The following is a 221,709-nucleotide window of genomic DNA, read 5'->3' as shown; positions in this document are numbered from 1 at the left end:
TTGGGAGCATCCAAATAGGGGGTCCCACCCCAGCCAGAGCAGCTCTTTTTACCAGTTTCATAGATGGCAATTCTATGTAAGACTGCAGTTGAAAGGGCAGTTTTGCTGTGTTAAAAAAACCCCGTTGACTCTCCTTGTACACACAGAGCTGTATCTAGGCTGGAGGGCTGGCCCACAGTGAGCTGAGCTATCGTGTGAGTCCAGATTTCCTGTTTTTTTTTTGTTTTTGGTTGTTTGTTTGTTTTTTCAGGAGGGTGCAGCTCCCCAGTGGCCAATACAGAGATTAGACCGGCAACCTTGGTGCTACCAGCACCACGCTGTAACCAACTGAGCTAACCAGCCACCTCAAACACCCCCTACTTTCAAATCTATGTCTAGGGTGCTGGGCAAGTGACAGTGAGGCCTGGGCAGGCCATTCTCCTGGGCTGTCAAGGAGGGGATGGCTCAGCCTAGCGCCAGGCGTCTCAGAGGGAATTCCGCAAGTCCCTTTGCAGCCAGCAGGAGTCTTCCTGCCCATCGAGTAACAACAGGGCCCATGCAGGGGTTACACCCAGGGAGAGAGGGATCCTGTGCCCCTTTACTTCAAAGCTGGTGATATAAAGGATGCCCATCCCAAACCCTGGTCTACCCCTCCTCCAGACCAGGTTGGCAGAGCAATCAATGAAAGGACCGAGGCAGGAAATGGTTAACCTGGGGAAGAGCAGCAGAAGCCAATTGATCCACAGCGCCTCCTGGTTGGGCAATCAGTCCTCTGAAAGCTGCTTTTCCTGACCTCCCTTTGGCGCCACAGAGCTAGACAGTCACAGCTTCCAACCTGCTTGGATGTGGGGGTTGGGAGCTCAAGGCAGGATAGGAAGGAATGGAGGGTGGTGGTGGAAGGGAACCATTGGGCTCTGCATTTTGGGGAGTCAGGAGAGGGCAAGGCCCCAGACAGTTTGTCATCCGACAAGACTGGCAGCTACAGGAATAAATATGAGATACCCTTGACTATGGAAGACCCCTGGGAATTACTCCAGAAAACTGGAATCAGTCCTGGCTTCACTGTGTGTCGTTGGGCACTTTGCATACCCTCTCTGGGCCTCAGTTTACTCATCTGTAATGTGGAGAGGAGAGACTTAATACAGCCAAAGTTTTTTAAAAATAAGAAATTACGTGTGGGTCACATCATTTTTTTTAATAATCAATTTTTAAAAGTCAAGAAGGGAGAGTATAAGCATTTGGGCATGACTCACATAAGTTGGGAACCCATACTGTTGCCTATTTTTCTGTTGCCAATAGTCTTTCATAATGTCACAGTTTTATGATGGAATTTTAGAAGTATTAGCCTTGACCAGCTGGAAACGAAATAGTTAACTTTCAGCTTAGATTCCAATGTCAAAGAGATCCCATTTAGCTAACTCAACTCCAGCAACAGTCACCTGCTATGGTGAGACTTGTAGACAGTAGTTCCAGAAAAATCCTACGCAGCCTGTGAGCTAGGGTAAGTGCTTTTGGACAACCTAATGCTCAGACCCAGCGAGAGGATTTATGCCAGTAGTACCCAAGGCCAAAGGCTGCAGTCAAGGCAGGATCTGGGGCTGCAGGAGGTGGCTGAGCCGGCCCATAATGTTGGGAGTCTGAGTGGCAGATATCTTCTCCCTATCCAGGGAGGAAGTGGAAGCCTGAGGCAGAGGACGGAGTGGGAAGGAGTTGGTAGTGAGCGCTGGACATGCCTAATGCCTCTTTCCTCTCTCCTTTCTCTCCCTCTATTCTCCTCTCCCCAATGATCTGTGCTTCAGTTAGAAGAGGGACTCAGACTCAGAGAACCTGGCTTCGGGTGCTGGGCCTGCCTCTCAGTGTCTTATGAGCTGGGCAAACCCCATAATCTCTCTGGACTTCGGTTTCCTTCTCTGCAAAGTGGTGCTCCTCTGCCTTCCCTGCCTTCTTCGTGGGGTTAGGATGGCAAACGAGAGATGCCCAGGAAAGCACTTTATAAATCGCAAAGTACTCTACAAACAGAAGGCATCTCCATTAAACAATGATTGAACCCACCCACTCAACTGGACTTGCTGGCTGCTGTCCCACCAGGAAGTCAGAAGAGCTCCATTACTTAGCTATTGGAACTCAGTTTTAGTTTCCCATCAGACAGACGAGGGTGATACCTGTTGTCCTTCTGTTTCATGGAGCTGTGGTGAGAATCACAGTAGATCATGTAGATGCCAGAGTTTAATGTGTTGTCAATCATAGTAATAATAGTACAGAAGAAAGTTCACGCTCCTGGCCTGCATTTGAAAAGCCTCTGAAATCTGGCAACGTCCTCCTTGCAGATCTGTGCCTCTGCATAGGGACTCTGGCCCTCGCCAGGGTCTTGACACCCCAGGCCTCTGGGTACCCCACATCTCAGCACTCAAGTCACATACCAAGCTGACTATGATTAAATCTTTTCGCCCCTGGGGACTGCCTGCTATGGGAGGACACTGGGCTGTGAGTAGCATGACTATCATTTCACATTTCCTAGCATTTAGTGCCAAGGTACACAGTTGGCACTCCACAAATGCGGAATAAATGAATTATGTTTCAATGTTCTTAACATATTTGCCCATTACACCTAGCCCAGGTCATATAGCTCCGGTTCCATTAACTACTTTTGTTGTTGTTGTTTAATTGAAAGCAGTAAGAAGTCTGAAGAGAAGCTGAGTGTCAGTAGCGCTGAATTCTAGGGGGAAAAGAGCCAGGGGATGTGTAGGCAGTGACTCAGGCTAAAAAAGAGGTGGACAAGGCTTTGGGGTTATGAGTCCTACATCTCAAGTTCAGGTCCTAGCTGTCATTTATTATCTGGATTCCTTGGACTTGAGAACAAATATCTTAGCTTCAATTTCACCAGTAAGAAAGAGAGATTTCTTCCTTACTCGTTCAGAGCAGTGGGGCAAGAACCAGATGCCATATATGGAAACCATAATACGAATTTTTATTGTAATGTGCGAGGTCAGAACCCTAAGGGTTCTATTGCTTGCTGATTTCTCTAGCATTTCCTAATAGGGCCTGAAGGAGGCACTATAGCCCAGGAGCTGGGTTGGCCAGGGAGAAAATTCGCCTGTGGGCACACCCCTTCCCTGCCTCCTCCCACCACAGCTTCACCCCTCCCCATACACACGTGTAGTTGACAATTAGCCTCCAACCCCCACAACCTGCCCGTAATTTTTCCTGCTGCAGATGACAGGCAAAACATTCTCTCCCTTTTGCATATTTGCAGGGCGCAGGCTGACTTCTCTAAGTTTTGTGATATAAGTGGAAAGACTGATCACCACATACATGTTCATGGCCAGCATTGGGATCCCAATAGTTTTCTGACATCTTTTGCCCTTAGCACGGCTCTCTCTTGGGCACTGCTCTGCCCTTGGAAGCATTATTTCTGGGAAGGAATTTGAAGTTGGTTGTCAGAGTAAATGGTCAGATTAGAAGCAGGAGTGAAGGTTGAGTTAGTTTGTTCTGTGTCCCCTATCCCAGGGGAGCAGGGAACAGGTACGGATTACGTGGAGGAATAAGCAGAAGAGGAAAGGGGCGAGTGTTGAGGGAATTCCTGTTGCCTTGGCCTTGGGCAAGTTACTGTACTTCTTCATCTATAAAATGGGAATGACGGCAGTTACTTTCTCATGGAGCTGCATGAGGAATGAAGAAGAAGGTCATAGAAGTGAGCTCCCGAGAGAAGCAGTGGGCACAGGGCTCAATGAGTCAGCTGTCGGGGGAGGTGGCACGGCTGTGTACTGCCCCTTGTGCAAGTCGCAGGGTAGAGCACCAATGGTGACCATCCCTAGGCACGGAAAGAGGTCAGTTGGATTTCTAAGACGTTTGTGTGCTGACGTGGCAAAGGTGGTTCCTGGGAATGTGGCATTGGCTGAAGGGGTCACAGAGAAGAGGCAGAAAGAAGAAGCGTTGGCAGCTGCCTACTGAGGAATAGCCTTGAATGGAGCCACCTTATTGACCATTGTGGGTAGAGCCTGTGGCCTCAGGCCCAGTGGGTCAAGAGGTCAGACAAGCCATGGGAGGCAGCACGTAGGGCCTGACCCCCTCCACCTTTGGTTTCCCAGGCCTGCTGCCTGCTGCCCGGATGGGGTAAGAGCCAGGGAAGTGGGGGGCTCCCAGGAAAACAGAAAAGCCAAGAGCCATGTTGTGGTTTCAGTTCTTGCCAGTGAGATTGAAAAATACACAAAACTTGAATCCCATGAGAGCCAGGGGCCAGCCCCCATCCCATCTTCACGGCTCCCACCACCTTCATTGTCCAGGGGGCTCTTTCTGTCATGGAGACCCCATGAGACCTGGGGAGAATTCATGGTTTGCCACCTAAATTCTCCAGTCCATCCTGTCCCTGCTTGGTAGGTAAAAAAAGAAGTACTTTCCCTCCAGCTTGTCCTGGTATGACAGTTCTGCTGGGCACCGAGGTGAGTTCAGTGTCTCCCCAGCATGGCGCAGTCCCGAGTTTAAGCTGATCTCCTCTGAATTCTTCCTGTTTCAGGGCCCCAGGCTGGCCCTGTGACATCCTTAGATAAGAGTTGAGCTCTGAACAGTTCCTCTGGTCTCTGAGATGTCACCACTGGCCCTGGAGTGTCCGTGGAACAGGCTGGCACTGAGCTGAGTGCCCCTTGATGGGGGTTGGGAGTGGTGGTGTGGAAGGCGTGGCATGGGCAGTGGTGGTGAGCGAGGTGGTGGGTGTGTCTGGGGTGGGAGCACCTGGTCACCTGTCCCCTCTCCTGCAGGCCTCCCCTGTGTACAGCTTCAGCTTTCCTCGCAGGAAATTGGAGTAGATTCGGAAAAGTTTGCACAAAGTATCAACAGTGAATGTTCGGAGTGGAGCAGGAGAGGCTGTTGCAGCTGGAAGGGCGATGGCTTCCTTCTGCCAAGGAGAGAACAGAAGGTTACTGCTGTGCCAGGGACCCGAGAGGAAGATGGGGTTTGGAATAGAATTGGAGGGGGCATGAGGAAAGCCTCAGTATTTCTCGGCAGGACCCTTCTCCCATTTTACAGAAAGGGCAGAGTTTGAGGGAGGGTCTACTCCTACACACCTGGGCTCCCAGCGCCCGAAGTAGGGAAGTGAGGCTTCGCAGGCTGCTGATGGCTTTGTCCACATGCAGCTGCAGGGTCTCAGATGGCTGGGAGGAGTTGGCCAATAGGGCCTGGCCCTGCAGGATGGCTTCTGAGAGCAGGGCCAGGCCCTGCCAGACGTCCACAGCCTGCTGCTCAACCTAAAGGGAGCAGAGACTTGAAGTCATCCAGCCCAAGCCAGCCCCTTCCTCCCTCTCCACAGCCCCAAGCACCTAGCTGAGCAAACAGCAGGCATGCAATAAGATTTGTGGAATGAATGAATGAATGAACAAATGAACATATTCCATTCAGCCCTCATCTTTACTGCTCCTTTTCTGCTCTCTCTCTAGCATTCTCCCTCCCACCCTATCAGGCTCTCAAAATGAGACTCTCCAAGAAGAAGGAAAAAATGAACTCACCTCCATCCTCTTCCAGGCATAGAAGTTAACCTTGGTGTCTGGGACGGTGATATTCTCACTGAAGCTGCAACCTTCCCCACAGCCCATCTGAAATGCGCAACACTGTGAGTCAGGGTGCCCAAGAGCTCCTGGCCAGGCAGCCCATAGGCCATAGGTCCCAGCTTTGCCTCTTACCTAACTTACAGGTGTGGGTTAGAGGCTACCAGTTTTATCATTTTTACTGGGGGCTCTGGCTTCCCACCTCCACCCCTGAACCAAGTGCCAGGTTGGAAGGAATCCAGCTTCCTGGATCTCGGAGGAGACCCCTGGACCCCTGAGAGTGAGTTCTGTGGAATGTCCTAGGAAGGAGGCCTCACCGTGACATTTTCAGCCTCCTTGGCCTCCAGGATGTACCTCTCCAGGACTCGGCTGTCACAGATGAGGTGTTGGGGGGCGCCTCGAACGGGGAGGCCCAGAGGAAGCAGCAAGGACAGCAGGAGCAGCACGGCAGAACATTCTAAAAAAAAAGAGCCAGGCTGGGTGTGAGGCGGAGAGGGGAGGAGAAGGGTTGATTTGGAGGGGCAGGTTCACACTTGCCGCTCCTCGCTGGGGCCAGTCCTCCCTACCCCAACCTTCCAAGCGCTCAGGTTCTGCCTCCTTTGCCTTCATTCAATCGCTACCGTGCACACCCCACCCCCCAGCTACCGGCCGCACTTCTCGGGGCCAAACTTCAATCCTGTTGTGACAGAGGCTTTCCCTCTCGAAGATCCTGGTGGTTGCTCCAGCGCCCAGGTATCAACTACCTCCCCACCCGCCTAGCAGCCCTTCTTTTCCCTGAATCCCCAAACTTCGTCCCCGTCTCCAGGTCACATTCCGCCTTTCTCAGGGACTCCCCGAGACCGTGTCCCACGTGGAGGCTGCCCCACCCCCCCTTGCCCTTCCGGGGTCCTCGGCAAGTCGCGGGTCCTTGAACCCAGCCACCTCGGGGCCAACAGCCCTAGCGGTAAATCCCTTCTCAAACACCGCCCGGGGCGGGAACTCCCCGGCGGGAGAGCACTCACCGCGCACCTCCATCTCCGCGCCCTGCCCAGCCGCTCAGCGACCGGGGGCTCCCCCGGCGCCCTCGTCCCGAGCCCTCATCCCGGGAAGCTCAGCAGGGCAGGGCCACCCCACGGGCCGGAGGAGGGGGCTACCGTCCCGGAGCCGCCGAGTCGGGGGTCGGGCCCAGCGAGCGCAGGGCCAGGGTCCGGGAGTACGCGAGGTGACCAGCCGGCGTTGGCCCAGGGACTGCGGCTGCGGCCGGGGGTCGGGGCTGTTATCAGCATGTGTGCGTGCGTGTGCGGGGGTGGGGGAGCCGTGTGCGTGAGGGGTCGCCGGAGGGCGGCCAGAGGGTCAGAGCAGGGGGCAGGACGCCTGGGTCGCGGGCTCGCCGGGGCGGGAGCGGACCCGCGGTAGGCACGTGTGCAGGGACACCCGTCTGCCCGCCAGACCCCGGGTTTGCACACTGGCAGGTTGGGCAGAACGCCTGCGCCTGGGAGAGGAGAGCCACTCTGAGAAAGGTTGGGGGCGCCCCGGTCTTGGGCGGGGGCTCAGAGCTGCCAGTGCCCGCGTTCCTGCGAAGCGGCGGTGTCTGAAAGCCAGTAAGGTGGCAAAGGCAAGTCAGTTGTCTTCCTTCTCACATGTTCTGTACTTGTTGTAGAACCAGTGTTGTTCACGCTGAGGAATTTGATGGGGGCGCACAGAGCAAGAAATGTGGGGGGTCTTCTCTCACCCCACACACTCCTCACTTTCTAGGACACTGAAATTGAACATTTACGGCACAAAGCACATGATATGCTGTGCAAGACACACATGCACTTTGACATCTGTTTCTTTGACCTGTGATATAGGCTAGCTTGCAAAGCAGAATTCTTACAAATTCTGGAATAGAGCTAACCCCCAGAGTGATGGCAGTTTGGATTTGCAGCTAAGCTTTTGTGGCTTCTAGAAAGCCCTGAGGCAGGGGGACAAGCTCCCCAGAGCAGGTGTGCAAGGCTGGCTGGCTCTCAAACCTCAGAAAGCAGCCTCAGCCTCTGAGCCTCAGTGTCCTTATCTGTCAAATGGGTGTGATGAAAATACCAGTCTCACCTCACACAGATTTCATAAGACAGCAAAGTCCTATAAATACAGGTGGTTATATATATTCCTTCACTCCCTACTCCATCCCATGATATTAGAGATATTTTATTCATGTGTTCAGTGCCTTCTTTGTGCAAGACACTTGACTACGCACTTTGCAGGACAAAAAGATGTGGAGATCTAGTTCCTGCCTCCTGGAGCTTGTAGTTTACTATAGAAATAAGATGGATACATCTTCGTGTGTGACAAAGACTGGAGTGCACAGAGATAAATTGTGAGAGTTTGGAAGAAGGAGAACTCCTCTATCTGGGGGATTCAAGGAAGCTTTGATGAGGGAGGTGGCAGTGAGCTTAGCTTGGAAGGGTGGGTAGGAGAGATGTGAGGTGGGTGTGGAAGGCCAATTCAGCAAGTGAAAGGAGGGTCAGGTGTGTTTGGGTGGAGGCTGCAGGGCAGGGAGAGGTGGAGATCAAGCCAGAGTGCTGGTGAGGGAGGGCTCAGGTTATGAGGGGCCTGGAATGGCACTCTGAGAAATTTGGGTTTTGTTTGCAGAGTGGGAAATGTTCATTCATTCAAGAAATATTTGTTTCTTCAAGAAATGAATATTCATTTCATATATATATGTACATATACATATATATATATATATATATATATATATATATACACACACACACACACACACACACATATATGTGTATATATATACTCTTGGCCAGAACCTGGGGATAGAGCAGTGAATAAAACAGGCAAGAATGCCTGCTCGCCTGCTCGCCTGCTCTGGTAGAACCGATATTCTAGTGGAGAAGCAGCCCATAAACACAAAAACGAATAAAAATAGAGGGTCTCCGATGGCAAAGAGGACTGAGAACAGGCATGGAAGGGGACCAGGAGTGTTGGAAGAGTTTGCAATTTTATACCAGACAGGCAGGGATGCATGCTGAGAAGGTGACCTGAACGAAGCCCTGACTGAGGTGAGGGAGGGAGCCGTGGGGTGCGGGGGAGTGTGATCAAAGACATGTTCAGAAAGATGGATGGAGAGGCCGCTGTGTTTCTGGTAGAAAGTAATGAGGGCCTGACTGTCTCAGCCCCTACTCCCCTACCCTCTGCTCACCTCCAGCCTACTCTGGGCGCCCTCCCTGAACCTGGTATACGGATATAACGGTCTGCATGCCCCATTATGCCTTCTGGTCCTAGTTTCCCTCTCAGCACCAGGCAGGCTCCCAGCTCTTCTTGGCCCTCAGATCCTGGTTCTGCTCTCTTCCCAGATCCCAGCTGTGGAACAAGCACACACACACTCACGTCCACACACGTCCACACATGCGTTCTGTCCCGACCCCCCCACAGCCCCCAGGCTCTGCTCTCCCAGTTCTCTGACTCCTGCGTCACTGCCCTGACCTGACCATGACGAGGAGACCAGGGACAGATGGGGAGGAGTGTAGACACAGCCCAGGAGAGGGAGGAGGGAAGGAGCCTCTCTGTGATGTGGGACCTGCCCCTCCCTCCCCTCTGACAGCAACTTGTCAGAGGCTCCTAGGCCCCTACCTTAGAGAAAGGAAGGAAGATGGGCCATGAGCACAGCCCGTAGGTGCTAGGGCCTGCGGGTGCTGGCTCATTCTCTGTGGCTTTTGGAAAGAGCTATGATTGCAGCTTGGACAGAGGGTAGAGGAGAGGGTCTTGGTCCACCCCACACCCAATCTCTAAACTGTGTAATCCTGCTAAAGGGGCAGGGGCTAGTTTGGAGCCCAACTTCAACCCAGGTGCTCTTGGTTACTGCCCAGCAGTATCTGTCCTCATCAGGGGACCCTGAGCAGGAAGAAATCAGGAAGCTACGGTACCTGCAGCCCCCCCTCCAATGTCCACCACCCCCTGCCCAATGCCCCCTCCGTCTGCCTGCTTATATTCCTCTGACATGGTGTTGACCCAGTCCTAGCACCACTGCAGGGGGCCTCCTCATTGACTCCTCCAGTTAATTCCCAACTCGCTGCTAGATGAACTTTCCCATTGAATAGCCTCTTTTGAGTCACTCCCCTGAGCAGGAGCCTGCAATGGCTCCCTGTTGCCTCAGAACTAAAACCCTCTGTGTTCTGTCACCCACCTACCTCTCCAGCCTATTGTCCCACATTGCTCATTACCTCTCCCTCCATCACATGAGCTCAGTTAGATGGCTTGCAGCTTCCTGTCCTTTGCTCACTCTGTGCCTTCTCCCTGGGTCAGCCAGCCTCCCACACTCTCTCGCCTTTTCTTCAAAGCCCAAACCCAAGGATTACCTCCTCTATGAAACCTTCCCTGAGCCCTAGCAGGAAGTTGTCTCCTTCCTCTGTGCTGCCATTTTTACACATCTTACATGCCTCTCAACTGTCATGGTTGAGCACTGCACAAGTCCAGGGGGTGTCATTCATGTAGACTTTGGTGGGAATGGTACCCTCTGGAGTCATGTAGCACAGGTGCCCCATTAATCGGAGAAGAGAGCAAAGGACAGTGTTAACAGGTCTTGTTCACCTTGGTACCCACCAGGCACCCAGCACGTTTCCTGTTTATGGTCATCACTCGTGTCTGACTTCCATTATGTCCCCAAACACTTCAGCCAGAGATTGACCTAGAGGAGGGAAGTAATCCATCCATCTTCAGAGTGGTGCTTGCTGAAGCCATGCCTGGACAACCTAGCTCTGGCATCATGGGGACTTACAAGGCCTTCCTCTACTTCCTGAGCAGGCAGCCACTGAGGCAGGGTCTGAAAAGGGACAGTTGTTACCAGAGGATGGCGGGGGTGGAGGCAGGCTCTGTTCCATGGAGTCTTCCTGGCAGCCAATTCAGATTGAAAATCCAAGGAGAAGCAAATTTACAGCCCCCCTGAGCTGTCCCAGACCCCAGGCAGCACGAAGTCCCAGCTGCCTTGAGTCGGGCTGGGGATAAGGGGGGCCTCTGGGCCTCTCCTCCCTCCTTTCCAAGCAGTGGCTTCTTGGCTTGACTTGGGAGTTCAGCCAGTGGCCCAGAAGACCTTCTGTGCTAGGAAGTGAGGTGGCTGGGGATCTTGGAGGATGGGGTGGGGGAGCGCTTCCTGACCCTTGGGGAACTGGGAAGGGAGCAAGAATGCTGGAGAAGGGATTCCTGCTGGATAACCAAAGAAAAGTCCTGTGTAAAGGTCAATTTGGAGAAATTGAGGCAAGGCCTGTTTTCTTGGCTACCGAGTAGCCGGGAGAACCAAATCTAGGTTACTGTTCTCAGCAAGCAGCTCTGTGGCCAGGGGTCTAAAGGGGTTGTCCAGTAAACAGGGACAATAGGTTCATGGCCTGAGCTTTACCACTTAGTAGCACCTGACTTGGGCAAGTGACTTTACCTCTGAGCCTTGTTTCTGTAGAATGGGGGTGGTGAAAATGATTGTAATCGCTTCCCAGGGCTGTTGTGGGATTATATAATACCTGGTGTAGGGTGATCAATAAACGCTAGGTGTTGTTCCTACACTGCTTTATTGTCCCTGCGATTTGTCCTCACTTTGGAAGCCTGGAGACCAAACCCCCACCCTTTTCTTTGGCCTTCCTCCAGCATCTTCCATTGTTCCCTCTGGGGAGCTAGGCACAAGTTCGTGGCACCTTTTCTCTGGTATTGTAGCTGTCCCACTGAGCAGCTCACTGGAAGAAGTCATGAGAATAGTGGGGTGTGGACAGAAGTATCTCTGGGTGTACACATTGACTGCACTTTGGAGAAACTTGCCCCTGAACATAACTGAGCGAAACGGCATTATTATAGGAGTTGGAGGTGGGTTAAGACATGGATATCAAGACAAGTCTCAAATTTAGTTAATTCAAAGTCTGGGCCCAACCAGAGATTCCTTGCGCCATCAACGAGGGTCCCCAGAGAAGCCTAAAGACCTTGGACGGAATGAAGCCTTTGGGCCCATCCTAGACAAGCATTACAGGGCCACGTTCCTTGGTTACTTGTCTCTTGAACCCCCAAAAGGTTTGGTCTTGGAAGCAGGGCTCCCAGAGCAATAATACCTCCACCTTGAGCTCCAGAACCAGTCTAGATTTCTATGAAAAGTGTCAGCCCTCATTTCCAGCTCACAAGTATCACTGAATATTCCTAAGCGCCTTCCCTTATCACCCATCCTATATCAGAAGATGGAGCTGCTGAATTGGCCACAGTAACTTTCCTATCCAAACAAAAATAAAATGAGAAAGTCCTAACTGAAACAAAACACTACTGAAAATATCAACGGGAGTAATGTTTTTCTCCCACGAAACGTCTTTGCACGTGTACAATTGTGAATACAAAAGTTTCATTTTGTATTGGGGCTTGGGGACTTTTTAAGGACTTTGCAGGGACTCTACTGAGCAGCCCTATAGGCTCTTCCTATTTGAAGGAATAGAGACCAAGCGCTACCCAAGGGAAGTTTATAGTAGCCTTAAACATACTTAAACATCCAAATCTAGCAAATTATTTACCCAAATTGTCCATGGTTCACTGAGAACTGGCGGATAACAGGAGCCTATTGTTTGACACCATAGGCATTCCCCATCTGTATATATGAGCCCTTCTGCTCATGTCTTATTTCATGAACCTGCAAACAATGTTAGTACTTTCAGGAAAGCATATTTTTCTTGCAGTAAACAACATTCATAGACTAAGTTGGACGGGACCTAGGAGATGTGGTGAAGGGGAAGTTCCACCCTCCGCTTGCATATTTCCAGCGACGAGACATTTGATGTTCTCCAAGGGAGCAGAGGCTTGTTATGGAGTAGACAGCAAGCTGTCCTCATGTGCATCCATTCATTCACTTGCCACTCCGTTCCTTCGCTTGTCGGATATTTATTTGTTACTGGATTGGGCAATGAAATCACTTCTCTTTGAGGTTACCTCATCAGTTTGATAACTAACTCCCCTGATCACCCCACCTAGAAAACAGAAGAACAGACTTCGTTAAAAAATTAACTTTTTCTTATTACAAAAACAATATGTGGGGCCAGCCCGGTGACTCAAGTGGTTGGAGCGCCGTGCTCCTAACACTGTCGAAGGCCACCGGTTCGATTCCCACATGGGCCAGTGAGCTGCTCCCTCTACAGCTAAGATTGTGAACAAGGACTCTCCCTGGAGCTGGGCTGCGGTGAGCAGCCGGACGTTGGCGTGGGCTGCTGCGGGCTGCTGCGGGCTGCTGCGGGCTGCTGCGGGCTGCTGCGGGCTGATGAGTGCTGCCAGGAGCTGCTGGCAGCCAGCGTGAGTGGCCAGCAGCCTCATGAGCGGCCGGCAGCCGGAAGCCAGCGAGAGCTGCCGTGAGCTGCTGTGAGCAGCCAACCTACGACCAGCGACCAACTTCCTCAGCCGGGGGGAGCACAAGGCTCATAATACCAGCACGGGCCAGGGAGCTGTGTCCTACACAACTAGACTGAGAAACAACGGCTTGAACCAGAGTGGCGGGGGCGGGGGTAGGCGAAAGGGGGGAAAAAAACCAACAATATGTGATCATTGAAAAAGTAGAAAAGATGGCTAAACAAACAAAAAAACCCCATAAATTACAAAGCACCCATAATGCCATTTGGGAGACGGAGTCTTAAGTGGCCATTTTCACAGACTTCTTTCTTGGTGGAATAAGCTTTGCCTCACTCCAAATCTCTGTGCTGCTGGACATCTGTTCCCTAAGGAACTACATTCCACACATACTTCTAGTCCGACTTCTCCAAGGGTTCAAGGGTGTGTGGAACATACCATTTTTCCTCCAACTCTTGACCATGCACCAGGCACTCACCTGGCACATAATATGGGGACCTTCACAGGAGTATTACCAGCCTCTCCAAAACCAGTTCATGTGTCCTGAGGGCCTGTCTTCTTCCCTGCCAGGCAAGCCACAGAGCCTGACAGAACTAACTCAGCTTTGTGATTCTGACACACACAAATCACCTTCCTCCCCCCCTCCCATTCCCACTAAGAGCCCCCAAACCATTCCTTAGCAAAATGGCTCATATGAACAAGAGCAACACTTACCATTTATTGAGCCCTTACTAATGCCAAGACAGCTCCAAGCACCATGCAAATTATTAGTCTTTTAAGTCTATCTGTCCTGCTTCCTATTGGACGTTAGGGGACCAATGGTTTGCACCACTCCAGGAAGGCCTGGTGCCTAACACAAACCACTACAACTGATGGATGCTGAGCAATGGCTGATGAACAAATGTCTACACCTGCCTCCAAGATAAGCATTTGAATTCTGGCTTCTGAGGATGGTTTTGAAGTAGGAGGTTATTAGGCAGTCATTGTGGGCTCTTCAGCTGTTAAGTAAAAAGAAGTGAGGGGAACTGCATTTGGACATACCTTCTGCTGCCACCACTTTCCCATTTCTCAAGTTTTGATGGAAGACACTTCAGAGAGTCAGTAGATGGGGGGCTGGAGGGAGGGTGTTGGACAGAGGCTGTTCTCAACCTCTCTTCTGACTTCCCTACAGAAAGGATGGAGTTCCCTACCCCACGTACCACTCCTGGTCTCCAGTAGATGCAGGAGCCTTCCCTTCACCTCCTACCTGTCCCCACACTCAAGGGTGTGCCCCACACTCTCTTTTCCTTCAGTGGCAATGTCTAGGGGCTGTTCATGTAAACGTGCCACTTAGCAAACCGCCCTGGCAAGCTGTGAGAGAACATGGAGTAGAAACAACAAACAAATAGACTGGGAGACATAGCTGCCAAAACAAACGCAAAAGGGATGCCTGCCACCACCTCAGCTGGGGCCAGGCTAGGAGCACAGAGACAAGAACACATACGTGCAGGGAGACACATAGTTCCATCCAGATCCCTGACAGCTTCCCACTCTGTTACTGGGGGCTCCAGGGCAAGGGAGACTTGCAGTCAAGGCTGACAGGGGAATGGGGGGCAGTGGGTGTGTGATAGGAACATCTCCCATCTTGTCTCTGCAGTCTCCTGCTTTCTAGCCACGCTGGGTGACTCTCCAACCCCCAAACACGCCTTGCCTATTCATGAATCCCCTTAGTGTATACCAATCTCTCTGCCAGATATGCCCTTTCCCCTCTTTCTTGCCTGGCAAACTATTAATCCTCCAAAATCCAGGTCAAAGGTGAAATGATCTTAGACTCAGGAAGTTAGCCATTTCCTTCTCCACATTTCCATATCATGGCTACTATTACTTCTTATATAACATATCGTCCTCATTCACAAAAACTGTGTACCACCTTCCCAATTAAATGGTGAGCTCCGTGAAGGCAGGGGCCATTTTATACTCATCTTTGTATCCCCAGGGCCCAACCCAGGCCTTGGCGTACAATAGGTACGCAGCACGTTTAGTTATTTGAATGAAGCATTAGTCGTTCAGTAAGGAGTGTGCTTCTTGAGTTGCTGGCAGTCACTCACCCAGTACCAAAGTCCCTCATCAATAGGAATACTCAAGCCAGGAGGGATTTTGGATAAATAAGGCTGATTTTCAGAACCCAAACCAAACTGCCTTCAAGCAAACTAGAGCAAAATTCTGTTACTAACCTTTAAATCAGACTTGCAAAATTGTGACCTCGACCAAAGTAAAAAACACAATTTACCTCATAACTAGTACACGTGTGTGTGTGTGTATATATATATATATATATATATATATATATATATATATATATATATCGTGTTTCCCCGAAAATAAGACCTAACCGGAAAATAAGCCCTAGCATGCTTTTTCAGAATGACATCTCCTGAACATAAGCACTAATGCATCTTTTGGAGCAAACCTTAATATAAGACCTGGTCTTATTTTCAGGGAAACACTACATATATATATATGTATATATATATCGTGTGTATATATATATATGGTAATGTTGGCATTTTTTCAGTTATCAATGGGTGGATATACCATTTAAGTTAAACTTTTTATACTTGCTTTTTAAAAGCCTAAATTGATTTCAAGACACACAAATGGGTCAACATCCACTTTGACAAACATGACTCTAGCTTGATAAACACGAGAAATCAGATCCTTCTACAAATACCTCAGAAAGATTTATTATCTGTATGCCCACTAATTCAGAGTGGGGTTTCCTTTTCCACTAGAGCAGCCCAACCAGAAGGGTCTGAAGGGATCTGGACCATAGCTGCTTAGAACAATTTGGGCCCTGCAGGACCAGGAAGCAAACAAAGCTGTGTGTCAGTCCCTACCACAGAGCCTGATACAAAGGAGGCCCCAGTCTTTGCTTCTGCTTCCCTCGTCCTTAAACCCTCACCTTTCCTGTGATTGGAAACTGCCACCAGAACTTGACTTCTGAGCATACACCTATCCCAGCTGCACTCAGCAGGTGAGTGTACATCTTATTCATCCGGCCTGCCTCTGAGAGGGTAAGAAATTTTAAAGCAAACATTGGGTTGTCAGGCTTCTGCATTATACTAAAGTTTGTTTTATGTTACACTGTCCATAGTACAATCTATGCGCTGTGAAGGCAGGAAATACTTGGGTTCCCTTCCTGCACCTAAATACTTGTCAAGTTTCCTACTCTCCTTTCCAGGTATGCACAGACTTTACACAGGGGAGAGGCAGTGGAAGTGGGGTGGCGGGGCACTAACACAACTTGATACTTTTTATTGTCTAGGACAATGGTTACAGACCACAAAGATTCAGGAAGACCCTCTGCTTGGGTCCAATAAGAGATATACTCCCCCTCTCAATTCAGTCCTTTGGGCTATGAGGCGACAGGCTTTTTCTTAAGTGGGTCTGGTAGGAGGTCCACGACAGTACTCAGTACAAGGAGAGTCACATCTCTGCCTAGCTGTGTGGGGGAGGGTGGACAAAGTAAGCCAGTCTCATTTCTGTTACTTGGGTGTGACCCTGAAGACGCGAATGTGGATAGCAGAGTTGTTGCGGATGCGGGTCAGTGGTTCTCGCGTATCAGTCTCTGGTTCCAGCTCATCAACAAGCTCCACTGTGGAGGTATTGGCAGCCACCTGCAAGGACCCGAAGCTACCTGCCTGCAGCTGTAGGGCAATGTTGATGGCGCGGTTGATGGCCAGGCCCAAGCCATGAATGTAGATCTCAGTGCATGCGTTCTGACCCCGTGTCCCTCCATCCAGCAGCTTTTGGCAGCGAGCCAGCTGGGCCTTAAAGTCAGTCTTCATGTTGACATAAATGTCATTGGGCCTCCGGGGCAGGCGGTGAGGCAGTCGCTTCCGAAGAGTGTACTCCACGGGATCCAGCTCAGCCTCTACAGCCCCGCGGGGCTCTCGGTTTTCGGCCATGTAGCGTGCCCTAGCACGAGAAAGGGCGAGATCAACGGGGGTGACAAGGGACTTCATTTCCTTCCTACCCATTTCCTGCCCAAAGGGTGTAGCCAGGAAGGGGTGCACTTGACGTCCCTCTTCCCTTCCAGCCTCAATCCCCGCCCACTCACCTCAAGCTCCCACATCTCCCCCACCCCCAGTTCTTATTCATTCATCGCGTCACCCCAACTTCAGGCCCCTCCACCACCCCTTCCCTGGCTCTTCCGCGCCTACTCTCTCCGGTCCACCGTGGCCTCCACGCGCACGCGGCCCGCTCCCCTGCCCGGCCGCTCAAGCGTTGCGCTGACTGGCCCGAATAGAGGGCGTTGTCCGCGACCTTCGGGCCCCAGGAAGGGAAGAGAAGGGGCGCGCAACAAGAATGCCCGGTCGCAGGCGGCCCCGGACTCCTGAAAGGACTGTAGAGTGCGCACGCGCGCCGGGCCCTCCGCCAGGCCCACACGGTGCACGAATCGCCTCTCGGCCTCCGTTCTCCCCGCCCCTTTCCAGAGCGATTGCACAATCGCGCGAGGTCTTTGAGTAACGCGAGGCTTCCGGGGGCGATGGAATCTACAACGTGTACGCCTCGGAGGCGGAGACAAGTACCAAGTCAAAGTGGGGGAGGATCTAGGAGGAGGGTCAGCTTTCCTAGGCCAGTCCAAGTTCCTGGCCCGCGGAGGGGTCCTGTGGGATGGGGGTGGTGTGGTGTGGGGGGGCGTGGAGGTGAAGCGGCTATTCTAGGGGCGTGGAAGATTTGGGCGACGGTCTTGTAAAGATAGCAGGGAGGGCGGCGAGTTCAGGACAACGTGATCGCGAAGGACCCTGAAGGCAAGTCCGGACTCCCGCGTCCATCGCAGTTCCTCTGGTCGGAGGAGGCGTGGCATTGTTGGCAGAGCTGACCTCATGCCCAAGGTCCCTGTGGCCCAAAGACGGAGGTGGGCATCGAGTGGCGAGGTCTGGCCCTCGGCGGAGGACAGCATCCTGGGACTCCCCTGCAGTTCACGGAGAGCTGTCCCTCTCCCCCCACTGCCTCTTGCCTGATTGACCCCAGGCCTGCCCTTGGGGACCCAAGCTGTGAGACCCGGTTTCATTGTTCCCTGGGGGTACACTGACTTACCCACACGCCTGAACTACCACTCACCACTTCTCCAGCTGTGGCCAGCCACCCGGGAGCGGGCAGGTGCGCCCCCTAGCGGGCAGGGCAAGGCGGCGCAGGGGTCGGGGGAAGGAGGGTCGTGGCTCCTTAAGGCCAGGTTTCCTCTGCCTGGGGAGGGGCTTCTCTACCTAGATTGGTGTCGCTTCTGGAGACTTCTCTTCAGAAATGCGTTAGCCCTGCATTGGGGACCTCATACTACTCTCCGCTTGACTTTTACCCATCACTCAAATGGGGATAATTCCTGTCTTGTCCTGGAGTTGTGAGGCATAATCTATATAACCTTGTAAACTGGAAGCCTACACATGAGTTGGTATTTTTATGGCCCTCAGACCCCTCTCTAGATACCTAGGGTGCAGTCTATAACCTCATACGACTGGCGGTTAGAAAGAGGTCAGGTTCCTGAGAATTTAAATCCCATAGTTCTTTTAGCTTCAGATTCTTTCATTAACCACAAGTTTGGGGGCATATAGCTGGGGCTAGGCGAAAGGCTGGCTACAACCCTATACTGCCTGAGAAGTGACATCTCAGCTGAGTTTTTCTTAAAGTTTTTATTATTATTATTATTATTATTATTATTATTATTATTGGGGAATGTTGGGGAACAGTATGTTTTTTCAGGGCCCATCAGTTCCAAGTCAAGTTGTCCTTCAGTCTAGTTGTGGAGGGCGCAGCTCAGCTCCAAGTCCAGTCGCTGTTTTCAATGTTTAGTTACAGGGGGGTGCAGCCCACCATCCCATGTGGGAATTGAACGGGCAACCTTGTTAAGAGCTCGCACTCTAACCAACTGTGCAAACCGGCCACTCCTCAGCTGAGTTTTAATGGATAAACTGGAGTCCTTCAGGGAACCAAAGAGTATTCTGGAAACACTGAATAGTATATTTACAAGAAGGGAAGCATAATCTAAGCTTCCACCTCAAGGAACTAGAAAAAGAAGAGTCAACTGAAGCCAAACCAAGAAAATGGGAGGAAATAATAAAAAGCAAAAAAATCAATGAAATTGAACATAGAAAAACAACAAAGAAACTCAAAGCAAAGGCTGGTTCTTTGAAAAGATAGATAAAATTGATTTAGCAAGACTGGCAAAAAAGAGAGAACAAGAGAAAGAAGATTCAAATTATGATTATCAGAAATAAAGGGATGGCACTAAAGAGCCCGTACACTAAAAAATACTAAGAGAATAATACAGACAACTCTACATACATTAATTTGACAACTTAGATAAAACAGACCAATTCCTAGAAAACCACAACCAAACCCAAGATGAAATAGATAATCTGAATAGTCCTGTAACTATTAAAGTAAATAATAGCTTTTTAAAAACCTTTAGAAAAATATCTAGGTCAGATGGCTTCACTGGTGAATTCTACCAGATGGAGAAATAACACAAATGCTACACAATCTTTTCCAGAAAACAGTAGGAAGGAATGTTTTCCAACCAATTTTACGAGGTCAAACCCAAAGACAATACAAAAGAAAACTACAGATGTTAGCAAATTTAATCCAGCAACATAGTAGACACTCTTTACCAACAGTTTCACTTTCCACGGTTTTAATTAAGTGGTCAACTGTAGTATGAAAATATTACATGGAACATTTCAGAAATAATTCATAAGTTTTAAATTGCGCGCCACTATGAATAGTGTGATGAAATCTTGCCTTCCTGTTCTGTCCCTTGAGGGATGTGAATCATCCCTTTGTCCAGTGTATCCACACTATATACACTACCCACCCACTAGTTACTTAGTAGCCATCTTGATTATCAGATTAGCTGTCAAGGACTGCAGTGCTTGTGTTGAGGTAACTCTTATTTTACTCAATGGCTCCAAAGGGCAAGAGCAGTGATGCTGGCAATTCAGATATGCCAAAGAGAAGCTGTAAAGTGCTTCCTTCAAGTGAAAAAGTATGTATGTATAGGAAAACCATAGTATATACAGGGTTCAATAATAGCCGTAGTTTCGGGTATCACTGGGGGTGTTGGAATGTATCCCCGGAGATAAGTGGGGAATACTGTACATAAAAATAATTATACACCATGACTAAATAGAGCTGATTTCAAAGATTGTTCAATATAAGAAAGCCAATCAGTATTATCTACCATATTAACAGTCTAAAGAAAATTCACATGATCATATCAAACTGATACAGAAAAACTAACATAATTTAGCACCCTTTTATGATAAAAACTCTAAGCAGGGCCAGCCTGGTGGCTCAGGCGGTTAGAGCTCCATGCTCCTAACTCCGAAGGCTGCAGGTTCGATTCCCACATGGGCCAGTGGGCTCTCAACCACAAGGTTGCTGGTTCAATTCCTCGAGTCCCGCAAGGGATAGTGGGCTCTGCCCCCTGCAACTAAGATTGAACACGGCACCTTGAGCTGAGCTGCCGCTGAGCTCCTGGATGGCTCAGTTGGTGGGAGCGCATCCTCTCAACCACAAGGTTGCCGGTTCAACTCCCGCAAGGGATGGTGGGCTGTGCCCCCTGCAACTAGCAACAGCAACTGGACCTGGAGCTGAGCTGCGCCCTCCACAACTAAGATTGAAAGGACAACAACTTGACTTGGAAAATAAAAGTCCTGGAAGTACACACTGTTCCCCAATAAAGTCCTGTTCCTCTTCCCCAATAAAATCTTAAAAATTAAAAAAAATAAAAAGACTCTAAGCAAAAAAAGAATAGAAGGAACATCTTCAACCTGATAAAGAGCATCTACAAAAAACCTGCAGCTACCATTATACTTAATGATAAAAGACTGGCTACCTTGCTTTAAAAATCAGGAATAAGGCAAGAATGTCTTCTCTCACCAACCACTCTGGAAGTCCCAGACAGAGCAATAAGGCAAGAAAAAGATACAGATTGTATTTCTATATTCTGGCAATAAACAATTGGATATGAATTTAAAATACAATACCATTTATAATCACCCGAGATGGGGGGAGGTGGGAGAAATATTTACGTATAAGTCTAATAAAACACGCACAAAATCTACATGCTGAAAACTACAAAACACTGATGAAAGAAATCAAAGAAGATCTAAGTAAATACAAAGATACACAATGTCTATGTATTAGAAGATTCAACATAGTAAAGATACCAATTCTCTCCTAATCTCTAGCTTTAATGCAATTCCTATGAAAAGCCCAGCAAGAATTTTTTCAAATACAAACAAGCTTATTGTAAAATTTATATGGAAAAGCAAGAAAAGTTAAAGCAATTTCGAAAAAAAAAATTATATCACCTGATTTTAACTTACTGTATAAATACAATATTAAGACAGTGTGGTAACTGCCAAGGGATAGACACAAAAATCAGTAAAACGGAAAGGAGGACCCAGAAATAGATTCATACAAGTACAGTCAGCTGATTTTTGACAATGATGCAAAAGCAGTTGAATGGGGAAAGAACAAGTCTTTTCAGCAAGTGGTGTTAAAGCAAGTGGACAAATAGGCAACTAAACCTCAACCCTATGCAAAAAATCAACATAAAAATGGATGGTAAATCTAAACATAAAATGTAAAACTATAAAACTTTTAGAGGAAAACATCTTTATGACATAGGGTCAAGTGAAGTGTTCTTAGATACAACCTCAAATGCACAATCCATTAGAGAAAAAAATTGATAAATTGTACTTCATCAAAATTAAAAACCTTTACTCTGTGAAAAACCACATTAATAGGATGAAAAAAAGCCACAAACTGGGAGAAAATGTTTACAAATCATGTATCTGACAAAGAGCTTGTATCCAGAATATATAAAAAAACTCTCTAAACTCAAGAGTTAGAAAACAAACCCAGTTAGAAAATGGGAAAAAGTCTTGAACAGACACTTTAGCAAAGAGGGTATAAGTATGGCAAATAAGCACATAAGATGCTCAGTATTCTTAGCCATTACAAATGCAAATTAAAACCATGACAACCACTACACACCTATTAGAATATCCAAAATAAAAAATCTTGACAATAACACGTGCTGACAAGAGTGCAGAGAAACTGCATGTCTCATACACTGCTGTACAACTAACTGTTAAATGGTACAGCCACTCTGGAAAAGTTGGGCAGTTTCTTCTAATACTAAAAATATACTCACCATATGACCCAACAAGAACACTCCTAGGCATTTAAAACCTGTACACACATGTCCATAGCAGTTTTATTTATTGATAAAAGTGAACTGGTATCTTAAAATGCTTACCCAATACCAGTTCACTTTTAACATTATAATAGCCTAAACTGGAAACAACCCAGGTGTCTTTCAGCAGGTGAATGGTTAAACAAACTATGATACATCCACACCATGGAATACTATTCAGCAATGAAGGTGGGATCAAGCAGCCCTGTTAGATGGAATACTGGTGACATCATAGAATACTGTGCTAAGCAGCTCAGTTTTGTGTGGAAGGCAAACAATATGAGCAAGATAGTGTGACCAGTGGAGGGAATGTACAGGATTTGGTGGACCCCCAAGGAAGAACAGCCAATATGACCTTGGGGGATCCAAGGTTTTCTAAAGGAAGCAATGGCTAAGCTGAGATAGGAATGCGTAGCAGTGGGGCTCATATCCTGTGTAGCCCCTCCTGCTACAATGGTGAGGTTTAGGACTATGCCGTGGGACGTAGGGGAGAAGAGGAGGAACAGCTTGTGAGGTAGGAGGAAACCCAGGATGGAAGCCAGGTGAAGAAAGCAGTTCCTGGAGGAGGGAGTGGTGTCATGCTGCTCAGAGGCCACACAGGATAACGGCCGGTGGCTTTAGCAATGTGGCGGTCATTGGTGACCTGACAAGCAGTTACATTTGGTCGACCACCAAAGAACTTGGCACATGGCAGAAACTAATTCTTAATGAAATACATTAATTTTAAGGTCCATTTTGTCTAATAATTAACTATAAGCACAGTTTATGAACTATCATTCCATTACTCAGGTTGTGTGTCTTTTCATGATGTCTAAAATGTTTTCCATACTTTGACATCCAGATAAATGTAAAGGTTCACAATTTAGGTGGGTGAACCAAGCTCTGTAACAAACTGATTTGACACTAAAGATGGTCCTTATCTTTTCACATTTCATTGAAGGCAAACACCGCAGAGGAATCTGCCATTAAGAAAAAAGGCAGAGCTTGGCTGTTTAGTCTTGAGACCTCCCTCTCATCTAGATTTATCATCTAACCAAATTTTTTAGTTCTAAAGCTTCTAAATTTAAAACAACACAGACCAAGACATTTTACAGCATAGCACCTGAATAAACAAAAATATTTTACGTCCAAGTGATTTGTTTCTAATTTTTTTCTTTAATCCTGTATGAGAGATTCAGTCTGATATCATAGTTTCCTTTCTCACAGAGGGCATTTATGCGGTTCATTTCCAGTGTCAGCAGCAGCAGGGTACCCACTTTACAGTTGGGGAACATTACTTGCCCAGGGTCACAAGCTGGACACATGAAACCATGGGTTATCACTATTAATTTTCTACCCTCTCCTTGATTCAGTGCATCTAGTGGGTGCTACTTTCAGAACAAAAACATTTTCATGGTAGCATTCTAGGCCCTCAACTGAGTTTCACTTCACTTCTCATCCAACTAGCAATCCAGATCGTCTTCCATCAGCCTGGATTGTTACTATTCTCAAAGGGGTGCCCACTTTTCCTAAATCTATCCAAATCCTGCCCTTCCTTCCAGCTCAGCACAAACCTCAGTCCCCAACATTTTCCAATCCACAGAGGTCCCCTCCCCCATTGTCCCTGCACCATTTCTCCACCGTAATTTACAATCTCATATTCGCCAATTAATAAGTAAAACATGCTAAGACCGCACTCATTCAGAAGTTAGACTACTGGTAATTTCAACTACCCAGAATACAATCTAGCGAAGTTAAAACAACAAAAACAACAAAAGCTTTTAAGTAAGAAAAAACAGCTGTCATAAATTTATGAGCTTTAATCTAGGAGAATTCTGACCCAAGATTAGATTCTGTTGATACATCTTCATACAGTGTTAACAATCTGAATATTGTGGACCCTGTGGAACCACAAGCCCCTATTAGCTAACATTTATGGAGTGCTCGTCCTGTGCCAAGCACTGTGTTAAGTGTTTTACCATACAAGCCAGAGAGGAGAGCGATTAATGAATTTGCCCAAGGACACTGTTGGTAATGGAAAGAAGCACAGAAGCCATTGCTTTAAACAATTGCATTTTGCAGCTTTTGAGCAAGCAGCTTGACTGACAACACTGAGGCAGGAATCAAGACTGCAAGAAAGTCAGCAGAACTGAAACAAACCGACACTAAAACTACGAGTGCTTAGAAGCCTGGGGGATACTCCCGTGCCGGAACAAAGGGCTTTGCTTGTAGTAGCTCCTAAGGTTCGCACTCTGTTATGGCACAACACAGGGGACTCAAGTTCCTAGACTGAACTTAACTTTCCCTGTCTTGAGGATTATTTTGTATTTCATAACAGTTCTTTTAGGATGCTGGGTAGCAGAGTACACATTCTGGAATGACCTCCAAGGAAAATAGTGGAAACACACAAAAACTTTTTCATTCGAAAAGGTTCAGGGATTCAGAAAATTCCTGAAAACCTGTTTTAAACAAAGGAGGTGTCAATCGAAGTCTTACATTTGCATAGCAGTTAATCGCTTTTCAAAGTCTTTCACATTCACCCATTTTACTGCTTTTAGCGCTCCAGGGAGTGGAGTGAGGGCCAGCCAGGTACGGGGCAGAGGACAGCATTAACTCCTTACTATACGAGAAAGCTTCAACTCTTCCTCAGTGGCGGAGCCAGGTAAAACTCTAGGTCTCACCAGTCAACGCGGCCTGGGGCTGTTTCTAAATCATTAGGTTCCTCATTTATTGTATATATCCCAGGACGTCTGATAAACACACCTCAAGATCGTTTATAGTCTCTCAATACAGGCGGGCTTCCTGGAGGAAGCCGTCTGACCGGGAAAGGCCGGTGATGCCACTAGCGGCGGCCCCGTCGCGATGGTCGAGCGTCACGTGCCGGTGGATAGCCGCGGAGTACAACGGGGACCCCCCCCAATCTGCCCGCAGCAGCCCCCGCGTCACGTGACGAGCCGGGCTCCCGGGTCACGTGCCGGGGGGGGGTCGGAGGCGGCGGGCGTCCGGGCCGCGCCGGCGGGGCACGCGGGGAGCGCGCGAGGCCGTGCGGGTCCGAGCGGGCGGGAGCCGCGGAGGGAGGAGGCGGCGGCGGCGGAGGGGGCGGCCCCGCGGCCCCGCGTCCGCGTCACGTGGTACGAGGCGGGCAGCCATCTTGCTACAAACACAAACAGAGGGGGGCGGCCGCCGCGGGAGCGCCAGCGCCCCCTCCCCCGCCGCCGCCCCCGGCCCGCCGCGCGCCGCCCGCCCGCCGCCCACGCCCCGCGACCGGAGCCTCGCGCCGCCCGCCCGCCCGCCGCGGTAAGCGCTCGGCGGTCCCGCAGCCCCTGGCCCGCAGTCGGGCCCGGGGCAGGCCCGCCCCCGACGCCGAGGCGACCGCGTCGAGCTTGCGAGAGCCGGAGCCAGAGCGCGGGCCGCCGGCACGGACCTCCCCCAGCTCCTCCCGTGGCCGCTGCCGCCGGGTGTGTCCGCCCCCCGGCCCTCCCTCCGGCGCGACGGCCCCCAACGCGGCCGTCCCTCCCGGGGGGTGGCCGTCCTCACCCACGCCCCGCGCACCTGGCGCCCCTCCCTGAAGGGCACGCCGTCCTCCCGGCCAGTTTGCCTCCTTCCCACCCCCGCGCTCCTAACGGTCGTCTCCTGCCCCTCGGAAGCTCGGCCCAGGGCCCCCGGCCTCCCCCGCGCCGCATCCTCCGCCGGGCCCGCGCGGAGGCCCCCGACCCGAATGCCGGGCGCTCCCCAGAGATTCCTTAACGTGTCTCGGGGTTCTTGTCAAAATTAGCTGGGCCCTGCGGGTTTAAAGTCCAAGCGTTGCACGACTGGCTAATGTGGAAGCCTTTTCCCCTTAACCAGAGTACCTCTACTGGGTCTTCACCTGAATTTCCTTTCAGTCAGCAACATTAGTGCTTGGTCATTGGGGTCTCCTTCCTCCCGGTTGCCCAGCCGTGTTAAACAGGTTAGTCTTTTTTTGTCGCCAGGCTTCGCCCTTCCCAGCCCAATCCCCCTGATGCAGCAGCTCCCTGGCCACGGCCCCTTACACTTTCCCTTTTTTTTGAGTTAACTTTAAGGAGACCCTCATCTTGCACCTCTTACCTAGTCGTTACTACAATTCTAGTAAGCTTCCAGCTTTGGTCCATCATAGCGCCAGTCCCTGGGAGATGCTAAATCAATACTTCTTGGCCTAGTCTTTCCTCCAGCCAACCCAGTCTTACTCCCCTCTTGCTGTTCAGTGCTGCTTTCCCAACAATAATCACCCTTTACACTACCTCTCCAACGCCCCTTGGAGCTGACATGATAGTTACAACTTAGCCTCCCACCAAGAGCCCCCTCGTTTGCCTCTGCAGCTCAAACACCATGCGTCCCCTCTGCGGCTCACACTTCGCGAGTTTGCTCTCTGGTTCCTTCATCTGTACTGTCCCCTGTGCAGTCCCAGGTCGCCAACCCTCTAGCTCGTTTTGTTTCCTACATTGTAGGTGTAGCATGTCATTGGGAAAGGTTGGGGCAGATGTGTACTGTATGTTGCTGCCATCGCTGGGGACCAGGGGCCTCAAGTGTCCCATATGGTAATTACAGTCAAGTGAGTTGTGTGCTTAGACCCCTGGTCTGGCTTTTTCAGCCAGTGGATGTATTAGTGTTGTGTGTGATTTGATGGATTAAAAGACCCATTCATCCTCGCTTTTATTTCTGAATTTGGAATAGAGCTGAGAAGGTGAAAAGAGGCAGCTATGTGAAAGATTTTAAAATTTCTCTAATGAGAAATTTAAAATGGCTTGAAACTCACAAAGTATGTTTGAGAGTTTGGGATGGTTCTTGCTGCTTACGTGCCCCTTCTTCAGTTGGATAGTGTCTAGGGACGTCCGGGTCCCCTGCCGTAGCAGCTGCAGCCTCCCTTGTTTTCCCTGGCTGGAACCCAAGACTGGGCAAGTGGGCAAAAGGGATCAAGTGAGGTAAAGTGTGGAATTGCTTTGAAAACTGTTAACTAATAGACATGCCGAGGGGCAGAATTTGTCAGGATGGCTCAGAGAGTAGAGAGCTGGGATAGCTGACCATCCGAGAGGAATGTGGGCTTGCACCCCCTTTTTAAGCCTCTAAGTTCTCATCCTACCATGCTGGGAGAATCTTTCCATCCTGTGAAAGGGCGGAGTCACCTCTAACAGGCTTGGAGCTGGGCGATTGCTCAAATGTTGGGGAATTTGGGATTCTACTTCTGTTAATAGTGGTACCTTTCTGTGCCAAGGCACATTGCTCTGGATTGGGGCTAATTTTAGGGGTGATGGAATGAGGAAATAATGTTCTTAACTTAGTGTGTACTGGGACCGCCTAGTCTCTGAATCTTTGCCTTTTGTGAATTCTGAACCCCAGAGAACAGGCTCCCCTCTTGTTCCCTGAAGCCTGTTGTGAGCACCCAGGACCAGTGTGTGTCCTTTCCCCTTGATTCCGGCAGGGGGCAGCCTTTTAATAGCAATAATTCAGATGCCAGGAGAGTGAGGGTATGCTGAGGTCTGAGAACGAAGAGCCAGTACAGATGAGGCAAGCGGCCTCAGGGCAGGGTAAGCAGTGGGGCTAAGCTGGAATGAGCCTGTGAGGAGGCCCTTAGATCAAGTAGCCAGGAAAGGCCATGTCCCCAGTCCTCTACTGCCTTTCCCACTCTTTCCTTCACTGGAAAGGGATTCAAACGCTTGCCTTTGAGAGTTTGTGATAGAGAAATTTGGGACAGTTTTTTTCAATCTAGTGTTTTCCCAAGGATTTCCCTCTTGGCAGAATCTCATATTTCTCTCATGGGACAGTATAATTATGGAATGATTTCCTTGCTCTTCAGTGGGAGAATGAACTGCAGTAAATGTGGTTTCTGTCGTCTTCCATTCTTCCCCATAAACAGAATAGGATTACCTGTGCTCATGGCATAGAGGAGGGTTTTTCCACCGTGGCACTAGTGACATTTTGAGCCAGATAATTCTCTGTTGTGGGGGCCGACCTGTGTATTGTGGGATTTTAGCAGCATCCCTGGCCTCTACCCATTAGATGCCAGTAGTAATTCCCAGTCATGTCAACCAAAAATGTGTCCAGATTTTGCCAAATGTCCCCTGGGGAGCAGAGTCACCCCCCCCCCCCCCCCAGTTGAGAACAGCTGGCTTCGAGGAAGCATGTGGAAAAGACGCACATATCTGCTTGGAGGGGTGGAAACCATGGGAGGCATGCTTGCTGCTTGTCAAGGAAGCCAGTCAGCCACCAGCTCTGGGACCAATCCTCTCCTGGCTGGGCCCGCCAGGAGACTTGGCCTTTTTCTCCAGCTGCTCCTGTGCTTCCTCTTCCCCCCTGACCGCCTCTCCCTTTGCCTCTGCAGTTTTCTTGCTTTTCACACTGGAAGCCGCTTTCCTCACTTTGCTCCTTACAACCAGGACAGAAAGGTGAAGGCCAGACGTGGAAAGCACCAAGGAGGCCACCTTTGCCACTCCTTGGCAGGGTGGGAGGGTGAGTTGTCCCTTTTCTATTACCCCCTCCCCACAGCAGCCTTCCATGCCACAGGACTCCTGTTCCTCTAGAAGACAGGCTCTTGTGGAGTGAACTGGAGGAGGCTCAGAACAGCCTCTCCTGAGATTTGTTTGAAAAATATGGGGTGTTTTTTGGAATTGGGAAGGCTTAGGTATGTAATAGCTATTCCCAAATGCCATTTTTTCCTAAACCTTTTTAAAATGGTGGTAAAATATAACATATACCTCTTTAAAAAAAAATTTTTTTTAATTGGGGAACAGTGTGTTTCTCCAGGGCCCATGAGCTCTAAGTTGTTGTCCTTCAAACTAGTTGTGGAGGGCGCAGCTCAGCTCCAAGTCCAGTTGCTGTTTTCAATCTTAGTTGCAGGGGCTGCAGCCCACCATCCTGAACCTGCAATATTGCTGTTGAGAACTCGTGCTCTAACCAATTGAACCATCCGGCCGCCCCTCTGGGGGATCAGCAGCGGCTTGTTTTCTTCAGTCTTAGTTGTGGAGGGCGCAGCTCACTGGCCCATGCGGGAATTGAACCGGCAACCCTGGTTCAGAGCTCGCGCTCTAACCATCTGAGCCATCCGGCCGCCCCTAACATATACCATTTTAACCATTTTTAAGTTTACAGCTTTGCAACATTAAAGACGTTCACATCGTTCGGCCATCACCACCATCCTGTCCAGAACTGTTTCATTTGCCCCATTTCAGCTGAAACTCTGTACCCGTTAAACAGCAACTCCCCACTCCCCTTGCCCCATAGCCCTGGCCCCCACCATTCTACTTAAGATCTTGTCTCTTTGAATTTGACTCTTCTAGTAATCTCATAAGAGGAATCATACAATATCTGTTCTATTGTGACTGGCTCGTTTCACTTAGCATAATGTCTTCAAGTTTCATCCATTGGCCAAATTACATAAGGATTGTAGTGTAGAAAGAATTAACCTTACTCTGCTGTCCTTGGAGTCCTACTTGAATTCCGTGAAAGGAAGAGCTTTCAACAGACTTGTCTTCTTGTTCCGTCTGGTAGAAACCCTTCTTCCTTCCTTCCCAGAGTTGTGGAGTCTTAGAGTTGATGGGCATCGTGGAGGCGCTCCGGTCCAACCTCCCCCCCAGCCACTGAGGGAACCCTTGCGCAGCCCCCTGAGACCCTGTCTGCTCGTCCTCTGCTCGGTACCGCCAGGGATGCGCTGCCTCCTGAGAATCTCCTCTGCTGATCCTTAGAGGGACAGGTCACTGCCACCACTGCCACTTCATTCAGTCTCAGTAACTGACTGTATTTCTACTTTATGGTAAGGGGCCTTCTTCCTAGCTTGTATCTTAATAATGTTGTTCCCTTCTTGGCTCTTTGTACTTGTGCTTGGGCTCTTCCAGGTCCAGGGAAGGGGCCTGGGTGTTGGTTCCTGTTTGGTAAACCAGTCCATGGGTGTGCTGGCTGGATTCTCCTGCCTGCAGCCTTCAGTGTGTGCCCCACCTTTGGCTCTGGAATAGCATCCCCACCCCAATTCCCCTGAACTGGGTTTCTCTCAAAACTGAGTCTCTGGATTCTAGCCACCAATAGCCAGCTCTGAGATTTTTCAGGAGGGAAGTAATTTTCCGCCCAGATTAATTTCTAATCCTTCTCTCCATAACCTTTCCTCTTTAAAATATTTGTGGTTCCAGTGGTTGGTTTGTCTGTTTGGTTGTTTTTGTTTTATCTTTGTCCTGAACGTCCATGCAAACTTTAGATACCCCCTTACTGAATATTCCGCGATGCAGGAAAGAGTGCTGAGATCCAGAGAGGTGCCGTGTGTGTTCTCTGCCACACCTCCAGCACCTCAGACATGCTTTGCTAAGTGAATTAACTGCTCGTGAGGCCAAATGTGGGGGACAGAGATGAGCAGGAGCAGGGGCTGTGGTCCCTATTATACAGGACAGAGGAGGGCTAGAAGCAGGGAGGGCCGTCTGACCCATTCATTTAACCCACCTTCTTCTTCTCCTCACCTCTCGTTAAGGGTCTTGCCCAAATGTGAAGGTCCTTCCCCAGGTACCACTGCGGTCACACCAACGTCCAGTAGCTTGGGGACCCTGGTTCACTCCAGCATAGACTCCTGCCTGAAGAGAGTCGGGCCACCACTCTAACTGCTTCCTGGGGTAAGGCTGCCAGGTGAGTCTGGGGTGAGGGAGGGGCTCCTACAGAAGCTCAAAGGGGCTCTGGCTGCCCTGTTTCCTTCCTCCCTCAGGTCTTCTCTCTTTGGTTAACTCTTTGGTTATTAACTCATGGTGTGAGTAGCATGTGGGTGGTTTAGGTGAGTCCTTTTAGACCCGTTACTGTGCCCACCAAGGTGAGGACATAGTCCTCGTCCTCTCAGGGTTGTTTGGGTGCATTGTTTCTAAGCCCAGTGTCCCCCATGTCTCCACAGGTGTTTGGAGAGTGAACGCCAGGTCCCCTCATCCCTGTTCATCTCCGACCTTTAGGACACGCTCAGCTTCACAATGGCAGCAGAGACCCTCAACTTTGGGCCTGAGTGGTGAGTCAGATGTGCTGTGGGTGGCATGGGGAAGCTGGGAAGAATAGGGTTGCTCAGACACCTGTCTTTCTCCTTCCCTGTGTCCCTTCTCTAGGCTGAGGGCACTGTCAAGCGGTGGCAGCGTGGCCTCCCCACCCCCATCCCCCGCCATGCCCAAGTACAAGCTGGCCGACTATCGCTATGGGCGAGAGGAGATGCTGGCCCTCTACGTCAAGGAGAACAAGGTAGGGGGTGGCTCAGGGTGGGGTATGTGGCCCAGTTGCCCGTGTGGCCTCAGCCAGTGGACAGGGCCCAGAAGCATGTGGTGTCTTGGCCCGCCTGCCCCTTTGACAGGTGCCCGATGAGCTGCAGGACAAGGAATTTGCTGCGGTGCTACAGGAAGAGCCGCTGCAGCCCCTGGCACTGGAGCCTCTGACCGAGGAGGAGCAGGTGGGGCCGGGCTGGGCGACTGCAGGCTGGCGTGCGGGGGCTCCACCTTTGTGGGGGGCTGGAGTTGGGAAGACAGGTGGTGGAGGGTGCAGTTCTGGACAGGGTGGGGGTGGTCAGGTGCCTGGGTCCTCACTCCCACCCCTGGCTCCCTCCTCAGAGAAACTTCTCCCTGTCAGTGAACAGTGTGGCTGTGCTGAGGCTGATGGGGAAAGGGGCTGGCCCCCCCCCAGGCGGCGCCTCCCGTGGCAGGGGCAGCACGCGGAGCCGAGGTAGGGGGTGATGATGTATTGTGGGGACAGCAGAGGCCGGGCCTGTGGTCTTGAGGATGTGCAGAGATGATCTGGCATGTTTCCCGTGTGTGTCTCATTCCTTCTCCAGGCCGTGGCCGTGGTGACAGTTGCTTTTACCAAAGAAGCATTGAAGAAGGCGAAGGGGCCTTTGGTCGGAACCCCCGGGAGATCCAGCGTAGCCAGAGTTGGGATGACAGGTGCAGGCTGGAAGGAGGGGGCATAGCAGCAGAGCAGAGAGAAGCCCCGGGGTTAGATCCAGAGTCCCATGGAGGGTCTAGGTTTTGTCATTAGAGGGCAACAGAAGACCTACTAAATAAGCCTTGGCTAGAGATCGTTCTCTCTGCCCTCTAACCCTTGTGGTCCTGCCCTTCTGATTCTCTCAATCCCCCTTGGGCTCCCTCCCTAGCCTGACTTTTCCCTAGTCCCCTGTTCCCTCCCTCCCTTCACCTTTCTCAGGACAAAATGGACAGGTATACAGAGATCCCGCAGGTCGGGGAGGGGAAGCTGTCCTCCTTTGACCAACACCTGTCTCTCCTGCAGAGGCGAGAGGCGGTTTGAGAAGTCGGCCAGGAGGGATGGAGGTATGGATAGTGGTGAGGGTGGTGCTAGACCCTGAAGGTCATTGAGAGGGGGAGGGGAGACTGAAATGGGTGGCCCCAGTGAGGGGATGTTTCCTGAGGGAGGTAGGGGAGCAGCAGGGCTCGGGGCTGGGCTCCTTTTTACCAGCGAGGTTTATAGTAGGAGTCTTCCAGGGACCATGGCTGCCACTCTGCTGACTGTGTCTTCCCCTGTTCCCAAGCACGATCCGGGTTTGAGGACGGAGGGGCTGGCCTGAGGAAGGAACATGCCCGCTCAGATAGCGAGAACTGGCGTTCTCTCCGGGAGGAGCAAGAGGAGGAGGAGGAGGGCAGCTGGAGACTTGGGGCAGGACCCCGTCGAGATGGCGACCGCTGGCGCTCAGCCAGCCCTGGTGAGATTGGGGCCAGATGGGCCTTGTGGGGGGTAGGGTGGGGCATAAAGAACTTCCTGGGCCCAGGGCTCCTGTGGCCGGGTGGAGGGAGCCAAAAGCTTTCTGGAGCGGGGTGGGTTGGGTTGCAGTCCTGGAAAGCTTGGGGGTCTTGTGGGCAGCAGAAGAGTGGAGCCTCTGGCTTGACAGGGGTACTGATTCTCCTCCTCTACCTTTTCCTGCCCAGATGGTGGCCCCCGCTCTGCTGGCTGGCGAGAACATGGGGACCGGCGTCGCAAGTTTGAGTTTGATTTGCGAGGGGATCGAGGAGGGTGTGGTGAAGAGGAGGGGCGGGTGGGTGGGGGCAGCTCTCACCTCCGGAGGTGCCGAGGGCCTGACGGCTTTGACGACGACAAGGACGGGCTCCCAGAGTGGTGCCTGGACGATGAGGATGAAGAAATGGGCACCTTCGATGCCTCGGGGGCCTTCTTGCCTCTCAAGGTATCTGTGAGGAAGCCGGGGGAAACTTTTATTAGAGTTTGGCGGGAACCTGCCCTCTTCCTGCCAACTGTTTATCCTCTGCCTCCTCACCTCCCATTGTATCCTCTAACCCCATGCAGAAGGGCCCCAAGGAGCCCATTCCTGAGGAGCAGGAGCTTGACTTCCAGGGTCTGGAGGAAGAGGAGGAAGAACCCTCCGAAGGGTTGGACGAGGAGGGGCCTGAAGCAGGTAAGCCTGCAGGGTGGGGCCAGGAGAAAGCCTGAGAGCCTGGGGCTGGCATAGGGCTCCCTCCGGCTGGGCACTGGCTGTCCACCCACCTTTAGGAGAAAGCTGCTTAGAAATGTGAGAAAGGCAGGTGCTGACAGGTGTGGGGAGGAACCCGGAAACAGCAGGGCTGCATCTAAGGCAGCATGTCAGATAAAAATCAGGCGTCATCCAAATGAGCTCTGCCAGCCCCTTGGAGTATTAAACCTAGAGTATTGTGCGTGCAGCCCTGGGCAGTGCTGTGGACACCGTGCACCTGTGGCCTATGTTGCAGGGAAAAAGGGGTGCAAAGGGGGGTTGTGGTGTTGAGTTACTGAGTGTTAGTCGTGCTGACCAAAGGGAAGTATGTCGACTCAATACTCAATACAGGTGGGAGTCAGAGGCCTGAGATCTGGCCACACATGGAAGGTTTGTGCTAAATTGTCTTAAAGGCCTTCCAGTTCTTTGCTTTTGAATCCTGGTAATTACCTTTCCCTTCAGGTGGGAAGGAACTGACTCCACTGCCGCCTCCAGAGGAGAAGTCTAGCTCCCCATCCCCACTGGCTACCTTGGGCCCACTCTGGGGAGCTAATGGGGACGGAGGAGACGCTGTGGAGAAAGACCTGCCAGCTGCTGAAGGTAGCCAGAGGGTGGGGCCACCCTTTCTCTGGAGCCAAGGGCTGGTGGGGAAAACACTCCCCTTCTTTGTGGAGCCCACAAGGGTGGCGCCCACAAGGGTAGAACCCTCTTTTTTGGAATAATGGTAGATAGGGAGATGTCTCGCCCCTTCTATGGACCCCGCCCCATTCTACCTTCTTTTCGTTGCTCCTTCTAGGAGATGATTTGAGGGGAATGCAGCTGAGTCCTGGGATGGGCTCACCCCCTGGCCCACCTGGAGATCTGGAAGATGATGAAGGCTTGAAGCACCTCCAGCAGGTTGGGAGGGAGCAGGGGGCCTAAGAAGGCTCTAGGGCCTTCCCCTGTAGGGGGACAGAAAGCCATTGTTCCTTCTGTCCTTGCCTAGGTTCCAAGCTTTTCCCTAGCTATCCTGCTGTGTCCAGCTGACCCCATCCCCACCTTAGCCCCAGCCCCGTTTTGTGTTGCTGTGATTGGGCAGTTGAGCCTTCCCTTTCTCCCTGGGCTCCCAGGAGGCAGAGAAGCTTGTGGCATCCCTACAGGACAGCTCTCTGGAGGAAGAGCAGTTCACGGCCGCCATGCAGGCCCAGGGCCTGCGCCACTCTGCAGCTGCCACTGCCCTCCCCCTCAGCCACGGTGCAGCCCGGAAGTGGTTCTACAAGGATCCACAGGGGGAGATCCAAGGTGGCTGTGAGGAGTAGGGGGCATGCAGGAGGGGCTGCTGGGGCAGGGGCACACCACTGTTCTCTTTCAGGGCTTCTCTGGCACACCTTTCTGATTGCAACCCCACCCCACCCCCTTCCCGGTCCAGGACCCTTCACCACGCAGGAGATGGCGGAGTGGTTCCAAGCAGGCTACTTCTCCATGGCCCTGCTTGTAAAGCGTGGCTGTGATGAGGGCTTTCAGCCACTGGGTGAGGTGATCAAGATGTGGGGTCGTGTGCCCTTTGCCCCGGGGCCCTCGCCACCCCCACTGCTGGTGAGCATCCCCACCTTTGCAAGGAGCAGGGAGGGGAGGTGGGAGCTTGATGGAGGTCAGCGGGGAGTGTGGAGCACGAGGTCGAAGCTGTGGGAATGCTTTTGCCCCCACTCAGGGCAACATGGACCAGGAGCGGCTGAAGAAGCAACAGGAGCTGGCAGCAGTGGCCTTGTACCAGCAGCTGCAGCACCAGCAATTTCTTCAACTGGTCAACAGGTACCGGGGCCTAGAAGAGCTTCTAAGTAGGGACAGGCACTGGCTGTGTTGGCCTGCACCCCCTCAATCTGTCCTCCTCTCTACAGCCGCTCCCTCCAGCAGTGTGGGCTCCGGGAAAAGGCGGCTCTGGGGGACCTGACGCCACCGCAGCAGCAGCAGCTCACCGCCTTCCTGCAGCAGCTCCAAGCTCTCAAACCCCCCAGGTCTGTGGGCTGTTCTCTGTCAAATCAGTCTTCCCTTGGCTGTGTGCGTGTATGAGCCCTCAGGATATGTAAAGTGGGGAGATGGGGCAGCCCGGGTGCTGAGAATCAGTGCTTTGCTCCTCAGAGGTGGGGACCAGAACCTGCTCCCGACGATGAACCGTTCCTTGTCGGTGCCGGATTCAGGCTCCCTCTGGGACATACATACCTCAGCCTCATCACAGTCAGGTACAGTGTGGCCTCCCCAGCGGGCTGTTGGGGGCGTAGGGGGCCCAGGGGCTGTGCCTGCTGCTCAAGCTGCTTCAGCCCAGGGGGCCTGAGCTTGCTCCTGCAAGTGCCTTTGCCTCCTGCAGGCGGTGAGGCCAGTCTTTGGGACATACCAATTAACTCTTCGACTCAGGGTCCAATTCTAGAACAACTCCAGCTGCAACATAAAGTGAGTAGGCATCCTGGGGCTGGAACCCTTGGGTGTGAAGGGCGGGACTGAGGCCGGGAAGGCCAGGTGCCCCCAGGTCTGACGTGGGATCATGACTGTCAGTTCCAAGAGCGCAGAGAAGTGGAGCTCAGGGCTAAGAGGGAGGAGGAGGAGCGAAAGCGCCGTGAGGAGAAGCGGCGGCAGCAGCAGCAGCAGCAGCAGGAGGAGCAGAAGCGGCGGCAGGAGGAAGAGGAGCTGTTTCGGCGCAAGCAGGTGGGTGCCCTGCCGCGCCCCTGACCTGCTGGGCCTGAGCGTGGGGGCAGGCTGCTGGCCCTCACTGTCTTCGCTGGTTCAGGTGCGGCAGCAGGAGCTGCTGCTGAAGCTGCTGCAGCAGCAGCAGGCGGTGGCCTCCGTCCCAGTGCCCCCTGCACCCAGCTCCCCGCCCCCACTGTGGGCCGGCCTGGCCAAGCAAGGACTTTCCATGAAGACGCTGCTTGAGCTGCAGCTGGAGGGCGAGCGACAGCTGCATAAGCAGCCCCCGCCTCGGGAACCATCACGGGCCCAGGCCCCCAACCACCGTGTGGTGAGCAGTCTGGGCCCTTCTTTCACCTGACTTGTAGCTTTTAGGCCCTCAGGAACCCTTCCATTCAGCTCCCAAGGTGCCCCAGGGATGCGGTGGGGATCGTTGGTCCATATTTGCCCCCCTTTGACACATAAATGAGTCTTCCCACTTAGCTTTCTTGAGTATGGGTGTCCCTGTTCGGGCCACCCTGACTTCCTGCCATCTGTAGCAGCTTGGGGGCCTGGGCACTGCCCCCCTGAACCAGTGGGTATCTGAGGCTGGGCCGCTGTGGGGCGGGCCCGACAAGAGTGGGGGCAGCAGCAGCGGCTTGGGGCTCTGGGAGGACACCCTCAAGACCAGCGGGAGCCTGGCCCGTAGCCTGGGCCTGAAGAACAGCCGGAGCAGCCCTTCTCTCAGGTGGGTGCCAGGGCCGCAGGGTCCGGGCTCGGGCCAGGATGGAAGGATGTAGAACACCGGAGCTGATCTCTTGCCTCTCATTCACCCTTGTCCCGCTCAGTGACTCCTATAGCCACTTGTCAGGTCGGCCTGTGCGCAAAAAGACCGAGGAGGAAGAGAAGCTGCTGAAGCTGTTACAGGGCATCCCCAGGCCCCAGGATGGCTTCACCCAGTGGTGTGAGCAGATGCTACACACACTGAGCACCACAGGCAGCCTGGATGGTACGGGTGTCAGACCGTGGGAAGCTGGGCTGACGCAGGGGTGCAGACCTTCATCAGGTGGGCACTGACAGCCCCTATCCTGCCCCATAGTACCCATGGCTGTAGCGATCCTCAAGGAGGTGGAATCCCCCTATGATGTCCACGATTATATCCGTTCCTGCCTGGGGGACACGCTGGAAGCCAAAGAATTTGCCAAACAATTCCTGGAGCGGAGGGCTAAGCAGAAAGCCAGCCAACAACGGCAGCAGCAGCAGGTGAGCTTTCACAGCCCCACTCAGGTGAGGGTGAGGTCACCAGGCGCCCTCCTGACTCCCCCTCCCTCTCTGGTGCCTGGCAGGAGGCTTGGCTGAGCAGTGGCTCCCTGCAGACGGCCTTTCAGACCAACCATAGCACCAAACTTGGCCCTGGGGAGGGCAGCAAGGCCAAGAGGCGGGCACTGATGCTGCACTCGGACCCTAGCATCTTGGGTATGTTTTAGGGGTGGGACCAGTTAGGAGGCTCCTTCCTCAGCATGGAGCAGTTGCCTGGGGCTGAAAGAGCTCAAACCCAGCTTCTTCTGGCTTCAGGGTACTCCCTGCACGGACCTTCTGGTGAGATTGAGAGCGTGGATGACTACTGACCAGCCCATCCCACCAGCCCCCTGGGCTGTAGGCCAGGAGCAGCAACAGCAGCTTGGACCCTTGGGTCCCCAGTCTGCAGGCTCCCAACAAGGAGCATAGGAGGAAGCAGGGGCAGGGTCCCCAGCACTTGTTACAAACCACACAATGCACCTTAACTCACCCACCACGAGGCACTTTACAGATTGGGGGGAAGGGTTTTTTTTTTCCTTTTTAAAAAATTTTAAACAACATTGAAGAAAACGTTAGGAGAGAGAAAAAAAATTGTTAAAAACTAGACTCTAATCACCCCTTTCCCCTCTGGGGGTTTTGGGGGTGACAGTGGAAGGTCCATGGAGTTTTGGGTTTTTTGGTTTGTTTTTTAAGAAAAAGGAAAAACAATGAAAAAAAGGTTAGGAGGCTGAAAGAAAAAAAACACACTGTTATTTTGGGGCAGTGGGGACATGCCCCCACAGATCTGTCCTGCCTGGCCCCCAAGGCTGCACTTACCCTCCCTGCCCCACCAGGTGGGCCATTGGGGTAACTGGAAGCTGGGGTGCCAGCAGTTTGCACAGCAAGGCCCCCTTAACCCCGCCAGCCGGACCTCTGTGAATGGCCCCCTTGTTGCTGTGACTGGCAGAGGTGTCTGGGATTGGGGCCAAAGGAGCCCCTTGGCTTTGCTGCTTTAGGGGAAAGTTGCACAAATGGGCTGTGCCATCTCCCCTCCCCAGGTGGCTGATGGGGTAGATGGCAGAGGGCCGGCCTGGTGCCAACCTCATCTGGCTGTCAGGGCAGCAGAACTTCCACTCTGGCCCTGGTGAGGGGGTTCCCCTCCGCTGCCATTGGGGGGATGACCTGGGTGTGAAGCTGAAAGCCCCAGCTCCCTGCCTTGCCACATGAATGTATTCTTCGGGCCACAAGCCCCTGCTGTGTCCCCTGCCTCAGCCTTGAGTGAGGTGGGGGCAGAGCAGTTCCTCCAGGAGCTGGGGAGAGGCACCCCTTAATGACTGTTTCTCCTGTGAAAAGGGGGCTAGAGGAGAGGCCCAGGAGGCCGAGAGTGGGCAGCTGGGGGCTTCAGTTGCAGTGTGGGGGCTGTTAGAAGGGAGCCCCCCACCTGCAGCCAGCTGGCTGTGTACCCCTCCATTGACCAAACTGGAGAGGAGTGGCCTCTCCCCTCCCTGCTCCCCTGATGAGTTTTTAATGTTGGGTAAGGTGGGGGGGTCAAGAATAGAAGTGTCTGTCTCCTGAGTGGGCGGCAGTCCTTCTCCTGCTCACCGACTACGTATTCCCAATCACCTGCCTGGGTTTGTCTCCATTCCTGGTTTGGTTTTTTCCCTTGTACCTTTTGGGTTTCTCATCTAATCTCTCCTGTTGACCTCATTGCTCAGAGTGCAGTATTAGGGCAGGACTCTGCCGCTGCCTCCCCTCCATGAATGTATCTATCCTTCCTGCCCTGGGGAAACGGGGAGTGGCCCCAGTTTTCTTTCCCCATCCATCCCCGGAGACCACATTTTTTTTTTTTTTGCACCAAAGTGGCAACTGGGTCAGTGTTTGGGGGATAAAGCTGGCCTTGGGGGGTGGAGGGACTCCCTCCACCTGCTTCTCCCTGGTTTCAACAGTGTTAGCATCCGTGAAAAGACAATATTCTCTCTAAAGCAATAAGGGGATGATGGGCCAGGGGGAAATGACTTGCTGCTGCTGGCCCCCCAGCTCCCCGTTTCCTTGCGCCAGTATTTGGCGGCATTAGAGGTGTGGGGGGAGTACTGTTGTGACTGAATGTAACTGCCCCCACCCCTGCCGCAGCCAATGCAGGGGGAGGGGGGATGACACTCTTCCCCTCTCTTCCTTCCCCTTACCCCCAGCTAAAGAGACTTTGAACTTAGGGGGCCCTTGAGCCTGGAGAGGCCTTAACCCTGTGAGGAAGTGTAGGGGGAGCCCTCTCCCACCCCATCCCCTTCTGAGAGTGGTAAATGTTTACAAGCCCCTGAGCCCCCCAGCCCAGGGACTCAGCCCCTATTGCTGTCCTTTCCCAGCCCATCTTCCTGGGCCCCGGCTGCTCTCCCACCCTTCCCAGAGTTGGGGTGGGTGCAGGGGCCATTCTGTAATCCCTTGTCTGCCTTGTACCTACAATCTCCCCGACCCCATGACTTACCCTTCTACCTACCCCTGCCCCTGTAAATATGTCCCCCAATAAAACTTGGTGTGTGTTCCCTTCTGCTTCTGCATCTTTTCTTGGGGGAGGGGGGACACGGGGGAGGAGAAGCACAAAACTGGGAAGGAAGTCCAAGAGCTGCTGGCAGAGCGGTCAGCCTGACCCAGCCAGACACGAGTGGTAGCCGTGCACTTAGGAAGAACACCTATGGCCCCACAGGGCACAAGGTCCTTCCTGCTGCCTGTGACTCCAGCTTTGGTCAGAAAGAGTGGGATTTCTTTCCTCTCTGGCCCTCTCCTTGGTGGAGCCCCACACCCTCCAGCTGATGTGCCCTCTGGGACAGACCCAAAGTGAGAAAGACAAGCAAGGGGAGAGACCAGGTACAGAGTTGGAATTGGTTCCTTTATGGAAAAACTGAAAATATAATAAAAATTAAAATTAAACCAGTTTTAAAAAATCCAGCCCCTGGAGTTTCTACCTCCTGCCTCTGGCCCTCCAGGGGGATGAGGCCCTGACCCCAGGGCAGCAAAAGGATGAGGGCTTTCTGCTCCTCCTCTTCCCCCATTCTATTCCAATCTTTATCTCCACAGTGGGGACCCCCCCCCACCCCGGGAGGAACCAAACCTGGGTAGGGGAGCAGGGACCCAAGGCCCCGTGGCCCGGGGAGGGAGGTTTGTATGCCCCCAGCCCCAAAGCTCCCGGCCTGTAGTGTGGGCATGGGCAGGGCCCCTCCTGGCCAGACCCAGTTGGGGTTGGGACTATTAGTTCCAGATCTTGAGGAAGGAGTCCCAGGAGCCTGTGGCTACAGCCATGCCATCATCAGTGACCCCGAGGCAGCTCACACGGTTGTCGTGGCCAGCAAGGACACCTGTGAGGGAGGGGTACATCAGAACTCACCTGGCCTGGTTCTCTGTCCCCACCTGTCCCCATTCAGCATCCAGCTCTCACCTGCACGGTCACCCTTCATGGCATCCCAGATGTTGCAGTTGAAATCGTCATAGCCAGCGAGCAGCAGCCGGCCACTGCGCGAGAAGGCAACAGAGGTGATGCCGCAGATGATGTTGTCGTGGGAATACATGAGGAGCTCCTGGTCAGCCCGCAGGTCAAAGAGGCGGCACGTGGCATCATCGGAGCCCGTGGTGAAGGCATAGCCGTTGGGGAAGAACTACAGGACACAGGACCAGCGTGGGATGAGGGCACTGAGCAGGGCCAGGAGCATGGCAGACACGGCCCGCCCAGCCCAGCCCGGAACTTACAGCCACAGCATTGATGTCAGATTCGTGGCCAATGAAGGTCTGTCGGCACATCGAATCCCGTACATCCCACAGCTTGATAGAGGCATCACAGGCACCTGACACAAAGGTGCGGCCATCGGGGGCCAGTGACAAGGACATCACATCCCCACTGTGTCCAGCAAAACCCACCGTCTGCTGGCCTGTCTCAATGTCCCACAGGGCACTGGAGAGGTGACAGAAGGATGGGATCAGAGAGAGGTGCAGGACAGACTCCCTGCCTCCCTATCCCTCGACCATGGGAGCCCAGCCTTGACAGAGCCTCCATGGAAGGGGTGCCAGGAGCCACTAGGTCTCAGCAGCCTCCTCTTCTCCCATCCCTTCCCGCCACGGGAGAGACTAGGTGTTCAGAATGAGGGCTCTGCCCTCACTTGCTCAGGGTGTGTACTATGTGCCGAGCACTGAGGCAGTGGCCCCCCAGGCAGGAAGTGTGGGGTGAGCTACAATGCCTAGCCCTGGGAGGACCTCACCAGGTGGTGTCCCCAGAGCTGGTGATGATTTGGTTGTCATCCAGGAAGCGGCAGCACGACAGGTACCCTGGGGAAAGGGGCTGGTCAACCAGGTCTTTAAGGGAGGGCAACGCAGCCCCTCCCCCACCAACAGCACCTATGCCCGACCAGGCCCCTCTCACCAGTGTGGCCAGGCAGCTCTCGGCTGACCCTGACATTGCCCTCACGGGTCTTCAGGCTGTAGATGGAGCAGATGTTGTCCAACCCCCCACAGGCCACAAAGTTCCCTGAGGGCGCGTAGGCACAGGTCATGACCCAGGAGGAGCGCAGCGGGATGGCATGGACCTAGGGAGGAGGGGCAGTACCCCGGGTCAGAGCCAGCTAGGCAGGGTGTGCATCCCAGCCCCATCCAGCTTCCGGTACCACCTCTATCTACCTTGTTGGTAGTATAGCTGTCCCAGATGATAAGCTTCCCGTCCTGGGAGGCGCTGACCAGCAGCCTGTTGGAGAGTGGCAGGAGAGAGGCAGAGGGGTCAGGGTGAAGCCCCTTCTGGAGGACGGATGCCCTTCCCAGTCTCCCATCTGGTGGGGAGCACTTCTGAGACAACTCCTAGCAGCAGCTCAGAAGTTCCTGTTGGTATGGGCCTCTTTTCCATCCCCTGGGGATGTCTGGGAGTCTCCATCTTCCCAAACACACTTGGCAACGTGGGCATCCTGTTCATCCCCCAACTCTGCAAGGCTGCCCCTCCCACTGCCCCCAACTCGCCCTGCTCTACTTAGTCCTGGGGCAAACACAAAGGCTCACACCCAGCCCCCACTGCACACACACCTTGAGTCTGTCCCCCAATGCATGGCATAGATTTTTGCCAGGTGCCCACGGAGGGTCCTCCGTGTCCTCATCTGGATTCTCCCCACTGGGTCCAGCCCAGCTGTGATCTAGAGGTAGAGGGAGAATGGGTAGGGCGAGTCAGGAGGCAGGGCCCGCTAAGCAGTATGCCTCAAACCGGAGCTCCTTCCCCAAGCCCCAAGTCCAGCCCTGGATTCATCTCACCTGGGTCAATGTTGAATCCCCACATGCTTTTCGGGCATCCTACAAGAGATGGCAGAGCCAGTCAGAAAGAGGCAGGAGAGAAGACCAGGAAGGGGAGGAGAAGAAACGCAGGACACAGGAGTGGAGAGGATAACACAGTAAGGGGGGGTTAGGTTACCCCTCACACGCACAAAGAACCCCTCCCCCTGCCCGGCACACACAGATGCCTGGCCCTGCCCACTCAGCCCTCCCAGCTCAGCCGGCCAGGCCCTCACCCGGATCTGGTTCCGGAGCTGCTCAGCCTCCTGTCTCAGTTGCTCCAGCTCACTCATGGCGCCAGGCCCGTGGGGCGGGGTTGGGGGCGGCTGGGGGCCGCGGGACGGGGGCTGGGGGAGGCAGCTCCTCGCCGCTGGCCCGAGGCCTGGGGGATGCAGGGCTGACGTCAGGCCCAAGGTCGCGGGGAAGAAGGGGGGCAAGGCGGGGTTGAAGCGCGGCCGGAAAGGGTGAGCACAGGGTAGAGGGGGGAGGGGACGTCTGGGTTGGCCGCAGCCCCTTTGCAGAACCCGGGGCCTCTGGCACAGAAAAGATGGGGCCTAGGAATAGCTGACTTCCCCAATCTTCCTCCCGCCCCCCGGAAACGGAGCGGGAAGTGCAAGAGGAAGCGCAGGGGAAACCCCTCCCTCGGACAGCAGCCCGGGCGGGACACCCGCGACAGGAACTGGGGGGGCAAGAGGGCGGGGAGAGTCCCTTCGAAAACAGACCTGGCGTCCGCCCCTGCCCGTACAGGCACCGCCCTCATAGCACCTCATTTTAAAAGGGGCGGTGCCTCTCTAAATTCACCCCCACACGTCGCACACCCTCCACACACACCCCCAAGCTTAGACTGGGGGGGAGACCAGAGGGGGAAGCTGAGATGTTCGTGGGGTTGCCTAGGCAACCGTCACCCGGACTGAGAGCACCTCATTGGTGAAGTGCCCCCACCCTAGCCCGGTTGCCAAGGCAACCGCATCCACGGCAGAGACCTGTCGGGTGGGTGACCCCACCCCCGGCCCCATCGCCCCCGCCCGACCCAGGCTCCCGCTCCTCCCCAGAACCGGGTGACTGTTTACAGGATTTGGGAAAAGCCGATTGGGCACTAATAGGTTCGGGACGGCTCACCCTGAATAATCCCCAAGCCGGCTGCGCCCCATTAGCCGCCCGCGCGGGGTAGAGGCGAGGGTGGCGGGGAGGACAGTCTCAAGCCGCTGCTCCCTCCAGAGCCGAGGCCTCTCGCCCCAGCGCGCCGCGGAAAGCCCGTGGGAACCGCTCGCGAGTAATTAGGGCTCGGAAGAGAGGTTCCGGCCCCAAGGCACGGAGCTGCTCTCTCCCCGGCGCCGGCGGGCGGGCGAGAGGCGGCCCCAGGCGGCCTGGCCCTGTGTCCTCGGCACCCCAGGAGCCCAGTCTGCGGGTTCGTCGCCGGGGCCCCAGGGGCCTGGTTGGCTCCGCTCCAGGGTTCGGAGTCCTGGCCCCCCCTTTTGGACACCTGTGTGATCTGGCCATGCACACTGTACTATGCCAACCCGGGCGTCCCCCACCCTGCTCCCACTTCCCCCAGGCCTGGGCGTTCCTCTTCCCCACGGGCATTTTCCCGCTGTCAGTTCAGCTTTCTAAGCCAGCGCCAGGGGATGCCCCTCCGAAAAAGCGGGGAGGGGGCAAAGCCCTCCACCCCACCTTCCCAGCTCCAGACAAAGCCCCTTCCTTCCAGCTGTCAGCAATCCCGGCCGGGCGGCAACGCCAAAGGCCCGGGGCAGGAGGAAGCTGGGGGCGGGGGCGACGCTCCTAGCCCTCAGTCCCCCTCGCCCTCCAGGGTCCCCAGATTCTGGGCACAGAGCAGCCGGGGCTCCAAGGAGAAATGGGGGTGCCACCGCCTCCGCAGGTCTAGCGGGGCGAAGGGGAGGGGACTAGGGAGGGTCCTGGATCTGGCAGCTGGAAGGCGCGGACCGGTGCCGCGCTGCGAAGCGCAGTAAGCCTGGCCCTCCGGCCCCCACGACCTCCATTTTGCCCAAAAGAAATCTAGGCGAGGGGTGGGGGCGCCCTGGAGCTAGACTTGGGGTTAGGACTAGTAAAGGGAATGGGGTGCCGAGGACTCCCGTCCAGGGTAATGGGGCCAGAAAATATGGGCAGAGCCCAAATCGAGGTTAGGGTAGAGACGAAGGGAAGGGTGGCCTCGCGGCCTTGCCTGCTTCTCTGAGGATTCTAGAGTTTTGCAAGGCGAATACTGGCGGGAGTGCGAAATGGAAAGACACGAGGGGTGCTACCCAGGAGCAAACGGGGGTGGGGGGACAGAACAGGGCCTAGAGAAAGCCCCGAATTTGCCCCCCAACTTCTCAGGGAGCAAGAGGCAGGCGAGGCCGGGATGGGATGAGGTTAGACAAAATGCGCCTGAAGGTGCAGGGAGCGCGTGCGTTATTGGGGCTGAGGGTCCCCCAGTTCCCCTTCCGGGTTTAGAAGCGACGGGGCCGAAGGAAGGGAGGAGAGGTCTGGGGAGTTACGTCCGCTCCCAAGAGGCCAGATCGGGGAGACAGAAGAAAGAGAGGTTTCCCCTCAAGGGAATTTGGGGCTGGGGGAGATGAGGACTCCTTTTGTCACCGGAGGTACCTGTGGCGGTGGGACTCTGCGAAGGGTCGCTAGAGGAGCGCGGGAGGTCCTGTCTTCCTCCGCGGCGGAGGCGGCAGCGGCGGCGACGCGGATGGATTTCCTCAGTCACCCCAACTCAACAGTCCAGCGCTGCTCTCCCCAGGGCGGAGGGATCCCGCCCGCCAGTGACGCGGCCGTCGCCGCCGCGCCCAGGGCCCGGCAGGGCGAGACCAACTACATAGTGGGGGGAGACCGGAAGGGAAAATACCACCTAAGGGGCAAAGACTGATTCTGTCAAAACGAAGATATTGCCCCACGCTATTTCGACGCAAAACGGACTAAAATGAATGCTTTGCTTCCCGAAAGGGAGTAAGACATTCCCCCTGGGACTGACAAAGGTGGTATCGGCATAAGGGAGGGTGAAACAGCTCTCTGGTCACGTGACCTACCCTCCCGGATTGGGTGGCTCCAGACTGGGAAGGGAAGCTCAACGCCCCAGTTCTCGGTTTGACCACGCCCCCACCCTGGTAAGACCACGCCCTTCAGGGGACGGAGTTTCAGAGATCCTGACCCTGGCAGGACTGGGCAGGAGGCCTCCAGGAGGCGGAGGGAGAGGGCTGTGGTTCTGAAAGTCCCTGAGCAGGAATGAATGGGGACCACTGCCGGCGCTCGGGAACCTGGGAATGCCGCGAAAAGGGTCTTGCCCAGGCAGTTTCCCACCAAAAGTGGGATTTTGTAGAACTCTTTACAGATCTGCATGACACTGTAATAATAACTCATACTTGTGGAATACTCACGACAATACTATGAAGTTAAGTACTAGCATTGTTCCCTTTTTACAGTAGTGGAAACGATTCCTAGTGCTAATGAGTAGAGACGTGAACCAAGGCAGCTTTAGCGACTTCACTGTGCAATGAATAACAGTACTAGACTCTTGATGAAACCCTCTGTGGGCCATCTCTGTAAAGGGATGAAAATGTAAGTACCTGTATAGGCCTGTTTCCACCTCTGTAAAATGAGAATGTTGACCTGTCCTTCAAGTCACCTTGGATTGCTATGATTCCTCACGGGTTGTAAAAATGCTTTGGAAAGTTTAAATCAGAGAATAACCTTCACTGAGTCCTCATGCAATTTAAAAGTAAAGTATCAAAACAGACACTTTTCATTTAGCCTCTGTTAAAGCATTACAAATAGTTTTCTAAGCACTATTTTTAAAAGAAAGTAAGAAAAAATATTGTATGTCAACTGTATTAGAGAAATAAAATAAAAAAGATGCTGGAAGTAAAAAAAGAAAAGAAAAGAAGAAAAAGTCACATTCTTAGTTATGTCCAAATTCCATTTATGTGCACTTACCAATTCAGTGATATATTAACAGTAGATAATAGATGTCAATTAGATGTTAGAACTTGGAAGGGACCTTATAGATAATTTACTTCGATTTCCTCTCAATCTACAGATGGGCAGAGTGACTTCCCTAAAGTCACTTAGAAAACTATCAGCCTAGGACTAGAACCCAATGTTGTTAATCTCTATAGGGCATCTGACTGCTTCCTTTCACTTTGGTTTCTGTGCTTATAGGCTTCCCTGTTTTAACTCATCCAGCAAATATTTATCAGATCCGTGTTCTATCAGGCATTGCCCTGGGTGCTGAGGATACAAACGTGAACACATGCACCGTGCTCTGCCTGCTGGGAGCTTACAGTTTACAGAGGAAACAGACGGTAGATGATTATTGAAATAACAATTAGTACTGGTGTCCTGGAAGTGCCACTTACTGAGAGCAGACCATTTGGGAGGGACACCATCAGTTTTAAGTTGGGACGCGTTAGGTTTGAGGTCCTAGGAGAGGTGCAAGGAAGTATGTTCAGTAGGTGGCTGTCCAAGCAGGTCTGGGGCTCAGCAGCAGAGTCTGGGTTGGATTAGAGCCTTGAGAGTGAGTGGCGTTTTAAAGCAGATGAAATCATAAAGAGGTGCAGGGAAAGAACAAGATGGCCTAAGACCAAGCTCTGAGGAGCTCCAACATTTAGAGGTCAAGCAGAGGCAGACAAGCTGCCAAAGAAGAAGCCAGAAAGCTCAGAAGGAAATCAGGAGAATGTGGAGTTCTGGAATCCAAAAGAAAAGTGTTCCAAAACGTGAATGGTAAATTGTATTGAGTGCTGCAGAGAGATGAAGCAAGACTAGACTGAGAAGTGCGCATAGGACTCAGTAACGTGGAGGACACTGGTGACTTTGCTGGAACATTTGCAATGGATGCTCTGCTTGCAGTGGGCTGAGGGTGAGTGAGAAATGAGGCAGTGGAGACAAAGTGGCTAAGGCTTTGGGAATCTTGGCTTGGAGGGGGTGTAGAAAGGGGCGGCATCGGTGAAAGGAGAATGTGGTATTATTGTATTTGTTTTTGATGGTAGCTACTGGAGTTTGTTTAGATGATAATGGGAATGACAGGTGGTAGGGGGTGGGTGGAGGGAGAGGTGAAGGATACAGACAGGTAGGGGATGACCAGTAGATGACAAATTTCTCTGAGAAGTCAGAAGTCCTGGAGCACCTTGGAGAACCTGGCTCTGACAGGTCATAGGACACTTCCTGCTTCCTCTGACTGTTCTTTCTCAGGCTTCTCCTTGACCTTCTTCTCCACGGGGCATTCTGTAAACATTGTTTTTCCCAGGATCCTGACTTCAGCCTCCTCTTCTCACTCTCCGTGTTATTCACTGGTGACTTCATCCATTACTGCGTCTTTAACTACCCCCTAATTGCTCATAACTCTCAAACCTCTATCTTCAGCCCAGATGTCTTTCCCTATGTGCAGACTTGGTATATGTCCAACTGTGGACTAAATATCTCCATCTGGATGCTCATAGACAGTGGTGTGCTGGAGTCAGCTTGTGCCAGCTCAGGCCAGCTCACAGGAGCCCATTGTGTACCTCTCTTCCCCACTCCTTGTTCAGTGAAGTCATGTAGACAGTAGTAACTTGTAATCATCATGGTGGGTGTATTTACATCATGGAAATTGGCAAGTGTTTCAGATCAGGGCTCCCCTTTCCAAAAGAACTGGTTGTTAAAACATTTACTACACACCACTGTTCTCAGACATTTCATACTCAACATATTCAAAACTAAATTAATCTTCTACTCCACCCCACTCTACCCAACCCTACCCCATTTCTGTATCTCTTAGCCCAATTAACAGCACAATCATCCACCCAAAAGCTTCTCCCTTCTTTATTGAACATATCCAAAGGATGGTCAACTAATTAATATAGTCCAAGCTGCTATAACAAAGAGTCCCAAAAATTCAATGGCTTAAGTGATAACCCCAAAATAGATCCTCCAGATCTGGGGAGGCATCTCTGCCATTCTCAAAATGTAGCTTCCATCTCTGTGTCCAACGTGGCACAAGCAGCTTCCACTATTATATCTGAATCTCATCCATTGAGAAGGTGGTTGGGGTGGGGAGCACAAGTGTCTTCCTGTTTAAGGACACCACTAACTTCTGCTCAGAAGTGGCCAGATGAAAGGAAGGCTGGGAAATGTAGTCTCTAGTATATACCCAGCTAAAACATTATTAAGAATTAAAGAAGGGAGATGGCTATTGATGTAAGGCTAGCAATCTATGTCACTGGTGGATACATCTTGTCAATTCTACCTCTTGTATATTGTTTAAATCCATCCCTTCTACTGGATACCAAGTCCTGTCACCTTGATTCTTGCCTATTTCCTGGCTTCTAGGGTAGTCCCTCTCTAATCAACCTACCAAATAGCTGCCGGAGATATCTTTCTAAAATGCAAATTGGATCGTATAACTTTACTGTTCAAAACCATGTAGTCATTACCCATCAATTCCATGAGAAGGGCCAAACTTCTTTGCATGACACACAGGCTGGGTCTTGTCTCCGCTACTCAAAACACCTTCCACCCTCACTCTAACTCTACTTCCTTGTCAGCCATGAAAATTCAGGTCATTTTCTCAGGCTTAGTTTCAGTATTGTCTCCCTGACCACACTAGTGTTTGTGCCCCACTGCAATGCTGGCTCCATTCCTATTGCAGCCTTGCTGGACTGTTTATTTCTGGGCACTAGCCACCTGTACTAGGCTAGGGGTTCCCTGTGAAGCCAAAGCACTTGGTTTATCTGGCAGAGGGCTGGGGGCGAACTCTCCAAACAATGAGCAGACTCTCACAAGATGCCAAGTCATTTCCAAAGTGTGGGTTCTGAGGGTCCTGGCCCTACCACTTTTGACGTCATTACCAACCGCTCAGGTTTGGCCAACCTGAATGCAGGCCTGGAATGTGAGAACTTCCTGATGACTTTATTGAATTGTTTAATCATTTATCTTCCAGGATAGACATTAAACTGGACAAGAGTCGCATCAAGTTATATGAGCCATTTTATTCCCAGTGTCTATCAGGCACCTAGAGAACATCTATGAAATGACTGTCAGCATGGCAACATTTCCCCCAGGATCAATAGTTTTCACAGTTCAAATATCACTTACCAGCTGAGCGATCTTGGGCAAATCATTTAACCTCTCCATGCCTCTGTTTCCCCTGCAAAATGGGGATAATAATTGGGTCATCATGAGGACCAAAGTACTTAATATTTGTAAAGCATTTATAACAGTGCCTGGCATATAGTAGATGTTTTGTGTTGGCTAAATAAAAATAGAGTTCAGGCATGAATGAGTTTTTGACTACTTTTCCAGTTTCATCTCCCCAACAGTGGTCTCTGCCACCAACTCCTTCTAGACTGAGGTCCTAACAATTTTCACGTATGCCAGAAATGTTCATGTCTCTAGACCTTTGCACATGTTTTTTTCTGTGTGGAAGACCTTTCTCACTTTGTTCATCAGTAAACCCCTATTCATTCTTCACAATTCAGCTCAAGCTTCACTTTTAGAAGCCACCATGGACTCTCAGAGACAGGTGGCCCCTCCCTTCTCTGGGCCGCAATTTCACCCCACTTTCATGCATGTCTGAGCTCCCCACTACACCCAAACTCCCTGAGAGCAGGGATATATCTTATGCACTTCAGTATTCCCATACTTTGCACAATGCCTCTCACACTGTAGACATAAAAGATGTTTGTTGGATCCATGAATGACATTAATTTATGAATGAAATAAATGAAATAAATTAATAACCTCTTCCTTAACTACTTTCATGATAGAATGGCATGTCAGATACCATGACAAATGTATCTGGCCACAGTTGACTGGGAGGTAAATCAAGTCTAGTTCTGTAGCTAGCCGACCAGCTTTTCCACCAACCATGACAGGAAAATTCACTTATCATTACCAGACAGACTACAGATTCCTAACTTATGAATAATAATATTAAAGACTCAAAAACTCCCTAGGGACATTCTTAGGACCCAGTGTTTAGTGAATAGTCTTGGGTGCCAAACAATTAGCCCAACACTTGATTCTGACACCAAATTGAGTCCTCACCACCAGCCCCTACAGATGGGAACAGTGAAGCTTGGAGAGGGACACAGAGGTGTTATGAAACAAGGTCATCTGTCAACTGGCTGATAAGAGATGTGAGTTCTAGTCTTGGCTCTGTCCCAACGGCCTGTGTGACCCAAGACAGGGCCCCGCCTCTATCTGGGAAAATCCCTGTAAAATTTAGGAGTTGGATCTATATCAGTAAGGTTTCTCCTGCCTGGGGTAGTTTTTGAATGTGAGATTCAGACTGGAGGGTTGGGGGATTAGTGGGAATTGACAGGGTGAACTTACAGAAGAAGTGAAGCAACACATTAAATGTCAAAAAACGGAGAGGTGCAGGCCGTGGATAGAATCACTTACCCCTCTAGTGACCCTTTAATTCTCACCTTAGCATTTTGAAAAATAAAACAATGCAGGCACTGAGAGGTTAAGGGGCTCATTGAATTCATCCAGGCCTCAGTTTATAGAGGTCAATGACTGACCTAAGGTCACTCAGGAATATTTCAATTCCCCAGCTCCTGAGTCAGCTCTGTCCCCTATAGCTCATTCATTCCAATGAAGCCTGGACCCCTCCAGTCTGGGGAGCGACGCCTGGCCTCAGAACCAACCCTGGGCATGTGAAATACCCACATTACCAGTGGGTAACCGATAAGCTAGCTCAAACCATCCGTCCTTTGTCTTGGGATGGGTAGAGTCTCTTCCACAGTGGTCATCTGGTGAGCAGAGAACCTTCAGGGGAGTGCTGCCTCGCACAGTACCCTCTTCCTCTGCTAGCTCTGCTCTTAATGCTCCTCCCACCCCCAAACAAGTAGGTGGGAGTGCCCCCAACACGCACATGTATTCACATGCACATTTGCACACACATACATATAGATATGTACACATATACTGACACACACAAACACATGCATACAGGCACACACCTACACACATGCTCACATGAAAGTCTCACATCTAAGCGAGGCTGTCAGAGGTGCTCCCTCACCTTCGCTATCAGAACTGCTCTGGAAGTGGCCTCATGCCAGGAGTGCAGATGAACCTAGGAGCCTTCCGGTGGCTTCCCTGATAAACGCCTTCTGAGGAGAACATATGAAGACAGAGGGGTAGGGCAAGGAAGCTAAAGCTGCGCCCTGTGTGAATGTGTATACACGTGTGAACACGTGTGTATGTATAAGGCCTAGGCACCAGGGGATGGGCGAGGAAAAGAGGGACCATGAGAAAGACAAGGGTAGAAAGAAACGGAGAAGATGGAGACACACCCACTCCCGTATCTCTCCTTCTCCTTCCCTTCCTTCCTTCTCCCAGTGATTGCATTCAGGCCTGGATATGGCAGAACCTTGCTCAGGAGCCTGACTGAGGATGGACGACTCTCCCGGACTATGGCGCCTTCTCCTGGACTCCACTTTAAAAAGTAAGGGAGCTGGGGCCCCATCAGACATCCTTCAGAGTACTGGTCTCTGGATGGACAAAGTCTCCATCTCTTGAGTACTCCTGCTCTCTTCTTGTCTATCCCTTAGGGTCAGTCTCAACGTCCTAGCTCTCGTCCCGCTAGTCCCCTCTCCGCCGCCTTCGGTGGACGTGTCTGGCCCTTTAAAGCAGCGGCCCCCGGCGGGGTTATTGTCTCGCCTCACAGCCAATCCGCGGTGCTATTGGGGGCGGGGGATCCGGCCTCCCGATTGGCCGCCCCGCGCCCCGCCCCTACCGAGATCCCGGGAGCTGTCCGGCCGCCTCGGTGCTGATCCCGCCGCCGCCCACGGGCCGAGGGCAGCGCTAAGAGGGCACTATGAGCGGGGGCGTCTACGGTGGAGGTGAGCGAGCCTCCGGCTTCGGGCTTCCCAGCCTGAAGAGGCCTCACCTGCAGCCCTGCGCCCCGAACCCGCGCGACCCAAGCTCTGGCCACCTCGGGGCCTGTCACCTCTGCGCCCGGGTTTGGGTCCTGCGCCACTCCTACTTTTGGTCCTCCCTCTTACCCGGCCCAACCTCTCCACAATTCAACCCCCCACCGCTCGATCCCCCGGCCCTTTCCTTCCCAGAAAAGAGAGTGGCTTAAACAAGGCCATTGGGCAAGAAGGGACTCTAGAGGCATGACCCCCACTCTCAGGATCCTGGACTCCAGGCCTAGCTCCCATCTGCCCAGGCGGGTGTTAAAAGTGGCAAGACTGTGGCTCTGCCCTGACCTCCCCTCGGAGCTATACAGGGGCAGAGAGTTTGGGAGAGACCCCCCTCACAATCCTGTCTCCCCGCACAGATGAGGTGGGTGCGCTGGTCTTTGATATTGGCTCCTTCTCAGTTCGCGCTGGGTACGCTGGAGAGGACTGCCCCAAGGTGAGCCTTCCAGCCCTACGGGCTCCTAGGGGCTCCGAACTCCCCTCCAGGCTTCCCGGTGACCCAGGGCTCTCACAGCCCAGAGAGCTCTGCTGAGCGGGGAATGTGGGGGTAAACCGAGGGGCGGGCTGAGGGCCCTGCCATGTGCCTGTACAGGGTCAAGAGGGTGCTACCTCTCCCTGCCCATTCACCCCTCCAGGCTGACTTCCCCACCACGGTGGGGCTGCTGGCCGCGGAGGAGGGGGGCGGGCTGGAGTTGGAGGGGGAGAAAGAGAAGAAAGGAAAGATCTTCCACATCGACACCAACGCCCTGCATGTGCCTCGGGATGGAGCAGAGGTCATGTCACCCCTCAAGAATGGCATGAGTAAGGGGCCCCCACCCACCGCCTTTTGACACATATCTGGAGCCCACCCCATAACCCGGGACACAGCACCCCACACCCATGGAGTTTTCTTTGCAACTGCCAAGTCCCAGGGATCCCCTCACTGCTTCCCACAGCTGCCTGGTTCCCAACCCAGGGGCCCTGCCAGATACCTGAGAAGGGGGGATTTCTGCTACAGCTGGTCTCATTTCCCCTTCCCTGCACTTGGTCTTTCCCCTTCCTTTTCTTCCTGTGTCTGGACCCCTGCCTGCCCACCCTCATCTCTTCCCGCTGGTCTCCTGACCCCAGTCGAGGACTGGGAATGCTTCCGTGCCATTCTGGATCACACCTACAGCAAACACGTCAAGTCTGAGCCAAACCTGCACCCAGTGCTCATGTCTGAGGCCCCGGTAAGTGCCTCATCAAGCCCTAGTCCAGCCCTAGGGCCCACCATTCATCTCTCTCCTCAAGCCCTGCCATCAATCACTCCACCTCAATTTTCAGACTTCCTTTCCAACTATATCCACTTTCCTTCCTCCCTGATTTAATCTCCATCTCTCTCCTTCTATTCGATCCACTCACCCTTTCCCCAATCAGCCTTATCCACTACCTTTTCCCCCCAAAAGTCCTTTTTTGAACTTTTAACTTAAATTTTTGTCAATATTATATATGTACATAAAGTATGTTAAGAAAAAATGCCATTTATGCTCTTCCTTCAATTTTGTCTTTCCACAGGCAACTGCTTTTCTCTCTTTTAGCTAACTTATTTTGTCATTTTTCTTTCATATCCATGAATATTGCACTTAAATTGCTGCTTATGGATTTTTTAAGTTTTAGGCATTATCTATAGATTTCTGATTATAGAAAATAGGCATTTAGCTCTCTTTCCTCCCCCAACCCATACCACACATGATTTTTCACTCCTACCTTTAAGTACAGTTGCATTTTAGGTTTTTAAAAGATCCATATTCAGTATTTACACTGCTGCTATTATTATGTATGCTAATCAGGGCTGAGCCAGGCAGTAAACTGTGGTTACTTTTCCTTTCCTGAATAACCTTTTGTTTTTCCTAGAACTGAAAATTATCTTGGTTTTTATTTTGCATAGTTTTCTATCTACTTAATAATGTGACCCTAAATTATTCATTAGTTATTTATATTTTTCTCAAAACATTAGTTCCTTTAGGTATTCTATCAATTTCATCTTCTTGAAGAAATCCCTCCAAGAACCCACTGCTTTGCTCCACTTTGGACTGGTTGCTTTCTACTCAGAGGACATAGCTATCATTCTGACATCTCCCTTCATCATCATCTTAGGGAATTCCTTTGTCTCTCTCCTGTGTTAGAAGTCCTGTTTCCTGTATCTGATGACTCCTTTTCTTGATCTACTCCCTTAGTTTCAGGGAGCACATTCTCCAGTAACTGCCTTAGCAAAGTCATGGGAAGTAAACTTTTTGAGACATTGCGTGTCTGACCTTGCATTGATAGCTTAGCTAGGTATAACACTTCAAATTGGAAATCAGTTTTCTTCAGAATATTGAAGGCACTTCTTTATTGTCTTCCAGAATCTATTGTTACCATCAGAAAGGCTGAAAATATCCAAATTCCTGATCCTTTGATGTAATTTTTCTTTCTGAAAGTTTATAGATTGTTCACTTTGTCTTTAGTGTTCTATAATTTCACATTATATTGGTTTATTTTCACCCATTGCTCTAGACACTCAGTATGTCCCTTCAATCTAGAAACCTATGTCTTTCAATCAGTGAAAAACTAGTTTAGTAATTATTCAATTCAGTAATTTAAATAATATTTTATCTCAATTTTCTGTTCTATCTTTTGGGAAATGTTATTATTTGGATTTCACACCTCCTGAACTGATTTTCGAATTTTCATATCTTTTCTCTTATGTTTCCATCTAGTTTTCTTTTCCTCAAATTTCTAAGATATTCCCTCAGCTTTATTTTTTAACCCTTCTATTTTTTATTAGTTTCAGATGTATAAAACAATATAATAGTTAAACATTTACAACCCTTCACGAAGTGATAATCCCCTTCCCCCAAACTACTTACCCTCTGACATCGTATATGACTGTTACAATTCCATTGACTCTATTCCCTAAGCTGTACTCCACATCCTATGACTATGTGTGTGTGTATATATATATGTATATGTGTGTATGTATATGTATGTGTGTGTATATATATATATATGACTATGTGTATATATATATTTGTAGTTGACATTTAGTATTATTCAGCTTCTGCTTCAGGTGTACACTGCAGTGCTCAGGCATCTACACCGTCCATGAAGTTTTCTCCCTAATAAGACAAATGTCCATTGGGTATCCTACAAAATCTTCACAACATTATTGATTATATTCCCCAAACTGTTGTATTCCCATGGCAATCTTGTGGTTACCAATTTGTGCTTTCTAATCCCCTCACCTTCTCTCTCATCCCCACCCCCCTCCCACATAGCAATCCTCAGTTTTTCTCTATATCTCTGAGACTGATTAATTTCTGATTAGTTTGCTCATTTATTCTATTCTTTAGATTCCACACATAAGTGAGATCATACGGTATTTGTCTTTCTCCGTCTGACTTATTTCACTTAGCATAATGTTCTCTGGGTCTGTCCATATGGTTGCAAATGTTAACCCTTCTATTGAGGTTTTCATTTCTGATCTGTGTTTTTAATTTCCAGGAGCTCTTTTTTTGTTACATGAATGTTACCTTTTTTTTTATTTTTAAAATTTTTATTGGGGCATGGGAACAGGACTTTATTGGGGAACAGGACTTTTTTCCAAGTCAAGTGGTTGTCCTTTCAGTCTTAGTTGTGGAGGGAGCAGCTCAGCTCCAAGTCCAGTTCCCGTTGCTAGTTGCAGGGGGGCGCAGCCCATCATCCCTTGCGGGACTCGAGGAGTTGAATTGGCAACCTTGTGGTTGAGAGCCCGCGTTCCAACCAACTGAGCCATTCAGGAGCTCAGCAGCAGCTCAGCTCAAGGTGCTGTGTTCAATCTTAGTTGTAGGGGGCAGAGCCCACCATCTCTTGCGGGACTCGAGGAATTGAACTGGCAACCTGTGGTTGAGAGCCCACTGGCCCATGTGGGAATCGAACCTGCAGCCTTCAGAGTTAGGAGCATGGAGCTCTAACCATCTGAGCCACCGGGTGGGCCTGAATGTTACTTTTTAGAGTATCCTATTCTTGTTTCATGGGTGCAATATCATCTGTTATCTCATAAGGATATTATAAGTTGTGTTTTTGTTTTTGGAAGTTTTCATCTCTCTGTATAATCTCTGTTCTTCCAAGTTGCTTTTTTCTGCCCTTTTTGGAGGGTCTCTCTCATTTTAGAGGCTTTTCTTAGGTGTCTGCAACACCTTGCTGTCTACTTATGTTTAAGGGGGGGGGCTAAAAAGCTGATTGGAAGCTGTGTGGGGTGGAGGACTATGACTATTGACTATGATCTTTGCTATAGGATGATCTGACTGCGATGTTTGTTAGGCAGCCTCTGGTAATTGGAATCTTTAGATCTTTGATGTAACCCACAGGAAAGACTTCCACCCTAAACACAGGCCTAGCCACCCCTGTTCTGAGAGCCAAGTGAGGGAATAAGCCTGATGTTCTCAGGATTCCATATGTGTGGCATCACTTAATTGCCCTGTTTTAAGTATGGTGTTCTCACTCCCAACTGTGTCAAGTGTCCGACCTGTTCAGAGATCCAAAGTTTTACTCTGTCCTGAGTAAACTTTTTCGTTTTCTGCTGAAGTTGGGGTGGGTAATAGCCCAGTGACATGGAATTGGGGAGAGATTTTAGGGATCTGTTACTTAAATATTTTTAAATAATCTTATTTTAACTTTCCCTTCATTTGCACTTCCAGAGATACCTGAAACTACCAATTCCTGAGCCCTGTGGGTATTCTGTGATTTAACACAGGTTATTCCTGTGTGTTTTTTTCCCACTACTGGCTTAGGAGTCAGCATTCTTGAATCTGTTAAGTCAGTTACCACTCACATATCTGATTTCTAACCTGCAAAAATATGTTGCCGTTTTCTCCTTTCTTATTATTTATTCCCGGTCCTTGAAGGATCTCTCTCTCTCTCTCTCTCTCTCTCTCTCTCTCTCTCTCTGTCTCTCCTTCCCATTCTCCCTCTCTCTTTCCCTCTCTGAGGTAAAATTCACATAACACAACATTAACCATTTTAATGTTAACAATTCAGTGGCATTTAATACATTCACAATGTTGTGCAACCATCACCACTATCTAGTTCCAAAACATTTTCACCCCCAAAGAAAACCCATTTTCATAAAGCAGTTTCTCTCCACTCCTCCTGCCCCCAGCTCTTGGCAACCATCAATCTGCTTTCTGCATGTATGGATATATCTATTCTGGATATTTTGTATGAATGGAATCATACATTATGTGACTTTTTGTGTCTGTATTCTTTCACTTAGCATGTTTTTGAGGTTCATCCATGCTGTAGTACATATCAATACTTTATTCTTTATTATGGCAGAGCAATATTTCATGTTGTAGTATATATCACTACATTATTATTTACTCTGTCTGAGTAATAAATATTCCATTATGTGGATATACAACAATTTGTTTGTCCATTCCTCCATCAATGGACATTTGTGTTGTTTCCATTTTTGGCTATTGTGGATAGTGCTCCTATGAACATTTATGTACAAGATTTGTTTGAGCGCCTGTTTTCATGGGTCTATAACTAGGAGTGGAATTGCTGGGTCATATGGTAATGCTATGTTTAACTTTTTGAAGAACTGCCAGTTATTTTCCACAATGGCTGAACCATTTACCTTCCCACCCGCAATGGACAATGGTTTTAATTTCTCCACATCCTTTCCGATGCTCGTTATTTTCTGGGTTTTTTTGTTGTTGTTGTTTTGTTTTTTAATCATTATCACCATCCTAGTGGGTATAAAGTGGTATCTCATTGTGCTTTTGATTTGCATTTTCCTAATGGCCAATAGTGTTGAGCATTTCTCTATGTGTTCATTGGCTTTTGTGAGTTTATATCTTTTTAAATTGCCCCTTTATTATAGTTTTGCTGAGAACTTGGAAGGGAATAAAATTAGATGTTTGTATTCAATCCACCATTTTTACCCAGAAATCCTCTTCTCCAGCTTCTTGCCTCTGAGATGATTAGAATGAGAAAGAAGAGAAATGTTCTGGGGCTTAGAGGAGACTGAAGTGTGTATATTGTACAATAAAGAACACTGGGCCAAGAGTTAAGAGACTATGACTCTAGAGTCAGCTCTACCAAGAGCTTTCTGTGTGATGTTGGGCTAGTCACTATCCCTGTCTGAGTTTTATCTTCTCCAGCTGGGTTTGGATTGTGATCTTTAAAATTCTTTATAGTTCTCACATTCTAAAGATTTATGAGGGTCAAGGAGGCTGACCTCTGTTCCCAAAGTTCATTTTTGTTTGTGTGTATGTGTGTGTGTGTGTGTGCGTGCGTGCATGGGTCTGGGCTTCTCCATTCCTGAATCCTCCCCTCTTGCACTTTCTCCCCAGTGGAACACACGGGCCAAGCGGGAGAAGCTGACGGAGCTGATGTTCGAGCAGTACAACATTCCTGCCTTCTTCTTATGCAAGACAGCTGTGCTCACCGCGTATCCTCTGGGTTGAGCTGCTCCACCTGGGTGGAGGGCCAGGGTGGGGTGCGTGGTGTGCTGAGCTGAGGGCTAGGCCTGATTCTATGGAGATAAGGTCCTGGATGGGTAGACACCCCCCTAACCCTTATTAGTGCAGATATCCCCTGTGGGCTAAGTACCTTGGACCCTGGGGTGGCCAGATCAGCAGCCCCTTCCATTTCCTTGGAAGAGAGAGAGAGATTTGGGCCAAGTAGACAGCAGGGGCTGGGGCTGGGGCTGGAGAGAGGAGGGAGGGTTCCATGACACTGAGGAGTTTCCTTCCCAAACAGCCAATCAGCATTTCTGTTTTAAAGTATCTGCCTTGCATTGAACCCTGTGCTGGGCACTGTGGCAATATGGCCCCTAAATTCAGGGAGCTCATAAGACATAGACCAAGACTAAAGACAGGCTGGGAGCTCAGAAGGAAGGAATAGAGAAAGATGTAATTCAGACAGCGAAGCAGTGACAGGGGTCTCAGGAGCCTTCCTCCAGCAGATGGGTCACAAACCAGGATTGATTTGCAGACTGGGAATGGCCTGGACCCTGGGAGAGCAGAGAGTGACCAGGTCAGGCCTGGTGCCAGCCCCCTCCTTTGGTGCTGCTGTCTCTTTGACCTACCCATCCCATGCCAGCTTTGCAAACGGACGCTCCACGGGCCTCGTGCTGGACAGTGGGGCCACCCATACAACAGCCATTCCAGTGCATGATGGCTATGTCCTACAGCAAGGTGGGGCCTCGGCAGGGGTTGGGGGTGCCTTGGGGGACCAGACCTTGACACCCCTCCCCTTCCAGGCATCGTCAAATCACCCCTGGCAGGGGACTTCATCTCTATGCAATGCCGAGAGCTCTTCCAGGAAATGGCCATCGACATCATTCCGCCTTACATGATCGCAGCCAAGGTGGGGCCTCTGGGGTGTCCTGGGCACTCACCCTATAACCCACTGACCCATTAGATATCAGAGCTGGGAGCAGCAAGGCCCCCAGAGGACCCTGGATCCAGTTCCTCAGTTTACAATCAAGGCATCAGAGATCCAGACAGGCTGAGGGATGTGACCCAGGTCACACAGCCAGGTGGTAGCAGGATGTGTAGGGCCAGTGTGGTGAGTTGTGGGGTCTAATAGACCCAGGTTCAAGATCTGCTTCTACCGTGTAAGAGCTGTGTGACCTAGAGCATGAGACTGAAACTCCCCACGCCTCAGTTTCCTCCCATGTAAAGTGGAATTACAGCACATAGGGCTGCTGTGAGTGTTATATGAGATACTGCATGTAAGGATCCGCCCTGGACACCGTCCCCGTCCCCCCCCGCCACACACACACACACACACACACACACACACACACACACACACACGGAACATGAACAAAGCTCAGTAAAGGCTGTCTCCTTAGGTTCTGGTTCCACTGTATTCCCCATGCCCTCAGCTTTCTCTGAGTCTGGCCTTTCAGATCAGCTGTAGTCGATTCATGCATGGCATACATGGAGACAGGTTCTCCCCATTGTCTCTTCTCTAACAGGGAAGGGGAGAAACAGCTTTTATGGGCAACAGAGCAGAGATCCCGGTGCCCATTAGCTGCAGAGCCAGCAAGTGCTACGAAAGCAGGTGTGGTCAGAGTGGGCTGGGCAAGTGTGGGATGGGGAAGGGTGCTGATAGGTTGTGCCCCCACAGGAGCCTGTACGGGAGGGTGCCCCCCCAAACTGGAAGAAGAAGGAGAAGCTACCCCAGGTTTCCAAGTCCTGGCATAACTACATGTGCAATGTGAGTCACTGGAGAGGGCCCCCTGAAACACCCTGCCCTCCCCAACTCCCAGCCCCCCCCCCCCGCCATGAGTAGAGGGGAAGGGACAAAGGCCCTGGAGCTGGGATGGGGCTGGGGGGGCACTGGGGGGACCGGCCCTCACCACGTCCCTGGGTTCTCAGGAGGTGATCCAGGACTTCCAGGCGTCCGTGCTGCAGGTGTCAGACTCTCCCTACGATGAGCAGTGAGTGGGGCCCGCACTTGGGGGGTAGGAAAGAGGCTCAGGAGGGACCTCTTGTCCTTTGTGAGCATTCTCAACAAGAGTGTTGCTACTTCCTGGGCAGGGTGGCTGCGCAAATGCCCACAGTGCATTATGAAATGCCCAATGGCTACAACACAGACTATGGTGCTGAGAGGCTCCGCATCCCTGAGGGCCTGTTCGATCCCTCCAATGTCAAGGTCAGGTTGGCTGGACGGCACTGGGGTGGGGCTGGCTGGGGTCTCCCGATGCTGAGATGTGGGGGAGGCTGGAAGGGTCACAGGAGTCTGAGGAGAGGGCCAGAGGGCCCAAAGCCCACGTTGCCTTTCTCTGCAGGGCCTGTCGGGGAACACCATGTTAGGTGTGGGCCATGTGGTGACCACCAGCATTGGCATGTGTGACATCGACATTCGCCCGGTGAGGCCTGAGCCTGTGGCTGAGCAAAGGGGCCCAGGAAAAGTGGGGAGACAGGGAAGGGCTGTTCCTTGTCTGCTCACTCCTCTTCCCTGCTCTCAGGGCCTGTATGGCAGTGTCATTGTCACGGGCGGGAACACACTTCTTCAGGGTTTCACTGACAGGCTCAATCGAGAGCTTTCCCAGAAGACCCCGCCGGTAGGAGCCCACCTCCAGCCAGGGTCCCGGTCTCCAGTCCTGGTTTAGCCCTTTAGGACCAAGTTCTCCCTCCTTCCCAATTATGTATCATTCTGGCCAACAGAACAGACCCCTCCCCCTGTGGCTTCCCAGTCTTCCCCACCCCAAACCTTCTCCTTCCTCAGAACCCAGGTGTCTGCTTCCCCTAGCCCTTCTTTCTCCCCAGAGCATGAGACTGAAACTCATCGCCAGCAACAGTACCATGGAGCGCAAATTCAGCCCCTGGATTGGGGGCTCCATCTTGGCCTCACTGGTGAGTGGACAGGGGCCTGTCCTAGCTCTGACTATAGAAAAGGGGCAGCCCCACTGCCTCGCCTGCCTCCTCACTTATTAACTCAACAAACATTTAGTTTTGAGGAAGGGCAGTCAGCGCTCCCAGAGGGATGAATTCTCAGGGAGCAGAGGGACAGGAAGTGGGAGAGGTTGGTTGGGATGAGGTTTGTGGCCTGTGTGCCAGGGTGAGGCACCCACTGTACTCAGCAGAGAGGAGACACTGACAGGCTGGGGCAAGGCAAGGTGATACTTACAGACATGTTTGGGAAGACTTTGTCTCTGGGGATTGGGGAGTGAGCTGGATGAGGGGAGACCTTGCATGGAAGCTCTGTTGTCCTAGAATCATAGAGTGGATAGAAGTGGGGGTGGGCAGGACAGCAAAGGGCAAATAGAGAAGGAGGCAGGCAGGTTGGTTCTGGGCAGTAGGTGGTGAGTTCAGTTTGGACCTACTGCTGGGCAGAAGAAGGATGTTGAGCAGGGAGCTGGAGATGCAAAATGCATCTGGAGGTGTCAGTCACATAGAGGGGAAGGGAGGACATCCATGACAGGACAAAGAGGACATCCACTGGAGAGGGAGTCCCCAGGGTCAGGAAGGGAGGAGACTAACAATCGAGTTAGTTCAGGGCTGGGAGCATGTTAGCTATACAGCTATTGTGCACCGCCTGTGTGCTGGAAGTGGACACAAAGCCTGAAAGAGTCCTTGCCTCCATGAGCACAGACACTCTAGAAGCCAAGACCATTAAACAGAAAGTCACCACAAAGTATGGGAGTGTTCCATTACGGGAGGACCTGATCCAGCTCAGGGGTCATGAAGGACCTGTAAGGAGCATTCAAGCTGAGATGGGAAGGCTGAGGAAGAACTCATGAGGCAAAGAGGGAGAGAGGGTGTTTGGACCATGGGGATTGGCGGCAAGGCCAAAAGCAGAGGCCATATGAGTTTAGGAAGCTCACTTGGGCTCAGTGGTCTCCACTGTGACTGGAGTTTAACAGAGGAGTGGTTTTGGGGTGGAATTGGGAGCTTATCAGAGGTCTGACTGACAGAATGTGGACACTGGCTCTAAAAGGTAAGACGGAAGGAGTCCAAGATGAGGCTCAGGATGCTAGCTTCTGGCAGATCTGTCCCATAGGAACGTAATGCGAGCCACATATGCAATGTCAAGTTTTCTAGTAGCCAAAAGAATCCAAAGGATAAGGTGAAAGTAAGTTTAAAGAATATATTTTATCTAATCTATCAAAATATTATTTCAATGTGCGATCAATAGAAAAATGATTGATATATTTTACATTCTTTTTTCTGGACTTAGTCTTCAATATCCGGTGCGTATTTTACACATAGAGCACATCTCAGTTTAGACCAGCCCCCTTTCAAGTGCTCAATAAGCGCATGTGGGCAGTGGTCACTGTTTTGGACAGCGCTCCTGTAGAAGGTGAAAAAGACCATTGAAGCAGGGTTGGGCCAGACCTGGGGAAGACAGAGAACTCAGTCGTGGACATGTTAAATTTGAGGTCCTGAGGGATACTCAGGAAGAGGTGTCAGCTGAATATTTGGGTGTGGTACTCAGCACCGAGATCTGCAAGGGAAAAGGGCGGGTTGGGGGCGTTTAGCTCATGAGCAGAATCCAGGAAACCTTGTTCTGTGAGGCAAGGAGAGAAACAGGCAGAGCCAGGGACACAGACACTAACTTTCAGGCAGAGACAGAGGAACCATCTAAGAGAAGGGACATTGGGATGTCCAGTGCAGGAGACCCTCAAGCGGCAAGTTTCAACAGGGGTGTGGGGATGGGGTGCCAGAGTGAAGACAACTCCATCACAAGTTAGGTGGAGCAGAAATGGAGAGGGTGGAGGAAAGATTATTTTCTTGGGAATGAGGGAGACTTGACGTTTGTAAGGCCTGATGGAGTGACAGGGTACCTGGTGGAGGAGAAGTGTGTGTGTGTGAGTGGTGATGGGGTGCCGGTTGACTGGCCTGGGGCTGGCAGAGGTCAGACAGGTGCGCAGTAAATACTTGTTGAATATGTGAATCAATATTATGATTGACCTATATGACGAGGGGTATTAGCCCTCCGAATATGAAGGAGTTGGTGGGAGTATGAGGGCGGGAGGTCGTTGCAGGAGGGAGGTGGGCCTGAGGGGCCGGGAAGGCCAGGAGGAGGGTTTCCAGGAGCTGAGCCTGCACCAGTGGAAAGTGGGGAGGCGCTTCCCGCAACTCTTCCAAGGCCTCCCTGACCGTAGATGTTGTCCCCCGCACCCAGGGAACTTTCCAGCAGATGTGGATCTCCAAACAGGAATACGAAGAGGGCGGAAAGCAGTGCGTGGAGCGGAAGTGTCCCTGAGGTCTCCCCCTCTTCAGGCCCGCCGCAGCGGTGGGGGAGGGGCGCTCAAAGGAGGAGAGGGTTCTCCCCCCCCTCTTCCGGCGCAGATCGAAGCCCCCATCGTCCCTTTCTCTTTCCCATCCCTCTCATCCCCTTAGATTGTGATGTTTCTGGGTTGAAAGGAGTAAAAATGTTTTACGAGAAAAAAAAGTTTGGCCTCCCAGGGAGTGGAGAGTGGGTGCAGGGGTCTGGGAGTTGGTGATGGGGGGAGGGGAGCACACCTACATCCATTCGTGATCCCATGGTGGACAGCGAGGCAAGGTCTGCGGAAGGGGACAAAGCCGCAGGAGCCACGGATGCCTCAGGATTCAAAGGGGCTGCGATCCAGGGAGGATCGCACAAGGAGGATCACGCAGCGAGGACCCAGCAGAGCCGCCCAATGAGTCCCCCAGTGAGGGGCCGAGTTGGGGAGGAAAGGGGTTGCTGGAAAGGAGATGCTGAGGCAGGGGAGGGGCTGAAGCGAGTGCAAGGCCAGAGGTTGGGCCTAGAGTGGGAGGGGCGGAGGGAGGACATAGGTGGGCGGGGCCTCGGGCCTCAGGAAGACAGTGCCCCTACACCTCCAGATCTGCAGCTGAGGTGAGCTGGGGCTACGCTGGGTCTCTTGGCGGTGACAAGAATAGGGCGGGGACTGGGGCACTGGTGCACCCCAGTAGCTCAGAACTTCTCTCCCGACTTGGGTAAGAGCTGAGGTTTCCCAGGGGTGACTCTAACACGGGGTCCCTCAGCCCTCCTATTCCAGCACTACTTGTCCTGGAGTCCTCGGTGGGGCTTGGGAACCTGCGCAGCCTGCCTGAAATTGTGGGTAAAACTTAGCAGTTTGTGCCTGTGATGTGTTACTGGGGTCCCTAGACCTAAAAGAGGTAGAAACTCGTGTGGTCCAAGTCCTTTGGTCACCAAACAGGCATAGGTGCCCAAAGAGGGCATGGCTTGTCCAAGGTCACCCCGCTCTGTCTACGCCTTGGCCAAGACTCTTTCCACGATGCCTGGTGACCCACAGACCCCCGAATCCAGGACTCCCATCCTGGAACACATTGGTCTTGCCTGACCATGGGCTCCCACCCATGCTCCTCCCTCCCCAGCACCAGTAGGAGCCTGAGACTCACATTTCAGCCTGACTCTCATGAGACAGACACCCACATGGCCAGACCAAACCCCCAGGTCACACAGCTGTGGCGCCTTCAGCTTAGGGTCCCACTGGGGCAGGCATCCGGACAGGGGAGCCACTAATGTGTTACAGACCCTGGGCATTGGGCCTGCGAGCCAGACGAGGAGGGGCAGAGGTTTTCATGATGGGGAGCTAGACGGGTCCCTAGAACACTGAGAGGGGTGGAAGCAGGAAAGGGGTCGGGGCATCCATATCTCTGCCCTCCCCAGCCATCAGCCCCCCTCCCCCACCCCTGACGGTAACTGGAAGGCCAAAGTCTGCTCCAAGGCAAAAAAATTGATTGTTTTGCAGGGAGTGGGACTGTGGAGGGATTGGCAGGGAAGGGTACAGCCCCTCATCCTCTAGCCTGGGCTGGGGGGCCATGTCTGGAAGGCTGGGCTGAGGCCAGGGTTGTGCCCCCACCCTTAGTGGAGGGGCAAGGAACGCCTGAGCTCAGGCTGCCTGCCAGGGCTGATAAGGGGCCCTCATGCGGCTCCCACAAACGGTTTATCACTGGGGGTGGGGGACAGCCTGCAGGACTCAGGAGGGGGCACGAGCATGGAGCGACTTTGGGGTCTACTCCAGGGAGCGGTAAGACTGAGTGGGGTCGGGGGATACCCTAGGCCTCCTCTCTGGGTCCTTCAGCCTCCTCCCAAACCCCAAGGCCCTCCTCTTCCCACCTCAATCTCTACTGTCCCGCTTGCCTCTCAGGACCCTCTCCTCTGCCTCGTGCTCATTTGGCACCCCAAAGTCACTGACCCAATTATTGCCAGATCCCTCCCTGTCCTCCACACCTCTTTCCCCAGTCTCATGCCCACCGTGCCCCCCACAGAAAAGGTTGTCCCCAGGACCCTCTCAGACCATCTACAAGCATGTGGAAGGCACCCAGCAGGGGCGACTGCAGGAGGAAGAGGAAGACAGGGAAGAGGTGGCTGAGCCACCAGCCCGCCTCTGTCCCATGGAGCTGAGGGGCCCTGAGCCCCGGGGCTCTCGACCAGGGCGGCAAAACCTTGGACTCTGGGCAGCAGCAGGACGAAGAGCCACCCCCTACCTGGTCCTGATGGCCCTGCTGATCTTCACTGGGGGTGAGAATCATTTGGCCCCCACAGTGAACTGCCTGGGCTGGGGGAGATTTCTGGGGTCCAGAGGAGGGCACAAGAAGAATCTCCATCTTGCCACCCACCAGCCTTCCTTCTGGGCTATGTGGCCTTCCGAGGGTCCTGCCAGGCATGCGGGGATGATGTGCTGGTGGTCAGCGAGGATATCAACTACGAGACCAGCCTGGATGCCCACCAGGGCACATTATACTGGAGCGACCTCCAGGCCATGTTCCTGCGGCACCTGGGGGAGGGGAGCCTGGAGGACACCATCAGGTAAGGATCATGCTGCCCCCTTCCTCGCCTTCAGAAACCCTCGTCTGCCAGACTCACCTCTTTGCTTCCTCTCCCTGAACCCTGGTGTTGGGGTTCCCCTTCTGAGTCCTTCCACCTCCCTGTCTGGTCTTCCTGTTCATTGGTCCTGGGAAGGATGGCAGGCATTGGAGCTGAAAGGAGAGAGGGCTCAGGCTCTGAGGGTGGCAGTTTGGGAGATTTAGGAGCTCACTGAATGAGAACACTGGGGTCCAGACATGAGGTGGGACAGACCCTGAAGAATCTTGAGTGCCACACCAAGGAGCTTGGATTTTGACCTGTGGCAGCAGGCAGCTCTGGGGGACTCTGAGAAGAAGTGTTTTAGGGAATCAGAAAAACAAGCAAGGAAATGCATTTGTGGGCACAGACCATCCCCTCGTCTACATTATGAGAGAAGCTAGACAGACAGACTGTGTGGGCCTGCAGCACAGCACAAGCAGGCCAGTTTTTTTTTGTTATTTTTGTTCTGCTGAGGTCAACCTTCCCTGATGGGAAGGAGCTGCCAGGTAGGTCCACAGAAGAGCCACTCTTTTAGGTCAGGAATAGTTTTTCAGTGGATTCTCCTCGGTTTTCCAAGTACAAAATCATACAAGCTATAGTGAGAGTCACATAGCTTCTTTTCCAATGCCGATACCCTTTATGCCTCTTTCATTTCTTATTGCATCGAAGAGGACATGAATTTAGGTAATGATAACAATAGATGTCCTTACCTATTTCCTGATTTTCATAGGAATGTTTCTATAATACTTTGTCATTGAGTGTGAACTTTGCTGCAGACTCTGGATAGCTTTTTAAACATGAATTAAGAAAATTTCCTTCACTCTTAGCTCACTGGTTTTTTTTTAATGATTAGGAAAGGAGGAAAAGGTATGGGACTTTTTTCACATATTTTTCAAGAGTGTACTGAGATAATCACCTAATTGTTCTTTTATTCATGTTTATGTAGTCATTTGTATTAATACCAGGGGTGCCAAAAATGTATACACATGACTTGTATTCATCTTTTGTTATCGGTATATATTGAGTATTACAATTTTAATACGGTTTTCTCCTTTCTTAAAATATGTATACATTTTTTTGGCACCCTCTGTAGATTTCCTTTTCTTCATGAGATCAACACTGAACTTGATCAAGGAGTATTATTACTCTTTTGATTCTGCTGGATCCACCTTGCTAAAAGACCTTAAATCTGTGGCATCAATGACATGTAGGGCTTTTTTGTTGTTTTGAGCAACACTTGGCAGTCTGGGTATAGGCTGAGCAGGTGGATGGTTTGACAGGTCTGAGGGTGGGTTGTGGCATTGTGGATGCCATCAAAGGGCAGGGAGGCAAGAGGATAACAAGCAATGAAGTGATTCTAGGTTGGATGGGGAAAGAGAAAACAAACTAGGAGCTGATGACAGCCTTGGAGAAATTGGACAGTCTGGAATGCTCGATACAGTTGAAGAACAAGTATAATGAGGGTAAGGGAGTAAGCTGGAACCTGAAAAACTCTCGTTAGAGAGTGGGATTCTGGAGCTTTTAAGATTTATCTGATAAACTGTATCCTGTTTATTTTGGAGTCTCCAGCGCCTACCACAGTGCCTGGCACTTAGTAGGTGCTCAGTACATCCTCAATGGATAAATATCTCAGAGATGGAGTTCTGGGTAATGACAAGATCCGGGGTGAGGCCAGGAAAGTGGGTGGCTGGACTGGAAGTGACAATGATGGGGTCATTCATTCCTTTATCTAACAAATATATGTGAGTACCTACTATGTGGCTGGTGCTGGGCTAAGTAGCTGGCGGCGATATAGGAGAGAATGAAAAGGTCAGGACCTTTCCCTCCTGGAGCTTATAGTCTACTGGAGGAAATCGATACTACAGTAATAATCACATCCATGACTGCATAATTATTACCAGGATCATGGCTTTGAAGGAAAAGTATAGGAGGTGAGGAATGGCTATAACCCAGGGAACCTGATTTAGATTGGGGGTCAAGGAAAGCTTCCTTGAGGAAGTAACAAGTTAAGACCTGAGGGGTGAGTTGATTGCCAAGCAAAGACAAAGTAGGAAGCATTTCACACCAGAGAACAGCACGTGCAACGGGTCTGAAGCAGGAAGATGGTGGTCTAGTGGAGGAAGTGAAAGAAAGTCTATGTGGCTGGCCAGGTGGATATGGCTCAGGCAAAAGGGGCCTTACTGGTTACATGAACAGCTTTAGATTTTATTCTAAAAGGAAAGAGTGAAAACTGAAAAGTTTTAAACAACCGAGTATCATGGTCAGATGTTGGGGGGAGGGATTATTTTAAGCTATGGAGTTGATTATACCCTTGAGACCACTGTATAGTTTCCTCACTGGTCAAGGAGAGTGAAAAGGCTTTCCTGTTTAATTTTCCCTCCCCATCCCTGAGCACTCCTCCCCACTATTCCCTTCCCCCATAAGCACCTTACCTAATGTGTTTGATGTGTACCTTTAAATACACATGTGGCTTTGTCATACACCATATTTTGACATGTATAATGCACTCTCGTGTATAATGCACACCCATGTTTTTGGCCCAAACTTTCAGGGAAAAAAATCTTTCGTTTTAATTTTTTAATTCAAAATTTTATTTGTTTACATTTAAGTACTTGTTTTTGTATTATAAAGGAATTTTAGTATTTTTTTTAACCTTTATGGTACAAGAAATTTTATGCAACAAATAATTACAAAACACAAGAACAAATACGAGGTACAAGAAATTTTATGTACCAGTAACAAATTTACGATATTTACGCATCATAGAAGGCCAAGAACTCTTCGTTGTTGCAAGTTTGTCGTAAATTCAACAAAACTGATTATCATATTCCAGGGTATTATTTTGCATACAGATATCGTTATTGATTTCTAGAGTTACACTTTTAACTCATAAGCATAAATAAAAGAATTAAAAAATATTTATATAAATACAGAATTAGTACTACCCATGTATAATGCACATCCTTATTTTCCCCTCACAAATTTGGGCAAAAAAGTGCGCATTATACATGGCAAAATACAGTATGTCATGTTTTGTGTGTACATGTAGATTTTTCAAAACATTAATTTTTGCATAAAATGCTATATGTTCATTATTTTAAAATTTAAGCAACATGGACAAATACAAAGAAGTAAAATATTTTTAAAAAATCACTCCAAGACTTACTATTCAGATATAGCCATCTCTAGTGTGTGCTTTTAATTTTGATAAACTTTTTTTTAACCTAACAGTGTTTTCAAGGTCTTTCTATATTGCAGTGTACAAGTATATATTTAGTTTCTTGTTTCTTACTGTTGTGCAGGAATCCAGTGTGCATCCTCTATTTTATGAACACATTGATGGGTGCACTTTCAAACAAGACAGTTGAGCTCCTGGGGGTGGGGGGGCGGTACAGGAATGGTACTAAGAAAGCCACTATGACCATGGGTTGCAATAGTCCTCATGAGAGAGGAGAGGATGGTGGCTGAGACCAAAGGGCACATCCGCATGGATTTTTGAAGCAGTGCAGAAGCTTAGTGGACCATGGCATGGAGAGAAAAATGATAAAGTCCTCAATGAAAGTGGCCAAGTGACCAATTGGCTAGAAGTTAATAGCAGTGAAGTGGGACAGAGGGTGGGAGAGCTGGACGGCACAGGCTTCAAAGGAAAGAGTTTTACCACAGAAGACATGGTCACAAATGTAAATAGTGAAACCAGGAGCATGCCGCCAGTCCAAGCCCAGGTGGTATGTGAACCTAAGCCACCTTCAGGAGTCCCACAGGCAGGTCACCTGGCTTCTCAGGGGAGAGCAGGGTTTCTGACAAGGCAAAGGGCAGAAGAGGTATTCAGTGATGATGCTAAGGAAGGAGGAGTTTGTTTGCCTTGGAGAGGGCACAGGTAGAGCAGGTTGACAGAGGTCATGGGTCGGGGCGGGGGGGGGGGCTGTGGCAGAGGTGACATAGAAGAACAGGAAGAGTTCAGGTGACAACAGGTTCACTAGTTACTAGGTGGTGACTATGGAAGAAGACAGGGTCTCCATCGATTCCACCGGGAACCTTGGTGTAAGGTGTCTCCGTGATGCCCAGGTGGAGGACAGGGAAGATGGAGGGTCCCACCTCTGTCCAGTTAGACCTTTGGAAGAAAAGTTTTCGTGCCTAGGGCAGAGTACAGGCCAGTGTCCATATGTGTGGAGGTGGCAGTAGATAGATTGGTGAGTTAGGCTTGAGCCAGAAAGAACCTAAGGGATGGTGGACAGGACCCCTAGCTATGGGCAGCTAAGATTTTAAGCGAGGCCCTGGAAACCCTAGGTCGCAGCCTGGTGGTGATGGAATGGATGGTAATGGCAGGGTAGAGACAGGCTTGGGAGCCCCTCAGCACCCGGTGCCCACGGCGACCCATGTCTCTGGCATCCTTCCCCCCCTACCTCCCTCTCCTTCAGGCGCCCAGAAGTCCCAGCCCCTCTCCCCTCTGGCGCCCCAATCCCACCTCTCCCCGCTCAGGCAAACCAGCCTTCGGAAAAGGATGGCTGGCTCTGCCGGGATGGCCGCCCTGGCTCAGGACGTCCGCGCTGCGCTCTTGCGCCAGAAGCTGGACCACGTGTGGACTGACACTCATTACGTGGGGCTGCAGTTCCCGGACCCGTGAGTCCGTGGAGGGCGAGGGGCGCGGCGGGGGGTCGCGCGGGGTGTGGGACGCTCACCACTCACACTCCTCAGGGCTCACCCCAACACCTTGCACTGGGTCGATGCGGCTGGGGAGCCCGGGGAGGAGCTGCCGCTGGAGGACCCCGACGTCTACTGTCCCTACAGCGCCACGGGCAACGCCACGGTGAGCGCCTCCTGCCGCGCCCCCTTCCCCTGGCGGAGGAGGGACGTGGCGAGCGCGCCTGACTAAACTCCCCACCCTCAGGGAGAGCTAGTGTACGCCCACTACGGGCGGCCGGAGGACCTACAGCACCTCCGGGCCCGGGGTGTGGAGCCGGCCGGGCGCCTCCTGCTGGTGCGCTTGGGGTTGATCAGCTTTGCCCAAAAGGTGAGGATCCCTGGATGGGGGGCTGGGGAACCCCAGGATCGGATAGCGTCTAGAAGTGTGTCAGAGGGAAAACAGAAAACCGAGTGGGTCATAAGAGAATGTTGGCAGGGAGGGCTGCCAAGGCACTGCGGGAAGGCACAAGATGAGAGCCTGTGGGGGCACCCCCCCCCACAGGCTCTCTGTAGATCCACAACTGCACATCAAGGGCCATGCCATTTCACTTTTACTTGCTTCTCCTGCTCTTATTAATCAGTTGTCTCTGGGAAAAGGAGTCCTTCAGCCCCTCCCTTCCCCAGGTGGCCAGTGCCCAGGACTTTGGGGCCCAAGGAGTGCTCATATATCCTGACCCAGCAGACTTCTCCCAGGATCCACACAAGCCAGGGCTGTCCAGCCACCGGGCTGTGTATGGACATGTGAGTCTAGGGGGAGCTGGCAGTGCCTTCCTAGGGTCCTGGGACTGTACCTTGCTCGGGATGAAGCTGGCACGCTATTTCTGGAAACTCAGCCCACAGTTTCAGTGGGCACCCCTCTCTCCACAGGTGCACCTGGGAACTGGGGACCCCTACACGCCTGGCTTCCCTTCCTTCAATCAAACCCAGTTCCCTCCAGTCCAGTCCTCCGGCCTCCCCAGCATCCCAGCCCAGCCCATCAGCGCGGACATTGCCTCCCTCCTGCTGAGGTGAGGGGCGTTTGGGAACCAGAAGAGAAGGCAGGGAGAGGTAGGCTGCAGCTAGCCAATAAGGTGCCTTTGGATGAAATAAGAAAAAAAGGCGTCTTCTGGGAAGGCATAGCCTCTTGTCAGGGTCCAAGGTTTGGTGAGTGGAGCACCTGCTGGGTATCACACTCACCTCTGCTGGGCACCCTTGAGCAGGACACAGCCTGCACAACTGTCCAATCAGCCCAGGCTGGACTGCCCCCTCAGGCAGGGTGCAGAGGCAGAGAGTAGAGCCAGAGGGTGGGAGGGAGAAAAAAAGTGAAGAGGAGGCTTTGGTCTCTTTTGTAGCCTGAGCCTCTCTGCTACTTCCAACCTTTTCGGCCCCACCCCTCTCCAGGAAGCTTGAAGGTCCTGTGACCCCCCAGGAATGGCAGGGGCGGCTCCCAGGCTCTCCTTATCGCCTGGGCCCTGGGCCAGGCCTGCACCTGGGGGTCAACAACCACAGGGTCTCTACCCCCATTAACAACATCTTCGGCTGCATCGAGGGGCGATCGGAGCCAGGTGTGCTTGCTTGCCCAGCCTGTGGGAGGGGAGCTGCTTATAAACCTTGGCCAGAGAGGATCCTGGAGCAAGAGGCCCAGGAGAGTGGGTCCGAGTGGTGCCCAGGGGAGGGAGGCGGCTTTGGCTGAAGTGGAGGGTGCAGCAGGGGTTAGCAGGGAGAAAAGCTGGCAAGTTGGGTCTAAACTGAGACCATGGAGGGTGGCAGTGAGATCTCAAGGTCCAGCCTATCCAGAGACAGAATGGGCTGCTTTGTGCAATAGTGAGTTATATAGCACCAGAGGTGGGCAAGCATAGTTGGGTGATATTATATCATGAAAAGTAAATCAGATAAGGTAGATGACCCTTTCAAGCATAACTAGATGTGGATAGCAGTGGGGAATCAAAGCGGGTCCTTGAGCTGAAGAGTGGGGAAGGGAGTGGTACCTATAAGCACAGAGGGAGAGGCAGAGGGCAGCCTGGAACGAGGCTCAGATGAAAATGCTGGTGGTGGGAATATGGGTGGGGAAGGCGTGGAGATTTAAAAGGGGAAAACCTGTCAGGACCTGGCAAATAGTGGGACATGGTTGACCTGGGAGGTAATGGAGTCCAGAATGACCCCAGGCATTCTGCTGAAGGAGGAGGCCATCCAGGCAGGGCCAGGTAAGAAGGGCACTCTCCTTAGGGACAGCAGAGATGTGAGGTAGATGCAGATGAGGGGCTTGGAGAAATGGTGTTGAGGCCTGTGGGCACTTGCCCTCCAGGGTGGAGGGAGGAGCCTCTGAACACTGCCAGTGTCAGAGGTGGACCCCAAACATCCCCTCCCCCAGATCACTATGTTGTCATTGGGGCCCAGAGGGATGCGTGGGGCCCCGGAACCGCCAAGTCTGCTGTGGGGACCGCCATACTGCTGGAGCTGGTGCGGACCTTTTCCTCCATGGTGAGCAATGGTAAGGTCAGGGCCTGGGCCTGGGCCTGGGCTGGGCAGCGAGGGCTGTGGCCCGTCAGCATAGGGCAGAGAGGCAGTTAGGAGCACGGGCTGCAGGGTGGCCACTCAGACCTGGGCTCCAAACCTGGCCACTCACGTCCTAGCTGCGTGGGCCTGTACAAGTGATTGTACCTCCATTTCCTCATTTAAACATGAAAGTGGTAACAGTCCATGGTTGAGTATAGATTAAACAGGAGATTCTATATGTAAGCCACCTTCATCACTATTAGAGTTGTGGCAAGGCAGACCCAGGTGAGATGGGCTGGGCTGCGGGCCTGATGAGAGGGAAGGAGAGACCCCAGGAGACTAGAACAGAGGAAGACAAAGAGGGGGTCTTTGCTTGGCCCCCAGCTGAGCTCACCCTCCCTCCTCCCTGTCCCCAGGCTTCCGGCCCCGCAGAAGTCTTCTCTTCATCAGCTGGGATGGAGGTGACTTTGGGAGTGTGGGCTCCACGGAGTGGCTGGAGGTAATGTGGGGTCCTGGGCAGATCGTCAGGCAGTGGGGAGAAGTGGGGTGTGTTCACATCCCACACCCCTCCCCCACAGGGCTACCTCAGCCTGCTGCATCTCAAAGCTGTGGTCTACGTGAGCCTGGACAACACTGTGCTGGGTGAGCAGGGGCAGTGTCACCCCGGGGCCCCCTCAGGTGCACACCTGCCCTCAGGACCAAGCCCTGAGCCTGGTGTCCCTCTCTGCAGGGGATGACAAGTTCTATGCCAAGACCAGCCCCCTTCTGATCAGCCTCATTGAGAACATCCTGAAGCAGGCAAGAGCCCAGCCAGGAGTGGGGTACCGAGGGAAGCTGGGGGGAGGGCCAGAGAGCCTGACTGTGCCTCCCAACCTGCCCTCAGGTGGATTCTCCTAACCAAAGCGGGCAGACCCTTTATGAGCAGGTAGCATTCAACAATCACAGCTGGGATGCAGAGGTGTAAGTTGGGGCAAGTGGGGAAGGAGGAGAGCTGGGGGTGATGTGGGGTAAGCCTGAAGCCACAGGGCACTGTAACCTGTGCCCCTCCCAGGATCCAGCCGCTTCCCATGGACAGCAGTGCCTATTCCTTCACAGCTTTCGCAGGGGTCCCTGCTGTTGAGTTCTCCTTTGTGGAGGTAAGACTCACTGGCCTCGCCCCAGAGCAGAGCCCCTCAGCCTGTCTGCACCATGCCCCCGAGCTAGCACGCCCTGTCCTAGCAGGATGGCCAGGTGTACCCGTTCCTGCACACGAAGGAGGACACCTATGACAACCTGCACAAGATGTTGCAGGGCCGCCTGCCTGCGGTGGCCCAGGCTGTGGCTCAACTCACAGGACAGCTCCTCATCCGGCTCAGCCATGATCACCTGCTGCCCCTTGACGTTGGCCGCTACGGGGACGTGGTCCTCAGGCACATCAGCAGCCTCAACGAGTTCTCGGGGGACCTCAAGGTCCAAGATGCCAACCCCGCTCAGCGCTTCTGGGGGTGGGGTCGCTATATCCCCTTAAAGTGCGGCCCAGGCCAAGGGGTCTGGTCCCTCCTCCCCCACCCTCCTTGGAATCTAGGTCCCCTATGGCAACCTGGCTCCTTTACTTCTGCTCCAGTCACCTAAGCCCCTCCCAAACCCCTGGGATTTGCTTCGCCCAACCGCACAGGTCTTCCCTCTGACTTCATTACGCCCCCCAGCCTTCCCCCTATACCTACCCACTCCTGCCAGGACCAGGGTGAGCCCTGTCCCCCAGCCCCTTGACTTCCATCCTAGGCTGGGTCCTGGCCCTTGCCGCCGGCCCCAGCCCATGCCTCCACACCCAGGCCCGCGGGCTGACCCTCCAGTGGGTGTACTCGGCGCGGGGGGACTACATCCGGGCGGCGGAGAAGCTGCGGAAGGAGATCTACAGCTCTGAGGAGAGCGACGAGAGGCTGATGCGCATGTACAATGTGCGCATCATGCGGGTGAGGCCCCGCCCCCTGGCCGCTGCGCTCTCGCTCCGGCTGCCTGGCCCCTCTGTCTTTGTGTTCCTTATCCCTCTCACTGCCTTCCCTCGGTCCCTGTCCTCTAGCGCTCCTAGTCCTGGATGCTCAGTGTTCACAGACCGGCCAGGCTGGAGCAACCACCGAGGCAGGCCCCACAAAATGATGAAAGAGGGCCAGCCCTTTGGCCATAGTCGCTTGGCCAACGCAGGGCAGAGCTGGAACCCGCCCTCCTCCCCAGGACAGACCTGGAACCCCTCCCCAACGCGCGCGCGCGCGCGCGCGCGCACACACACACACACACACACACACACACACACACCTTTGGAGAGTAAAAGCATTCCACGGCGGTCCAAGAGGTACAGGGTTATGACCTGGGAGGTGAAAAAGGCTTAAGAAATTCAGAGCTTGGAGATCGCTTTTCTTTCTAGTAATGAGATGGGTGAAACCCAGAAAGGCTGCTTGGAGGAGGTGTCACTTGAAATTTATACTAGATCTTATTCCCTCGCCAATCCCTCCTGCTTAGCTTTAGTACTTTGCAACCCGAACTCCATCTCCAATTCCAACCCCTCCTCTTCCTTCTGAACTCAACCTTGCAACCCCTTGATTTCAGTAAATGGATGGTTAGGGACTGTAGGTGTAGGAAAAAGTCTATATGGCAAAATTATAAGCAGGACCATCCTCAGTGAGGTGGGAGAACATGTCTGATCCTTGTAGATTCATATTCTTTCTCCTCCTTCCTTTTTCCTGCTTGGGTCCCTGCCCATTTCCCTTGGCATCCCTCATTCCTTCTTTCTGTTCACAAACCCATCCCTCTTGCTCTTTCGTACTTGCCCCTTGCTCCTGGTCTCTCTCATTCTTCTCTTACCTCAGAATTCTCTTCTTCCTCCCCCCTTCCTGATGTCTCCTTCTCCCCTTCCCTTTGTTTCCTCCACCCAGACATGACCCTGCTGTGACCCTGCCAGTGAGACAAGAGGTTGGGCATTGTTCATTCTCATTCACAGATCTTGCTTTAACCCCTGTTATGCCAGACTCCAGGACACAAAAAGACACCCCCCTCACCCCATCCCCAAAGTTGTCCCCTAAGGGGATAATGACATCTGTGTATAAGGTAATGATTCAGACTCAGGCTGGAGAGGAAAAGACTTAGGATTTCAGAACCTGAAACGCAGGACTGGGCAAGACCCAGGGGACTTTGTGGCTCTAGACCAGGGGTTAGTTAATTACAGCCAGCGGGCCAAATTTGGCCTGCCTTCTGTTTTTGTAAATAAAGTTTTATTGCAACGCAGCTATGCTTACTGGTTTTCATACTGCCTATGGCTGCTTTTGTGCTACAGCAGCAAAGTTGAGTAGTTGGAACAGAAACAGTATGACCTGCAAAGTCTGAAATATTTACTGTCGGGGTTTTTGCAGAAAAAGTTTGCTGACTCTTCCGTTAGACTGTGACTTGGGTCTTGAACAACAGACAGAACTTGAGTTGGTGCAAAGAAAGAGGACATTTCAGGGTGGAGAACCCAAGAATAAGGATGAGGCAGTGAAATAGGCCTGACTCTCCTTATGATCAGGGTATGGACCAGCAGAGCCTGAACAGAGGCCCTAGGGACGAACTATGGGGACCCTTGAATGCCAGGATAAGAAATTTGAATTTTTAGGGTCTGGGTATTAAGGAAATTAGGAAGGTGTTTGAGCAGGGAGGAGATGTAAGCAAAGTGGAGTTTTAGGAAGGATTTGGCCAGAATGTAAATGGCCTGAAGAGGGAATGAAATTAATGATGACTGAGCTCCGGGTGAGGGTGGCAGGTGGCAGCTTATGCCACCTTTGGGTGAGAGGGGCTGTACTGATGTGATACATTTGGAAGGAAAATAGAATGGGTGTTCAGAGAAGAGGAGGAGAATAATCATAGCAGCTGCCATTTATTGAGGGCTACCATGTGCTAGGGCTTTATTTCACTTTCTCTCACAGGACTGTCCCAAATCCTGTGAGGTTGCTAGTATCACACACAGAAACTGAGGCTCAGATGGGCTAAATAACATATCCAAGATCACAGTAAGTGGTGGAGCCGAAATTAGAAACCAGGCAGTCTGACCACAAAGCCTGTGCCCGCCCCACTCGCCCTCACCTTCAAGACAGAGCCTGGCACCTGGGGAAGACTGGTGCTCATGAGGGAATGTGGGTGCGAGGGTCAGGTTTTGGAAGCAGTTGGTGCCCACTTGTGTGTGAGGCTGTGTCCAGGTGCGCCCTACCCCAGTGGGGAGGCCCAGAAGGCTGAAGGCAGGGTTCCAGTGGATGATTTGTCAATTAGACTTGGCAACTGTCCCCACAAGTTCTTGGTTGAAGTCAGGGATGTGGATGAGCTCTTTCAACAAATGGTGGAAGCCTTAAAAAGATATGAGTGTGTGAGACTACCCCTAGAGATTCTGATTTTGCTGGGGTGGCACCCAGGCAATGGTAATTTAAATACCTTCCCCTAGTGATTCTGGTGTGCAGCTAGGATTGAAAACCACTGGATTGTAGGTAAAGAGAAGAACAGAAGGTAGAAGTTGAACCTTGGGCCTGCCGACAGGTAGGAGCAGAAGGAAACAGAGAGGCTAACAGAAAGGTGGGAGGAGAGCTGGGCTAGGAGCAAGGCCATCTCAGAAAAACAAACAGTATCTGAGTCAGAGGGTGAGGACGGAGGTCAGGCACTTCATTAGGACTGGGCTGTCCCCTTGACCTTTGAGTTTGGGCTGTGGACATTGGTGGAGGTGGGGCGAATGGCTGGCATGTGGGAAAAGGAGGAACAACAGGAACAATAGACTATTCTTTGAGGCTTTGGGCAGGGAAGTGAATGGGTGAGGAGGGAAGGCTTGGAGACCTACAGGCAGACTTGGAGGTTCAAGGGATAGAAAGGAAGGGATCCAACCTAAAACAAGCTGGAAAACACATCCTACTAGGCTACTTGTGACTTCACAGAGTAGCCATTCCTGATTGTGTAGCCAAAGGGACGTGGGACTTAAAGAAGCTGTTCCACCATATTTATCAAGCAAGTACTAGGTTCCAATCTGGGTTTTGAATTGTTCAGGCCTTCGCTCCTGGGCAGAACCCCAACTTCGGCATGATCCCCCTCTCTGTGCAGGTGGAGTTCTACTTCCTGTCCCAGTACGTGTCACCGGCGGACTCTCCTTTCCGACACATCTTCCTGGGTCATGGAGACCACACGCTGGGTGCCCTGCTCGACCATGTGCGGCTGCTGCGCTCCAGCGGCTCTAAGGCTCTGGGAACTGCCTCCTCTGGGGTGGCACCCGTCCTGGCCTTCCAGGAGAGCCGCTTTCGGCGCCAGCTGGCCCTGCTCACCTGGACGCTGCAGGGGGCTGCCAATGCACTCAGCGGAGACGTCTGGAACATTGATAACAACTTCTGAGATCCGTGGGGACGTGAGGTGGGGGTCATATGCCCCAGCTCCTGGCCGACAGCTCCTACTTTATCTGCTTGAGAGATTTTTGGGTGACTGCACCACCTCTTGTTGCTGACCAATTACTCATTAGCCCTTCCTGTCTCTCCTTAGGGCCCAGTGTAAACACCCACACACCCCTGACCCTACAGTGTAGGAGTAGATGAACAGTGCCTTCCATGGTGGACGGTCACACTGTCAGATAATTAGAGAGCAGCAGCTGCTCCATCAATCTCAGTCCCTCCCCCTGCAGGAGCCACGCCCCCCACACCTAGAGACCACTTTGGAAGGTTTCCTAGGCCCTGGGACCTGGCCAGCTCTCGGTGGGAGAGACGGCTGAAACCATAACCTTATGGCCAACAGGTAGCTTGTGGTAGAGGGGCTGGGATTTGTACCTCAATAAACCACACGGGCATCTGTTGTTTATAAGCACCTTTATGCTTCCTCACTCTCACCCACTCAATCATCGCTCACCTGAGACCTAGGGAAGGGTTGAGCAGAAGGGGCCAGAGAGTTTGCAAGTAGGAATGCTGTCTCCATGGGGGAAACTCCGAGCTGTTTTGTTACCTAAGGAAGGAAATTGCCTAAGGAAATGAGGGCCCTTCTCCAAAAACCACCATGGGTGGGGGGCTGGCTCTGAATCTTCTCCTGAGACCAAGCACAGCTACATCATTTGTAAGGTCTGTTGCAAAATGAAAATACAGGGCCTCTTGTTCAAGAAGCAAGAAGAAAGCTTTTTTCTTTCTTCCACAGTTGCTCAACGTGTCATTGCTGTTTAATGCCCAAATCCCCCAGACAGGGAATTACTCTGGGGAAGATCCCCAAAGGCACCCAGGGTTCTGTCCCACAACTTAGTACAGATATACTCAACCATGACCCTGATCCAGACCTGCGCCCAGGTTCCTGCTGGGGAAGGAAGGTGGCAGTTGTCACTCGATGGGGAAGGGAGCTGGCAGGCAAGAACCCCATTCAGGCGAGGCAGGACCCCAAGCACATGCTCTACGGTCCCATTGGACTCTACTTCCAAAACATAAATTCAAAGGTAGAATCATTAAGAATTTCAAGATAGCAACCACAGAGCCTTAAACCCAAACACAGGACCCCTTTTGAGCATGGAGTCCTGTGAGACTGCAGTGGTCACATGGTGGCCTGGCCTAAGACGTCTCTCCTGCTAAGTTCCCCTTTGGCCAATCTTTGTCCAGTGAGCTGGAAGCTGCAGGAAGGCAGGAAATTACAAGGGCAGGTGGCACCACTTTACCTTTCATCTTTGTCTCAGAAGGCAGAGACCCTGTGGCCCTGCCTCTCACTCCCAGGGCAGCTGCAAAACTCCCAGTGACCGCCTCTCAGGGTCCTACCCAGCTCCTCAGGATGTGGGACGTGAAGACTTCTTGTGTGGCTTGGGAGGTCCCAGCCCCTGGGTTCTAGGATGAAACTGCCCCTTCCTTAGCCCCCTGAGCCTGACTTGGTGGGATCTTAGGAGATGGGACCAGGGCCAGAACCCCTCTTGACTATTTGCTTCCCTGACACAGTCCAGAACAAATTTTCCAAAGTGGCGTCTCAGCCCTTGTTCACCTTGTTCCTTTGCTCCCTGTAGTAGACAGAATCTACTACAAAGAGGTCTGGACAAAGAGGTCCATGTCCTAATCCGCAAACACTGTGAATGAAGAGGAGACTTGACACAGAGACCCCAGGGATGCACACACAGAAGAAAGACTGTGGGAGGACATAGCGAGAAGGCGGCCATCTGCAAGCCAAGAAGAGAGGTTTCAGGGGAAACCAAATCTGCTAACCCCTTGATCTTGGACTTCTAGTCTCAAGAACTGTGAAAAAATAAATTTCTGTAGTTTAAGCCACACAGAACATGGCAGCCTTAGCAAACTAACACAGGAAAATTATCCCAGATTGGGTGGGGCGGGGCGGGGGGTGTAATGTAATCACTAAGGTCCTTATATAAGGAGGCAGGAAAATCAATGATAGAGAAAGGAGAAATGACAACAGAAGCCGAGTGTCAGAGTCAGAGAGAGATTTGAAAATGCTACACTCTTGGCTTTTTTTTTTTGTTTCTCTCTTTAGTGGTTTAAAACATTGGTCATTCGTTATTTCCACTCCTGGCTTGAAAGATGGAGGAAGGGACTGCAAGCCAAGGAATGAAGATGGACTCTAGAAGTTAGAAAAAGCAGCAAGGAGACATCCTCCCCTGGTGCCTCCAGAAAGAACGCATCTGTATTGTTTTAAGCCACTAAGTTTGTGATAAATTGTTAGAGCAGTCACGGGACACTAATACTCACTCCAACTGCTGCAAGCTCAGTATTGTCTTCTAAAGAAATTTACTTAAATAAAAAGGTCTGTGTCCCAAGCCCCTCCCATCCCTATAGCTGCCCCCTTCAAAACTGTGTCCCAGAAAGCCTTCCTGATCCCACCGGCAACAAGGTCTTTTCACAGCAAATACCAACAGGGTCATTTGTGTGTGATACTTCAAATGCACTTTGGGGTCACCATTGGCCTGCAAAGGGGCACAGCCAGCCCAGTATGAATGGTTATCAGTCATACACATGTAATTTGGTGAGGGGTTCACTGGACCATAGTGAGAGCCCTCCCCCATACTCCCTGACACAGGCTGCTGAGCCATTCTCTGCACACTACTGGGGCCATGCCCCACTGGGGCCAGCTTCGTGTGTGGGAAGGACAAGACTCCCTGGGCAGTTGGGCAGCTCCCAAGGCCCCCAAAGTAAAGCTGAAACAACTGATAGCTTTCCAGCAGCGTTAATAGACTAAGTCTGTCTTAACAACATTACCTTGCTGGTTTTTGTCCCCAGTCAATAATCTACCTGTGCTGCTAAGTGTCCATCAATAGATGAATGGATAAAGAAAATGTGGCGCGCGCGCATGCGCACACACACACACACACACACACACACACACACACGGGAATATTACTCAGCCATAAAAAGTATGAAATCTTGGGCCATTTATGACAAGGATGGACCTAGTGGGCATTAATGCTAAGTGAAATAAGTCAAACAGACAAAGATAAATCTGTATTTCACTTACATGTGGAACCTAAAAATGTTTTAAAAATGAATAAACCAAACAAAACAGGAACAAACCCAAAAGTATAGAGAACAAGCTGATGTTGCCAAAGGGGGTGGGGTGAAAAGATGGGTGAGAAAAAAAAGAACCAACTCTCCCAATTCCCTCGTTTAGGAGGTAGAAACTGAAGCTCAGAGAAATGAAAGGTCGTGCTCAAGGTTAGTTTTTTTGGTGTAGCACCAGGACAAAAGCCCAGCTCTCCTAAATCCTGCCTGGGCCTCTTCCCTGCCTCAGGTCCTGGGTCCCCAGGGAATTGGAGTAGGAGGAACTGGAGCAAAGAAGTAGGAAGAAAGGGGCATGTTCCCTACATTTCTCAGTTTAATTTTACAAATTTATTTTATTCAACTTGGAAAATGAATACAAATCCCTGGGTACTTTTTGTCGGGGGTGGTGGGGGCAGCGGGCAGGAAGAAGGAAGAGGGCGTAGGGGTGGAGGCAAGGTCTGAGCATCACAGTGGCCGTCTCACGTCCACATCCCTGCCCTGGAGGGGGTGGAGGTTGAGTGGGGCGCTCAGGTCCGCAGGAAAACCATGGTGAGCAGACCTGGAGAGGGGAGAAAGAGCAAGGTCCTAGGAGCAGCCCTGGGGCTCCGGAAGCCCTCTTCCCAGGCCCCATCCCCCTTTCTCTGGAGCCTGGATCCCCTGGCCACTTCTGTGCTCACCCAAGATGTAGGCTGCCACCAACTTTTGTCCCATGGAGACGTGAAGGATTTGGGGCAGCTGGCTGCCGAGTTCATCCTGGAGCGGGAGCAGAAGGAAGGCCACCGAGACTATGCCCGTCAGCAAGAAGAGGAGGAAGGAGCTGGTGGCCAGTTGCGAGTGGGATTCTGGGAAACAAGGATCAGCACGAGTTCCAGCCCCCATTCCTGCCCAACCCAAGGTCCTCCAGGGAGGAGGCTGAAAATGGAAGGTGTATCTACTTTTTATTGGCTTCCAGTGGCACATGGTAAGTGTCGTCTCTCTTCCTGGATCCTCTGTCCCCACAGCCACAAGAAACCCTCTCTCCTCTGGTTCCTTAGCATTTTTTTTTGTTTTTAAAGATTTTATTGGGGAAGGGGAACAGGACTTTATTGGGGAACAGTGTGTACTTCTGGGACTTTTCCAAGTCAAGTTGTTGCCCTTTCCATCTTAGTTGTGGAGGGTGCAGCTCAACTCAAGGTGCCGTGTTCAATCTTAGTTGGGGGGGAGGGGCGGAGCCCACCATCCCTTGGGGGAGTCAAGGAGTAAACTGGCAACCTTGTGGTTGACACCCCGCGCTCCAACCAATTGAGCCATCTGGCCACCTGGGAGCTGAGCGGCAGCTCGTTGATTTCATTCTAGCTGTGGAGGGCGCAGCTTGCTGGCCCATGTGGAATCGAACCGGCAGCCCCTGCTGCCCAGAGCTCACGCTCTAACCAACTGAGCCACCCGTCCGCCCCCTCAGCACTCTTTTTTACTTCACTCTGCCTGATTACTAGTTCCTGTGTACCTGTCTGTCCAGCAGGGACCTCCACCTCCCAGACCCAGCACACAACTTGGTACAGCATAACTGCTCAGTACAAGTTTCTTATTGAGCTGAACTGAGCTGGCACATCGTAGAAAGTACAGAAGTTAGAGCTAAGGAAGAACTTTTCCATCAAAGTAGAGGCCAGAAACCAGGGAAACTGCAAAGTCTGCTTATTCCCTAACTTGATATAAAATCTCAACTCCCAGGAATGTTTCCACCAAAAAGAAAAAGACTGAACCAGAAGACGTCTTCAACTCCAGCTGAACTTATCTCTAGGGAATGCCAGGTTCTCCCTCCCTAGAGAACTAAAGAATTCCCATCCCCCAAAACTTACTTTCTGGGAGGTGTCTGGCTGTGGGTGGTGCTGTCCAGGAAGGAGGTCCTGGGTGGGGCATTGGGTTGGATTGTTCCTGAAGTTCAAGGGAGTACGCTGGCGCCCTCAGAACCGAGGTGATGTCCTTGCGCCCCACCACTCGGCCCTCAGCCCCCTCCTCAGACAGCTCAATGCGGAAGCGGTCCTGGACGTCATAGTGGCTGGGAATGGGGGACACGTGGCGAATCACACTGGTCCCAAGACAGGAGAGAAGCCAATTGAGAGGAAGTGAGTGAGAGGCAGTAATCCAAGCGGACCCAGGTCCCACACTCCCAGGAAACTCTCCCATATGGTCGCAGACAGAGGGTGAGGAAAACAGGTTGAAGAGGACCACGTCTGAGACCTAAGACTACAGCTCAGTAATTCAGAGAGAGGTGGCAGTGACATCTGGCTTCGCCACCCTCCCAACTCACATGTCAATGCAGGACTGAGGCTTCACATATCCTTCTGCATCAAACACTGTGTACTTGGCAGGTGCTGTGCACAGAACTGGGGGATAAAGGCACAGAGAGACCGACTATTGCCTCACAGACCCTACACAAGCCTTTCCCATGACGGGACACTAGAATTCCCCTTGCCTTCTACCCCCATGACTCTTCCAGTCCGCCAAGGCTGAACATCTGACCACACGCATCTGACTCCTCCAGCCCATACACGCCCCCAATGTCCTGCCACCAGCCTCCACATCCATAGCATGAGGGGCCCATCCCTTCACCTCGGAAGCGAAGCGCAGCTCCCGTGGGGTTATAGAGGGTCAGCAGCTGCCGGGGTCCGCTCCGTTGGTCCGCTCTGAATACTAGATCCGGGGGAAAGACGAGGACCGGGATAACAGGTACCGAGGGAGGAGGGGCGCCCCGGGATCCCCGCCCAGGAGCCCCCGGACCCACGAGCTCCTGGTCCTGGGGCGCCCCGCGGCGCATGCAGGCTCTGGGCGGTGGGACATCCGAGGGCAGAGCTCGGGGGACAGGGCCTGGAATCTAGAGCTGGGGAGCGAAAGCGGGGAAAGGGATGAGATCGTGGGGCAGGGCCTGGATTTATGGCGCCGCCGCCACCGCGGCCTCGAAACCTCACTAGATGAGGCTCCCGCAGACCAGGACCCAGACCCCAAACCCTTGTCCTCTCCGGCTCTGCCCAGTCCCTTTAGGCCCCGCCCCCAAGCCCAACCTCCATGGTCACTCCCACCCCGTAAACCAGTCCCCTCGCGGCCCCCAACTGGGCTATCTCCATAAGCCCCACCCACACTAGGCCCCGCCCCTTCCGGGCGTCCAGGGGTTCCGTCCCTTCTCTCCCGCCAGACTCCGCCTGCCGCAGAGGTCTCCTCCGGACCTGCCCTTCCTGCCTCCGGCTACCAGAGGCCTGTTACTGTCCCTCCGACCCCTCCCTGAGCTCGGGCTTGCGCTCCTTAAGGTTTCCGCCTCCGATCGGCCGTTCAAGCTACGATGCTCACCTTCTGATCACGGTACCTGCCAATTTGTGACCGTATCGGAGCAGCCATCTGCCCGAGAGACGCTTTCTGTACTTCCGCCGTACGGCCTCTGTCATTGGTCAGGGCAACCTCGTTTCCGCCATAAGTATACGCCGATGGGTGCGCTTAAAGACGTAATTGACTTGATCCTGGTGACATAAAACTTGACCAGTGTCTCTGGCTAGAACTCTAGCCCTGGAGTTACTCTGGTGGACCTGGGCGAGGCTGGAAACGGGCCTTGTTCCTTCCCACTCAGACTGTCCAGATCGCTAGACTTCCATCCCATAGAGAAGCCCTCTTTCTCCACTTCAATCCCAGGCTCTCTAGAAGCTTCTGCAGCAATCAAAGCTGTTTCCTACAGTAGTAGTAGTTCGAGGTTGCTCCCAGTTGGATTTGGGTCTCAGCCTAGGGCTCCTCTCCTGATTCTCTCCTTCCTACATGAAACTTGAAAATCACTCACATTTGCACAGGGATTAAGATTTACCAACCCTGCCATTTACATCATCACACCAAATCTTCACATTTTACAGCCAAGGAAACCTCAGCAAGGTGACAATCTCACCCCAGGCCACACAATTGGTTAGCAGTGGAGCAAAAACAGAGTTGATCTTATCCAAAAGTCTTCCTGAGCACCCTATCAAATGTAGAATCTGACTTCGTCCTCTTAATCATGCTTTTGTTTTCTTCACAGCACTCAGAGCTGTTTGACCTTATATATTTTACTGTTCATCTCTGCTCCAGGAGAGTACTGTTCATCTCTGCTCCAGGAGAATATACTCTCCTTTCCACAAGAGCAGAGACTTTGTTTTGTTGTATCTTTGGTGCCTAAAACAGCGCCTGCCTTTTGGAATGAACAAATGACTGAGTAACTAGGACAAACTTCTGATTGAAGTTAGGAAGCGAGCCATGAGCTATCTATGGAAGAGAATTCCAGATAGAGGGAATACTACAGGCAAAGCCAGTGTACTAGAAATGGTCAAGGAGCCAGTGTGACTGGAACAGTGGTGGTAAGGAAGACAATAGTCCGAGGTGAATGGGGTGGGAGGCAGGATGCAGATCACCTAGAGCCTTTGAGCACACAGTAGGCCTTTGGATTTTATTCTGAGACTGATAGAAAACTATGGGAGATTTTTTAAAAAAATTTCTTTTTAACAGATTCGAGATATCTTTGACATAAAAATTGTATATATTTAAGGTCTACAACTTGATGTTTTTATACACACACATAAGTCGGACAATTAAGTTTGCAAACTTCCCACTGTGTAAGTGCATGGTGGAAAATTTGCAAACACAATTGTCTGACCTTGTGTATATATAAAAGATCACCACAATCAAGCTCATTAACATATCCATCTAAATAGTCCTGTGTGTGTGTGTGTGTGTGTGTGTGTGTGTGTTGAGAATGCAGGAGAGTTTTGAGCAAAGGGGTGACAAGATCCACCTACATTCTTAAAATAGTCTTCTGTATAGTAAATGTCTTGAGTTTAATGAATGCATGAAAAGAAATCCCCAAGATGGTCACCAAAACCATAGAAATGGAGATGTGATCCCTTCCTCAGTCAAGGAATATTTATTTGGATAAAAAAGGGGTCCCTAGGGCCAGGGGCTGGAGGCCGGCCTGGGCCTCAGGTCTGGGACCCAGCAGCCGGAACAGGCTGGGAAGGGCACCTTCTCTTGCTGAGGTTGGTGAGGATCTGGTCCTGGTTGGGCCTGTAGAGGACCACAAAGCTCTCTGGAGGAAGGACGGGACCTCTGTTCTCTTCTACCTGGCCCATCAGCAGATAACTGACTCCTGGGGGAGGGGAAGGAGGGATTAAAAACTCATGTTATGTACTTTGTAGATGGTATCTTCTCATCTGAGTCCCTCTGTCACTTCCATGAGGCTAAGTCCCAGTCCCCACCTCCCCATATTTCTGTTACCTTTCTTCATGGGAGGGCATTGCTTGCAGGGCACGTAAAACTTCAGGGAGGTGTCAGTGGGTGGAGAGGGCAGGTCCAGGCCTCCGGTTTTGTAAGCACCAATGAGACTGACAGTGACAGTGAGGCCCTCCCCTGGACCCCGAACCATGGACTTCACTGTTGCGGTCACCACTGTGGGAGAGTGAAGGTGAGTGGGAGGAGACAGGAGGTCAGGGCAGGGCTGGAAGCAGAAGGAAAGGGCACTTTGGGGACAGGAGGGAAGGTGAGAGGAGCTGGAAGAGCAGAGCTTAGGGATGGATGAGGCTTCTTACCCAGGTTGCTGGTACAGAAGTTGCTCTGCAAAGTGCCTGTCCGCCGGCACTGCTTTGGGCAGGTGATACTGGGTACATCTAGGAGGGAGAGGGGGGCAGTGTGTGGAGGGTGATCTACCCAGCAGGGAGGTCACTTTCTCTATAACAGCCTCATTGATTTGAACTTGTTCAGAGTTCTGTCCAGCTTTGGGTCCCAGCACCCAGTACCAGACATTAGCACGGAGGTCGCAGTGAGTATTGTATGAATGAACAAGTGAGCCAAGAAAGGAACTCTTTGACACAACCATCTTAGTCTGCATCTCCTTCCTCCCCCTTCCCAGACTCACTGGGGCCCACCGGGGTCGCCTCAGCCTGGGGTGAGGCTTTCTTTTTCTCAGTAGGTGGGGATTCAGGCTTGACTTTGGGTCGGTTTCCGGGCTTGGGGCTAGGGCCAAGGAGCTGGGGACCTGGCCGGGCACCCTCCTCTGGACTCCGGGCAGGCCCTTCTTTGACGGCGCCCCGTGGCAGGGTCCTGTAGGAGGCTGAGAAGCCATCGGCTGTGACGCTGAGGTCTGAGACGAACTGGACGAGGAGCTCATTCCCTTCGGAGGAGATGGAACTGTGGGCGGCAGGGCATTGGGGGGAGGTGTCAAGGGGGCTGTGCACCCTGCCCGACCCAGGCCAGTGGCCTTTTAACCTCTGCCCCTCAGTTGGATGCATTAATTCCTGACTTCAGCTTCGCAGGCCCCACTGGCCTCTGGATCCACAGACCCTAGACCTAGTGCGAGCCTGGTACACTACCTGCTCCACCCACCGGTTTGGGGTTCACAGGTTCAGACCCTGCCTCTTCAGCTAAGCCCTGCCCCTCCCAACAGCAGTGAGGTTCCCCCACTCCTGCACCTGAGTAGGTGGATACACCCGATCCCGCGCCACCCAGCCGGGTCCCGCCCCCTCACCCCGGGACTGTGTCACCGCAGAACTTCCCCAGCCTCTTGGAGTCGTCGCTCACGGCTCCGTTGAACACGCTGACCGAGTCGTAGCGGCAGTACGTGTCGGGCTCCAGGTCAAACTTCCCGAAGGTCAATGAGACCACCTGGCAGCAGGGCAGAGGCGAGGCTGCGCGGTGGGTCCCCGGGCTGCCAGAGGGTTCAGGAGCTCGGCACCTCTCAACTCCTCTACCTATTGCCACCTCTGGTAGAGGCGCTCTACCAGAGGCCTCCTCTCTCACCTCCCGCATCCCCTTGCGCCCTCCTCTTAATGCACTCACACCACAACTCAAGGGATCCCATACACCGGAACCCTGCAGTGGCGTCCATCGCCATCGTTGGCAAAGTCAAGTCCTGACTCATTCTCAAGGAACAGACCCGGAATCCATCCCCCGCCCCCTCCCCACACCAGTTTATCGGCATCGTATACCTCGCTCGTCTTAGGTGTAATTTTATTTATTTATGTATTTATTTATTGTGCTTGCAAGCATGTTGGCTCTGTTTTGACTCCCCACCAGCGCCAGCTCAGGACTCAGGACATAGATGTTCAATAAATCTTTGCTGGCTGCATGCTGGAGGACGCCGCCCGGGTCCCCGAGGGCAGCCCGGGCAGGGGTCTGTACCTGGTCCGGGGGCGCGATGATGTGCCAGGAACAGCTGATGCCCGGGGGGTAATCAGACTCGGGCCAGTTGGGCGTGGTCAGGGTTCCCTGGGCCTTCTCCAGCCGCCCCCCGCAAAATTGGTGCTCTGGGGAGGGGAGAAAGGAGTGGGGGTGGGGGGCGGTGGAGACGCGCGGTCAGCTCGAGAAGAGCTCTAGGTTGGGAGCCTGTCCGTGCAGGAAGTTTGGATGTCGGGGTCTCAGGATGACGGGACGAGAAGAGGAGGAAAAAGGTTAGCAGAGAGGGGGCTTGGAGAAGCGAGGCTCAGGGAAGTTTTGGACCGCGGGGCACCCAGGCGGGCGGTGGAAGGGGGAGGAGGAATTGGCTGGACACGCCCCTACTTGCCCCGCCCCCTGACCCGCGGCCACACCTCTCTTCCCCTGGGAGATCCCATCTCCCCCGCCAGACAGAGAAGTCCCCTTTGCAGGCTGGAGAGTCCTCATGCTGTGAGGATCCCCTTAAAATGGGGCACACCCCCCTAGGCCCCTTTAGGGAGGTACCTGCCTTAAACATTTTAGGGGGGACTTCTGCCGCCAGGAGCGGGTGATGGGACCGCAATCGGGAGCCCCGGGCTGGGTGTAGGGGGCTCCAGGTCAGGGAACCTGGTCCCCTATCACTGGGGTGCCCCCTCACGCCTGTCTGAGGGAGCCCGATTGCGGACGGGGGCGGGCAGTTACTCACCATCCCAGTAACCCCAGGCCGCCCATTCCACCCGTGGGTCGGTGACCCATTTCCGCCTCGCGCCTGGGGGGGGGCCTGGAAGAGGGGGTGGGTGGGAGCGGGAGAGGGGAGAGAAGACGGGGAGGAGGGACTGGAGGGGCAGTTAGTGAGGAAAAAGGGAAAGGGAGATAATGGGCTCCTAGGCTCTTGGGGTGAAAGTTAAGGCTGGGGGCGGGGCCTGCGCCGGGGCGGGGCCAGGAGAGGGGGAAGGCGGAGGTGAGGGAGGTCTCACCAGTGCCTGAGGTGGCCCGCCCGCTGTACCAGAGCAGGAAGCCTCGTCCTCCAGTGCCCTCATCCGCCGTCATCCTCAGGGTCACCTGGTTGCCAGGGGCGACTAAGGGCGCCGGCCGGAAGGTCCCGCAGAAGCGTCCGAGCCGCTGGCCAGAGGTTCCAGACCCGGCAAAGACCTCCAGAGCATCATAACGGCAGGCGGGGTGCAGCTCCAGGTCGAAGACTCGGAATGAAAGGGACACAGTCTGGCCTTCGGGGACCTGATTGCAGGGACAGGGCGGGACCCACAAAGTCAGGCCACACACAGCACAGGCAAAGGGCATCTCCCTTTCCCCAAGCATTTCCTACAGAAATTTGGGCCTGAAGAAGGAATGCCATCTTGCAGAGCAGAGGGCCTGGGCTCTGCATGGGGCTGGGGGCTTGTGCAGGGGACATCTGAGGTATGTGGGGACATTACAGGGGTCAGGGATGAAGTGACGGGTTAAGAGGGGTATCGCTGTGAACACTGATGCCATCAGGGTGCAGAGGGGAGGGGGCTTGGACTTCCCCAGGAGAAGGGTGGTGTTGGCTGCACCCAGGCCTCGGGACTGAAAAGGGGTCGTGAGCAGAGGGGCCTCCTCACCGTTATTGTCCAGACGCACTCCTTATTGGGGGGGTAGAGGTTGGGAAAACCCTCACTTGCCACGTAACCTGATTCCCCAGTCACATCCCCTCCGCACAGGAACACGGGTCTGGAGGACAGAAGAGGGGTCAACCATGGGTCGAGGAGCAGTGGGTGGACCGGATGGGGTCATGAGAATGGGGAGGCCAGGGAGGGAAGCCCGGAGCATGAGGGAGAAAGGCCTAAGGGGTCTGGGATGGTCTCAGCCAGCCAGGAGAGAATTGGGGTGGGAAACACTATAGCAGAGGATCAGAAAAAAGTGGGGCCAGCAATGTGTCTATCCCTCCAACCCCAGTCCCCACCCCCACCCCAACAGGAATTCCCGGAATCCTCCTCAGCCCCCCTTCCTCACTCTCCCCCCTCACCCTGCCAGGCAGTTGGGACAGGAGCCGCCTAACTACTTCCAGATGTAGACACAGCCACGAGGCGGTGCGGGGGAGGGGGTGGAGAGATGAGGGAGAAGCAGCAGAGATGGCCCTCAAACTGAACCGGGAGACCAGGCTCCCTGAGCTCCCAACCTTTGCTCTGCTCTTCTTCCAGATAACTACCTGAGTATCTGACTCCCAAATCTCCCACTCACTGCTCCCACTTCCCCCCACAATCTCTAATTCCTTTCTGGAATCCAGATGTCCAGCTACCAGGCAAGTTCAAAGTCTTGGCGCTCTAAGGTTCCATGGGGGGCCAACGGTCTGGGTGTATGGGGAGACTTAGAGGGCAGAGGACAGAGGCTGAAGGAATGGGGTTTGGCGACCCGCAGGAGACAGTGGTCTTGCAGTAGAGGGGGAGGACTTGGGGGCCAGAGAAGGGTAGGGGGCTGCAGGAGTGCTCTAGGATGATTTATTAGCAAAAGCATCTACGAGATCCACAGGCATAACCCACCAGGCTTTGAAGATTACTCAAGCTAATTGGAAGGTGCTAAGAGACCTACCTGGTGTAGTTGGGGGTCTGGCCCTGGGCAAAAGGCAGCAGGGCCCAGGCAGTGAGGAGGGGCCCCAAGAGGGAGGCTGTGGCAGCAGGCAGCATGGCTGGGGGGAGAGGCGCTGGGGTCCTCCAGACAGAGGCAGCAGCTGAGTTTAGCAGCGGCAGCCGCAGCAGCAGGGATAATCAGTGCCAGATGAGGCAGCCGGGCTGTGTGGGCGTGGGGACTGGCCAGTGGGGAGGGCGGCGGGGAAGGCGGGACAGGGAGAGTAGAGCTGGGACAGTGGTGAGTCCAGGGGCCTCTCTAGGTCCAGGACACATATCGACCTAAGTAGGGGGTGGAGCAATGAAGGGCTGAGGGAGCATCAGGGCCTCAGCTATAATCTAGGCATCAAGTAATGTCATCTGGAAGTCCGCTGCATCCAGTGCCTGCGCATCCTGTGAACACAGCCTCTGGTCCTTGCCGAGCACTGTCCAGCCCACTCACGATCTTCCCCATTGTTGCTTCCTCAGCATCCAGGAGTCCTTTCCTGGACTCCCAACCTCTCACCCTCTTCCTGACCATCACCTTTTCCAGCTTATTTTCCAACTTCAAATTTCCAGTTTCTTCTCTCCACCTCTGGGCCAGACTAGGCCAAGGAGAAAGGAGGTATGGGAGCGGGGTAGGGAGGCATGGCATGTGGATAAAGAGGATGAAGCTGAAAGCAGGGGAAAAGGACACGTGAAACCAGACCTGGAAGGTAAACAGGAAGCGGAGAGAAGGGAGATTGATTTCACAGGGATGAAGGGAAAGGGGTGGGAAGCTTTCTGAAGTCCGAAGTGACTTCCTCAGAATGGGAATAAGAGGATCCAAGCAGAGAGCACCAAGGAGCACATGTTGACTGAATTATTCCAGAGGTGGAGTTAGGAATTCCAGTCAAGAAGACCGGGTCAGATCTTGGGAATAGAAGAAGAAAGCAAGCTGAAGGATTCAGATACTGTCAACTCTGGAGCGCCTGAAAGCTTGAGCTGCTTCTGCTCTGCCTGCCCCGTCCACGCTCCTGCCCTCCCTCGCCCACTGAGTCAGGCATCAGGTCCCCCCTCCCCTCCCCCATGGTCTTCCCAGGCCCCAGGGTTCCAAACCGGGGCTCTCTTTAGCCTTTTATTCTATTTGTCCATCAAATCTCTTGTCCATGATAGTCAAGTTGGGGGTCCCTCCTGGGCAGCCCCCTGAACATTTTACAAAATAGTTCCCTGCCCACCCTGGCGTGTCTATCAGTCCCCAACCTAATGCATCCCCCTCCCCATGCACACATACAGTGTTCATTGCTACTGCTCCATCTCTCCTTAGCCTTTGGCCCAGGGCCAGACTCTCCCTCCAGGGGTGAGACTAGGAGAGGGGTCAACTCTCAGGGGTTGGGGGGGCTTGGTCAACCCCTCCCGCAGCCCTCTGCAGCATGTCTAGGGCCTCCCAGAAGAAATCCTTCTGTGCAGCCATCAAGGGCATCCAGCCCACAATCTCCTTCATCTTTTCCATGCGGTCCAGCAATGTGGGGCAACTGTGAATCTGGCTGAGGTACTCCTCACAGTCCCAGGCTGTCCCCCCAGGGTCCTGGGGCTCTCCAGACCCGGGGTTGGGCTCGGGGGTCCCCACCACCTTGCTGGCTGGGAGGTCTCGATAGGCGGGATGGTGCTCAATGTCATGGCTGGACAGCATGTAGAGACACTCTCTGGTAGAGCAGAGGGAGCAGGCACACAAAGGGACCTTGGAGGAGAAGGAGCGTGGCTGAGTGGGGCCTTTACTGCGGGGTTCCCACGAAGCCCTAGCTGTTGTGTTCCTCCCCCTCAGATCAGCCATGAGCCAGCAAATGAGCTGGCTGGCTGAGCACCAAGGTTGTGTGAGGTCAGGGATGGCCAGCAGGATTTGCTAAGGGAGATAGCCAGTAGCCACGGTGTACGGCAGGAAAGGGGGGTGGTGGTGCTGGAGAAATGGGTCCCTGGGTCCCTGCAGGAGCCCCAACTACAGTCCTGTGGACTACCTGCCCTCCCTGGTTGCCAGCGCGCCTGACCCTGCTCTGACCTTGACATGGAGCTTGACGAAGGAGGCGCTCCCCTTAGGCCAGCCAGGGAGGCGACCTCCAGCCCCACAGCCACAGCCCAGCAGCTCCTTCCTGAAGTCCGAGGCCTGGCTCAGCACCAGGGAGTGGTTGAGGCCACACCACAGAGCAATGGGACGTTGCAGATAATGCACCTGAGGACACAGGGCCAGAGTCCCTAAGGCGAGGAACACCAAGGGACTTGGGGCCCAGCTTGGAGAAGGGTGACAAGAAGACTCAGGGCAGAATCTAGGGAAAATAAGAGAGGGGAGAAATGGGACTCAGCATATCCCCCACCCCGCCCCACCCAGGAGGTCTGCCCTGCTGAACGCAGATCAGCAGCAATCTCTCCCTCCTAAAAACATGGCCTGACCATCTTTCCAGGTCCATAAAATATATTCCTACAGTATCACTGTCACTATTGACCACTCCCTCCTCTTTGAAACTTCTTGTGCCCATGGCTTCTGGGACATGGCATTTGGGAGCATGCCTCCTATCTCAGCGACAACTATTCCATTCCCCTGCCTACTGTGGCAGCTCCTGTCCAGGTTTTCTCCTCTAGCTCTAATTTTGTCATTTCCAACTTAGAATCTAATTGCCAGTGAGACATTTCCACTTTAGTGTTTTACTGCAGAAAGTCCACATTCATGCTCTTTCCTCAAAGCAGCATCCCTTCCAATTCACGTTTGTTGCTAATACCATTTTGCTTCAAGGGACCTATTGCCAGAGTCACGTATGTCCTACACCTCTCTGCTCACATCTAATCAGTTTCCAGAGCTTCTTCATTTTTTTTCAAGGCATCTCCTGTTTCCATTCCTTTCCATTCTTCCTCCCCTGTACTAGCCCCAGGACCTCGTCTCAAGTGCTGCTGTCACTCAACAGCCTCCCAGGGGCTTCTCACTCAAAGCTTCCTGCGCACTCCGGCCAGCTGACCTGCTCTCAATCACCTGTGGGGGTTGCCTGCTCCTGCTCCAGAACCTGAAATGACTCTTTCCCAAATCTATGCCTCTCCAAGCTTACACCTACCTCTACCACCACATATCTACCCATTTATAAAATACTCTCTCTCCTTTAGTCAGGCCAGTCTTTTCACTGTCCCAGGTATGTGCAAGCTTTGTCCCTGTTCCCATTACACAGGATGCCTTTCCCTATCCCCACCCAAGTCCTATCTAACCCACTAGACCCTGCTCGCATCTCGCCTCTTCTACTTAGTCCAGCCCACTCGGGTCTCCCTGCTTCACTCAATTCCTATTGCACTTACAGCATGCACTGCACAGAACGAACCTCAGTGCCAACCCTGGGTAAGACACACAACAGTATCACAGGCGTTACATAATGGTTGGCTTAACTTCCTAGGCAGCAGAAGTGGATTCTATGGTAATTGGAGAAGTGGAGTGATCCAGGGGTCAGGGAATTGGAGGAAGGGGGTCAGGATGAGAGTTGCTAGGAAACAGTCTTACCTGTGTGGGTTCCCCTCGGTCCATTTTGTCCCCTGTTCCCAGCTGCCCATATCTGTTATTTCCTTGCATAAAGATTCGGCCAAATTCATCCACCAGGCCAAGGTGATTGTAGCCAAGAGCACAGAATAGGACCTAGCGGGTAAGATAGAAAGGGGAGGTAGGCATTCAGTTCCCTCCAGAGGAACTCTGAACTCCAAAGCCTCCCAACCACTAACCTGCTATCCCTGGCTGATCTCTTTGGGCCTTGCCCTCTGTATCACCCCCCTCTCTGGATCCCCTGTGCCTCCCTGATCAATCATTTGGTTCCGGCTCCTATTACAGATCTTCAGAACATTTCAACCCCTAAAGCTCCGCCCCCTCTGATCTGCCCCCTCCTCCATGATCCTACCTTGGCAGGCAGTGAGAGAGCAAGTGGCATCTGATGGTCCAAGGGGTCAAATGCTTGAAGGGTCCCAAAGAGATCACGATACACCCCTGGGGTATGCACCTCAAAATACACTCCCCCCTGGTCTGGGGGGTCGGGAGCCCTCAGTTCAGCAGCTTTGGGCACCCATTTCCTAGTGATAAGGCCCCACCTAGGATGAAAACTGCAAGATCCAGGGAGTCTCACACCCACTGGAAATTACCCAGCTATGATGTCTGGGAATCTAAACATCTTTTACTAGGATGCCCTACGGGTCCACCACAGAGCTGGAAGAATTGCGGGTGGGTAGGGGATGGTGTCTGTGTCTGGAAGATCTGTCCAGGGATGGGGTCTGAAGAACAAGGGAGGGGTTCTTACCCGTGATATAGAGAGTACTGCTCTGGTTGGAAGCCATGCAGGCCACACGCAGGTGAGGCAGGCAACAGGATACCTTCCTCAGGACCAGCTGAACTGTGTAGGAACGTGGTTGGTCCAGCTGGGTTTCATTCACTACCAAAAAGTAGATCTTTCCTTCCTCTATGGGGTGTGGGGAGGCAGACAATTATATGGGGGAGAGGACCCTCCAAGATCCATATTAACTTCCCAAAAGACCCCCTAAGCCATACGGAATGAGATGTTTACTGCCCTAGAGTGGGTTTGGAAGAAAAAGGGTAGAGATGAAATAAGGGAAGAGTGACCTCAAGTTTCCCAGAGGCTAGCTGTTTACCAACAAAAATAAATCAGGGCAGTCCTTCAGTGTGAGGGATGAGTGGAGAAAAATACCTAGTTAGATTCGGCAGAATTCAATCTGAACGTTGGGAATGACGTCTGGGAATTCAGGGCCCTGCCCAGAATTAAGAAGTCCAGAAGATCTTAGGCTTGGGAGTGTGGTCAGGGATAGGAAACACAGAGAAAGTAGGGGAGCCGTTTGCGGTATAAAGTGAGGTGCCCGCCATGGAAGTTAGGGAGATTAGAATTTAAATCAGGGCCCTTTACGCATATGAAATATGCAGAATCCTAGACAGGAGTCAGACAAAATCAGAGCTATTTGGTTGGAGACCAGATGAGGTGGCATGCCGAAGCCAGCTGGAGAGGTCTCCCTCCCCCTGCAGCAGGTCCTGAAGAATCTGCAGTGAACAATTTGCAAAGCAGCAATGCTCAAAGCCACACCTGTGAGGAGCAGGAGAGCCCGCTGGGTCTCCTGACCAACCAGCACAATTTGTTTGAAGCTCATGGAGTGGTGGAAGGTCATCTTGAAGACCCGCTGCCCACTAGACTGCAGGTAGACTTCGACACAGTCACAGGCCCGGCTGCCCGTTGCGCCTGCCACTCCCAGCTGCTCCCGAGTGGCCAGTACATAGAGGTATTTACGGTACACTGTGTCACATCTTGGGTCTGAGGCAAACTGTAGGAAAAGACAAAGACGTCTGGGATCTAGGGCTTGGAGTGGGATGAGGCTGGGTGGGAGATGAGATAATTGGGTACACAGCTGGGAAATGAGGACTTTTTTCCAGTTCATTGTATGGGAAGGCAGCTGTCCTGAGGAGGACACCTCAGGAAGGGTGTGGGCCCTGGGGCCCCGAAGGTGGGGTGGGTTCTCAGCTGCCAGGGTTCTGCTACTCACGTCCTTAGCTCCACGACACAGTACAACATAGCGGCAGGCTCGCTTCCACTGGATCTGGCCAAGGGTGGAGGAGACCAGGGCATTTTTGAGGAAGAAGAGGGTCCCAGAATAGTCGAGAATGAAGACGTGGTCCTTGGTGGGCAAGAAGCGGCGGTAGCCATGGGCTAGCAGGGGGGCTACACTCTTGCTGAGACAGCGGCGGCGGCCCCCAAATGCCTGGAAATACAGGCCTTTCGTGTCTGGAGAAGGGAAGGATACGGAAGATTCAAGGGGTTGGGATGACACAGGGAGATGAATCAGAGCTTGGGCAAATAAGATTTCTCAGATACTCTGCTATTTAGTTCCTCTCTATCCCTAGGACTAGGGAACAGACCCTTCCAAAGGACATATAGAAAGTTTAGAGGATATCCTCAATTATACTCTGTCTGAACGTTAGTTCTCTAGCCCACCTCAGCTCAGATCCATAAACATGCATGTAAGTGAGCACTTCTTTTGTCCAACCTTGCATCAGAGACATCGAGGGAAATATAAGAATAAATACATAGAAAAGAAGCACAAAGGAGTGAAAAGGAATGACTCAGAAAGACCAGGAACCCTCATTCACGCCTAGCTTTGAATCTCCTGTCTGGATCTCCCTTAATCTCTGATATGTGAGATGAAGTAAGTGAATAGCAGCTCCCTGAGAAGGGAGAGGGTTTAGAGCATGTTTCTCAACCTGGGGGAGATTATCTCTCTCAGGGGACACTGGTTGTCACCACTGGGGGAGGTGCTACTGGCATCTAGTGGGTAGAGCCCAGGGGTGCTGCTAAACATCCTGTGATGCACAGGACAGTGCCCTACTTCAATGAATTATTTGGTCCAAAACCTCAGTAGTGGTAAGGTTGAGAAACCCTGGTTTACAGGAGGGAAAACTCCATTTCTGGGGAGTGGACGATGTCTCTAGGGTAAGATTTGGGAGCGAGTTTGAATATGGAGGGAGACATGGAAGGGATGCTAGCTAGTTAATGGGAGCTCTGGGTGGGATGTCTATCAGAGAGTGGCTCTAGTACTTTAAGCTTCTAGACTTGAAGTACTTGATGACTTATGTTTGAATCTAACAGTTTCTTCCAGAGAATGGGGCTCTGGAAGAGCTGGGAACGCTGAGGTCATCAGGCAACTCTATGGAGCAGGAGGGATCCCAGAATAAGGTAGGACAGAGGCAAAGAGAACCGGAGGTTCTGGGAAAGGTGTACAGTTAAGAATGGCAGCTCTCTTCCAGGGCCGGACCCCAGAACCCTGCTCTCGTAGGCGAGGACTGAGCCTGCGACAGATGCGTCTCCACACGCCCTCAGCATCGCACACTTCGTGGAAGTAGTGGCAGGTCTGGCCTAGGGCGACTACATCTCTCACTGGGAGGAATGAGATGATATGTTCCACCTGGGGGACAGGAGGGAGGAAGTGGGGATCATCGGGGCCCCTCAGTGGTCTGGCCCCCAGCCCTTTATTCTTAATACCTCCTCCCCAAGGACTCACCAGCTCTGGGGGAAACAACTGAACAGAAATAGAGTTCCCTCTCCCCTTCTTCTCTTCTTCAACCTCAAGCTCTGGGCCACATGAAGGGCAGCTCCGCTTTACCTAGAAGGGGGAGCATAGGGGTTCCATGAGGATCATGCTCTTTTTTTTCCTTCTCTCAGTCTCTTTCATTAATTACTATCTGGGGGGCTCATAGTGCTGACTTTCAGCTCTGTGCCGTCAAATCTTCCAATCTTTCTCTCTAGGTCCATGGATCAGCCTCTCCCTGTCTGCCTTGTTCCAAGTCCAACTTCTTCAAGTAACCCCTCCCCAGATCTCTTGCTACTCTCTTCCTGCCCTTCCCTTGCCCTGCCCCCACCCCTCACCCTGAGCCTCTCTTCCCATCTGCACACAGCCCACTGAAATTTTGCAGCTTTCTCTGGCTTCTCCTCACCATCCTGACTGCCCCCTCCCTGCTCCTGCCCTCATTTCTCCAGGCCCCTTGGCACCCGTCCTGGGCCTTGTCCCTGCTGCCTTTCCCACACCATGTCCCCTGCCTGGACTTGGGGGACCTCTGGGGCCCCTCTGCCTCCCAGGCCCCTCCCCATGGAGTCTGGGGCAGACAAACCTCTCTGTGACCTCACTGCCTAGCCACTGTGACCTATTTTCCCCAACCTTGCCTGGGATTTTCTGTTTTAGCTCTTCAGTTCTAGCTCATCTGTAGCCGCCCAATGGCTCCTGGGATATGCATTTTACAGGGGAAATAGTGTGAACTACTGGTACATGAGGCCTTTACTTTCAGGGAGTAGTAGGACGTTTTTCCACTTGAGGTCCTTTTAGTACTAACTCTGTAGAGAAACACTGGTGAATTCTTCATATCTCAGCAGGCCAGGGCCTCCAGAAGATTTGTAGCTCAAGAGTATAAACTCAAAAAAAAAAAAAAAAAAAAGTATAAATTCAGTTTAACGAGGGGGAAGGTGACCCTGCTAATGACCATCTATCTCACAAAAGCATGCACCAGATGAAAGTGGGAACAATTCAGCCAACCTTTTATAGTCTCATGAAAAATATATCCAAAAGCAGACTGCTTTCTTGGGACAGTAACTGTATGAAGGGAAACCCACTATGGTGGAAAGGGCTAATTTACTCTGAAAGTTTAGGGTATCTCCCAGAGTCTAAGTTATTCACTTATTTTTATGTTGGGGGGCGGGGTGACATTTATGAGGAGAAACGGGTTGTGTCTGTCCAGATAGGGGCGGAAGATCTGCACCAGTAAATCTAAGGAGCAGCTGGCTCTTCCAGGGGCTCACAGCCAGCCCTGAGCTGTGCAGTATTACAGACTCGTTTGTTTATTGTGCTAACAGACTATCACCCATCCAAACTCCCTTATTTACGGTGACTAGTAAACAGCTGGTTTGGGATACCCAGGATGGAATTTTAATAATTCAATAAATGTTTAGGAATGTCAGCATCTGAGATGTGACTTATGAGTGGTTAGGCAACTATTAACATACTAAGTAGACTACGAAAGGTCTTCATGCATCTAAAAGCATGTTAGATCTCTCAGCAGACCGAAAGTATCATCAGCTTCCTCTCATAACTGGGTTCCCTTTATACACTTCATTTCACCCCAGGAGGCAAAGAGAGTGAGAAAAGAAAAAGTCCACCGTAAAAGCTGATGTAGTGGGAAGCCTGGGTTCTAGTGCAAGCTGTCAGTACCTTGCTGTTTGCTCCTGCCAACTCACCCACTTTCCTCCGTCTGTTTCATTTGTAAAAAGGAGGACTTCTAGAAGAAACGGTCCCTTCTAAACTAAATCCCCAGTCTTATCATCACAATTCCTGTACCGGCGCGCTCCTCTGGGAGGGCTGGCAGGCCGGGCGGCAGCTCTCAAGCCTTTCCCGGTCTCCTGGAACCCTCCCTCCAGAAGCTGAGCAGGGTCTCTCCAGGCTCTGGGAAGCCGCCCGCCAGGCCTCCACAGTCCCTTCACCTACCACGACCCTCTGCGCACTGGCCTCAGGAGTCGCCTAGCACCCCCCCAGTACATCTTAGGCGCTCAAAACTGACTCGCTTCCTAACACGTCCAGTTCGCACACACTTCTGCCTTTATAATGCTCCCATCCCAACCAACGCGCCGGGCTCCCATTCTTTACCTCAGTCTCAAAGTTCTAGCTCACACCTCCTCCTTAGCGAAGGGACTGCCTTCTCGCCCATGCTATTGGTAGTTAGAGTCGTCCCTCAGAGAAGAGGTAGGGCCAGGTTCCCTCTGGATGATCTAATTGGTCTTCTTCACAGTCACTCTCCTGTATCTGGCTTGCGATTGGTCTTCATTGGAAGAGGACTAGTAGTCCCGGGCTTGCGGTCTCTCGGCCTCTATCACTTCTAGTTGAGCGCGGGCGTCCCCGCCTCCTGGTTGGACCTGATTGGCTTCATCTTCAGCCCTAAGCATTGTGATTGGATGCGATGAGCGGGCTGGAGCGTCGGCAGTTGGCGAGAGCTCCATTCTAGTCCCCCTCCCTTCTCTCGCCTCACTCCAGCGCGGGAGTCTCCACCTCCCCGGCGGGTTCTGATTAGCCACTTCCGACGCGTCTGGGGACCGCGATTGGTCCGCTGGGTCGCTGGGCCCACTTCCTCCCCCGTGAAGCCACTACGGCGGCTCCAAGGAGGGGGAGGGGGAAGAAGGGACGGCCGGTCCCGTCAGTCAGGCAGCGGGAGCCGCCGGGAGCGGATGGCGGCGGCGGTAGCGGCCCCATTCGCCGCCGGGGGTGAAGAGTCGGCGGCCACGACCTCCGTTCCACAGTCTCCGGGTCTGCCTGGGAGCCGCAGTGCAGAGCGGGCCCTCGAGGAGGCCGTGGCCACCGGGACCCTGAACCTGTCTAACCGGCGATTGAAGCACTTCCCCCGGGGCGCGGCCCGCAGCTACGACCTGTCAGACATCACCCAAGCTGGTGAGTGCTCCCTGCCCCGAGTCCAGCCGGGACCCTCATTTACATAGTCCCGCCCCCTCGCTTGTTTCTCTTGGGGCCCGGGAGTCTGGCCCACCCCTTCACCTCGCCATCGGGGATCTCGACCCTGCTGACTTGCATAAACCTGCTGCCACCCCCTCCCCACTTTAAGAACTACTAGACAATGAACGTGTTTCTCGTTTGCACGGCACGCCCAGCGTCCCTGGACGAATATTGTGAGAGCCCGCACCCTCCGCTTCTCTTCATTTGCATATTGGCGCACCTGTATAATGAATGGCCCCGCCCCTCACCTGGTTGGCTCATTTGCATGACTTCTTCAACTTAAGTTATGAACGTTCCATAAAGCAGTTCCCACGAGCCCCTCTAATGACCCCTTTCTGTTCCTCCAGTTCGTCTGCAACTCTCCCCCGTTCCACCGAGATCCGAGCAGACTTGGGTTCCCACTTCCCATGAATTTGTCCCTAACAACCTGATGTTTCTGCTTACTTTCCTTGTAGTCCCGCCCCCTCAAGTCGCTGGCCCTCTTCACCCAGCCAGCCTGTCGGAAAGAAGCTAATCTCCCACCTCCCCTAACTCTTTTCTCCCCAGTTCTTCCGCCTATTATTCCTGAACCCCCTTATCTGAGACAACTCCCCCTTCCTGCGTGTGTGAGGTCATTGTGAAGTCTGTGACCTCATAGGGACCCTCGAATTCCCATTGCAGTTTCTGCTATCCCTAGGGAGAGGGACTTTGAGACAGTTGCTGAAAGGAAGGAAAACTTTAGCTCCCAGCTAGGAGTGCTGGGAACCTAGAGACTTATTACCCACCATGGCCCCACCCGCAGGATCCCTCTAATCATGTTCCCTCCACTCTGGTGTCTGTTGATGGTAGGGTCTGGGGGACTCTACTAGAGCAGTGCGTGAGTCAGGCCTTAGCTGCTCTGGAGGCAACCTATGACTTTGGGCTGGCAGCTGGGGGGTGCTGAGGGTCGGAAGTGGGGAGGAGGACTACATTCCCGAAGCCCCACCCCAGCCTGGCCCAGAGTAGAATTTGGGGCTGAATGTCCTCCTGTTGACACTGCCCTGAGACTGCATTTCTCCCTTAGCAGGTGCCTGCTCCCTTGCAAACACTCAAGTGGGCACAGACAGTTCTGGGAAGAACCAGTTTAAACCTCTCCACTTTTCTTGGGTTGCGGGGTAAACTGATTTGCCCATTGTGCAGTGAGTGAGTTCAGGAAACTGGTGAGCCCCAGGAGCCATCCTCTCCGTCTCCTCCAGCTACCTAACCCCCAAGCTCCAGATTGACCTCAGCAGCTGTGTGACACTCGCGCCGTCTGTTCCCTTCCCCTCCCCCTTGCTTGTTTTTTGACAAAGACCAAATGTTATTCTTTACTTCCTTAGGGCTCTGTCTCTGTGAGTGGACTCCTGGGGAAAACTACCAAGAACTCCCTGCTCCTCCCAGCTCTCCCCTCTTTCACCCTCCTCCCCCAGCATTCCCGCTCAGGGTGCAGCCAGATCTCTTGTGAGTGAGCTTGTGTGTGAAATGGGAAAAGCCCAGCTTTCTGAGAACCCCTCTCTGCCCTGTTCATGCAGCAATCCTTAGTCCTTTCAGGGCCCAGGTTCTACGCCCAGCGGGGCCTATCTTGTCCAGAACGCTCTCCTCTGTCCCCTCTCCACCAGCAGGGTGCTTATAGCATGGGGTGGAAAGGGGAAGTGACAGAAACACAGTGTTGCCCATACCCTGCCCTCCACACCTCCTTGCCCTCCAACTCAGACTAAAAGCTTCAGTTCGCTGCTGCTGGAATCATTTTGAACCTTCTCACCCTGCTTTCCCAGCTCTTTCTGAACCAGTGTTTTTGGTGCATGTTTCCTGTGGCACAGGTCCCTGATATCCCGCAGACTCTGTTCCTGGGGCCAGATAGTAGGATGCCTCCTGAGCTGGGGGAGGGGCCACTCTCACAAAGGAGAAGTGCAGCTCATTCTCTCACAGACCACATCCTGTGCCTCCTGTGCCCTGCCTCCTGCTGCCTGGGCTCCCTTCTGCACTCCCTTCCGCTCCATGCTTTTGCCCTTGACACCCACTTACCCCATCGGCACTTGTTCTCCTCCCCCTTCATGCACATGCATGCGTGCACACACATGGGGTGGGTGCAGAGAAGGAGGGCTGCGTGTGATCCTCCCACCCCCCCTGGAACTGTCTTCTCCCGTGACAGGTCTCCTGTCTGTGCACCACAGGGCTGGGAGCAGAGAGGGAGAGAGAGCGATTTCTGGGGCATCAGGCTATCATCTGCCCTGGCAAACACAGGGCCCACCAGAGACAGAACCTGACAGATTGTTTCTACTACATTTCCTGTCACAAGACTCATTTCCTTGGGGGATATACCCCAGTTTCTCCTCCCCTCAGCTTTTGCTCGCCCCTCCCTGAGGAGGGCCATCTAGGAAGCTCACACAAGTACTACTGCCCAGGACTTCCCCCAGCAGGCCCTGGGCCCCTCAGGCTGAGCAGAGGAAACAGAAACCCAGAGAGGTCTAAGCCGTGAGTGCCTCCAGATGCTGGGAACCCCAGTTGCCTGACTCCTTGTGTTGGACTAGCAAGCCACCACTTGAGATTAGGGGGCTGTCGTAGACTCTCTCTTCCTTCCTACGCTCTCCACTCCTCTCTGTGCCCGGGACACAGACAACGGTCCTGATTGCCTGAAGTCTGGGCAGTAAGAGAGGAAGTAGAGGAGGGCTGGAAGAGGAGGGTGGGAAGGAGCCAGCCCAGGAAGGTGAGCCCAGATGGTAGGGACCAGAGGACTCCAGTTCCCACCTCCCGCTTGGTTGACTTGCCTTTTCTTCCTGGTCTGTTACTTCATAGGGTCTTGGACCTGGCTTGCGGATCCCAGGGGCTGGTGACAAACCATTGTCCATTGTCAGGAGCCTTAACTCTAGAGCCAGGCTTTAATGACCCTTGGTTTCTCCCCTGAGTTAAAAACAGGCTGAGGTTGGGAGACAGCCCCTGAGGAGGGATGGTCTTTCTCAGTGGTCTCCCCAGAGGCGGTCCGTATTCTTCTCTTGAGCCTTCCAGCCCGTCACTTGCTATTTTCCTTGGAGTACCAGCCCTCTCCTACAACCTTTGCCTCCCATCTCTCCTGGTATCACAGAGCACCAGGAAGCACAAGACTTATAGGATCCAGCCACCCTTCCAGGATAGTCTGCCATTTGTGTGTTTGAAGACAGTAGACTTGTCCCCACTCCCCCAAATCTGAGCTTCTCCAGCTCGGTGACCCTAAGGCCTTTGCCTCCCCTTTGCCATTCTGGTTATGTTTGGAACGTGTTCCAGTTTGCAGTAGGCTTTGTTCTGTCTCCAGGAGCCCAGGTTTATAGTCCTGATTCTTAAGGTCTGCGAGGACGGTAGAAGGCTCGGCAGCTGGCTCTGGAGAAATTCAAGGTCCTCCTGCTCAGGGCTGGGCAGCTCCACAGCTCTCCCTTGACACTTGCTTCCCCTAGACCTGTCCCGGAACCGGTTCCCCGAGGTGCCGGAGGCAGCATGCCAGCTAGTGTCCCTGGAGGGCCTGAGTCTCTACCACAATTGCCTGAGATGCCTGAATCCAGCTTTGGGAAATCTCACAGCCCTCACCTACCTCAACCTCAGGTAGGGAGGCAGGACCAGGGGAGGGTGTGGCGTGACCTTCAGAGGAGGGTGGTGCTGGGACACGTGCCTGGGGAGTGTGAGCCGCTGCCTGTCTCCCTTCCACAGCCGAAACCAGCTGTCGTCGCTGCCGCCCTACATCTGCCAGCTGCCCCTGCGGGTGCTCATTGTCAGCAACAATAAACTGGGGGCCCTGCCTCCCGACATCAGCACCTTGGGAAGCCTGCGACAGCTTGTGAGGACAGAGAGGAGGGCGAGAAGAGGGGCTGTTGGGCCAGGCACCAGGCCCTTTTGGGGGGAAGTTGGGGAAAGGCCGGATGCGCCCTAGGGGAAGGCTGGGACTGAGGGAGGTGGCCAGAGACTGAGGCGGCTTCTGATGCTCCTGGGCTTGTGGCTCCTCCCTGCTTCTTTCCTCATCCAGGACGTGAGCAGCAATGAGTTGCAGTCCCTCCCCACAGAGCTCTGCAGCCTCCCTTCCCTGCGGGATCTCAATGTGCGGAGGAACCAGCTCAGCACCCTGCCTGATGGTGAGGAAAAGGAAGAGAGGTGGTGGGAGAGGGAGAGAGACACTACTTTGGAGAAGTCAGAAGGGATCATCACAGAAAAATAATGCCTTATTTGATCAGGCTTTTGCAGTGTATAAAACAGACTATAAATTATTTTATTTGCTCTTGACCAGCAACCCTCTGAGGCTGACAAGGCCCCTGGTCCTTGAGTCACATCTGCAGTGGCCTACCCCCCTTTCTGTGTCTTTCCCCACATCTATTTTTCAAATGTGGGGAAAGACACAGGAAGGGGGGTAGGTGAGTGCATGGGCACCCTGTAGAATCCCAAGGTCAGAAGGGGCCTTCAGGGTTACCCAGTGCCACCACTCACCCCAACAGGAGCTCTCCAACACCTGTGTCAGATTGCCCTGTGTTTGCTCCCCAGAGAGTCTGAATCAGAGGGGCCACGAGCTGGAGCCCAAGCAGCCCCATTTTAATGAGCTTATTGTGGTGCACCCCAACATTTGATAGCCTCTGCTCCAAAGCAGGCACACCTTCTTTAATTCAGCCAGCATTGTTTTGTGTGTGTGTTTCTGTGTTTTATGTGGGGACCAGGTAGAAGTGAGTGATGTCACTCAGATCTGGGGCCAACTCTTAAAACGTAATGGCTTAATTAAATCTTAATTTAATGGGAGAAACAAGCAGAGGAAAGTGTTTGAACAAGATACTTAGAGAGCTGCAGGAGCTAGAGGAGGCACAGGCCCTGCCTGGGCAACTTGAGGAAGGTTTCGCCCCAGAGGTACAGAGGGAGCAGACCATTAAAGGAGAGTTCTCCGCCCTCTGCGTCGCAGAGAGGAAATCCCATGTGCAGCGCATGTGGGTGGGCGGGAGCCGGGTCCAGCACAGGTGTGATTAGAAGAGCAAGCCAGGCTAGGCAGGAAGGACCTGTGCCATGTCAGTCTTGGTTTTGAAGAGCAAGAAACAAAGCTCAGGTGGTCATCCAGTTTCTCTGGGCTGCCCCCTACTCCTACGCTGGCCGTCTTTCCTTCGAAGGCAGTAGGGATACAAATAAGCATTTGATCAGGGCTTTTGCTGGACCATAAAAGAGACCCCAGTAAAATGCCCTGGGGACACAGGAAGGAGCAATGAATTCCAACCTAGTGTCTGGAAAGATTGCGTGGAGGAGGACACACTTGAGCTGAACCTTGAAAGATGTGTGGACAGAACAATGGCATTCTCCCAGTTGAGTAAACAGCATGTGAAAAGGCCCAGAAGCTGATGGGCTGGAGGGTTGTCTGATGTGATATCCTTGACTAGGGAATGGTGATTTATATTCTGTGTCTCGGGCCACCACTAATCCAACAGTGCCTTTTTGAGAAGTAGACAGAGGCACCCCTTCCTATGGGCAGGCACAGCCTCGCCCAGGGGCAGGGCAGGTGGGATTGCACACTGCCTGGGTGCCCTTGTGTAGGGCACAGCCCACTCACCCTCAGTAGCCCCAGCTGCAAATCATGGAAGGTTTTTGAGCAGAGTAGTGTCCCAGTTGGTTTGGGGCTTGTGAGAATGAAGGAGCAGTTGGAGTCGGGAGTGGGCAGGGAGGAAAACAGGAGCAAGCACCTGGGACGTGCAGGAGCTGCAGTCAGGCCTCGTGGGGGAGGGGAAGCCTGCAGGTGGGCGAGAGCTGAGGGGCAAGAGTGCAGGGAGGCTGTTCCTGGCGGTGCCCTCAGCCAGCCAGGACACAGGTTGTGGGGGACCCACGGGAGACTGGCTGGCCCGAGCAGAAGGCAGAGGAAGTGAGCACAAGGCCAGCCCACTTTGGGGATACTTCTGACTCTTCCCCACCCACCCCCAGAGCTAGGGGACCTTCCTCTTGTGCGCCTGGATTTCTCCTGTAACCGCATCTCCCGCATCCCGGTCTCCTTCTGCCGCCTCAGGCACCTGCAGGTCATCCTGTTGGACAGCAACCCCCTGCAAAGTCCGCCTGCGCAGGTGAGGGGTGGGCCTGGGGAGGGCTAGAGGGACTGGGCAGGAGTGGGGGGGCCGGTTGGTAGCCAAGCAGGATCTGAGGTGCCCCCTTGCTTCCACTTGACTCCTTTCATGCTCCTCTTTACACTTAGATCTGCCTGAAGGGGAAACTTCACATCTTCAAGTACTTGTCAACAGAGGCTGGGCGGCGTGGGGGTGCTGCACTGGGGGACTTGGCCCCTTCCCGCCCCCCGAGTTTCAGTCCCTGGTAAGTTCTATGTGGGAAGGAAGGAAGCTCCTGGAGCCTTAATGCCCTTTTCTGGCACCAGGGTCCCCATAGTTTCTGGAGGGAGGATAGGGGTTGCTACCCAGTATAGCACTGACCAGGTTTCCCTGGCTGGCCCCAGCCCAGCTGAGGACTTATTTCCTGGACGTCGGTACGATGGTGGGCTGGACTCAGGCTTCCACAGTGTTGACAGTGGCAGCAAGAGGTGGTCTGGAAACGAGGTAAGTGCCTCCTTTCCAAGGGACATTGGTGATCTCAGCCCTGGGGGAGCATCTGAGCCGGGACCCGTTGCCTTGTACCTCTAAATCTCAGAATGACACATGGTGGCTGGAGCTGTCCTCTTCCTTCCTTTGCCCAAGTATTCCGGGGAAGAGCTGGCTCGGCAGCAGATCCCAAGGCCCTGAACCCCATGGGTGGGTCCCCAGTACTACAGAGAGGCTGCCTCCTATGTCTGCATTTCTACATTTACAGTCAACAGATGACTTTTCGGAGTTGTCATTCCGGATCTCCGAGTTGGCCCGGGAGCCTCGGGGGCCCCGAGAGCGGAAGGAGGATGGCTCTGGTGAGTAGTGGGGTCAGGGGCCCGGGGGACTAAGATGAACGGATATGCTTGAAGGCCCTCATCTGCTTGCTGACATATCCTGGCTTCTCCAGCTGACGGAGACCCCGAGCAGATTGACTTCATTGACAGCCATGTGCCTGGGGAGGACGAAGAGCGAGGTGCTGCCGAGGTGAGGGGCCAGCCCTTGTCCTTATGTCCTTCTGCTGTGAGGAAGGAGGGGCCAGTGCAGGCTTGAGGACCAGGCACTCCCTCAGCCTCTCCCCTATTCTTTCTTCAGGAGCAGCGGCCACCAGAATTAAGCCCTGTGGCAGGGGAAGGGGAGAGGGCATCAAGCAGCAGGTACCCAGAGCCACCTGAGCTGGCACCTCCTCCCTTTACTCCATCTCCCTGCACCCTCTCCTCTTCCCTGAACTTCTCTACCCTTCTCATCCTGCCTTTGCCCCTCAGGCGGGAAGAACCGGCTGGGGAGGAGCGGCGGCGCCCGGACACCTTGCAGCTGTGGCAGGAGCGTGAGCGGCGGCAGCAGCAGCAGCAGCAGAGTGGAATGTGGGGAGCCCCCAGAAAGGACAGGTGTGGGCGCAGGCTACTGCCAGGTGGTGGGCCCTGGAAATGAGTGAAATGAACCCTCCTGAGTCACTCGGGGTTGGCAGCCCCCTGCCTGATACTGCTGACCCCAATTTCCTGCAATTTCTAGTTTTCTGAAGCTGGGGGTCAGGGCTGCTGGTGGAGGTGCTGCTGCCTCGTCCGCTCAGGTCACCTACAAGTATGTGTCCCTCCAGAATCCACCTCCCTGAGCCCTCTCCCTAAACAGCCTCTCCCTGATCATCCCCTCTAATTCCCTTTCTGTCTTTTCCTCAGCGGCACGCCCAAGTCCAGTGCCACCCAACTGGGAGCTTCAGGGGCGCAGGGGCCCCCTGCCCCTGCCCCAGCCCCCACCTCCCAGGAGCCCCTTCCTATATCTGGACCAGGTGGGACAGGGGCTTTGGGAAGAGGATGGGGGCTTGTGTAGGTGAGGGTGGCCTGAGGGAGGAGTGCGACACTGAGGGCTGCCTCTCACCTGCCCCTTTTCCCTGGCTCTGGCCCCCAGCAACAGCACCTGCTCCCCGGTTACTCGGCTCCATCCAGAGACCAAACAGCTTCCTCTTCCGTTCTTCTTCTCAGAGTGGCTCAGGTGGGTTTCCCCTCCCCACCATTTACCCAGTGCTAACCCAGCACTAACCCCTGGGCTGTGATCACTGCTTCTGGCCTGGGAGTCCTCTGGTCAATTGTCCCTTTGTGTTTAAAGTCCCACAAGCACAGAGGCAGGAGATGTGGGCGCCAGGCACTGCGACCCAGCCACAGTCTAGGATGGCAGTGCAGACAGCCCACACAGCCTCCTTTTCTCTAGGCCCTTCCTCACCAGACTCCGTCTTGAGAACTCGACGATCCCCCCAGCTTCCGGATGAGAAGGAGCTGATGGCTCAGCTGCGCCAGGTAAAAGGTGGAATCTGTGTGGGTGGAGCCTGGGCTCAGCATGGCACCTGCTGGTCTCCTAACCTAGCTCAGCACCCTCTTTGTGCACCCTGGTGCTTTGGCTGAGGATGGGAGGGGATGGCTGGCGTTCCCGGCTGATCCTGACCTCTCTCCCCATCTTCCATGGCCTTCCAGGTCCTTGAGTCACGGCTGCAGCGGCCTCTGCCGGAGGACCTGGCAGAGGCTCTGGCCAATGGCGTCATCCTCTGTCAGCTGGCCAACCAGCTGAGGCCCCGCTCTGTGCCCTTCATTCATGTGCCCTCACCTGCTGTGGTCAGTTGGAGCACAGGGTGGGAAGTAGGGAATGGGACAAGGGACTCCTGTGCCCTCTGCCTTACTCTCTCCTCTTTCCGTTCTTATGCTTCCCTAGCCAAAACTCAGTACCCTCAAGTCTCGGAAGAATGTGGAGAGTTTCTTAGAAGCCTGCCGAAAAATGGGGGTGCCTGAGGTATGGGGGGCTGGTCTCTACTCTAAAGAATGGTGGTGTCCTGGGCTCAGCTGAGCCCTTTGCATGGGTGGCAGGGTTCCATTCACAGGGGTGTCTGCTCCCCATAAGGAAGCCCCTGTCCTGCACAGCTCCCTTCTCTGCATGCCTCCCTTCCCTGCACTTTGCATGTTGGCGTGGCTCTGTCTCTGGCATGTGAGGGCAGGGGGGGGAAGAATTGTTTTGCTGCTGCTGCTGCTGACGTCTGCCCTTTGTCTTTGTCCATCTGTCCTACTCTCCCTTCCCAGGCTGACCTGTGCTCGCCCTCGGATCTCCTCCAGGGCACTGCCCAGGGGCTGTGGACCACCCTGGAGGCCGTGAAGCGGGTTGGGGGCAGGCCCCCCCCGCCCCTCTGGCCCCCCTCTGGCCTGGGCGGCTTCATCCTCTTCTACATGGTCTTCATGCTGCTGCTCTATGTCGTCTACACTCGGCTCCTGGGTTCCTAGAACCTGAAGTCACCCCTCCCACACCACCTTGCCCTGTTTCTATTTATAAGACTCCTGTGCAAACCCCATCCCCACCAGTGGTGCCTTCAGTCCCTACCAAAGACACTAGTGAATCCCCCTCCCCTCACAAACACTGACCTCAGAGGCCCCACTCTGGTGCCCCCTGACCCTGGGCCCCCAGCCTCTGGCTGCCCTCCTGTAGCCCCTCCCCTCTCAAGTACTGATGGTGCCTTCATGCTCTCTCCCACCCAGCCCTGCCCTCTGCTCCCCGAGATGGGGTAGACCTTAACCTTCCTACTTTTATTCTCCACCCCACCTCCCACCCCTGCTATAGGGGGCTAAATTATCTATATTTTGTAGAGAGAACTCTATATTTGTAGGGGATGCAGGGCCCAGGCTGGGTCCCCGTCTCTTGTATAAATTGTACAGACCGTGGCTGCCTGTGTGTGTGTGTGTGTTTGCGTCTGCTCCTGCTGTGGCCAGGCCCAGTCCTTGCAGTGCCCGTTGGGTTCTATGTGCCAGCCTGCCTACTCCAGCATTTCCCTCTGGAAATGACAGGTCTTTTCCCCCTGAGCCCTGGGCCCCTGTGTCATCTCCCTTCTGTTATCTGCTGGCAGCTTCCCTGCATCACATTTGTCCCCAAGCTGTGTCCAAGTGCCCCTGACCTTCGCCTTCTACATTTTGAGGGCGATCCTGTCAGCCCCCTTTGACCAGGCTCCTTTTGGGTGTCTCCCCCCTGCCCTCTGTGAAGGGCAGGGAATCCCAGAGGAGAAGGTGTAAAGGGGGACTTAACCTGGGCCCCTCCCCCCCAGGAGTCCCTGTGCCAGCCCCATCACATCCTGGAAGAGGAGGGGGCCCCGGGAAGGGGCCTCCCCTACATCGCTGCTGTCGTCCACGCACTGCTGGAACAGTCTTAGGGGTTGAGTTAGGGGCGCAGGGCCCCGACCCGCCTGGGACCCAGGAACAGAGAAGACAGCTGCTCCTGGGCTCTGCTCTTTAGCAAGGACTGGTGAGGGCGGCCTCGGGCATGGCCCTCTTCCTCAGGCCCCGCTTGGCCCGAGGGTTTGGAAGCAATGCTGCCCAGCAAGGCACCTGGCTGCCTCTGGGTGTGGTTGAGGGTCTGGGATGGAAGACGGGCGCCGGATGTTGTGTCAAGTGCAATAAAGAAGCCGGAAGGTCTAAGTTGCGGCTCAGGTGTGTGTGTGTATGTGTGTCTGCGAACGAAAGCCGTGCCATGCGTTGCGGGGAAGGGGTCGCCTCAACATCCATGTCCAGGTTCTGCAGTGACTTGTTCCGCGCCACCACCCTTTCACACCCGGCTGAAGGCGGCCCGGCGCCCTGACCCCGCGGCCAGGGGGCGCTCGCGGGGGCGCCGGTGGGAGCGCGCACCACGTGGCCCGGAAACTCGCTGGGCGCCGGCGTCGAGGCGAGGCCCTGTGAGGTGGGCGGGTGACCTGGGCTCCCAGAGCCCCGCAAGGTAGCGCTGGCCGCTGAGGGAGGTTGGGACTGCCTGGGAGCCCGCGAGGGGCAAGGCGGGCAGGGCAGGAGGCCCGGGCAGCACAGGGTACCCCATAGAGGTGCTGCCCTACCCTGCCCTCCTCTCAGAGGCAGCATGTTGCCTTGGCCCTCGCGGCGGTGGGGCGCCGGCGAGGAGCAGGCGCCGGAGGAACAGGGCCGCTCTATGGGCAGTGACCCCAGCCAGGCCAGGAACTCTGGAGAGGAAGCCCTGGGGGAGCCAGGAACACCCCCACAGGACAGGTGAGAGGCACTTGGGGGGAAATTCGACGTGGGGGGGTCCCACAGTGAGGGAATCTCAAAGGACTGTACCAAAGAATGGGTATGTTTAGTTTCCTTGCACCAGGTGCCCTCGGCCCTGCCTTGGAAGTATTCAGACTTGGAGGGGGTTGGTGAGTGGGGGAGGCTATGACGGGTGCACCTCATTACCTACCCTGCCCCCCAGCCCTCAGCCCAGGTCCCCAAGGCCTTCCTGGACCCGGAGAGAGCAGCTGCTGGCCCGGGCCCCCTCAGGCCTGGCTGCTGAGCAGTCTCCAGGAACCCCAGGTAGGTACCAGGCCTTGCCACCTCTACCCCCAATACACTTTCACCAACTCCTGAGCTTCTTTTAATCTCTTCAAGTCCCCCCCCCCCCAGATCCCCTTTCCCCTCAGATGGCCTGGGAGGTGGCCCCCTCAAGGATGACCCTGCTGGCACCGTGGGACCCCAACTATGAGGCTAAAGCAGGATCTCAGCTGGTGTGGGTGAGTAGGGGTACCTGTGGCTCTGGCCTGGGGGTGGGGCAGGGATACCCTGGGAGGAGGCTGAAGCTCCAGTGATCTTTCCGACCCTCCACAGCGGCCCAGCTGTGGGTCTGGCGCCTCCTTCTCAGGCCGGACCTTGTGTCATCCCTCCTGGCCCCTGTATGAGGCAGCCTCAGGCAGGGGCTGCAGGCCCCTGGCCCCCACAACCGGACATCAGAATGGTGAGCAGGCACCCCGGGATGCAGGTAATTTCCCTTGGTCCCCTCAGCCTCCGGACTGATGGTTGTGTGAGCGCAGGGAACTGGTTCAGAGCTCCCTGAGGTGGGAACCCCCAGCCTGTTATCCAGCAGCTTCTCTTCCCCAGGGTTCCCGGTGATGTGCTGTGAAGATGTCTTTCTTTCAGATCCTCTGCTGCCCCGTGGGCAGCGTGTTCCCCTGTACCTGTCTGAGGCCCCTCAGCAGGTGAGCACTCTTCCTTCCCTGGCCTCACCCCAGCCTTCCTGCAGGCCTTGGAAGGAGACACTTCCCCTCTTTTCTCCTCAGGTAATGGGCTCTCTGAAGCTGCTGCTCCCACCCCCTATCATGTCTCCCTGGGTCCACCCAACCCAGTCCCCACGCTGCTCCACTGTCTGGCTCAGTGGGCCTGAGCTGATCGCCCTCACTGGCCTCTTGCAGATGAGCCAGGGGGAGCCAAGGTCCAGCTCCTCGGGCTCCTCAGGGACTCCCCCGCCCCCTGCTGGTCCCCCAGACCCTGTCTCTGATCAGCCAGGCCCCAGTGGTTGCCTTAGCTGTTCTCACTGCACTGACCCATCTCTCCCACAGACCCCAGACACCCATCAACCATAGCCCCTCTGGGAATTCCATGGGCCCCCTACTCTTCCAGGCAGGTTTCTATTAATAAAAGTGTTGGTTTGCAAACAGGCTCCTTGTGGTGGGTAGCAGAGTGGGGCACGGAGGTAGGGATGGGTCTCTTTCTCCGTCATGGCTTTGGCTGCCCTCCCCTCAAATTCTTGTTACTCATTGGTCAAGTCACCTTTAATGAGGGGGGATCCACAGTACAGTCCCCCAGACTGAGTATATAACAAGCAAGGACTCCATCTGCTTTGCCAGGCCCGCCAGAAGGGAGGATTGTGTGAGCCTGTAGCTGGCATTGGGAGAGGCAAATTAGGGAGTAAGGGGATAGCACATCACTTTTGGGGGGCACTAAAACAAGATACCTGGTACTTTCATCCTTCTTGTGCTGGGGCCCCAGAAGTTCAGCTCTGGGACTGGAGGTTAGTTCTTTGCCGTAGAGGAAACACTCAGCGGCACTGCAGGTGTGTGTGTGGTGGGGGGAGGGGCAGGTCCATGTGGGAGTTCTCATAGGAGGCAGGGTGAAGGGCCAGGGCTGACCCGAGACTGTGGACTGATGCAGCAGGAACTGTGTGGGGAAACAGAGAGGGTCAGGGCTTTGGCTGAGAAAGCCCAGAAGTTCATAAGGTTTTTCTTGTTGGTAGCGGTTCTAGAATTTTCTCTTAAAAGAATCCAACTTCTTGGGGAACCTCCTCCTGAAGATTTACCAGGCATCCCAGCTGGAAGGGACAGAGTGGGCAGCAGGCTGTAAGGGGCAGCTCAAGGCCTCTGTGGTCACACGTCCTAGGGGGTATCTGGGCCTTTAGAGCCCCTCAGTCCTGGAAACAGGTGGGAAGACATTTATAACTTTGTCCTATTTTCTCTTCCCCGCCTCTGGTCCATCCTTTCAGCTAGACCCCGTGGGCTCTCTCTCACCCTTGCCTCCCTGTTGTTCTGGAACTGGATTCTGGCATAGCTGTGTAGGCAGTGTGTGCTGGCCCCGGGCGCCCTGCCTTGCGCCTCCAGAGGAGGGACCAGGTCCAGGTCCACGTAGTTGAGGTGGCTGTCAGGGGGGTCCGGTATGGCAGTGCCCCTTCCTACATAGTCTGGGGCTGGGTACTCGATGTACACGTATTCCCCCGCTAGCTCAGATGGTGGCTGCAAGCAGGGCTGAGCCCGTGCGGTACCCCAGCTGTCCCCAATGCCCCTATAGGGGCCTTGGAACCAGTGTCCAGGGTACCCAGGCTTGTAGGAAAAGGGCAGGGAACTCAAGGAAAAGGACCCTGGCGGAAAGTGGCTCATGGGCATGTATTCAGTGCCCTCCCAATCTTGGCGTGGATGGCGGGGAGTGGTGTTGGCAGCAGCCGGAATCCCGGGGGCTGCCATCACCATGTAGCCACCTGCTTCCTCGCCCTGCATGGACTGGTAATCACTCCCAGCTCCCACACGTATGTGGCCCCCACCCTGCTCCAACGCCTCAGGGTGTGAGGCTGCTGCCCCCAGCGATGCCAGGCTCTCTAGGGTTGCAGGCTCATTCCTCTTACCCAGGCACCCCTGATGGCTCAGGCCGCTTGATGGGGCCTCAGAGACTGGGGTCTCATGAGGTTGGGGGACAGATGACGGCCTAGGGGTGCTTGTCAGAGGATCCCTTGGCAGGGGTTCAGCCCGGCCACCCACACCACCGTCCCCAAGTCGCTTCATAGCAGCCAGGACAGTCTCATGAATGCTTTGGGCCACCACAGTGTCGGGCGCCTGTAGCCACAGCTCCCCAGGACCTGTGGGCGCTGAACGGCCAAGCTCCAGGAAGAAGAAGGAGTCTGCGTGGCCACAGCGGCGCACGCTGAGCAGAGACAGGCGCAGGGCTGGTGGTGGTGATGCCTGGGTGTCCCTGGAACCTCTGCCCCTGGGCTCCCTCAGCAGGCTCAGTACTCCTGAACCCAGACACAGTCGGTAGCCACCGCTTCCTAGGCCTCGTGTCCGCCCCAGCCCCTTGGGCCGCAGCGTCACAGGCCAGACGTCTTGAAACGGAGTGAGGATCCAGGTCCCAGGGTCCTTGTGGTAACTGGGATCTGGAGGGACAATGGGATGGTCACAGAGGGCTCCTGAGCTGGGTGGTCAGAGTCACTGTTCCCCGAGAACTGAAAAAGTGTATAAACGCTTAATGTTTGAGCTTGATTTCGGTAACCTGGGGAGGGATTGACTATGGCTAGACCAGATCCACGACCATCCAACCCCGGCCCCCAGCCCCTCTCTGTCCCAGGCTCTGGCCTCACCGGCGGCGGTGGCGCGCGCCTCCAGCAGGGCGCTGTACCACGCCTGTTGCTCCGTCTCGCTGGCCGCCGCCACGCCCAGGCTGCAGTCGCGCGTGTAAAGGACAATCAGGTGGCGCTGGCGCGCGTCCATGCGCTTGCTGATTGTGCACGCGCCCGCCAGGCTCATGCTAAGCTTGGGGGGTGCTCGGCCGGCGCGGAACTTCTTCTCGCTCTCGTAACACTCGAGGCGCGGCGGGTCAGCGCGGAGCACGAAGAAGCGGCGGCGCTGGGACTTCTGCTTCCGCAGGTGGCCGCAGAGCCGCACGTCAGCCGGGCAGGCCCAGGGAGGAGGCGGACCCAGGGGCACATCGGTCAATTCGGACTCCGGGGTTGCCGTGGGGCCTCCGTCTCCGGGGTTCATTCCTGACCACAGGCTATAAAATGGCTGGAGGAGGGGCCGAGACGGCTGGGGAAAGGCCAGAAGAAGTGGGGTAGAGGTGGCTGACATCTGTCTTGATACCCAGCGTCTCTCCGCTGCTCCGGACTTGAAGTTCAGAGCGGGGAGTCTGCAGTGGCCCCTCGCTGCGCGCAGCGTGTGCCCAGTGACTGCCCGATGGCCTGTGACACCCGGGTCTCCAAAGGCCTCGGAGGCTGGACCCTGGCGGTTCCCCGTGCCTCCTCTTCCCTCCCTCCCTCCCTCCTCCAACCGCTCCGGAGTCCCCACCCCCGCGGGGTTAACCCTCGCGCGACCCGGGCGCTGGACGCCTGGCAATGGAAGCGGAGTCTGAGTTGGGAAGTCTAGGAGAGACGGCTTCCACCCCACCCCCTTGTACTGGGCTTTGGCAGGAGCGGGGAGTGTGGGGGCGTCTCCACTGACTTGAGCTGACTCCTGGGGAAAGCGACCACGGGAGGCGCAAGTGAATGGAACTGTGTCTGCCTTGATAGCGCTGGCAGCGGCATCCGCAATCCTGGAGATCAGGGGCGGCTAAGTCCCGCCATCCTTAGGGCAACACCTCCTTTCAGCTCCCGCCATTCGCCACTCCGGCTCTTGCCTTCCAGCACCTGTGTCCCCGCTTCCTACCCAGGACTGGTTTTGCACTCTTCCCAAATAATACCAGGAACTGGCCGCTGAACATTGGGGTTGTTCTGATTTCCCAGGAGCTGAAAGTTTAGTTTCTCTGTGTGTCTGTGGGTTTGGGGTGATAAGGTGTCTTGGGATAAATAAACTTCTGGATTGGTCCCTGTGCACGGCCCATGCCCACCAGAATCCCAGTCAAGTGGCCACTGGAGGAGATCCTGTGGAGGAAGAGGCCATTCCTTAGGGGGCATTTCCCTCATGCTGCCCCTTTGCCCTCAGCGCCTTCTCACCACCACAGTCCAAAAATGCCACCATGGGCCAGCTGATGGCTCTGATCACAGAAGTGCAGACTCTCTGGTGGAGGTACCCCCTTTGCCCCTTGCTTCCTCAGAGGTTTGAGATGGGGTTGGAATTCAGACATTTTTACACCCCACTTCTGATCCTTTCACAAACCAACTCACTTGGGGGGAGATGGCGCTGGTCAGTCAGTGCACACTCTGCAAGACAAACCAGCGGTTGACACAGATGGGGGCCTTAGAGGACCTCATGATATCTCTGGTGGCAAGTAAGATACCTAAAAGAGGGAGCTGAGGGTGGGGAAGGGAAAGAGGGCAACATGTGGCCCCTAGAATTAAAGATAGTGTAGGACAGTCAGGTACGGAAGGAGATATAACAAGAGTACTGAAGCAAAGGAACCTTTTTCTGACCAGTCCAAGGGCCAGGACAGCCTGAGCAGGGAGACAGAACTTCTCCACTTCCCAGGCCTGGAAGGAAGGGGCTGGAGTACTAGAGGAGCCAATGGTGCAGTGTGCGTGGAGGCTAGGTTCCTTGAACACCTTTTCAAAGGTGATGCTGAGAGAGGGATGCCCTATCTTGATTCCTAGCGTCTTTCCCCTTCTCCCGACTTGAAATTTAGGGCAAGGAGTCTGTAGTGGCCCCTCGAGGTCCTTTTCCTTAAGCCAACCAGTATCCTGAGAATGGGCATCCAGATAGCAGGCAGGTGATGCCCAGGGCCTACTCCAGGTGCCCCCCCATCAGCTAAAGCCCCACCAAGGTGCAGGAGAGGGGTTGGCAGCTCAGGGGGCACACTGGGGCCATTGGCAGCTGCCACAATTGATGGGTGTTGGCCAGGGAGGGGCAGGTATGTGATGGATCCTTAAGTGGCAAACAAAACATTATGTGCAAGGCCTTAGTCCCCAGTGTGGCCTTGATATATGTACCATGTGCCAAGTGGCAGGGACACAAAAGCTGTCTGCAGGCCCCTCCCCTTCCTAGTCTGGGTGCTGCCTCAAAGAACGTGGCACCCACAGGGCTCATGCACCTGCTCTGTTCCTGGCCTGGAGCCTTATTCCCCAGGCTTGATTTGAAAACTACCCACAGGAGGGTCTCTTCACACCTACTCCTTCCCACTTCCCATCAACCAGACCACCTTGCAGCACCCTAGTCCCGTGAATACACAGCTGCTGTCATAGAGAGCAGCTCCAGACCACTTCGTGTCATCAAACCCCTAAGTGCTGGGTAAAGATAAAGTAGGAAGCAGCAGGGATCGGAGTGCCTGGGTTCTGGGCAAGCAGCAGTGGTAGATGGGTTGGTAATCAACGCCAGGTGATGTAGCTTGCTGGGTACCAGGAAAAGCCTGGAGCCAAACAACTGGCCTAATCATTTGCCCTAGCAACCACACTGCCCTTGGCCTCACCCAGACAAGATTTATTCTAGCCTGTTGCCCTGGTAACTTGAGTTGCTCCCCAGAGAGAGGAAGTGGCAGAACCTCAGCTCTGCTAGGTGAGAATACTTACCCCAAGCAGAGGGGTCCACCTATGCATTCCCCTGCCAGGTGCAGGGCAGGTGTGGGATGGTGGGATGTGATCTCCACATTCTAAGTCCCTGTGGAATTATCTTGTTACCCAGGAGAGGAACCTAGAAGGAGGAGGCTGGGGTACCAAGGCCGGGCTGTTCCTGTGTGCCCCTCCCTCCCCCATCCTGAGTTCCCACTCCTTTGTGAAGGGAGGGAGATACAGGAACTGTGCCATACATTGAGCCCCTTCCTTCCTTTAGCCCTCCCCCACCATGGCTCCACGGCTCCAATGTGGACAGAATGGAGCTCTTCACAGAGATCCTGGGGCCGGCTCCTGCTTCCTCACCCACAGGGACAGTTGCAGGTAACCTGCTGAAGGCTGGGACCCAGCCAGAGGACAGTTGTCTGAAAAGTATGGTCACAACTGTGGTGTGTGTGGGAGTGGGGAGACATGAGGTCTTGGTGAGAAACCTGGTGGGAGCCTGGGTGAATCCCTCCAGCTTCATGTTTATGTAGTGTTTGTGTAGTGGGGTTCAGATTTGCAACTACCAAGCAAGGCTGTGCAGGGAGGGATGTCTCAGGGTGTGAGGCAGGAAGAACACAGCCCAGTCATTTAGATATTTTTTATCAGGCCAGGGATTTTTCCATTCTCTGCCACTCGCCTGGAGAGGAGGCCCGTTGGAGGCTGTTCGAGGCCGAGAGGCAGCTGCAGTTCTAGTCTTGGCCTGTGCCCAGGGAACTCTTGATTTTTCTGTCCTGGGGTCTGAGGCTGACCCAGTAAAACTTCTCTGACTGGTCATCCAGCTCTGGCCAGTGAGCTGGCTGGAGTCCATGTCGGACAGAGAGACTGGGAGGCAAGGAGGGGGTGCTGCAGGGAGGCCCTGGGCCCAGCACCAAGCAGTAAGGACATCCTGGGAAACAGCAGGAGTGACTGAAACATGCAGTGAGAGGCACTGCAGCTCCTGGTCCTTTAAATCGCACTTCCAAACCTCAGTTTTCTTGGTTTGGAAAGGAGGAGTGGGGGGGAGCAGGGGGTGGGGGTGGGGGAATAAGAAAAGGCTCCTCCCCCTACTATACCACTACAGATATCAGCACCATCCCACCTTCCCCGGCTCTAAGCAGAGAGAAGGCCAGACAGGGAGAAGGCCAGAGATAATCAAGGATGGCAGAGAGAAATACTGAGAAAAGGGAACAGACAGAACATGATAAATCCAGGGGAAAAAGGGATGTTGGTTTACCCTGGGAGATCCCACTAGGAGATGGAAGGAGGGTGGAGGCTGGGAGAATGGGAACACAGACACAAGACAGGGTGGGTGGAAACGTGGGGAGCCCATGCCTGGCTGGGCAAATAGCAGCAGCTGGATGTATTTCCAGAAAAATCCTCAAATAAAGTGATAACTCAATCTCCACCTCTCCTTGCTGTTACGCTGTTAAATGTCATTGGGTGGAAAGACCCACAGAAACCCCAAGAATGAGCAGCTAAAGGGCTAGGAATTCCTGGGCAACATGGAAAAGGGAGGAACCTCTTCTGACCCCAAGGCTGAGTCCTGGGCCTCTCCTCAGCCAGGTGAGGTGTTTAACCCAAGCCAGCGGTCTTGTCACCACACAAACAGCCCAGACACCAAGGCTGTTGACACAACATCCACAGGTGGAAACAGTGTTAAGAGTGGTCTACCCCCACCTTCCAGCTGGTACCTCCTCTTCTGCCCACCCCCAGGAGGAATCATCCCCTTGCCACCATCACCCACTCCGTCCTGGCAGAGGCAGCCCCTGTCCTGCCGTGTCCCACCTCCCCACTAACACGGGATTCCAGTTCAGACAGGGTCTGGCTCTGGGACCAAGAGCCCTGGCGTTGGTTCTGTCTCCCAGGCAGTCACGTTGACTGACATGAGGTCCCTCAAGCTGGCCCAAAGCAAGACCACGAGAGCCATTTTCTTTTTCTTTCAAATACAGTTCTTTTTCCAACATTGCCTGCAGCAGCTTTGGTGCAGAGATTTGGGGGCCAGGGAGGCATGTGGAAAAAAGCAACAAAAATAGTCAACTGCACAAAGCCTTTCCCTGGAAAAGCCCTGGCTCTGGGGTGGTCAGGACATGTAGCTGCCCTCCCCCCACCACCTGGAGCTCCGGCTTTGCTGGTCGAGGCACGGATGGGGATTCAGCCCATTCCCCATGTAAAAGAGCTATCTGGGAGAGAGAGAATGGCTGCGTGTGTGTGTGTGTGTGTGTGTGTGTGTGTGTGTGTGTGTATATATCTCTATGTGTGTGTATACGTATGTGTATATATATATATATATATATATATATATATATATATATATATATATAATAGGCTATATTAGAAAATTCTCTCTATGTATAAATATAAAACACTGGTATCCAAACATGACACCACAGCTAACTAAAGTGCTTGACAGCAGTTGAGCATGTCTAAGTATGTAGGTAAAACTAGTCATCCTGAGTGCCCAGGATGAGGGAGGGAGCTGGGGAAGCAAAAACATGGAGAAAGGGCACACTGGCCCCCCAGGGCTTTCTCAGCCTGTCTGACGACTGTCTCACATCAACACTGGGCCTTGTCCCCACCTCTAGCCTGCTCTTCCCACTGAGCTTCTGTCTGGGAGAACAGCGTTTGAAAGCTGGGCATGGGGAGAGTGGTTCCCACAGGGGAACACTGGCCAGTCTGCCTACAGCCTCCTCCACCCGCGGCGCTGGGAATGAAGGGAGAGCTGCATATGCTGAAGGCGGGACAGGAGGAGGATTACTATCCTCATAATTAATAACTGCAGAAATAAAACACCATCGCTCCTCAGGCCAGGCTCTGCCTTCTCTCCTCCTGCGAGGCCTCCTGCCCTTTCATCTGCAAGCCCCAAGCAAAGCATTAGCACCTCCGGCATCTCCAAGACGCCTCCCCTCCAAAACAAGGCCCATTCTGGTCTCAGACCCACAGAAATGCTACAGGCTTGTGGTCAGCAGAACTCCAGGCAGTAGAGGGGCCCCAGAGAGCAGGGAAGGGGGCCCCCAGGACACAGTGCTACAAGAATGGGTTGGTGGTCGGAGGTTTGGAGGCAAATGGGCTTGATGGGGATCCAGTCTGGAAAGAAACAAGCACCACAAATTGTTAGATGAGGGGAGAAAAGCTGGAGGCCGCAGAAGAAATGCAGTTCAGGATTCCTTCCTCCCTCCGTATTACTGTGCTGAGGGGAGTGGGAACACAGGGAGCTAAGAGGCGAATGGAGGGCGCCAGGGGTGTGGGAGATGACAGGGCCAGAGGACTGAGGCCATCAACTAACCACCCCACTCATCCCTGGGTTGGACGAGGCAGAATTTCATGAGGAAGGGGCCTGAGTTCCAGCCCACCTCACCCTCTTCTCCTGCAAGGATTCTGTCCCTGAGCCCCGGAGGGAGAGGCCATGCCCCACCCCATGCTGCGCCCGGGTACTCACCATGAAGGGGTTGGTGGAGATGCCCCCTGGCTGGCTCAGTGGCCTCTGTCCCAGCTTGGCTGATCCTAAGTCGCTGAAGGAAGAGCCTGGGGAGCAAGAGCAGAAACTCAGCAGATGGGAGCCCTGCCCCTCATGCTGGTGCTGACCTACTCCAACCACCTCCCTGCAGGGCAGGCACAGCCACATCCCAGGTGGACAGTGACAGGGGCCCTTCCGAGAGACGCGAATAGAGGTATGGAGCAGTCATAGGACGCAGGCGGGTCTGATGCTTCCAATTCCTCCCCAGTGGTCCAAAATGGAACTAGCGCCCATCTGCCTGCCTCCCTAATATTCCGGTGGGTGTGCACAGTCCCTGGGGGTGGGGAGGAAGGCATGGTCTGAATCCCTTACCGTTCTGCTGCTGGGTTATCGAGGGCTGTGGGGAGAACAGCGGTGGTGGGAAGGTGCTGGAAAAGGCCCCGGTGGGAGGCACTGGCTGGGGGAAGCCAGGCCCAGCACTGCTCATCCCAAAGCTGGGCCCTGTAGAGTGAGGGACATGAGGCTCAGGTGAAGTTCTGGAAGGGCGGCTGGAGAACAGTTCTTCCGAAATCCCTCCGAGATCGGGAAACGGGATTGTTTCCCTAACCAGAGGTACCCAGTGGAAATAACCGTGCATGAGCCACGGAATTCTTCAGCTTCCATGCAACTCTCCAAACCTGCCCCCTTCTTGCCCGCATGGCTTGGGGCATGGAGAGCACAGTGGTTATGAGCATGGGCAGGGCACGGAATTGGGGGCAGCTTTTGGCTACCTATTCAACTGCATAAACTAAAGCTAATTGTTAGCCCTTTCTGTGCCTCAGTTCTCTCTTCTCTTAAATGGGGCAGTACCTACCTCCTAAGGCTGCTGTGAAAATTTAATAACGTATGTAAAGCACTCCACACTGGGCCTGCCACACGGGTACCTCTGGTAGCTATTATTCTTCTCTCGTCATGGCCTCAAGGTTTTTGAGAACAAAACAAAGGGGGAGCATGAGTTTGAAGAGAGAAAAGCAGAGGTTGAGGAGCAGGGTGAGAGGAGACCACAGAACTCTGACTGATGAGGGCAGGGAATAAGGTCATGATTTCAGGGGCTCACCTTAGGATACAGAAAGGAGAGAGGCTGGGCTCCTAGAGGACACTGAGGGTTGGGGAAGGAGACTCATGGCCACTATCGGTCAACACTAAAACAAGCTTCAGAACTGCTGCGGGTTAAGTAGCACTCTGTTTTTCTAATTCTGAAGTTCTGCGTCTGTGACTTGGTTGCTTTTACTTTTTTGCCCACTAGGTGGCCTGGAAATTAAAATCGGTCCTCTCTGGGCTGGTGAAGCCGGCCAGGGGGTACTTGTTTGGGAGGACCACAAGTGCCAGTTGAGGCGCCTGCCGCTCCTTCTGACACTGTGAGAAAAGGGGTGTAAGGCGAGAGGTGCTGGGGAGTTTGCGCCCTGCAGAGAAAGGGCCACTGGACAGTCTGGGAGGCTTACCTGTGGCCAAGCCATTGGGCTGGAATGGGTTGGTGGAAGGCAGCTGGGGGTGAGCAGCAGGTGCTGTGAAAGGGTTGGTGAAGGCTGCTCAGGGTGGAATGGGGTAGAGGTGAGAAAAAGAGATGGTTATTTGTTTCCTCATCTGCTTAATATTGTGATAACTGAGCATTCCTCTAAATCTTCCCTCCACTCCCCTCCCTGCCCAGTGTCCTCGATTTCCTTTTGGCCTTGGAGCCCCTCCCTGGGCTCCAGTCAAGACTCACCTCCAAAGGCAAGCCCTGTGCTGCCACCTCCACCAGGTGTGGCTGACTGGAGTGTGGGGAGCTGGCTGGTCATCCCAAAGACGCTGCAATATGGGGGGAGAAGTTGGCATGCACATCTTCCAGGAGCAAGGAGATAAGCAGGGCAAGGGGCTGGGAGACGCAAAACCAGTCCTGCCAGACATGAGGAGCTGGGTGGGCTGGGAAAAGCAAGGCCAGGTTTCTCGGCCAGCTCTCCTGTCCTAAGGCAAACCCCCAAGTCTGGGCCTACCTGCTAGGGATAACTCCAGTTGACGCCCCAGGTCCCAGGAGGCCACCCATGTCTGCGAGGCTGCTTGGCTGACTGGCCGGTGTAAGAGGAGAGGCACCAAATGGCGTCACCTGGCTGCTCCCTGGGCAGTCATAGGAAATAAAACAAGGCGTGCTGGGCTGAGACAAGATGGAAGGGGCAGGAAGAGACAGAGGTAGGGGGGCAGTGGAAGAGTGGAGCGGTGGCGTGAGAGCCACCAGCTGGGGTCTCTGAGCCAGCCCACTCTTCCCGTGGGTCACCCAGTTCAGGAGGGCTTGTTTCCCGCCAAGAATTCCAGGCAACGTGATACTCAGCTTTTCTGTCTCCCTAGCGCTCAAAGCCATCACCACTGAGAGAAAAGCAGTTCTTCCTCATGTCAGGTCATTGTCCCTCCTGCTCTAGTCTGACTTACACTCCCTTTTCCCTCAAGAGATGGAAAAGTCTGTAATTCCTTCAAAGCAGCATTTCCATTTATAGATAAATCACCTAAAGGGGCATGTAGAGAGGGTAGGCAGGAGCTGTGAAGGGCAGAAAGGTCCAAGAGCACTTGGGAGATTCTCATGGAATGTGGAGATGGCACTGGAGGCGATGACAGCACCCTTCCCTCTCCCATGGGAACTGCCTCTTCTTGGGGGGCGGGGGGCATCCTGATGTTGTGAGCTTAGATCAGGGCTTGGGCACACTGCTCACTGGGCAGGGCCGTCGGCAGGGTTCTCCTGCCCGCCCTGGTCTTCACATCTAAAAAGAAAAAGCATGGAGAGTAAGAGGGAGTTTTACAAAAGAGCAGGAGTCCTGGAAATCCTGAGCGACCTTGGGTCACAAGAAGAGGCCTGAGGCCCTGTCATTTTATGAAAGCCTCTTTATCTGTGTTTACCATTCTAGGCTGTTCTGAGGGTAAAACAAAGCTACAAATGGGAAAAGGGTTTCTTTTTATGAGGCTGGAAGAGTCATACTGAAGGGAAACACACTTTGCATAGTGTCTGTCACATGACCGTGCTCAAGAATGAATGAATATTTGAGTAGGTAGAGTGAGAAAAACTGGATTCTACTTGTGGTTCTACCACTGGCTACTGCTGTGATTTGAGCAAACCATTTCTCTAAGCCATTTTTTCCTCGCTCTCTCATAGGGTGGCTGTAAAGACCCTCAGAGGTAAGAGTTTTGAAATCTGTACAGCGTAACACAAATGTGAGGTTCTATCATAACCTATGATTTAAGAAATGATTTCCAGGGTCAGAGAAGCAAGACAAGGTGTCAAAGGGAACAGGATGGCTGGCTCGGGTCATGAACACAAGGGAACAAGACCCTCCCCTGGACCCTCAGCTCCGGCCTTTCCACATCCTCTGCCTCTGCCTTGAACTTCAAGAGGCCCCAACCGCGGTCTTGGCTTAACTCCTACTCACCTGTCAGGCTTAACAGAACCGTGTCTTCAGATAAGCCTTTCCATTAGTAATGGGAATTCAGTCCTGGTTTTCCTCTCATAGCACCTTGTTCTTTTCCTTCATAGCACTTGACTTATTTGAAGTGATATATTTTTATTTATTTCTGTATCAACTGTGTCCCCGGGACAAGACCAATTCCACCGCCAGGAATTTTCTTACAGCTCTAACTTCCAAGTGCAAAACATACATGGTAGTTAACTCTAACACTGTTTAACAGCAAAAGACTGACTCATCCTAAATGCTTATCAACGGGATCGATTAAATAAATTATGATATAAACATATGTTGGACTATTGTGCAGCTATAAAAAATGAGGAAGCTCTTAATGTACTGATAAAAAAGATCTAACAGTACCGTTAAATTAAAAAAAAAAAAACCAAGGTGCAGAACAGTATGTATATTATGCCATAAAATGTGTAAAAAAAAAAGATAAAACAGAACAAAAAATGAGTAAGCGAAGGCCATCGACTCCTCTTCCCAGAGGTATGGCTGCAGAAAGGAGTTGAGACAAGAGACTAGCATGAGTAAGGTTGTGGAAACATTTTGCAGGATGGGCGACTTTATGCGTATTTGTGAGAAAAAGGGAATGTGCCAGAGAGGTGGAGGAGGCGGAGGTAAAATTCAGATAAGAAAGCTGATGTGACAAAACCCTGCAGAAAGTGGGGAAAGGTGAGGGCGTGTCCTTCACGATGGAAGATACTTTTCCTCTCAGAGACCAGAAGAAGAAGGAAGACAGGAGACAGGAAAGAAATGGCAAAGCCAGGCTGGTTCTCAAATCCGCGTGGCTCTCTGGCCCCTTCAAACCTTCAAACCAGCCTAGTTTCTTGTCAGTAGTTTTGGGCTTTTTCCGGAACGCTCAGAACTGTAATTTGAATCTCCATGTTCTTTCTTTTCTAAGGGCTTAAGCTGTATTTCTCCAAAACCCCTTTTAAAGGGTATCTGCCCTCTGCTAGGCACTGAGCATAACTGACCATGACCAGGCTCTACCTTGGAGGAGCTGAGACTCCAGCAGGGAAGGCAGGTGCCCAGTGCCTGCCTGCTACAAGCTTCTAAAGACAGACAGGCTGCTTCCAGCACGTCAGCATGTAAAGGACAGTGCTCTCCTTGACCACCCTCCCTCCCCAGCCCTGGACTTCCAAGAGGAACAAGTGCGAAGCTATAATGCTACACATGCTTGGGCCTTACTCCTCTCCACTCCACTGGCTACGAGGAAGGCGGGGCAGTCAGCCCGGCGGTGTCGAATCTTCTGATTCTCCAGCCCCAGGCTCTTCCCTCACCTGACTGACTCAGGGTACATAGATTTTTCTCAGCGAACAGTTCCCTGTCCTCACTTAGGGGCAGGCTTGTCAGGCCTGCTCTGGGCCTTCATGTCAGGGAGCTCCGCTAGGTGAGGACCAGGTCCTCTGCTCGGCCAGGCTGGAGAAGGTTGTCCCACCTGCGGGCAGTGCTGTGTGTCTCCTGTGGACACCAGAGGGCAGAGCCAGCCCTTGCTCAGGTGCAGTGGGAACCCTGCACAGATGGCGCATTCTCAGAAAGGAGGACGCCGCAGGAATACCTGTGCTTCACTTTTCTTCTTATACACGGCCAGAGCCTCATTCCAGGCCGCTGTATTCGTACACATGCCTTATAATAATTTCAGGGGGGAAACTGCAGTTTTAGAAACCTCCCCTCTCCAAACTCCCCCTCAGAAATATAAAAATAAAACCAGGCTTGTCAGAAGAGACGCCCACCTCCCCCCCAAATCTCCCTACTTCATACCCAGTAGTTCTTTATGTCACACAAACAACCTTGTGAGCAGGGCGTGGGGCAAAGTGAATGCAGTCTGTCACTTAGCAGCCATTTAGTTTCGGCCAGGTCACTGATCAAGTTCAGCCAGTTTCCTCAACTGCAAAACGTGGAATCTTTCTTTCCTCCTGGAGATGATCCGTGGATGCTCCTCACAATGGCAAGAGCCTCATAAATGTGGGCTGGCTCTGGCTATGGCTGCAGACTCTGCTTTCTGAGATGGTCAGATGCTGAACAAAAGGTTCATCCCAGGTTCAGCCAGGGATGGCTGCAGGGTCAATGCCTTCTTTCTCTCCTTTAAAGTCTTTAAAACAATCAATGGTGCTAGGACTGTATTTCTGAACAGATCAATTTATAACAACCTTGTAGGCTGTTTCATTTTGAGCTCCCATTCCCAGGAATACTTCCCTCTTGCTAAACTGAATATCCCTATACCAACTTACATTCTTACCAACAGTGCACAAAAGGGCCCATTTCCCCACACAATATTGGCCACTATCAATCTTTAAAATTTTTGCGAGTATAATGTTCAAAATTATTTTTACCTTAATTTGTATTTTCCCTGATTAGTCAGGTTGAAGACACGTTCCTATCCCCCCCCCCCCAGGTATTATCTGCTTGTATCCTTTGTCCATTAATCTATTCTTTCTTACTTATAGGCATTTTAAAAAACACACATTATGGCTATTAGCTTTTTGTCTGTTTTGCACGTTGAAAGTATCTTCTCCCTATCTGTTTCATGCCTTTAAGTTTTGTTTGGGACGTCTTTTGTCATATAGAATGTGACCTGTGCAATTTCTATTTGTTAGAATTTATGGAGATTTTGTTTCCCACTATATGGTCAAATTATAAAATGGTTGTATGTTTGAAAACACTATATATTCTGTCTTTTGGTTACAAAGTTCTACTTACATTTATTACTTCAAACTTGTTGAAGTGTTACTCAAAAGGTCGACTTCCTTCCTTCCTATCACCTTTATCTATTAATCTTGTGAGGGTCTACTCGTCTCCCTCTCTGTTGGTTTATTAGATTGTCATCGTGTCTAACAGTGTTTGCTTTAGGAATTTCATAATGTGAGAACTTCTTTTGTTAGTTTTTATTTTTATAAAATGTCCATTCAAAACAATTAAAATAAAATAAAAACAAAAGCAAGTAACCAGTTCATGATGGCACAGTGGGAAGACTGTGGGCAACATGAGTCAGAATGTCTGGGCCCGGGGTTGAGCGCTGCCGCTCTGTGCGTTGCACAACTAGGGAAACTGCTGAACTGTCTCATCTGTAAAATGGCTAAATTTGAAACGTTCCTCTGGAACCTCCAAACTCTAGGATCAGAGGACCAGAGGCAGGCTCCTACCTTGGGTAGGCTGTGGGGTGGGCAGAATAACTTACCAAAGCTGTAACTTCCAGTTAGCATCCGACTGGCTGGCAGTGAGGGTGGAGAAGGGAAAGGGTGCGTAGATGGGGGAAGAGAGAAGGAGAGAGCATAAGTCACTGGCTTTCCTCAGACATCTGTCTTTATAACGTTCCAACTGCCCTCCAGCATCCAAGGATGTCCAAAGGAAGAGGGGCAGTCCAAAGCCTCTGAAGACTCGATGCCTGGGTGCTTAGAGAGGGACTGAATGCTTTCAGGCAGCCTTTAGACTCGCCTTCTATTGTATAACATATGTATCAACTGCACAATAAGGAGTTTAAGGGCTTCTGCTAAGGATGGGTGGGGACTTCTGGAGACCGCCTCAGACTCTGACCCAGCGCTTGCCCTCTGGGCACTCAGTCTAGAGAAAATACCATGTCCTTTCTCAATTTTTCTAGGACTCAGGTCTCCCATACTTCCCAGTCAGAAATCTTCCAGTACACAACCTCCACAGCTCCTGTGGTAATTTTAGCCATTTTCCTTCCATGAAAAAATAGAACAGTAGAACCCCCTCTTCTTTACAAGAATCTCATCAGATTCCTATCGTCCTTTCCTGGAGCTTCTTCTCTTTGTCTCCTTTGTGTAGTTCTGTAGGTTGGTGCAGATGTGGATGAAGGGTGATGAATGGATGTGGACAACTAGATGCAGTTGGAAGAGAGAAAGGAAACTGGTGGGGCAGAGTTTACCTGTGGGTGTTGGCTGGGCCTGGAATGGGGCTTGGCCAGTCAGAGGAATGCTTCCAAATGCAGAAGAGCTGGGGCTACTGCCAAAGGCATCGAAGTTGGCAAAGGCCCCGTGGGAAGGTGTTTGGCCTATAGGTGAAAGGAATATAAAGGTTATGTATATAACATGTATATTAATCTATATAATACACACTAATTCTAAAAGCCAAGGCCACTGGATGGGACATCTGCAGGGTCCTCTTCAGAGGGAGATGGCAGGGGCCTGGAGCAGAGAGCCAGACACATATGGGGGACAGGGGATCTCAGACGCCTCCAAGCTCACACCCCACCACCTTGCATCGTAAGGCGTTAGTACTTTTGTCAAGGCTTAGTTTGGGCAGAATCATGTGAAAAATTGTTTTTTGGGTGGAGGTGGGAAAGGGCTTGAAAAGGAAAGAGGGAAACTAGATACCACTTTATTCAACACTCTATTATTGGCTAATGCTGATCTTCAGGAAGGGGGCAGGGGAAATGGAACACATAATCCCATTGCCCCCATTTTAATAGAGAAAGTAATAAAAAGGTTATTTCCAGTGTTCTAAAAGAAAGTGCTAGGAGCCCCCACCTCCCAAACATAATCCATGCCACACCCATTTGACCTCAACCCTCCTGTCACATTCGTTCATGTGAAGAGAGCTAGGGGTCACCCAAAGGGAGCGAATTCCTTGTATTACGGTACATATGTCACAGGAAGGTTCTCCTTCCAAGTCCCACTTACCCCCAAAGCCTGGGAATGCAGCAAAGGCAGGTACCGCCTGGGGAGCAGCAAAAGGGTCTCCGCCAATGTCAGCCAGCAGGTCAGTGCTGGCTTTCTTGACTGAGGAGTGGGGCGGTGGCTGAGCGCTTCGGAGCTGGGATGTCCGAGCCTGGGACTGACTGACAGACTTGGAGGAGAAGGCATTACATGTAGCACCTGGAATCCCAGACATGCCCCAGCCCGTGCAGGGCTCCCCAGGCTGCCCCCAGACAGGCCAGGGGAGAGAGAGAGAGTGAGAAACTGCCCTCAGCTGCGAGGATGCCCGGGCAGGAGCTGCCTTAGCCTGTCTCATACCTACTACCTCTGTCTTCTCAGGACACCGGCTCCCAAACCACACACTTAGAGCACAGCAGTTACGGTAAACCTGATATACACAGGGGTGTTGCCCAACAGTCCCCCTGAAGCTGTTACCTCCTCCTCTTTCCCAGGTCCTTGAAGCAGAGTCCCGGCCCCTTCTGTGTTTCCTTGGAGGAATGGTCAGGTTTGGAGTTCATACTCCGACTTCCCTAAACCCTGTTGGGTTCTTTCTTCCAAAAGATACGAGTCCAAGGTGATAGATGCAAGACTTAGCTAACAGCAGGGCTGAGAACCAACTCACAGCTCCTGAACTGTTGTCTGCTAAGTCCAGGAGATTTGATTTAGAAAACTGACTTTCCTGTCTCCCAAACCCCAAAATAATCTTGAAGGGCAGATCTGAGAGTTACCTGGCTAGAGGTGGAGGCAGCAGCTGAGAGAGAGGGCACAGGATCCCCCAGAAGCGTCCGCAGGGGCTTCCCTTCCGGCATGGAGCCCTGAACAGGGGCAGAGGCACTGCCTTTGGTATAAGCGGGCCCCTTGACTTGGTCGGGGGGGACATACCTGCAAGAAACAAGAGTTAGGCGGGAAGAAGAGGCGTAAAACCTTGGACCACGCTCAGCGTAGGTGCTGGAGAAAGCACGGGTTACAGCAGTTAATCCTTTCTCATTTTTCCTACTAATTCTCTGTTTTGAACTGAAGGGAATTTAGCAACGTAACAAAGTTCTGCCTCTCTTGAGCTTCCCCTTTACGGTCAGATGCTCCTTTTCGTCTACAAGAATGTTCAGTTTGCTCTGGCTTGTGCTATTATCCCCTCCTCTTTCCGATACCATCTGGGTTTTAAGTAAAAACACCTGCAATAACACTGATGGAGGATCCTGTTTCCCAACTTCCTACTCAAGGTCCCCCCTTTTATTTCCTGGGAGTTTCTTCAGATTCTTCCTTCTCAGTCCCATAGAAAAAGTTCCTGCCACCTCAGCTTCTAAGTTCTCACAATCTCTTCTGCCACCTCCTGCTACTTCTGATAAAACGTCTCCCCCTATAGTGTGTGCAGTCTCTATTCTGGAAGAATCTTCTGGACATCCCCAGCAGGGACTCCAAAATGCTGCTTGATTCACATCAATCTCCTTGCTGTCTGCATTCTCTTCTCCACCCTATAGGTACCCCTCAACATGCCCATACCCCAGAAATCAAACAATAATAAGTGACACCTGGGGAGAGAAAAGGCAAGGGAGAACAGAGATGCTGTTTCCTGAAGAGGAAAACATATAACATCATGAATGAAATGAGGAGCCAAAAGCACAAAACTATATAGGACACGTGCTTCCAGCCACCCCTCTCCATATATGACATTGGCTGAGCTATAAAAACTAACCCACACCCCAAGGCCTAGCTCCCCCTTCCAATCAGTCTACTGTCTCTCCAAAAGAGGGGACATCAAATCGGCAAGGTTAGTGACCGAGACCAAGTTGTCCTTTCATCTAGTTTTATGATTTTGAAGTCAGAATTTAGCCCTAACTACATCTGAGTGGAACAAATTCTACCCAAGTCTAGCTTTTGAGAGAAGCCCCAATTCAACTCTGGAAACTAGACTGTCAGATGAACTATGTCTTGGACACATGTCTCCACAGAAATCTCTTTCTTCTTCCTTACCATCTCTTCTTCTCATATTTTTCCTGGAGAAACTCCTTCACCTTCTGAGGATCCCTGGAGTCGGGTATTAAAGATGTTCGAGCATCAAAAAGACCCAGCCAAATCTTCCTGCAAACCTAAAGGAATGGAATTAGGTGACAGAGGACTTGGGGTCGAAAGATGAAATGGGAATGATACTGCATCCAATTTATTCATCAATAAATATTTATCGATCATGGACACGTCTGAGGATCTGGGCATGCCTACAAAACAGACACAACCCGTCCTCACAGCATTATCATCTAATGGGGAGCTCATGCTTTAGATCAACAAAAATAAATTTATAATTACACATGGTGACACATCCTAGAAAACAGAAGGCCATGAGAATTATGGGGAACTAAATTTGGGTGGGGTCAGGGGCAATTTTCAGAGCTGTGGCTTCCAGTAAGAACACCCTCCAAGGAAGCCAATTGCCCGTAAACTAGAAGTACTGCTAACACCAAGAATGGTATGCCCCCGCCAGCAGATTTGGCTGAGGAAGGGGTTTAAATCACTTTCCAGGAAATGATATGGACGTAAACCTGGGTTGCCAAGGCGCAAGTCAGCTCCTGGAGATCTTACTCAGAGGGGGTAGCCTGGTCAACTCTAAATGCTCATCAAGGCGGAACTCCACCCATTTGCCCCTTTGAGTGCCCAGGGGCAACCCCCCTGCAGAGATTTTGCTCCTTTCCCTGATTCCTCCAACAAGAGGCCCAGACAAACCACAATTTGTATAACTAAGAGTCTGTAAATATACAAATATACATAAGATATCTTACATACTAAAATAGAGAAATTCCACCAGAAAAGAAAACTGCAGGGTTTTAATTTTGAGGCAAAGTTCCCCAGCAGATAAGGCAACTACAGCCTGTAAACAGTCCACCAGTGGGCAGCTCACCTCGTTTCCACGGGATTGCAGGAATAGTACTTCAGACTCAGTGAAAGTTGTCATGGAGATGGACTTGACTCTGTGAGGGGGGTTCAGCCCTCTCCTGTGGGAGAGAAACAGAGAGAGGAGTATAACGCAGTTAGCACTGCAGGTCTGTTTATGGGAGGAGGGGAAGGGAGAAAGAATAAAACAGCACATAAATTAAGCTCAGGTAGAACTCCCTGCCTGAAGCTACTTTTCCTAATTCAAGGAAAGAAGGGAAGCAAGGATGTTTCGGAGGCTTTTAGAAGAGACAGGGACAACAGAGTCACGGATATGTTGTGATCCCAGTCATTCTGGAGAGGAAGATGGAGACTGCCCCTCCTCTCCCTTGACTCAGACCCCAAGAGTTCAGTGTTCAGCCTCCAGGCTGAGGGGGTACTTCTGAGAACTCAGACGTACCACTTACCATTTCCTGTTTTATCACTGTTTTCACCTATACCACATCCTCAAGGTCCCAGAGCCCATGAGACACAAATCCCTCAAGAATGAGGGAAGGCAAAAACAAAGGCCCATGACTATTCTTGGTAATACTGAAAAAGATAAGATTTGGAGAGAAAAAACAGGGGGCCTTGGCTGGCTGCCCCTCCTCTTGTCTACACAGAAGGCTGGCATGGTGGTAGGGATGGAAGAGCTCTCTGGAAAAGAAATATACTTTCTCATTTCTAGATCTTTCAGTGAAGCAGGAGGAAGTGAGGTTCAACAATGAGATATGAGATTGGAATGAGTCAGGAACATACATCCTGTAGCAATGCTTTTGTACCAGCTCTGTGTGTTCTGTTAACTCCCTGGGAGTCCAGTTCTGCCCACAGAAGCCCTGTGGAGATTACAGCAGAGAAGGCTTTCTTGCTACCCCCCTCAACTGCCTCTAGACTGTTCCAACAGGGGAAACTTGGGGCTAAGCCAGGCAGGGTTTCACAGGTGCCCCTTTCCTTATACCTTAACTTTGCCTTGGGTCTAGACCTCTTGCCCTCATCAGATTAAAAACAATGGGACGAACCAAAACAAATACACTAGACCCTGGGACCAGGAGTGAAAGATCACTGGCACCTGCGGGGAAGTCTCAACTGATGAGGCCTCTTCCGACCTTTACTCTCCTGAAAAAAAGTGAGTGAATCAAGATGAAAATAAAAGTATTGTAACTCTAGAATAGGGTCCTTGTTGATGCCCTCAGGAAAGCAAAAGGAGAAGGAAGCGATAACAAAATTCACCAAATGGAAATACCAAGAAAAAGGTGGGGAAAACACATATTCACACCTACAGGTGTACACACAGCATAAAAGTGCCGCTGCCACATCTGGAAGAGCGAGCGGCATGGCAGTTCCAGTTTAGTGTAAGTGAGGGTGGCAGGGAGGGGCACAGATGACACAGCACAGAGTGAACAGCAAAGGGCACGTGCCCTTTTGGATGATAAATGACTGATTACGGATTCTAACAAAGGATAGAACACTGCAGGCTACAGCTGAGGGCGTTTTCAGCAATTCTGCTGCTAGACTTTTAAGTAAAGGGTCTCAAAATACCCCTTTAAAAATCAAGCAATACCAAAGAGGACTGATGCCCCTAGGAAAGACAAGCGTGGGGAAAACCAAAAGTGAAGCTTTGTTACTATATGTCAAACAGTAGCTCTGAAACTTGATCTGAAGGCTCTGTTCTGATCACATTTCAGAGAGATTCCAGTTTTCTCTCCTAAAGCCTCCCTTACTGATGGCTTGGTTTTGTTTTGCTTTGAAGGCCAGACAGCCTGCTTCTCTCTGTACTCCTTCCCTTCCCCTTTCTCACAGTAACCAGACCCTCGCCCCGCAGAATGCCAGGCCTTCCTGAGGTCCAGCCGGAGCAGACCTCTCTGTCCCGACGATCCTGGTCCTCCTCACCTCCGACTAACAAATATTCACTTTGACAAAACACAAGGTATTGTGATAGGCACTTTGGGGGATGCAAAAAGTACAGGATCCTGTCCTTGATCACCAGCTGCTGGCTTGTCAGAAGGACCCAGGGAGCCTGGACGCTGGTACTTCTCAATGCAGTAGGGTGCCATTTAGGCACACAGGCCAATCAGGAAGAATGTGGCATCAGGATGCAGCAGCGAGGGAAGAGAAATGGCCATGGAGAAAGGAAAATGTATCATGTTTACACTAGAAAAACAGATTTTAAGCCTATCACAAAGAGGTCACTGACATTTCCGGAAAGGACAACCAGGAAGTATTAGCAAAGTATAAACAGGGAGGTGTGCTTCCCTGTAAGGGGTGGGGGAGGGGGGCTTGACCCACACAGGAGTCTAGAGGGCATATTTACAACAGAATTTTCTATGGCTGAGGTTAAACTGAAGGGTTTTTTGGGGGGTGGGGTGGGGGGGAGATAGGATGAAGGGAAGGCAGAGAAAATGAGTGATTTAGGTGCTTTGGGCCAAATGAATCTGATGGAACAGGGTATTTCCATAGCACAGTACAGAAAGCATTGCTTTGACCTTGATGTCTACAGACTGGGTTATGTACAATAACCAGAGCCACAGTTTGGGGGCAGAGATAATTCTCTACACGGCAACACAACACTCAGCATCCCAGGAAGAGGGCCTAGTTACACGGCTTATGAGTCAGAGAATTTGTTTCTGAATCAGAGAGAGGCCACTGCTGGCTGAGAAAAGCAATTTAGAAACAAGAGCCCCTCCCCTCCAGTAGCTGACATCAAGTGGTCTAGGAGTGTTGCTTTCCGTCGTGTGCATGCTATGGTCACACAATGGGCCAGAGGTGAGTCACTGGCCTGAAGTCAAACAGACCCTACTCTCCAACTTGCACCTAGTCTCCCCAAATTAACTCTCAGGTTCTCCCCAAAAGAAGAAGTGAGAGCTAGAAGGAGGTCCTGCCCTTCAGTTAGCACAGCAAATCCATTCTGTTATTTCTAACCAGGAGGTGCTGGGGAAAATATAGAGATAAATTTATTTGCCCAGAATAGTACAAGTTTTTCCAAATGAAAACAAGTACATTAGTAGGACGTGACCCTTCAGCCCAGTCATGATGTCTTTTTCCATTTCAGTTTCTTTTTCATAGAAATGCACCTAACTGACATTTGAAGTACTTTGAATCACTCTTTGAAATAGTCTTGGCAAGTAATTTGCAGAGATCCTAAAGTCTGCCCAATTCTTCCTTAGACTTGCTCTCCCCTCCCTCTATTAAGCACCCGACTATTTCTACAAATACCATGCCTGTTGTTTCTCTGTGGTCATCACCCTCAGAGTGGCCCACATTTTGCTTATATCTTGCTTTATAAAAGCCTCAAACCTGCTCAGCTGCTCAGATAAGAAGGTTCTGCCAGGTCAACAATGGAAAAAAACAGTTCCACCCAGCACCCGAGTTCTTTCACTTGTGCCAAATCTGAACTTGGGAATTCCTTACCTCGGAATATTTGTGTTCAAATTCATACACCCAGACTGTGTTTCTTTGCTCCTGGGATTCCACACCTTTGAGTCTGAGCAGGGTTTAGTTAACTAGTTCAGTTCTTATCTTGAACTCAAACATCACCAAGAAGAGTCCCTTTTACAGATTCTTAATAGTTCCTAATAGGAAGGTTCCCCTATTACCCTGCTCCAGGGTCAATTTCACTAATTTTAGGAAACTTCTTCCTAATCTGAATTCCCCTGCTTCAACCCATTTCCTGTTGTTGTTCCTCAGTGACAATGATAAATAGCTGTCCTCTATGTAGAATCATATTAGCAGCTGCCCTCCTCTTCAGGCTCAAGGTCAATCCTTTAACATTGTTTTTCCCTTTCTTTTCATCACTTTGGTGATTTATTATGTTTTTAAGGGCTTTTCAAGTTCTCCAAGGCCCCCCTCCCCAATATGATAAAGTCTGGAATTTAGTGAGACTCTGCTGGGCAGAGGTGAATATGAAAGGTGAGGCGGGAGGGGATGGTGGGATGGGACTAAAATAAGGGCAAGGCACATGTCTATCTCTCCAGCGCAGACAGATGGAAAAGTACTGAATTATTGAATAACATACTACACCTTTCCCTCCATGGAGATAAAAGTGCTTCAATAAGGAGCCACTACTAGCGAGCCAGACAGGGAAATTAAGGGACAAGGAGGGTTAGGAACTTGTCACAAATAAAGAGCTGTCTGTCAAGCACATCTCTTGACACCCAGCTCAAAGCTCTGTCGGCCCTAATCCTGACTTAATCCCGTCATCAGAGTAAAATTGTGCAGAACTAGAAGAGACAAGTATCCACTACTGAGACCTGAAGGAAGACAGATTAAAGGATGGATCCAAACAGCCAGGTTGGGAAAGCACATCACATACTTTCTGAAAAACCTGGGTGTCCAAGGTAGTGCCCATCCCTGACGTCAATGAGATCTCAGGCCTCAACATCTATTTTCTTTTTCAGGAAAAGTGGTTTATTCATGAGGCATGTCAGCAAACAGAACAAGAAAGAACATTCAAGGCACGGCTTTGGAAATAAATCCCTTTTAGCGGTAATTTTTACCCCAACCTAGCTTCAAATGGCAGATTCATCCTCTAGTAGAAGAGTCAGAAATACAACTAAGCAAACACACCCATGTATATATTAGGCAAATTAAATGGCTCTATAACCAGGTTAAGGAAATTAGGTGTTGGAAGAAAACCAAATGAGTAAAAACTAGGTCAAATTTGGGACCTACAATTGTGGCAGCATGTATATAAATTTAGAAACGGCAGAAACTGACAGCCTCTCTCTCAATCCTTCACACCAACGCTGTGGGTTTTTGCTACAGCTGAGAAGTATTTCTTATTAAAAAAGAGAGATCAAGAATGAGCTCACATATGCAGAAATGAAGGCATAGCCATACCCACCCACCAATATTAAAATCTGAATTTTTCTTCAGATCTGGAGAAATTTAACTTTGGCTGGAACAGTCACCTCAGCCAATCTGGCCAGCTGGGAACTCTGGTAATTATTGTCATTGCCTCCAGAATACTTCATCCCCCTAAGAAACAGACATATTTGAAACATACTCAATGGAAAACTGGCTTTCAAATTACAAAGCCAATCCTGCTGTTTCCTTTCTCTGGCTATGGCACTAACTTTGGTACTTCAGTTCCCTACCCCCTCTTCCCCATATCCTCTTCATTTTAACAAAGAATATTTCTTCTCTTTTCATCACCATACCTCAATTTCTTACCACTCTCTAGCCCATGCTGAGCTTTATTTTACTTCATAGCATTTATCACTACCTGCAATTATATATTTAATGATAGAAGCCCATGGCCTCCACTGGGACGTAAGCTACATGAAGATGGGTACTTTGTCAGTTTTGTTCCCTACCATATCTCCAGTGCCTAAAACAGTATCTGGAGCTTGATAGACACTCAATAAATATTTGTTGACTGACTTAATGTATGTGCACATTGTTGGCCTACCACAATTTTCACTTCCCAGTACCACAAAATCCTAACCTATGGGCAATCAACCATGTGGATTTAAGATGTTAACTGTACGTGTCACTGTGGAGCCATGCCTCTCCTCTCCATCACCTGCTGGACCGCGTGTGCTCCCTCACTCTGCAGCTGCAATAAACATGCCCCACCCCACACATTCTGCCTAAGGCCCACCTGCCTGCTCCCAGCCCTTCCCACAAGACATCAAAGGACACAGGTAATACTTTGTTAAGACCCTTTTAAAAGCTTTATGTACCCTGCTCTAGTCCGTGTTAATTAGCACTCCAATTAACAAATGAGAAGTACCACCAGAACCCAAACAGTCAGGGAAACTACAGCTTTCTTGTAGAGTTTCTTTTGGTAGTTCTGTCTTTATAATCGCAACATGCCTTCAGTTCAGTTTCATTTATTGGCCCAGCCTCTTCTTGATCCTTCACTCTACTCTCACTTCCTGCTAACCAAGGGTTGGCCTAGCGTCTCATTTCCCAACCACCAAAATGTGTTCCCTACAGTCTACCACCTCAAGAACCACTCTGAGTGAGTCTCATAATGCTTTACCAAAATACTAAGCAGAAATGTCCTTCTTAGAAACTTTTGAAACAAAAAAACAAAAAAAGGGGGGGCAGCTGGTAGATTCCTACCACATGTTCCCACTGAACTTAAGTTCCTAAAAAGCTAAGCCTCTAGTTGGAGGTACACACACCCTAGACAAAGCCAGGCCTCTTGGGGGTACTTCTCTATTAAATTAATCCTCAGGCGATAGTCACCTCCACCCAGTATCTCTCCAGATCACAGGTGTTTGACTTTTCATTAATGGGATCAACAATAATGACCACAGGGAAAAAGTGGTAAAGTTCTGCAAATTGTGCACTGACATTTAAGGAGTTAACTATCCCAGCAAAAGAAACCAGATTTTTAATGTGTCCCAGATCCCGTGGCCCTCCTTCTGTCCTGACTAAAGGAGATTCATTATAGAAGGGAAATGTTATCAATGGGATACTTTAAACCAAGATCCATAAAATAATGATAATGATGTCAGCACTTCCAATGTATTCAGCGTTTTTCATTCCGTCACAGCTAATCCGAATGAATTAACACTTTTTCTTAACATTTTCTTCCTAGGACCTAGACTCTGATATAACAACTTTAACTTCCTGCTTCCCTTTACTTTTCTCCAGACTCTCTAATCAGATTTTCCTTTTCATAATGAGATTTTCAGAAATCTGCTTTCGCATTCCACTTTGCACTATTCATATTCCTAAACTTTGCTCCTTCTCTTCTCAGAGTACTTATCCCAGTCTCAAGTCTCTATCCTTTTGCTTCATTTGAGTCTCTATCTCAACTTGTGACAGACACATTCATTCCTCTTTGGGTTCTTTTTAAATCATTGTCCCATGAGCCACAGTGGTTTTTACTTAGACCAAAATCAAGTCCCTTCTACAGCACATAGGTGAGGTTGATCAGAACATAGAAGATTGGCAAAGGAGGCAAAAACTGAATAGAAAAACAATCCTAAACTGCATCTTAGAAGGCTTGGATCCTCATTTCTGGTCTGCCATGATCATAACTAACATCAAACAACAAATGCTGACAACAGCAAGCTCCATATGGCCTTAGATAAGTTACTGAACCTCTTTGCTTCTGTTCTCCCTTCTGTCAGGCAAGAACAATACTGCTCTCTCCTTGGTTCCTAAAGGTATAAAAAGAAACAAGGAAAGTGCTCCTTGTTAAAAACAAAGCCAACGACCAAACCAACCAACCAATGTATTAAAACAATACTAAAAAAGTCAAAATAAATTCCTTGATAAACATTTAAAAAATAGAGATACAGGCTTGGTATCAAATGTTAATCATGCATCTAACCAAATTCCCTAAGGGGAAAAAGAAATTTACTATATAATCAGAAATCTGGGCTAGAAATGTGGTTCTAAATTAGCTCAGGCATTACCAAATAGAGTGCAAGTGCCAAGTGTAGCATATCAGATTATACAACAACCCCCAATCTAGAGAGAGTTGCCAGATGCTACTACTGGGATCAAGTCATGGCCACAAGGAGCTTAGACATATAAATTATTATATTTAAGGATGGTTCATCCACATCCCCAAACCTTTGGAAAAATTAACTCTAACAAGGCAACCCATCAGTTCTCATCTCTTAGATTTGTAAGATAATCTACTTCTGGGTAGCATTTCAAAACCCTGTAAGATTAGAATCTGCATCTGAACACTGGAACATGGCTCCTTACCTGCCTCTATCTCTGTGCTGTCAACCTGGGTTAGTTTACCTATTTTAACTTGGTTTCTCCATCTCACACTCCAGGATGGGCACAAGCAGGAAGGAAGAAAGGCACTCCCTCATCTTGAGCCCAGTTTGCCCTATCTTTTTCCTTTTTGCCCCCCATCTACATTAAATTCCCTTTCAAGGTATATGTCATTCTCTGGCCTTTTAAATCTCTAACCCTCTCCCCTCAGTTCCCTTCAATTTCCCCCATTTTCAGTTCTCCTCGTCTCCCTTAGGCTTTTTCTCCATTCCTCTCCGGTGTCCTTCCTTCCCATGAAACGCGACTCCAATCGTGCGTCTAGATTCCCTTGCCCCCTTTCCTTGACTACGACACCTCTGCATTAGACAACCCTCTCGCCACACCTGGCGCGTCCCTCCAGGCCTTTCCGCGTCCCCGACCTCGGCTGTCCCTACGCCCCTTATCCTCACTGTCCCCCACGCCGACTCTCCGCCACTCCTTCCCGGTCTTCCCCCCGCGCCGGTCCACTCACAGGAGGCCAGAGCAGGTGGTGCAGACGAAGCTGCCCACGGTGATATCCACGTAGGTGACCCCGCGCTGGGCGCACTCGAAGCAGTGGCGATTCCCGGCCTGGCTGCAGCCGCCCAGCTCCCTTACCCGGCGACACCACACCTCGGAGGCCGCCTCCGCCTCCGCCTTTCCCCCGCCAACCCCGCCACCCGGCCCTGGGCCCTTTTTCGCCGCCATCACCATGGCTGCCCCACTGTCTCGGACCTCGTCCCCGCAAGTCAGCAATTGCCCCTTAAACCACAATCCACTTCCCGCCTCCTCAGTCGCCTCCGCACGTCCGGCTCCCCTGACAGAAGCTCGGAAGCCCGCAGCGTCCGCGCGAGACTCCTCACCCCCAGTCTCACCTATCCTGCACAGTGATTGGCTAGTCTCCTCACTCTGATTGGCCCGACATTGGACGGCCTCAACCTGCGGAGCCGCCAATGCCACGCCTCACTGCCGTCAGACCTCAGGCCTCTCCCATTGGCCCGCAGAGAACTGGCTGCGAGAACTGTGCGTGCCGTCTCCTTGTCCCCGCCCCCTCTCGCCACCTCTTTCACGGCGGCCCGCCTCCCAGATTCGATTGGTGAATTCTCGGAATTTAGGCTCCGACGCTAACTGTGATTGGCTGTCGGGATGCAAAGTCAGTGCGCGAGAAAGAGTAGGGGTCCCACGCGTGCGCAGCTCTGGTCCTCCGGTCTGATGATGTTTATTCCCGCCAAATTTCAAAGGCCTTGTCTCAGTTAGACTGCTGAGAGGCTAGCAGCGCAGAAGAGAGGTAGCCATATGAGGGGCTGGGGGGGGGGGGGGGAGGAAGGAGCTCTTAGAGGCAGGGAGGGAGAAGGAGAGGAAGTGCTTTATAAATGCTATTTTACTTACTCCTACCCTATGCCGTAGGAAATCTCACTTTACAGAGAGTTTTAGGTTATATAATTTGCAGTAGGTCACACAACTGGCACGTGGCCCAACCTGGATTTTAATCTGGGTCGTCTGACGTTAGAACTGCTTTTAATAACCACACTATCCATGGAATAGTATTTGACTATTCATTTAACAAACACAGAATGTCTACTAGGTTTCAGGCACTGTTCTAGACAACCAATCAAAACTCCCATCTTCATGAAGCTTACATTCTAGCAAGGGGAGGCGGACAATAGACAAGTTAAAAAATCATCAGTTAGTGATAAGTTTTGTGCAGAGAATTAAAATAAGGTATTGCAAAAGAGAGTGACTTGTTGGGTATTTTAAACTGTTCAGAGGAACTACGTCTAAAGCAAGTTGAGACCTGAATAACAAAAAGGAGTCAGCCATGACGAGATCTGAGGAGAAGCAAGCCAGGAAGAGGTAAAACATAAAGAAGCTTGGTGTGTTTAAGCAGCAAAAAAAGAAAGCCAGAATGACGAGCGTAGTGAGGGGAAAGTGGAGGGATTATACTGGAGTGGGACCGCATCATGTAAAACCTTCTGGACTTTGGTTAGCAGTTTAGATTTTCTTCTAAGTGTGATGGAAAACAATATTAGTTAGAATTAGGTCGCACTATGATGAAAACCCAAAATAATTGGGACTTAAACAAGATGAAGTTTATTTCTCTCATGTAAAAGTCTAGGTAGGCATTCCAGGGCTGGTGGTTTGGTCCATTGTCAGGGACCCATAATGCTGCTCCATAATGCATTACCTTCATTCCCAAGTTTACCTCATGACCTATTCGATTATAGCTTCAATCATGTGTCTGTTACAGTAGCAGGAAGAGCCTGCTGTTTTTAAGGACAAGCCAGTAAATTGCATACAACCTCATTGGTCAGAACTCAGTCACATGACCACACTTAAGTGTAAGGAGGGACTCTGGAGAATGTATTCTTTATTTTGGGCCTCCACGTGCGCATCTAAACTTAAGAGGTAGGAGAGAAAGGATGTTAGGATAAAACCAGTCTCAGCCACAGAAGCCTTGGAAGGATTGTTAGCAAGGGCAAGACATGATCTGATTTTCAGTTTTGAAAAAAATCATTCTATCCATTATAGGAGAAATGGTTATAGGTGGGTGAGATTGGAATTAGGGCAATTAGGAAGTGAGTTTAGCAGTCCAGGTGAAAGGAAATGGTGGCATAGATCAGGATGGTAGGAGTAGGTTGGAGAGAAATGAATTGATTCAGGGAATGTTTGGAGGTAAAATCCATAGGACTTGTAATGGATTACATGTGGGAGGTGAGGGAAAGAGGAATCAAAGGCAGCCTCTCTAGAGAAGCGCCATCCAATAGAACTCTCTGTGATGATGGAAATGTTCCATATCTGACTGTCTAATGTGGTTGCTACTAGCTGCATGTGGCTATTGAGCACTTGAAACGAGACTAGTAAAACTGAGGACCTGTTATTTTAATTAAATAAAATTTAGCCACACATGGTTAGTGACTACCATATTGGACAGGGCAGCTCTAGATTTATTTTTTAACAACTGGGTGGCTTATGGTGCCGTTTATTGGAAAAGGGTAGACTGTAGCAAGAGCAGGTTAGAGGATGCTGATAGCAAGAAATTAGTAGTTTTGCTTTGGACATGTTGATTTGACACCCTTGGGAGGCCTCCAAGGAGTTGATAAAATAGGCAGGTAGATATAGAATTGCAGGAGGTTTAGGAGTCATCAGTATAGAGGAGTTATTTAAAGCCATGGGACTGGATGAGATTGCTTAGGTACAGCATGGAGACAGAGAAGACGGCCCAGAACTAAGCCCCGGACACTTCAGTGTGTACTTTGTTCCACCTCTCTAGTTATCACAGCCACAAATGCACTTTAACATCCCTAAAAGGAGGCAACATCAAGTCACATCCAGATATGCAGATATGACATCTCAGATCACTTTAAATGTTCCTTCTAAGTTTCAGAGTTAACGGTTTCCAAGTGCTGCCCATTCCTCATATGGTTTCTCATTAACCAAAGGTTATTTTTACTATCCTGAAACCTTGAAAAAATTGGTAGACTAAGCTGCCACCAAACCCTGATGTATACAATAGTGGGGGAGGGAAATTAGAATGTTGACATGGATTGTGATAGTTTTCTGTTAATTTGTACCACGGGGTGTGGTGGTGCAAGGAAGCCCCCAGGCCTTATTGGGGAATCACGCTATTTCCCCCTTCATAATCGGGGGAGCAGAGCTAGCACAGGAACCATTGGCCTAGTGGCAGGAAGAATCCCAAACGGTTAGATGGAACCCTTATTGGTTCCCTGGTGAAACCACCTCACCCTTGGGCATTTAAGTCAACAGATCATGAGTGAATTGGGGGATGGAAAGCAAATATTTTTAGAGAGAAAAGTAATAGTGAAAGCTGTTACTCTTCACCCAACCCTTGGTTTCTGAACCTCTATATTGGATGAGGGATAATTGACACTGCATTTCAGTCACCGTTTGAGATCACATATCACTTTCTGCAAGAAAGCATCCTAGTCTCACAGGTGCAGTCTCCTGGATACTGTCAGATCTGTTTTCAGAACAACATTTCATTGTTCTATAAGACCAGCTGCTTCTGGTGGATGGGAAATATGATAATGGCCCATGGCTTGCCAACTGTTTTATTTCTTTCCCTTGGTTGGAGATAATTTTCTCCGCACCACCCTGTGTTATGCAAAGTCAGTAATTCCTGGGATAGTGAAATAGTCAGAGGCTGGGAAAGAAAACCCAAGTATAGAATAAATGTTTTTTTCTAGAGCATATAAATCACCACACCCTGTATGAGAGTTGAACCTGCCACTAGACTCCTGAAAGATTCCCAAGAAGCTAGGTGCTCTGTTATGGCCTCAAGACTGTATCCAGTCTCCTACTTAATTCACTTACTCTTTTTATTAAGTAAGACCCAAAATATTTCATCTGAGCACTGTTTGAGCTGTAGCTCACAGATTCTGATATGGTATTTATTATTATTTTCTAAATATTCAGCATTTTGATTTGCAATTTTTTGTTGACTCAAGAGTTTCTTTTAAAAATGAACAATAAAATTTTTCAGGTGATCGAGACATTTTTTCCCTTAGTTTTAATGTTAATGTCTAGTTGTATTGCATTGTGATCAGAGAATGACATATGTGTTATTTCTATTTTTAAAAACTTAATGAGGCTTTCTTTGTAGCCTAATATGTAGTCAACTTTTGTGAGGTTTCTCTGAGTATCTGAAACGAAGGTGTGTTTGATAATATCAGATCTACTTTATTTATTTATGCTACTGAGGTCATCCAACTTCTTACTTATACATGCAACTACTTATAGCATTTTTCATAATGTAAAATCCCTCTTTTACCTTGCTATTGCAGAGAGAGAGGCTTCCTCATGCAATGCCTGCCTGTCTGATTGTCATACACTCCACTACCTCTTCTGCTTCTCAGAGCTAAACTAGGTCCAGGAAGCTTCTGCCTGCTTCTCTGCCTACTCAGTTTCCCCATGTCAAACACCTGAGACAGACCCTGAAATGGCTTTTGTGCTTCATGGTATGCCTCTCACCCTTGAGAAATGTATTGTGCTGGCTCTTTTTGAGATCTGCAATAAAGGACCTAGCAAGTGTCCCAGCACAATTGAGAAAAACTTAGAACCTCACCAAGGCACATCCTTGTGAACTTTAGTATAGTGGCGATAAACTATTTATATGTATTGTAAGTTTCTAAGGGGACAAATAAATGATCCAAACTGGAATTTACACTAGCAACTCTGAAGGGTAGAAGGCAAAGGAGCACTACATTAAAAATTCTGTAGAAAAATAATTTCTAACCTGCAATTCCTTATACAGCCAACCTACAATTATCAATTACTCTAGAATAAAGACGTTTTCATTAATTCAAGGTTCAGATGCAAGTGACAGAAAACCCAAAACAATAGTTACCATTTTTTTTTTTCTCATAAAAATCCAGGTCACTAGAGGGGCTCTATTCTATGAAACTCTCAACAACCCAGATTCAGTCCAGGCTCCCCCCCGCCCCCCGCCATGCCCAGGATGTGGCTGTCATCCTCATGGTTCAGGATAGTAGCAGATGAGTCACAGATACCAGATGGAGGAAGGGATGATGAAGGAGGAACAAGGGGTATTTGTCAGCAATCTCTTCAGGAAGTTTCTTACAAACTGCCAAATAACACTTCTGCTTACATCCCATTGATCGGAATTTGATCACATAGCCAAACCTTGGTTGCAAGGGAGGCTGGAAAATGTAAAATATAGACTTTATTTTGGATGGTCTTGTGTCTAGCTAAAAACTATTACTGTGGAAAAATAGAAGACAGACATGGGTGGAATAAGTAGCAGTCTCTGCTACACAGTCTTAAACATTTTCTGAGCACTCTTTTTCAGAAGCTACTGGTGGAGTATACCACCAAAGTGAAGGGATGAAGCAGGAAGGAGGAAGACTCGGGATCCATGAATGAGGACATCAAACACCAGAAAGATAAAGGGAATTCCTCGGGGGTTGGTAAAAGGTGATTACAAGATGACAGCTGAGCTGCAGGCCTAGACAGAAGCCAGTTCAGATTGAAGAAGGTTCTAGGAGGGATTTCTTTAAGAAGATGAAACTGATAGAAGACCCAATAACTTACCTTCTCCTTGAAGGCAGAGAACAAACCTTTACATCTGCAACAGCCTATTCCATATGTTTGAAAATAGTAGAATAATAGAAGACAATTATACATAAGGGGTTCAATTAGCAAGAAATACCTAGAAAACTAGGCAAACAAAAAGACATGACAATTATTAACTCCAGGGAAAACAAATAGAATAATAACAACATTATAATGTATGGCTCAATTATAAATAGCACTTACATAGTTATAGAAAAATAACCATAATTAAAATGACAAATATGTTCAGAGGATGGTGACATGGGAAGGGTGTGTGTGTGTGTGTGTGGGGGGGGGGAGAGAGAGAGAGAGAGAGAGAGAAGAGAGAGAGACTGGAAGTAAAAGAGAACTAGGTCTTATTGTCCACAGTAGTAGGAAGTAGTTAACTCTTTAAATTATGTACATGTCAAATTTTATTATAAATAAAAACATAAACTTAAAAAAGAAAAGGTAAATAAAAAATTAAAAAAAAAAGACAAGGTAATCAGATTCTCTTTCTTGGGCTTTTCAGGTGAGAAATGTGGAATCAGATGGAAGGAAACAAACACTAATGGGAACGGTAGATGATGTCTAAGCCACGTAACCAATGTGGGATAGAAGAAAATCCACAGATTCCTATTGCCGGAATTTTTGTGGACCCAGAATTTCCTTGGGTTTCAGTGAAGCTTGAATCCCCTATAACCTCAGATCTAGGAGATTTGATCTCTCTCATTCTCTCTTCTGTTTTCCTTATTAGATCTTTGTTGAACAAACTTTTGTTTCTTCCAGTGAAAAAAGCTCTGCTAAAATAGAGGTACGTGCTGCTTCCAAAATTCCTTGTTAGTTGAAAAGGTATAAACCTTGTCCTTCACTTCCTACCCCTTCCTTTCACTTTGCAGGAGACAGTCTATTATACATTGTTACAGTCGTCCCCTAAATTACAGTCGTCCCCTAAGCGCCTCACGGATATGGCAGGTCCTTGTATTTCTGCCAGTGTTATCTCACACCTCTATTAAGTTCATGTCTCAACTAGATATCAAAGATACTTGCTCCTTCCTAATGTCCAAAGCAAATCAGTGTGATATCATCGATTTAGAAGATTAGGGTGACATCGGTGGAGGAGTAAATTAACATGATCAACCATCCCTGTTTGCCAGGAACCCAGGGGTTTCCTGGGATGCAGAACTCAGTCCTGGGCAAACTCGATCATTGGTCACTCTAGGTAAAGTGATTAGGTCCTTGTGAAGACATGCTGCTACATCTACCAGCTGAAGACAAACAGCTTCTGATGGTGTGGGTAAAGAGATACAGGAAAAAAAAGTTTTATCATATGTCTTATACCCACCTAATTCAGCTTGAGGTAACCCTCCATTATTTTTCAAGTCCTGTCAATCTTTGGTACCAAGCAGCAGGGAGAATTGAATGATGCTGTAGCAGTCTTTTTTTGAGATTCTCATCCTCCTTTCCAAGGAGCTCTGGGTCTATGACTCAGGGATGATTACAGCCAGAGGGCCTGCCACTATGCAGTGTGCTGGCTTGAGTTACATCTTTGTCTGTTAAATTAAGGAATTATTTTGCTGTGTAAATCAAGCAGAACCCAGGCCTGCCTATCAGTTCTGTTCCTGTCAACATTTCAAGCAGAAGCAAAAAACCTCAACTCGGTGTGTTAGGCCATTTTTTTTTGGCACTAATATGGTCACACCTACTTGGCTTTTGATTTTTTTGTGTGGCCACAGCTAGGGGTGATATTCAAAATATTTAGCAGCTGGTTACCACCGGGTCACCAGCCAATTAGAATAGACACTGACTTTAGCACTAAGTCAGATTCTTGGTGACCAACAATTGTGCCAAGTGTTAACCCTTTAGTTTCAGGATGAGAGGGAAGTCTGGTGGCCTGGAGGCAGGTAGATGGGGTTGGGGGCACCAGGAGAGTCTAGGCAGCAATTTACCAACTGATAGAAAAACATTTCAGAATTTCAACAACCAGTATGACCACAGGCAGAATGTCAGCGTGGCCTCAGCAAAGAACAGAGACTGGATGGTCCACTCACTTTGCTTTTAATACATGTCTGCTTTTGGTTCTGACCACTTAGCTTCCTCCTTTCCCAGCCCTCCTTCCATGTTCCTGGCTGAGACAGCTCTTCCTATGTCACCCTTCCCCCACCACACACAACAAAGAGGCTTTGCTAAATTAGTCTTTCATTAGTGGTGAAATTTTCTGAAGAAATGCGGATGGAGGGAGGCAGATGTTAGCAGGTCATTGGTGACAGACTGTCATTCCTTTCTCCTTCAGTCTTGATATTTAGTCATCTACAGTGTGGCAAAAGCCATCAGGCTCTTCAGTGTCAGCTTGACAAAGAAGTATAATCAGCCAAACTGTGCAGGAAGAGAAGGAAAATGGGAGTGGTGGGGACAGAGAGGAAGAGAAATAAAGAGAGGGAGGAAGGAAATAAAGTAATAGTCTAACCTCCCTTATTTATTTTATCCTCCTTGATTTTGACACCATGGGATTCAAGGCCACATAGTCAGTCCTGCAACAACTCTCTTGAACATTCCTGCAATTCATTTTGCCTACAATTCCTCTTTTCCCTGCTCAGATTGTGCACACCATTCTTGGTTTTCTGGTATTTCCGAACTACTACGACCAGATGTTCCTCATGATGAGGGGGTTCATCACATTTGCTTGGCAATCAAGAATGCAGTAGAAATTATTTGGAGGGGCCCAGAGGACTAGAGAGCTCCATCCTCTCAAGATATTGCTACTCCAACTGCCAGGATTTCAGTCCTTGATAATCAAGACTAATTTTAACCATAGAAGCCCAGCACAGTTGTGAACATAGCTACTGCTATGTTTGGCAATTTACTGTGTCCTTTTCCTACAATTTGACAGAAAAATTTTATGATAACATATTTGAAAATATACAAAGAATATATATTACATACAGAGGGTGCCAAAAAAAATGAATACAAACTCATAGACACAGACAATAGTTTAGTGGTTACCAGAGGGTAAGGAGGGTTGGGGGGTGGGAGATGAGGGTAAGGGGGATCAAGTATATGGTGATGGAAGGAGAACTGACTCTGGGTGGTGAGCACACAGTGGAATTTATAGATGATGTAATACAGAATTGTACTCCTGAAATCTATGTAATTTTACTAACAATTGTCACCCCAATAAGTGAAAAAAAAATTTTTAATAAAAATAAATAAATAAATGAACAAACAAATCAGAAACTGAATACAAACTCATAGACACAGACAATAGTTTAGTGGTTACCAGAGGGTAAGGAGGGTTGGGGGGTGGGAGATGAGGGTAAGGGGGATCAAGTATATGGTGATGGAAGGAGAACTGACTCTGGGTGGTGAGCACACAGTGGAATTTATAGATGATGTAATACAGAATTGTACTCCTGAAATCTATGTAATTTTACTAACAATTGTCACCCCAATAAGTGAAAAAAAATTTTTTAATAAAAATAAATAAATAAATGAACAAACAAATCAGAAACAAAAAAAATGAATACATATTTTAAGAAAGGAAAAAACTGTATTAAAATTACGCTGATGGTAACCACTTTGAGCACATGTTAACTGCAGAAGTCAAACATGACTTGTATTCATCTTTTGTTACCGGTATATATTGAGTATTACAATTTTAATACAGTTTTTTCCTTTATTAAAATGTGTATACATTTTTTTGGCACCCTCTGTATATTAACTATGATGTGTAAAAATAAACGAACACTGGTAAGCTCGCCACTCAAAAAGTAGAATATGATCAATATTCACTTTAGGGATCTAATTTTCAGTGGTCTTCAACCATTGGCTAATAGTAAAAGGTGTTTTTTGTTGCAGGGCGAGAGAGTGGCCTTGAATATTGTTATCTATTTCTACCCAGGTACCCTGGGACTAAAATTTGTTACATCTTGATGCAAATCACTTAATGCTGTGAAAAATGTTCATTTAGTCATTCAGTCTTTATATTCCTTATTCTCTTAGAGTGTCTCTCAAGCAGTGATTCTCAAACTGTAATTTAATTTAGAATTAGCTGGGAAGGTTTGAAAAATCCTAATACCCTGGCCCGGCCCCAGAACAATTAAATCAGAATCTCTGAAGATGCGATCCAGGCATCTATGGTCTTAAAAGTACTTCCAATGATCAGATGTGCTCTAAAGGAATGGCAATAAAGTCCACAAAAGCTTTACTTTCAATGAACGTATATCTGAATACAAGACTCCATTAACTGTTTTACCGATCCATAGACTTCTAATTTCCCATTCAGGGATGCAGAGATTATTTCTGCTTCTTCTCCACTATGTCATTACAGATTTCATACCTCTTCTGAGATTCTGTTGCTTGCAACTTCACTCCTGGCATAAACTTCTATGTTTGTGAGGGTAGTTTGGTAGTTTGTTTGCAAGAAATAAGGTCTAAATGAAAAGTTTAGGGGGAAAAAGTGTGTGAGTATACTGTAAGGATATAGGTGGGCTGGAACTGGAAATCTATCCAGAATCTGACATGAGGCTGGGGACTGGTTATTCTCTCTTCTGTCTCTCATGGTCCACATAGCCTCTCTCATAGCATCCTTCTCTCTCTCACTGTCACCTTCCTAAGCATGGGGGTCTCATTTGGTTGGCTAATCATTTTCAGACTCAGAATGTCTTTATTAGGCAGCCTATAGTTCAATCTTCTGTATTCACGGTCCAGTTATGATTACTCAAAGCCCAAGGCTGCAAGCAAAAGGATGGAAAAAGTTACCATGAAAATAGTAATAATAAAGATGAAGAAGCCATACTATTACCAGGCAAAATAAACTTCAAAACAAAAAGTGTTATTAGAGATAAACAGGAACAATTTATAATGATAAAATGGTTAATTCATCAGGGAAATATAACAATTATAAACATATGTGCAACTAATAATAGAGCCCCATAATACATAAAATAAAAACTGCCAGAATCAAAAGGAGAAGTACACAATTCAATAAAATAGTAGAAGACTTTAATACCCTGCTTTCAATAACGGAGAGAACAAGTACTGTGTTTCCCAGAAAATAAGACCTAGCCGGACTATCAGCTCTAATGCATCTTTTGGAGCAAGCATTAATATAAGACCCAGTCTTATATTAAAATAAAATAAAATAAAATAAAATAAAATAAAATAAAATAAAATAATATAATGTAAGACTGGGTCTTATATAAGACCAGGTCTTATGTTAATGTTTGTTCCAAAAGATGCATTAGAGCTGATAGTCCAGCTAGGTCTTATTTTTGGGGAAACACAGTAGGCAGAACTATAACAAGGAAATAGAAGATTTGAATAACAGTATAAACCAACTAGACCTAACAGACATCCATAGAATATTCCACCCACGAACTGCAGAATATATGTATTTCTCTAGTGTACTTGCAACACTCTCCAGAATATACTATGTTATGCCATAAAACAAATCTCAATAAATTAAAAAAGATTGAAATTATGCAAAGCATGTTCTTCAAATATAATAAATAAAATTAGAAATTAATAATAAAGAGAAATTTGGACAATTCACAAATATGTGAAAATTAAACAATAGTCCTAAATATTCCTGGGTCAAAGAAGAAATCACAAGTTAAATTAGAAAATACTTTGAGATGGATGAAAATCAATATACTACAACTTGTGAGATACAGCTAAAGCAGTACTTAGAGAGAAATTTATAGTTGTAAATGCCTACATTAAAAAAACGAGAAAGATCCGAAACCAATAAGCAACCTTCCACCTTAAGACACTGGTAAAATAAGAGAAAATTAAACCTAAAGCAAGAAGGAGGAAGGAAGTATGAAGATTAGAGAGGAAATTAATAAAATAGAAAATAAGAAAACAGTAGAGAAAACCTATGAAACCAAAATTTTGAAACCAAAATTTACTTATTTGAAAAGATGAACAAAACTGACAAAACTTTAGCTAGACTGAGCAAGAAATTAATCATAATTTATAATTATCACTAATAATTGGAGGCAAGACTCAAATTACTAAAATCAGGAATGAAAGAGGGGCATTACTACTGACCTTACCGAAATAAAGAGGGTTATAAGGGAATACTATGAACAGCTATATGTCAATAAATTAGATAACTTATATGAAATAGACAAATTCCTAGAAACATACAAACTATGGAGATTAAATCAAGAAAAAAATCTGAATAGACCTGTAACAAGAGATGTAATTATAAAACAAAGCAAAACAAACTCCATACAAAGAAAACCCCAGGCCCATATGTCTTTACTGATGAATCTGCCAACATTTAAAGTATTAATACCAATTCTTCACAGACTCTTCCAAAAAATAAAATAGGAGGGAATACTTCCCAACTCATTCTATGAGGTCAGTATACCCTGATACCAAAACCAGATGAAGACATCAAAGAAAAAATTATAGACCAATATGAATATGGACACAAAAATCATCAACAAAATATGAGCCAACTGAGTCCAGAAACATATAAAAAGGATTACATACCATGGCTAAATGGGGTTTATTTGTGGAATGCTAGATCGGTTTCATATCCAAAAAAATTAGTTAATGTAATATATCTTATCAGTAGGATAAAAACCAAAAACCCTATGACCATTTCAATAGATGCAAAAAAAGGCATTTGATAAAATCCAACACCCTATTCATGATAAAAACACAAACTAGGATTCAAGGGAACTTCCCTAATCTGATAAAGGGAATCTACAAAAACCCTACAGCAAAGATCACACTTAATAGTGAAAGACTGAATGCTTTCTCCCCTTAAGATAAAGAACAAGACAAGGATGTCCTTTCTCACCACTTCTATTAAATATTGTATTGGAGGTCTAGCCAAGGCAATTAGGCAAGAAAATTGAATAAAAGGCATCTGGATTGGAAAGGAAAAAAATGAAACTATTAACAATGATATGATTTTGTATATAGGCAATCTTTAGAAATCCACTAAAAACTAATAGAACTAACAAATGAATTCAGCAAGGTTGCAAGATACAGGAAGGACCAATAGGCAAAAATCACTGCATTTGTATACACTAGCAATGAATAGTCTAAAAGTGAAATCAAGAACAGCTCAATTTACAATAGCATCAAAAAGAATAAATACTTAGGAATAAATTTAACAAAAGAAGTGCAAAATGTATATTCTGAAAACTACAATGACTTGTTGAGAGAAATTAAAAAAGAATGAAATAAGTAGAAAAATATTCTCTATTCATGGACTGGAAGACTTGCTATTGTTAAGATGGCAATACTTCCCAAATTGATCTACAGATTCAATGCAATCCCTATCAAAATCCTAGTTAGCTTCTTGGCAGAAATTGACAACCTGATCCTAATATTCATATGGAAATTCAAGGGACTTAGAATAGCCAAAACAATCTTGGAAAAGAACAAAGTTTGAGGACTCACACTTTCTGATTTCAAAATTTATGACAAAGCTAGAGTAAGCAATACAGTGTGTTACTTACATAAGGATAGAAACAGATCAATGAAATAAAATTGAAGTCCAGAAATAAACCCTTATATTTGTGGTAAATTGATTTTTGACAAGATTGCCAAATGGGGAAAAATTGTCTTTTCAACAAACATTAATGGGACAGCTGGATATCTACAGGCCAAAGAATTAAGTTGGACTCCTAACTCATACCATATACAAAAATTAATTCAAAATTGACTAAAGACCTAATGTAAGAGCTAAAATTATAAAACACTTAGAAGGTAATATAGGTATAAATTTTTGTGACCTTGTATTGGAAAATTTTTCTTACATATGACATCAAAGACATAAGCAATGAAATAAATAAATAAATAAATAAATAAATAAATAAATAAATTGGAATTCATTAAAATAAAAATCTTTTGTGTTTCAAAGGCCATATCAAAAAAGCAAAAAGACAGCACAGAATGGGAGAATATTTTTGCAAATCATATATGTGATAAAGGGTTCATATCTAGACTATATAAAGAACTATTACAACTCAGTATTAGTAAGACAAATAACCCAATTGAAAATGGGCAAAGGATCTGAATAAACATTTCTCCAAAGAAGATATACAAATGACCAATAAGCACATGAAAAGATGCTCAACATCATTAGTCATTAGGGAAATGCAATCAATGATACACCCCTTCATATACAGTAGGATGGCTACAATAAAAAAGATAGAAATAAGAAGTATCGGTGAAGTTGCAGAGAAGTAGAAACCCTCATACACTGGTGATGGGATTGTAAAATGGTTTGGCTGCTTTGGAGAAATAATTTGGCAGTTACTCAGGACTCAGCAGTTCCACTTCTAGGTGTACACCCATGAGAACTGAAAACATATGTCCACACAAAAACTTGCATGTGAATGTTCATAGCAACAGTATGCATAACAGTCAAAAAATGGAAACAATCCAAATGTCCATCAACTAATGAATGGATAAATACAATAGAATATTATTTGACAATAAAAAAGAATGAAGTACTGATATATATGCTACAACATGGATGACCCTCGAAAATATTCTGGTAAGTGAAAGAATTCAAACACAAAAAGACCACACATTGCATGATTTCATTTATATGAAATGTCAGAATAGACAAATCTATAGAGACAGAAAGTAAATTAGTAGTTGTCCAGGACTGGGAGGGGATGGGGGCATTAAAAAGTGACAGCTAAAGTGTATGAGGTTTTTTTTGGAGATTATAAAAATGTTCTAAAACTGATTGTGGTGATGGTTGCACAATTCTATGAACACTAAATGTATACTCTAAGTGGGTGAATTGTATAATATGTTAATTATATCTCAATAAAGCTGTTATCAAAAAAAAAAAAAAAAAAAGACAAAGGCTGCTTTTCTTTAGCAGTTGGGAGCAATGTAACTGGAAGGCATGATGAAGTTATACAGCTTGCCCCAGACAGGAGGCCAAGATGGGGAAGGCTAAGCTAAGGCAGTGGCAATGCAGATGCTAAAATCAATAGCACGTGGTGATTGATGCACATGGGGACCGAGGAAAGGGAAAGGTCCAGTGTCTCCCTCACTGTCCATGTTCAGTTACTTAGCAAGTCCTGACTCCTAACAGATCTCCCTGTTGCCTATCTCCGCCCCCCTCCTACTATAGACTGAATGTGTGTCCTCCATCAAATTCATAAATTGAAATCCTAACCCCTAGCGTTATGGCACTTGGAGGTGGGGCCTTTGGGAGGTGGGCCCTTTTGGCAGAGCCCTAATGAATGTGATAGTGTCCTTATAAAAGAGACCCCAGAGAGCTCACTTGCCCTTTCTGCCACAGGAGGACACAGTGAGAAGATGGCTATTTATGAACCAGGAAGTGGGTCCTCATAAGACACCATATGTGCTAGCACCTTGATCTTGGACTTCTCAGCCTCCAGAATTTTGAGAAACAAATTTGTGCTGTTTATAACCACCCCTGTCTATGATATTCTGTTATAGCAGTGCAAACAGACCCCCCCCCCATTCTAATCCATCTTCTAAACCACCACCATAGATTCCTTCCTAAAACCCAAATCTAATTGTGTCACCTTATTTCTCAAATTCTTTCAAAGAATCTGAACCCAGTTTATCTCCCACAGCTCTTCCACAATCCCACTCTCCCACCATGCAGAAATATGCACACGCACGCGCACGCGCACACACACACAGCCTTTATTACAGCCACAGGGAACACATGTCTTCTTTAATCTTAATCTTGCCACATGCCTCCTTTGCTCACCCTGTTCTCTCAAGTTGGAATGTCCTTCCTCCTCCTCTACAAGGGTTGAAATTACCTCCGTCCTTCAAGGCCTTATGACAATTCTACCACCTTCATGTAATCTCTCTCTCTCTCTCTCTCTCTCTCTCTCTCTCTCTCTATTTTACTTCCTTCTCTTGGAGCACAGTCTGGTAGAGAAGATAAATGAGACAACTGAGTTCTGTATTACAATGTAAAAATACTTTGACTGGTGTGTGCACAGTGTCTTAGGAAGACAAGGGAAGAAGGTAGAAACTGCTCTGTCAGTTGAAAGATTGAAATTTCACACTCAAGTTGGCTTCCCAGGTTGAAGGCTTAGACCTTGGTAAGGAGGCACTGATTTCATCTTAACTGGTAACTTTCCATGAACTGGCTATTTTCTTAAGAGCAGGGGCTATGTTTTAAATTTCTGTACCCACAGCACCTAGTAGGGGTCCTGGCCAGAAGTGGTGACAATAATCCTTTACAGAAGACTGACTGAATGAGAAGGATTGTCTAACTCACCTTGGAAGAGGGGCAGGAAGTGCTTCCTAGATGAGGTAACACATGAGTTGAATCCTGGAACATGGGTGGAAATGAGCCAGGGAAATTAGAGGAGGAAGGGGGCTCCAAGTGGAACATGAGCAGTGGATGGAGGTATGAAAAACCGGGTCCCCTCAGGGCGTTGGAAGGGGTCAGCAGCCCTGAACAGAGGGCTTAGAAGGGAGGACAGAGAGAGAAATCTGAGAAGGGCCAGATCAAGAGGGCTGTGAATGCCATTTGATGAATTTAAAATTGGTGCAAAAAGCAGTGAGGAGCTACTCAAGAATTTTATGAGAAGATTGCACGGGTGTGAGTGATGTTGAGGAGACAGAATCTAAATCCATCGATTCCAACCTATTTGGAAGACTCTCCCTTCTTAAAATTTCAATTTAATTTGATTTTGAAAAATAGGCAATATATTCACATGATTCAAAATACAAAAGGTGCTAAGGGTTTATTGTGAAAAATCTCTCTTCTTAGCCCCAATGTCCAGACTGTGTGGTCCCCAGCTCCTTCTCTGGGGGACAGTAAGTGTGCCAGAGTCTCCAGTATCTTATGGGCATATATACAATTTGTAGCCCACTGCATTTGCAATTCACTTTTTTCAGTTAACAATATATCTTGGAAATCATTCCATAGAAGTCCCTAAAGAGTGTCTCTGTTTCTTTTTATGGCTGTCAAATATTCCATCGTACGGGTATTCCATAATTTATTTACACTTTGCTCATGTACAAATAAATCTGTGGCATTAATGTTAGGGCTCTCTCTTTAACACCAAAAAGTTTCACCGATCCCCATGAAGATAGTTGTGCTGCCTGTTGATGGAAAAAATATGCGTTACAAAAGACTGCTCTGAATTCAGGAATGCTTTTAGGTGAATTTGTACTTTAATATGTTATTAACATGTTATTGATATAAATTTGAAACTATGTATATGTGACATATTATTTATCCACTCCATAGACAATACTCAGTGTACATATGGATTTAAAGACCCTTATGCCCTAACTGGCTGTTTCCCTCTGGGTCCCCAGACCCAGAGGACTTAGTGTCTGAGTGGTTTGAGGGGGAAAACAGAGGTGGGAATACAGATTGGTGTCCAGGCCTTTGGCATTCTATACTGGAATGATGACGCCCAGGGAGAAGTAGGTTTGGGAAAGGGACAGGCACATGATTTGTGCATGTTGACTTTACTGTGTCTCTAGAATATGTATATTGGAGTTTGAGTTCTGCAGACTGTATTAGTATCCCACCCCAAACTTTGAAATGTCTTAATGAAGCCTGAGGGTTTATCTCGGAGAGTGTTGAGGGCATTTGGTAGAGAGGTCAGACAGCCTGGAGCCTGCATCCGAGTTTCTTGAACTCATTCTTGGGAGCCAGAGAAGGTCTGACTGCCCCATGGTCAAGAAGATTAAATTCTCTGATATCCAAGTAATAGCTAAATATCTTTTGAGCGCCCTCCCCCCCTCAGTGCCAAGCCCGGTGTCAGAGCCCTGGCATGGAGGTGCCCATAGACCAGTGGGGATACACAGAGAAACATGTAATTAAATATTATGTAATGCATAATGGTTATGGTAGTCCTAAGATATGTCCACAAATTCTGTGATGCTCCTTGCTCCGAAAAGTAGAATCTACTTCCCTTCTACTCCAATGTGTGCTAGGCTTAGGGACTCACTTCCAACTAATAGATGGAAATGATAGTGTGTGACTTCTGAAGCTAGATCATAAAAGACATTGTGCTTCCATCTTGCTCTCTGTGGCTCGCCCATTCTGGGGGAAGCCGGCTGCCATATCACGGGTCCATCCAAGCAGCCTGTGGAGAAGCCCACACAGGGAGGAATTGAGGCCTGTGCCAATAGCTAGCGCCACTTGCCTCCCATGGTTGTGAGCTATCTGGGAAACGGATTCTCCTGCCTCAGGCAAGCCTGCAGGTGACTTCAGCCCTCCTGACTTCTAGTTTTCCAGATGAGTCCCCAAACGTTATGGAGTAGAGACAAGTCAATCCCTCCATGTCCTGAATTCTTGACCCATACACACCGTGAGGTAATAAATGATAATTGTTGTTTTAAACTATGATGTTTTGAGGTAATTTATTATGCAGCAATAGTTAACTAACACGATGGTGACAGATGAACACAGAGCACTAAGGGAACACAAAGAATGGGTAATTAACTCAATATGCGAGATTTGGGAGGTTTTCTGAAGGAAAGCAAACTTGAACTGAGTCTTGAAGGGGGCATAAGAATTGTCCAGAAATATTGGAAAGATATTCCAGGCATAGGGAATAGGATAGGTAAAGGCAGGGAGGCTTAAAACAGCAATAAATAGGGGAATGAGCTACATAGATAATTTACCCCCTTTGAATACGGTGTGAAATGAACGGGCTTGCTACTCAGTTCTGCTCTAGAATAACTACGTTTATTACAAGTTTCCTATGGGAAAATATACTTAGCAAACAATGAGGTGTCTGAACTTTTTAATCTGTTGACCTTTCATAAAAAGAATTTCAAAAGTTCAAGGTCTCAGACCAGACAGAGTTTGACATATTACTTTTTTGTTTTTAACCATTGGAACACTTCATTTTCTAAAAAGAGATTTCTAAACCTAGATGAGCCTCAGAATCACCTGGGAACTTTAAAAAAAAAAAAAGGAGCTTTCTGGGGCCCAACCCAGAGATACTAAATCTTATCTGAGTAGGGCTCAGCATTGAATCTAGCCTTCTCACTTTACAGATGAGAACAAGAGACACATGGGACAGAGACCAGAATCCTGGCTTTTTCACTTCTATTTGTGATCTTGCCACCTAGTCCTCCGTTGCCTACCAAAGCATCTTCCTTTCTCAGCATCATGGCCAATCCCAGCCATGCGATGGTTAAATATGGTGTGAGCTACAGAGGTTTAGCCTGAAATGCAGATCTTGATCTTTGCATTCTGCCTCTCCACAATCCATGACGAAAAGAGAATTTGATGTACTATTGAAGTTTTACATCGCTTACATTACATTTTTTTGTCCTCGCTTTCACTCTTATTCTTAACCTACATACATTTAAAAAATTGAAATATAATTCACTTTCCACAAAATTCACCATCTTACCGTGTACAGTTCAGTGGTTTCTAGTATATTCACAAGGTTATGCAACCATCATCACCATCTAATTCCAGAACATTTCCTCACCAAAAAGAAACTCAATACCCATTAGCAGTCATTCCCCATTTCTTACTCCTCCACATCCCCTAGCAACCACTAATCTAGTTGTCCATATTCTATCAGTACAGATTTGCAAATTCTGTACATTTCATATAACGGAACCATGCAATATGTGATCTTTTATGACTGGCTTCTTTCACTTAGTGTAATGTTTTCAAGGTTCATCCATATCATATGTATCAGTACTTCATTTGTATGGCTGAATAATATTCCATTGTATAAATATACCACAATTTGTTTATCCAATGAACATTTATTTATTTTTAAAAGATTTTTATTAAAAAATATAGTTAACATACAACATTATATCAGTTTTAGGTGTACACCATAGTTGTTTAACATTTATACACCTAAAGAAGTGATCACCGTAAGTCCAGCAACCATCTGACACTGTACCACGCTATCACAATATTATTGACTAGATTCCCTATGCTGTACGTTACATGCCCATGACTTGTTTTATACCTGGAGATCTGAACCTCTTATTCCCCTTCACCTCCCCCCCTTTTAAAACATTTTTAATTACAGTTGACATTCAATATTATTTTGTATTAATTTCAGGTGTACAGCATAGTGGTTAGACATTTATATAATTTAAGAAGTGATCCCCCTGATTAGTCTTGTACTCACCTGGCACTATACATAGCTATTACCATATTATTGACTATATTCCCTATGCTTTACTTTACAGCCCATGACTACTTTGTAACTACCAATTTGTATTTTTCTTTTTTTTCTTTTTTTTAAAAAGATTTTATTGGGGAAGAGGAACAGGACTTTATTGGGGAACAGAGTGTACTTCCAGGACTTTTTTTTCCCCCAAGTCAAGTTGTTGTCCTTTCAGTCTTAGTTGTAGAGGGCGCAGCTCAGCTCCAGGTCCAGTTGCCATTGCTAGTTGCAGGGGGCGCAGCCCACCATCCCTTGTGGGAGTCGAACTGGCAACCTTGTGGTTGAGAGCCCACTGGCCCATGTGGGAATCGAACCGGCAGCCTTCGGAGTTAGGCACACGGAGCTCCAACGCCTGAGCCACCAATTTGTATTTCTTAATCCCTTCACCTTTTTCACCCAGTCCCCCAAACCCCCTCCCATCTATCTCCCTGATAAATCTAGTACCCATCTGACACCATATATAGTTATTACAATATTATTGACTATATTTCTTGTGCTATACCTACATCCCCATGACTACTGTGTAACAACCAATTTGTACTTCTTAATCCCTTCCCATTTTTCACCCACCCCTCAACCCACTCCCATCTGGCAGCCATCAAAACGTTCTCTGTATCTCTGAGTGTGTTTTAGTTTTGTTTGCCAGAGGATGTACCACAGCTGAGGGCAGGGGGCTTAACAGGGCAAGTGAGACCTCCAGTCAGCCTCTCTGCCTTGGCTCACCTTTCTATGCACTGGAAGCCAGGATTATGACGTCCTCCTCCCCCATCCCCCACTGATGATTGGTGGAGTCCTCTCTGGAGTAATGAACCAGCTCAAGGGAAAGACCTTTGCATATTGATACATAAATAGAGAACTGAAGGTCACACCAGCCTTTGACATGGAAGACAGAAACCAAAGCAACAAAGAGAAAAAAATGACCTTGAAAGAAGCAGGAACAGAAGAAAACCTTAAAGAACAAATTAATATTGTTAGTTGTTGAATAGATAAGAGTAGATATTTCATCCTTGAGGCAAGGACAAAAGACCATAAAAAAGGAACAGTCAGAGAATGAAAAAAGTCTCTTAAAAATTAAAAATATGACATTAAAATGAAAAATTCAGTAGAGGGGTTGGAAAGCAAAGTTGAAAAAAACCCATGGACAGTAGAACAAATGACAAAGATACAAAAATAAGTGAGAAAAAATAAGAAAATTCAATGATCCATTTAGGAGATTGATCCAACATCCAAAAACATTGGTTTCATAAAGAGAAAACTAGATGGGAGGAAATTGTTCAAAAAATAACTCTAGAAATACTGCCAGAATTGAAGAAACTAAATTTCTAGGTGGAGAGGCCCTATATGTATTCAATACAATGGATTAAAATAAGCCTATATATAAGACAAATAACCTTGAAATTTCAGAACACAGAAGCCAAAGCAAAACTCCTGCCAATTTATAGAGAGAAATAACAGGGAATCAGAATGACTTCAGACTTCTTAACAACATCATTGAAAACTAGAAGACAATAAAGCAATGCCTTCAAACTTCTGAGGAAAGATGATTGCAAACCTAGAATTCTGTACCTAGCCAAACTATCGATTCTATTAGGATAAAAGACATTTTCAGGTATATGAAGTCTCAAAAACAAACAACAAAAAACAACAACAAAAAAAACCACCAAGATCTCGTAGGAATGTTTTCACAGGAAGCAATTGGAGAATAGGCTCCAATAGAATGAGAAACTATTCCAAGAAAGAGGAAACATGGAACTCTGGAACAGGAGCAGGGGAGAGAGGTGAAAAGTGTCCCAGGATGACAGCTGTGTTGCAGCCTACAGTAAGCCATCTAGTGTGTAACGGGGAATGCTGCAGAACAGATGTGTCCATGAAAAAAATTAGGCCGATCGGTCACCTGATGGGACTGAATTCCTGATAGGGACCTGGAAAACTAGATAAACAAAAATTTGAGATGATAAACTCCAGGGAAAGAAAACCCTAACAAATAAAATATAATCATAGTCTATCACATTGGCTCAGCTTAAATAATAATAGTAATAAAAACACTGAATTCTGCTCGATCTAAAATTAAGATATAACTGTATTGTGAGGGTTGGGGAAAGGGAAGAGTTGTGTGTGGGGGTGGAGGTGTAAGAATTAACTTCACTTTCTGTTTAAATAAATCGCATCTAAAACTGAAAAAGAAAAATCAAGAAGTAGCTGTACAAACATGTTATATCAGAAGAAATGGCTGAAAGACTTGAAAACATTGAATTTGATCAGTGGGTCAAGTGCAATGAGGTGGAGTTGCTTTTCTTCGTGATTAGTCTTTTTGTACTTGACTTTTAAAATGATGTATATTTCTAACTTGATAAAAATACAGTGGTACCTTGGTTTTCGAACGTAATCCGTTCCAGAATATCGTTCCAGTTCTGAAACGTTCGAAAAACAGCTGACAGCTAGGCCTCAGGATCTTGCACTCAGCAGAAGCTGCGTGACATGTTCAACTTCCGAGGTGTGTTCGAAAACCGAAGCATTTACTTCTGGGTTTATGGCGTTCGTAAACTGAAATGTTCATCAATGGACATGTTCAAAAACCGAGGTACGACTGTAAAAACAAATTAAGTAAAAGGCCAGGGGAAGGATAAATAAAATGGAAAAGAGATTTAGGTGGAGTGATGGAACATTCTATTATTTTGCATTTTAAATTAGGGGAAAGGCACATCAAAGTATTTAATATGTGCAATGAAAAATAAAAGATATACTTAGGACTTATATGGGGCCAATTATAGAGCAAAAATGAGGAGAGACAGATGATGAGAGAGTGTGATAGAGAAATAAAAAAAGGAAGAAAGGGGAGGGAGAGAGAAACAAATGCCAAGACACAGAAAGACAAATAGAGACACAGAAAGATGTACCCAGATACACATACACAAAGTGAGAAATGTGGGGTGACATATAGGAAGAAATTCACAGGTGCACTACAGGAGTATATACACGTGCATGTGTACATACAACTAAGTAAGGACAGAGACCCAAGTATTCAAAGGTAACATCTTGAAGTTTTGTTAAATGACACAGAATGAGATTATTACCAAACATCTGTCCTATTACTACTATGAAATTAACCCTCCTCTGCTTTCAAGACTTAGCTGAAATCTCCCCTCTTCTGGGGAGTCTTCCAGGCCACACCATTTTGGAGCCATTGCTCTGTCTCTTCAATTTCTAGAAAAACAATGTCTTGTCTTTCCACTCATTTGGTAAAAAAAAATCATAGATGGCCTATGACATTCTTTTTTTTTTATTATTGGGGAAGGGGAACAGGACTTTATTGGGGAACAGTGTGTACTTCCAGGACTTTTTTTTTCCCCAAGTCAAGTTGTTGTCCTTTCAATCTTAGTTGTGGAGGGCGCAGCTCAGCTCCCAGTTGCCATTGCTCATTCCATGGGGCGTTGCCCAGTATCCCTTGCGGGAGTCAAGGAATCAAACTGGCAACCTTGTGGTTGAGAGCCCATTGGCCCATGTGGGAATCGAACTGGCAGCCTTTGGAGTTAGGAGCACGGAGCTCCAACTGCCTGAGCCACAGGGTCTGCCCCCCTTATGACATTCTTACATAGCTATATTAAGCTGTTGCTGTTTCTCTCATGAACTTCTGTTTAGCTTTCCAGTGTTCATATATTGCCCTTCAACTAGGTTATGAGTGCATTGGGACAGAAGAACCAAGCCTTACTCATTGAAGAATATTCCATGGGCCCAGCTTCCAGGGAGGCTCTAGATTTTAATTCCTTCTCTGCTGTTCACTTGCTGTGTGACTTTGGGTGGGTTACTTGACTTCTCTGTGCTTCAGAGTCCTTATCTGTAAGATTGAGGTACTTTGGGTTGAATTACATGAAATTTCCAATATTCTACCATACTTGACTGTCAAAAATGGCAATTTTATATGGTTCAACCTAAGAAAATCACTGTTTCTTAGGTGGTATAAGGATTAAGTGCAGTGCGTGTTGCATTGTAAGCAAGCGCCATCCTGTTGCATAAAAAGTGGACTTGGTAGTAAGCCACTCAGACCCTGAGGAACAAAGGCAACACACTGGAAATGCAGAACAACCAAACAGAAAGATCCTGGCCCCAGATATCCTGGAGCCTCCAGATCTGCTATGGACTGCTTATGTCTAGACACTTATATGAGCAAAAAATAACTTTCCAGCCGTTTGGGCCTGTTTTGATGCAGTTCAACTGATATTCTAATGAATGAAGTGTGTATGTAAGAGAGAAAGGGACCAGGTATTTCTGTGAAGAGATTTCTGCTTCAGGAGGCTGGATGTGATGACTGACTGCGATGGGCAGTCTGAGACATGGTGGGTGGTTGAGAGGAAGACAGTGAGTGCAGTTTGTGGACATACTGTCTTTGAGGTGGGCTTAGGGGAAACTCCCCTGTTCTTTTGGAGCCCAGGAGAGAGAGAGGTAGAGGCTACAAATACTGGTTTGGGAATCACCTGTGTATAAATAATTATTGAGCCTTGGAGAAGGTGTGATTATCCTGGGAAGACATGTAGATACAGACAAAAAAGACTCTCTTAGCCAAGCATATCATGAAATGGTGAGAACACTAACGATGATGATTATTATTACCACTGATGAAGCACTTCACCATATGCCAGGCAGGTTCTGTGCTAAATACTTCAAGTGTGTCATCGTTTGTATCATCAGGAAAACCCCTTTGGAGGATATTATTAATCCAGTTTGCGGATGAGGAAACTGAGGCTTGGTAGAGGGCAGAGCTGGAATTTGAACCCGGGTCTGATCGATTTCAAACTCCACGTTTACAACCATAATTCCACAAATGTAAACGTAGTTTTTGAAAACTATCGATGCAGGTGTACGGAGTTTTAAAAACTCATCAAACTGTAGACTTAAATGGGTACACTTTATTGTAAGTAAATTATACTTTAATAAAGCTGATTTGAAAAAATAGAAATATGATTTCAGAACTTCCATTGTGCATGCATCAAGGATCAATAAGCAGTGTGAACAGGAGATAATATAAGCTTAAAGTGCTAGCAAATGACGAAGGTTGGAACTTAAGGAAGGCTTTGTGTAATTTTCCACCCCCACCCAGTTTGACTTAGAAATAAGACGTCTTACTGGCACACTTGAAAACAAAACACACAAAACTTCTTGTGGATTGAACAAAGCTGTTAGGTTTTCCCATAGGAATCAAAAGGTACCATGTTGTGCGTGTTAAGATACTCCAAGGCGGCCGGTTGCTCAGTAATTAGAGTGCGGTGCTCATAACACCAAGGTCGCCGGTTCAATTCCCACATGGGCCAGTGAGCTGTGCCCTCCACAACTAAATTGAAAAGAACGACTTGACATGGAGCTGATGGGTCCTGGAAAAACACACCGTTCCCCAATATTCCCCAATAAAAAAAAAAAGAAATGAGGATGTAGTAGCTACTCATCTCTTTAAAAAAAAAAAAAAACATACTCCAACTCAGAGTTTCTCAACCTCAAGACAAAAGGTTTCTCTACTTCAACACTACTGATATTTCAGACCAAGTGCTTTTTTGTTTTCTCATTATGTTTCTTTGTTTTGGGGAGAGGTTGGGGGCTGTCCTATGTATTGTAGGATGTTTAGCAGCATCTGTGGCCTCTACCCGCTAGATGCCAGGAACAACCCCATCCTCAATTGTGACAATCAATAATACTGTCAGATGCCCCTGGAGGGCAAAATCACCTGGTTGTGACCCATGCGGTAACTACCAATTAGCACATCACCTGGGAGGTAGTCTCCTCTTAAGCTGCAATCCCACCACCGTCAGGGACTCATGTCCACTGACCAGGATGCCGAGCATCCCTAGGTCACTTTCTGGCCACCTGGGCTCATCCCACTCACCCTTGTGGGAGGGATAGTTGCCGCTTGCCTCCTTGTCAGGACACCTCCACCTCCAGACCCCTTTCATCCTGTCCCTGCTCCAGGTCTGGTGGTTCTATGCTGCTTCCTCACCTGTACCTCTGGGAGCAATGGCTGGCCTCTCTGTGGTCCTCTTGTACCCTCTCCACCCCATACACTGTAAAGCCTGAATGTTCTCTCCCTCCAAGGTGTAGTGAGTGGTGGTCTGTTGGTGGACAGGGGTAGTGCCCCTTCTCCCGCACAGGCCCCCTCTCTCTCCTTCAGAATAGCAAAGGAAAGAAAATCCTTCGTTCACCACAGGATGGGTATGCTGGGAGGCGGGTCTCTCTCAGAGCAATGATTGAGGATGCCGAGATAGAGTGGGCAGCTTCCTACCTCTCTTCTTGGGAAGGAGGTGGATAACACCCACCCTCATCCCAGGAAGGAATTCTAGAAGTGAACTCTCCCTCCTCAGTCTGCTTTGTTGTCAGGGGCCCTTCTCTTTCCAGGTAAAACTGTCTGCCTTCGTAAGAAGTTCTTATAAGAAGCTGTCTTCTTTCCTTTACCTTAGGACCTCCTAGGTAGGAAAGGAAGAAAGAAAAACAAAGGAGAGAAGGGGAAAATTTTCTCATAGACCTTTTCACTCACCCAGGCACAACATCAAAATGGGGGAGGAGTGTGGGAACTGTTCTCCATTTTTTAGGTTTTCATATCTCTAAGTAGACCAACCATGACAGTTTTATGACCCAAATGCAAGGATAAATTTTATGTTACTAAACAAGCGAAGTCACTTCAGATCTGAATGGGCAGGGAAATAAATAATACATATATTTAAAAATTTCCCTCTAGTTTCTAATTTTTCCAAAAGGTTTCCCCTCATTACTCTGAAATTTCTGGAATGTGTACATCTCACTGTCCCACCCATCCCTGGGCTTTAAGGCAGGAATGTCAAACACAATCAGCATAAGGTCACCCCTTGGTCAGTGGAAATTTTTTTAAATGGAGGTGACACCATCTCAGGTGCTTCCAGACTGTGGTTTCTGTCTCCCAGCCATTTTTGGTGGCAAAGATTGTGTAGTGGCAGAGGCCAGTGGGTGGCCTGAATGAGTCCCCAGCCAACATGCTCCTTACTCCATTCTGGGGGTTTGGAGGTGACAGAGGAGCAAAGGAAGCTGGACCCTCGGAATGGGCTGCGACTCTGAAGATGCATCTGTTAGGGCATGTGGGTCTGAATAGCAAGTGATGAGAGGCTTTTGTACTTTTCCTAATTGTGAGGTACTTGTAAACCACACAGGCACCTTGAGGAAGCAATCAAGCACATGTAGGGAGTGGGACATTCTACAGGACAACTGGTCTAATCTGTTCCACCACTCAGAGTTACGGGAACAAAAGAAGCAAAGATAATATGTCAAATTAGAAGAGACAAAGAAGCGTAACAACCACATGCATTGCATGGTTCTGGATAAACTCTCAGTCTGAAATTCATATGATGAAGCTTTACCCTCTAATGTGATGACATTTGGAAGTGAGACCTTTGGAAGGTGATTAGGTTTAGATGAGGTTATTAGGTTTAGATGAGGCACCCCCATGATGGGATTAGTGTCCTCTTAAGCAGAGAAAGAAAGACCATTATTACTCTCTCCCTCTCCCTTTGTTTCCTCTTCTCCCTCTCCCTCTCTCTCATATGTAAGGATACAGAGAGAAGGTGGCCATTCACAAGCAAGGAGGAGAGTTCTCCCCAGGAACTGAATCAACCAACACTTTGATCTTGGACTTCCCAGTCTCTAGAACTGTGAGAAATAAATGTCTGTTGTTTTAAGCCACCCAGTCTACGGTATTTTGTTATGGCAAGCCTGAGCTAAGACACCAGGACACTTTGGAGCACAACTAGGGAAATGTATATATGGCCTAGGTATTAGATAAGATGAAAATCTATTGACATGGGGAGGTAGAGACCATTAACATAGCTTTCAAAACAACATGTGCAGGATGATCTCATTTTGTTAAAAAACATATATACATAGAAAAAGTCCTGTAATGTTATGCAGTAAGCTGATAAATGATAACATCTGGGTGATGGAAATATGGTGGTTTGGTTTTGCTTTGCAGTATTTGATAAATTTCTACAATGCATATATATTGCTTTGTAAAAATAAAAGGTTATTTTTAGTTAGAGAGAGTGTGTTGGGAGGGGCTTTCTAGATAATTTGCTCCCACCCTCATTTTTTCAAAAGAGGAAAAATTATGAGTCATCACATTGACTTTAAAAAAAACAAAAACAAACAAACAAAAAAACCCAGTACTTTTTATTGTGGAAAGTTTTAAATGACCCAAGCGCAGACCCAACATTCATCAGCCTTAAAACACCTCATTCATTTCTCGTCCTGCCCCCGCACTTTCTCCCTTTCCATTTTATTTTGAAGTGAATCCCAAACCTCATATAATTTATCCCATTAATATATTAGTATTATCTCTTTAAGGACTTAAAAAAATACATAACCACAAAACATTATCACACCTAAAAATTTAACAATAATTCCTTAGTATCATCAAATATCCAGTCAGTGATCATATTCCCAATTGTCTCATTAATTCAAGAAGTGAGCTTTTAAAAAAGTTTGATTGAATCAGGATCCAAATGTGGTCCATAGATTGCAATGGGTGGTGTGTCTCTTTCAGTCTCTTTTAATCTAGTTTCCTTCTCCATCTCTTTATTTTCCCTGGCAATATATTGGTTGAAGAGTCCAGGTTGTTTGCCCTCAGGCGTTTCCCATAGTCTCGACTTTGCTGATTGCATCCCCTGGTGTTTAATGCATTTCCCTCTCCTCTATTTCCTGTAAGTGGTAGTGACATCTACAGGTTTGATCATATTTCTAGGTTCAATTTTTTGAGGACTAGAACACTTCATAGGTGGTGGCACACTCTTCCATCAGGAGGCCCATCATGTCTGGTTGTCTTTTATAATCTGATATGCAATGATAGCTGCTGTTGAAACTCAATACATGGATCCATTACTTCATGGTGATATTCCAATTCTAAAATTCTGACTTCATTTACTAGCCAGAATATTTATAGAAAGAGAAACTTCCCTTCATCAGCGATTTGATAAAGATAGATACTTGATTCTTTCCCTTTACTTACCCAGTTTTCAAAATAATGAATTGATTCTCTAGCATCCTTCAAAGATGAGACATCTTTTTTGTCATTGTGAACTAATGAATTTAACCACTTTGTCTTTCAATCCACTGCAGCTCTTACCCTTCTTGATGCTCGAATTATCCCATCCTTTGACCATTAGCAGCTCTTCAAGTTTGCTCCCGAGTCTTCTTGACATGAACCTCATATCTTTGATAGAAATCTCTCTTCACAGCTGAAATATGATTTCAATGGACAAAATGGGCCATGAAAAATAAGACATGATATTATGCTGGAGGTCCTTCTTTTCTCTCCCCTTTGATTCGAGTGTGTTCCCTCCCAATGAAGGTCTCTCCCACCTGACTCCTGTCTCCCTCTTAACTTGAGTGCTCCAGGGCCCTCTCACCTCCGGCTGTGGTGCTGTAGACTTCCCTGCTTTGCTGTGGTTTCAAAAGGTGGAAAGTCAGTGTTGGCAGTGGCTTAGTGACCCCAGGAGGGATATACAGTCCCAGGGGAGTTTTACCAGGTGTCAGAAAGGCAAGGATGGGCCCAGGCTGACTTCCCAGAGGGTGCTCATCCCTCCATCCCTCACGTGAGGTTTATAGTTCCAGCACAGCCTAAGTTTTTTAAACTTCTTAACTCTTCCCAGGCCTCCAATTTTGTACATTTAGAGGAAGGTCTGTGTAGCCCTAGCTACAGCATCCTCAAGTGCCTGCCCTTGTCTGAGCCCTTCCTATCCTGATTCCGTCCACTCCAGCCTCTCACTCCAACTCTGTGGAGATTCCAGTCGTTCTCATCTCACTGCACCTCCATCTCTACCCCTCTCTCTTCAGCCTCTAAGTAGCCATCTGGGATTTGAACCCACACATGCTGGCTCCACAGTGCCTGCCACTTGGCGACTACCTCTGCTTCTTATCACGGAGCTCAACCGCTGTCCCCTGTCTTCATCCTCCTTGAATACTTAACTACTTCTGTTTTTAGAAAATAATAAATATATAGTTTTCTGATTTCAGAATGAAGACATACACGTAAAAATTCAAGCAATATAAATTCATTTTTAAAAAAGTAAATTAAGTCCCCTATTTTCTCAGACCTCAAAATAATCACCATCAACTATTTGGTGTATTTCCTTCCAGACCTACATAAAAATTTACAAATAAATAATTTTTTTAAAAGCAAGTTTTTCTATATGTACATTTCTGCCTTGTTCGCTTATTTATTATGACCTGCTTCTCGTGTTTAGAACAGCTATAGCTTCTGCATTCTATTTAACAGCTTCCGTTTTCCATTGTTACCATAAATTAGTCATTGGCATACTGATGAACTTTGGAGGTTGTTTCCAATTTTTCATTATTTCAAACAATGCTGCAATTAGCACCCTTGTGCACTTAGCTTTGCACACTTGTGTAACTATTTCTGTAGGATAAATTCCTGGAAATGGAATTTCTGAGTTCAAACCATGCACATTTTAAATTTTAATAAATATTATTAAACTGACCTCCAGAAAGGCTGAATTTAATTTGCATAATGAGTGTCTGTTTCCTGCACATACGTGCCAGATTGATGTTATGAATGTTTTTGTCTGATAGGTGAAAAGTATTTCATTGTTGCTTTATTTTGCATTATTTATTGTTAAGGTTGAACTTGTTTTTTGGTAATTTATGTGTTTTTTTTGTGTGAATTGTCTGTTCACATCCTTTGTTCACATTTGTTTTGGGTTGTTTTTTCCTTTTTCTTATCAACTCACAAATTTCCCTTACATATTGTCTTCATATGTATTACAAATATTTTCCCAGTTTAATATTTGTAGTTTGCTTGGCCATATAGAAGTTTTCATTGTGAATGAGATCAAACTTTAAAAGTCTTTTGGTTTATTTGTTTTTGGTTTTCATGTTATTTTGGAAAGGCCTCCTCCATCCCAAAGTCAACAGTCCCTTTTAATGTTTTGTTTTTACACTTAAATCTTTTGGCATAATGAATGAAACAGATATCCAGCTTCCCACACTCTCCCTTGACTGGCTAATTGTTCAAGAAACAATTATTGAATAACCTTTCCCCACCATTAAAATATCACTTTTATCGTATATATGTATTGAATTCTCATGTGCTTTTGGGGCTATTTCTGGAAACTGTTCTGATGGATTGTGCCAGTCCTGTGCCAATCCCAACACACTGTGCTTTTACTTCAACTTTTAATATTTGGTAATTCAGGTCCCCCCATTACTCATCTGTTTCAGAATGTTCTTTTTTTTCTCATCATTCTGGATAAACTTTTGAATTGTCAACTTTTCCAAATTAACCTTTTGGGATTTAGAGACTGCATTAAACTTATGGATTTAGAGAAAATTGACACTTTTATAATATGGCCTTGTTTAAAAACAAGTTATTCAAGTCTTCCTGGTTTAAGTAACTCAAAGAATTTTAGTTTTATTGATCGATCAAATATAGGTCCCATACATTTCTTGTTAAAGTTACTCCTAGACATTTTAGGATTTTTATTGCTCTTACAAATGATGTTTCCTTCCATCAATTTTCTAACTAATTATTAAAAACCTATTGGAGGGCTGGCCCAGTGGCTCAGGTGGTTGGAGCTCCGTGCTCCTAATGTCAAAGGCTGCCAGTTTGATTCCCACATGGGCCAGTGCCAAATGGCTCAGTTGGTTGGAGTGCGTCCTCTCAACCACAAGGTTGCCGGTTAGACTCCTGCAAGGGATGGCGGGCTGTGCCCCCTGCAAGTAACAATGGCAACTGGACCTGGAGCTGAGCTGTGCCCTCCACAACTAAGATTGAAAGGACAACAACTTGACTTGGAAAAAGTCCCGGAAGTATACACTGCTCCCCAATAAAGTCCTGTTCCTCTTCCCCAGTAATAAATAAATAAATACGCATTGGAAATCCTGCCATTTTCCACAACATGGATGGACTTTGAGGGCACGATGCTAAGTGAAATAAGTCAGACAGATAAAGATAAGTACAATATGATCTCACTTATATGTGGAATTTAAAAACAAAACAAAACAAAACAAAAAACAAAACCTGAACTTGTAGATACAGATAATAGATTGGTGGTTGCCGGAGGGGTGGGGAGCAAAATGGGTGAAGGTGGTCAAAAGGTACAAACTTCCAGCTATAAGATAAATAAGTCCTGGGGATATGATGTACAGCATGGTGAATATAGTTAACACCACTATATTGTATGTTTGGAAGTTACTAAGAGAGTAGATCTTAAAAGTTATCATCACAAGAAAAGAATTTTGTAACTATGTATGGTGATGGATGTTAACTAAACTCATTGTGGTGCAAGGTTGCCAGTTCAATTCCTGGACTCCCACAAGGGATGGTGGGCAGCGCCCCCTGCAACTAAGATTGAACATGGCACCTTGGGCTGAGCTGCAGCTGAGCTCCCGGATGGCTGTTGGCTGGAGCACGTCCTCTCAACCACAAGGTTGCCGGTTGGAGTCCCGACTCCCGCAAGGGATGGTGGGCTGTGCCTCCTGCAACTAGCAATGGCAACTGGACCTGGAGCTGAGCTGCACCCTTCCACAACTAAGACTGAAAGGACAACAACTTGACTTGGAAAAAAGTCCTGGAAGTACTCACTGTTCCCCAATAAAGTCCTGTTCCCCTTCCCCAATAAAAAAAATCTTAAAAAAAAAGAAAAAAAAAGAAACTCGTTGTGGTGATCATTTCGCAATACATATATCAATCATATGTTGTACATCTAAAACTAATATAATTGTATATGTCAATTATATCTCAATTAAAAATAAATGAAAACTTGAAGAGCTATTCCTTGTTTATATTTTGGTCTTAACTCTTTATCCACACTCTATCCTACAGAGCTCAGTCTTGGCCTTGAGTACCATTTCTATGTTAATGATTCCTCATGTCCACAGTTTGTCATCTCTCCCAAACTATCATTTTATCTCTAATTTGGTGTTTCTTAAATTTCAAAAATTCTCATACCACTGTCACTTTTCATAGTCTGTATACTACTTGTACCATTATTTCATTGCTTTTTTTCTTTAAACCAACTCATTAAAAATTAGCCTTATCTTGTGCAATAATACCCATGAAATAACAAGAAGTCTGATGTGTTGGTTATAATTTCTCTAACATGAAAATAAACACAAGACTATTAAAGTTTCAAAAAAATGTTCTCCATACTGTTTAAAAATATTTCTTGTATCATCCACTATTTGAAATTCTGTTCTAGCTGATCACAAACCTAAATATTCACCATTGCTTCAAATTCATCGTTCTCCCTCAACGTCTTCTCAGCCCCTTTCTTTGCTGTCAGGGGGATCATTTATTTCCCCAATCACATGAGCTCCAATCTTGGGTTTCACAGATGCCCCATTCATTGTCCCTTGCCCTCCATTCTCCCAGACACTCTTTTTGTCTTCCTCTCTGGTGATACATCACCTCCCAGGATCCCTCTGTGTTCCTTCCCCAGGACCAGCATCTTGCTTTAATTTTAAGGCCCATCTTTCTGAACCGGCTTCATGTCCACTCCATATTGCCCTCTGCATTATTTAAACGCATTTCCTACCCACCCCTCACCTCCATCTTCTATTGTTCTACAAACCACACTGTGACTTTGGGATTTTTCCCTTTCCTCTGCTCATTCATATCTTACCTGTCCTTTTAGGCTCGCTTTCCAGGAAGCCTTCTCATATGATTCCAGCCCCCTCCCTCTCTTACTCCCGGAGCACTGTCTAGTATTGGCTCAGGTAGCTCATCTCCCTGGGTAGACTATAGCTGTTTGCAGGCAGGCCTCAGTCTAAATATTCCTTCTGCATTGGCACATTGCCAAGCACACATCAGATGCTCCATATTTGCTTGTTGAGTCACTGCATGGTGGCATTCCTGAAGACTTACCTCAGACTCCACCTGTCTCTGTTACTTGCCACAGCAACTCAACCCATCCTGCACAAACTTCAACTCTCACCAACCAAGGGCCAGAGGGAAATGGAAACAGGTGTTAAGAAAGGCGGAGCACACTGAAATTTAAGAAGCCAGTTCTAGGATCGTTAGTCTTTTAATATATTATTCTGAAAAGAAAGGAATTAAAAAAAAGTTCCTGACATCTCTTCTGATTTTTTAAAATTTAAATAAATACCCTGCCCTCCCCCCACCCACTAAAATTTCCTTCTTCCCCATCATCCCACCCATACCTGCTGCTAGATCCTCACTCCAGAGCTAAATAAGATGCCAGTTTCAGAGCAGGCCACTCTCACTACCGGCGACTTGTAAGTACTGTAACTAAGTCTGTGGCTCTTGGCCTCCCTTCTGCTCCACTTCCCACTCCAGACCAATCCCGCGATTTGGAGTGAGCACGGATGGTGGGGCCTTTCGGCATGAGGGAAAAGTGCAAACTTGGTTCCCTTTAATTGCCCGACATTCCCCACTCCCTGCCCAGGAGGAAGTCAGAGGGCCCAGAATTGCCCTCCAGACTGAAATAAATAACAAAATAAATACGCCCTCCCTAATTCCCGATTCTATAAAAAGAGCTTCTTCACCTGTCACTCTCTAGTCCCTCTCCTTCAATTGACCCGCCCTTCCTCCCTAGCCCTTCCCACCTCCCCCATGCTGACCTCTGGCTTGGCCTTTGCCCTCGCAGGAGGAGGGGTCTGCCACACTCAGTGGGGAGAGCAGCGCGAGGGCCTCGCTCCCAACCGCAAGCAAACCCTCCTCATCCCCCCGAGTTTTTTGGGGTGCTGCTGGTGCCCCAAGCCCGATAAGCCTGGCAGACTCCCCGTCTCCGGAGATTAGGAAGGAGGGCAGGGGTTCTTCCTGGCTCTCTCACCTGGTTCTTCAAGTGTCCCACTTTCAAGGCAAGTCTCCCGGAGAGCCCCGCCCCGCTCCCAAGTCCCGGTGCCCTTGCCTCCCGCCCTCCTCAAATGGCAGTGTCCCAGAGGACCGTGTGCTGCCGGCGGCAGGGCGGGGTGCCGGACTTTCGGGGCTCGGGCCCCCGCCTCCAGCTAGGGAGGATGGGCATGCTCTCCTGCTTGCAGAGACCGCGGTCGGGGCGGTGGCGCGCCTTGATTTCCTTGCACACGCAGCGCTTGCGCTCGATCACCTCCAGCAACTTGCCGTCGCGCTCGCGGGCCGGCTGGGGCGGCAGGGGCAGCGGCAGCGGCAGTGCTGGGTGGGTCTGTGCCCCTTCCTCCCGCCGCCGGCCCCGACGGGGAGAGAAAGGAAGAAGCGGGGGTCAAGGACCTCAGAGTGACCGGGCCCTGTTCCCACTGCGGAGACCAGTGCCTTCCCCCAGAAACAAGTCCTCTCTTGCCTCTGTCATCTCCTCCTGGCTGGGGGCGCTGATGGGACAGAAACCCAGTCCTTACACCCTTTGCCCTGCTGTTTGAGCCCTGGTGCCAGGCTGGGCCTGTCTCACCCTGAGGAAGGGGCGCCTTTAAAAATTGTCTTCCCAGAGGGGAAGCCTTTTTCTAACTGCACAGAGGTGCACTGTCTGCCAGTTAGGGCCCTGCCTGGCTTGCCCATCATAAGCAGCCTCTTTCCAAGGTCCTCCCCCAACTCCCTCACTCTCCACCAGTTCCCTATTAGTTTGTGCCAGGCCCTAGCCCGTCCTCTTACCTATCTTTCCACACCCAAGCCTTCTTCTCTGTATAGTCCTTCTCCAATTAAACCCAACCCCATCTTCCTCCTCACCTGGCTCGGGACATCCCGGGGCTGGCTGCAGGGCCGAGGTGTGTGGAGCGAGGCCTGGCGGACTCCAGAGGTGGAGGCGGAGCGCCCCAGGCGGTAACCTCCCGTGAAGTCTGGGGAGGAAGAAGGAATGAAGACCAAAGAAGGCTTTCAGGTTCCCTGAGGACAGCCCCTTCCAGGCCGCCCCTGCCTCATCAGAAGAAAGGGCATGGAGATGTGGTATTAGGATGTAGGCCCCGGGACACAGACCCTGGGAGATTCCCCCCAGTCCACCCCATCTGTGTACAGGTGTGCGAGGGCAGGGTGTCACCTCCATTTCGGTGGCAGGCTGGGAAGGTCTGGCAGGGTGTGGGCAGCGCTGTGCGGCTCCCTCCTCGGTCCCCTCCATGGTGGATCCTGGCCAGCAGGCCCTCGGCCCCCTGGCTCCTTACTGGGATTCCTGATGCCATAGGGCCCCTGTCCTCACGCTCCACCTTGCCTGGACCCTCGGCACTGCCATTCCAGGCCCGGGCACCATCCTCGACCTCTGCTGAGATGACAAGGAGAGCTCAGTGCCTGTATGGGGTGGGGTTGGGGGTATACTGTCCCCTCAGCTCCACACACTGCAGCATGTCATAGCTAGGAAGGGTAGGACCCTCTTCGCACTCCACAATACATACACACACAACAGGGACCCCAGTACTGCCACCTTCCATTGCACCCACTAGTACTATCCCTGGGCTGAGAATCAGATGTTTGCTGCTTCCAAACCCTTTTTGCTGGTCAGAGGGGTCTCCCATACCCCAGCTTTAGCTTCCGAGCCCCTCCAACCCCATATAGGGATAGAATGACCATCCTCAGGAACAGACCAAGGGCACTGTTCTCCAGGAGGGGGAGAATCCCAAACCCTGAGCCAAGAAGTGGTGGTGGGGGGGCGTTCGGGGGAAGGGCTGCCTGTGAACTAAGCTCATCTGTGAGTAGGTCTGGCAGAGCATTGCGTTGCCAGGCAACCATAGGGGCCTCCCTCTCCTCTCCCTCCTGTCTGGATGGGTTGCCATGGTAACAGCTGGGAGGCAGCTGTGTTTAGCTCCTAGTCTGTGCACACTCACAAACACACACCCTTGCAGCCCAGCAAAGGGAGGGGCAGGGAGTACAGTAGGATGGGGCAGGAGGAGGTGGCTGCTCTGAGGGCCAGATTCTACCCCCATATCCTAGAGCTTCCTGCTCCTCTAGCACTCATAGGGACCTCATCCCTTCAGTCCACTGCATGCCCCCATTGCTCTGGTCTCCCAAAATTTCCCAGTTCAGGACAACGGGGCATGGCTTCCAAATAACCCCTCCAAGGTGTCCCCCAAATAACCATGGACATCCCCACCCCTCCTCATCCCCCCCTCCCTCACTCACTGTCCAGCTCTTTTGCCTTCCTCCCTCCATACAGGACCTTCCTCTGCAGAGCCCAGCCTGCCCCAAATGTCGTGGCACCCATCTCCTCTTCTTCCTCTTCTGGTGTCCCTGCACTGGCGATGACGTGGGCACAGGAGATACTGGCAAAGGCACCCCCATCGGTCCCTTGTTCTTGCAGCTGGATCTTCACCATGGGGGATGGGGTCCCCATTCCACAGCCCTTATTCAGCACCCCCCCAGCCTTGAGGCTCTCATAGGCAGGGGGTCTCTTGAGCCCAGCTGCTGAGGCTGGGTAGGTCCAGAGCGGGGTCAGGGGGCCTGCCGTTGGGTCTGGAAGGCTGTGTGGGGAGGCCAGGCAGCCGCGGTGGTGGAGAACCCCAGCTGCTGTGCTCATGGCCCCGGTGTGGGGACTGGACTTCCCAGGCACAGGGGGCCTCGAGCTGGTGCACAGCATCCCATGGAGGACTGAGATTTCCTTCTCCGTCTTTGGCTCCCCAGCACCCAGGGGTGGCCCAGCTGGCAGAACGGAGTGCGTGGTCACCTTGACTGCTGAGTACACCATGGTATAAGACACGGCCTTGTCCTTGGGGGGGCAGGGAAGCAAGGTGGCCGGGGCAGGAGGGGCTGCCGGCGCCCCTGCTGCCTTGGGGCAGATCATGCTGTGGGAGTTGGGGAGCTCCCGCTCCCCCCGGGGCTGGCCAGAGCCCTGGGGTGGCAGCGGTGTTGAGTGGCTCCGGGCACGGCCCGAGGGTCCCAGCAGCAGCAGGTTGGCAGCAGGAGGCGGTGGCGGTAGGGGAGGCGTCTCCCGCTCCCGGGCAGGCACTTGGGGAGCTGGGGTGGAGCCCGCTGGCTCCTTGGAGTGGCAGAGGACCGGTAGCCTTGAGACCCCATCGCCAGGGGTTCGGGAAGCAGACTTGGCTTGGGGAAAGGCCAGGAGCGGAGGACGGTGCTGGAGGAGGTTGGGGAAGGGCGGGGGGATTTCACAAGGAGTGGTCTTGGTGGGCGTCCCATCCCTCCTGCTTGGGAGGGCTGAGGATGGACGGCGGTGGATGTGAGGCTGGAGAGCATGAGGCTGGTGTGGTGAGGAGGTGGCAGTCAGTGGAGAGGCCCCATTGGCCCGGCCTTCCCCTGCCTCCTCAGGCAGGGGGTACTTCATCTCCTCATATATGGCCTCACTCTCTTCTGAGTCTGAGTCAGCGCCAGCTGGAGGGGTTGGGCCCCCACCCCCGAGAGGGGGTCCAGTCAGGCCCCCTCCACTTCGCCCTCCTCCCCTGAAGACATCCCCCACCATCTCAATGTACACTGGCTCTTCTTCCTGGGCACCCACCTCAGGGTCCCCAGTGATGCAGGATCCCCTACTGAGGCGCTGAAGGGGCAGGTTCCCCCCTCGAGGAGAGGGGGCTGGGGGACAGGACTCATCGAAGGAGACAGACAGCTGGGTGTTGGGGCTTCTCCTCGGCTTCTGTGGAGGAACCTTCCGGCTGGACTCTCGGCCCTCTGGGGCTGGCTTCTGTGAGCCTGGGAAGGATGGGAAAGAAATAAACTGGGATCTTGGTTGGGGGAGGGAATGGGGAGACCCTTTCTGACCTCTTGACCCATTTGCAAGGACATATCTGCCTCTTTATTTTGTCCATATTCTTCAACTTACAGCTCCAGTGGGTTTCCTACCTGACCAGCTAGCCTCTGTCCTTCTAATGAATCTGCAACTCCCACCCTGAATTCTCTCCCACCCTCATGTTCCTCCAAGGACGTGACACCCCTTTCCAAAGACTGGACTTTTCAGGGAGCTTCCTCTGCCCTTGAATAATTCATCTCAGGCCCTTCCAAAAAGGAGCCCCCCCCCATTCCCTCTGAGAATGGAACCTTCCACTTTCTTGGTTCTTCCCTGAATGAACCCTCCCAGCAGGCCTCCCCAGGCCTTGAATGGATCCTCCTGGCTCCCAGCTCCCCCTGGGGAGGGGCAGGGGTGTCTCACCTGCTTTCTTGCTAGGGGGCATCTCTGCCCCTGACCCTGCCATGCTGAGCTTGGTGCTGGGGTGTCTCCGAGGCTTGGCTGGGGGTCTTCGGGTACTGCCGTCCTCAGTGAGACCCCCACCGCCTCCCCCAGGCCCAACCCCCACACTGTCCATGCTGCCCACTGAGTGGCAGGAAAGGGAGCGTGGGGCCATGGCGCTGCGGCAGGGGTGGGGGGTGTGCTCCTGAGAGGCAGGCATTGTCATGAAGCCCATCCTGAGGGAGCGGCGCAGCGAGGCGATGTCCCGCACTCGGACCCCAGGCCCTGGGCCAGCCCCGGGCCCCGCTGGGCCTGTGGGAGCCACCTCCTTACTGGAGCTGGGGAGAGAAGGCCAAGATGGAGCAGAGGGTGAGCCTCAGGCCTGAGCCTCCACCTTCTCCAACCCAAGAGGGGTTTGCAACCCTGTGGCCTCCCAGGGAGGAAGAAGGGGGCCTGGGATGGGGATGGGGGGCGGGGCGGATGTCTGAAGGTCCAGGGCACTGAAGTAGAAGCTTCAGGCAGAATCCTGAGGCTTTAAAAAAGGCAATGGAGGCAGGGATGAGAGAAGGGGTGAACATGTGTTCAGGGGAGCATCCCAGAGTTGGCTGATCCCAGCCTGGGCATATCTGACACAGCAACACAGTATCTGACCGCTTCATACATAGGCAGAGAGATGTAAACCCAGGCAACACAACTCTGCCTGACTCACACACCTACCACCACAGCTTCGCTCTTTCTTACTCTCACGTTGGCCCATACCTGGCCTCTGGCCTCCCCCATGTCCAGTTACTGCGGCCTACGCTCCACAACATACCGCGCCTCCTCTCCCAGACACCGGCTGTATGGCAGCCTCCCCCAGCTGATCCTTTTTCCTCCTTTCCTCTGTCACCCTCCCAGACCCACCCCCATTCCCTTCACTGTCCTGTAAGTGAAGGAGGGGGGGAGCTGGCAAGGAAGAGGAGAGAGCTGCTCTGGGGTGGGCTCTCATTAAGGCCCTGTCTACTAACCCTTCATTAGGGAGAGATCACCACAGTGATAGCTCTGATTAATCTAATTAACAACAGAATTAAACTCCACAGTTGCAAGGAGGCAGCAGGGAGGTGGCTCTGACTCAGGCTCCAAGAGGCTGTGCAGTCAACGGGAGTGAAGAGAAGGGAGCAAGACAGGGGAGGCCAGGCCCCAGGTCCCTGGGAGGGCAAACAGAGAGGGCAAGCAGGGAGGGAGTCCCCAACCCTGACTCTTCTGCAGGGCCCAACCTGCAAGTCCCCCACTACACACACACACACACACACACACACACCTGTCACTTGGCCACTCACCTCCCCCAGCAGAGGAGGCTGAGATGGGGCCAAATGGATCTTCCCTGGTGCCCCTCAAATGACACTATCCCTGGACCATGAGGGCAGCAGGGCCTGCCCCTTCCAAGGTCAGGTAACAGGGGAGCCAGGAGCCAGCCCCAAATTGACAGTGAGGAGAAGACCACAGGCCAAAGGTGAGTCAGGAAGGAGTGACTCGTGCTTCTGGGGATGTGGAAGAGCCAACAGGGTGCTCCTGAGCTGGAAGCCCCCCAAGAGGCCAGGACAGGTACAGGGCGGGGACAGGGTGTGTGCCACTCCAGCAATTCTGTGCTGAGCACAGACTCTGAGATCAGACTGATGACCAGGCTGTTGGACCCAGGAAGGGCAGAAGGGATGTGGCGCAGCCAGGGGGAGGCAGAGGTGGGCAGGCGAGGGGGCAGTCTGGGATGCAGCCTTACCTCCTCTTGGCCTCCTCCTCCTTGTGTTGCCTCCACTCCAGCTTGGTTTTTCGGTAGAGGAGGTTCATGTCGTGGGGCAGGAGGTGGGGGCTGGGGGGCCCTGCTCAGTGCCACCAGGCCCGGGGGACGGCCCTCCCTGGGTCCCGGATCCACTTGGTGGGGAGATGGGAAGGAAAAAAAGAAAGATGTGGGGTGGGTGGGGGCCAGGAATGAATGAGAAAGAGAGACAGAGAAAGGAACAGAGACATGATTCGGGTCCTCGGAGAGAGGAAAACAGATGGAGACACAGAAAACCCACCACTGCCTCTAGGACAGACAGAGAGACATAGATGGACATGTGTACACAGAGTCATACATCCTGATAAAGGTGTTCAGGGCCACAATTACACACTCCTGAGTGATCAGATTGACAGATTCCTATCCTGTAAATACAGCCTGACATGCACACACACCGGCCCCACAAACACACATTCAGACACACAAACCACAGGACCATGGACTCATATGTACAGAGGACCAGACACATAGATTGGCATAGGTAAACACAACCTAGGAACAGGCAGACACACAGACATAAACACCAGACACACCCACAGCACACACAGACCTCCAGACAGACACACACAAATAGGCTGCACAGAACTGGACATACCTACAGACAAGGAGTTATGCCCAGGCCTACTTGCGTACATTGCACCCCACTGGGGAAGGGGGAGACAGTTAGACTCCCCACCCCTTTTTGGGCCCTGAGGCTGGGGGCAGGTGTCATGAGGGCAGGGTGGGGATTCTGGAGAAAGGGTGGGGGCACTCTGAGTTGGGCATCTACAATACCACCATCCAGATATCGCCTTCCTCTGTCTTTCCCCCTTCCTCTTCTGTGCCTGGGCCCCGGTCTTGGTCCACCCCTCTTCCTGAGCCCTGGCTCCTCAGAGATGGTCTCCACCTCCTTCACTGATGGCCCAAATCACCTTCTTCCTCCTCCAGGATCTAGGAGGCTCCCGGCTCCCCTCTTCCAGTCCCCGCCCCTCAATCCCACCCGGGGGTCTTCAGTCTAGCCCCAAAGCTATCTTCGGGGCTGCGGCCTCCATACCTGCTCTGGTTTCCCTTCCCCCAAACACACTCTCCTGCGCCTCAGCCTCACCTCTCGTCCAAGGCGCCCCTCCTCACTGCCGTCCTCTCCCTTCCCTGTTTGTTCCAAACCTAACCGGCTTCATTCCCCTCTCCATCCAAGGGCCCCAGGTTCCCGGGCAACCCTCCCCTTCCCCTTGTCCTGCTACCCTGGGTTTCTCCGTCTCTCGCCCCGCCAATCCTCCCTGCCCCTGGTTCCCCCCATCCCACCTTCCCGCACCAAGCGTCCCCAATTTCTACATCACCGTACCTGGCCTGCCGGGCGCCGGCCCCCCCATGCCGGGCTCCGCCCGGAGCAGGAGGAGGGAGGAGGAGAGACAGAGAGAGACCGGGGGGGAGCCGAGCTGGGCCCTGCCGCAGAGACAGCCCCGCCTCCGGGTCCGCCCCCAGACCCGCCCCCGGCCCCAAACCCACCCTTCCACACCCTCCAAGGACAGAGCTGGAGTGGCCGCGCCGCGCCGCGCCGCGCCGCCAGACTGGGGTGAGGGACACGGGGGCCGAGGAATCTGCGGGGGAACTCGGAGAAAGGTCGTGGGGCGCGGGGGACCCGGCGCCAGCCCACCCCCGCCTTGGGGCATCCACTCCTCGCCGCCTCTCGCTCTTGCCCGGCTCGGTCGTGCTCGGTTGAGTGTCCAAGGCCCCGGCGGACAGACGTGGGGCGCAGCACGCAGCGGCGCCCCCCAGCGGTAGCTGGGGACCTGCACCGGCGCGCGTCCCCCGTGTACCAGGCGCTCACGGGCTGCGCACCCCGCGTCCGGCCGGAGCGAGGCTGCTGCTGCTGCAGAGCCCGGCGTGCAGTGAGGCAACGAGGCCAGCAGGGGGGGCCGCTTTCCGGCGGAGGGGCTCTGAGAATCTGGAGCGGGACTATCCGCATCTTTGCCCAGCAGGGGGCGTGCGCCCTTGGCCGCGCCCCACCTTTCCCCCGCCCCTCAGGTGTGGGGAGGGCACCCGAGCTGGCTCGCTGGGTGCTCGTTGCCTATGCCTGCAATCCTCCCAGGCGCCTGGACATTGTTTCACCGCCTGGGCTCAAAGTCTTACACCCGCCCTGTCCCGCGGCCCAAGTCTTCCTCCGGGTAACCTTTGACTACGGGGGGCGGCGCCCGCCAGGACCTGGGCGCCCTGAGTCGACGTCTGACTGCAACCACCAAGGCCGCTGAGGGACTCGCCCCCTTCCCCGCATCACCTTTCTCATCAGCTCCCTGAGAAATTCCACCCCCAGAATTCCCTTTGGCGTACGTTAGCTTCAAGAAAACCTCGGTTCTACCCTTAAGTGGCTGAAAAATGGACCCCCGAAAGATATCCACGTCCTAATCCCTGGAACCTGTGAATATTACTTTATATGGCAGTCTTTGCAGATGTGCTGTGTGGCTTTGGGCAAATGGTGCAAGCTCTCTGAAAGATGTCTCATCGCATACCTACCTCAGTAATGTTGGCAGTGATGAATACAACGTGCTTTTAAGTGGAAAGGGCCCCATACATTAAAGGGCTGTTATAAATGCCCCCAGGAGAAGTAACACATTAAAACACATAACAGTCCTTTCACTTTTACACCTTAGTGTGAATTAATTTTTACTTATTGATTCAACAAACTTATTGATTTTTACTTACTGATTTCCGCAGAGACCAACAAAGTCCCAGTGACTGTAGACATGGAGGAGTCCAAGATAATGCTGAGTGTCTTAGATAATGGCAAGGTGGGGGGGTTCCTAAGATAGGTTTTGAATAGTTTGTAAGTAGTCAGCGCTGAAGGAAGGAGGATCTGGGAGGACAGCAGCAGGGATGTGCTCTGAATACTGCCAGAGAGAAGAGAGTTGGGATGTGAGTCTGGGAGGCTGCTTCCACCAACCACTTGGGATGCCTCAGGACCTGGCTATGGCAGCCATTGTTACCATGAAGGGAGAGAGGTAGGAATGCAGATGCAATTTAACAAGGAAATAAAGGACAAATATATAAACGTGGGGGCAAGGGGCTTTGCTTCATTTCATTTCACCTAATCCTAAGGGTTGGTTAAAGATTTCCAGGAGCTAAAGCTGAGGAAGGAGGGATATGTCAGACAGCTCAGTACTAGTCTCATTGCCACCGAATACTAGCTCTGATGTTGGGCAAGTAACTGATTGCATCTGAGCCTCAGTTTCCTTAGCGGAAACACGAGCTCAAAACCCACCCTATCTCTGTCCAGGGCTGTTTTGAGAATCCACGAGATAATTATGTGAAGTGGACAAATATGAGGAATTTTTTATACACTCGAGAACAGTTCTGTTTGATCAAAATTAATTAGAATCCATTTCTTTCCGAACTGGAGTGAAGGCAGAGGTAGCTTTTGCGAAAATAATTCCTCTCAGAATGTTGGTTGGGGTGCCAATAAAGAGACAATGGCAGATAGAGATTTATTCTTTCACGCCAAGCACATGGTCAGCACTTTAGGAGTGTGTGTATTTTCCATAGTGAGCAAGGGATAGGATGGGAGAGGTGGCACAGGTGAGAGGTGGGAGAAGGGACCATGCTTGGGGCCAGTGGTTTGTCCTCAGGTGTATCTGTATGGGTGATTACGTGTACATGAGTGCGTGACGTTTTTTCTATACGGAGACCAGACGGGGACATACCTGAGTGTGTGGAATGTCTCTGTTCTACCACTGACAGCCTTTCTGAACCTCCTGGGTCTCTATTTCCACATTTAAGAAGAGGAATAATATGATCTCTGGGATTTGATTCAAATACTCTAGTACAGTACAACAGAAAATATTGGGGGTATATATGAAACAAGATTGACTGTGAGTTGATAATTGTTGAAACTCTATGATGACTACTTGGGATTCTATTATACCATTCTCTCTACTGTGAGGCATGTTTGAAAATTATAATAATATTCATAATAATCCACTTTTTAATATAGGTACAGGGATGAATAACAGTACGTTCCTCATACAGTGACTGTGAAAACCAATGAAGCTATTGCAATAACAGCTGCAGCAGCACCATAACATTTACTGGGTGCTTATTGGGGTGGCAGGTGCCAGGAGAGCTCCAGGTCTGTTCCTTCCTACTCTTCTGTGTGTCTGCAGGCCAATGGCAGCAAGTGCCTACACGTAAGGGAATCCCTGGACGCCCTACAGGCTCCTCCCCTTTCTCTCCGCCCTCCACAGCCCGTTTCTCCAAGGAAGCGCTGGGCTAGGGCCCAGCAGGTGTGGGGTTAAGGGAGCCTGGTCGGGGCCCCAGGAGCAGCAGCAACAGCAGCAGCAGCGGCAACTGCACCAGCAGCGGCGGTGGCAGGCCTGGCTTCGAGCCAGCTGGCCGGGAGCCCCAGGAGGGAGAGAGGGCGGAGGAAGGGGAGGAAGAGGGGAAAGAGGAGGAGGAGAAGAGCAGTCAGCAGGCCCGAGGAGGCAGGACTTCCTGGTGTGGGGGTTGTCAACAGCCCAGAAAGAGAGAGACAGAACAGAGAGTTGCTGAGCAGCGGAGAGACCCAGCGGTGCCACGAGGGAGGAGACTTGGGAGACCCACTCGCCCCGACCACCGAGGCGGCTCCACCTGGAGGATCGGGGGGCTAAGCCTCCGCCTCCCGCATCGGCCCAGAGACACTTGGGGTTTCAAAGGCCGCGCCTGGGCTCCACCAAGGAGGCGGGAGTTCCTTCTTTTCCGGAGCGCAAACTTTCCACGGAGAGATGCCTTGTGGGGTAAGGTGCGGCCCCCGAAGAGGACTGGACAGCCTCTGATAGCCGCCTGCGCCTCCCGCGCTGCTGGGGCCAGGAGGCCCCAGAGAAAGGACAGCCCGACATCTTAGGTGTCCGAGACCCCCGGCTTGGTGGCTGAGGCCGAGAGGTAGGGATCTAGGTTGGGCGGGGCTCTGGGGCGGCGGGCAGGGCCTGCCCTAGGGATGGGGGATCTGGGGTGCTGGGGCCTTGAGGACCCGCAGACGCGTCGGTGCAGCCGGGCTAGGCCGAGGAGGGGCATCACCCCTGTTCACCCAGGCCCTGGAGTCCTTGCTTTTGGGATGACTTGGGTCCCGTGAGTTTGAATCCCAGGCGAGAAATGCCCAACTTTGGGTCTGGGCTGCCTCTTCCTGCTCTGTGCGCTGGCTCTGACGGAACCCTCCGCTCTGGTCTCTGTCCTCTCTGCCTGTCTCTTTGTCTCTGGGTCTCTGGCGGTTTCCCCTTCCTCCCCCATTCTGTTCCCCAGAGAGGAAGCCTCGGAGGTGGCCTGCCCACTGCTTTCTCACTCACACACACACACATACACACACACACACACACACACACACACACACACTCTCTCTCTCTCTCTCTTTTTCCAGTTTGCAAACTCAGCTCTGGAGTTCGGCAGCTACAGCAGCAGGAAAAACCTGCCCCTGCCCCCACCTCTCGCCGCCTCCCCTACCCTGTTCTCCCTTCACCAACCAGGCACCCCCAGTTCCTGCAAGGCACTCCCACCATGTCGGACTCAGATGTCCCCAGGGGCCCTGACGTCCCCGCCATGTGGCCCCCCTGTTCCAGGGGCGCCTGAGCCCCTTCGAAGAGCCACCACCGCCTCGCCCCCGCCCACCTTGGTCCAGTCCTGAGCCCCAGGGACCATGAGTGGGGGCAAGAAGAAGAGTAGTTTCCAAATCACCAGCGTCACCACGGACTACGAGGGCCCCGGGAGCCCAGGGGGTCCAGATACCCCTACCCTGCCAGCTCCCACTGGGCCCCCGCCCCGCCTGCCCAATGGGGAGCCCAACGCCGAGCCAGGAGGCAAGGGCACCCCCCGGAACGGCTCCCCGCCGCCTGGGGCCCCTGCCTCCCGTTTCCGGGTGGTGAAGCTGCCCCAGGGCCTGGGAGAGCCTTATCGCCGTGGCCGTTGGACGTGTGTGGATGTTTACGAGAGAGACCTGGAGCCCCCTAGCTTCGGCCGGCTCCTGGAGGGGATTCGAGGGGCCTCGGGGGGCGCTGGGGGCAGATCTTTGGATTCCAGGTTGGAGCTGGCCAGCTTGGGCCTGGGTGCCCCTACTCCACAGCCAGGCCTGTCTCAGGGTCCCACCTCCTGGCTCCGCCCGCCTCCCACCTCCCCTGGACCTCAGGCCCGCTCCTTCACTGCGGGGCTGGGCCAACTGGCAGTGCCTGGCAAGGCCAAGGTGGAGACACCCCCTCAGTCGGCCTCCCCACCCCAGCAGCGCCCCCCAGAGCCCAGGGCCGGGGATAGCTCCGGCACATCCAGGGCTGCCACGCCCCTGCCCTCATTGAGGGTAGAAGTGGAGGCTGGGGGCCCAGCAGCTGGGACCCCTCCACTGTCCCGAACTAAGGATGGTGCCCTGCGGCTGAGGACGGAGTTGGTTGCTCCAGAGGAGATGGGGCAGGTAAGAACTGGGTTCCAGGGTGTGGGGAGACACCTGAGGGGTGGTGCTTGCCCATCTTGGCCTTGGAGTCCACCTCCATACTGACCTCTCCCCACTCCAACATCACCTGTCAGATCAGACAGTCCCTCTTTTTCCTTCCTGCCACTTCACTTGGAATTCCATCTCACCTGCCATTCCTACTCCTCACACAGCCTTTGTTTTATTTCTCAGGGTCCTTCCTCCCCACATTCTGCACCTTCTTTCTTTCTCTTCGGCCTTTCATTTGTTGCCTTTGGCCCAAGTCTCCATCTCCATGCACCATAGTTCAGTCCCATCTCTCCATTACAGAGATGTGCCCTCCTCACTGTGGCCTTTACCTTCTGTCTTGGTCTCACCCTTCAGGCATTGAGGGTGGAGGCCCTAGGCAGGGCTGGTGTTTGGGCCCCTGGGAGAGGAGCTACCAGGGTTGGGAGGGAGGAGCAAAAAGTAGGCATTCTGCTGTCTCCTTTGCAGCCCTGTCCCCAAGGTGGCGGTCTTCTTTCTTCCTACTAGCCACCCATCCCAGCTCCTCTCTAGCTTTGTCCCAAGCCAAATTTCTCTGAGAAACTGAGGAATTAGGTGGTGGGGGAATCCCATTACAAGGATGGGGATTTGTTGGTTTGTCCTTTCCACCCCCAATTGTCTGTCTCAGTTCCTTGCTTCTGGGCCTGTCTGGGCCTCTCCAAGATTGATAACTGGGGCTGGCCACCACGGAGTGAGAGAGAGGCGGGAAGCTGTAGAGAAAGAGTTAAATCCTTTGCTCTTTCTGCTTCCTGTCTCCAAAAGAGGAACAAGTCTGGGCTGGGGGGCAGGATGCCTGGGTCTCTGGGGCAAGGGGTGGGCAGCCAGGGATGTGGGAGTTGGATATGTCTGTCCTGGAGGAGAAAATAACACCTTGGGCTGTAGGAGGAAAGTCAGGGAGTGTGAGGATGGGAACTTTTCCCCTTCCTGGCCTTGGGCACAAACCACAGTATAAAAATAACCTAAGACTGAATGTCTGGGCCCTGTCAGGACCAGTCTGGACCAGCTCCCCCCACCCCCTCCTGGCCTTAAGCTCACATCTCTCATGCTACCCCCGCCCCCCTACTTTTCTTGAGCTCTTTCATTCAGTTCCTACCCCGGGGGAGAAGATGCTGTTTCCTTTATTGGTCCCTTTCCCTGAACTCTTCCAAAGCAAGCCCTCTCTACCCGCAGCTTCTGATCTCTCTATCCTGAAGCCCTGCCTGAGCTTCCCTTGGGCCCCACAGACCCTGCCCCTCTTCCTTCATGCCTCCAGCCCCCTTTTCTTCTCTCACGTCCCGATCCTTTCCTGTGTGCATGTGTTTGTGCTGCTGCTTCCTTGCCCCAAAGTCAATCTTCCTTCTACACTCCCCCATGCCTCTTCTCCCTCAGTTGCCTCTAACAGGGGCCAGGAGGAGGGCCAGGGGCCTCACCTGAGCCCCCTTCCTCTGTTCTGTCCCTCTAACCACGCTGGACTCTCTGTTCTTGGCTTTTCCGAGAAGCTTGGGCCTCCTGGGGCCTCACAGAGGCGTCTTGTTCCTGTGGCCCCCGCCCTTTTGCAGCCACCCCCAGCGCCTGTTGGGCTGTGTGGGTCCACGCCCAGTCTCCGCCTTCCCGCATCTCCACAACTTCTCCCCCTACCCCACCCCAGGGCCAGAGAGCAGGAGCAGAACTTCACCTGAGTCTCGAGAAGTTTGAGAGGAGAGGCTTGAATGGGTATAGTGGTGGTGGGGGATTGGGGGGTGGAGGACCAGTTTCTGAGGATTCATTCATTCTACAAATAGCTGTTGAACAAACTAAGCTCTGCCCTCTGGAGCTTACCTTCTAGCAGCAAAGAGGCAAAAATACTTTAATTTCAGATAATGTTAGGTGCTAAAAAAAAAATAGAGCAGTTCAGTGGAATTTACTAGTTGAACGATGGGGAAATGCCTCTCTGAGGAAGTGACATTTAAATCGCCTTAAGAAGTCAGGTAACTGAAGGCAGACAGAAGATAGGCCGAGGAGAAGGAGGGACAGAATAACCAGCCTCTGATTAGGGGTTCTGGCTCAGCTGGTGGAAGCGTGCTGGCGTGCAGACCAGAGCCCCTTTCTGATACCTGTGAGCCACTTTTTGGAAACCACTCAACCAGATGTCAGGGTGTGCACTATTTCCTTGCCTCTAATACCTGCCCAATGCTTTCCCTAGACCTGTGGGGTCAGGACTGTTGGGTCCTTGGAAGAGAGTGGGGGAATGTGGGGAGAGATGGAGAGGGAGGAAGACTACTAGGCAAGTTGTAAGGTGGTTGGTTCCTTTCTCATACTCAATGTGACAGTTCCTACCTCTCTGCCTCCAGGTGCCCTCACTCGACTCTCGCCCCAGCTCCCCGGCCCTCTACTTCTTCCCCGATGCCAGTCTGGTTCACAAGTCTCCAGACCCCTTTGGAGCAGCAGCAGCCCAGAGCCTCAGCCTGGCCCGCTCCATGCTGGCCATCAGTGGCCATCTGGACAGCGATGATGATAGGTAGGTGAGCTCTGGCTCTCCACCCAGCATCTGGGATAGCCACATGACACTGCCTGGTAGGTGTCCTTCCCCTAAGTTGAACTTGGAGATTACCTCTTAAACAGAGAAACCTGGCCTGGGCATAACACACTGGGTATAGCTGATCTGGGATGCACTCCCCCTCTGTGGAGAGAGCTGGGTGGGACTCCCTGGCTTAGGATTGTCAAATCATAGTACTTTTTTAGAGTTTGAAGGGAGTCATTGTTGTCAAATTCCAGAGCTCTTGTAGATTTAGGGATCATCTGGCCAACCCGAAGAACTTAACTGGCAGGAGAAAAGAATAGGGAGTTAGTCTCCTCCCAGTTCCCCGTCTCCCTCTCCCTGCAGGGGGGAATGCGACTCCTGTTTTTAGCAGTAACATCCTTATAGTCTATGTGGACTATTTTAGGATCCTAGGATCTCTAGTACCAAGAAAGCATGTCCCTAAGGTCCTGTTCTCTGTGCTAGGAATACCATGGGGGCTGAGTCCTCCCTGTGGCCAAGCCAAAGCCATGGAGAGGATGGCTGTGGGGCACAGGGAAGGCACCAGAGAGCAGATCTGCGGGGGTTTGCCCTTCAGGAGAGAATGTCCTGTTCAGTTTGGTGGCACGATGGGCAGAACTTCCTGTTTCCATGGCTAGGTTTCAACATAGGAACGTAAGCAAGCTGAAAAGGGAGGAACGAAATTGCGAGTCAGATAGCCAGGCTGCTTGCTCCTTTCTGGCCGTGGACTGATAGGAACCCAGGAGAAGGGCTAGGGAGTTGCAACTTTTATTTTGGAGGGAGGAGTGGGACTTCCTGTTTGAGGCCTTGGGGGAGGGACTTCCGGTTTGGAAGGAAACAAGGGGCGGGGCTTAGCAATGAGTGAGTGGGTGGTGGGTACTTATTTCCGAGTTGAGTGTCCTTTCTCCTTCCCTTCAACACAATCAGGAAGTGAGTACCATGAAAGAAAGGAACCTGAGGCTTTGGGGAAAGCTGGGAGCCAGAATGGGAAGAGAAGGGATGGCTGGAAACTGGTGGATGGGATGGAAGGCGAGGGGCCTGGCTGGGGCTGAGGAGAATGAGGAACAAAGTGGGTATGGGCAGGGCCGCTCCTGGCTCCTGGGTCTGGGTCTCAGGAATCTCTGAGGTGTGAGGTCGTCCAGGGCCAGGAGAGTCACCTGCCGCCATCTCTGCTATTCTCAGCTCTTCCCTCCCTCTTCCCCTCCCACTTGGGAGGTTCCCTGGCATGAGGGCTCCCTGTCCCTCCTCCACCCCTGTTGATTTCAGAGCCCAGCCTCCTGCTTTCTCTTAGGGAGTTCTGCCTCTATAAGCCTCCTCAGCTCTATTCTTTTGGCGTGTCCCCTCCCTCCCTCTCTCTGTCCCATCCCCTCCACTCACCCCAGTCTGACCAGTCCAGCTCCTAGCCTCCACTTTACCCTGCTCCACTGCAAGCCTCTGGGGCTCTGGCCCAGCCCAGCCCCCCATACCCCACCCTGCTGGGCCAGCGGGTTTGGGTTGGGCCACCCCTTTGGCCCCCTGGAATGGGGGCCCCCACATCACCTCTCTGGTGTGCCCAGAGCTGGCAGGAGAACAGAGTCTGATTGGCATGGGATCTCCCTTTTGAGAGGGAAGTGGGCTGGGGTATTAAGTGCCTGCATCCTAGATGGGGAGTTGAGGATGCCTGACCAATCCCAGAATCGGGGGTTGGGAGAACAGAGGGTACCTGGTAAATTCAGATTGCTCACGTGCCCCTGGATTACAAGAACCTTTGAGTCCTCAACAGGGCCTGGCAGTTGGGAGGTACTTGAATAAGTGGCTAGGTGGATGCCTGGATGGGTGGGTGGTCAGCATGAAGGATCCAGACATAAGGAATGAATTCCAGAAACTCAGGAAAGAAAAAGTACATTTATATCCAGTGCCTCCTTTGGGTCACGTGCTACATCTTATGTCACATAATCTTAAAAGCAATCCCATGATACCCACTTTCTAGATGGAGAAACTGAGACTCAGAGGAGGAGGGTTTTAGAAACTTGCCCAAGGTCGCCCAGCTAGTAAGTGGCAGGCCTGCAATCACAGCCTGAGTCTGACCCCAACACCATATTCTCTCCTCTCTCCTACTGGATGCCTTGTCCCAAGAGAAGAGGAGGACGCAACCATCTCTAGGATGCCCTTTCTTTCCAGGACAGAGGCAGGGACAGCTCTCCCAAGCTGGGCAAGGAGCCATCCTCCCCCACTCCTGGCCTGGACCAACCCCAAAGACACCACAGATCCGGGAGGGAGTATAGACAGGGCAGCCAGATGCCACTTTGTTGGCCTCAGACCCAGCCCCTGGGGGCTCCTCAGAACACAGCGAGAGAGCAGGTCTGGCCGTTGTCCCCAGGATCAGAACCTCACCTCTCCCAAATGTCCTGCTTCTTTATTGGATCCTTATTTTGAGGCTGTTTCATTTGACCTTCAAAAAAAGAAAACCAACTCTAGGGCTGTCCTTGGCCCAGGACCCAAGTGTCCTGCAGAACCAGAGTCCCCAGTTGTGCATGTCATGCCCTGTACAACTTCAGGAGGCGCCACTCACATTTGAAGTCACCGCCGACACTTGAAGTCATGACAGTTTTCCGGAAGATGGCAATAAGTGTCTTGAAGAAGGGGATATTTTGTTCTAATTCGCATAATGTCGCCTTTTGGGCTTATGGTGAGAGCTGATCTCACCCAGCCAACCCTAAGCTTCCGGCTCCTGACCCTGCCTAGGAATTCAAGCACAGTGCTGCCGGCCCTCCCTCGGGGTTCTCAAAGGGAGGACTTGGGTTACCAGCCAGAGTCTTGGTCCCTTGAAGTGTTAATATTAGGATGTGACAGTGGAAAGTGCTGTCAAAAACTCTCCAGCACTAGACAAACAGGAGATACTCATCTATCAGCCAACAAATGTTTATTATGGTAGTATTCCTTTATTTCTGGCAAGAACGAACAACTTACTTGGCATCTTTACCCAAGTGTCTGCCAAGCAAGGCTAGGGTTGCTGTTCCTGTGAATCTGCCCCTCATTGGCCTTGTGTGTTTATGTGTACTGGGGGCTAGGGGCGGGGGGGGGGGTTCTGTGGTGGCCTAGTCTCCACCCATGTCTCACAGATTGAAATAGCTTGAAAACGGCTTTGATTCTCCAGCTGGCTAGGCTGCCCTCCACTCTTAAACTTGTCCTCTCCCCACCCCAACTCCAGGAGTCCCAGGTGTCCTTCCCCTACCCCACCCTGTCCTGCTTTTTCAGGCCTGGTCACCCCTTTGGTTACCCACCTGTCAGCGCCTTCTGCACCCAGAGCTTGGATGGGAATGGAAAATTCCCAGCTCCCTCGTGCTCCCTTCCTGGCTGCAGGGCCTCATCCAAGGGTCACCTTGAATTGAGTACTAATCCTCCCCGCACCCCCCCCCCCAAGCAAGTTGGAACTGACAACCAGGAGAGAGGGCTTGACAAGAGAGCACAAGAGTGCAGGATGCAGCATGTTGGGGCCACCTACTCTGAGGGGTGAAGCTGGGAGCTGGAGGGCAGGACTGGTGATTCTGCAGCATGGGGCACTGGTGGAGGGCTGGCCCTGGGGCTGAGGTGTAAGCTGGCCAGCGGTGAGTTGGGAGCCATGGGATGAGGCAGGACCCTGGGGCCTGAGTGGTGGGGAGACGGAGGCTTGGAGGCTATAGGCAGGGCACAAAAGCTGGTGCAGGCCCTGGGCCTCTGAGAGACTGGCTTGAGAGAGAGTTGGGTTCTGGGACCCGGAGCCTGGCCCTGGAACTGTTGTGCCAGGCCTGAGTCGACCTCTCGTGGCCACTTAACAAACTGCAGCCAGGCCTGTTTTCCCCGTCCTGTCATCTGCTTCCAGGGGTCTTCAGAGCCCCTGCTCCTATTCCCGGTGTCCCACCTTCCCACTCTCCTCACCTTCCCACCTCTCCTGAAGCCCTTACTCCCTTCAAGACCTTAGACCCCAGACCCAGGACCATAGGTTATACTTGTCTTTCAGGACTCTGGGCTCTGTTCTGTTGCCATGGTAACCATTCCTCCTGGCCCTCACCATGGGAGGAGCGGGACCCTGTGGCTAGGTACCAGGGATCACCCATGATGTGAGCTTTGTGTTTGGGAGGATGCTCACAACCCAAGGAAGACCACAAGCATATCAGAAATACTCCATATCCCAGCTGAGAGGAACAGAGGTCTTGAGGGAGGCCAGCATTAGTCCAAAGGGAGCAGGATGGGGTCAGAGGCAGGGAGACGCCTCTCAGGGCCAGGCTCTCCCTCACCCCTCACACCCCTCACACCCCTCCCTGACCCAGGCCTCTGGTCCCCAGTCCCTCCTCCTACCCAGCCCACCAGCTGACTTCCTTCAGCCGGCCCCCTCCCCTCTGCTCTGGGACTGGTGCCAGGGTGAGAAGGGGACACTGGCACTGACCGAGTCTGGGAATTCCCGCCCACCATGGAACCAGTGGGAGGGGGTCCCCGTGTCCCTGAGGAGCCAATAGAAGCCAGGCTTTGCCCTGGGGGGCGGTGTATATCTTTCAGACCAGCACCCCCTGGGCACTGTCTTCTCTCTGCCTGCCTGGCACCAACCAGACCCCGTTCTGCCCGGGGGGCTCTGAGCCCCCCAGGCAGTTCTCTGCTACAGCCCTCTCCCTTTGGGGGTGGGGGTTCTGGGGACCCTTGCCCCTCGGGGATGGCCCAGCCAGGAGTCTCTGTTAAGTCCCTGGTATCATCATTTGAGACCCGAGTGGTGGGGATGGCTCCAGGGCCTCCCCGGAAAAGGGGCTGTGTCTCCTCTCCTTGCTCTCCTCGGGGAGCATCCCCCATCCGAGGGGCATCTGGACCCCCACACCACCGGGGCCTGGGGGGCCCTGGGCAGCGGCCCTCACCCCGCCGAGGGATGGACAAAACTCTCCTCTCCCTGATTCTCTACTGTCACAGGTACAGGCTGGGGTGTGGGCAGGAGGCTGCAGGGAAGGGGCTTGTGGAGGAGGCCAGATCCTGCTCTGAGAAGCACCTGGAAGGCAGCTGGCTGGGGTGTCCAGAGACCTGGCTTGGCACCTGCTCCTCCTCCTCACCTCTCATCTCCCTGTGTCTCTCCAGTGGCTCCGGAAGCCTGGTTGGCATTGACAACAAGATCGAACAAGCCATGGTAAGAAAAGCCATCTTGGTCCCAGGAGGTCCCAGCTCATGTGCTGATGCCCCAGGCCCTGCCTCCATTAGCTGTCCTGCTGCTCCACCCTTGCTGTCCTCATTGTTAGGGAACACTGACTTCCAGCTCCGCCACCCGCTCCCACCTGGGTTCCCTTGGGTCTTCCATCCCCTCCAGTCTCCACCTGAACCCTTCCTTTGCTTCCCTTGGTCTCTGGCCAGGCTCCTGGCCCCCATCTGTCTTTGAGCCCTGACCTTGCCCCTGTCTGGCTTTATTCGCCACCCTCCTCCCCCCCTCCCCTGCTTTGCTTCTTCCCCAGTGGTCCCTTATTGTCTGGGATTTTGGGGGGAAACTCTCACACTCAGTCCCTCAAGGCACTGGGTAGGGGATGAGGCTGGGATGGCCTGGGACCCCTGATGCTTTGCCTGTCCCTGGGCCCCCAGGACTTGGTGAAGTCCCACCTCATGTTTGCGGTCCGGGAGGAGGTGGAGGTGCTGAAGGAGCAGATCCGGGACCTGGCAGAGCGGAATGCCGCACTGGAGCAGGAGAACGGACTGCTGCGTGCCCTCGCCAGCCCTGAGCAGCTAGCCCAGCTGCCCTCCTCGGGGGTTCCAAGGCTTGGGCCCCCCGCACCCAGCGGGCCCTCCGTTTGAGCCTCCCCTCACAATGTGCCTTTGGGGGCTGCCACAGATGCCAGGCCTTGTGCCAGCCACCTGCCCCCTCTTCCTATGCAGCTTTAATACCCCCTGACTCCCCGGGGATGGGAATTGAAGGCTCAGAATCGGCCTGTTTCCCCACCCTTCCTCCATTTCCCCTTAGTGCCCAGGGACTGGGCTGGCGTATCCCCAGGCCTTGACGGAGGAGGAAGGGCTTCAGGATGGGGTGTTAGATGGAGCCCCCTCCTCCCTCTCTAGGTGTCAGTGTTCTGGGACCCCCAGCAATAGATGGCTTGGGGGAGTTGGAGGCTTCTTGGCAGACACCCATCCCCATCTTCTTCCCTTAAAGTGCCCCCTCTTCTCTGCCCAGGGGAGGGAGTATGGACAGTATCTGGAAGTTCTGGGATTCAGGTTGTTATTAAAATAATAATTATAATTAAAAAATCCGAAGAAACTTGAATCTGGAAGTTGGCATCTTGTTGCTTGTGTCCAGACCGGGGGCCTGCACTGGCAGTTTCTACTTGTGGGAGAAAGACCGAGGCTGTGGGCTCCCCTGGAGACCTTGCCCAAACTGGGGAGGTTTAATGTGGCTTAGACATGAGTGGTCAAAAGAGATGCGGGAAGAGGGAGCCAGTGGCCTGCAGGGTCCTGGGAAGGGGCAGGCAAGGCGAGGCAGAGGGAGCGGAGGGGGAGGGGGGCATCCACCCACGTGCTAGGGGGGAAACAGGGAAACAATGAGGCCTTTGGTGATTGTGCAGGATCCACCCCCGGCTTCCCAGCGTGTCCCCTCTGCGGGCTGGATCCGGGTGGCTGCTTGGGGGCGGGGCAGGGGGCCCTGAATGGGCCTCTTGTCTCAGTGCTGGGTGTGGGCCAGGCTCCCCGGGCACACAGTGCCCTCGCCAGGTCTGGCCGGCAGCCTCCGTGGCTTCCACCCCCAGCTGGCTGAGGACCTGGCCCTGTGGGTGAGCAGGCCCCTCCCTAACAGCCTGGGCTCCGCTCCTGTCCCAGGCAGAAGACCAGGTAGGGAAAAGGACCCCATCTAGTGGGGAAGAAGTGAAAACAGCAGCCTCTGCCTCAAGAGGACTCTGACCCCAGACTAGAGGGAACCAGTGGAGAGCTGGATACTGGAGGCCAACCCAGGGTGGACTCCATCCTTATAGCTCCCTAGATTTATGACCTTGGGAAGGTTCTTTGGTTTTTCTGACTCTCAGCTTCCTCATGGGTAACATGGCACTGACAAAGACACCTACCTGGAGGCTGCTATGAGAATTACAGGACGTCATACACCGGAAATGCCCAGTAAGTACCAGGTGCTCCATAAATGTTAGTTCCCCTTCCCTGGACCTGGGGGAAAGAGGGCTGAGTGTGCCAGGATTGCCTCGGGGGTCCTGGAAGGGCTTCGGGGGTTGGGGTCAAGGCCAGCCAGGCTCTCACAATGGGCTAGAACTCTCCCTCTGCTTGGGTTCTCATCCACTTTGACTCCTCTCCCTGTCCCAGGGGGGGGAGGAAAGGCCTAGGATGAGTCGTCAGGGTGAGCTTTCCCACTGGATTCTCTATTTCTTTCTTCACTGCTGTGCTTGAAGTTCCTGAGAGACCCCTTAGGTGGTGGCCACTGGCCTGCAGCCTGTTCTATCGCCCTCTCCCCCCTCCACTGTACCAAATGCTGGTTCTGCCTCCTACTTGGGGCTCGTGTATTGGGAGAAATGGCTATAGTCATGAGGTTCTTCCAATGGATGTGGCGAAAGATTACTTACTCGGTGAGTTTCAGAGACGGCCCCTTGCTCATGCCATGCTGGGGTGGGAGATGCTGGCCGGTGACCTCTAGGTCACAGAAACACGCCTCCTACCTGGGCTCCCACCCCTCCTGGCATCCTGTGGCCAAACAAGACAGGGAAGGGAGTATGTGAGGGGTAAAACAGCCAGGGAGGTGGCTGGGACACACACTGTCCCATCCCCTCTGTGCCTTCCCTTCTTCTGAATTTGTCTCCGCTCTGGCCCTCTCTCCTATCCTTCCTCTCCCTGTCTTGGTTCTTAGGTTTTATTCTGGAAACACAAAACTAAGTCAACTGTCTTGGAATACCCTGACTCCAAGAAAAGTGCATTGAAGGTAGAGAAGGCTCCCAGCATGGTTGAAACTTTCAAGTTGGTTGAGCCCCCCAAAGAGGCTAAGGCCTCCAAAATGGAAGTGTTCCCCAAAGCGGCTGATCCCTGCATGTTGGCCAAGACAACAGACGGGGCTAAGGTGGAGCTGGGCCACAGGGGCCGGTCCTTGCTGCAGCTGCCCGGGACGGCCGTCAAGTCTGTCTCCATGCTCATGGTCTCGGCTCTGCAGTCCGGCTGGCAAATGTGCAGCTGGAAGGTCAGTACCATATCCCCCTTGTCCCCAACAGCCCTCCCACTCTTGCCATCCCCCATGACTCATTCCTCCCACCATTTACTTGTTCAAAATTTATTTTCTGTGCCTCTATTAAGTGTTAGGCACTGAGGCAGGCTCCGAGGATACATGGTGAACAAGATTTATCCAAACTAAGGGGCCTATAGACAAGATTATAGGCATTGTTGGGTCAGTATCTTAGGGGTATGACATAGGAGGCACAGGGGTCTGTGGGAGCCCAGGAGAGAGGCACCTCGTCCGGGCCTGGGAAGTCAAAGAAGGCCTTTCTAACAAAAGGGGTGAAGCTGAGACCTAAAGGATTTAGCTTGGCTTGAGGCAGGGTGGGGGTTGCTTAGGGAAAGGTGGAGGGAGTGGAGGGTTCCGTTCCATGAAGAAAGAATAATGTGTGGAGGGCTGGCCCAAGGTGTATGGGTCAGAGTAAAGCGACCCTGGAGCTGAGGGCCAGCTAGTACAAGGCAGGGTGGGTGGCCAGTTGTAGGGTTTGAATTTGACCCTAAGAGCGATAGGAACCCTTGCAGACATTTGAGTGGAGGAGTGACACAATCAGATTTTGATTTAGAGAACTCACCTGCACTCCTACATTGCTGGTGGGAACATAAAATGGTATGGCCACTCTGGAAAACAGTTTGGTAGTTTCTTATAACACTAAATATGCAATTATTATACGATGCAGCAGTTGTACTCTTGGGCGTTTATCCTAATGAATGAATGAAATTTTATGTTCACACAAAAATCTGTACGTGAATATTTATAGCAGCTTTATTTATAATAGCCAAAAGGAACCCAAATGTCCTTCAATGGGTGAATGGTTAAACTGTGATATATCTGTATCATGGAATACTTCTCAGCCATAAAAAGTAACAAACTATGGATTCATCAATTTAGATGAATTGCAAGGGAATGATGCTGAGTGAAAATTACCAATCCCAAAATGTTACATACTATGTGATTTCATTTATATGACGTACCATGCTTAAAATACCAAAATTATAGAAATGGAGAACTGAAGAGTGGTTTAGTGGTTGCTAGGAACTGCAGAGGTGGGGTGGGGGAGTGGGTTTGTTATAAAAGGACAACATGAGGAATCCTTGGGTGATGGACATCTCCTGTATCTTTACATGGTAATTGGATACATGAGCCTATGTATCCAATACATGAGCCTATACACATATGATATAAAATTGGGTAGAATTAAACACACACACACACACACACACACACACGGACAAGTACAACTGGGGAAATGTAAGTTCAGTGGATTGTGTCGATGTCAATATCCTAACTGATATTGTACTAGATTTTACTATTGAGGGAACTTGGATAAAGGGTATATAAGAACTCCATTATTTCTCACAACTACATGTGAAACTATAATATCTCAAAGTCAAAAACTTAATTTAAAAAGGGGAAATGTATAGATCACTACCAAATCAATTAATTTTGTCCTTGAAGTATTATGGCACTAATTAAAAAAAAGAAAACCAACAGTTCACCTGGCTGCCCTCTGGAGGAGAGTCAGAAGGGGACAAAAAGAGAGAGGCAGGAAGATTCATTGGAGGTGTTGCAGTCCAGGCTAAGAGGGAAGGATATTCTGGACTGGGGGAGAGGCATCAGGTAGAAGAAGTTAATGGATTGGAGTGATGTTTAAGAGGTAGAATTGTTCCTCCAGGTGGTCGATTGGCTGATGGTGAGGGGATCGGGAGAGACAGAAGTCAGAGCAGGCGGCAGCTATTCACTGGGGGTACAGTAATGGAGCAAGGGCAGACTTTCGGTGTTGGGACAAGATGAGCTGAGATGTCGGTAAGACATCTGCAGGGAGATGTCTAAGAGGTAGTGGAATATACAGACCTGGAGGTCATGGGGGGAGCTCTGGCTGGAGATAGAGGTCCGTCTTCATTTTAACACATTTTCCATGAAATACTAGTGGGGACTCAAAGGTGGGTCCGATGTGGTCCCTGTCTTCCAGGATCTTTTATTCTGGTGTTGAAAACACGAATCTGCAGAATAAATAGTGATGAACCATGGTATGATGAGGCAAACACAAGGTTAGAGATGAACACCTAATGCAGCTCGAGAAGGCTTCCTGGAGGAGGCAGTGCCTGAGCTGAGGCCTGATGAAGGAGGTGGAATTAAAAGCCTGGGCTATTTAACTGCAGGTGGTCCCACCAGCGGTTTCTCCCTAAACCAAACTGTTTACATGTGCACATCTTCTGTCTCTTTCAGTCATCTGTGAGTTCTACCTCGGTTACCTCCCAAATGAGGGCCTGGTCCCCTTTGCAGTCCCCAGAGGCTGAGATGCTGCGGGAAGTGTACCTGGTGCTGTGGTCCATTCGGAAACAACTGCGGCAGCTGGCCCGCAGGCAAGAGAGATGCAGAAGGCGCCACATCTGGGCCCACACTTGCCCCCAGCCTGACACAGTTCAGGGCCTGAAACAGGATGCACGGAGTCCTCTGTAGGGGGGAGCCCCACTTCATCAGAAAGCCCCCCACCTCACTCTTAGGTAAGGTTGACAGGAGAGGTTAGGGCAATAGACCAGGAGTTGTGGGTGAGAATATGTTTTCATACTGTCACCTCACATCAGGAGCCCAGGGCCAGGCCTGGGGTCCCACACACTCCCCTTCATTCTGTTTATTAAATTTGTAAAAAATTATCAAAATGTTGGGAAATAAACATCAGCTATTTCTGAGTAGGTGTAGAGTGTATTTGTGGATGGCCAGAGGCTATGAGGGGAACTTGGGTGGGACAGGGAGCGGCATCTGAGCTGTTGGCCCAAATATGTGTGGGAGTAACCGCTGGGCCTATGGGGGGTGTGGGGCGCAGTGGCTCTGGCTCTGGGTCCACACACACTTCTAGGGACTTAACTGCCTGTAGCAACTCTGCCAGGACAGTAACATAGCAGTACACACGTTTATTGAGGACACGCTGCATGTCCGGTCTTGAGCCTGTGCTCCCTTGCAGTCCTGCAAGACAGCCTGTTGCAGAGATTAATGGGACTTGTCCAAGGCCCCACAGAGGCCCTGCTGGAAACTGCCTACCTCCAGCAGCCAGCCCACGGCCCGGTCTCTGGCGCTCTTGGGCCCTGCCACAGCGAGGGCCACTGGGTCTGAAGATGCACATGGCGACAGCCAGTGGGATGTAAGTCTGTGGGGAAGGCCCTCGAGGGCTGCTGGACACGGCCTTGCCGAGAGCTGCCAAAAAACTACACCTCCCAGGGTTCCCGGCAGCGGCGCCGGCCGGGGCCCTGGGGACTGCGGACGCGGACGGGGGCGGGGCCTTGGCCGCCAGTCCTGGCCAGTGGACCGTTCGTGCTGCAGCCGGGAGGGAGGGGAGATGCCCCGTGGGAGGTTATGGCGATTTGGAGGGAGGTTGGGGATGGAGGGCAACACGACTGGGAACCGTGGAGCCGCAAGTCCCCTCTCCGTCTTAGCCTGCCCTCTTGCGGGGCCATGCGAAGCCGCAGTGGTGGCTCCCCAAGGAAAAGCAGGGATATTTCACAAAACAGCAAAATTTGGGGACTTCAGGTTCACAGGGCTTGGGGTGGCATGGGGAAGGAGGAAGGGATGGCAGCAGAGGCCGGGGTGGAGGAGATGGGGAGAGGATGCTTATGGTCGTGCTCCTGGGTCTTGCTCACCCAGTGGTTGTGAGTAGCTGGCGGTGCGCCTGAGCAAAGCTAAGGGGGTAGTGAGGAGCAACTGGAAAGGTCCGCTTCACTAAAAAAGTCAGCACCACCACCACCAGCACCGCCCCCTCCCTCCCCCCATCTTTGGAAGAGTTGGAGCCCACTTGCAGGGAATTCAGTAGGCCTTTTCCCCCAAGAGTCTGGAGCAGCACTGTGCTGCGTGGCCCTACAGCTCTGCTGCCCTGAGCCTTTTAATTGTCCACTGCACTTCCATATCTACAGCCATATCACCCACCACTTATTAAGAACCTACTGTGACTATTTTTATGTCTCATTGTAAGTAATTCTCACAACAGCTCTATGATGAAGTGTTATTGCTTTTATTTTTTAGAGAACACTGAGGGACGGTCATTTTTTTTTCTTTTTTTAAAGATTTTATTGGGGAAGGGGAACAGGACTTTATTGGGGAACAGTGTGTACTTCAGGCCTTTTTTTTTTTTTTCCCCAAGTCAAGTTGTTGTCCTTTCAGTTTTAGTTGTAGAGGGTGCCGTTCAGCTTCAAGTTGTTGTCCTTTCAGTCTTAGTTGTGGAGGGCGCAGCTCAGCTCCAGGTCCAGTTGCTGTTTTCTAGTTGCAGGGGGCACAGCCCACCATCCCTTGCGGGAGTCGAACCGGCAACCTTGTGGTTGAGAGGACGCGCTCCCACCAACTGAACCATCAGGGAGGCAGGAGGCAGCTCAGCTCAAGGTGCCGTATTCAATCTTAGTTGCAGGGGGCGGAGCCCACCATTCCTTGCCGGACTTGAGGAATTGAACTGGCAACCTTGTGGTTGAGAGCCCACTGGCCCATGTGGGAATCTAACCGGCAGCCTTCGGAGTTAGGAGCATGGAGCTCTAACCGTCTGAGCCACCGGGTCGGTCCCGACGGTCATGTTTTCATTCATCCAACTAATGAGTCCAGCTCACACAGAACATGTTACATGTTTGCACACATACATGTAACATTGCAAGTATTGACCACAAGAATGGTGTGGCTTTGCTGGGAATTAGTCCTGAGTTTGGCCTGAAGTCAAAGCCTGTTTTCAGCCTGTTTTCAAAACAGACTGATAATGCAGTGCCTCATTGCTAGGGCTTTCAATCACCAATTAATTATTCATCACATCTCTGTTATGTGCCAGGAACTGTTCTGGGGCTGAACAGGCCAGGCTGAACAAGCTGGGCAGGGTCTGTGTCCCAGGAAAGCCTGAGGTTTAATGGGTCCCAGGGCTTTGGAATGGTGCCTCGCTATTAGATCCCAGTGTCTCAAGATCCACTGTTTAAGTCCCTCCAAGTCCTTAGAGATGGGCTCCTCTTCTTGTCTTCCAATTGGGGACCTAAGATTTTTTTTTTAATTTTTTAAGATTTTTTGGGGGAAGGGGAACAGGACTTTTATTGGGGAACAGTGTGTACTTCCAGGACTTTTTTCCAAGTCAAGTTGTTGTCCTTTCAATCTTAGTTGTAGAGAGTGCCGTTCAGCTTCAAGTTGTTGTCCTTTCAGTCTTAGTTGTGGAAGGCGCAGCTCAGCTCCAGGTCCAGTTGCTGTTGCTAGTTGCAGGGGGCGGAGCAACCATCCCTTGCGAGAGCCGAGGAATCAAAATGGCAACCTTGTGGTTGAGAGCCCACTGGCCCATGTGGGAATCAAACTGGCAGCCTACGCGGAATTAGGAGCACGGAGCTCCAACCGCCTGAGCCACCGGGCTGGCCCAGGGACCTAAGATTTTAACAGAGGTTAGGGAAGGGTCTGGTGAAGGCTGGGTCCCTGAAGGTCATTGGTAAATAGCCTTATGAGTAGCTACAGGGCCAGGAACCAATCTGGGCTTGAGGCGGTGGGCTTATGGGAAGGAACATTGCTCTCATTTTCCTTTGGTTTCTTTAGTGTCTTGGGAGTGGGAGGGGGGAAGGAAGAAGGTGAGTTTAGCCAGCAGCCAAGGTAGCTGCTGGCACCTCTCACCCCTCTTTTTCTCCCCAGGCATGATGGAGCCTTGTCTGGGCTTGGCCAAGCGGGGGCAGGAAACTTGTGGGAGAGAAAGGGGTGGGAATGGAAGGGGAAGGTCCAAAATCCAGCCCAGAGCCCTCTAGAAAGCCTGTGGTGGAACCTACGAAGGAACTTTCCATTTGGAAGGAAAGCATGTGGGATCTCCTGAGGTGGAGATTTAGGGAGGAAAATTCTTACCCACCCCAGTCCTTTCCTAGTAGAGAGCAATGGGGAACAGGGTGACCCCTGGGGAAATCTGCCTCCTGATGACAGTCTGGAGCAAAAATCCCCTCCAGTCTCCATTGGACTCCAGGCACATCCCTTCCACTGAAGCCACTTGACTCCGTGAGGCAGAAGTGGTAGGGCTATGGATGGGCCCAGCTGGAACCAGAGGTCCTTCTTTATTTTAAAAACTTACCCGTCCTATTAGTGAGGGGGGCCCTAGCAATGTGGGGAGCAAAATGAGAGGGCTGGTCCCAGATGCCCTGGATCTCTTACAGTCCTGACCCTTTCCCTTCCTCCCCCATCATCGTCAGATTTCCTGAAAATGTCTAATCTTTGTCCTGCTTTTCCCCTGGGATTCTCCTACAAACTATTCATCACACAGCAAAACATGTCACTCCCCTGCTTAAACCGTCCAATGTCTTTCCATTGTCCATGAAAAAAATCCAACAGTTCCCTTTGTCTAAAAAGCCCTTCTCAAAAATAAATAAATACATAAGTAAATACATAAATAAAATGCCCTTCTCTCAGCTCTTAGTGTGGTGGGATCCTTGCCATTCTGAACATATTTGAGTTATCTTTCCCTGACCAAATAACCTAGACATCAGGAGACACTCACTGTCTTCTATCTCTCGCCATGCTTTATTTTTTTATAGTGCTTAATAGTATCTGAAATTATATTTACTTTCTTACCCATATACTTGGAAGGCAGCAGTGAGATGCAGTAGCTAAGAGCATGGGAAGTGGTTTAAGCTAATACTTCCTGCACGGGTAACCTTGGGTACATTGGTTAGCCTCTCTGAGCCTCAGTTCCTCATCTGTACAATGGGGACAATAGCAGTACCTTATCGCAGGGTTTTCATGAGGATCAGGAAGATGATGCCTGGCATAACACAGACTCAGCTGCTACTACCCCATGGCCTAAAATAGTACTGAATGAACCAGAAAGCAAGCCTTTGCCTAGTGTGTGGGACCAACTGTCTTGTGGAGGGAATACCACTTAGAAAGTGACAAAGAATGCATGTGCGGTGGGTGGCAGGAAGAACACTTGACAGAGAGACCTGGTTGCAATATTATTATCCCTTTGCTGCCACATTTGGGTGAGTCACTTCCCCTTCACTGGTCCTCCGACTCTTCAAATAAAATGCTGGGTTGAACCACTGATTGCTCAGCTCCCTGCCAGCTTCCAGGGGTTCTGGTGTGAGTCCTGTGCTGTCTTTATCCACTACATACTTTTCAGGGTTGGGGTCACATGGTGATCCCAACTTCCTTCAGCCCTGCTTCCTATCAGCCCAAAGCTTCCATGGAGAGAGTTGACCCAGGTGAAACATTCTTGATTTAAGCCTTTCAACTCAGAGATAAAGTCCCAGTCCTGGAACCACATCTTCTTTCTACTCATGTCCCTCCCTACCCTTGCGCCTCATCCACTTTAGTATTTGAGCCCTGGGGGAGGAGAGCCAGCCCTGACTGAGCCTCACTGTGGGCTGGGCACAGGCATGAAGGCCTTGGCCTAAGCTATTCTCAGACATGCACACTGGGTGTTTCTACAGCTGAATGTACACAGGTGCATGTGCTTGTTGTATGTACTTGTGGGTGTCTGTAGCTATATTTTCTGTCCCCCCCCCCTTTCTTCCGCCTCGCCCCCCACCCCACTCTGGTTCAAGCCGTTGTTTCTCAGTCTAGTTGTGTAGGACACAGCTCCCTGGCGCATGCTGATATTATGAGCCTTGTGCTCCCCCTGGCTGGGGCAATTGGTCACCAGTCGCCGGTCGTCCCCTCACGGCAGCTCATGGCAGCTCTCACCGGCTGACCATGTGGGAATCAAACCGGTGACCTCGGCACGGCACTCCAACCGCCTGAGCCACCGGGCTGGCCCCTGTAACTATATTTTCACTTGTTCCCATTTTCCTCTCAGAAGTGGAAGGGCTAAGGTCAACTAGAAGAAAAGATTGTAAGATTCTAGAGCATTCTTTACTCTCTATATGAGGGAAGAGTCACCAGTCAGATAAGATGTTAGTCTCCAGAACTGTGGGCCCAAAATCCTTTGTCTGCAACTGCCCTCCCTCCCCCTGCCAGATATGCCCATGGTCCCCCAGGACTTGGAGGTATAGAATTGTGGGGGAGTACCTGTGGGGCTCAGAGGGCTGGAGCTTTTCCAAGGGGCCAGGAGGACTGTAGGTCTGGGAGCAGGTGTTTGTGGTGGTGGGTCATGCCGAGTTCTTTGTTCCCTAGGTCATTGCTGCTGGATTTTCCAGCACTGTCCACCCGTTACTGGACCTGCCTGTCTGTTCCTGGGGTCAGTCTGGAGGACTGGGCAGACAGCCAGGAAGATCTCCAAGGAGGAGATGGATTAAGGGAGGGATTTCCCCTTCCCTTCCAGTACACTTAGTTCCAAAGCTGAGCCCACCTGCCCCACACCTCTCTGCCCACCTTACCTGGGATGTTGGTGTCTGTCTGTCTGCTAAAGCTGAGGAACAGCCTTCTCTCTGCTTGCCTCCTGCAGTGAGTGGCTGCAAAGGGGCAGGTTTTGGAAGGTGGGGTTGGTCTTTTGTGGAGTCTGTGCACTGTGCAGTGAGGTGTGGTGTCTGCCGGGCTTGTCCACGCTGGGGCAGATGAGGCCGTAAGAAGGCGTCCCCTGGGTGCAGGGGTTCTGCACCACCTTCCCTGGTTTTCTCTTTCCTCTATGTTTAAGACCCAGTTGTTTTTCTTTTATTATTTATATGCTCCGGTGATGTTTATACTGTATTGTGGGTCTTTTTTTAGAGACCCATAGCATTTAAAAGTTTAATATAGAGTTTAAGAGCTTGCACTCTGGAGTCAGAATGCTGAGTTTTAAATCCTGACTCTACCTCTAGCTATATGGCCTTGGGCAAGTTGCTTAACTTCTCTGTGCCTCAGTCATCTCACCTATAAAATGGAGATGATACAGGTTTGTTGCGAGGATTTAATGAATTAATGCATGGAAAAAACTTAGAACAGTGCCTGCCATGCATTATGGGCTGTCTACACATTTATTTTTATTATTTTTTTCTTATTGATGTCTAGGAGCTCTTTATATATTAGGGACATTAGTCCTTTATCTATGACATGGATTGCAAATAGCAAATATTGTAACACAGTCCTCCATTTTCTTTCTTTTATTAACTTTTTATTTTGAAATAACGTGGATTCACATGCAGTCATTAGAAATAATACAGAGCTCCTGTCTATCCTTCATTCAGTTTCCCTCAATGGCAACATCTTGCATAACTATAGTACCACATCACCACCAGGAAATTGACATTGACGCAATCCACTGACCTTATTCAGATTTCACCTGTTTTACATGTACTTATTTGTGTGTGTGCATGTGTATTTAGTTCCATGCAATTTTATGACATGTTGATTCATGTGACCACCACTACAGTCAAGACACAGAACAGTCCCATCACAGGGATGTCTCATGCTACCCTTTTATAGCCTTAGCCACCTTTTCCCCTCCTTCCAATCCTCCACCCCATAACCTCTGGCAATGATTGACCTGTTCTCCTTCTCTATAACGTCATTTCAAGAATATTATATAAATAGAATCATATAGTATATAACCTCTTATGACTGGCTTTTTTCTATGCAGCATAAAATTCCCTTGAGATTCATCCAAGTCGTTGCAAGTATCAATAGTGTGTTGCTTTTTATTGAGAAGCAGTATTCCATGGAGGCATTGTACCACAGTCTGTTTAACCAGTTACCAATTAAGGAAATTTGGGTTTTTCCAGTTTGGGGCTCTTACAAATTAAGCTTCTATGAACATTTGTGTACAGATTTTTGTGTGAATGTAGGTTTTCATTTCAATGGAGCAACAGTGCAATTGCTGGGTCATATAGTAAGTACATGTTTAGTTTTGTAGGAAATTGCCATGCTCTTCCAGAGCAGCTGTACTATTTTACATTCCCACCAGCAATGTATGAGTTATCCAGTTATTCCACATCCTCACCAGTATTTGCTGTTACACTATTTTTTAAAATTTTATTTTAGCCATTTTGATAGGTGTGTAGTGATATCTTGTTACGGTTTTAATTTGCATTTCCCTAATGGCTAATGCAGTAAAACATATTTTCATGTATGTTCAACTAATTGCCATCTGTATATCCTCTGTAGTGAAATGTCTGTTGATATGTTTTGCCCATTTTCTAATTGGACTGTTTATTGTTCTTTTTAACTTTTGAGCTTTGAGAGTTTTACATATATACTTTGTTGGATATGTCATTTTCAAATATATTGTCACAGTCTGTAACTGTCATTCCAACCTCTTAGCAGGGCCTTTCACAGAATAAAAATTTTTATTTTTGTTGAGTCCAATTTATCAAAGTTTCCTTTTCTGAATTGTGCCTCTGGTGTCAAGTCTAAGGACTCTTCCCCTAGTCTGAAGGTCCTGAAGATTTTCTTCTATATTTTATAGTTTTACATTTTACACTTCAGTCTGTGATCCATTTTGAGTTAATTTTTGTATAAGGTGTGAGGTTTAGGGCAAGGTTCACTTTCTTTTTTTTTTTTTTTTTTTTTTGCTTATGGAGGTTCCATTGCTCCAACACCCCTTGTTGAATAGACTGTCCTTTCTCTGTTGAATTCCTTTTGCACCTGTATCAGTTGGGCGCATTTGTGTGAGTCTGTGGGTCTAATTCTGGGTTTTGTATTCTGTTCCACTGATCTAAGCATCTGTCCTTTGCCAACACCACACTGTGTTTATTACTATAGTCACCTAACATTGGGTAGAGTGATTCCTCCCACTTTATTCTTCCTTTCAAAAATTGTTTTAACTGTTATTTTATGTTTTTTTCCCCAATACACAATACAATATTATCACCTGTAGTCCATGCTGTTCATTACATCCCAGGACTTATTTATTTTATAACTGGAAGTTTGTGCGTTTTGCCCACCTTCACCCCTGCCCACATTTCACTCCTCTTTCTGGCAACCACTAATCTGTTCTCTGTATTTACACCTTTTTTTTTCTTCTATTCCACATATAAGTGAGATCACACAGTATTGGTCTTTGTTTGACCTATTTAATTTAGCATAATGCCCTTGAGGTCCATTGATGTTGTCACAAATGGCAGGATTTCCTTCTTTCTTATGGCTCAGTAGTATCCCATTGTGTGTGTGTGTATATATATATATATGTATATATATCACATTTTCTTTATCTACTCATCCATCAATGGATACTTAAGTTGTCTCCATTTCTTGGCTATTGAAAATAATGCTGCAATGAACATGAAGGTACAGATATCTTTTCAAGTTTGTATTTTTATTTTCTTTGGATAAATATCCAGAAGTGGAATTGATGGATGGTATGGTAGTTCTAGTTTTAATTTTTTGAGGAACCTCCACATTGTTTTCCATAGTGGCTGTACCAATTTACATTCCCACCAACAGTGTATTTGTGTTCCTTTTTCTCCACATCCTCTCCAACACTTGGTATTTCTTGTTTTTTTGATGATAGCCATTCTAACAGGTGTGAGGTTATTTTATGTTTCTTTTCTTTTTTTTTTTTTTGCCACGCAAATATATTTTTGAATTTTTAAAATCGGGTTAGAGAGATCTTTTTAATGTGACTTGGAGCATGTTGTCTCTCCCTCCATTTAAGATCTTTTCAGGGGGTCTTGTAGCATTCAGGATAAAATCCAAACTCCTTACTTCAGCTCCTGGCTATGGTCCCTGCCCACCTGTTTGGTTTTGTCTCTCCTCATCTGTCCAGGTCTCCCTTTGTAGTCACGTCCACTGTGCTTGGCTAGTTTCAGTTTATTACTCTTCCCTCTGGGTCTTTCCAAATGCTGATTCTTCTGTTTTGAAAGTTGCTCCCTTCCATTCTTTACCTGGCTTGCTCTCATTCCTCCTTCAGACCTACTCTCTACCTCAGGGAGTCCTTCCCTTAATTCCCCACCCACCCACCCCCAGACCCCTGGGCTTTATTCCATCTACCCCCTATGTCCTGGGCTTACCTGGCAGGCATAGGTGCTCCGTGGATGGTTGGGGTATGGAAGGATTACATAATGGGTATGTACTACTCGGTCCTGGCCTCCCCACTTGATGAGTTCAGCGATGGCTTTCAGGGTTCAGACTCACGTCCTATCTCTGGCTCCTAAACTGTGCTCCCTTCTCAGGCTGTGCTCCCCAAGAGGACCTTTAAGACTCAGGAGCCAGTGGGGAGAGGCACAAACCTGGAAGCCTTGAGAAAGAGGCAGAGGAGAATAAGCACTGTTGAGAGGGGCTGCTGATCCCCTGTCTCAGGGAGATGCCCAGGTCTTAAGTAGGCAGGGGTGGGAAGTCACAGGCGGGAGACCTCCTCATTCCTCCCTGCCCACTTAGATTTCATTTCTTCCCCACACAGTCCTTCACTGAGGGCCCCATTGAAATTCGCTGCTCAGCTTTCCACCCAGTCTGCAACTGTGGTCTGACCTGTGTCCCTGTCCCTAAAGAGATGCTTCCACCTGGGACCTGTCTGGGCAACACTTCCAGGCAGCACTGATGAGGTGCCCAGGCACCTGTGCGGCACCCTCTTTCCTTTCTCCTGTCAGGACCCAGCCGTCCTGCCTCCATCTTGCTCTACCTGAGTGTCGTTCCCTTCTCCTACCCCAGGTGGCCTGTCCAGAAAACTCTTTTTGGAGCCAATCAGAGAGAAGTCAGGGTAACTTCCACTCCCAGTGTGAGTGAGAGTGAAGAAACTAGAGGTCAGCACCATGCAAAGAGTTGGTTTCCCTGTTCCCTTTTCATGAGCTCTCTGGGCAAAAAACCTGACACCCAGCAAAGTCAGACCCCCTGATCCCATGGCAGTGTGGGAGGGGGGCTTCAAAACCCTATCCTGCACCTTCTCAGGCTCCAGGGAGTGTCTGGTGAATTGTAGAAACAAGACAAGCCCTTGGGAGGTGATAACCAGCAGTGCATAGGAGGTGGGGCCAGCCTAGGCTTTGGGTTCAGAAAGACTTGGGTTCAAATTCTGTCTTTCCTGGCTCTGTGACCTTGAGCAAATGAGTTAACCTGTCTGAATCTTGTTCTCTTTATCCAGAAAATACGGTAAATATTTGTTTCACACGGCTGTATGAATGTAAAGTGCCTTGCACAGGACTTGGTACCCAGCTAACTGGCAACAGGTGAATAGCTCTTCTGCTACATGTATTATTAAAGAAGTGGTTCTGGACCAGCAGCATCAGCATCCCCGAGACTGGTAGCAGTGCAACCAGTCACTGAATCAGAAACTCTGGGCACGGGGCCCATCTGTTTTGACAAACCTGTTTCAGTTTGAGAACCACTGCCACTTTGCATGGGAATGCGGACTGTCAGATTCTGAAGCCTAGGACACATCAGAATCATCTGGAAGCTTCTTAAAAATACAGATTCCTGGGGCAGCAGGATGGCTCAGTTGGTTAGAGCGCGCGCTCTCAACCACAAGGTTGCTGGTTCAATTCCAGCATGGGATGGTGGGCTGCGCCCCCTGCAAATAAGATTGAAAACGGTGACTGGACTTGGAGCTGAGCTTCTCCCTCCACAACTAGATTGAAGGACAACGACTTGGAGCTGATGGTCCCTGGAGAAACACACTGTTCCCCAATATTCCCCAATTAAAACAAAACAAAACAGATTACTGGCTTGAAAGGAATCTATATTTTAACCTGAGATGAGTTTCATGGGGCACCCCTGTTCCAGAGGCTGCCCTGGGGTAAGGTCATGGAAGGCACTTCCAGGTCGTTGAAGGCTCAGGCCTGGAGGATGAGGGCTCCCCTTGGGTGGGGAGGGGATCTAAGGCTGGAAAAGGAAGGAATTTGAACTTTACTCAAGGGTCACTGAGGAAGGGGAAAGAAGGGTACACAATGCATGGAGTGCGTGCTGGACCTGGACACCTGCCCAACCCCGTGGTGACAACATCCTGTCAGTCAAGACCCTGTCCGCACCGCCGGAAGGGGCGGGGCCTCTGGGAGGCGTGGTCTCTCCCGCCTCCTCCCTCTGTCTAGTCTGATCTCCCACCCTGTCTGGTGGGTGCAAACCCACAGAAGCCCGGGGGTGGGACCTGTTGGGGTCAGGTAGTAATGCTGGAAGGCCCCGAAGGTCGGCCGTAAAGCTAAGGCACCTGGACGACCTATCACCTAGCGGTCCCAAGCTCCAGGTGGCGCTGCAGTGCACGAACGCCCTCCCGCCGTGCCTCTCTGGGCCGGGATTGGGGAGCTCGCAGCGGCCTCGGGGCGAGAGAGGGAGGCAGCGGTGGAAATGCAGGACTGGTGGTGGCGTCCCCCAACAGGGAGGCATTCTTGTGTGAGCCCCCCTGAACCCCACACATCCCCGCGGTTCCGACAGCATTAGCTGATGGAGGACCTCCTGCCCATTACCCTTAAACACTCAGGATCGGCCTACTGTAGTGGGCCATCGGCCGTTGGTGACACTGGTTCCATGGGACAGTTAATTTCTAGTTAAATCAACTTCTCAACAAGTTAGTGAAACCCTGGCTGCTGGCCAGGAACAGCTGGCCTCTTTCTCTGCCTCTTCCCCTCTCTCTGAATCAGCTGTTGTTCTTGTTGCCACGTCCATCACTGGGGCACTTCATAACCAGCAAGTTTTGCCTCCATCTGTCATTTAGTCCTAAGGGTAGGCCGTCCCTTAGGCCCTAAGGCCATCACCCCCATTTTCCAAGTCAGTACATTGTGGCTTAGAGGGATTCCATTATTCCCCCAATTCCCCAGTTAGTGATGTGAGAGTGGACACAGGTCAGCTAGGCCTGGAGGCCTTGTCATTCACCACTGCTTTTGCCACCTCCTTGATTGGACACAGGGTCCGTCCTTCTTTCTCTTGACGCCGCCTTCTATATCCCTCAGAGTCAGCCCTTAACATTGTACAGGTTGTGTTATGCACTGCACGTCTCCATAGTGGACAGATGTATGGAACCCATAGGGCAATTTCCCACCAGATGGCAGTAAAGGACTTTGAGGAAGGGGCATATTTTTCTAATTCACACAAAGTAGTCTTCCGGGCTGGCCTGCTGTCCTTGCAGACATCTCCCCACATTTCTTTCTTTCTCTGGCAGTTATATCTTGTGCCCTGATTGGCTTCCTACAGGGCCGACAGTCTTCACAGAGCCTGGCCTAGGGTACCTAATTTCCTTTGGGGGAGTGATAGTGTCCTATGACATCTTGTGACATGGCTCAGTGGGCCCTGTAGTGTGTGTGTGTGTGTGTGTGTGTGTGTGTGTGTGTGTGTGTGTGTCTCGGGGGTCACCTTGTCTGCCAGGTCATAACTACCCCTTCCCCATTCCCTATCACAAGATAAGAGTGTCTTGTGAGCAAGATGAGACACAGTTCCTGGGGTGTACAGGCCAGGTGGATGAACCCTATGAGCCAGGCATATAAGCCCTCCAACCTGATACTACAGGGCTGAGGGGAGGCATTCTCCATGTCTTGGAACCACACTGGGCACCCTGCAGATTTGGGGATGGGAGGAGGGCATCCGGAGAGGATTGACCTGGTCTCTGGAGCATCAAGTTCACTGCATGAGTGCTTTTAGCACCAAGTGGGGCAAAGATAAATTTGGGGGTGGGGTGGTGGAGGCTGGCCTGGGGTCTGGAGGGGTGTAGGAAGAGGGCATGGAGAGCCAGTCTCCTGGAAATGGAGAAGGGGTGAGACAGCTAGGCTGCAATGGGGTGGGGGAACACCCTCGGCTGGGACCCTTGGCCTGAAGGTGGAAAACGGAGAGGAGAAGTTGATCCCATTGGGGAACCCTGGTCTGGCCCAAATGCCCCGGCTTATCTCCAGGCCATGGTGGGGCTCCCACAACTCTCCCATTCCTCCATTTGAGCCTGTATCCTTCTTACACCAGTTCCTCACTCATTGGTTGACTCCTAAAGCACAGAACTCACTCCTGGCAGGGGATCTGACCTGCTCCACACCTCCAGCTCTCACCCATTTTGTGCTTTTTTCCTACTACCAAAGAGCAGCTGGTCTCCAGCATCCTTGAGCCAAGACCCACCACTTTTAAGCTGCATCAGGAAACCCAGCAGCTTCCTGGGGTGCCTGCTGGGCCTGACAATTATGGGCATGCTATTCTGAGGAGCTGCTGCTGGTGGCTGGGAGTGAGGCTGGTGGGGAGGATGCCTTGGCCAGTTGGGAGGGGGATGCTGGAGTCTTGGGGAGAAGTGGGAGTCTTGGGTCAGGGGAGGAAGGGGCTGGCCTCAGGAGGTGCCAAAGGGAGGGGATCAGCCCCTGGGTGGTGGCAAAGGACTGAAGTGTGTTGGGAGAGGGGATGTTGGCTCTCTATACTGTCTGGAACAGAAGCTGCTTGGAGATCTAATATAAGCTTCCTGTCCCAACGTTCCCCTATTTTACAGATGAGGAGACTGAGGCAAAGAGAGAGATGGTGTTGCTGGGGGGAATTCTTTGACTTCTGGCCCCAGGCCCATTCCTCTGTGGGATGTGAGTCCCTAGTCCACCTCTCTCTGTCCCCAGGAGCGGACTTCGGACCTGCAACTGAAGATGTGTTCTCTGTGTACACAGACCCCTCTGTGGTCACAGCACACTGGTGTGGAAAGGCTTCTTTCTCCACCAAGTTCACTTCCTGCTGGGCTACCCAGGCCCCATCTGCAGCTCCCTCTGTTCCTCCCTCCCAGAACCAACCAGCCTCAACCCTTTGCTCAGTCCTTTGTTGCCAGAGTAACAAGCCTTTCCTAGGCCTGGGATGCCAATAGGAAGAGTACTGGACATTTGGGGTTTTTTTCTCAGGTTAGAGGACTGACACTGTTTGGTGGGGGGAGTAACTGTGGGGAGGGGGCTGAGCCCTGATTCTTAGGACTATGCTAGCAGCCTAGGTTTCTGTCTCCTAAAACTCTGTGTCTAAGGCCTCAGTTTCTTGAGCATGTTGCAACCCAACACTTGCTGAGCGTAATTGGTGACCAGCTGTGTGACCACCTTCTGGACCTTAAGGTGATGGAGACTACTGGATGGGCATGGCTGGACATAAACCCTCCTCATCAACTTCTCCATACAATAGGACCTCCTGCTAAATACCCCCTACCCTTCCTGACATGGCTCCCCTTCCCTTTCCCCACAGAGAGACCCCAGTCATTCCTCTATAATCCCAACACCAGGCTTCCCTCCCTGGTACCTCCAACACTCCACCTGTCTCCCACCTCCCACCCTTTCTTTTCCTGCTTTCTCCCTTTTCCCTTGGTAACTCTCCGGAGTCGGGAGAAACCCTCTCAAGACTAGATGGTCCTTATGACCAAATCCTTCCTACCTTGGGGTCTTCAATCCCAGCCCCCAAGGGATGGGGATGCCGCCAAGGTGAGGGTGTGGGCAACATCCTGGGGGACACTGAGGAGAGAAGATGAGAATAGGAGCGGTCCCAGGACCAGCTCTAGGCCAAACTCTCAGGAGCCTCCAGAAAGGAGAGGGGGTATGGAGGGGTGGGGCAGGAAAGACTGGAGGGGACGGCTGAATTTCTCCCCCAGTTGTGTATTCCAAATAGTGTTTGTGCAAACAAACACTATTTCATGCCACCTGCCCCCTTCCCCCCAAGTTAGAAAGCACTAGGCATTGTGGATTAGAGGCTGGGCAGTCAGACAGACCTGGGAGTTGACTGAGACATCACTACTTACCAGTGTGGACCAGGGGCCAGCAGCATCTGCAGCATCTGGGAGCTTATTAGAAATGTAATTTCTCAGGTAATATCTACTGAATCAGAGACTGAGGTGGAGCCCAGTATTCTGTGTTTAATAAACTCTGGGAGAGTCCGATGCATGCTGGAGTCTGAGAACAGTTTTAGACTCCTCATTGAAAAACTGTGGATAATAGGACCTATAGTAACTCATGGTGACTGGTGGGACTTAACGATGTCCATGGAGGACTTACTGCAGTGCCTAGATCTTCAGAGTAGGTGCTCAGTAGGTATTTGTGGGATGAATGAAGGAGCCTTTAAAACAAGTCATGGAATAGAGTGGTGTGTTTTTTGTTCACTCAACACACATTTACTGAGTGCCAGGTGGTTTTAAAGGTGATTCACCACAGTCCCTCACCTTGTCAGTTCACAATTGAGGGGGTAAACTGATGGTTGAGAAGTGACCCAGCTGAGGGATGTTCAGATGGGCTGAGGGAGCTCAAAGATGGAAGGAAACCATTGTTGCTTTAGATGTTTTCACACACGCGTTCTTTTAAATCTATGAAAAGTTCACTAGCATGTGGTCCTATTATACGTACTTGCTGTAGGACTTTGAGCAAATCACTTGGCCTCTTTGTTTGTAGATACATTTCCTCATCTGCAAAATGGGAATAATAGGCAGAGTTTTGTTTCAAGCAGCTAGCACAATGCCTAGCATATAGTAGGTTCTGAAAGTTGTTAAATGTATCCTTGTAATCCTCCCAGCAATCCCGTGATATAGGTGTTACGTTCATTTTTCTTTCTTTAAGTCTAGAAGAAGAGAAACATGTTAGAAACCTAGGCCAAGGTTAGTTATTGCAGTCTGGTCAAACTGTGGCATTGAGCTCCCTGGCAGCCAGGGCACAGGATGAAATGTGATGCTTATCAGGAGTTGCTTAATTTACACAACAAAAGGAAGTGACCCAGCTCTTAGGAGGATTCTATGCAGGGCTACCCTCAGGCTGGCCCTCTCCACACGCCCTCTCCCACTCCAGCTCCCAGCTGGGGGGCATGAGGTGGGGGGGGCGTGGCCTGTAGAAAAAGGCCGAGTTGCTTCAGGAGGCTGCATGCGAGTCACAATCCTGCTCCAATTCAAGGGGAGGGGACATTGGCTCCCACCTCTCAATGGAAGGAGTGTCAAGGAATTTTTGGCCATTTTCTTTTTTTTTAAAATCACCACATTAATCAAATCCCAAACTGTCAGAAACTGTTTATAATCAGAAAAGAGTTACTTTTCTCTTATTTGACAAATACTTATTTTCTCTTTCTGTGGCAGATGCTGTGCTGGGGAACATGGTCCCTCCTTGCCTGAGCAGAAATGGCAGAGGTGGTGTGGGGGGAGGAAGGGTGGAGCACCACACAGAGGCAGGCCCTGGGCTCTGTAACTACCAGCTGATGACCCTGGGTCAGTTTTCTCATAAGTCCTAGGGTCCCCTCTGCATTGATCACCCAAGGTTCTAGGACAGGGCTCAGCCACTGCCTGGACACCTCTTGGGAACAGCCTGGGGGAGGTAGAGACAATGGGGGCAGAAACACAGGCTGAGATACAGGAGAATGGCTTTGAGGGATGGCTCACTCTTTGGATGATGGGGGGTGGTGATCTGTGGAGGCTGAGGCCCCCTGTCCCAGTAGTTTTGGGAGAGAAGAGTCCTGTTGCTCCATCTGACCTTCTCATGACCTCAGCAGCAGTAGACAGCAGGCTCTGGGCCAAGTTCCCTTCTCTGCCATCTTGGAACTTCTTTCACCTCAGAACAAGGTAGGACCTCAGAGCTTCGGTTCCCCCTCAGGTTTTTCTTTTACCCCCGACCCTGGTCCCTCTTCAAGTTTCCGCCTAGCTGCACAAGCTGGCTTCTACTATGAACCAGCCAGCCTCTGGGGTCCCTTCATGATGTCCCAGCCCCCAATACCTATATCGGCCCCCATAATCCCTATCTGTCCTCTTTGCCTAGAGCACCTCTCACTCCCACCTGGCACCTTTCTCCCTCCCTCAGTTTGCCATTCCTCCCGGCAGCTGCAGCTGTCCCCCTCCTCTCCTTGTCTACTCCCACCCTGTGTTTTCCTGCTGGGTGTTGGCTTTCGGTGGATGACCCTGGGGCCACTGCAGAGAGTGGAATCCAAGGCACTCAACTCGTTCTCTTTACCAGCTGCTCCTAGGCTGTGGGAAGACCTCACTGCCCAATCTAGAAGTTACCATGGAATCACCCTTCACCCCTAAGATCCCCCAACATCTCCTGTGTGTCTACCCTTGTTGAGTAACAATCCCATTTTTTGAGGTCTTAGGCATTGACTCCCTGCCAGGCAGAGAGATCTGTCAGGACCTGCAACCCAAGGTCAGCAGCTTACATGTCCCTCTGTGTAGTTACATTCCCCCCTACACATGGCCCCATCTTCCTGGATTATGGCCACATCTTTCATAGCTCTAACCTCACCCACCCTGTTCATGGCCTCCATCCCTTTTCTTACAGCTCCAGTGGTTTCTGACCAACTTCTCCCCAGGCTCCTTTAGGCCTTAACCATCTGGCATCAACCTTCTATTCCCTATGTTAACATCAAGTACATCCCCTCCCCAGCAAGCTCAGGCCTTCAGTCCAATACGCCTCCCTTTACCGAGCCTGGCTCCATTGAATTCTCTATACCCCCAACCCTAAAAATCTGTTTCTCTCTTTTCCTAGTGTCATTCAGTTTCCCCTTCTTCACTCTCCTCTACCTCACCCAGACTGTGGACTTCTTCTGACCCTGTTCTCTACTCTCAATTCTCTTTTATCCCAGAAGCTGGCCTCATCCCATATCCCTGGAGGCTCATGCGAAGGGGCCTCATCCTGGCCCTCCTGCTCCTTTCCTGCTGCTGGAAGGGCCAGGCCGAGGGGCTTGGCCTCGGTGTTTGCCTGCAGCTGGACCTGTGCCCTCCTCTCTGGATCTCAGTCTGTTCCTTCTGCATTAGGAGGAAGGAGTGGTGGGCTCAGGCTTTCTGCCGGGGTCGTTTACCTTACCAACCTTGAGATTAGGTAGGATGGGAAAGTATGCTGTGTGGCTGGAGGGTGGGTCACAGCCGTTGAAGTGCCAAGTGAGCTACTCCCATCCTCCAGCACTCTCTGTGTGACAGGAACACAGTGTGGAAGTGTCTCTGGGTTGACCCATAGGCAGCAGCCAATTTGGGAGGGGGAGACGGGAAGTGTTGGGGTCCCTGCAAGAGGGGTTTGCAGAGGGTGGTGGTCGGTGATTGCTGCCTTATTTCTTTGGCTTGTCTTGGCCCTATTGGAGGGCGCCTTCCTGGATGGAGCCTTTGTTCTTCCCCTGCCCCTTCAACCCTGGCAGGTCTTCCTAGATGCTCTATGCAGCAGTCCCAGCCACACCGTGGATCACTGCATTGGGGGCATCCTACTGCAACTCAACCGCATGGTCCATGGAAGGACCTCTGATCCGGTCCTGTCTCCTGTCCCACCTAGCCCACCCAGAGTGTCTGGCCCAGAAGCTCAGGGATGATCCTGAATGACCCCTTCCAGGACCCAGACTCGCCTTCCCTAAACCAGGTCTGGGATACCCCACCCAGATTACTACAGAGAACATCACAGCCTCGTGAATTCTAACCCATAAAGACAGAATATAAGAGCCTAAAGTGTGACCTCTTCCTGGGGCTCTTTTCTGTGCCTCTTTCCTTCTTCCTTCAGCATTCCCTTTTCTTTCCTCTTCCAAATCTTCCCTGGATGGCAGATAATGCAGAAGTGGGTGGGACCTCTCCAGCCTGGAAAGTGGAAGGAAGAGCACCCCTCACGGCAATCTCAGGTAATGGGGTCAGGGTAGCTTTTCTGTTTCTCCCCTCTTGCTTAGAGTAGAAGGGGTTCTGTTCCTGGACCATATTTACAATTTCGTTCCTTGCTCCCTCCTCCTGGGTTCCTCCTTTCCACCTTTTACTGCCTTCATTCAGGGTGTGGTTTAGTGGGACATGTAATTGGAATCCATCTTTGCAGAAGAGAGTATAATTCTAGAACATGCTGCCAGGA

At 50.7% G+C, this 221,709-nt stretch overlaps 16 protein-coding genes across 44 annotated transcripts; 7 read left to right on the top strand and 9 right to left on the bottom strand.

The window, feature by feature from the left end:
* Window positions 1-3,274: 3,274 nt before the first annotated feature.
* EPO (erythropoietin) lies at window positions 3,275-9,696 on the bottom strand. The gene is given in 6 exon segments (XM_074329190.1): window positions 3,275-4,870; window positions 5,040-5,219; window positions 5,478-5,564; window positions 5,834-5,973; window positions 9,117-9,286; window positions 9,674-9,696. Coding segments are annotated over 6 exon segments (759 nt in total). The 3' UTR covers window positions 3,275-4,711.
* A 6,403-nt stretch (window positions 9,697-16,099) lies between these two features.
* On the bottom strand, window positions 16,100-25,103 carry POP7 (POP7 homolog, ribonuclease P/MRP subunit). Of its 2 annotated transcripts, none has more exons than XM_074328353.1 (2): window positions 24,820-25,103; window positions 16,100-16,793 (listed from the first exon to the last, which is right to left on the bottom strand). In XM_074328353.1, exon 2 carries the CDS (start codon window positions 16,781-16,783, stop codon window positions 16,361-16,363), a length of 423 nt encoding a protein of 140 aa, XP_074184454.1. In that variant the 5' UTR covers window positions 16,784-16,793; window positions 24,820-25,103; the 3' UTR covers window positions 16,100-16,360. The 2 variants fall into 2 exon arrangements, with proteins under 2 accessions (XP_074184454.1, XP_019608239.1); XM_019752680.2 differs by lacking the exon at window positions 24,820-25,103 and adding an exon at window positions 17,039-17,286.
* A 297-nt stretch (window positions 25,104-25,400) lies between these two features.
* On the top strand, window positions 25,401-39,940 carry GIGYF1 (GRB10 interacting GYF protein 1). Of its 4 annotated transcripts, none has more exons than XM_074328346.1 (28): window positions 25,401-26,005; window positions 28,394-28,521; window positions 29,584-29,821; window positions 30,524-30,675; window positions 30,987-31,039; window positions 31,134-31,263; window positions 31,373-31,468; window positions 31,626-31,737; window positions 31,847-31,955; window positions 32,299-32,339; window positions 32,558-32,728; window positions 32,952-33,205; window positions 33,325-33,433; window positions 33,950-34,087; window positions 34,284-34,384; window positions 34,597-34,768; window positions 34,896-35,062; window positions 35,178-35,278; window positions 35,365-35,481; window positions 35,606-35,706; window positions 35,832-35,914; window positions 36,017-36,166; window positions 36,249-36,476; window positions 36,685-36,872; window positions 36,973-37,133; window positions 37,224-37,387; window positions 37,471-37,600; window positions 37,700-39,940. In XM_074328346.1, exons 5-28 carry the CDS (start codon window positions 31,005-31,007, stop codon window positions 37,750-37,752), a joined length of 3,111 nt encoding a protein of 1,036 aa, XP_074184447.1. In that variant the 5' UTR covers window positions 25,401-26,005; window positions 28,394-28,521; window positions 29,584-29,821; window positions 30,524-30,675; window positions 30,987-31,004; the 3' UTR covers window positions 37,753-39,940. The 4 variants fall into 4 exon arrangements, with proteins under 4 accessions (XP_074184447.1, XP_074184448.1, XP_019608312.2 ...); XM_074328347.1 differs by having other exon boundaries at window positions 30,932-31,039; window positions 36,688-36,872; XM_019752753.2 differs by having other exon boundaries at window positions 25,403-26,005; window positions 30,932-31,039.
* Window positions 39,941-40,262: 322 nt separating this feature from the next.
* Window positions 40,263-45,728, bottom strand: GNB2 (G protein subunit beta 2). The gene is made up of 10 exons (XM_019752759.2): window positions 45,290-45,728; window positions 42,928-43,073; window positions 42,674-42,712; window positions 42,452-42,558; window positions 42,059-42,122; window positions 41,805-41,967; window positions 41,644-41,710; window positions 41,138-41,339; window positions 40,830-41,046; window positions 40,263-40,749 (listed from the first exon to the last, which is right to left on the bottom strand). Exons 2-10 carry the CDS (start codon window positions 42,982-42,984, stop codon window positions 40,643-40,645), a joined length of 1,023 nt encoding a protein of 340 aa, XP_019608318.1. The 5' UTR covers window positions 42,985-43,073; window positions 45,290-45,728; the 3' UTR covers window positions 40,263-40,642.
* Window positions 45,729-52,371: 6,643 nt separating this feature from the next.
* Window positions 52,372-64,497, top strand: ACTL6B (actin like 6B). The gene is made up of 14 exons (XM_019752816.2): window positions 52,372-52,512; window positions 52,953-53,029; window positions 53,229-53,394; window positions 53,701-53,801; window positions 58,929-59,026; window positions 59,680-59,774; window positions 59,840-59,946; window positions 60,715-60,804; window positions 60,966-61,027; window positions 61,128-61,242; window positions 61,379-61,459; window positions 61,559-61,654; window positions 61,860-61,946; window positions 64,219-64,497. Exons 1-14 carry the CDS (start codon window positions 52,488-52,490, stop codon window positions 64,297-64,299), a joined length of 1,281 nt encoding a protein of 426 aa, XP_019608375.1. The 5' UTR covers window positions 52,372-52,487; the 3' UTR covers window positions 64,300-64,497.
* Window positions 64,498-64,839: 342 nt separating this feature from the next.
* Window positions 64,840-79,882, top strand: TFR2 (transferrin receptor 2). 5 transcript variants are annotated; one of them, XM_019752814.2, is made up of 19 exons: window positions 64,840-64,914; window positions 66,013-66,073; window positions 66,315-66,567; window positions 66,669-66,855; window positions 71,371-71,511; window positions 71,587-71,698; window positions 71,780-71,902; window positions 72,199-72,315; window positions 72,442-72,581; window positions 72,955-73,118; window positions 73,925-74,034; window positions 74,466-74,510; window positions 74,628-74,691; window positions 74,780-74,847; window positions 74,933-75,009; window positions 75,101-75,185; window positions 75,271-75,498; window positions 75,861-76,001; window positions 79,135-79,882. In XM_019752814.2, exons 2-19 carry the CDS (start codon window positions 66,041-66,043, stop codon window positions 79,417-79,419), a joined length of 2,373 nt encoding a protein of 790 aa, XP_019608373.1. In that variant the 5' UTR covers window positions 64,840-64,914; window positions 66,013-66,040; the 3' UTR covers window positions 79,420-79,882. The 5 variants fall into 5 exon arrangements, with proteins under 5 accessions (XP_019608373.1, XP_074184451.1, XP_019608372.1 ...); XM_074328350.1 differs by lacking the exon at window positions 79,135-79,882 and adding an exon at window positions 76,109-77,307 and having other exon boundaries at window positions 73,925-74,044; window positions 74,466-74,548; XM_019752813.2 differs by having other exon boundaries at window positions 64,841-64,914; window positions 73,925-74,044; window positions 74,466-74,548.
* Window positions 79,883-82,844: 2,962 nt separating this feature from the next.
* MOSPD3 (motile sperm domain containing 3) lies at window positions 82,845-85,985 on the bottom strand. 2 transcript variants are annotated; one of them, XM_019752751.2, is made up of 6 exons: window positions 85,845-85,985; window positions 85,113-85,380; window positions 84,811-84,886; window positions 84,359-84,588; window positions 83,201-83,365; window positions 82,845-83,082 (listed from the first exon to the last, which is right to left on the bottom strand). In XM_019752751.2, the coding sequence occupies exons 2-6, from the start codon at window positions 85,315-85,317 to the stop codon at window positions 83,051-83,053; spliced, it is 708 nt and encodes a 235-aa protein (XP_019608310.1). In that variant the 5' UTR covers window positions 85,318-85,380; window positions 85,845-85,985; the 3' UTR covers window positions 82,845-83,050. The 2 variants fall into 2 exon arrangements, with proteins under 2 accessions (XP_019608310.1, XP_019608309.1); XM_019752750.2 differs by lacking the exon at window positions 85,845-85,985 and having other exon boundaries at window positions 85,113-85,551.
* Window positions 85,986-87,409: 1,424 nt separating this feature from the next.
* Window positions 87,410-92,972, bottom strand: PCOLCE (procollagen C-endopeptidase enhancer). Of its 2 annotated transcripts, XM_019752740.2 has the most exons (10): window positions 92,259-92,972; window positions 91,292-91,400; window positions 90,671-90,929; window positions 90,400-90,474; window positions 89,682-89,806; window positions 89,029-89,165; window positions 88,420-88,691; window positions 88,094-88,171; window positions 87,783-87,953; window positions 87,410-87,654 (listed from the first exon to the last, which is right to left on the bottom strand). In XM_019752740.2, the coding sequence occupies exons 1-10, from the start codon at window positions 92,351-92,353 to the stop codon at window positions 87,488-87,490; spliced, it is 1,488 nt and encodes a 495-aa protein (XP_019608299.2). In that variant the 5' UTR covers window positions 92,354-92,972; the 3' UTR covers window positions 87,410-87,487. The 2 variants fall into 2 exon arrangements, with proteins under 2 accessions (XP_019608299.2, XP_019608300.2); XM_019752741.2 differs by lacking the exon at window positions 90,400-90,474 and having other exon boundaries at window positions 92,259-92,969.
* A 403-nt stretch (window positions 92,973-93,375) lies between these two features.
* FBXO24 (F-box protein 24) lies at window positions 93,376-101,592 on the bottom strand. Of its 6 annotated transcripts, none has more exons than XM_019752738.2 (11): window positions 101,453-101,592; window positions 100,098-100,227; window positions 99,323-99,424; window positions 99,043-99,226; window positions 97,811-98,049; window positions 97,357-97,591; window positions 96,565-96,723; window positions 96,172-96,293; window positions 95,784-95,915; window positions 94,308-94,478; window positions 93,376-93,992 (listed from the first exon to the last, which is right to left on the bottom strand). In XM_019752738.2, the coding sequence occupies exons 2-11, from the start codon at window positions 100,176-100,178 to the stop codon at window positions 93,630-93,632; spliced, it is 1,788 nt and encodes a 595-aa protein (XP_019608297.2). In that variant the 5' UTR covers window positions 100,179-100,227; window positions 101,453-101,592; the 3' UTR covers window positions 93,376-93,629. The 6 variants fall into 6 exon arrangements, with proteins under 6 accessions (XP_019608297.2, XP_074184442.1, XP_019608296.2 ...); XM_074328341.1 differs by having other exon boundaries at window positions 100,149-100,227; XM_019752737.2 differs by lacking the exon at window positions 101,453-101,592 and adding an exon at window positions 101,021-101,433.
* A 435-nt stretch (window positions 101,593-102,027) lies between these two features.
* LRCH4 (leucine rich repeats and calponin homology domain containing 4) lies at window positions 102,028-112,796 on the top strand. Of its 2 annotated transcripts, none has more exons than XM_019752736.2 (18): window positions 102,028-102,247; window positions 105,733-105,877; window positions 105,983-106,109; window positions 106,296-106,401; window positions 108,212-108,348; window positions 108,477-108,592; window positions 108,732-108,831; window positions 109,082-109,172; window positions 109,265-109,341; window positions 109,450-109,511; window positions 109,620-109,742; window positions 109,867-109,935; window positions 110,031-110,140; window positions 110,260-110,343; window positions 110,560-110,645; window positions 110,820-110,957; window positions 111,055-111,132; window positions 112,427-112,796. In XM_019752736.2, the coding sequence occupies exons 1-18, from the start codon at window positions 102,028-102,030 to the stop codon at window positions 112,529-112,531; spliced, it is 1,974 nt and encodes a 657-aa protein (XP_019608295.2). In that variant the 3' UTR covers window positions 112,532-112,796. The 2 variants fall into 2 exon arrangements, with proteins under 2 accessions (XP_019608295.2, XP_019608294.2); XM_019752735.2 differs by having other exon boundaries at window positions 111,417-112,796.
* A 150-nt stretch (window positions 112,797-112,946) lies between these two features.
* Window positions 112,947-114,790, top strand: SAP25 (Sin3A associated protein 25). Of its 8 annotated transcripts, none has more exons than XM_019752749.2 (6): window positions 112,947-113,372; window positions 113,575-113,675; window positions 113,766-113,872; window positions 113,967-114,093; window positions 114,276-114,334; window positions 114,416-114,790. In XM_019752749.2, exons 1-6 carry the CDS (start codon window positions 113,227-113,229, stop codon window positions 114,716-114,718), a joined length of 843 nt encoding a protein of 280 aa, XP_019608308.1. In that variant the 5' UTR covers window positions 112,947-113,226; the 3' UTR covers window positions 114,719-114,790. The 8 variants fall into 8 exon arrangements, with proteins under 8 accessions (XP_019608308.1, XP_074184445.1, XP_019608307.1 ...); XM_074328344.1 differs by having other exon boundaries at window positions 114,237-114,334; XM_019752748.2 differs by having other exon boundaries at window positions 113,967-114,117.
* Window positions 114,791-114,891: 101 nt separating this feature from the next.
* On the bottom strand, window positions 114,892-118,900 carry LOC109458782 (insulin receptor substrate 1-B). Its single transcript, XM_019752700.2, has 2 exons — window positions 116,977-118,900; window positions 114,892-116,772 (listed from the first exon to the last, which is right to left on the bottom strand). The coding sequence occupies exons 1-2, from the start codon at window positions 117,461-117,463 to the stop codon at window positions 115,565-115,567; spliced, it is 1,695 nt and encodes a 564-aa protein (XP_019608259.2). The 5' UTR covers window positions 117,464-118,900; the 3' UTR covers window positions 114,892-115,564.
* Window positions 118,901-122,105: 3,205 nt separating this feature from the next.
* AGFG2 (ArfGAP with FG repeats 2) lies at window positions 122,106-142,891 on the bottom strand. Of its 3 annotated transcripts, none has more exons than XM_074328338.1 (13): window positions 142,749-142,891; window positions 134,299-134,392; window positions 133,380-133,495; window positions 132,137-132,290; window positions 131,394-131,559; window positions 130,640-130,765; window positions 129,932-129,964; window positions 125,299-125,419; window positions 125,031-125,113; window positions 124,768-124,851; window positions 123,659-123,787; window positions 123,269-123,354; window positions 122,106-122,916 (listed from the first exon to the last, which is right to left on the bottom strand). In XM_074328338.1, exons 2-13 carry the CDS (start codon window positions 134,350-134,352, stop codon window positions 122,857-122,859), a joined length of 1,212 nt encoding a protein of 403 aa, XP_074184439.1. In that variant the 5' UTR covers window positions 134,353-134,392; window positions 142,749-142,891; the 3' UTR covers window positions 122,106-122,856. The 3 variants fall into 3 exon arrangements, with proteins under 3 accessions (XP_074184439.1, XP_019608332.2, XP_019608335.2); XM_019752773.2 differs by having other exon boundaries at window positions 142,507-142,886; XM_019752776.2 differs by lacking the exon at window positions 129,932-129,964 and having other exon boundaries at window positions 142,507-142,888.
* Window positions 142,892-176,242: 33,351 nt separating this feature from the next.
* On the bottom strand, window positions 176,243-184,953 carry NYAP1 (neuronal tyrosine phosphorylated phosphoinositide-3-kinase adaptor 1). Of its 4 annotated transcripts, none has more exons than XM_019752716.2 (7): window positions 184,413-184,953; window positions 183,035-183,186; window positions 181,261-181,616; window positions 179,286-180,803; window positions 178,213-178,431; window positions 177,906-178,015; window positions 176,243-177,390 (listed from the first exon to the last, which is right to left on the bottom strand). In XM_019752716.2, exons 2-7 carry the CDS (start codon window positions 183,100-183,102, stop codon window positions 177,133-177,135), a joined length of 2,529 nt encoding a protein of 842 aa, XP_019608275.1. In that variant the 5' UTR covers window positions 183,103-183,186; window positions 184,413-184,953; the 3' UTR covers window positions 176,243-177,132. The 4 variants fall into 4 exon arrangements, with proteins under 4 accessions (XP_019608275.1, XP_019608279.1, XP_074184437.1 ...); XM_019752720.2 differs by having other exon boundaries at window positions 178,213-178,428; window positions 184,413-184,952; XM_074328336.1 differs by lacking the exon at window positions 184,413-184,953 and adding an exon at window positions 184,176-184,333.
* Window positions 184,954-187,314: 2,361 nt separating this feature from the next.
* Window positions 187,315-198,268, top strand: TSC22D4 (TSC22 domain family member 4). The gene is made up of 5 exons (XM_019752721.2): window positions 187,315-187,978; window positions 188,451-189,488; window positions 191,840-192,006; window positions 197,104-197,152; window positions 197,596-198,268. Exons 2-5 carry the CDS (start codon window positions 188,727-188,729, stop codon window positions 197,803-197,805), a joined length of 1,188 nt encoding a protein of 395 aa, XP_019608280.1. The 5' UTR covers window positions 187,315-187,978; window positions 188,451-188,726; the 3' UTR covers window positions 197,806-198,268.
* Window positions 198,269-198,412: 144 nt separating this feature from the next.
* On the top strand, window positions 198,413-202,893 carry SPACDR (sperm acrosome developmental regulator). Its single transcript, XM_074328337.1, has 4 exons — window positions 198,413-199,107; window positions 199,392-199,565; window positions 199,844-200,167; window positions 202,427-202,893. Exons 2-4 carry the CDS (start codon window positions 199,512-199,514, stop codon window positions 202,658-202,660), a joined length of 612 nt encoding a protein of 203 aa, XP_074184438.1. The 5' UTR covers window positions 198,413-199,107; window positions 199,392-199,511; the 3' UTR covers window positions 202,661-202,893.
* The last annotated feature ends 18,816 nt before the right edge of the window (window positions 202,894-221,709 follow it).

This window comes from Rhinolophus sinicus, linkage group LG03 (genome assembly GCF_036562045.2).
Source record: "Rhinolophus sinicus isolate RSC01 linkage group LG03, ASM3656204v1, whole genome shotgun sequence".
NCBI lineage: Eukaryota > Metazoa > Chordata > Mammalia > Chiroptera > Rhinolophidae > Rhinolophus > Rhinolophus sinicus.
Note: the sequence above shows the minus strand (reverse complement) of the source record. Positions and strands in the feature narration are given on the sequence as shown.

What these genes read in the sequence shown, in the direction of transcription:
- POP7 (XM_074328353.1), bottom strand. Translation starts at nt 16,783, where the DNA reads ATGGCCGAAAACCGAGAGCCCCGCGGGGCTGTAGAGGCTGAGCTGGAT.
- GIGYF1 (XM_074328346.1), top strand. Translation starts at nt 31,005, where the DNA reads ATGGCAGCAGAGACCCTCAACTTTGGGCCTGAGTG. An exon ending in CAAGCTCTCAAACCCCCCAG is followed by an intron (nt 35,482 to 35,605) that starts GTCTGTGGGCTG and finishes TTTGCTCCTCAG; the next exon opens with AGGTGGGGACCAGAACCTGC. An exon ending in AACAACGGCAGCAGCAGCAG is followed by an intron (nt 37,388 to 37,470) that starts GTGAGCTTTCAC and finishes GGTGCCTGGCAG; the next exon opens with GAGGCTTGGCTGAGCAGTGG.
- GNB2 (XM_019752759.2), bottom strand. Translation starts at nt 42,984, where the DNA reads ATGAGTGAGCTGGAGCAACTGAGACAGGAGGCTGAGCAGCTCCGGAAC. An exon ending in AGCTCTGGGGACACCACCTG is followed by an intron (nt 41,340 to 41,643) that starts GTGAGGTCCTCC and finishes TCACCTCTCCAG; the next exon opens with TGCCCTGTGGGACATTGAGA. An exon ending in CTGACATCAATGCTGTGGCT is followed by an intron (nt 41,047 to 41,137) that starts GTAAGTTCCGGG and finishes TGTGTCCTGTAG; the next exon opens with TTCTTCCCCAACGGCTATGC.
- ACTL6B (XM_019752816.2), top strand. Translation starts at nt 52,488, where the DNA reads ATGAGCGGGGGCGTCTACGGTGGAG. An exon ending in TGCTCATGTCTGAGGCCCCG is followed by an intron (nt 53,802 to 58,928) that starts GTAAGTGCCTCA and finishes CTTTCTCCCCAG; the next exon opens with TGGAACACACGGGCCAAGCG. An exon ending in TTTCCCAGAAGACCCCGCCG is followed by an intron (nt 61,655 to 61,859) that starts GTAGGAGCCCAC and finishes CTTTCTCCCCAG; the next exon opens with AGCATGAGACTGAAACTCAT.
- TFR2 (XM_019752813.2), top strand. Translation starts at nt 66,041, where the DNA reads ATGGAGCGACTTTGGGGTCTACTCCAGGGAGCG. An exon ending in ACCGGGCTGTGTATGGACAT is followed by an intron (nt 72,316 to 72,441) that starts GTGAGTCTAGGG and finishes CTCTCTCCACAG; the next exon opens with GTGCACCTGGGAACTGGGGA. An exon ending in CACAGCTGGGATGCAGAGGT is followed by an intron (nt 75,010 to 75,100) that starts GTAAGTTGGGGC and finishes TGCCCCTCCCAG; the next exon opens with GATCCAGCCGCTTCCCATGG.
- MOSPD3 (XM_019752751.2), bottom strand. Translation starts at nt 85,317, where the DNA reads ATGCGCCGCGGGGCGCCCCAGGACCAGGAGCTCGTGGGTCCGGGGGCT. An exon ending in CCTCAGTCCTGCATTGACAT is followed by an intron (nt 84,589 to 84,810) that starts GTGAGTTGGGAG and finishes TCTTGGGACCAG; the next exon opens with TGTGATTCGCCACGTGTCCC. An exon ending in GGTGGCAGCCTACATCTTGG is followed by an intron (nt 83,083 to 83,200) that starts GTGAGCACAGAA and finishes TCCCCTCTCCAG; the next exon opens with GTCTGCTCACCATGGTTTTC.
- PCOLCE (XM_019752740.2), bottom strand. Translation starts at nt 92,353, where the DNA reads ATGCTGCCTGCTGCCACAGCCTCCCTCTTGGGGCCCCTCCTCACTGCC. An exon ending in AGTGCGTCTGGACAATAACG is followed by an intron (nt 90,930 to 91,291) that starts GTGAGGAGGCCC and finishes CCCTGCAATCAG; the next exon opens with GTCCCCGAAGGCCAGACTGT. An exon ending in GGCCTGGGGTTACTGGGATG is followed by an intron (nt 89,807 to 90,399) that starts GTGAGTAACTGC and finishes TCCCCTCCCCAG; the next exon opens with AGCACCAATTTTGCGGGGGG.
- FBXO24 (XM_019752738.2), bottom strand. Translation starts at nt 100,178, where the DNA reads ATGAAGAATTCACCAGTGTTTCTCTACAGAGTTAGTACTAAAAGGACC. An exon ending in GAGAGCTGCCATTCTTAACT is followed by an intron (nt 98,050 to 99,042) that starts GTACACCTTTCC and finishes TCCCTTCTCCAG; the next exon opens with ACACGAAAGGCCTGTATTTC. An exon ending in GGCTCTCCTGCTCCTCACAG is followed by an intron (nt 96,724 to 97,356) that starts GTGTGGCTTTGA and finishes CACACCCCATAG; the next exon opens with AGGAAGGAAAGATCTACTTT.
- LRCH4 (XM_019752735.2), top strand. Translation starts at nt 102,028, where the DNA reads ATGGCGGCGGCGGTAGCGGCCCCATTCGCCGCCGGGGGTGAAGAGTCG. An exon ending in TTCTTCTCAGAGTGGCTCAG is followed by an intron (nt 110,344 to 110,559) that starts GTGGGTTTCCCC and finishes CCTTTTCTCTAG; the next exon opens with GCCCTTCCTCACCAGACTCC. An exon ending in TGATGGCTCAGCTGCGCCAG is followed by an intron (nt 110,646 to 110,819) that starts GTAAAAGGTGGA and finishes ATGGCCTTCCAG; the next exon opens with GTCCTTGAGTCACGGCTGCA.
- SAP25 (XM_019752743.2), top strand. Translation starts at nt 113,227, where the DNA reads ATGTTGCCTTGGCCCTCGCGGCGGTGGGGCGCCGGCGAGGAGCAGGCG. An exon ending in GCAGTCTCCAGGAACCCCAG is followed by an intron (nt 113,676 to 113,765) that starts GTAGGTACCAGG and finishes CCCCCCCCCCAG; the next exon opens with ATCCCCTTTCCCCTCAGATG. An exon ending in GCAGGCACCCCGGGATGCAG is followed by an intron (nt 114,118 to 114,236) that starts GTAATTTCCCTT and finishes TCTCTTCCCCAG; the next exon opens with GGTTCCCGGTGATGTGCTGT.
- LOC109458782 (XM_019752700.2), bottom strand. Translation starts at nt 117,463, where the DNA reads ATGTCAGCCACCTCTACCCCACTTCTTCTGGCCTTTCCCCAGCCGTCT. An exon ending in GGCGCGCGCCACCGCCGCCG is followed by an intron (nt 116,773 to 116,976) that starts GTGAGGCCAGAG and finishes TTGTCCCTCCAG; the next exon opens with ATCCCAGTTACCACAAGGAC.
- AGFG2 (XM_019752773.2), bottom strand. Translation starts at nt 142,727, where the DNA reads ATGGTGATGGCGGCGAAAAAGGGCCCAGGGCCGGGTGGCGGGGTTGGC. An exon ending in TGCAATCCCGTGGAAACGAG is followed by an intron (nt 133,496 to 134,298) that starts GTGAGCTGCCCA and finishes CCATTCCTTTAG; the next exon opens with GTTTGCAGGAAGATTTGGCT. An exon ending in GATAACCCAGCAGCAGAACG is followed by an intron (nt 123,355 to 123,658) that starts GTAAGGGATTCA and finishes CTTGCTCCCCAG; the next exon opens with GCTCTTCCTTCAGCGACTTA.
- NYAP1 (XM_019752716.2), bottom strand. Translation starts at nt 183,102, where the DNA reads ATGAACCTCCTCTACCGAAAAACCAAGCTGGAGTGGAGGCAACACAAG. An exon ending in GAGGAGGAGGCCAAGAGGAG is followed by an intron (nt 181,617 to 183,034) that starts GTAAGGCTGCAT and finishes TTCTCTCCCCAG; the next exon opens with CTCCAGTAAGGAGGTGGCTC. An exon ending in CCCGGGATGTCCCGAGCCAG is followed by an intron (nt 177,391 to 177,905) that starts GTGAGGAGGAAG and finishes GAAGGGGCACAG; the next exon opens with ACCCACCCAGCACTGCCGCT.
- TSC22D4 (XM_019752721.2), top strand. Translation starts at nt 188,727, where the DNA reads ATGAGTGGGGGCAAGAAGAAGAGTAGTTTCCAAATCACCAGCGTCACC. An exon ending in CTCCAGAGGAGATGGGGCAG is followed by an intron (nt 189,489 to 191,839) that starts GTAAGAACTGGG and finishes CTCTGCCTCCAG; the next exon opens with GTGCCCTCACTCGACTCTCG. An exon ending in CTGGACAGCGATGATGATAG is followed by an intron (nt 192,007 to 197,103) that starts GTAGGTGAGCTC and finishes GTGTCTCTCCAG; the next exon opens with TGGCTCCGGAAGCCTGGTTG.
- SPACDR (XM_074328337.1), top strand. Translation starts at nt 199,512, where the DNA reads ATGGCTATAGTCATGAGGTTCTTCCAATGGATGTGGCGAAAGATTACT. An exon ending in GGCGAAAGATTACTTACTCG is followed by an intron (nt 199,566 to 199,843) that starts GTGAGTTTCAGA and finishes CTTGGTTCTTAG; the next exon opens with GTTTTATTCTGGAAACACAA. An exon ending in GGCAAATGTGCAGCTGGAAG is followed by an intron (nt 200,168 to 202,426) that starts GTCAGTACCATA and finishes TGTCTCTTTCAG; the next exon opens with TCATCTGTGAGTTCTACCTC.